Source organism: Pagrus major, chromosome 18, assembly GCF_040436345.1.
Source record: "Pagrus major chromosome 18, Pma_NU_1.0".
Classification (NCBI taxonomy): domain Eukaryota; kingdom Metazoa; phylum Chordata; class Actinopteri; order Spariformes; family Sparidae; genus Pagrus; species Pagrus major.
The window spans coordinates 7849245-8137602 of record NC_133232.1 but is presented as its reverse complement, the minus strand read 5'-3'; the positions used below and the strand labels follow the sequence as shown (position 1 = coordinate 8137602).

Sequence of the window (288358 nt, the reverse complement as noted above, 5' to 3'; positions counted from 1 at the left end):
TTTTCATATTTTTAAGCATGACTTTTATTTAACACTCCTAACCAGCTCGCAACAAAACCAGAAATTGAAAAATGTAAAAAAAAAAAAAGTACAGTAATCAAGTAAATGTACTTCACTACTGTCTGACTCTGCCCATGTATTGCTATGATACTGAGCTTTTACCTTATGCCCTCTGTTGTTGCTCTAGGACTGCTCTTCGGTTTAGCAGACAGCACTGCCATTTTATCTACTGGGCCTGGTTTTATACCCTGTAGTGTATGCCGGACATAGTTTAAGCACATTACCAGTTAAATAACACAACAACTACAAAACAGTTATTAGTTATAGGTTTTTTGTTGACTTACCAAAGTCCTAGGTTTGTGCCATTGCTGTTCTCCCTCAGTACAGCTTAGCACAGGGGGGACTACAGGCACCTTCAACTGTGAGAAGTGGGCTGACTGGAACAAGAGGGCAACACAGTGGTTGAAGAGCTCAGCTCCAGCAATGCAAGAACATGTGTGGTGAATCAGCTGCACAGAATGTCAGAGTAAGTCATCATTTATCGTAGCTTGGTAAGTTATTCTTTTAAGATACTCATTGCTTACAGATTCTTTTAAGATACAGCCTGGTGCTGTAAGTAATTTCTTTAGCCTATACTATTAAGGATTCAACATATGATTTTCCTTTCACTGACCCTGATTTGTACTGTCCCCACTTCCACATATTTACTAGCTTTGGGAGAGTGATTTGAGGCAGAGTAAAACATCAAAGGTGAACAGTAATGACTTGATGGTGATGGTGGCCAAACAATTCCCACAGCATGCAGTCTTACTTGCCTGAGACCAGCAGACTGTTCCTGATGTCTTCCCTCTGTCTAACATTTTGAAATTAGGTAAAAATATAATATTCTGAGCTATGTGTTTGGATTAATGTGCTGAATATTATGCCATATGGCTTTCTCTTGTATTTCAGTAGTACCTTTCACAGACTGCAGCTTAATTGAAGGAGCAAAACAATGAGTAAGAAAAACTTCACCCAGTGGGGACCAGCTAGGTAAACTTACCTTCCTAACCTGCTTACTCCAATATTAGTCACTATTTTCAAGTCACCATTCACTACACTTTAACCTAGCTGAGCCCCCAGGAACGTCAGGAACACTGGGCTTTATAACTCATAACGTAGCTCGTAACTCATAGCAGGCAACATAATAAATAATGCAAGCAAAAACCCAGGGGGGACAAGCAAGCTATAGTAAACATGTTATACTGTAATTTACCTTTGCTAATCCCAACGAACATCAAGAACGCTGGGTTATTTGGCTGATAAGCTATCTAATCTTATCTTATTCATTTGTTAGCATCACCATACACTCAAGCTGTGAGGTTTCTCTTTTTTTGTCAGCGACCTGTAGCACAGTGCCCTGACGACTACCTCTCCTGATTCCTGATCTTTCATGGAAACTGATAGAAGCAGATCGTTAATATCATTTGTGTTCAATATGAAAACATTAGTATTGATAACAAGTAAGTTATGTGTTGTAAACAAAAACACTAGCTGGTACTCGGTGCAGCTAGCCTGCTAGCAGCTATCAGATACTTACCCTCGTAGTTGTGAATGTACGATGATATATACATTTTAAAACTCTTGTCCCTTTTGCTTCTTGGGGTTCGGGATAGGGCACCGACGATCCTATGGACGTCGCTGACGCCTATTGTCGGTAAATCTGTGAGACACCGGGAAAAGGACAACCCGCTCGCCATTTCTGTTGTGACCGGCTGATCACCGGAAGCCGACAAGCCGACTACCCGCCCAACCGGAAGTTTGATACTACGCTTGTGCACGTAGCCTATAGTAGCAAATCAGTTGTATTTGTTATGTGACCACAAGCCAGCTAGTTATATATAAATTCATATATAGTGTAACCTCATAGTGTAACATTTATGTTACACTATTTTGCCACATATGGTTTCCTATACCATGGTAACAGTAAAAACTCATTTGTAACTGCTTGGATCATGCCCATAATCACTATAACGTTAAGTTACACCTTGCTCAACTTTGTGCAGATCACAGCATAAGTTGGCCAAAAATGAATCTCCAGAAGAACACTGGGTTGTTTTATCTGGCCTCTCCCTGACTTAGAGCACCAGAATGGCGCTTGCACATGGCTTCTTCGATTTCTCGGTTTGGATCATGTGAATGGACCAACTCTCTCCTCTAACGTTATCAGTAAATCCGATCAGCATTGACATAACTCGAATCCCACCATGGACTCTGTTGTTATTTATATTCCAACATGTTATGGCTGACAAGCTAGCCTTTTTTTTTTAATCAAACATACAGTAATTTTGGCTTGTCGCAAACGTTTGATTTTAATTCAAAAATAACTGGACAGTTTCATAAGCATAAAGTTAACAGCCTAACGGTCACCCCATCTGCTACTTGTCATGCACAGCAACACTCAGCTGAAACAATGCTAACGTGCTAGTAGTCTAATGTAATTATAAACATTATGATTTGTTTATGCTCGCTGACGAAACGAAACGATTCTACAAAATAGCTATAATATTAACAACAGTTAAACAAAAAATCGCTATGGTAAACTGCAATTACCGTATTTGTCCCAGCCTCATCCATGGTCAAGCCAGTCTATGGGTCAAGCACTTCTTCCTCCCTTTCATGGCGGGTGGCAACTAGCCAGCGTTAAGGTAAATTACCACTATGTTACCTGCTCAAAAACGTAGGTGCTGATTGGCCAAAGAGGAGTCCTGTGTATCTGCGCTCGATTGCTCTTCCTCAACTACCCGGATGTCTGTCACAGTAAATTGAAATTGAATTTTGAGAACTGAATTTGAATTTTGAGAACTGAATTTGAATTGTGAGAACTGAATGTGAAAATATATACAGAGTTGAATTTTCAGTGAGGATCAAATATAGTTTCAGAGAAACTGAATTAAATTTTATAATCTTACATTCAGTTTCAAGTTTATTGGAATTCAGTTCCAAACTAATAAATTCAATTTCAAATTATAATATTCAAATTCAGTTTTTCAATGCAATGATTCAAATTAAACAATTCAAATTCAAATTATGTGATTCAAATTCAGTTTCAAATGGCACATATTTCAGCCCATACTCATCCCTCTCCACCTCTGCTTCTCACTTTCTCTGTTTCTTTGATTAAAGCACACTTGAGGCCTGCTTCCTTAAAATGTGCAAACACTGAGAAAGACATTTCAGTACCAACCGAATGAACCACTCAGACAGTAAAATGTACTCAGACACTCAAACAGCCTCCTCTGACCTTTGTGTTTAAAGGGTCGACATTAGAGTTCACCTAAAGGACAAACCTCTGTCTCCATCTACTGCACTGCTACAGACTTTTGTTTTTTCTTTTCATTTTCCTCACCAACATTTTTCTTTACCTTTCCTCAAAGTAATTTTGCCCACCACACCGTTTCAAAGCATCTGCTGTTTCGCCCATTACACCCCCGCCATTTCATCTTCTTCTCTTCTTCCAGTTACACAAATATTTTCATACTTAAGAGCGATCATTTTCTCTAAAGAGCAGGGGAAGAAATCAGAGTTTGACGAAGGCCAGAGTTTCACGTTTGATTGAGTGTCGGTAAGGAGAGACTTTCACTCGGAGGCCTCTCCAGTCTGCAGTGGTTGAACTTGGTTTGACTTTCTGCAAAACTTGTGAAGATTTTCTGATTTCTTCAGAAATATTTTAGTTTCTAAACGTCTTCACAAACACCATCTGTGCCGTGTAGGTGGCAAGAAGCAGGAAAATGAATTGTTGCATTTATAATTTTCCTATTTTTCAACTCAGGGAGACGATAATTGGGACATCTGATGATTCAGATTTACATACTGTTGCTACAGGACGCAGCGTGACGTCTCTCTCAGTCAGTGTACCTTTTCACTCCATCTGCTCCTACGTCTTCTTTATCACAGGCTATTTTTAACCTCACTCTATCTGTCTCCTGCCTGTCTATTTTTGTTTCATTTTATCAGTAAAAAGCACTGAGAGTAAGAGTAATACAAAAACTACGTGTTTCTGATTTTATCCTTTTTGGATTTCTGTGGTTCATTCATTAAATCTTGCAGTAAATGTTATAAAAATTATCAACTTTTTGATGATTAACCTTTATATTACCTTTATATAACATAGCATAATATATAATTAGAGTGACCCAGTGTTCAAGGCTCGCTAATATAATCCGTCTCCGTTCAAGCAGCACTTAAACATCGTTCAGTTGGCACTGAGTTTGAAAGAGAGACTGAAGTTAAAGATATTTCAGATCAGCTGCCTGATCGGTACTGTGCACAAGCAACTCTCAACAGAGATGAGAAATAAGTGAGATGTCTCACTCCTTAGCAACTTTAGACAACGTCTCTTTTTTTATAGTTTTCCCACCCTACAGCTCGTGGAAAGCTTGAGAAGGAATGTTCATGAATTAAACCTTAATTAATTGATTAAAGTTAATTATTATTATTAGTTCATTATTTCCATTGTAATTACAACAACACATGATCCACAGGGGCCCAAAAAGACTTTCCCCCATAAGTTCAGCTAGAGCAAGGTTAGGTTGCAAAGTGAGCACGACCCACAAAGCCATAGTCCTGCATAGCCAGACCTACTGTATCTCCACTGCAGTTGTTCGTGCAACCAATCACAATCTTCTTGGGTGGCACACAGCCCAGGATGGAGCGATGGTCCCCCTGCATAATAGTGTCTGGAGGAACATGTTTTGCATGTGGGGAGGTGAGTCCTGGCATTAAAATGACTAAAACCCTGCACAACAATAAAGGTACAATCTGCTGTTTGTTTAGGTTCGTCATCACTGACCAGATCAGATCAGAGTAACTTGCCATTTTCATTTTGCTAGCTTGGAGGTAGTTGTTGTTGTTTCCTCCTATACAGACAGAGATTTTAAAAACACCTACATAGCAGAAGTGAGGTGAATGTCGGCTGCAGCAGTTAGCCAATACCCACAGAATCAGAAAATCATCACATTTATGAGAAATACACCAGGGTTAAATAAAACAAAATCATCTTTTAAGATGATCAAGAAGCTGGAGACAGATTTTAGACAGTTTTATAACTGACGGAGACGACACTCATTCATCTGATATTCCATTTGAACTGAAGCCTCTCTGATCTGACACACTTCAGATCTTTGATCAAACCTGATGGAGGGAGCTCACCTTCATCACAGATACTAAAAGCAAGGCCTGATTGTGGATTACACTCCTAGCACGTACAAGAACAAATGTCAGGAATCAACACGGATGTCTGAACATGCTGTCACTGAATGACGAAATGAACTCGTCCATGTAGAACGATCGTTAGTGTAGAAAAGACTGTCAAAGGTAAAATAAAGAGATGATGAGGCTTCTTGCAGAGTAAGAATGTCACAACTCTCAGCATGGAAATGAGAGTAGTGACACTTCGGCAAAGTCTCTGATCATTCCAAACAAAAAGGAGTGTTTTTTTTCATCAGCAGCAGAGAAGTGAGATTTAAATAATATCCATATTTTCACAAACTAAGCAGCTTTTCTGAAACTGAAGTACCTTAGCATCAGATTTACGGTACAGAAGCGTCATCTCAATCATCAATGTGAAATTGTGCTCACATGCACCAGTCTGCGTGTCTTCTCCAACAATTACCCGCTGATGGATGTTAACCGGCTCCAGTTTGACTGTATTCACACATAAATCAGTCTCATTCTGTCCTCGTGTTGGCTCCAGTAATGTGCTGTAACAGTGCCAAAACAGCTTTTGTGTCATCTAACAGTGATTATGTGTGTCTGAGCTGTAAAACCTGCTGCCTGATGAACATGTCTAATTTATGATCCAATGAGCATTGTTCTTATTGCCACATCGCATCTGTTTACAAACACATAAAATGATGCTTGGAGAAAGAAGCCTGATGAGAGATTCAATAAAGGGTCACCCTCATTTACTCTTCTGACCTTCTCTCAGTCAGGTCGTCACACTGAGCTCAGTCAACCCGTCAGACTGTGTCTGTGTGGTGTCATTAAGATGTTTCTGACAGCCTTTCTGTTTCTCTTTCTCTGTGAAAAGTGCTTTTCTAAATCCTAAAAACGGAAAAGAAAGACAAGAAGAGAAATATGTCTTAAAGGGATTTATATCTCTGTTTTTCTCATGAATCCCTCCTGAATCAAGAGGACAGGTAATTGAAGCTCCAGAGAGAAAGAAGAAAACCTCTTTATATCCTGAGACTGTGTGTCTCTGTCTGGTGGATCCACTTTGTTCTAAACACACAATTTATGAATACTGATGTCGCTCTGCCAAAATGTAATTGCCGTTATTTAAAGCCATCAAATAATGATGGAGACAGTGTTCCAAAACAGAACCTCCATTAACTGCCCACTTTACTGGCAACGTGCACGGTAGCAAACATATTAAAGTTATCATGAGCAATCAATTTTTGGGTGACAGTGGAAATTTTGACTCTTAAACACACACATGCAAGAACACTTCTATCGATATCATCCTCTCTTTCACTGACAGTAGCTACCTCTTGGCTAGTAACGTTAGCTGTAACGTTAGCCTCCTGGCTATCGTCCGCCTCTTTATCCATCTTTATCTTTCTTTCCCTTTCTTTTTCTCGCATCCTGATTTTTGTGCGTGTCCTGCCTTAGCGAGGAAGGAACTTCATAATTATAGCAGTTAGTTTAGATCAGTAAATATTCCATGGCATGTGTCTGGCCACTTGTGGTGACATTTGGATGTTGCGCACAAAGAAAATGACTTTTTTCACGATTAAACAGGCTACATTTTTCTAAAGCAATGATGAATAAAATGTATACTTAATGGTTTTAACTCAAAATCAAAATTTGGCATCATTACTTAGGATGAACATGATTATTGCTGGCCTCCATGTGACCTGATCAGAGGATCGCCAAGACCCTTGTGGTTTGTCCTGTTGGCATCTGTGGCAAATTTTGTGGCAATCCATCTACTTTCTCTCCAGACCAAAGTGTCGGACCAACCTATTGACATCATCCCTTAACAGAAGCAGTGGTGGAAGCAATACTCAATTCTTTCACTTGAATAAAATTAGCAGTACCACAGCGTAGAAATACTCTGTTGCAAGTACAAGTACAGCAATCACAATTTTACTAACTAGCAGCTACTGTAACTGTCGTCGTCTTCTTCTCTGCCCTTGCTGACATGTGTTCATGCATGGACATGTGATGCAAACAAATCAATGAGCTAACTACACAACACTGCCCCACAGCACTAGTGGTCAAAACTCCCTAGCTACCTCTAAGTTTGTATTTCTTGATTGCTGATCGCCTTTTCCACCACATTATCTTTGGTTTCTGAACTGGACCCATTCAGGAATCTTGGAGCCTTGGTGCTGTCTCATTTCCACCAGTTTTGAGTGGCTCGGTTGTAATCAAGGATGTGTTGTCAAAGGAGGGCGTTTTTATCCAAAAAACAAGAATGTACCAACTACTGATAAGAAGAAGAAGACATAGTGATAACTGCCGGATGATCTGCCTTCTCCGTTCTCTCTTTCGTACCTGAAGTTGATACGCCCACTGACGTCGTCACAGTTCACACTTCAAGTCAAAGAGAACAAGCTATTTTTTGTTCCACCTGGAACCAACTTTTTCGAGGGTTCCAACCAATTCATTTTTGGTCGAAATCCTTATCGGAATCAGAAATAAGGAATAGGAATGAAATCCATTCCAAGTTGGTGGAAAAGGGACATAAAATATGTGCTTTTCTGATGGCAGCTTCAGCATTTTGTCCTCCCTCCTCAAAGCAATCTTCATTTCATCTGGCAATTTCTTGAAAACCTGATACTGCTCAGGAAGAAGGACGAGCTTAAAATAATAGTTGCACACTACAACTCTCAACTCAATCATGAATCACAGACAAGTTAGTACAGTCAGTCAAAGTGCACCACTGAGGTATAAGTCACAGTCCTCACTTCACATCTGGATCTGATATACCTGGACTTTCTGCCTATAAAGCATGGTCCTGATTGTAAAAAGCAGATCCACAGTACTGTGGTCAGTGGTGCCAAGACCGGGGACCGACACAGATGTGTGGATCCTCTTCATGAAGCTGTAAAAGAGGTTCAAAGTAATGTGCTGACCAAGCTTTCTGTGGTCACATTGGTTTGAGTCTCTTAAAGATGACACTCGGGGGATCAGGGGACAGAAATCGAGTGTCCTTATCTGTCATCCATGTCCATAGATATATGATCCCATTTCAGGCCAAGGAAAAGTTTAATTATGTTACTTATTTGCAAATGTCAGTAAATTTCAAAGAATGCGACAGCTTCTTATATTCATGCTGACTCTTAACATTTTGATTTATGTTGCATCATATCTAAATGAATAAACCAGGTGATATAAACCATCTGCTGCCACATGAACGTCTCCTGTTTTTCACCAAAGAACAAATCCCAGTTAGCCTGGTGCATAATAACAACATCAAATTCTTTCTTCCGTATCTTACCTCCCATCATCACCAACAATCTATCAACACTCATCTGAAGTGGAAAAGCACAATGTGTCAAATGTGTGTGTACTAATTACATAGATTTATGCACAAACAGGTGCTGACAGATGTTTGTGTCTACATCAGGTATTTCTCAGAGCCATCTGATGAAGAAGATAGTGAGATGTGACATCAATGTCAGCAGCTGTTTCCATCTTGGAGGCGTAGGAAAGACGATGGCGCCAAGGTGAATAATATCGTATTTTTCTTCGAAATGTGTCATTTGTGTGTTTTCTGACATTCAGAGATGCTTCGAATGAAATCAGATAACACAGATAGAGCTGCGACGTAAAATAAATATTCAACAACAGAGAAGAAGTGAAGGGTTGGCGGGGTTAAGTCGGTAAGACAAAGTGTTTCTGTCACTTCCAAATTTCAGACATGAAGATTTTTTAAAGATTTAACACACAAGCAAGTCAGAATAGAAAATTAAGAAACAGGAAAATGACATACAAGAGGAGACTTCAACATTTCTTTAATGCTGCACTGATTGATTTTGGCTGACTAGAGGGCAGAAAAACTGACAGATACAAAGCTGACAGATACAAAGCTATCACTGTATAGTCAGAAAGTTGTTCCAGCCAACATGCTTGCAAGCAGCTGTCAGTTTGTTAGTCTAATATTCCCTCTCCTTTTAGCTCTGGTTTGTATGGAGCCCGGGAAATCTCAGTAATTGATGCTCTTGAGTTATCGTAACTTAGACTCAATCACCATTAGTCTCATTTCGTGCATTTTCCTCACTCTCCTACAGTGGATTACTTGGCTTTAATATAGATTTATTTTGATTCTGGCCTGGGACACGTAGACATCCTATCCAGCGCTCCCACTTGTCCCAGGAGACTCCTGTTTTTCATTGCCCTCTCCTTGTTTCCTCCCGGGGTCTCAATTCTCCCAGATTACTCTTGATGTATGATAACTTTTCTCACTTTTTTCCCTTTTCAGTCATCACGACCTGTTTCTGGCACTGTACAGTGTGTAGTTGTTTAGAAACAGACAGACAGACAATTGTTTAATGTTCAGAAGCTTGTTAGCTTATTCTCTAATAACCCAGGCAGGTCAGCCACAGAACACATGACGACCGTCTTGCTCAAGGACACAGCTGATGGCTGAATGGAAACATGAGGTACGTCTAATGTCTCTCACTGAATGTGTTTTGATTTGACTCATTGATTTGATGTCTGACTGACTCTCGACTGCTTGTTTAACTAGCTGGTTGCATGCCTCTCTGTTATGATAATGTCAATAACCTTGCATCTGTGACATTTGGCAGAAGGCACTATAAATAGCTACCGCCTGTAGGACCCATAATGCATTAGTGTTTTTATTGTGGCAGAGTGGTGAGGCTGGAGGTCTCTGTACATGTGAGTCTGTGTGTCTGTATACAATGTTTGTAGAGTGTACTGACAACAATGCCTGTGAATCAACCAGTGCTCCAGGGTTAGAAGTATGACCTTTGACCCGGGCCTTATGTTGCTCTTTATCTGATCCCTGAGGCCGTCAGCTGATAGTGCTCCTATATGCAGACCTTCACTTGGAGTATCTGCCTTTGAAAAGATGAAAGGTAATGACAGAGTACATTAATGCTTCCACTTAGGTTTAGTTAAGATTCAACCCCTGCTGCTCCGCCACCAGGAAAAAGGCAAAAAACACAGCACGCTTGTGAAACTATTCCTTTATTTCACTTTCCTGTCCTAAGAGGAAAATATTTGATAAAAACCAAGCTGTTAATTATCTTTGCCCCTAAAGCCATGCCCTAATGCCATGCGAGCGATGCTAGCATGGCATTTCATCTAATCGCTGAGATATTTCACTTAAAACCCCAAAAATGTGTTACTTCAGTCCAACATATCCTGAGGTATTCCATGTATACACTTCTACTCTGCACCTTTTTCGATGAATTCAGCTGCAAACTGCCCTCAAGCTACATTTGTTCATTCCTCTTCATAAATTTAAACCGCCATATCTGTCTTTCTACGCTGACGATAGCCATGGCCGGAGGCATTCTGTTTTCAGATCGTCTGTCTGTATGTCCATATGCAGCCGTCTGTCCCATTCTTGTGAGCACATTATCTTGAGGGAATCTCTTCACATGGACTCAAGCATGAACTGACTAGATTTTAGTGGCCAAAAGTCAAAGGTAAAGGTCATTGTGACCTCATGGCACCCTATTCTTGTGAACACTATATCTCAAAAAATGCATTAAAGGAATAGATCGGGTCTTTTGATGTGGTGTTGTATGAGGTACTTATCCCTAGTCAGTGTATCACCTGCAGTAGATGACCGTCAGCTGTGGAGAAGCAGCGCTTATCACCAACAGGGACAAAGGGCTTTGTATTGCTATAAACTGAACCAGCAGCAAGACATAGTTTAGCTACTTAAAATAAGTCCTACCTAAAATACTTATATCTGTTTAAGTGTATGCTATGTTTTGAACCTTTCTTGCGCTTTACGTTGCAGTCAAACAGCATTTTCCTTTGGCACTACATTCCCTCAACCGCACAACGTCCATATTCCGACGCAAAAGCGGAAATTAGTGCCAAAGGAAAAGGCTGTGTGACGAAAACATGCTGTTTCGGTTTACAGAAGGAGAACTGACGGTCATCTGCTGAAGGTAATACACTAACTAGGGATAAGTACCTCATACAACCCCTCATCAAAAGACCCCAACGATCACTTTAAGAGAATTTGTCCACTATGACTCAAGGATGAACTGATTTAGGTTTTCATGGCTGGTTGGATCAAAGGTCCCTGTGACCACACAAAACACATTTTTGGCCATAACACTGGAATTCATACGATAAGATTTGACATACAAATGTCTAATGGGATAAAATGATGAAATAAATGTTTGATATCCAAAATTTCAGAGGTAAAATGCACTGTGACATCGCAAAAAAAATGCCACAGCTAAGGAGCAGCAACTTGACAGGAGAGCGGAGGCATACGACGCCAATGTGGTACTTCTACTTTATGACGTGTTGTTCGCCGGAAGCAAAATTGATGAGAAAACTGAGATTGAAGCGAACAGTAAATGTGCTGTAAAATCAAAATGTATGCACTTCATGTTTTGCTGACTGTGTATGAATACATATGTACATCTCACAATGGCATTTAAAGCAACCGGCGCTGCCTGTCACCTTCCTGTCTCTTCACATTGCTGCTGAGTTGATGTGAAAAGAGCAGGGTGTGAATGGGTGTTTAATATGACGTGCTAATACAGCTGAATGTCAGGGTTGAATATATGTTCTCCCCAGCAGCCGGCTGGAACTCATTTGCTGCTCTTTAAAGTGAAGCCGTCTTCTCATAACTCCTCAGCGTCTGGGTAAATAGCAGCTCAGGGACTTGTTCTCCTGTTCGCCCATTTTACTCTCAACCACTCTTTCATCATGTTTTTCTGGTTCTTATGCTATTTCTTTTTCACACCTCTTTGCATAATCGCCTCTGATTCAGCTTCTCGAACATATTCACAGGGACAATGAACGTCACGAAAAGTCGAGTAAAAAATTGTCACCTCTTAGAGCATTCAAATATCATTCAAAAATCTCTGCCTCTCTCCAGAAAGCTCTTTCTCTCATAAGTAACAGAAGGTGGGAGGTTTTGGGGTTTTGGTTTTTTTTTTGGTTTTTCTCTTGTTATTTTTTCATTTTCTCCAGTCGGTATGGGGGTAAGAGGAGTTGCTGGAGGCAGGTAGTATCTCTTGACCCAAGGGAACCAACATGATTTCTCCAGGGAATAAAGCTTCATCCCTCCAGGAAAGAAAATATTTACTGTACTTCTGTGAAAAGAGGAATGTATTTCTTCTGTGTGAGGGAGATTGTTTCGTGTTGATCCAGTATGATTTGAAAGCTTTACATAAGCCGAGAGTCTTAGAAGTTTTCTAAACCAACAGAATACTGTCTACTACTACTTTAATTGAACTACTGAGGTCACTTGTTCCAACAGTAATAATTATTAATTGCCTAGTAATGGAGTTGGTATTTTAGGATTTCAAAGTAAGATTCAGAACATTTGGTCACTCACTCCTTCATATTCGTTAAAGGAGCACAGTTTGTGACATGTGATTTTCGCCCATATTGTGGATGTGTGGCCTATTTACACACCCAGCAGATAACAGAGAAACTTTATCATTCATTTTGAGATGTCTGTCTGGCAACCCAATGGATATAAATCAAATATTAACTCTCCTTTGAGTTCTTTAGTTCCTTTTAGTGTGGACTTAAATAAAAAGGCAAATTTCACGTGACATTTACGTGAAGGGCTGATAGATGCTTAAAATGCTTGGTATTGCTGAGGAGAACTTCAGAGTTGGGTGATTATTCTCTGTGTGTCTCCTCCTTTTACATTTGGTCCCGTTAATATAAAAAATGTTGATTAGTGAGGCTGCAGTGCTTTGAGCTGAATGCTAATAGTAGCATGCTAACATTCTATTTCAGTTCTATCAGTCTATTTAAAAAATCTAAATCCAAAGTGCTTTAAGACATAAGTACAGGTGAGGCTGGGGGGAATGTTATGGTGGCATTAAAAATTAATGATCACCAAAGTTACGATTCTAATTGTGGCAGTAAATCCGATATCTGACTAAAAATTTCATTAAAAACTAAAAAATATCAAGCTCATGGTAGCAGGACGAGTTAAGGCTAATTTATTATCAACGTAAAATACACATACAGATACGGACGGAGCCTTCTTTCTGTACTCTTAAGTACTGTACTTCTGCACGTTTTCAGAAAGCGTGAACCAGTGGAGCAGTACCTCCAGTAGTCGTGGGGGAGCAGTGTAGCCAATAGTTCAAGCGAGACACAGTCACAGGACAAGAGGAAGTTTTAAAAATGGCAGAACTTTTTGAGGATAGATTATGAGAGTTGGTGAGAAGTTTTAAACATCAGTCTGGACCAAAGTGTTGAGCAAACAGACAGTCTGACGTTACCGTCCACAGAACAGAACATCCTATATAAAGTGATTAATCTTTGTGTTGAGATCGTTTACAGAGAGCTTACAGATCTGTCAGTCAATATGATGAAGAAGCTTCATCTACAAGACAGACAGCTGTGCTTTGATCAGCAACTTTCAGCTATGACATTTAACAGAAGTGACTCAGAGCACTAACTTCATTGCAAACACACACACGCACACACACACACACACACACACACTGTTAGAGGACAAAGACAGTTTGAAGGGTCCAGATGTCTCTGTGAGCGGGAGGACTCTGGGGTCAGACGTCAATCATTCTGCTGTCATCTGTTAAATGTCTGTTTGATTCCTGCCCTTAATATTAATATTGACTTCTGAACCTGCTCTGTCTGGGTCTCTCACACACACACACAGGGTACGTGAATGCTGTTGTCAGGTAAACATCTTCCTAAATGTCAGCCTCTCGGGAAAATAAACACAGCCTTGTTTTTACTGGACATTACCCCCCAAAGCATTTATGAGGTCGGATGAGCCTGACAGGTTGATGGTTCAACCCATCGAAAGTTAGAGGTGAAGAGGTGTGGAAAGGAGACTTACAGATGACAGTGCGAAAACAGAATGAGGAGACGTGAGAAAGGAAAATATGATGAGAGAAAAACAAAAGGAAGACACACAAATGTTGGTTTAAGTTGTTGCACCTTATTTTTTCTGACTCTTGAGCTTTTGCCGTGTTTATTACTGCCTACTTGTTTCCACTGACGAGTGATATCGGACCTGTAAAGACAGGGTTCAGGTTCTTTGGATTAAACTGTCCACAGAAATTATCTGAACATTCCTGCAGGCTTTTTAACCTGACTCTCATCACTTTCCCCCTCTGCTATCCATTATCCCCAACCCCTGTCAGACTCTTTAGCACTCCTCAGCGTTCATTAATAATGCTGTCAACCTCAATTCCCCCAACAGGCAAAGCTCAAGTAAGCCCAGTGCATTTCCCCGGAATAATAACTGAGCTTTCCAATTATAGCTTCAGCATGATTGTGCAGTTTTGGAGCAGTATCATTTCTGTCCCATACCCGGTGGAAATCAGAATTATTGTGACTTATAGCTCATGTAGTGTTCATTATTAGAAACTTTTATCAGGAGAGGGAGATTAGAGAAATGTTATCATGAACACAACTGAGGTGCCTCCACCAAACTTTCTCTCATTTATCTTGTTTCTCCCTCGGGTTGTTTTCCTCCTACCCCTCCTCACCCTCTCCACGTTGGCATGGACGGAGAACATCTGAGCTGGTTGCGAATGCTGCGATGGTTGTGTTGTGGCGATGGCACATTTGCCGTAGTGATAAGCAGCTCTCATTAATCATGGGATTGACACCAGCTCGAGAAACGCTGACATGTTGGCCCGCGTGGCCGGAGACAATTATGCTGAGAACAGTAGTTAGAGAGATGAGAGAGGGACAAGTTTTCCATACAGGATCCAAATTCAGACCCCATCAGTCAAAAAGTCAAAGCTCAACTTCATCCTGTCCACCCCTGAGCAGTTAAATCAGCTCTTCAGCAAATCACACTATTTGGCAGATACCTTTGTCTAAAATAACTAATAGCACAACATCACTAATCACAATTTGCCTGAAGGGGCTTTACAGTTTGCACAGTAAAGACCTTAATTCAAATGAAGAAAAACTCACCAAAAAAAGTTGTGTACAGAATAGATCAACAAAAAATCACTCAAATTAAGCAAAAATAGACTTGTTATAAACGAGCTAAAAACTAATGCTAATTGCAGCTAACGTTTGAGCCAAACGAGCTCTCTACCAGCTGTGTCTCCTCACATCAGCAGCAGAGAAGATGAATGATGCTACATGGCTGTTGGCTAGTTTATTGTAAAAGCCTGGCAGCCGTCTAACCAGGGGAGTCTTTGGGTAACCATTAATTAGTCGAAGGATATGTTAAGTTCATTACCACTGCCAAGCAGGTTATCTTTTCACCTGTGTCCGTTTGTCGGTTGGTTGGTTTGTCAGCAGGATTTCACAAAAACTACTGAACGGATTTCCACTAAACTTGGATGGAGCATGGGTCTTGCACACAATTTGATGCAGATCCTTCAACCCCGTGACCATAGAGTGTCATTGCAGGACACTACAAGACTTTTTTGCTTTTCTGACATTTCTAAAAATATTCAATTTTTATGTTGAAAATCAAGATCAATGAAGTTACCATATATGGTTCCTCATCCATCTAGGGTAAAACATTTTCTAAAAGGTGTATGTTTTATGGAACACAAATAATATAATAACAACACACACACATCTATATATATATATATATATATATATATATATATATATATGTGTGTGTGTGTGTGTGTGTGTGTATAACATAATATAACATAAATAACAAATATAACATGTATCAAAGTCCACTCCAGTTGTTTATGCAGCTGATTCATGGTAGTCAATAAAGCAGTCAATATACGCTCAGCACTGAGGTACAGGTGGACCTTGTGTAACGGGCGTGCTTTGTCTTTGACAGTTTCTATCAGGTTGGATGCACGTCCGTTAACCTTTATTAGCCCTGCGTTGTGTTCTGTCGCGCCGAATGAATAGAAGACTCTGACCACGACCAGCTGTTGGTTGCTCTTTTAATGAAGGCAGGACGGTGGATTTGTCTGTACAAATCAAAAACAAAACAGATAAATCTCTGCAACATGCAGTCTCCTCCACACCGCACACATGTCTCACGCTCCTATTAACAGATAAACATACAAAAACCTTGTAGACTAGCATGTGGAAATGTGTACTTTAACTTGCTAAACACAAGTTTACAAGATTTATATTCAATTGACACACTAACTGCATGTTCACAATCTAAAACTAACATTTATACATACATAAAACAAAGTTTACATCGTACAAAAACCGAAATAAATGTTTAACAGTGACAAGCAAAACGGTACTTTACCTCCTCTCAGCTAGTCTGCACGAACTGAGAGAAGCACCGAGATGACGACAAGAGGCCTGCGACCTCTTAAAGTGACAGTACAGGTATAAACACTACAACATTTAGGCATAGAAATAGGAAATAAAACACATCTAAAATGTATAGAAAACAACATTCATCATGATTTGGTGACATTTCTAACGTAAAATAAAGATATGATTTCAACCTGGTTACACTTGCACACCCTGTACTTGCAGGTCAGGCGGTTGGTGTAGACAGGGGCATGGAATTAGGACAGGTCAAACCGAAACTGTACAGAATCAGCTGTGGTGTGGCTGCAGTGTCCCCGGACAGGCTTGGGGACATAAACAGAGGTGCTGAGGTCTGTTGAGCTCCTTTGGGGGCGAGACGTGACTGGCTTCTGGCTGCTGGCATCCTTGAACACCTGGAGCCTAAAGTTCTTTAGTGACAGGCCAGCCACATCAAGAGCCTTGCAGTCCCACCTGTAGATGACCCAGGCATTCGTGAGGCTGACATCAATTGCATATGCAAACAGCCACATGTACCGCCTCTTTGGTTTGCATTGTAGCTTTTGATGACAGCAGGGCAGCTCACTTGCTCCTTCCTCTTGGTGTCACTGCAATACCGATGGATGGAGGACATTGGCTCCACCCCCAGGTCTATTGACAGCAGAGTGATGACCTTGTTGTCCTTCCACCTGAGGGCCAGGATCCAATCATCACTGGTTACGTAGTCGAACGTACCGCGACGGACAGCCCTTTTTCTCCATCCCCTTGATGGACTTGAGCGGAGGCTGGCCTACACTGTTATCCCTGGCTTTCTCTGTGTACCTGCAGTTCTTGTCCTTGAGGTACCGCACCAACTCCAGGCTGTCGAAGAAGTTATCCGCAAAGAGGGCTGTGGTGGTGGAGGAGGAAATGGTGCTGAACAGGACTATCTGGCTGGTGGCACCCATGGCTTGTTGTTCAGGCATCAGGGGGACACCGTGGGCCTCCAGCGCAGTCTTCCCCTGGTATAGCACCATATCATGAATGAAGCCATGCTCAGAAGCCCTGGCAAACAACTTGAATCCCCATTTGTGCGGCTTGTTCTTTATGTATACCAAGATTGCTACAAGGTTCATCATCTCATCTACACTGGTGGTGAAGGTGGTGTTGATGTCCTTCTGAGATGCATATAGATTGGTCTGGTATGTTATGGGCTCTATCACTTGGGGACTGAAGTACCTGCTGAAGTACTGGAATGGACTCTCCATGAAGTCAGGGGGAGAGTGCTGGTACTCAGGCAGGGCTGGGTCATCCAGGTCAACCCTCTTCCAGGTGGTTTTCCTGGCGGCTGGCTTGCTGTTGTTGGTGGGCTTCTTGGCTTGTGGTGCTGGCTGTTTGTCGTCGTCCTCCTCCTCGAGCACCTCCACTGCAGGCCACACACACTTCCTCCTCTTGGTAGAGGGGCCCATGTCACTCAGGCCTGGAGTGTCAAGGTTGTGGGTGGGTGGGACGAAGTCCGGGTCTGCCACATCGTTGTCTTCCTCCTCGGAGCCCTCATCATCACTGGTGGCGGGGTAAGCTGGCACAACAGTCTCCCTCTTTCCATAAAATACCCGAGCAGACAGCTGCTAAAGAAAAGAGAGTTTTTGAGTCAATATCGAGCCCACTTTGAGTTATTTGTGAAGGAAAACAATAACAGTGAAGTGTAGATCTACTTAAAACAAAGAATATTGACATATAAATTGTAAATATAAAATAAGAAGTGAAAAACAGCATTATAAGTAATGGTGGTACCACTTTTTTTTTTTTAATAATTCAATCAGAAAAACTAAATAAATCACAAATATTGAATTACTAAATCAATTTTAGCAGTAATCAGGCTTACAGTAAAAATAAACATCAATATATGCCATTGAAGTATAATAAAAGACTGTTACAAGGTCATAAAACTGCCCAAAATCACACATATTTCACTATTTATAGCTTAAAGATTTATATAAATGGGTTAAATTTCTCATTGCATCACTGTATAATGTTATACAAACCTGTGGCAACATCCAGTACACTATTGAGTACTACTGGCCCACGTTATAATGCGTGATTTGTAAAAAAAACAAAAACTTATACAAATAAGTATGGCTTACTACATGCATCGGGCGTATGTCTAAAAATGGACATACCGTCACGTGCACTAGTTTTACCTGAACAGGGCATATGATCAATTATGGTCTCACCATTTTTCATGGCAAAAATTTCACTAATTTCACTAATCCTATACAAACAACACCTATATAAACATTTAGCACAGCTATTCAAACGTATAATGTGTGAGTTTCATCAACTTATCATCGTTAGTTTTGATGTTATGACTGTCGGTCTGGGAGTAGGTAGGGGAACACAGCCGTAATTTGTGCATTACGGTAAAACAGGGAAGTAAGAAATGCCCTGGGCCGCTGCTGATTGGTCCGATGGCGTGATATCACTATTTGTGACGTAGCCAATGGCGGTTCTACACAGGAGCCTACAGGGGCCAGTGCCCCTGTAAAAATGTCCCTGCCCCCCCTGTAGCCCCCCCTGAGCTGACTGAATAATAAAATGAAAATGAAATAAATTGATCAAGTTATTGCAATTTTATGCGCTAGCGCCAAAAGCGGAACTAATGTGACTCAGCGTTCTACACGGATTCATTAGAGCGACGCATCCAAACACTGCCTTGATGGATGCGAGATGAGAATGAGAATGGCAGCAACAAGTTTTGAAGAGAGGAGCTACTAATGTCTTGTTGCAAGAGGCGAAGGTAAGCAAAACAATTTCACCTCGTAAAGTGATTTGTTGCACATAACCGTGTTACTGTTGTTCCTCACTCCGATAAGAAAATCAAGTTTGTAAATGTCTGGTCTCGCTATGTTTAAATATCTAAGCAAACTCACCGAAGCAGAAGCAAATATCCGAATGTCAGTATCCTAGCTAGTTCTACACAATGTTGTGACGTTAACCACGTAACTTTATCAGTCTTGACTGTTGCATTTCGATAAATGATACATTTATTGAGTAAAGTAATCAACAGTATCTGCCCGTGTTAAGTAGGGAGGGATGGTTACTTAATGAGATGTATGCCTCTACGTTGTTTTTCTTCTTTTAGTAGTCATCATGAAACGAGGAAGGGACAGCCTTTGGAGCTGGAAGAGGGACAGCCAGAGGAGTTGGTGGAGGTTGGAGAGAAGGCAGGTGATGAAAGTGATAGCACAGACACAGAGAGGGACATTCCAGAGGGTGAGGATGAAGAAGAGGGTGAGGAGTTTTAATGTAAGGCAAAATTAAAGTATTTAATGTTTAAATATCATTTGTTTCCGTTTTTTAATGTGGCCCTTAGATTAAACACTGGGCCCACCTTGGCCCCCCCAGTAAAATTTGTCTAGAACCGCCACTGGACGTAGCCTAATCATCGCTGATTGGCTGAGAGAAGTCACGTGGTTCTCTGACCTCACTGAGCCGCATAGCAACGCCATTTTGGATGTCCGCAGAAGTTACCATTTGTAGTTCCTTGCTGGATAGTCTACATATCTAAACAAAAACATGGCTGAATATTGTCCCAACGTCTCGTTAAAAATATGTGGTGGTTTAGCACTTACAAATGTTGAAACGCAGTCTTGAACAGTGGTCTCTGGCTTAGCAACCACCACCCCCTTTCACCTCCTGAAAGTCAGCACATATTAATTGTATCTGAACGTGATGTGACAGGTATTGTGAAAGTGAAAGAATGTTTAACGGATCGGTGGTTTGCAGAAACGTAAAATGTCAAGATTTTCTTCTGGCGACCGGGCTGATCTAACATTTAGTGTGACTGAAAAAAGCATGGTATAAAGGGGAGAAATAAAAATGAAAAGTATTCTGGAAGGTCAAACTGAGCTGAAGTGTCTGTCGTCTCTGAGAAATCATCTTGGTATTTTAACAGTAGTAACATCCTTGGTTAATGGTAGAGAAATGAATATGATATTTGAAGAACATTTTATAGTCATCTCAAAGCAGTTAAGTAGAGACAATCATGAAGCTCACAGCTCTTGTGCTTTCCGGAGAGATCTTTCTATCTTTTGAGGAGCGGTGACGCTTCACGCAGCTGCTTTCCAGGTGCTTGTTGACCTTGTTGACCTTCAACACTCCCATCAAGTCCCCTAAAGGAAAATCCCCTTGAACACATTTGTCTACAGCTGTGTTCTTGTACACTTATATTAGGGCACACCTTGACTTTGAGAGTCAACAGACAGCAGTCATGTGATCAGAGAGACCTGAGAAGCCAGATTTAAGTAAACCTGACAGCAAACATCTGCTGTACTCAAGTGTCATGGAGCAAAACTGAATCGCTGCCAGGTCCTGAATGCTGTTTTGCTGACAATATTTTTTGACTCACAGCAGGTTAAATAAAGTTCTTTCTCCTCCACATCACTAAGGCATCATTTATACTCAAGGTTAGATGAGACTAGGTATACAGATGGAAATCTCTGCCCGCACACGTTTTCTGAAAGCTTATGAATGCGGACAAGCAAGTTTTTCCTCAGTCGAATTGAGGATGTCGTTCACTGTACAGATTGTAAAGCCCAACCAAGGCCATGTAATTGTGATTTTGGGCTATATGAATAAAATTGATTTGATGTGAAAAGGAGCAGTACCACTGGAAAGCGTGGGGATCAGTGTAGCCAAGAGTTCAAGCAAGACGACCATAGGACACGACAAAGAAGTCTGAACAAAGGTGGACATCTGAAAGTACTGGAAATTATATTTTTTGTCTGTTTCCCTCATTGGTAATTTCAGTGAGGAGAATTGTCCATCCACGTCGAGATGTTTAACGACCTCACAGACCACCGTCATCTACAACGTTGCCTGCCTCCCTCAACAGGTACATTATCACAGCCTGCCCTGACACCACATTTGTTGTCAGAGCTGATTCTAGTTCACTGTTTCTCAAACTTTTTACACCGCGTACCACCTCAGAAAATATTAGGCGTGCATGTGCCTATTCTATCCAGCCTACTGTTTTGCAGCGTTTTCTGCTAATGACAGTTGGATTTCAGCATGACGTATGCACGCGCAAGAGGCATGAGCGTGGCTACGTAGCAGGCTGACACAAGTATTAACCATGTTTTTTATTTCACTTATTTCATTTTCTTGCATTCCTCTGCATACCACTAGAGCTTGCATACATACATGCCAATGTAAAGGACGTATGAAAGCATGTGGGCAAGTAAGGTTACATCATTTGAGATGGACTTATCTATTTTTCTACATGATGGGGGCATAAATGAGCCTTTATTGTTGACGTTAATATTTATTTTTTCCCATCATTCAAGGTAAAATAGTACAACTACCCTCTGCCTGTAGAGTTCCGCACCTTGTTCATATCTATGTACATAATCCCACAGTCTTTTCTTATTCAGTTTTTGCTGCAGTGTCGTACAGTATCGTTACATCTGCATGGACATATTCATTGTTTTTACCAGCTCTGAGGCCAAGCCAGTTCAGACCTGCTCATGCTGCCTCATTACATCTTCTGAAGTTAATGAAGCGAGCCTGCTGCAGTCCACAAACACACAGGGCCACACATCACATTACGTCAGCGTCTTCCAGTAAGAGCTATCACTCCGTAACGTAAACTTCTACTTCTTCTGCAGTTAACGTCTGGCTCCACAGTTGATCCGTTTGAAGGATGTCAGCCACTGTGACAGTGTGGAGGCACTACTGTACAGGCAGACATTTGCAAAGGGCAGAGTTTGTGCAGATGCAGCTGTTTAAAAAGTTCAAGTGCTTTCCGAACTTATGCTTTATGTTAGCTTCATCCTGCAGTGTCTCAAGGGAAAATCACATGTTGCTCTCTTTTCAGTCATCAATTACAAAGAATCTATACTGATTAAGTTTGAGATAGATAAAGCACAAGTTCACGTCAGGGTCCATGGGCCCTTTGTTGCGGTGTGGACTGAGGATCAGAGCTTTGAGACACACTGAACCTCAGACTGTTTGTTTGTTTCCTTTGTCCAACTTCATCCTCTCGAGCGTGCACGTTACAAGAAGTGTTTTCCTTCACGGAGGCCTGCTTCTTCTATCCCTGACTTCAGCTGCTGTACACAGCACAATCTGTCCTCTTTGAGCCGTCATACTTTCCTGATTCCTTTGCACTTTACTGTGTTACAGTTAAAGTTAAGGAATACATGCATTCATACATATATCTGGTATTTTTGTAGAATCTATATCATATCTCACCTCTGTCTCGGTCACTCTCTTTTTCTCTCCTTAGCTTCCTCTGTCAGGGTCCTCTTCGGTCTCTTCACCTCCGTCATCATGTCCATCGAGGCTGCTGAGCTCAATTCCAGCAAAAATAAGTATTTTATGTAAGGATTTTCTTCTCTAATCCTGACACGTTCAAACACACACACACACAATTCAGCAGACCCAGAGAAAATTAGAAGCAGACTCAACAACCTTATCTCCTACAAATTATAATCACTATATAACTATGTTTTGGGGGAAACCTAATGCTGTCGGACAGTTTTGGTCTTTTTGGTCTCTGTGTCACATTAAATGTTCTGCTAAATGTCCGCTGTCAGCATCTTTTGCCATTTTATTGTCTGTTTAAGGCAAAGGGAAGGACTGTGGTCATGGTTTATGTCAGCGCCCACTTCCAAGATGAGGTGAGACAGGAGGTTGTACCACTGCTGGTGTTAAAGTCCAACTCAAACTAAATTTGCAAGTTGTTGTTATTTTTGTCTGCTGCAGCGTACATATCTGCTCTGTAAACCAGGTGTCCCGTGTTCTCCAATGAGCTACGCATAAGAAAACACATGCACATTGACAAAAGACAAGCAAATTAATAATACATCTTCATCAATATGTTGTTTGTATTTGCAGCATCATCCCTAAAGTCTGTGTATGTGTTGTAAAATTGATGAAAGTGTATTGTTAATTTGGGTTTTAAAATGGGTTTTGTCCATTTGCATGTTTTCTTAAGTTGAACATTTGCCTTTGACTCTAAAGAACAACCACATTAGCTTTCCTGCTGAAGTCGTCTTCTTATCGAACTTACAAATATGATCACACATCTTGTCCTGAACTTTGCTAGTTGAACAACTGCAACCCAAAAGGCAAAGTGAATGTGTGTTATCTTTTGTGAGTCCGTACTGCAGCAGTCTGTCCATCATGATCTGTATTATTTCCCTTAATTCAGTGGATAGAAAAGACTTAGTGGGCTGAACATGAGAACAAACCCACAAATGTTAGACCACTTTTGTACTGCAGCTACTTCAAGGCTTGAAAAGAAAGTCTTAGATTTGAAGAAATAGTGCACATTAGCTTTGCTTTAGCTCAGTCCTCCTTTATGAGGCTGTACTGTACTTTCTAAATCCCATAAATAAAAGAGAAAACCTTGAATTTGTGAAATATAAAATGAGCTGCTGCTCCATTAACAATGAACAGAACTTTGGCTTTGTGGATTCATGCGTGTTAAATTGAGTTGTCGCACCCATGTTCTTACTGGCAGGAGTGAAGAAGCTCAGACCTCATTTGGGTGGAAATCTTGAACAGAAATGATTTGGGTGAATAAGTCCTGTTATATCTTCTTTTTCTTATGTGCCTTCTGTGAGACCCATTGTGTCCAAAAACTATTAAATGATGATGCTTGGTTTCAGATGGGACACGAAAAAGCTGTCTCTTGGTTAAAAGTCGTGTGCATCAACCACATTCTCTTCATTGTCCGGACTTTGTTGCTCCCTGATTTCAATGATCTTACAAGAAACATAAATATGGGTTATGCGAAGCTGCTTGCACAGACAGCCTATACAGCTGTTTTTTCTGGCTGTTTTGAAGGAAATGACTTTGACTTTTTGACAACCTCTTTTTAGCCTACAGGAGGTGAGAGTTCCACAATCAAAACTTAGATGTTGTGGAGAATCTTTTTTATCTTAGATGCAACACAGGGAACACAAACACCACCTCAGGGCTGAAACGGTTTCCTGAAATAATGTAGGACTTGTGACTTTGTCCTGGATTCACCTGCTCACAGTGTTACATGAAAACAGCAGCTGTACACACTTGATGTAGCTCTGCTTCCTTTGTGGAAGTATTTTCAAGGTCAGGCTTGTTCGTGCCTCATCATTTTGTCATCCGGCTCCTTCCTGCTGTGTGTCTTGAGATCAGTCTGGGTGTTTGCGTCTCCTCGAGGGCCACGGTGCAGTGTGAGGCATCTCAGCCCAGAGGGGAGGTGACATCGTCAGGAACAAAGGAAGTGCCGTCGTCAGGTCAGTGTGTCTGTCTTTTCCCCCCAAAAATAACTGTCAGTTCATGTTAGGGTGAGTGGGAACAGGGGCTGATGGGTAACATCGAAAATAGCTACTAAAGTACAACTAAAAGTTATTGTAGATTATGGCAAGAATTATAAAAATACTGTATTGGAATTTAAAACAAGCAAGACAACAGATTACACAAACTTTATCTTAGTGCAGATTTTATAAAAATGCTCAAAAAAGACGAGAAGAAAACTTAAGAAGCAATGACGGAAAAGAAATTAGGGAGTTCAAAATGTGAGGAAGAAAGAGGGAGAACGAGTGCAGGCTTTGTGCTGACTGTAAATCAGTCTGAGTGATTATGATAATGAAGATAAGAGACAGGACTGATATACAGCACAAACAGCTATGAACATGAAAACATAAATATTCAAATATTCATACACATGCATGCAACACATCCATATGTATATGCAAACAACACGTACAAACCAGCTGACCAAGACACATTTGTTTCAATAAGAATGTTAAACAGAAAACTCTACACAAAGGACATATAGTATATTTTATATTGATGCCATCCATTTCACTGTTCTATGCAGAGCGTAGCATAGTTTAATGGGATGCAACAATATGAGATTTAAATGTAAATACATCCCTTCAGACTGCCATTAGATCCCTCTGGCATCACTTCTGAAGTGCCTCTCTAGTGCAGGAGTATAAAGATCGAGAAAAGTCCAGGTCGGGGTGGTTGGATGGATCTTCTTCTTTTCTGAAATAAACAACGTTATTGAAAAACATGCTCCGATGAGGACTGTTAGAGTCAAAGGAAGACACCTGCCTTGGATTAGTTCAGAACTCCTTAGTCTTTTTAAGCAGAGGGATAAAACATGGGCTACATATCGTGCATCTAGGGATTCTACTGACTGGGACACTTACAGATCACTTAGGAATGAATGTACAGTCAAAACCAGGAACGCAAAGTCTAATTACTTCAAAGAAAGCCTGTCCCAAAATTTTCACAACCCAAGACAGTTCTGGAAGCGACTGAATCTCATTCTTAACAGAAATAACAAAAATGTTTTATCCCAGATTCAATCCAATAATGAGCCTATCTCTGATCCATCACTTATTCCTCATGCTTTTAATCATCATTTCTCTTCCATCTGTAGCGCCTATCACTTTGACTCTTATTGGACTGCCAGCCCCTCATATAGTACCTTCTCTGACCATTCATTTTCCTTTAAAAAAATCTTGCCCAATGATGTTTTTCTTGCTTTATGTCAACTGAGAGATAATACTAGTCCTGGTCCTGATGGCCTTGAAGTTAAATTTATCAAACTTGCCGCTCATGTCCTGATGTATCCCCTTGCTGACCTGTTTAATTTGTCTCTGTCCACCTGTTCAATCCCCTCAATCTGGAAATGTGCTAAGGTTACTCCCCTTTTCAAAGGAGGAGATCCCTCAGATGTAAATAACTATCGCCCTATTTCTATTATTTGCACAATCGCAAAAACTTTTGAAAAGCTTATTTTTAACCAGCTGTCTCAGTACTTAAATTCATTCAATATTCTATCGCCTTTTCAATCAGGATTCAGACCCAATTTTTCCACTACCACAGCCTTGTTGAAATTCACAAATGATGTGTTCACCTCCTTTGATAAGGGTCAATTTACTGGTGCAATCTTCATTGATCTGTCTAAAGCCTTTGATCTGGTTGACCACTATCTGCTTCTTGATAAACTTTTTGCTATTGGTCTCGATCAAAATGCTCTTCTCTGGTTTAATGCTTATCTCCATAATCGTCGTCAATGTGTTGTCTTTCAAGGTCATCAGTCTGACTTTTTAATTATTGACAAGGGTGTTCCGCAAGGCTCCACATTGGGTCCGCTTCTTTTTTCTGTTTTTATTAATGATCTACCTAGTATTTGTTCAAACTGTCATACCCACTTATATGCTGATGACACTGTTATATACACCTCTAACTCTGATATATCACAAATCCAGACCTCTTTACAGTTTGATTTTGATATGGTTCAAGACTGGTTCTGTAAGAACAAACTTGTATTGAACAAAAAGAAGTCATGCAGTATGATTTTCAGTACACGTCACCTCCGATCCCACTCAGTTGATTTTCATATTTATTTTTGTGATGGATCGCCTGTTGACAAAGTTGACACATTTAAATATCTTGGACTTTGGATTGACCCCGAACTCACCTTTAAACCTCACATTGACTACACTGTTAAAAAAGCATATGGTTGTCTCGCCTCACTTTACCGTTCAATCAACTGTTTCACATTTCATGTCAGAAAAAGGTTAATCTCACAACTAATACTACCACTTGTTGATTATGCTGATATTGTTTATCAAAATACTTCAGACACTCATCTTAAATCTCTGACTGTATTATTTAATTCCTTATGTAGATTTGTTTTGAGATGTCCTTTTAGAACACATCATTGTCTTATGTTTGATTCATTGAACTGGTTACAACCCAAATCAAGAAGGCAATCTCATTGGCTTCATTTTCTTTTCAAATGTGTTTATTTCCATTGTCCTCCATATTTAAAAGAACTTATGATTCCATACAATTCGCCATACTTACTTAGACATACGAACTTCCCTTTTTTCTTTGTTCCCAGAGTCTCGAAAGAGGTTGGTAAAAGGTCATTCCATTATAAAGCTCCATCGGATTGGAATGATCTCCCTCTTTTTTTGCGTTCTATTACCTCTTTTCATTGTTTCAGGATATCGCTGTACTCCTATCTTAAAACAAATTGCTCATGTTTCTAATTCATTCATTTATTTATTTTTTCCTTCTCCTTTTTCCTTATTTTTACTATGTTTTTATGTTCACATCATTGATCCTTGTTATCTAAATATCTCTAATCTGTATGTTAAACTTATGTGGGTAGGGGTTGTGTGTGGGAGTGGGTGAGCAAGATGTCTGTATTTGTCTTATGTTATGTTGTTATGTATGTCTATAATGTAATGTAGTGTATTGTTGTCATGTGTTCTATGTATATCTCTGTCTAGGGACCCCCTTGAAAATGAGATGCTACATCTCAAGGGGCTATCCTTTAATAAATTCAAATTCAAATTCAAATCATCCACAGCACTTTCCCTCTGGAGACCGGGGTTTTGTCCTGTCTGTCACCAAGAGTAATTAGTTTTTCTGATTTTGTTACATGACTGTGTATAATCTTTTCCTTAACCCGACCAAACTGTGGCCGTTTGACATTAACAACAGTGCATAAGTGCATGTGAAATGTTTGTCAGCAAGCTTTATTTTGAAAGTCTAGCCAGGTGTTGCATATTACCTATTATTACTAACTTGACCACGGAGCCCTTCACATGCAAATTGATGCCACAGGGGTAGGTAGAGCGTCTTAGTTTGAAGCTCAAGGCCACTGACCAAGCTCCCAATGTCTCCCAAAAGCCTCAAACCCTGAACCATTAAAGACTTTACAGTGTTTTGTCTCCCGAACTTTATTTTCGAGGATGTTCCCGGCTGAGAGGCGTCTGATAACCTTGATGGCACTTTTGGTAATAGCATCAGTAAAACGTTTGAGTTTTATGTTAGGTATGACGGTGTGGCTTCGTGCCTTCCTCCCTGCTGTTTATCAGCTTCTCCGCTGCCTCAATAGAGAAAAAATGCCCCAAAATAAACATTGACATTCTCATTTCCTTCTTCACGTCCCTCCTGGGAGCACAGGTTAGATGCTGTTTGGGGTAAAGAAGGAATGAGTGTCAATCCATTTTCTGTAAAGGTTGTGATAAAACATCTCCGATGATGGAGGAATGGATGAAGCCATTAGACGTGTTTCACTTTTTACCACATTCTGGCTGAAGTGTTACTGTCCTCCAGCTGCACTCTCATCACAAATGTGGAAAAGTAAAGTTATGTTGGCGATACAAAGAAAGTTTTGTTAACTTGTTGGCACATTGGGAAAACTTTGTTCATTTAGTTTTATTATATGATTAAGAAAAACATGAGGAGGACAAACCGCAATTATTTCTATCAGTGTGTTTATTTTCACTGAGCTCAGCTGTGGTTCGGTAAATTACACATCATGAGAATCCTTAAGTAGTGATTTTACTGATCATTAGTAATGTTAAAAGTCCTCCGATAAATCAAATGCAGGTCAATTTAGGTAATTTTAACAAAAATAGACAGCCAATTTTAGTGGAATGTGAGGGGAGACGAAATATGGGACATGTCCCAGAGAGATATTTATGACCTGATTCAGTTATTTTAACATTCAACTTTGGTTTGTGGCTTCATGGAGATTGATTTTTTTTTTTTTTTCTGTTTTTTTAAGTCTTGTGGATTCTGGTGTTCAAGCCACAAGCAGACCTCAGTGTGTCCTCCACTTTCAGTAAGTGTCAAGCCCTAACTCCACCTATCATAATACGTTCCATCAGTCCTAAAGCACCAGGGTGATGCTAAAGTGCAGTGCGGCAATACGGAAAACCTGCATGCGATTTGTCCGCATGACAAGTGTGTATCCAGTATCATTGTGTCCCAGCTGCTGGGCGATCTCGAGCCATATATTGTGTTCGACTCGGTTGTTGAGGTAGTCGCTGTGGCGTTTGTCATACAGTATTGGATGCTGTGACACCAAATTAAGGTTTTCTCCCACTTTGACCCAGACACCAGCTGAAACATATCCATATGATCGATCCATATGGTCGAACATATATTTCTGCAAGCAGAAATCTGCTGACATCGAGGTCTGTCCAGATATTTTTGACCCCTGATCTGCATACATTTGTAAGAACACGTACATTTTTTTTTTTTTGCTACAGTGTGATATGTGAATATCACCATAAGGTGCCTTTGAGACTTCCCCATTTCCAAAAGAAAAAGCTGAGTTTGCTATAGTTGGTAATCCTGTTCAGAAACACTTTTTGTTATACTGTGTGAAATGGTCCTTCCATCCTGAGACTAGTCAATACATAATGTGTTCAGAAAAAGGAACGAAAAAAATCAGACCTCTGCAGCTGCAGGCCTGTAAGAACTCTGACCAATCCCTGCCTCTCGGTGCGAGTGGAAAGAACCAATCAGATGCCTTCATGTCTCATCCTGCCCACGCCCCCTCTGTCCCTCCCTCCTCCCTGCGTGCACTCATGACATGTCACTGTTGCCGGAAATATTCAGCACACTCCATACAGCGCCGCCCCTCCCTACACGCAGAACACGCGCTGTGCGTAGGGCCCCACAATCCATGGGGGGCCCCATTTTGCGCAAGGGGACACATTCTCTGCAAATGCGCAAAGGATGCGCATCGCTGCCGTGAGGCGCGCGTAGAGCACCAAGTCAGCCCGAGGCAGGAGAGAAAAAAAAAAAACGAGTAATCTGACACCGCACACGTTGGCGCAATGATTGACAGCACGCAGCATCTGACCAATCAGCGGTCAGATGCGCCGACAGGCAGTTGGATGCAGGTGGAGAGATGGCCTCCAAACGGCAATATGAATCGGGAGAAAGCAAAAGAAAGACAAAGTCAAAACAAGAGGAGGAACACCCCAGCTGCTAGCCTGCTAATCATGAGACAGAAGAGAGGATAATTCTGGACTGGAGATTAAATTTTCCAGCGGCCCTGATTATCATTTATTGAATGTCTTGTTAACTGCATATACATTCACCTCTGTTGAAAAAGGAGTGGTTAATTGACCAGTTGGTGGTCGTATGTTGGCTCAGGTTTATAGCCTATCAATCTATGCTATCAATAGAAGTTTTGGGCTATTTTTATGGAGGTAAAATGTCGCCATCTCTTGGTGAATTTAAGATAATCCTTTATTTGACCCACAATGGAGAAATTTAAAGCGTTGCAGCAGCAAACAGCAGTATAGGAATATAGAACCTAAGTACAAAATGTAAAAATAAGTATATAAAAATATTTAAATATAGAGGTATCAAATAGCGGCAATAGCTCAGTCCGTAGGGACTTGGCTTGGGGGCTCAGATGTGGCCAGTTCAAGTCCCGCTCGGACAAAAAAAAAAAAAAAAGTATGATGTGAACTAGTAATGGAGAATACTAGTTCACATCCTGGGCATTGCCGAGGTACCCTTGAGCAAGGCACCGACCCCTAACAATGCTCATTGGGCGCCGCCTTGTGGGATTAAAATAGTATAATAAAATCAAATCATAATTATTATTTGCATTAATTTTAATCTTTGTGAGGCTAGTGTTTACATTAATTTCATTGTGTAATTTACCATTAAGACCAAAACAAATCTTAATAATCTGCTTGTATGATGGATTTCTTGTCATAACAGGGTCAATGCTTAAGTTTGTTACTAAGGGTGACACGGAGCCAGCGCCCAGTACGTCACAAGGGCCATCAAGCACCATGTCTACTGAAGCAGCCTGCATCTGTAAAAGGCTTGTTCCATTGTTGAAAGAGGCTGTTCATTTGATTTGTTCCTACTAATAAAGGTTGTAAACCTAAATGGCCTTTCATGATACAGTCATTTTGTAATGGGGGGGGGGGGGGGGGGGGGGGGGGGGGGGCTAAAAATAAAATTCTGCTTAGGGCCCCAATTTGGCCAGGGGCGGCCCTGACTCCATACCGAGTTAGCAGGAGAGAACAATGGTAGCGGGCCCGGTTCTAGGCATGGGCACGGGGGGGCAATGCCCCCCCAAATGCTTCGACTGCCCCACCAAACCGAACCCGCTTCATTCCGAAAATCAAAAAAAAAAAAAGAAAAGTATTTCAAATATATTATATTGTAATTTATTCCCATAAATGCTGCTCAGAGTAATCACAGTCCACGGCTCAACAGAGCCGGGGTCTCTCTCTCTCTTGCGCCGTGCATACAGTCAGTAGCAGCCTCTCTCAGTTAGCATCACATTAGATACCATGGGCACTCCAGATAGTTTTAGCCACAGGCTTGTTAGTTGTTAGCATGCCTGCTAGCAACTGCTAGTAGTAGCATAGTCCCATCGGCAGCTGCTGCGGAGTTTGTCTCTGTCCCTCTCCGCAGCATGGGAAGCCTCACAAGGGCAGGCTACGTACCAGTTGTGACACGGGTTTCAACTTTCAACCCTTGCTAGCCTCGCTGTTAGTCCTCCCCCACCCCTGCCGACAGGATTAAACAACACACGTTAGTGATAGGGCACTCCATTACCCGTAAATTCAGGTTAGCGCCGCCAGCCACTGTTTACTTCCTGGGGCCAGAGCCTCCGACAGAGGCTAATCTGAGGGTGCTGGCATCAAGCAGGGAGAAACAGGGAATCCAGGCAGGCACACGCGACTTTCCGAGGTGCGAGAAAGTGGTGCACAATAATATAGCATCAATCAATCAGTCAAGATTTATTTTTATAGCGCTGTTTACAAAATTGCATAAAATTTAAAATTGACAATGCCAATTACATTGTAGCTTCACATTTAAATAGAAAATATTGTAGTGACTGGAGGAGTACCAGTTACGGACAGTGAGGGCTAGGTGGCGCAATGACTCATGGGAGTGTAATGTCAGACACTCATGAGACTGATATTGTTCAGATATGTTTCATTTGATTACTTTCTGTACATGTTATGAGTGTTGTGGTTGTGTCCTGTTATGTTCTAAGGATGTGTGTGTTAAATTAGCATAAATATAAGTTTTACATTGTGCCACCATGGCCGATTATGATATAGCGGGTAATGACGTTCATCAAATGTTTGTTTCAAACGCGTATGTCTAGTGTCAATAAATCTGTGTAGAACTGAAGGATCTGTCTCGTGAGAGTGTCTTCCTACTAAGCTTGCCACAGTACATTAGTAGGTGGACATAAAGAATTTGTTGGCCACAGACTTTAATTTCTTCGTCAAACCAGAAAAAGAATTCCTATTAGATCTTTGCTGATGGAATCACGGCAAATCGGCGATGCATACGTCTGAGTTGGCATCATAGACTGGTAGGCAGACTAAAAAACATCATCGCTATGGCAGTCAACACAGTAGCAGTTGGTGACCAATCAACATTTCTTACAGAGAAAATGCAGCCAAAAGAAGCACTTCCAGCGTTACTTGTAACAGCTCGCCCCGCTAAATGGGCTAAGAAAAGAAAGCCGGAGGCAGAAAAGGCTGCAACGAAGAAGGCTTTGGATAAAACCAGAGGGAAAACCAGAGTCAACATTGGTTCAGCTTTTGAACGGTGGAGACAACTGAGGGAGCTGAAGGGTCTAAGAAGTGATGCAGAGGTTGCTGTCTTTCTGTTGGACAGGTAATTATCTGTTTTGCTTCAGGGGGATTTGTAATTTTCATGAAATATCTAACGTTAGCCAACTTAGCTACTTTTGTAGCTCGTATTAGCCCAATGCTAACATTAGCTTCTCTGTCGGTGTAAGCCAGCCTGCCCCGCTGACTCCTACTGTCAGATGCGTGTTCAAGTTTGTGGGGGCGTGGCTTTGGACGGAGCACTGACGGGAGGGGGAGGAGGGGGAGGAGCTTAGAGGAGGTGCCACTTTCAAATCTTGCTAGCTCTCCAACATTACCAACTGTAGCTTTAAGTAGATGTTATGCTGTTAGAAATGCATGTTGGTCAAGCTCCAACACTTTTTTATAAATTAACTGCAAGCAGACAGACATTGTCCATGCAAACAGCAAAATATGTCAAACATTCAAACGAGAACAAGAAGAAAACTGTTTTTAAGTGGAGAACGGTTGATTTGAAAAAACAACATGTTACAGAGAGATCACTTAAACGTGTCTCCAGTCTCTCCCTTTCTGCAGAGACATGGCTCAATTCTGCAGTTGCTGTTCCACATACTTCCAAGCAGACGCTTCAATCTGTACAGAGCGCTTGTTCAGAGCCTGTGGTTCTGGTATTAGGCAAAGTACCTGCCCGTCATGGTACCGACAGATGTCCTCCCGGCGACTTGGCCAATGGAAAGACGCACCACTCTCCAATGTGGTTTACCTCAGTCATTTCTGGTCTCCTAGGGTTATCTGGTGTCTTTTCACATGCTGGGGACTCATCAGATGATGAGTATGTCCTTCCTGTCACGAATCATGTCCACCCTGTCATGGAAGGCTTGCTGACATCAGAGGGTTCCTTAAAGGGGCAGTTACCCCATAATGACAGGGTGGACAGCAATTTCAGGGATACATGCAAAATGTTCAATATGATTATGAAAATAGAGTATACCTGATCAAAATGACTCATTTTATCAAATAACTTCATAGTGATACTGAAGAGGAAGTTAGTCATGATTTCTTCTCAGTCTAGCAACCAGCCCACCAGATCAAATAATGTCTGATCTTTTTACATGCAAATTATTATACAGGTTTCGAACCCCCATGTAACACAGCGGCGGCAGTTTAACTTCACTGATTAGTCCCCCCTCCATGTTTGATTTACTATAAATCCAAACCCCCAACTGCGAAAAACAATCCACATCAGCCTCCTAGTGGTATTTAAAAGTAGGACAAGTGGCATTTTTTCTTTCTCGCAGACTCTCACTTGAGTTCTTCAATTGCAGAAACCCAGAGAGCAAACACTGATGTCTGCAGTCTGCTGTAATGAAAATAAAAAAGATGAATTTCATTCACAGTAACGGCCTTCATCCTGTCTGTAAAAGGCAGCAGCATCTGCAGTTGGCTGGAAGTTGATTTGGATGGAAAACAATCCAGCACATAAAAACTTTAAAACAATTGTTATTCTACATTTTTTTTCCAACAATTACACTTCAAGTCAACAATCACAATGCTCCCACTGTGCAATCTAAGATGATTTTAAAGACAGGGAGACTTTCTTCCTCCGGCCACACATTTTAGTCAATTGCTCTGCTCCACTTCCCTCATTATACAGCACATTTCCTCTATACGGCACTTGTGAGCCAAAAACCAGAGGCAGAGAAAGACCAGGGAAGATTGATTTTCTGCAGGGATCAGATTCCACCTGCACAGGAAGGTTTTGCTCTGGACAGTCAGTGAGGTGCTGTGGTTTGGCAAGCAGGTTGTGTTTTTTTTAGCAGAATGAGCATGAAGGTTTTCTTTTACTAATTTTAAACTTATAACAGAGCTGGAAAAGACCGAGCTGAAGAAACAGATGCATCAGGTACGGGAACATATTTTTAAAAAAGTGCTTTATAAAGTGTGAAATGCAGGAAAAGACGAGAAGTGATCTATCCGAGGGGCTGGAGCTTCAGTTGTGTTCTCATGCTGTTCTGAGAACAGTTAATGGATGTGAGAGCACTTGGTTAGAGGTGGGATTCAATGCCACAAAATGCAACAACTCACTCTTAACTCTTCACCCCTTCATCCTAACGTTTCATTCTTTCTCTTTAATTTTTGTATCGTTCCTTCCTCCCTTTTCTGCTCTGTAGTCAGATTGAAGGTGATCAACTTTGTCTCTAGAAAATACCCCACGGAAATGTTTCCCCAATTACGTAATGCAACCTGGAACGTGCTCAGAGTATGTTACTGCTGAAGTGCTAGATTTATGACCTGCACTGGAGATGGATGGTGGGCGTACGGAGTGCAGAAAAGTGCTGCAAGTACTCCAGACTCCAGACTTTACCCTAACCTTAAACAGGCAACAGATAACTTTTTAGCTTGAACTTGAATTTTTCTGAAGTAAATCCTGATTGCAATCCTGGCTGACACCACCCACATATAGATTTGTTTCTATAAGCCTCGTTTTATGATTTTTCCTGGAAAAATGATGGTGAAATTATGGATTAAAGGAAGCGCTTCTGCCATTGTGCAACTAAAACAGAAAGAGTGTGATAACCATGGACTTCGTGTAGTGTTTTTTTCCTGTGTTTTTACCTGTGTGTGGTTGAGGTGTTCTTTCAGAGGCTGGGCATAGCTTTCCTGGTGGCTAGAGCTCCTGTTCCTCACACACCTCCGGCTCATCTACTCATCAGCCTCAGTTTAACCTTCTTTCCACTCGCTGCCAGATAGACCTTTTTCACAGCAGACAGAAAACAGTAGGGTAAACACAGGTGTTACCAATGATACTAATCAAGATTCTGTTCCATTCAGGTCCACCAGAGTCAAGGTGCTGCTATCGTGCATGTTGGCTCACTAGAAAGTCTCCGCTAGACTAAATGGAACGGAACCATCATTAATTGTCATTAATGAAACCTGTGTTTACCTTTATTTCACGTCAATATGGCTGCCCTGAAAAAGGTCTATTGTTTCCGTGTGAGCCGGTCCAACCTTCGAGCTCCAGCTCCACAGCCACACCGCCGCCCAGCCTCCTCCACCTCAGCCCCAAGGCATACACCTCTGCAAATCCACCTGCGTCTCTACCACCACTCGCCTGAGCCTGAACCACCACCAGCTAGCTACCTTTTCCATTTCCTCTGTCTCTCTGTCCACTTTTGGGCCCAAAGTCAACCTCCAAACTGTAACAAAGAGGCATCATCTTCCCCGGTCACTATCCCCAGGTAATGGCGTACTAACGTGAATAACTGTGGAAACTGTACACTGCAGAAGAGAAAGATCCCCACTGATGGAGGAGGCAGAGAAGGTGAAGAGGGAGAGTGATAGAAGCCGAGGTAAAACAAGACTGAATGACGGACATTCTCTGGATGGAGAACGCTCTGGTGTCGTGTCAAAGTTTGTTCCCCCATTTATGTGTTTCCTCTTACCACCGGGACTTGAGACGCTTCAAAACCATTATTTTTTCTACAAAACCTGCCAACTTATTAATACAACCGGCAGTTTTACTGCCGTTTCACAGCACTGAGATCAGATCGCACTGGGATTCTTAGGTTGTTTTTTTGCTTTGGACAGTAGCCAAACTGTTTCTGCTTTAAGGTAAGAGTTGAGGTTGTGTGTTTAGGTAAAAAAACAACAACAATTATATGAAAATAACACAAACACTGGGTGAAAACAACCCAATGGTTTTCTACCCATGGACTTGGTGAATTTAATCCGGTGAAACCAGCAGAAACTCATCTTTCAAGCTTTTTCCTGCTTTATGTGAAATTGAATAACTTCTTTTTATTACATCTTCTTACTTTAATAGCCCTGTAAAATAGCTTTATACTCTCACTGGGTACTTTTTAGTATTTTGAATATTTCATTTCAGCCTAATTAACCAAAGGAATAATTAGCACCTCATTCACTCCAGGCACATCAGACATTTTTATTCACAACCTTTATTGCACAGAACTAATACTACTGAGATTAGGGACCACGTATACATTTTACAGCAAATCACCTTGAATACAGCTTTTAGGTTTCATAGCAACAGAAAGAAAATAACAGAGGGCTGCAGCACATGTCCCCTGTGTGACAAATTGTGGATTTGCAGGTTTGTGGAGGTGTTGGACAATTTAACACAGCTGGAAAATACTGTTGTTGTGCAAATGAGGTGGGTCTGCCCTGCTGGTGACGTGTCTGGACACAAGCTAATGGGCTAAATAATGAAAAGCAAAATCACGGGTCAACTGAGGCCACGTGTTGTTTCCCTGAGCGACTCCTGCCAAAGTTTAAAAAGTCGTTTTTCTTCATGGCGGCCCCTGGTGTGTTGTATCCAGGTGTTTGGCTCTGCAGCAAGATGTGTGGTTTAATCAGGACTTAATTATGCAGGGTCGACGTTCAGCGCACAGATCCGAGAGGATGGGCTGTCCACAGGGAGGAGGGAAGACAGATGCGAAGCAGTTACAGTCAATTAACCAACACTAATTGGCAATCCCACCTAAAGACATTGCCATTGTAGAGCTGCCATGTTTTACTGAACGACTCGACTGCTTTTAAACTTTGGCTCCAACCTCACAAGGGGCTGCTCGCTGATACTCAGGTTTCATTGTTGTTGATTACCGAAGATACAAGAAGAGTTGTCAGCAGGATGAATGGAGTAAAAATAGGGTTTTCCGTTTGCTGAAAACTTGTAGCTTATATTTATCCCTTGCTTCTCTATCTCTGCTTTGAATGTGCATTTATTTGTACAACCCTTAAAAATGTAAGGATAGGAGCACTTACTGGACTCAAATTGAGTTCAGTAGAGGTGCTCTTTGCATAGGGATCAGCCCAGTCCCCAGGATATAATGTTGGCAATTAACGTTTCTGGAAATCACAGATACATCCGAGGTTAACATTTGTAGCTAACAAGGCATATTACCTTCACATTATGTGTTTATTAGCTGATGTTTTATTGGCAACTACGACAGGCTACTTTTCATGGGAAGTCAGATCTTCATCCATGATATTGGCGACCAAAATTTGTATTTTTGGCCCCAAACCACGATGCTTTCCTCACCATAACATAGTGTTTCTTTTACTAAAACCTAAGCAGAGAATAAGCACAGCGTTGTGACAAGAAATAGAAAATTCAACCTAAACACATGTAAAGTTGCAACTTAAAGCATTTTTTCTGGTGATTGGGTCGTAGGGATCGCTGGTGAAGACTTGATGCTGAAACATGGCAGTTTAGTTTTTAAGTCTAACATGACCCTGCCGTAAAAATTATTTAATAGTTTTAAAGCAAGGACCTTGAGGTTTTCTTGTGATTTTCACGTCCATAACATATATAATGTTCATGATATTATCACCTGTATGAACCAAACAGGTGTTTTTGGAGTGTTAAAACAATTTTCCCAGTCTTTTGTTGCCTCTGTCGCAACTTGTTTGAAACGTGTTGCTGCCATCAGATTCATTCAGGAAGACCAGGGAAGAAGAAAAAAATCATTGAAGTGGATGGTTTTTTTTTTCATTTGAGTATATGTCAAAAAGAATTAGCAAATGATCACATTCTGTTTTATTCATATTTCACACAGTGTCTGAACTTTTCAGGAATCAGGGTTGTAATTAACACTGTATGTATTTTAGATCTGCCTTGCCAATAAGGACTTCAATCCAGATCTAATTAAGTATTGTGTTTAAAACAAGTAAAGAGGAAGATTTTTGGCTTATAAAACACTTGATAAATTCAGAGAGTAAGAGACAAAGAGCATGACAGAGAAAAAAGTTTCATTGAATGACACATCAAAACACTCAACACAATTTTTTATCTTCATCGCACTGAAGTGGCAATTACCTTTCATATTACCTCACAGGCTGAACGCAGAGCTGCCTGTCAATCTGTATTCACGCAGCGGAGAACAACAGACAGGCCAGAGTATCAACTCTGACAGATGATTATTTCATATGAACGGTGCTTTCACTTACAGCGAGTCACCTCCAAAAGCTGCAGCTCAGAAATGACATGCATCATCACAGCTATTTGGAGACAAGTCACACTGCCTGAGGGCACAGAGTGACAGAATGTGAATGTGCTCTGCTGTATCTCTATATGCACAACGTATCACAGTATATCACACCGTCTGTTATTATGATGGTCTTGCAGTAATGTATTAATATATCTTATTAAACATGTATAGAGTGTCAGGAAGGGCTCGTGTTAGTTGTCAGAATATTTCAGCCCTGCTGTCAGTAAAAGAAAAATACTTTCATTTATTGTTTAACCTCTTTAACAAGTTTTATTTTGGTCTGAACATTGTTTAAAAAGCCCAAACTTTATTCCAAATTCTAGTTTAGTTCCTAAACATCTGGAGAAATGTGTTCTTATTTTAAAGAGGAATTTAAGCCGTTATTAAGAAGTATATTTGTTCATGACTCACTCTTGTTAAAGGTGTAAATAAAAACCTTCAGGGTCTTGATTTCTTTTTTATATTTACCTTCAGTCCAGGAGAAGACAGCAGGTGAGTGCCCAGACAACATGTCACAAAGAAAACTTGTTACTCCTACCTATGTGATGGATTTAGTTCAAGGACATATGGTTACCCAAGTTTGACAGAAAACCAAATATTTGGCCAGAAAAGATATTTCATTTATCATTTTTATGAGGTGTTTTGAGAAACTGGAGAAATTATCCTTCATCTTAAGACAAATCAGTTGGATATATTCCATATTTACAGTTTTGCTGCTGGTAAAGACACCATTCCCCCGATAGCACACATACATCTTGCAGACGTTGCTGCAAGTTATGTTGTAAAGACATAATATAGGTCACCGTAGTAACGTTCCAAAGTACAAATCAATATACCCACACTTCACATGATCCTGCTGGAAGGTGCCATACTGCCTGATTTTTTTGTGAATGTAGCCATGCAGGCTTAATCCCGTCCACTGTTTATCTCTCTGCTTTGTGTGTGTGTGTGTGTGTGTGTGTGTATGTGTAGCTCAGTTCCACCCTCGGTCATACAGACAAACATACCTGCAGCTCTTTAAACATCCATTACAGGTAGAGAATAAGAGAGAGACAGAGATGGCGTTGTAACCGCCCTCACACACCCTGCGCTGTTATTGGCCATTGGCTTCACGACACTGGCCAGAGGTTGACGCCCAGAAACATCCTAAACAGAGCAAAGTACTAATAAAATGATAAATTATAGGCAGAGGGCAGGGTCTCTGTTCATGCAGCACTGATGTCATGTTTGTCACGTGTCAAACCGCTTTTGTGAACGATGCTCAAAGTAATGTGATACATTCAATTGATGAGCATATTTAACTTCCGCTGTGAGGAGCTCATGTGGCTTCTCCATCTGTTATGGAGCTCAGAGGAAAGGCTCTGGGGCTGTCAAAGAATCCAACAACAGCTTCCAAACAATTTCATCAAAATTTAGTCTGAATTACATTCATTATGCTGGACATGGTTGACCTCTTGTTGGGAGGAGGTCATTTTCTTTTTCTTTCATTTTTCACAATAATCAAAGAGATATTCCAGAATTTGGGGTTGTTTGGGTTGTTTTTGCTGCAATTCAACTCACACGTCACTTAAACACGACGCTCTGACTGGTCGAGTGTTTAAAAATGTGGACTTTAAAACTGAACGACACTCACTGAGACATAAATGACTCATTGAGATCCATAATTAACACTCAGAGAAGATCCACTGACTAATTGCAGATGAATGAATTGCAGCACTTGGAGAAGACTTCAGAGCTGTGAGCTCTGACAGTGAATCCCATTTCCAATCAACCAACAATCTGTCGGGTCAAAGAAAATGTAAGCAACTTTCCTTCAGGGTGCATCGTTCAGTACGATTAGAGGATGATTAAGATCAACCCTGGACTCAATTCTGACCGCAACTGTATTCATTTCTTCTTTTCTTTAATAAAGTGCATCAAGTGCATCCGGCTAATGAAATACTGTACGATTTTAGAAGACATTTAACAACGCATTGCTGCAGAATGAGACAAACTTTAAATGTTTCATCAGCATCAGACTCATTTTGTCTGTTTTTTCTTCGCCTGACACTTCTTTTTCACTTGTCATCTGAAAACATCACGAAGAGTTTCACGCTGCTTTTCTCGTTTCACAAAAATGAACCCCGTTACACCTCATTACCCCTCCTTCTACCTGCTGAGGTTTGTCCTACTCAAAAGAGGAGGATAGGACTCTGTGCACGGGGAGTCTTTTAAAATTTGAATATGTAATAGACACTCATAGCTGGAAACATGTTGACTGTCAGACCAAAAATAGAAGCAAAAACACAGTCAGGGTCTCCTGTCAGCTACATGTGACAGGCAAAGATTATTATTTAAGAGGAAGAGGAGGAGGAGGATGAAGGCTCCATCTCACTTTTATTCATCATAAGGCAAATCATTAGGGCGTTTTTTTCGTGAATGGTTATTATCATACAAGTCTCAAATCTTAACATAGATATTACAGTTTCTGATAATGAGGCTGAGAATGGACCGCACTGAAACAGAATTGAGGTATGGGTAAGGACTGATGGGCAGTTAAAGGGGCACTACGTAGTTTTGGAGAAGAAATTCCAACTCAGAATGTTTTATAGTTACAATACTAATGAGGTAATAATACACACTCAGAAGTATGTATTTTTTTCATAACTGAACAAACAAGCTGTTCTCAGAGGAAAATAGGGTCCCCAGAACACTGTTTGAAGCTAGAAAGATGGCAGGGTCCGCCACATATACCAACAAAGTAAAACAGTATAAATTGTGTTGCCCTTTAAGGTCAGTTTGTTTATTCAGTTTATTCAGTCATGAAAACAAAGACATTTTGTTTATTAAGTTTGTTAAGGCATAAAAAAAATATCAGTCAATGAAGATCTTTCTCTTCTGATTAACATCTCTTCCCCAAAACTACAGAGTGCACCTTTAATTTTATTTTTTTAATAATTAGCGAGCTGGCTTCCCTGATACGGAAGTGATCTGTAGTGTGTTACATAGCTTCAGGGCATAATTAACAAAGGATTGTCTTTCAGCTGTCACTGGGAAACCCCAATAAACAAGCAGCATTGTTCTTTCAGGCAGATAGTGCACAAGGGAGTTAGCGAAGTAGCTTGGCCCGAGCCCATTAAGGGCTTTGTATATCAGGAGGAGGACCTTTAATCAATTCTAAAGGTTAAAGGAAGCCACAGCAGGGCATCTGAAACTGGACTAATGTGCTCAGTCCTTCTGGTTCTGGTTAATATTGGAGCTGCAGAGTTTTGAATGAGCTGAAGTCTAAGAATTTGTATTCAGGAGACCAATAAAAAGTGCCTTAAAGTTTTTCTGGCTCGTTTTAGTTTATAAATGATTATTATATAGCTCTGATCTAATCTAGCTTTTCCTATGATGTATAATGTGTAAAGAAAATTGTTTTTTGTCACCCTGTGAATGTGGGACTTGAAGCTTAGTTTTCTTTCTTATGGTCCTTTCGAGCCTACCAAGTTTTAGGAATAGGTCAGCCTAATTATTCCCGGTCTTTCTTCAAATCGGATCTCTCTTTTAAAAAATAATAAACTTTTCTTCCCCTGGGTTTGTTTCAGTTTGATTCCAACATTTTGGACCAAAGGTGACCTCTAGTTGACTTGAAACATTACTTTTTTTTTTAGTGTACTAGTTGTTAAAAGCATGAATTAAGGTTTGAGAGATGTCACAGGGCTTTGTACTGGAGCATCGTGGTTAAGAGGGTGCAGAGGCGGAAGGCAAAGCTTTCAATTTACCAGTCAGTCAGCTCTCAACTATGATTATGAGCTTTGGGTTGTGACTAAAAGATCATTGATTCAAGATACCGAAATTGGTTTCCTCCATCGGGTTTGTGGGCTCAGACTTATGGACGGAGCTTTAAGTAGAGACGCTGCTCCATCGCTTTGAAAGGAAGAGTTGAGGTGGATCAGGCAATGTAATCATCAGAATAAATGCTGGCAAGGTATGTTTCTGCTAACAATAGATGTACTGAAACTTTCTTGAATTTTCTTAATGTTGCAACATTAAATTTCTTTGGGTTTTCAATTTTATGTTGTGACAACACTGTGCTTGTGAGCTGGTTAGGGTGAGAAAAATATCATATTGTGGCTTAAAACACTTGGTTCCATTGCCAGAAACACGGCTGGAAATTTACCCTGCATGTTGTTAAAAATATCTTACAAGTGTTGAAATGCTGTCTCAAACAGCAGTCTTTGGGTGTGGTGGCCATCTCACATAGGTGTAACTCCACCACCTTCCTCTTCATCTCCTGACGTGAAAGTTGGCTCATAAACATGTAATGTGAACGTGATATGACACATAATGTAGAAATGTCAATATGGTACATATGACACATACAAATTTGACCGTATGTATGTTTATTTGGTGACTGGCCTGGATTGGGCGTCAGGTCCGGATGCCTGCTGGGCGTCTCCCTTTGGAGGTTTTCCTGAAACACATCTGACTGAATGACTGACTGACGGCATCTGTCTTCACTTGTTCATTTTTTTTTCTTCCTTCCTTGCCCTTTTATCTTCTTACTGTATCTAACATCTCTCTGTTTTTTTCACCTCTTTCTCTGCTTTTCCGTTATTGTTCTCCCTCAGTCTGTCATCTGTCTCCTCTTTAAATTAAGTGCACATACTGTAAGCTATAATAGTTCATACTTTTCTTTTACGACGTCCCAGTGCCCCACAACATTCCCCCTGTCCTTATTTGTCCAAATCGTCCTTTAATGCCTCTCAATCCCCTGCATGAGATTGACAGAGGGCCTTATGGGTATTTATTATGTCCAGTGGGATTGCTGGGTAATCTTGCAACCACAGTGCAATATATCACTTAGACACACAATGCGTACCGAGTAGCACTACGGTATCTCCTCTGTGCCGTGTTTCTTTTTATCTCTGCCTTCTCTTTCCTTTGGGGTTGCTGTAGAGGTTAATAATGTCCTCATTGTCTCTGGGAGAGATAACAGCGATTAATAGTGGCTGAGGGTAAAGGGGGAAGCTGGAATTTTCCTTTCTGTGCTGTAACATTATTTATGCAGTTGAATTCCTGTTATTTAAGGTGCCAAAAACTAAGATGCAGAGGGACAAAGTCACTCTTTTGCAAGTCACGAGGAAGTCTATCATCCTTTACAGCTGGTCATGTCACGGTGCCACCGTGACAGCCACAGCCTTGTCCTGTGTCTGTGTTATTTCCCCATCTACCTCCTCCCCCTCCGTATTCTCCCTCACCTGCTCCCTTTCCAGTGTGTGTGTGTGTGTGTCTGTGGGTGTGGTGGCAGCAGCAGCAGCGAAGTGGCACACCTGACTTCCATCAGGTCATGGCTTCTAAAAAACATACATTTCAACCTTGATTTACTCTACTTTGTCACGATCAAACGCGCAATATGTAATTTCTGTTGCTATGGAGTCTCTCTATCACAACTAAAGGCATTGGCCGAGTTTTGTGTGGGGAGGACTGGGCGGATCAGGGTAGCAGAGTGTCGTCCAGCTCCAGAGGAGAGAGTCAATTGCAGGTCCAGAACTTCTGGAGGAATTAACACCTGGAGTCACATCAGATTCTGCTCTGATCCACAGCCATTTATCGACAGGAGGAGAGCTCAGAGATTACTTTTGAACTTTTTGGATTAAAAAGTGGATTTATCTTCACTCCTGTTTATCAACCTGACTGCAGCAATGATCTGCTGATGATAACAGTTTAACTTAATAACTGGCCTCTTTCCCAGGTAATATTTTTGGGAATTTCATCAGTATTTCCATGATTAAACATATATTCGACTATCGCTATCAGACAAAACATTTTCCGACAATATAATCGAGAAGTTGAATAATCACATAAGAGATTTGAAATGAAACAAAATACTCTGACTGCTCAGTTGCTGGTTGTTGTAGTCACACATTTCTAAGAAGCTCTGAGGCAATCTAATGACCTCAGTATCTCTAATGGCCAAATAAAACAGCTTCAATGTTCAAATGATTCAATGATCAAAAATCAGATATGTTTAGCTTTGCTTACATATTTAAACCCAATTAATTTCACCATGTCGTGTTAAACAGGATAGATAAACAAGAGACAAACCAACAGCTGTCAATCAGGCCTTTATGGGAGAACTTCAACAGGAATAACTAGTAAGTAAAAGTTAAGTGGAAGCCTGCAAGAAGTTTGCCAGATGACACTGAAAGGACAGAAAGGACGATAATAACTGGCAGCCTTTGTCCTGAATGCCAAGTGCTCTGTGTGAAAAATGTCAGGTACGACTCATCCATACGCAGGATGTAGCTGCATCAAGCTGTGACGATACATCTCAGCGGCAGGGAGAAGGTGACTGGAGAGGTTCGGGAGGAAAAAGCTGCTGCAAGCACACATGATCTGAGACCAGAGTAAAGGTTATAACAATCTTCAGTAAGAATTTGTGAGGAACAAATAAAGAAAGAAAGAAAGAAAGAAAGAAAGAGAAAGAAAGAGAATGTCCAAATTCGGATGGAGTCAGATCTGGTACTTGTAGAAAGACTGAAAATGACAAAAGCACTTGGCAGTGAGTGGCTGGTGTATGTGTACGGACTCGTCACTATGACTACAGACACTGGACTTTAAATTGGATCTGCATGGGCCGTCTAAATTGCAGCAATGTTTTAAAAAGTAAGACAAGGAGAAGCAAGAAGTGGAGAGAGAGGACGCTGGAAGATTAGAGGGTTTATTGTGTCTTCTGGGAGTCAAGATGAGTCTGTCTTTATTGAGAAGGCAAACAAAGCCACAGGTTAATAAGGAGAAGGGCGAGAAGCGACAGGCAGATATCACAGGGAAGGTAAGCTGCTGTCTCCTCTTGTCTTCAGTCAGAAGCTCGATCAAACAGTAAAGGTTCAAACATTGACTGCGAAGGAGCCTGAACTACTTGTTGATCCATCGTGGACTGTTGACCCTGCAGGAAAAGTCAAATTCCTCTTTGTCACCACATTTCTCCTGCCTCTCGTACACAGAGAAAACAGATACAGAACAGATTATTGCAATTAATTCATTATTTCTCTCCTCGTCTCTACCCTTTCTGTAACACTTCGTATCAAAATCTAAATCCTAACCACAACTAAGTAGCATTATTAAAGACCTGAGCAGCTCACAATCAGCTTTTGAATCCTTCCTCTTTTCCTGGACCATTTTGGATGAACATATTGTGCTCAGCTGATCCTGTTGTCCAAAGAAAACTGTTTCTTGAGATGGAAGAATGGAAAAGCAAAGATCTGGACTGGTGGAGCATACTCATCTGTTATATCAAACAAGGAGAGGCCGGAGGCCGAACTGGACATGAAACAGGATGAAAAGGTAGGAGGATCTGAAGGAGACAATCTGATGGATGATACAGATGAAACAGAAGAAGAAAGCGATCCTGAAGAATTGAACCAAGACATGCCAGAGATGGAGGCTCAAGTCAAATTTGCTAAAATGTAGTAATTTCTCAAAATTGTGGATACATTTTACCTCCTTAAACCTCCCTCTCTGGAGACAGCAATCATATTTACACTCTTTAACATTTAACATCAAAACTCTGACAGGTGAGACAGTTTTTGAAGATGGACAGGTGGTTGGTGAGGTGTCTGCAATAATGTGGGCGTACTGGATCATCAAGGTGACAACGAGGGAGCAGAGACAGAGGCAAAGCTTTTCATTTACCATCTACATTCAAACCCTCACCTTTGGTCATGAGCTCAAACTCACAAAAGAGTACAAATGATTGTTCTGTTACAAGGGATATACAAAGGATATCTAACTTTGTTTGTGTATTGATGTGTTGGCTTCACAACGAGGGCGAAACTCAAGAGGCTCCTGGAAGATGGTGAACGACACACACACCGCCCAGCGACAAAAAATCCAGGAAGCGGCTTTGGAGTTCCTGCTGAAATCTGGAGCTGCCACATCAAGACCCTCTGCTGGACCACACCAGATTTATTGATGTGAGACAGAGCTGATGTGGTGTGCCGCTACATTTCAGCTGTCGATAAAACTACTGCAAGATGCACCATTTGTGACAGGAAAGAGCCCCACAGCAGCAACATGAGTAACTTCTTGAAACAATTAAAACAACACAGAACAGAAACAAGAAGAAGCCCAAACATCCGAGTCTCCTGCAACACCCACTGCCCGACAGAAGATGTGGCAGGAGAGTTTTCACAAAGGCAAAACAAATCAGTGTACAGGTAGTACCGTTATTAGTTATTACCTCTGCTGGAAGTGGTGGAAGGAATGATTTTCCCGTGTCTGTCTGTCTTCTTTAAAATCCCTAAACGTCATCATCACAATCTCATTTTAAGGCCAGACACTGCAGGTGAAAAGTTATTTTTTAACTGAAGCGTGCCTGGTTGATCACTAATTGTTTTCTTAAATGTTATTTTTAAATTTGCAAATGAGGAAATCATCTAATTATGTATTAGTTTGCATTATTTTCAGAACAGGAATCTGAACGACATCTCACATCTCACCCCCTTCTTATGACCCATCCATCACTATCACCTGCTCTGCTGTTTTTAACCGGTTTGAGCCTGTGTTTCTGTCTCTTTTAAAGGAAACCATTAGTCATATGAAACCCTCAGCTTGTCCCACAGATGTTGTCCCCTCTAGTTTTGTAAAAGATACTTGTGAGACTATAGGACCAAACATCCTAATGATTATAAATAGCAGTCTATCTGCAGGTGTTGTGCCAGCAACCTTTAAGCATGCAATAGTACAACCTCTGATCAAAAAACCCAATCTGGACACCTCAGTCCTCTCCAATATCTGACCAATTTCCAAACTCCTGTTTCTTTCAAAAATCTTGTAGGTTGTACTCATGTAATTGCAGTCTTATTTAGACATACATGGCATCCTTGAAGTGTTCCAGTCTGTTTTTAAACCCCTGCACAGCACTGAGTCTGTACTTTTAAAGGTTTTTAACATTCTTTTATTAACCGCCGACTCAGGCGATTCCGCCATTCTTATACTTTTAGGTCTTACGGCTGCATTCGATACAGTTGACCATAGGATCCTCATCTCTCGCCTAGAGCAATGTGTTGGCATTAAAGGCACTGCTCTGGAATGGTTCAGGTCTTACCTGTCTGACAGAAGCTTTTCTTTCAACTTTGGTGAATCTGTCTCTTCCTCAGCACCTCTTACTTGTGGAGTCCCTCAGGGGTCTATTCTCGGACCTATTATGTTTTCCTTGTACCTTCTTCCCCTAGGGTCTATCTTCAGAAAATATGGCATCTCGTTTCACTGTTATGCGGATGACACTCAAATCTATCTGCCTTTGAAATGGAAGGATGAAAACTCTATCAAATTATTACAGACATCAAAGCTTGGATGGCCTTAAAGGAATAGTTCACTCTAAAACAAAATTCAGTCATTATAGACTCACCCACATGCTGATGATAAGTCCGGTGTAGTTTCTTATTCCTCAAAGTGCAGCTGGGGACCTGTGGGGGTACCCTCCGGCAACAATAATCCATATAACGAGCGTAAGTGGTGCCCGAGACGAAAAGGTCCATAAAACTACACAAAAACTTTGTAATATTCCTCCATACTGCTTGTCTGCTGCAATTCAAGTGTCCTGAAGTAGCGACATCCAGAGTTTACTCGAAACGGTGTCATTTAGTACATTTTTACAGCCTAGACAGTCACAGACAGCCGTTTGCACTACGGAAGCCGTGCCGGACAAGATGAACGAGACTCGTGATAGATACACACCGGTATTCACTTCCTGCTGTGAGCGACCGAGCGACACACAAACACAAGAGGGATCTGCCTGCACTAGTGATTTGAAACTTTAAAACTCACAGCAGGATGTAAATACCGGTGTGTATCTATCGCGAGTCTCGGTGATCTTGTCTGGCGCGGCTTCCGTAGTGCAAACGCTGTGAGGGAGACTCGCGTGCCATTTTTATCTTTTCAAGACTTGGAAAGGGTTATACATGCTTTTATCTCTTCCCGGCTTGACTATTGTAATGCCCTTTATGTTGGCGTTAGCCAGGATTCCCTCTCTCGCTTGCAGTTGGTGCAAAATGCTGCAGCTCGTCTTTTAACTGGAACCCGCAAGCGAGAGTACATCTCACCCATACTGGCCTCCCTTCACTGGCTCCCTGTACATTTTAGGATTGATTTTAAGATTTTATTGTTTGCCTACAAAGCACTAAATGGGCTAGCTCCAGCCTACCTACCTGACTTTTTAAAACCTTATGTCCCATCAAGGTCACTCAGGTCCACCAACCAGCTGATCTTGGTTGTCCCAAGGTCAAAGCTGAAGCACAGGGGAGATCGTGCTTTTGCATCTGTGGCCCCCAAACTCTGGAACGAGCTGCCTCTAGATGTTAGTCTGGCCCCCATACTGCCTGTTTTTAAATCTCGCCTCAAAACTCATTTTTATTCTTTGGCTTTTAATTCAGTATGAGAGAGGCCCCTGTCTGTCCTTGTGTCTGTCTTAACTGGTCTTTGTGTTTTTTACTATGTTAGCCATTTCAGTTTTATTGTACAGCACTTTGGTCAGCTGTTGTTGTTTTTAAATAAAATAGAGTCAAGTCACAAAACACATTCCCATTGAAGCGATGATCAGTATCTGTATCATTACAATTGTAGCAAAAAGTATCGCAATCATATCGAATTGATAATGTTTTGTATCGCCCATCCCTGCTCAGTGAGGACTGTCTTATCTTGTATAAATAAGTGAAAATAAAACGTGTTTGGTGACCAGGATGATGGGCATCTAAAACTGTCTTGTAACCTTTGTTGCAGCATGCTCTGCATCTGTGTTCTCTCTCATTAGATTCGCCCTACGTCTTCTCTTCCACATGTCAGAGGAAGAAGAAGAGTTCCTGGAAAAAACAGACAAAGTCCAGTTGTCAGTTATGCTTCGATGAACAGACAGAACTTATTCACATTTTGGAGGGAAACCTGTAAATTCCCATAATGGAGCAGAGACAGCCTCCTATTTCTGACTTGGTTTGAGCTGATGGTGATATTTTCTTCTGTTGTAGTTCTGCAACAGAATATTACAGTTTTTCTTGATTGCTTTGATTCAGCAGTCAACTCAAACTCCACATTTTCAAAACAGTTAACACACAGGCCAAAACAGTGGCACTCATGGTCAAAATGACAAATTTTGTTTGCAAAAGGCTCTAACCGCGCCAAAACATTTAAAATATGCAACAAAAGCAAATTTTGCCTTCAAACAACACAACTTGCAAACAAGTGTATGAGCTCTTCCAATCAACCATTACACAGTGGACAACAAAATACAAAAGACAGGACTCAGTGCGAATCAGTGCACCATTGCTTGTCATTGTAGCCTATTACTGTCATAGCTTTCATGCCAGTGCCATTTGTTGTCAAATTTGCCTTCTTGCAAAGAATTGGATCCAGAATCAGAAATGCTTTGATGCAAATTTTATTGATTCCATTGATTCTTTTTTTCAAACTGTGGCTGAAAACTGAAATACTGTAAATATTACACAAAATACATGTGAACCAAAATAAAATCTATTAGAGTATAAGAAATTAAGAAAATAAAAATAAAATCTATTACAGTAAAGTATAAGAAATAGCCACTATTGATACTCACTCTCATCTGCCTTAGACCTCTTCCATCCATGTTGGCAAAGAACAACACAGACTCTGCACCTTTTAAGGCCTGCAGACTGATTGCTAATTGAAGATTTGTGGGAAGGAGTGTCAAACAGGTGCTTCAGTGATTTCATACTTATGTAGGTAGTTTCTAATAGTTAGGAACAGATGGTTTCTGTTTGGTTACCATAGCTAAAACAATGGAGTTTGGACTGCTTGAATGACATCTGTGTTAACTGTTCTGCAAAAGGGTGGGGAAAATGTGTCAATCCAATGAGAAAGGGTTAACACATTTGCAAGAGGTGTCTTGTGCTCTGCTGAGACAGTGATGATGGAAACCGAGTGGATCCCAGTTTCTTTAAGCAGGTCAAACCAATCAAGAAAAACTGTAATGTTTAAAAAAGCCTTATAAGCAAACATTACCTGACACTTTTAATTAAAAAAACAATGCTGAAATTATGAAAAAGGCACAGAAACTTGTCCTTCACTCACTGATCGCTGATAATACAGAATCTTGCAATCAAAAGAGCATTAAGGTTTAAATATTATCACATCGGTTCAGTATTTGGATTAATATATTGAGCTAAGCAGCAATTCTTTAGACCCTGTTTGAAGACAAATCACATGATTTGTCAGAAGATAAGACCACAAACGAGCTTAATTTAACCTGTTTACAACAACCATGCATCAGAGCTTTTCTGGTGTAATGTTCCATTTTACATGTGTGCCGTCATCCATCAGAAGCTGACAGTTAAACACTGAGCACTATCTCTCTGCAGCAGAGGCCAGTCATCACAGGACACTGCTGGCTTAGGGTTCGGTGAGTTTGTGTGTGTGTGTGTGTGTGTGTGTGTGTGTGTGTGCGTGTGTGTGTGTGTGTGTGTGTGTGTGTGTATGTGTGTGTGTGTGTGTGTGTTTAGAGGTCACTGGGTTTTTAATTTAGTCCAAGAAATGACTGCTATCGAAGCTCCACAGATGAATGGAGCTCTCGGTGCACACAAGGAGGCTGAGGGGGAGGAGGAGGAGAAGAAAGAGGAGAGGTTAACAGAGAAAGGAAATTAGAGGAAGAAGAAACAGGATGTGAGGATAGATTTAGATTTTGCATGAGGGTTGTATCAATCATGTTCCACACTGGTATTGCCTTGAATGCTGTTTAAAAAGCTGCAGGACAGGAAAAAAAAAATCTCCAAAATTGACCTCAAACTGTGTCCATGCAGGAACACCACTGGGCTGTGGCACAATTTGCATGATCTTATTTGAGACACTTTTTAAAAAGCTTTATTCAAATAAATACATCCAGCAGAGACATGTGCTCCAACATAGAAAGCCTTAAATAAATAGTGATTACAAAATTAATCTGGTTGGGATTATGAAGATGAGAAAACAAATAGATAAAAGCAAACAAACTAAAAGGGAGAGAAAAAAGACATCATGCCTCCGCCTTTCACAGCCATCAGACATCGGCCTTTTATATCATTTAATATATTCTTTAAAGTTGCCTTTGTAATTCTGCATTTGTGTATGTGAAATCTACCATACATAATAAATACATTAGCAATAAAAATCAATCTCAAGTTGTTGTTTTTTTTTATGTACAAAGTGCATAATGACATTTTTACACTTAATTTTGAGTTTTTAATTTTGATTCTAATAAATTTCCCACATTATATAATATTCTGTTTGAGCCCAAAAACTAATCAAGTCTATACAGTGGTGAAATAAAAGTGCTAAAGAGTCTGATTCATCATTACAAAAACTACATTTGTTATGTCCACAAATTTAGAGGAATATAAATTTGTTGGATATTTGTTTTGATGATGAGACTGGTGTTTTCGCCTGACCCAAAGAGACCCAACTCTTCCCATTGGCTTTCAGACTTGAGAGTCCAGACACAAGGTTTGCAGCTGGAAACCTCTGCACGTTGACCTATTCAGATAGATTAAGCAACGCATCTTTGACCCACATCTATCTGAATCCAGAGGATATTTTCAGGCATGTAATCCTACAACTAATTGATGCATAATAATTCTGTATACAGTAACAACAGGATAATGAATCATACTGTTCAAACAGCCACAGAGTTTTAATACAGCAGCCAAAATGTTTTAGGATTCAACAAGAAGCTTCTTTTCAATTTTTACTTTTGACTTGCTTGACTTCATTTTATATACCTGCTCCACTAAATTGGCTTTTGTAATGGAAAACTTTTTTTTGCTTGATCATTTTCTTCAGTATTTGACTCACACACACAAAAGTTACCCAACTCTTCCCACTCACTCACCTTGTTGCCTGAAACGACACTTCGATCCAAGTTCTGTTTTTTAATTAAATCTGACTTTAATATGTTTCCCCAGCTCAGACTCTGGAGGCTGTACGTCCCCAACAGGCTCGCCACGGGTGAAATTAGATCATCAGCCTAATTTTACAGCTATTGCCTCCATCATGATTAGAGCTTTAACATCTCACTTGGCAATCAGACCACACAGCGTACATTTACAACACTGATAGACACATTCTTTACAGCGATGGATTTCTTTTATACTAGAAAAATATGGGTGGGAATATTGGGAGAGATTTTACCTTTTTTCTGTGCAATTAATGAGGTGTACTCGAAGGGCTTCATTAAAGTCTAGGAGTTACTCAGTTTGGGTTCTCTTGTGTTCTTAAATTTAGGGATGGTTAATGAATGGAATATTAAATTCAATTCAGTGTGTAGATAATCCTGTGAAGCGTTGAGGCAAGAGCTGTGAGGCTTTAAAAGATCTGCTTGCATTTTAAGCACTCGAGTTCAAATATTACTTGTGTGTAATGAGGAAACATTTGTGTAAACTTTCATTATCAGCTTCTGTTCTTTGCTGAAATAACTCCTACCGTAAGTGACTAATTCACTTTTCTTTTCTAAAACTGTGCTTGCTACCTAGTTTTTTTGGTTTTTTTACATTGATAGTTACTTATTCCATATTCTTGCACCACAGAATATAAAAGAACCTGTTGGTAAAAGAAAGCTGTTGGTGTTGAACCACAACAAGCATGTCATGTTTTGAAAAACGTGTTTTAATGTGCCACGAGAGGATGTATGCTTTCATAATGACATACATTATGAAAGCAAGTCTACGGCCAAATAAACAGTGTGGTGATGGATTCATTATATTCAGCATATAGAGAGAATGTGCTTTAATATAAAAAGCAACTGATTGAAAGTGAATGTACTGCTGAAGGTCAGAGGTGATTTCTTTTTGTATTTCTTTATGAAAACATGTAGAAAAAGCTTTAATACATAAATAGGATGTGGACACATACTGTATCTAATGCAGAAATGAAATGCACTCAAAGAAGGATGACAAACACACTGTTTAGTCTTGTACACTATATAACTCTGATGTGATAGTGTGCCTAATGTATGGCTCTCGGATTATCACCTGTTTGGATTTTATGTTGCCACACATCCAAAGGTTCTCAGAAATATTCTCTTCATGGAACAGAGTGAAGAGAAAATCGGATAAAATATATATAAGCTGCTCAATATGCATCAGAATCCCTCAGAGTAATTAAGAATGAATTACAAACAGTTCAACAACAGAGTTTGCCCAACAAATGTTGACTTTCCAGCTTTTTAAATTCTAAACACTGAAGAGCTGATTTGGGGATTTTATTCAAATCAAAAAGTTGTGATAAGCTCCACCAACATTTTCCCCATGTGTGTCCCCTTCTTGGTGCGAGTTCGATGTCAGAAATGAAGAACAAAATCAACAATCTTTATTCTGTGCAAAAAACATTACAGCCAGAATTACAGCATCATACCTGAACAACTGAATGGGTCGACTGCCAATGACCAATATTATCATTCCCAAAACAACATGACTGACGCAGCATGCCAACGTCGGGCGTAGTGGACTTTCGTCATAACTCCAATTAAATATGTAGATTCAGTTACGAATGTGCCGACTTTAAGTGCTTCCTTTTCAAAACCTGGCGTCTACGCCACTGAGTGACTTATAGTTCTTTATACACTTATTTACACTAACTTTGTGTATATAAAATAGTCAAAAACAAGTGCTTAGGTGGAAAAACACCATATTCAAAGAACAGAACAAACTACATAAACTTGCAAAATTCCAGGTTTAGGGATTTAAAAAGTGATATAAACTATATATTGCTTGATTTGAAATCTCATTGGCTACATGATGCATCAATCACCCAGAGGCTGGTGTGTAAGTGGCTCAGGAGAGAGGAGAAAGAAGAGAGAGTAGGTCACTTGTTGACACAATCAGTCGTTGGCAGTTGTAGGCTCTAGGGCGGGCATAGAAGCTCATATCTGCTCATATGACCTGTCAGTTAAACGGCTGCCATCTCAGGATCTCTGGTGTGGAGGGATAATGGCCTCTGCTCTGAAATAAAGAGTCTTTTTTACAAATAAAGGCATTAAAAAGCATCCACGACCTCAACATATTAATGCAGCAGTAAGAATAATCCATTAACATCAGATGTCAGACAGATATTTTACTGCTGATATGTACTTTTACTTTTCATACTGTAAACTTTTCTGATAAAACTTGCACACTTTTCCTGAAGTTACACCACTGAGCAGCAGAATTCTGCCTCCGTCTCCTCCCTCCTCAGCTTCTTTTTCTCTGCAGACTTTATAAACACACACGCAGGCTGTGTAATTACCGTCAGAGTCACCCGGGTGTGTTTTATCAGCTAACCTGAACAGTGACATCAGGTAACAGTATGAGTTTTAGATCTCCTGTAATTATCAAACTCCGGATTCTCATTACTCACAGAGAGATTTGCTCTAAAATAAGACATCCACTGTGACAAAAAGGGGTTGTCTGCTATTTTAAGATGACTGACAGCGTTAAATTAAACTAATAACCCTTTGATGTAACAGGAAGTACAATGGGGAACGCTGAATTATCAGCCATGTGGTCCCATCAAATGTACACCACTCTCTCATCCTCTGGGCCCTGATCAATATTATCACTGATAGGTCAGCATATTGATTAGGCCTGAGGAGATTTTCCACAGTATTGTGATGGCCTTCAGGGCTCAGAGAATACACTGACATGACCGCATTGATCTGTGAACCATGGAGCTATACATCCATCACTGGAAGGAGAAAAACAAAGAATGGACAAACAGTTCATTCAATTAAATATAAAGCTGACCTGGATGAGATTTCTATGTTTGATCCAGGACCATCATCGCCATGCTGATCATTCAAAGATAATGAAAACAGAATGATTCTCAGTTTCAGATGATTATACACAAACATCATTATGAATATTATATTCAATTTCTGCCAATTTATCCACCTCGATCCTGCAAACTGGACCTTTAAAGTCCAAAACTAAGTGGGTTGATTGATTGGTAAAAAATGCACATGTAAATATTTTCGCTGTTTTTCTTGTTTTGAATCATTCCCTGTATGTCCTACTAGGACACATGTAAACTCACTGAACCACAAAGCCATCTGGCTCCTTCTGATCTATATCAGAACGGACCAATCTGATGCCATTTAGACAGATGTACAATGCTCCAAAGCAAACGAGGAACCCAAACAACATGTCAGGGTCATTTCACAGGGAAACACAGCGAGCAGCAGGGGCCTCAGGGATACAGATGCCAGCTTGTGACTGGAAGGTCATGACTTGAATTCCCAGATCCACTGGGGGAAAAAAAAAAATCTGGACCATGAAAGTGGACGAGGGAAGTCCCCCCCCCCCCCCCCTGTGAGAAACTACTGGCATGGTTCCCATGAGTGAAGTAGATACAGGAATAATGAGCTGAGCTGATCTCTGGACAGCAGGACAGAACTTTAGGTCGTCAGCGTTTTACCAGTTACGCACCAAAACAAATAGGCTACCATGAGGTATCAGGGCATCTCTTTGGGGAAAATATATTATATTTTAAAAATGAATAATAATTTAAAAACGATATGACTGGTTGCTCAGTTTAACACAATGTAGGCAAAAATTATGTCGGGAGCTCTTGGAAAACGGGAGAAAAGGTGACTACAAAAACAATCTAAAAGAATGAGGAAGGCAATATTAAAAGGCCTTTATTGTAGTGACTAAATCATTAAAAGGGCAATCATTAAAAAAGCACACATTTTTAAACAATTAGGTATTCATCAGGGCTCCAGGGATTAATAAAGGATTCATAATATTTTTTGATAATTTTTGATATTTTCTTTTTTTAGAGAGCCTGGATTACTTTTGTAGTCAATAAATAATAACATTTTAGAGTAAAGTCATCACTTTACAAGACAATCATATAGGTAATTATTAGAATAGAGTTATAATATTAAAGAAAAGCAGTATTTATGAGACACATTAACATTCTGATCGTTACATTAAAGAAGCAATATGTAAGATATGGCCAACAGCTGAAAACAACAGTGTGAAGAAACAACAGTGTTGATGTTATGCCAAGATGTCTATGTGCTGTTTTCCAGAGATATCTACTGAAGTTAGCATGCTAACCAGCTAGCACCGGCTTTCCTTCTCCTAATACCACTTTATAAAGCAAGAGGTGATAGTCTGAAACCCCCCACAGCTTCAGCGAGGAGATAGCGTAATATGCCAGCAGCAAGTTCACTTCGTTCCACGAGCTCTCTTAGCTTTTATTGTCATAAATGAGCAAAATAAACCCACAAAATGTCAAAAAAGGAAATATCTGCATACCTGTTTCCTTACTAAACTGCCCTGCTGTAAACACAGAAGTTAAATAAATCTTTATCTGTAATAATTTGGACCTACAGCAAGTACAATTTAGAAAATCTTAATAGGTGTTACATTATGAACACTTTCTGTGTTGGAAGAGCAGAACTGAAGAAAGCAGCAACACAGATTATAATAATCGTTGATGACCAAAAACATAAAGATACATAAAGTATAAAAAGAGGGAATTCATGAGAGTAAACTGATCACAACACATATAATGCTGTCAGCTTTCAGGTGCAGAAAAAAGGCGGGCATGTCTTGATTTAATTAACTGAAACAGCTGCCATAAACTCACAGCTGTCTGATTCATATAGAACAGACAAGAAACTGCAAACAGAAGATAAGAAAAGATGTAGAGATCTTACAGAAGAGGTGATGAACAAAATCAATAGTTGTAAAAACAAAAAGAAAACAGAAAAGGAACTGAGCAAAGGCAAACAAAAGAAGAAAGAGGTCGGCGTATTTTAGGCAGCACACCAGAGGATTTCCAGGTCAATGCATTTATGAGGTGTGGTGAGTGTGATGAGAGGTGAGGGTGAAGTAATGAAGCCGTCTCCCTGCTGCTTTCTAAACGTATACCTCCAGATCGATGCCAGTGTTTCCAAGACGTTTTATGCCTGAGGGCAAATGATCTTCACACAAACACTGTACACAAGTAAACAGAACAAAGTTCAGCCAGATTCAGCAATGTGTCCATGCTCCTGAGATGCTGCAGAGATTATGTATCTGCCTGCAGGTTTCATCGTTCGTGTGTTTTTTGTTTTCTGCAACAAACTGTCAAAAAAACAAACATCTAAGCTTCAGCAGAGCAGTTTGAATATTTGTCTTCTTGTGAAAAAACACTTGTAAAGTCTGCACCGCCTGCCTGGTGATCCAGTGAGAATTCTACAGTATACAATATACATAATTGATCACTCCACAGCCACATCAGTATGTAGTTGGAGTAAAAAGGGGGATTTTTTTCTACTTGGACAGCCACCATGTAGAGACAGATAATTTTAAATATTTTATGAATATTTGACTATATATTATAGTAAATTTATTTGGAAGAAGCAGGCAGCCACAAAACAGCAAACACCAGCCAGGTTCTCTGCAAAAGAATAGATCACGTTCAATGACAACGGTTTTTAACATCCAGTGCCAAAGTTTAGAAATGCATGGTGACTCCAGATGGAAGGTCATGGGATCAACAGAGTTATTACAATTCATTCTGCAGGGGGCATGCATGTGTCAAAATGAATGCCAATCCATCGGACAAAACTACAAATTTCAACCTCATGGTACCTCAAGGGAAAGTCAGAATATCACCACAGTGAGTAGAATTCATCCTCTGAATGCCTGTGTAAAATTTCATGGCATTTCCTTGATGTCCCGTTTATCCTGAAGCAAGCCTTTTAAAATATTAATGAATTCATAGAGTGATGGAGTTATAGAGCCACAAAGTCTACAATGAGGTCAGGGTGGATGGGACTGTGACACTGAAGAGCACTGTTTCCTATTTACAGACATTGATTTCTTATAAACAGGACCAGAATTGTTACAAAAAACCTAACCTAATAGTTATTTCAAAACAAACCATGGACTTAACCATGACATTTTGTGTCTTAACATAAGCAAACCTTAACCATAGTGGGTTAACTGATCTTTAATGGCTTTGGAAAGAACACATTGTCCTGCCAATGGAGTGTATCATTCAAGCAGTTTGTTTTCCTTGTGCATTGGAGTTCTGCACGTACACAAAATACCTGCGATCAGCTTTTAAATGGATGCCATCAGGCAGCAGTACATGTTCAGGGGCCACTCTGCATCCAATGTGTGCTGGTGTTGCATAACATCGAAATATTGACGGGAACACTGTGTTTTTGTAGCTCAGAGTTAAGCTGGAACACTCCAATGTAACCTGTCAGTGTAAAACCCAACGTGTCCAGATAACATATCTGCTCTGCACATCTGTTTCAGCCCAATAAACTCAGGAGAGCGTGCTGTTAAATGCTCAGTTGAATGTATTTTTCTGCAGACTGGTGAGTCACAGAGCTGCTGCTGAGGTGGCAATGACGTTTATGGCGTGATTCAGGTGGAGAGAGAGCCAGACCGAAAAATCTAAAGTTAATTGCATTGAGTCTCATCTCAACATCATGAGATGTTCTGTTGACGGTGACTAAGGCAGACGTAGACGGACAACTGGCATTTTGATTGTCTGAGTTTTTCTATACTTTATAGTTGTTTGTCCTCAGCTATATTTTTACATTCTGTGCGTGTGTGAGGCCTTTTTTAACGTGTTTATTCGGACCGCTTACAAACCTTATGTGATTTTTTGTATTTTTTTCATATTAATCCTGCATACCTACCTTTCTGTCTGCTGGTACTTCACTGTCTGCACATGACTGTCAGTTTGCTGGCACTGCAGAAACATGTCATGTGTGTCCAGTAAATCAGAGTAATTCTACTGTCTGACTCACTTAACACACACACACATCATCATCATCACACATCAGTCAGTAGGTTGTGTTGTCATCCGTGAGAGGAGAGAAGGGGTCGCCAGCAGGGTGACAGCTGACTTGTTGGTTTCTCCAGCAGAGTAGTTTGAAGGTAAGAGCAGTGAAAAGATCTGAGCTGGATTATAACCATCCAGAAAGCTTTTTATTTTCTATTCTATTCTCATGGCTCATTTAGTACGTACTGTAGGTGCAATCCTGATTCAATATAGATCCAAACGATTATAATCTGAAGCTTTCCGGCAAGAATTCACTGCAGACATCAGCCCCAGCTGAGGAATACCTCCATATTGATGTACTGATTGATGCCACGCCTCACAATTTACATCTAATACCAACATACAAGAAGGACTGTGTCTGTGGACTGAACGGCCGAACTGTTGCCGACACCACTTTCAGATCAGGACTCTCAGGCCTACACTTCATCCGGGGCTAACCTGAAGAGGAGCATCGAGACGGCCAAGCACAGCCACAAGCTAAGGCAGCTAAGGCAGAGGCGCACTGTCAGGAGAGGCAAACCAGTCAGATGTTTGGGTCCCTACAACAATTTGAGGAAAAGGGGCCCCAGATGGCCATGCACATTGGCACATTTTACAATGACAACTATAAGCCCCCCTAAACCTCTGATAAAGCCCTTCACAGTGCACCACCACTGCCTGGTTAAGGTTTGCCAGTTTGAAGTTTATGGGTGTCATATCTAGGACCTCTTGAGGATCCTAAACACTTCGACCAGGATCAAGAAGGGTACATCTTTCTCCTCGGATTCTGGGGAGCTTCTACCGCCTTACCATTTAGAGGATCCTTTCCAACTGCATCACAGCATGGTACAGCAGCTGCTCTGGCTCTGACTGGAAAGCACTGCAGACAGCGGTGAATAATTTTTGAGCATGATTTATTTCCCAAATGCTGCAGGAGCATGTAATGCAGCCTGCTGGTTTATACTTTTGGCACCACCAGGCAGAAAAAACAGCAGTGTTATCCTTTTATCAACCCATTATGTATCCCAGTTTGGCCTGTGCAGTGTTAGAGGTGGCTGAAGCCTGTCCTAAATGGACAACATTTACTGTATATAGCACTTATCTAGTCTTACTGAACACTCAAAGCACTTTACAACACCAAGGTGCCATGTGCTCATCAGGAGCGATAAATATTCAGACACACACTGCTGGACGGCTGCTCTAATTCCTGAGCCACAGCCGCCAGTACAGATCATTTAGTTAGTTCATCTAACCTGCATGTCTTTGGATTATGGGAAGGTACCACAGCACCTGACAGAAACCCACACCAAACCTTTTTATGCATACTGTGATTTTATACTGTAGGTGATATACGATAATACTTGTCTTTATGCAGACTACTCTATTTGCAGTAATATTTAACCACTTGCCTTAAAAATAATGAACAACTGTTTTTTTTGCTTGTTTTTATGCCTTAACCGGAACTTATAAATGACTGATGGCTAATGCTATGCAACAATACCTCAAGTCAAAATGTCTGAGAGGATTTTTAACATTTCCAATAGTCTAGGATTCCCATACATTTCTAAAAATCCTTTCACAATACTATAAGAAAAATATTTAGTTCTTTTAGGATTTCCTCAGTCCTATTGGAAATTTGTTTTTATTCTACTGGCTCCAATAAAATCCTATAGGATTCCCATACAATGTTTGGTTCTTGTAGGTTTTTCACAGTCCTATTGTTTTTATGTCTATTTTTATTTTAAACGTCATGGAAGACATTCATTTCACAAGATTTAGTAATGTGACTCTTTTCTTCTTTCGTCTAAATCTTACTTGACTGTATCTTCAGAGAGTAAATTGTCCTTTGGCCAAATAACAGATACACAGAATGGATTTTATTGAGCAACATTGTATGTCAGCTCCATCAAAAGATGATGTCCTCCTAATAACACACATCTGTTTACTATCTAAAGTGTATGTATACATATCTGCTACGAATCACAGTCACGTGTTGCTTGAAAAAGAAATAAACGTTTTCACTTGAAGCAGCAGGTGACAATAACAAGTTTAGTAAGGTTTCGTTTCCTTTAAACTTCAGTTTCCTGCTGAATCACATTAAACTACACCGACTGCTGCACCCGTCATTTATTTTTCAGCTTCTGCCGCCATCTTGTGGAAAACAAGAGGACTCCAAGTGCTCCTTGATTGGCTCAATTTGCGATGTGCTTGTCACTGATTGGCTGTTAAAATTTCCGCCGTCCACAAAGATCTTCCGTGCGGAAACACACATTACTAAACGATTCCTGAGTATCATGACAGTTAAATTCTATGACGCTAATTCGATTTCTTTGTACCGCTAAAAACACGTTTATATAGAAGTATGATTTTAGAAAAACAGAAGTGACAATACGTTACCCCGCTTGAGAAGGTGTGGTAGTAAGCGTCGCACTTGTGTCGTTTCTTTCCGGAGGACAATAGCGAAGGGACCAGCTCAATTTATGGAGTTTCGAAGAAGAAATTTGTTGTGAGAGTTTCTCTCCGAGGCTGTTTGAACAAAATGGGGAACTTTAGAGCTTTTCTGAGCACAACACTGGTCTTCCTGGTATTTGAGTTGTGTCTGGTGTGCTGTGATATAACGGACGGAAACACGGAACATCTAAAGAGAGAGCACTCGTTAATGAAACCATACCAAGGTAAGATGGCTCAGTTAGCTCGTTAGCTAACCTGATGTTCTGTCCACTCCTTCATCTTTAGTTGCGTTTTAGAAGTTATTGAGAGACATGTTTAGCATTTTTTTGGTTAATTAGTGTAACTGACTTCCTTTTTATTTTCCTCTCTTACGAACTAATTTTATAATTGGCTGTTACCTGCGGCCCAACACACATTTAATTTAATCACGCAGGGCTGTGGCACATAAAAAGTTAGTGGAGTTGCTATCTAAGCTAGCTATGAGCACAGAATGCTAACATATTCAGAAGCTGAGAAACTTATATAAACGTATATATGTGAATGCTTTCTTCACTCCAGTACATTGCTGGACCTGTTTACATCTCCTACACGTAACGGTAAAACCAAAGGCTAATATGTTCATTTTAAGCTATGCTGTACTCCTTTTTTAATTTAAGACCATATAAGTGATTTTGAACGTCTCAGTTATTTCACTACAAATTAGGCATACTAAATAAATAAATGCACACTGTGAAGGCTTGTACAACTAAAGCAAGCTAAGAGATTGCTACATAATTTTAAATGATGATGAAGATGAATGCCAGTGGCAAGTTTGCGATGTTTCACAAGCTCTCTCAGCTGTTATTTTAAAATGATTTACATAAACTCATGCCAGTATGTCATCCATTTTCCTTACAGGAAAATACAACCATAACCTGTTTATTTACTGCAGGTGCCTGGAGCCATTACAGTTAGGAAGTGTTTGTTCAGGGTGTGTGTAAAAAAAAAAAAAAAAAAAAAAAGGTAGGAGAAGGAAAACGCATCAGGTGGTCATTCTTTAACCCAGTAGTTGTTGAGCAATTGTCTTGTTCTGCATGTTTTACAAGGCGTGCCTCTGAGGTGAACGAGGCCACCTGAAAGCAGAAACGACCCAGTGTTTTAAAAGCAATTTGATCTGATTATGTTGAGATAAGAAAATAACAGCAAATACTGTAATAAGGCACTGTCCTGTAAACTTTGGGGACAGTTTGCACAGTTTCAGCTTATCTGGTAAAAAGTAAGATTGTCTGAAAGCAACTCTCTGAGAAACAAGATTTCTCCCCTTTCAGTCACATTTGCTCTGGTCCGACTTAATATGTCTCGTCTTCCTGTTTGTCTTGCAGGTGTTGGCGCTCAGTGGGACTTCTCGGGAAGCACATTGGTGACAAGCTCATATGTCCGTCTCACTCCAGATGAGAGAAGCAAGCAGGGATCCATCTGGAATACTGTGGTGAGGAAAGACTGCAAACATAGTTCCTCTCTCCATTCTCACACAGACGTATTGTCATTTATACCAGGTTCTCTGCTATTGTCATCTTTACAATATGTAAATGCTGACTGAAACAATCCATCAACTATCAAAATGAATACAAAAATCAGTTTTCCTTCCATCGACTAATAGTTGCAGCTCTACTAAGATGCAACACACTTACTCTGCTTGTTTTATGATGTCTGTTTCTGGTCTGCAGCCGTGTTACCTGAAGGACTGGGAGATGCATGTGCAGTTTAAAGTTCATGGATCAGGAAAAAAGAATCTCCATGGTGACGGCATTGCTATCTGGTACACAAAGGACAGACTGCATCCAGGTAATGTTGGCTGTTTCAGCCTCATGGTATGTAATACTTTAGTAGAAGAAACACACCCGGCTTGACCTCACTTCATGCTACGGTGGTCCTTCTTGCATCAAGGTGTGAAGTTTGGATTTCCCCAAAATGCAGTACTCACCTGTCACCTGCAGCTCCTCGTCTAACATGTTGAAATTACAAAAGTAATCCCTCTCACAAGTCAGTTGGCATTGCTTAACAGTGAAATTCTTTCTTTCTTTCTTTGTACCATTTTGCTTCTCATTTCCTGTTTACGCATTTAAAAAAGACATTTTAAAATATTGTCTTCTCACACTTGCAAACATCAACATGGAATTAGAAAAGCGTAGCTGTTTACAGTATGTAAAGGTTATATGTATAAATTGATGCATCTCACACAGAGAAATATAAATCCAAAGATGTGTGTTTGTCCCAGTCATGCTGACATTCCCCTCACTTAAATGCTGAGAAAACTGTTACACACTGAGTTTTAATGAACACTCATCATGTTCACTCCATCAGAAAAGCTTTCTATCATCATGTCCATATGTTTATGTTCACCATCTCAGCTTCTTGTCCTCAATGCTGACCACAGTAAAGTCTTCAGTTGTCTGCTCATGACTCACCTCATCTCTGCCTCCATCCTAGGCCCTGTGTTTGGAAACCAAGATCAGTATCTTGGCCTGGCACTTTTTTTGGATACCTTCCGCAATGACCTCCATGGAATGGATGTAAGTGTGTAGTGTGTGGGGCTCGAGGTGATTGACCTGCTTGTTTCTTTGCAGGGCCTGTGTTTTCCAACAATGCTCACTTCCACGGGCTGGCCGTGTTTATAGATACTTACTCTAACGATGATGCAACGGATGTGAGTGGTGGCTCAGGTTCTACCCGTCAGCATGATGTCTCAATGCAATTTTTTTTCTTTTTCTTTACTTTAAATTGGCATGTGGTCACAAGGTTTTAAGCATGTTAACATTGAAAACCCCACAGAATTTGTTTTGCCATATTTTTTATGTTTTTTGTGCAGCAAAAAAGGAAATTTGTTGAGCATGACAGCTCTCTGGCAGTAACCTTGCTGTTTAAACATTGTAAAATGTCTTAGGAGGTTGTTAATGCTACTTTCACATTGCAGATGATAGTGATACATTGACAGTATTTACATATGACCTACACCTGATATTTAGTAAAAAAAAAGACAGGAAATCTCATTTAAAAGAAGGACGAAGTCCCTTCCCCTCGAGTGTGCCCCATAGAACCTTATTTAAAAAAAAAAAATAAAAAAATTGTACAGTAGTCAGTGGTGAGAAACGAATACGTTTTTGATTCCATTCGAATTGTGTCATGAATTACACGCATGATGTTTAAAAGATAATTTTGTAAGTCAAGAAAATCTCACACACATACATGGCCGTCTCAATCCGTGTATCATTCGTTCATTCGTTTTTCAAAATAAAACCAAAAATAAGAAAACGAAAAAACAATTCCTTTTCTCAGTATTCGTTTCCTAAACTAAAATGAAAAAACGGATAACGACTCGTTTTTTTCAGTTTTCGATTTTATGCTCAAATGAATAATGGAAAAAACGGATAACGAGCGTTTCCCGTTTCATGTTTTATCCCATTTTGATCTGAAAAAAGTTCAATGAGCCGGAAGCGGAAGTGACCGTCTCTGTCTCTGTACTGCGAGGGCGCGCAAAACAAAAATAATGGCAGGACTTGAGGATCATGCAGATATAATTGGACAGCTTTTTGAGGATGGTAAAACGCATGCCGAGATTTCTACCACGCTGCAGCAGTTCGGTGTTCAGAGGTGCTCGGAAACTAACGTTAACGTTAGCTTTGCTCCAGGCCACTTCCGGGTGACGGTAATTTCCGGTGTAGGTACCAAATGCTTGCAACATGAAACGGGAAACGCTCGTTATCCGTTTTTTCCATTATTCATTTGAGCATAAAATCGAAAACTGAAAAAAACGAGTCGTTATCCGTTTTTTCATTTTAGTTTAGGAAACGAATACTGAGAAAAGGAATTGTTTTTTCGTTTTCTTATTTTTGGTTTTATTTTGAAAAACGAATGAACGAATGATACACGGATTCCGTCTCCTTGACACAGAAAAAAACTATTTAAAAAGGTGAAAATCACAACAAGTCTGAACATTGTTGTGATTGACAGCTGCAGTTATGGGAAAGGAGTCAGTTTTGTGAGCTAGATAATATATAGGAGCAGCTCTACTAGGTTTTAGTGAGCGTCAAACAAGACAATGTCACTTCGTCTTCCTAACTGAGTATTTTCAGCCTTATACCTCATTAGTTTTGAGAAACTGCAACTTTCTCGATTTGAAAAATTATAAATACTTTTTAAATTGACGAACATCATATGTGTGATGAACGTTTACTACCATACATATATTTTTTAAACTAAGGAAATGATGGTGGTCCACTGGAAGGGGCTTGACTTCACCTCTATACAATACGGGACCTTTAAATGTACAAATCAAAGTTTGACATTAGTAAGATTTAATACTCACAAAAACTGTAGTTTGATTCAGTTACTTATTTCAAAAGATACAAAATACGTTGCTGTGACCAAAATCTCAGGTATGTGGCTATGAAGTTATATTCTGAATAAATATGTCATTGTCATTCAAAATATCCAGTATGACAACCACTTTTGAATTGATCCTAGAAATACCAGCCATGTGAAAGTAGTTTTTGTGTATACAGTAATAAAAACATTGGCTGATATGTATCCTGTGGGCTTCTTATATTTTATTTTCTGTATTAGTTTGTCCATCATCTTTATTAAAAAATGTGTATAATACCCATTTCTATTCGTTGATTCTGTCCATACTGTTTCCAGCGTTCCTTCCCATACATTTCGGCCATGGTGAACAATGGCTCGGTGAGTTACGACCACGGCAAAGATGGCCGATCGTCTGAGCTGGGAGGCTGCTCGGCTGAGATCAGGAACAGAGAGCACGACACGTACCTCGCCATCCGCTACTCCAAAGGAAGACTCACTGTATGTAGAGGAACTCCTTTGTATACTCTCAGGGATGCTATGTCGCTTCTCTTAATTTAGTTTAATCCCAAACTGACTCAGTATATCTGAATTCAATATGTTATGTAATCTAGACATAACTGAGTAGGATATAATATAACATAGCAATTACAAGACCGCCACTTGTGTACTTGCACCATTCAAAATTACTCGGGGTGTCTCTTTGCCCAATAAATAAAAAAATAGCTTATATATCCCAACAGGTTTCATTTTCTTGTTCTTATTTTAAAATAGCTTCTTAACTTTGTGATAAACTAAGTCCCACTTGTCGCGTGGCTGTATTATATCACTCACATCCAGTGTGTATGCTACAGGTCATGGTCGATGTGGATGACAGGAATGAGTGGAAGGAGTGCATCGACATCGGAGGTGTTCGTCTTCCTACTGGATATTTCTTTGGTGCCTCAGCAGCTACAGGAGATCTGTCTGGTAGGTCGGAGCTTGAAAGCTTCACACAAACAACTACAATAAAGAAGTCATAATATCCACAATATGCTATTTTATTTTTGTTTTGTTTCCTTTTTCTAATTTGATCAGCGTTAAACCATTTCAAAGTGAAAATGTAGCGTTTTTATTAGATTTTTCTACAGCAATGTATTCTCGTCATATCCTTATATGATATTTTAAAGTCTTATATTACAGATTAATTTACTAAAAATTTACAATATTATTTTCCAGATAACCACGACATCATCTCTATGAAGCTCTACCAGCTGATGGTAGAACACACCCCCGAGGAGGAGAACCTGGACTGGACCAAGATCGAGCCCAGCGTCAGCCTCCTCAAGTCGCCCAAAGGTAGATTAAAGTTACAAGAACCTTTGTTTAGGACCACGTTTCTTTTATTTCTGCATGTAGGAAGACGTGATGTATGGTGCAAAGCATTTTAAGTCTCATACGACATCAAATTTTGACTAATAATCTGCATTGATTGTAATGATTTTACAAAAAATTTAGAACCATCATCCACAAATTAGAGCAAGAACGTGAACATGCACTTTCTTCTTCCCTCACAGACAACATTGACGATCCAACCGGAAACTTCCGAGGCACGCCCCTCACTGGCTGGAAGGTCTTCCTGCTTCTGCTGTGTGCTCTGCTGGGAATCGTAGTGTGTGCTGTGGTGGGAGCTGTAGTTTTCCAGAAGAGACAGGAGAGGAACAAGAGGTTTTACTGAGGAGTGAGAAGAGAGAAGAACCTTATCAGAGAGGTGTTTGCTGTGGAATGAACTGTTTCCAGATGACAGATTCAGCACATCTAATGTGAATTTTTTTCTAAAGATTGTACAAATGTTTATATCCTTGAAGCACTGTGTTTGGAGTGAATTACGGTAACTTGTGATGTTGGTAAGAAGGTGCAGACCTATTGACAACTATCATGAGTGACCTGATCAATGCTGTTTGTGTTTTCCATGTCTCTACGTGATGCAGGGTTAGAATAGACTTACTGTCATTAGCAAGGACAGTCCTTTCTTCAAACATTGTGTTAACACCTGTTCATTGGTCAAACAGGTGTCTCCAGCCCTTTTTTAGGCTTGCCACCAAATGATAATATAGATTTTTATTTTTTTCTTCCAGGCTGTTTTATCTGATTATTTATTGGAAGAAGAAAGTAGCTCCACACACAAAAAACGTCATGAAGTAACGGAGGCCACCACAGGAGCCATCCAAATTAGAGTTAGAGTATTGTCCTCCGTTTTAAAGGAAAAGTTCATCCAAAAATTATAATCGAATCATTATCTACTCACCCCAATGCTGATACAAAGTCAGGTGAAGTTTCATAGTCCACAAAACATTTCTGGAGCTTCCCTGCAAAACATTGCAGCATTCTCCTCAACAACTGAAGTAGCTGGGGACTTGTTTTAAAAAGGATAAAAAATACAGGAAAAAACATAAAATGGCTCCATACAGAGGTTTAAAGAAGCTAATCCGCATTAATCTGAAAATGTTTTGATTACATATTCTTCACACAAACAATAACATTTTGCATTACGTTATTATACCATCTAAAGTCTGGTACATATGAATGCTGTCTTGTGAAGCTCTTCATGACAACTTCTCCAAACTTTAATACAACAGGATAAGGCCACTTGAGAGAGATCAGTACAGAGATCAAGTGGATGGATCTTGAAAACTGAATAACCTCAATACTTTAGACAGAATTATTTTGCTTAGATTTTTTTTTCTCTTGTCCTTGCTGGTTCTTTTGAGCAGCATTTTGAGGTTTAATTCAGAATATACCTTTGTTAATTTTCTACATTTTTATTTTTGGTTAATAATGCTTGCTTGGGGTAAAAACTTGATTAAATTAAATTCTTCAGTATGATGAATATTATAAATCCTAACTGCTACATAAAACAAGTGTGATTACTAAATGCAGTGCTAATGATGAAGCTCTTTCAAACCGACACAAGAGGATTCGTTAAACCTTGAAGTCCATGAATGGATTCATTGAAGGCACATTTACACTGGCAATCATGTCTTTCATTTTTCTTTCAATACCATATTTCTTTGTTGTTGGTTTTCTTTCAGATTCCCTCTCCATAATGCTTCCGTTCTTACATAAACATTTAACAAAATGCTTAAGGTATAATTAAGGATTTAATGACATACTTATGTTGTTTGTTTATTTTTACTTTATTGGCCTGACTCAGCGTTTTTTAAAATCACTTTTCCTGTGTTCCTGAAACTGTTCTGTATTTGTTTTTGCCACATCAGTCAGTTTTGTTATGAGACTTGAAACAGCTTCTCTCATCAGTTAATGTATTAAAATGAAAAAGAAACCTCTTGACTGTGAGCCGTTGTGTACTGACATGTTTTTAACCACCATTTAATGAAGTTGGCTTCTCAGGAAATACCCCCCAGGTATTCACACCAGTACATGTAAGTCCTTTTAATGCCAGAGAAGCACTTAGAAACAGTGGAATTATGTAAAAATGATTGCACTGCAGATTCTGCACTGCTGACTCCACCTTTTAACAAAATCCTTACATCTTGAATAATGTGTTTTCTTTAGACAGAAATAAAAATTAAATCAAAAAGCAGACCTATAACAGACAAAAGGATCTCATCCTCACAGACAGACTTTAAATTACTTGACTATTAACATGAAAAATACTGTGTTAAAAGTAAAAGTCAGGATGCTGAGTTCCTCCCATTTAAGTGCTACATTATATATTAACAGATTGTTATTGAGCAGTATTTTAATGTTGTGTTAAGATGGTTCGATCATTAACAATGTGTCGTATGTAAGATCATCATGGTAGCTAGCTGTCAGATAAATGTAAAAAAAAAAAGCAGTATTTTCCTCTCAAATACATCAATCAATCTCAACCAATCTTTATTTCTATGGTGCCAATTCACACCAATCTCATGACCCTTTCCAGATTGAGCTGGTCTAGACCATACTGCTTCATTTAATTACATTTTTCCCATAATAAAGTATAAAGTTGCATTTACAGTATAATAATAATAATAATAAAAATTACTCCAGTAGAGCACAACAACACTGTGCAAATTGTATTGATTTAAAATTATTGAAAAAAATGTGCAGGAATGAGTCCTAAAATGCAGAAATGCGGAAACATTTTTGAACTTCTGGTTCCCTTGTCTTGTCTAGAGATATATGTCGTTGTTTGAATGGGTTAAGATGCCTGAAATAAAGTCTGTGGTTATTTTCCACGAGATTAAATATGCCAGTCAATGACCCACTCGCGGATTTTAAAGTGTTTACATGTCTTTAAAAAGGCAGTTGCTAACAAGTGGCGAAATGAGACAATGACGTTGTCATTAAATGTCATTATGCCGGACACAGACGCATCTGCTCATTGGTCCGTCTTCACAGGTGGACATTAGTTGGAAACTATTAGTCTAACTTTACAACTTGAAGATCCATCAATATAAGGTGTGCAAAGTATAGAGTAGGAGGGAGTGGTGACATCTAGGTCATGCAATCGTGATGTTGTTTTCTCTGCAGCCTTATGTTAGCTTTATGCTTCTTACGGGGCGGGGCTTACTCTTCAGCTCAGCCGAGCGTGCGCAGTTTGTTTGCTTAACATCTGCCGCTACTTCTGCCGTTGACCTAGCATGTTACAAGCTATCTAATTTGCTTAAAAGATATGTAGCTCCAGAAAAGCTTTGTAGTGGAAAATAATTGTGTTTGCGCAGGTCATGTCAAATGCCTTTTCAAGTGGAAGTCTGTCGGAAGTTTGGCACCTTTAAAACCCATTAACTCTCCCCAGGACCACTGCTACACTTCACAAGCTAAGTATTTGATGTTCGCCAGCATGCTAATCATATGTCGATTTTTTAGCTCTGCTTAGCTTGTTTTTTCTGTTCGCACATATAATTCTAATGTGGCCGCTGGTTGTGACCTTGTTATGTGCATTAGGAATATTTCTGGTGTTGATATTTGTGAATTCATTTCTTAATATTGGCTTTTTTGTGTTGTTTGGCAGTTGCATTGTGGTGCCGTCATGCTGTTGATGGGGAAGTATAAGTACTCATCATTCAGCAATGTGTTGTTGACTCTGTGAGGTGTCTAGTTCAAGGTCATTTGTAAATATGTTGTCTTGACTTGCTCATAGCCATTCAGATATTTAGTTACCTGACACTCAAACAATGGGGTATTTGTCAGCTTGGTTTAGAATCTGTCAGTTACATCTCAATAGCTGGCTGGGTTGTGTCTCTAAGTCTTGGATGAATTTCTGTGATTTTTTTGTTGTTGTCTGGATTAATGTGCTTAAGTTAATAATAAACTGCTGCACGGCTGATGTGCCCGGGCCTGTTGCTGTGTATCAGGCGGCTGGCTGGGATTGGAATTATTCATCTCACTTCACTAGATCTCTGATTTCTTTTTTGAGGGAGAAAATGTGGGATTGTTGCTTTCATGACGTTGTATTCACCATTTTCACATGTGTTGGCTCACTAGAAAGTAGCGAAAGGGAAAATATTATAATGCAGGTAGAAGCAGACCCCTGTGCACCACTGACAACAGTAAAACCTAGTAGTAGACCTACGCCGATCAGGCATAACATTATGACCACCTGCCTAATATTGTGAAGGTTCCCCTTGTGCAGCCAAAACAGCTCTGACCTGTCAAGACATGGACATAAGACCTCTGAGGGTGTCCTGTGGTGTCTGGCACCAGGACGTTTTATAGTGGATCCTCTGGGTCCTGTATGTTGGGGGGTGGGGCCTCCATGGATCAGACCTGCTCCAGCACGTCTTACAGATGATCAATCAGATTGGGATCTGGGGAATTTGGAGGCCCGGTCAACACCTTGGGCCCTTTATTGTGTTCTTGAGCTGTTCCTGAGCAGTGTTTGTGGTGTGTCAGGGCACATTGTCCTGCTGGGGGGCCACTGACATCGGGTAGTGTTGCTGTGCTGAGGGGGTGTACTTGGTCCACAACAGTGTTTGGATGGGTGGTGTGTGTCAAGTGGCATTCACATGAATGCCAGCACCCAAGGTTTCCCAGCAGAACATCTCATTGTTATGAGATGATCAATGTTATTCACGTCACCTGTCAGTGGTTTTAATGTTGTGGCTGATCGGTGTATGTCAACTACTCTCTATACTGTTTTTCCAGCAGTCTACAATATTTTCATTTAAATGGGAACTTTTCCAATTTTCACCCAGGAACGAATCATTTGGAAGTATGTGCAACTACTTATCTTCATTTTGCCTGCACACCCCCAATCAGAATCAGAAATTCCTTTATTAGTCCCGCAAATGGGGAAATTAGTGCGTCACAGCAGCCAAAGGACAGTTCAATATAATAATAAACAATAATCTGTAATAAAAAGGTAAGACATAATCAGCCAAATAACATATACCAGTGTCTTTTGGTGGATTCTAGGGCAACTGTGTCAACTACAGATTGTTGTCCGCATTTAATAATCTGTCATAATTTTGACTAGCTTGGGTCAGTCAGTTCCATCTACATGAGTTGTCTTTAATGATAAAAACTCAGCATCATTATTGGGGTTGATAGATTCTGGTTCTTCAGGTATAATCTTATTTTGAAGAGTGGCATATTTCATGGACTTTATACATATCAGTATATCAATAGTATTCTCATAACATTAATAACATTAATTTCTCAATGTTCTGTACACAAATATGCAACATGTACTGTGAGTCAAATTCAGATTATAAATGATGTTATATATTTTTTAACCACAAGATGGTGACATAGTATTGATTTACATCCTCTGCTAGACTAGTGCAATAACACAGCTGTGTGTGTGTGTGCTTCTTTCCTGTCTGTCAGAAAGGAGACCACAGTTCATCTTCGTAATATGACATTAAAACAGGTGGAATATAGCTATGAACTGTAGGTGCTAGAGTGATAACGATTTATCTGTAAGTTGCCAGCTATTAAATTAATTATCTGTTAGATTTTGTTTAAACATAAAAAGTCAAAATTCTAGATTCCAACTTCCTAAATTTGAAGACTTACTGGTTTCTCTCATCCTCTATGACAGTTAACTGAATATATTTTTGTTTTGTGGACAAAACAAGACATTTTGAGGACGTCAACTTGGGCTTTGGGAAACACTGATCATCTTTTTTTTCTCTACTCATTTTATAGACCAATTCATTGATGGATCAAGTAAATAATCAACCGAGACAGCAGTGGAAATGATCATTTGTGGCACCCTTAGTATGTAAAAGAACAAAGCTTAAGTACAGGTGTGAAATAGGTGCAGATTTGAGACCCTTTAATGAATTGAGCTGATTCTTTTTAACTGTCTATCTGCAATCGCCACAGGCTGTCCTGCCAGAACAGTTGAAATTATGATATTTCAGTCAATGATGCACACACTTCCTCTCATGCCACTCATTTATTTATCAGATGCTTGATTTTACTTGTGTGTGGTTTCTACAGAGAATTAAAAGAAACATAAATGAAAATGAATTATATGCATGGTTATTATTGCATTATTATGAACATAAAATGTGGCATAAACAGACAAATTATATAATATTAATAAAGAAATATTGATACAGTAATGTATGCATTCATTTAACACATCCCTGAAAGCAGTGCACACTGAAAAGGCATGCAACAATTGAGTGACGGTCCCTTAATTATTTATTATCCCTCGCAGGCGGCAAAATATAAACAATTAACTCCGGCGACGCCGTCACATATTAATAAATGGACCGGGCGGCCCGTGCGAATATTAACCGCCACATAAACATACGTCCTCAACAATAAACAAAACAACTTGAACACTTACAGTCTCATGGACGCACAATCTGAATGAATGAAGGATGAATGAATGAGTGAGTCCCGACTCCCGACTATAACGGCTCCTCCGCTGCTCTCCCTCCGTGATCAGCAACGATCGATCACTCAGCCAGGTGATCTGATTGGTTAGGAATACCGCGGGTTCACGTGAACACTACATGCGAGCTGAGTGCGAGCTGAGTGACCTTCTGTACAACAGGTGATTGTATGGTATATTCACAATGTCCCATTATTGCACATTATTCACCATAATGTCCCATAAGTCAGAGAGAAGTAGTGATTGAAATCCATGGAGAGACAATAACCCATAGAGAAAAACTGAGAGAATAAACAAACAGAGCTTAAATGGAGGATGATGAGGAGGATGAGTTGTAAAGTTTGATTTCCACAGGGAGAAATGATTTCCTGTGGTGCAGCGTGGTGGGAACAAATTACCAACATGGCCAGTAGATGTTGATTTCTACCTTGTTAATTATGCAACAAACACTAACTGGAAAATTATATCATATTTTAGAAACATATCTGTCAGAATCAATTAACATTTGTAAATGTATGTTTTCAGCCCGGATTACCTCCCTCTGTATACACACACACACACACACACACACACACACACACACACACACACACACACACACACACACACACAGAGTCTAAAGATCCTCTGCTGACCCCCACGGCTGAGTCCCACAGATCCTGCAAAAATCTGTCTCCTATCAGCGTCCCCCATCACTTTCTACACGACACTGAAAGAGTATTCAAGCACTTCATTGAATTTTCATTACCCAGCGCGGCTGCACAGTGTGGCAGCCCACAGGCTCCGCACGCGCAGACTATCAATCCAGTCCACCATTCATTGGCTGAATAGGTATTCTTCTGTGTGTGTGTGTGTGTGGGTGTGTTTGTGTGTGTCAGGGGCAGTAGTTTAAACAGCCCACGGTTTATACTTCCACATCCACGCCTGGAAGCTGTGATTGACTGGAAACCTGACTGACAGAGTGAGCTGTAGCCTCAGGGTCGATGGCCTACATGTTAGAAAACCTTCCCACCTGGGACTGAATGGCATGTTAGTCACAGCACAGACAGGAGACATGTTAGATTCAGGGCTGTAACTAAGGATTATTTTAATTATTTATTGCTCTGATGACATTTTTATGAATAATGGCCATTTTATACAATTCACTATTCAAGTTGTTTGTTTTATAAGAAAATAATCACAAAACAACCCAGTGAGCAAAAAGTGGTCTAGATCACGTCTTTTAGACGTCATTTATGGGCATGCAGAAGACGTCCTCCGGGAGCCAGAATGAAAGTTTTTTTATATGTCTTACCTGGACGTTGTATAGACGGCAATTAAAGATGTCTAAAAGACGTCATGTATGGACATCCAGAAGACGTCCTCCGGGGACCCAGAATGAAATTTTTTTATACGTCCTTTCTGGACGTTGTATGGACGTCAAATGAAGATGTATAAAAACCTTTCATTCTGGCTGTCTTTAGATGTCAAACAATTACGTCTTTTCTGGACGTTGTATAGACGTCAAAGAAAGACATGTTAAAGACCCACATGACATTGAAATCCCAATTGTCCACATTTGCAAGGATCCACCTTGAAAAAATCTTAACTGCAAAATAGTGAGTTACTAAAAACAAAAGACTAAGAGCACTGAGAAAAAGCCAGTTGTTCACCCTTCGTGGTTCTCATGTCATGGACCTGCAGATAAACACAGAGGGCCATAGACCTAAATAAGATTTTACCCAAGAGACCCTTGGAAAGATTATTGATGTTGATTCAGTATTCAATTGTAGAACTGTGTACATGAGGAAATAAAAGGGTGAGCTTGACTCCTAGGATTACAGAAGTCAGCCATTCTTACTAGTCTTGCATTGTGATAATACTTATATTAATTATAATATAATTGAAATGACAAACTACTCATCATTTTCCTGTGAACCCCCTGGACACTATTCCTGGGGTCCTCAGACCTCCTTTGATACCCTCTGATTAAATTGACCATGAAAGGTAACCTCTTTATAGTAAGCAGAAGTTACCTGGAAGTGTAGTCTGATCAAATTAGATAGCAGATTTACAGCTTCTGTAAAAGTAGTACTGTCCAATATGTCTAAAATCATTGAATTCCATTAATCATCAGTATGTACAGATAGCTTTTCAACCATTCACAGTAAAACTGACCACTCCAAGAAATAAATAATTTATTTTTCAAAATATATTTTTATTAATGTTATATATCGCTCTATATTATATATAAATATTACATATATATTTATATATAATATAATATATATAATATAATATTGTATGTATATATGTGTGTGTGTATATATATATATATATATATATATATATATATATATATATATATATATATATATATATATATTTTTTTTTTTTTTTTTAAATAAATAAATACATAAACTGAAAAGTACACCAGCTGAAAGGATGTAAAAGGTATGAAGGGGAAGGGCTGGTGCCAACGTCCGAAGTAATTATTGAGTGTAGCCACCACCCCCAACTCTCCCGGGGGCATGTTTGAGATGGTCGGCAGCTGCACTACGTACTTGGGCCTCTGTTGCAGTTGGGTCCCATTTCATGACAGCAGCTACAATGAAAGCAAACAAACAAACAAAAACCCCACATGTAAAGTACATAAATACAAATGCCACTGTTGAGGCTTAGCTTGCAGGAGACATGTACACATGAATTAAATCAATTAATAAATAAATCAGAAATCAAGTAACATTACATCAAGCCTGACATTAACCAACATTCCGCTCATTTCTCATCGCTCATTTTATCACGTGTTGAAGTGCTGCGAGTCAACCTCCTCTAACTTAGCTACTAGTTAAGCCAGTAGCTATTAGCTACAGCCAGTCAAACGATAGCATGGTGTTACACCATTGCTGTTCGGCTGGTCAGGAAGCGCAGGGAGATGATTTCCTCCAGGGCCGAAGTTTATGTTTACCTTAGGGGTGAACCCCCTTTCACGTGTTAAGCTGGTCGGGAAATAATACCAGGGAGCTTTGCTGTATCTTGATGAGCCGTCGCCTTTATTCACAGCCAAACTGCAGCCTATATTGTACACTTTGTTGCTGTCGCTACTACTGCTACTCCTTTCGCTTCTCCTTCCTCTTCCATTCATTCACTGTCCGCACGTACGCACGCTCCCTCACTTTCGCTCGCCCACTCACACCTTACGCACCTTGAATATGTCCAACTGTTTGGAAATAGTTTAAGACACTTAATTGTTCAGAGAAGACTATGGACATGGCTGTTTTATTTTTTGTTTGTTTTGTTGTGAACTTGAATGTCATCTTCTGTGAAGAAGACTGCAGTTACAAAAGAGAAACTAGATGGCAGGTTATTTTGTTTAAGTTTCCAATTGACTGAAGAAATAAGTTATTGTTACATTTGTTGTTAATAAATGTTTTAAATTTGACAATGTAGTGTGGTACATTGTGAACAAAGGTCAGATATTATAATGCATAAAAGTCTAGTCTAAAAATGGCATAACAACCTGTGCTTTAAAAAAAATAAATCGAGAATCGAATCGAACTGTGACCTTAGAATCGAAAATTGAATCGAATCGAGGATTTGGAGAATCGTGACACCCCTACTCACAACTAGTTGACCCGTCCCCTTCCTCGCCAACGGACCTGGATGGACCTGAGCAACCCAAAACAGAAACATCAAAAAGCAGAAACTATCATGATCGACTGATTTCAGATAGACAATGAATAGGAATACTGACCAATCAACATAATCAGTCAGTCATGATCAATAGTGCTAGTCATTTGCATGCCCATTTGATATTCAACAATGAAAGGTTATACTCACGACTAGTTGACCCGTCCCAGCTCACGGACCTGGGTGAACTAGGGCTTTGACATTTGCCAAAAAAATCATATTCGAACTTCGTTTGTTTATTAATATTAATATTCGAATATATTCGAATATTTATTGATAATATTTTGATCATTAAATGCCTCCAGTAATATCTATATTGGTATAAAAAAGTCGTTTTTCTGTTGTTCTATGTTCTGTCCACCAGAGGGCAGTATATCAATCAATAGACCGAAAAACAGTCAAACAGTTTTTTTTATTGAGTCAGACCTTTACACATAAGCTTAGACAGGTTGTATCCACTGTTCTTATCAAAAATAAATAAAAAAATAAGCCAGTCAGGCTAAGTACTGAAAACACAAATAAATAAAAAATAAGCCAGTACGGCTATGTATTGAAAACATAAAATAAATAAAAGGTATTGTCCATTCGTATGTCTATTCAAAACCAGCACACGCCCACCAGCCACATAGGCCCATCACATTACCATTATCGTGGAGTGGTAGATAAGTTCAGTCTTACATATTTTACAAATAACTTTGTCCTTTCTCGTTATTTTTCCTTGTTTCAGGAAACCAAAGAAGCGCCACACATTACTCCTTAAATTGTCCGGTGTGTATAGTTCTCCCTCCGCACTCGCAGCCATTTGCTCCGCCATTGTTTTTCTGTGAAAAAGTGTGAACAGGCGTCAGGCGCTAACGACGTGATAACGTCATCAGTACAGAAGCCCCAGGTGATCAATGCTCCTGAGCTCGCGTTTCATAAAACAGGCTGAAAAAAGCCTCGAATCTGGATTGAAATTATGTTTTCAGGCAAACACATTTACCAAAAATAATGCTTATTACAGGTTCGAATATTTAGAGCTGCCCTAATATTCGTTCGAATATGGTTATTTTTTTAATATTCGAATTATATTCGAATATCGAAGTTCGTTGTCAAAGCCCTAGGGTGAACCTGAACAATCCAACTGCTACTGCTTGCTGATTTGAGAAAGACAATGAATAGGAATACTGACAGTTGGTTGAGTTGTCCTGGCCAAGGGACCTTGGTGAGCCTGAGCAATCAACACCCATCAGTCAGTCATGATCAATAGTGCAACAATGAAAAGCTATACTCACGACTAGTTGACCTGTCCCGGCCCACGGGCCTAGGTGAACCTGAGCTACCCAGACCAGAAACATGAGTCAGTCATGATCAATAGTGCTACTGGTCTGTGTGCTGATGTTATAGGGTTTGATGGGCTTAGTTCAACAAAATATTGAGAATGTTATGTGAAACCTTTTCTTTGGATAGAAAAATGCAGAAATCAGATGCAGAAGGCAGAAGTCTGTCTCATGTCAGCTCTTGTGGTGTTTTAGTGTGTCCATCAATATAAAGCTCTGAAACTTATTTCTAAAATGTAGGCTCCCAGTTATAGCCTGATATTAACTGTCTGATCCAACTATGAAAAAAACAATTGGTGGCATCTCATTTACAGTGATGATTACCTTAACCAACCAAATCAGAATTTATTTTCTGTGGTTTTGAAAATATCTTTGGTTATGGCACTGTCATAATGAACAGTAAAAGGATGACAAATGTAATAAGACAATTGCAAAAAATGAAATTGCAGTTCAATATTCCTAATTGCAGCTCATTAATACTGTCAACGTTTCAGATGGGGTGGTAAAATATAAATGAGTTAAAGAACGTAGATTGTTTCTAATACTTACTATTTGTATTTTCTTGGGCCTTGGAGCCTAAGGGCCAGACAGATATGTCAGACAGAGACTATCAGAACAGAGACAGAGACAGCAGATCGACTGGCCACTTAATGTTGGTGGTGAGTGATGTGTTGTGCCCTGCTCATTGTAAGCTTGTTGTTAGCTGTGTAGTTAACCCTCTGTTAACTTACCGTTAAGTTAACTACCTTGCTAATGTAAAAACCCACTTGCAGCGTTTTTTTCTCTCACCGCAAAAGCACTTCATCCCATTTTTGGGGAACTGTTCTAACATACTGACAGCTGTGTTGTGTGCAGAGTCACAGTGTTATAAAAAAAAAGACATGCAGAGGTTTTATTCTGAGCTGAGTGACTTGATGCTGTGTGATACTGGAATGTGAGGGCAAAGACTGCTGTTCAAGGAAATGACGGACTGTGGTAACTGTGGTAAAGTGGTAACTTTCGATAGTCCTAAGTAACAAACTATCCAACCAGGATGAGGAAATGAGGAAATAAAACAGTGTGTCTGCTCTGTAAGAGGCAGGAGGCATAGAGAAACTCAGCGTTTGTTTGAGAAAACCTGCCAGTGAGCAGGTTAGGTTCACAGAGTCAGTTACCACGGTAACAGACCCAGAGTTTAAGGCCTGGACTACACGTATATGGAAATTTTTTTAAGCGGATATTTTTGTCCTCGTTTTAAAAATAAAACTCTGTCCACACTACAGAAATATCTCTGTCCATACGAAGAGGCAAAACTGAAAACAATCACCTCTGAAACCTGCAATGCCATGCCCAGCCGATAGGTGGCGATTAGCAAAATGTAAAATACCACAGAAGAAGAACGTTGAGCATGCGCAGTCAAACGGTCCAGAAGAAGCAATCAAACGGCAGCAGTTAGGGTAAGAAGTTATGGCGAAGAAAACACATAGATAGCCCGGTACATGTCGGCCATTGTTGTTGACAACCGTTTTGCTTCAATGCGCATGTGCGAACGGCTTGTCGCTAGGCGCTTGACGTCATCGCGTCAACACCAGCTCCGTTTAACATTGCTACACGGATCCACTCAATCGGATATTTTTTTATTTCTCCACTTTTTTATCCGTTTAAAAATATCTCTGTTTATGTGGGTGAAATTGCTGTGTTCGTGTGGTTGAGAGGCCCAATTGGACAGAAAAATGTGCGTTTAGGAATATATCGTATTCGTATAGTCCAGGCCTAAGTTCCCTCTCTTTCTGGAACTGAATACAGTTTCCTCTCATCTCAGGCTTAACAAACTCAAGAGTTTTCACTCAACTCACTTTCTGGAATACACCCCTGGACCGGCCCAGTAAGGCAACAGAATTACTTCCGAAAGCAGATTCAACAGTGCATTGTAATAATGTAATGTAATGTATTTCAAAGACTTAACTCAAAAATCTGGTAAAAATTTGCATGTCATCTCAGCAACAACTCACCATTCTTTGATATTTTGACTGGTGGGATGGGAAAGGGGGGTATTGTAGGATTTACATCTAAACAGAAAATGAGGGATATCAAAAAAATAGCAATTTTACCATACAGTTTACTTTATTTTGTACTGAGCACAAGCAACTTCTCTATACACCTTCAATGAACGCCACAAGAAACATTTCCGTACCACGATTTCTCTATTTATCCTCCCCCTCAGCAGTCGCCTCAGACAGGTCAGATCCAGATCCTTTAAATATTAAAACATGTTTCAATTGTAACAACATGAATTTGCATGTTTTTATTATTCCACCAATGAAGAGGACTTACCTTGAACAACAGTTTTTGGTTTTTTGATCCTCCTCTCATGCGCTTGAACCTCCTCTTCATCCTCATGTTGTTTAGCTTGGTTGGTCTGTTCAAATTCTTCACAGTCACAAACACTTGCTCCAAAGACAGATACAGTTCATGCATGTCATCACAGCTTCAATATATCAATGTATACTCCACATAATTCCTCACATTTGAACAGATTTGCAGTAATAGTTTTACTGTTGTGTCAAAGTATAAGAGGTTACCTGAGGTAAATTTTCTTTTAAGCAAAGGAAAGGCTTCCCAGTGATGAACACATGATGTTTACAACAATATTTCACCCTCTTCTTTGGCCACCTTACTGTTTTTCTGTGTCATGTCAATCCACGTATCAGGGATGACCCCCTCCATTTCCTTCCCATTTTCCCTCCAAACTGCTCTGGCATAGAGCATGACCTGCAACAAAAAAGGACAGAAAATGTATGGATCACTGTTGTTTCTGTGGTACCATGTAGTAATCTTCAAGGTCATTCAATTCAACAAAAGTAATTTACAGGGATGCAAACAGGTTAGGGGTAAAAAAGATGAGAACGTTGCGTGGATAGAGAAAATTGGGTACAACTAGGGGGGTCCAGGGGTATGCCCCCCCGGAAGAACATTTTGTCAATTTAAACAATTGAATGCATCGATCTGGCCTACTCTGAAGAGAAAATTGAAAGATTTGTTCATATCAAAAAATAATTATTTACCCATGCATTGTATCAGCAGGTTAAATACAAAAGGCACACAGAAATTACACTAAAGACTACCTCACACCTAAAGCCTGTACAAGATAAAACAAAAACAAAAAGTATGCTAGAAAATCACCTATTAGTAGTTAATTTAATATGTATTATTATTATTATTATTATTATAGTCTTCCACTGCATTTTGGGAGATGGTAATCAATGTTCAGGCACAGCAAGCAGAATAAAAGATGTTAATGTTTGATAATGTTGATTGTGGAACCTGACGATCATGCAATAAGATCGTGGTCAGTAATTGTGATAGGTCTAGACAGATTTTTGCTTTTAGATGTTTTATTACAGGAAGTGTATGAAACCCATGACCAAAATAGTCAGACATTCTGTCACTATGTTACTTATGGATGTAATTATAGTGTAAACAAATTATTCCCCTTTTTGCTGGGGACCCCCTTGAACCCACTCAATGACCCTTGGGGGTCCCTGGAACACACTTTGAGAACCACTGATTTAAATTGATGTGAGGCATTAACATTACATTAAAGCAAAGATGGCTTGCCAACATTCAATATGAATGTTCAATGCCATGCCGCAGAGGAATCAGGACAGATCCATTGTTGAAAGGTAGGCAGGCCACCTTGCGATTGAGGTCTTTTTCCTTAACTTCTTTTCTTTTGAATGTATTGTACAGCCATTCTTTATGTACACAATGTTCAACAGCTTTGACTGACATGGTGTGTCAAAGAAGTCGACAGTGTGGCTCTGTTTTATTACATCGCAAACTACTGTCCTGTCTCCTCTCCTCTCTTGAACAAAGGCAAATCTCTCATCGTCTAGCAGGAAGTAGTGGTCTCTCCATTTTGTGGAAATGTACATTTTTGGCTTTGCCTCGGGCTGTGCATAGGAATTCCTCTGGGCATGTTCAATTTCGGCAATGCGTTTGAACACCTGCGCTAATGGGTTTTGGCCAGTCTTGACCAATCTTTTTATCTGCTGCAAGTAGTTCTCGTACGGAAAGAAACATATGTCATTCAGAGAACAGTTGAAACGAGAGACATCTTCGTGGATGTGTAACAATGTGTAACAAGGCATGCACATTGTACACACTGAATGTTTTGCCATACAGTGCAGGGCAACTAGACACAAAGTGCTTGAACAGTTCAGAGGAATAGTCCAAATAGGCAGCTCTGATGGATACTGCCATGGTCAACGTCAGAAAATGAGCATATAACTGTGAGGACACAGTATTCTTTAGTACTATGGGTCCCGTGTACTCGGTGGCTTTCCACCTGTCCAACTCCTGAAGGCCACGGGACTGTCGCACAAACTCGCTGGGCATCTGGCCTTTGAGCATTTTAAGTTTTTGTGAGATATCACATCTCTGTCTCACAGAGAGCCTACACAGTTTTGGGCCTCTGGTCAGCTACACATGCGCCTCACAACACCCAAGCAAATCATATGGTCCAATACAAAGGCACTCACACAGGGAATCCCAGCAGCTATTAAAGGGCTAGCCCCAGTTTGATGGCGGGAATACTCGATGCGACTAAATGCGTCATCTGTGCGCAAAGTAGATGTCAGTTGATTGAAGACGACTCTTCTTTCGACATACTGGCCTTTCACTTGGCACCTCTCACAACTGTCATATGCAGTATGACCTTTAATACATTTTAAATATGCTCTTGCCAGTGCATCACAAACAAAGGTGTGAATATTTATGTCATACTTTTTATCTAGATACACCAGGCCATTCTGTTGGAGATTCTTGAACTCCTCCAAAAAGTTTATGAGATAATCATCAAGGGGCTCAGGTTTGTTTTCTCCACAGTATAATGCCACAATAAAGGGATTGAAATTGTTGAATTATACTAGTGTTGGCCAGAACTGAAGCCTACTACTTTTAAAGATGGGTAGTCCATCAATGTTAACATCCAAGCTGACAGCACTATGTTGTCGTCTGAAAGCAGCATCTTGACACAGTACACGGGAAATGCCCTCCTCCAAGCCACATACTGTCCATTGCATTTTGACTGACTGTCAATGGCTTGAGGAGTGGCTAGTAATGTGCGCACATCTTTGGGGAGTACATGTCCATGATCCCTTATATGCAATAAGTCATTTAAGAACCTACGAGTGGTTTGGTGTCTGGTACTCCACTCTCTCAAGTCATCTTCTAGGTTTTTAACTTGTTAATCTGGTTCAGGATTCAGAATCTCCACATCTGAGTCAGACATCCCAATGTCAGTGTCAACGTCTGAACTATCAGTTGGCACACTGGTGTTGTGGTCATCAATATTGCATCCACCATCATCGTCAGTTGTCAAAGTCTGGTCACTGACGTTGGTCGTCACTGTGTTGTCATCGTCGGACAAGAGAAGTTCATTGATGTCCGCTTTCCGCTTTCTCCACATTCTTAAATAAGCCATCTGTAACCACAACAAATTAATGTCTCTAAGGATTTTTACAAAGACAAGCCTATACCTACATCCAACGAATAAACAATTCACCTCCCTGTCAGAATGTACCAATTAAAAAAAACAAACATAAAACACTACTTTTCGGGGATTCAGCAATAAACAACAAAAGATATAAATTCAGTTCAGTTTCTCAAATATGTCCCGAGTAAACCCTCTTCCCAGACAAATCAATAAAGGATCTGAGGCAATGTTTCAGTTCTGTTCAGTTCAGTTCTTGCCGAAAGAGTATACCCTCTTCTCAAATAAATCGGCAAAGGATCTCTCTAAGACAAAAAAAACCCAAACTCTCCGACATTGTTGGAGTTAACTCTGGTACCGGGCAGTTGATCGTCTTTGTGCACACAGGATATACGCTAAGTGACAGGGCGAAGTTCTCCGTTTTGCAGAGGTCCAGGAATGTCCCGAGGCCTGCATGGCAAAGTAGACCCAGCTCCAACACACAACTGCTTTTTCTGAATACTCAAATCAACCAATTGCGCTTCAGAGGAAAACACAGCACGCATCTTTCTTGCCTGTATCTTTTCCCTGCAACTCTGCGTTGAGATTTTGGGAATTATTACTTTAAAAAGTAACAGTGGTGGTAAAACTGTATTTCCCACTATGATGGTTAAACTTTGCAATTACATGCAATTACAGTCCCCCCCCCGGCTGGGGTGGTCAATGGCTGTCAGCCATTGGCGATGGACGAGCCCAACCCTGTTTGGAATAAAAATATTGTCTTTTTTCCTGACTTGACTAATGGATTTAAGAGCATCAACATAAAATTAAACAACAATAAAAAGGGAAGAGACTGTAACATTACTGAGTCTGACTCATATCCATATGACAGCAGAATTCAATTTGAACAATCCAGAATCTGTATACATACATGTGCACTACATAATCTAGTGACATCAGTCCAGCCGTGTCTTACCTCCTGTCCCTGTCTCACTCTTTGACTCGATCTCTGGACGACTTGGAGAGAGACGTTGACCTGGTGGAGGACGATAAGACAGAAAACAGCATAGTGTTAAATATAGACAACTATTGCAAAGCAGGAAAATCGTCCTTAATCACTTAATATAATATAATATTACAACTTACTTACAAAGTCCTTGTTGGGGAGGGCAAGTGCAACTCTCACTTCATGGAAACATCCTTCCTTGGTGTGGACTGATATATCCACCACAGAACTGGAGAAAATGTGTTATAATCCGAGCATGTTTGAACGATAAAAAGCTCAGTATCATGTTATCAAAGTTTTAAAATTTGTTGTTTACTTACAACAAGTCCCAGATATTTTATTACCATCACCATAAAAGTAGAACTGTTTTTCACAGGGGTGGAATATCACAATCTACCCCCCTATTTGCAAACCGGAAGAAGCCAAGAAACCAAGCCAAGAAGCTCAGTAGAATTTATTGAAACACCCATAAAGTAGACTATTTAGGTTGGTTATTTGCACTAAAAAAGTTGGGAAACCATGAAAGTTTAAAATGTAGAGTTCAAATGAACTTTGTAAGCCAAGTTGTGGCGCCCACCATTCGTGCCTGAGCGCCCCCCTCTCAGCCCTCACGCTCCCAGCGCCCAGCGCCCCCCACAATGTTTAGAATGCCCCCTGGGGGGCGGTACCGCCCCCGTTGAGAAACCCTATGATAGAGGGACTCTTATCTAATCTAAATCTGTCTACCTGCTTGCTACCTTTGTGCCAACCTGCCTGCATCTGACTACCTGTACCTCTCAGTCAGAGATTCATTTATCAAAGTCATTCTGCTGCCATTGTATGTCTAGGTTCATTTTCCCCAGCTGCCTTAGGTGAAAAGAGCGAAAGGTGACGTACCTAAATAATTACATTATGTAGAGGAGGTTGAATGCAATGCACACAAGTGACAGGATTAAATGAGGGATGTGAAATGTAAAGTCAGTTTGATAACCCCGTCATTGAGTTTATATGGCCATGGGAAGATGCACACTGTCTCTTAGCCATGCTGTCTCTCCACCCCAACTGGCATCTTTTTTCTTTGGTCTTTCTTCAGTGTTTTTTATCAACTGATTATGGGCTGGTCAGACGTCTTTTCTCAATGACATTTATCAACAAATTCTGGTTTTCAATGGATGATCAGTTTGTGGCCAGTATGAACGTCTATTCTCAACTAGTTCTGGATGTCAGTGGACGTTTAGATTCTGGCCTGACTGGACTTCTTTTCTCAATGTCATTTATCAACTAATTCTGGCTGTCACTGGACGTCCAGATCAGAGCCAGTATGAACGTCTATTCTCAACTAGTTCTGGATGTCAGTGGACGTTTAGATCATGGCCTGACTGGACGTCTTTTCTCAGTGTCATATATTGACTAATTCTGGCTGTCACTGGACGTCCAGATCATGGCCTGGCCTGACAGACATGATATCAACCTGTTTTGGATGTCCACAGACATTACCTGCTCAGTGGGAAGGGAAAAATTGTTAGTTTTCTTCAATCTATTAATTAGGGATGTCCCGAGCCGATCTCCGGGATCGGGATCGGGGCCGATATGTGGCATTTTTTCACTGATCGGGATTGGCGATTTTGAATGTCCGATTATTTTTACGTCAGCTGTCGTCAACGGAGCACAATTTGTGGCAGAATGCAGATGCGCACGTAAGCGAAAGCAGTCCAACGGCGACATGTAACATCTGCAATACGACTGTTTCGCGAGGGGGTAACAAAAGAGCTGCATTTAGTACTACAAATTTGATACGGCACATAAAAAACAAAAACATGAGTTCACTCAAGCAATACAGGCAAAGGCATCGAAGCAACAAACACTTGTGGATAGAGAAATATCCTTGAGTCAATGACATGGCCACAAATATTACAAAGAAGGTAATTGAATTCATCGCTCTGGATAACCAACCCATCTCCGTGGTAGAGGATCAAGGTTTAGTTACTGACTTCATGTGCTGTGAAGGAGACTCACGTGCACGCGGGTGCGTGCCTCCAGGCATTTCCTCTGAAATTCACAATATTTCCACACGTATCATTTACTCCTGAGATGGAGAGTAAATATCCTCATCATATTTCTCTCCATTATCTGCCTGGCACTAGCACTGTCTTGAGTCAGGATTTGGCAAGTCTGTCCAACTGGCATATGAGGACGTCTGTAGTGAAACATCGTGGTGGACAATGACATCATTTTTGGGGTTGGGGCAGCAGCAATCAGCCTAATCGTTGTTGCATCGATGACAAAGGATCATTGAATCAATATATTGATATATTGATGTATCCAGATTGATGGATTGTTCAGATTGACGATTTGTAGAAGTGATCACGGAAGCAGCCACAGTGTGAGAGTTTTGTCGTCAATTTGCAAAATCATTGGCCTCTCTGTGGTCTTCCTTTTGGACTGATGTGTTTTTGATAGAATTACACCGGAGACTTTTCATTGTGAACTGGTTTTGAGATGTTTACCTGGCCGGTAATTGGATGGTTGACCACACCTGTCTTGTCTCCAAGTGCTGAGTCTACTGTATGTCATGACATTATAACCATTAGATTTAAAACATTTTTTGCAGTATGTTCAAACTTCTCACACCCGTACTCTCCACATCTCATAAAATCCTCAAGTTTTATTGAAATGTCAGTGTTCTCAGAGTCTCACAATCCTTTGCATCCTGCAAATGGTGCTTTCAGGTTTTGAGTCCTTAACTCATAAAGTCAGGAAATACCGTGTGGCATTTCCTGTGTTTGCCTTCAGGTGGTTGTCAGTCACAGGTAAATCTCTCACAACACTACACAACACTAATGAAAACACCACTGACAGGTGTTAATAGGGAAAATCAGAAATACACTTGACTGTTTACTCTTGTTAGCAGCCTCGGCATGTTGTCAATCCCAAGGCAGTACAGACAAACACAAGTTTTGTGAAGCTTTCTATACTAATATGGTACCACTGTCTGCCAGTTGTCTGTCATGTATTTTCAACACACAACTGGCAGATAGTGGATCTCTTATCATTGATATTGAGTTTAACCCAAGGACCACTTTTGGGGCATAAAAGGGTGATGAACTTGGTGATGAAATGTTTGACTTTACAAGTGGTTTTGAGAGGCTGGGATCTGTGTGGTCTTGGTCTTAGCTGTTTGGTCCTCTGGGGGACACACCTTTTTGGGCTGAGTGCTTTAAAGAAGGGGCTAAAAAAACCCAAACAGATCAAAATCCGGTCCTTTCTCTACTGAACTCTACTGTGTTTTGCCCACCTCAGCCTGCGAGTGTCGCAAAGCTCCTCGGCTTAATAACAGCGGGGTTCCATACTGTAAGCATTTCAATTTGGTTGCAAAGAATAATTTACTCTTACACATACCTGAGTTGTCAAAACATAGAATTTTAGGCTCGAATGGTAAAAATCCTGTTATCTGTCCTCTGATATTAGCAAAGAGCAGTGTACAAAACATGAAATTAGCAGTTTCTCATTTTAAGCTGGTTAAAACTTTGTTGTTATCGAGTTTGTGAGCTGTCTGAGGGCCAGTTTCTGTGCTCTGACAATGATTGTTTCAAAGGAAAAAGAAGCATCACTCAATAACACTACCATACAACTGAGAGGTTTTATTTGTAGTTCTGATAACTCTAGCTAAATCTTCTCTATAGCTGACTGCTTCACATCAATCTCATGAGTCACATTCTTATGTTAACTTTTCATTTCTATCATATAAAGGATTTTAAGTTGATAGTTTTGAATCAGAACCCAGTGTTTCCCACAGAATCAGACTTTAATTGTGGCAGTGGCTGTCCAGCTCGGGTGCCATAGAGCATGCTCACTCGAGACTCCCGCCAACCGAGTCGGCTAACTTCTGGTTTAGCGCCGAGCTAACTTGAATCAAGATAAAATAATTTAATCGGGTGGCTCTTCTAGACTCTTCAAATTGTATTGGACTGAATTGCTCAAATTTTGTGCGGCTTTTATTACCATTTTACAGATGCGTCTTTCACAATGTTAGCTTTTTGAAAAAAAGTCCCCAGTGCATCACGGTGACGATGTAATTACACAAAAATGACAAAAACTGGCTTCAAGGCCTAGGGCTCTTTGTGGGGGCTTGATCTCGACGATGAGGCCAGCCGTCTTCTTTGCAGAGGAAGTTATGGTCAAGCCAACTGCATTAAATAGTCCTCCTCCTCCTCTTTGTTGGTTTTACCGGCAAATTAAAAAGCACACCGCCATCCGCTGTATTGGAGTATATAACATCATGCTATTCACTGACGGGTGCGCTGTCTTGAGTGAGTGAGAATGGGATGCATGGCTCCAAAAATAGAAGATCAATATGTGGCGGCCAATGTTGATATTGTGGCGGATGACCACAAAGAAATGAATGTGTGGGAAACACTGAGAACCATCAGTATTTGTGATCATTCCCAGGTTTACTTGAGGTGCACAGCTACAGAGTTTGTACCGTGTGAGCAGAGGCATGCCATTCTCTTCTTTGTGTTGTTGTAGTGCTGAATGACTCAGCCTGAATGAATGGTGACGACTACCGTGTGACCTTTTGTAAATGGATGTGGAAATGAAACACTTTAAAATATAAAGAGAGGAATAGTGTGTGCTGATAATAAAGAGGAAGTTATCATCCAACAAATCTCTGCTGAAGGGTAAAATGCTGTTTTCTCTTCTCCTGGAAAGTTCTCTCACCGGCTTTCTCAGCTAACAGTTTTGAAGAATTTCTACTTATCCTATTTTTTTTTTTATTGTTTTATCATCAGTAGTCTCTTAAATCGCCTTCATTACACTGCAGTATTTGTTTTCATTCCAGAGAACCAGTGTCTACTCAGCCTGGTTGTGGTTTGTATCGTAGATTGCATCTTCAGTTGATGCCCTGCTGATATTGTGTTGCTGAAACAAGCTCTATGGGGGCTCTATGCCGGTGCTGCTCTGTTTTGTACATTTTACATTTCACTTCTTTCTTTGGTGGTGATATTAGATTGTAGTTGACAGTCTGCCCCGCTGTCTTTCTTTTCTTATCTCTCAGTTACTGTTTGTGTCCTACATATGTTTAACCTAATCTCGTTCAGAGGGAGTAAGGCTGGAATAATGGGTCAAGCTACAGAAAATAAGTCTGCAGCAATTTCATCATTATATTTCATATCTATAAAATGTCTAAAATTCACTGGTTCACACTTCTTAAATGTCAATTCAATAATCTAGAAAGCAGTTGTTAGTTTCAAGATATATGCAAGAATTCTGGGTTAAAATGTCGACTAGATCTTTGTTATATATTTTGTTGAGATGTGTTGTTGCATTATCCCAAATGTTTCCAACAATGTTCAAACCAGAAAAAATCCACAAGACTACTCAAGGTAACAGTGAGGAGAGAGTGAGAAGTGAGGTAGGAAGACCGCAAAAGAGACAACACTTAAAGTGATTAAAACTTTAAAACATTACCTCATCTGTGAACATTTGTGCCTGAGTCACGTCAGATTTTCATCAGCAGCGATGGTTGTTTAATGGTTTGTTCACCACCAGGATCATTTGTGTGTATTCGTGTTACTCACTCGAGTGTTTATTCACCACAAACAGCCAGATTTCTTTACTGCCACCAACCTGCCATGGCATCTGCACTGTTCAGGGCATCTGCCACCGCTCTGCTGCTGCCACTATTCAACTTGCTGTCTCTCAAACACTGCCTGAAGTGGTGCTGGTCTCCAGTGTGGCGGCAGAGTGCAGGTTTATAACAAATTTAAAACCATGTAAAGTTGCCTGTCCGAGACAAAGACACAAAACCTAATGACATTCTCCCTTGATGTGTTTTATTATGCTCAAGCAGCAGCAGCAACCAGTTTAAGCCTATGTGGACTAGGGAGTAGGTTTGAGTTGAGGCTTGGCTACAGCAGGTCAATTGAGTTCAGTTCAATTTCTTGTCGATGGTTTGTTCATACTTGTAACTGTTTAAATCTGTGAAATTACATTGTTCATTATTGCCTGGATTGGCACAATGGCTGCAGTGTTTTAGTGCTCTCTGCTGTCGCTACAGGGGAAACATGACGGACAACGGGAAAGTTTAACGCAACCTCTGCAGTCAGTTTTATTTACTGATTCTCAGTTATTACTTATGGTTTCCTCAGTCATGTTGCTGTGTATGTCACTACAGTCGCTGTCTTCCTGTCTTTTCTACTCTCCCCCTTTATTGTCTCCGTTTGTGCTCCGTCAGCAGGTTGTGAGTTGCTGGAAAGCAGCAGGCCTGGAGAGTCTGACACCAAATCTTCCTTCCACCACTCCCTCATGCTGACGGCCCCGCTCCTGTGCTAAGACAAAGGCAATTGCCGTTTGAAATCCACAGACTGCTGTGTAATTTTCACATCTTCACGCTGTTATCAACCGTCAGATCTCTGTCAAACGCCGACGAACGCAACGTTCAGTATCTCACCTTCCTTGGCAGGAACATAAAGTTCCATTCCTGCACTCATACGGGTCACTCACATCTTTGTGTGCGTGTGTGAAAGTGCTTGTGTGTGTGTGTTTGTTTTTTGTTTTTTTTAAAGTTTCATCTATCCAGGGAAAGCTGACTGTTTTCGATTTTAGTTCATTTTACTCACTAAACTTTCTCTGTCTCTCAATTTGTGCATTTGTTATATGTGTGAGGGGGAGAGAGGCTGAGAAGAGGTGCTGATGGTATTTTAAGTTGAATACAAAGGTGTTTCATTAAGGAACATCCATTGTCTGGGCTTGAGGCTCATCCAGTTGCAGGATACATTCATAGAGAGCAACTTATGTCTATTACAGTGGTCAATACAATCATTTCACATTGTGTTTCAGATTACAATAATCTGACTTTTGTGCTGAATTCACAGTACATTTTTTTGTATTATGAAGGTGAATGCGGGTCATTAGTTGCTTCTGTTTGTTTTTACTGGAACAAACCGAGATTTGCTCTCAGTACGTGTCTTCTCCTGCTGTTATAACTATAGATGTTATCACTGGGTGGCTACTCAGCATGAGACCTACGAAAAAAAATAAAGAGCGTTACACTAAAGGACACAATAGACTGACTTATTGATGGGGCATGCACTTAATCTTTTCTCTGATAATGCTACATTGTGGGCAACAGATCTGTGTTTAAGTTGGCAGGAGGTGAGATAGCCAGCTCTGAGCAGCTAAGCAGCAGCTATGGTTCACACGTTGTGGTGTCGGTGGCATTTCTGTCCATCCGTAAAGAAATGCGTTCCTTTGCGTTGAACACAGGGGTTGCACAATTATGTCCACAGCATCAACACTATGTGAAAGTGTTATATTGACTTCGGGTTGGTTTAAATCATTTTTTTGGGACGGTGATGAAAAAAGTCGCCTTGTACAGTTTGTACTGAGGTAAGATCTCCTCATATCTGTATCTATGGTTTTATTTGGGCATTGTGGGTAGTGTTGCAAATCAATAAGAAGGACTTCTTTCTGGTAATATTGGATTTTCAGGATTTCCGCATCGATGTCATGAAGTAGAGTACTTTATTTATCTCACTGGATTAGCCATACAGATGTTCCTGTCAGGTCATTGAAATTTTGTTTTCAATATATTGATATGTCAGTATAAAAGCTTATCCATAGGCTAACTGCCCTCTAGGTCCTGCTCGTCAAAAAACTGCAGAATTTGGATTGCTCAGAATACATTTAAATGAAAAGAGTAAAGTGCCATAGAAATGATGAGGAATGGAAAAGTGAGCTGTATGATTCAGGTCACTTGTGGTTTTAAACGAAAACAGAAAATCTATGTTTGCGCTCAAGACGTCACTTGAGAATCCAATATTTACTGTTTTTTATCTAAACAAATGCTGATTAATTTTTTCATCCTATCTTGAAAATGCAGACAGACTTAAATAAAATAAGGTGAATAGTGAGTTTCAACACATACCCGCTAATGAACCCCTAATGAATACTTAAAAGTAGCAGCACTGTGTGATAAATCAAACATGACAAGCTTATAGATGGCAATGAAGATGTTTTATCATATGAAATAAGAAGAAAATTGCGTGTTGAATGACCTGATGTGCTATCAAACATTAATTCAGGGACTTCCTGTTCTTTACATATCCCTCCACACTGCTCCTCCTCTTATTGATGGAGGTCCTTGAGCTCACAGTGCCTTGACTGTCCTTGATTTGCCTCACAGCCCCTTCCTGTGTTTTTTTCCTTTCTACCATGTCTTACATGTCAGTATACAGTGTACGTCTGGAATCTAAACATGTGACTGAGGGCCTTATGTGCGTCAACAAACCTAATGAATGGAAGTTGAATAGGCCGTCAGTAAACCTTGACACCCCCTCGTTTTTGAATTGGACATGAAGCAGCAGTAAAGTTTTCATTTTCCTGGAACTTGCTGAACTGCTGAGGCATTCTGGGTAGCATCAACCAGCTGAAATTCAAGTTTTAGTTGTTTTAATTCATTTGAGAGATAAATGCTTAAAACAGTGGTTTGTTGGATTTGTAAAGCACAAATCTGAAAAGACCAGAAAATGCTTCCTAAATGTTCATTAATGTAAGAGTAAGTCCTCTCCTGCTGTTCCCGGTGATAAACAACAAGCTGAAATGAGCTGGTCCTGAGTCTGCATTAAGTCGTTTTGACAGGAGCTGTAGGAGTGAAGGTTGGGTCGTGATCTGCATTTAAACTATCGACGTAACTCATCCGATTAATGTTTTTTATTACTGTTCAAATTAATGGGAACCAGAGGAGAGAGAACAGGAGGAGGTTGTGTTTGGGGGTAATTAGACTGATGAAATGGAACAAAACGGACTTGTTTTTAACAAAAAACCTGACATTTTATTTGTATTTTTACATTGTATTTATTAATTTGATCAGTAAAGTTTCTACAACAATTTAGGATGTTTATACTTTGAATTAAATTGCACAGTGCCATGGACTTTCCGTTTTTTCATTTCAGCTCGTGTCCTTTTATACCTAGTGTCTGTCTGTTTTGATATTTACTTAATAATATTCATTGTATCTTGCCTAATACAGCTGCAGTATTTGGCATTAGTATGTTTTTTGAAACTTACTGTAACTTTAAAAAAAAGTAACTATAAAACTGGTCAAAATTGAATTTTCTGAGCGTCAGCTTGCAGTTGAAGCAAATCTTGCAGCAGCTCTAAAATCCTGCATAAATATTGTTTGTGTGTGTGTGTGTGTGTGTGTGCGCGTGTGCCTGTGTGCATGTGTGCGTGTGTGTGTGTGGGAAGAAGTCAGACAGAAAACAAAGAGAATGGGTGTTCACATGGGTGGTGAACTCTGACATGGAGTGACGTTTGTCTTCTCCTGACAAGCAGTTTTTGATAGATTGACTGTTTAAGTACGATACAAATATTCACGTCACAAATCCTTTATGACATCATAATCATTAACTTTGAAATATATGCTCTTGCAGACCATAAATCACCTGATATAGTAACCCCCTGCATTCACCCTGACTCAGAAATCCACCAGCAAACTATAGAAGGAACCTATGGGGGTAAATGTTTCCATCTCAGCTATAGTAGATTCCAAGTTTTAAAAGAACAAGAACTTCTCATCAGGATTTATTAAAGTTAAGATTAGACACTTAGCTACACTGAACAAATAATCAAGACAACACTTAAGTTTTTGCTCCCATTTTAAATGAGTTTAAACTCATGTTAGTGAGCACTTTGCTCAGATCTACCTGACAGGTAATAAAAGGCCACTCTCAAATGTGCAGTTTTACCATGAAAAAAAGACATTTGTTGGCAGTGAACCATGGATTTCACTCAGGCTACATTTATATGTATATGCATTTATTGGTCACAGATCAGGGTCAAGTGTAAACCCACAGTGCCGTCTCAAGTTTTGCATTATGACCGTCGCCATCTTGGTTTTTAGAGGCCAGAAGTGACCGTGTTGGGATGAGGGTGGAGCTGGGGGGAAGATCCTGATTTGATCTGATTGGGAACCCGAGGACATGCAGAGGTAGCAACTTGTCAATCACAAGGTAGCCACGCCTTAAGGCATTCCCTGCTTTATTATCTATTTTAATCTAAATGGGACCATACGTTACTAAATGAACATCATGCTGTATTGAAGACAACTTGAAACTAGCGACTGAGATCATAAACTTATTAGGAAACTGTTTACTGAGGTAATAAATCAAGTGAGAAGTAGGTTAATTTTCTCACAAGCTAACATATAATTGCATCAGCGTTGGCTTCACTTGGTTCATCCTTCATCCACAATCTCCCTCTTGTTCTTTATTTTACTTCAGTCTCCTATCACCCTTTCACCTTAAACACCCTCTCTATCCTCTCTTGTATCCCCTCTCTCCTTTTCCTCGACCTCTTTACTCTTCCCACCCTCACATAGTATCCTCTTCTTCTTCCTTTCCTTCTCTTTCTTGCACTTCCTCCCCTCCACACACACTCCTTCTCATCTTTCGACACTGGCAGATTGACAGATAACTCTCAGTAGTCAAGCATGTGATTGACAGATGACAGATGTTAACAGCAGGTCAGTTTGGGTAAACGGATCCCACCAATCACAATGACTGCTTAAAGACAAACAAAGCTGACCAATCAGAGAACAACTCACCAGCAGACTGTCAGACTAAAGTACTCAAGTGGCAACAGGCTGGCTGGTAACAAATATACCTGTTGTGCTTGATTTCCTGTCTCCCACGGGTTTGTTTTCTTTGTTGTAGTTTACAGACTTTTGGAGGCCATATTCGATCTGATAGATCTGTTAACATTGATATTTGGGACTCAGCATATTATAGGAGTTATTCTGTGATGTGGAAGTTTAAAAAAAAGAACGTCATCAGACAAAACATGACGAATATCCCTGTCAGATGCTCAATTAAATAAAATGTATTCAGTATAGTGTGCTGATGGTTTGTCTTGATTCTAATAAATGATTGATATATAAAATCACAAGATTAGATTTAGCTTGTTTTGGGGAATTTAAAATGGGCAATAGGCTGCACTTTTGACCCACTGGCTGGCTCTGTTTGGCCCTGTTGACTTCCCTCATGTCGTGGAGCAGCAAGGGCTGGAAAAAGTGAAAAATACAAAGCAGAGCAGTAGGTATTCAAATTCAAAGCTGTAGGTTGTAATGCAAATTGACTAAGATGCACAAGAACATTTTAGAACAACATAATAAACATAATCTCCTGGTTTGCTGTAGCTGACAGCTTTAAAGCTTTAAAATCTTTCACACTGCTTTCAAGGCAGGGGAGTTGCTGTTATTTGAGCCAGGCTAGGCATGATTAGGACTCACTTAACACTGAAAAGGTTTTATTTCTTTGACACCTTTCTCCTGGGTGGGATTAACAATCATGTGTGAGTTTAAACAAGTCAGTGCCTGTCAGGAGGCTCAAAGCGTCAATCCCTTTTTAAAAAGTTTGTCAAATTAACTTGATGAGAGATTGTTGATGACACTATAAATGACTGTTTTATTTTACCATTACTGTGATCTGACTGATGTGGGTTTACTGGAACTGTGGTATCCTCCGGGTAAGAGAGCGCATCAGATAAAAACCTCAAATCACACTGCCAGGTAGTGTGGTTGCCTACAGCCATGTGATTATTGATTAAAGTTGACTTTTATCCTGAATGTAATACACTTTCTAATGCAACTACTACAAAGGGTCCGTTGAGGAAAGCTGGGAGACTGGTTTAACTGTACAGCTCCCAGTGTGATGTTTGTAACTGTATGCTGTAAAAGTCCTCCCAAGGTAAATAAGACATAACTGAGGAAGATTAAAAACAAGATCGATGGATTTAGATGGAGGGAGCTAAACACGTACACAGCGTAGGACTTGTGTATTCATTTATTTGTCTTCTGACCGGAAAATTCTAGCGATTCTACACGGTTCTAAAAGCACAGTTTCTAAATTAATTTTAAGATAAAAATGTCATTGAGAAAAACAAAACCCAACATGCTTAAAAAAAACCTGAAAATCATAAAAAGTACAGAAAACTGTGCAGCGAACATGAAAACCAAGCAGGGAAGAGACTGAAACACACAAACAAAACAAAATGCATAAATAACGAGTTTGAAAAATACCACATATTTTAAACAAGTGAAAACATTTTAAATGCATCTTCTTTTAAAATTGTGAGCTTGCTGATTTGGGCCAATCAGTGTAACTTTTCAAGCACTGGAACTTGGTGAGAGGATGCATCATCCCAGCAGGGTTACCCTGCTTTCACCATGACAGAAACAAAAAGCTTTGATGCAGGGAAAGTGAGAGGTGTGCAGTAAGTGGGGCGCGCTGCTAAATGATCGTGTGTGAACGTAATCCTCTGACCACACCCCAATCTGGGAGCATGTGTGCCTTGAGGGGAAAAATGTGTGTTCATGAGGAGGGGTGATACCGATGAAGTGGGTGATTGTGTTGAATGAAAAGTAATTAAAAAAGTATGATCCTGAGATCCTTTGGTCTGTTATTAAAATTGTTATAATTTGCCAGTCATTTAGTACAAGTAAGACTTGTTTGAAGACTGATGCTTGAAAAGACTGCTTACCTGAGACGCTTCTGAAGTCTGTCCTCCCTTGAAAGCTTGTGTCTCAACAAAAAAATAAAAGGCTGGACACATTCTTTCACTACGTATCTCTAAAGCGCTCCTCCAAAGGATAAAACATGATTGTTGTTCTCGTTTTGTAGAAAGAAAGAAAGCCATTTTCACCAAACAAAACCCCACGGAAAACACAGGGGAGGGATAAAATTGTTTTTGGAAAATGTAGACAGTACACAGTGGGGACCACGTGTTTTGGGAGCCCATGAGGAGCTGACTGACGCTGCTGAAAACATCACTTGAAAACGTCACCTGCAGAGACTGCACATGTAGTTCACTGCTTTGGTCTGTTCTGACATGACAAGTGAACTTTCTGAAGTGTCATCAGACATCAGAAACGAATGAAGTGTGTGTCAGCTACTACATGAGCGCCCAACCTGTTTTGCACTGCAGCCATTTTTATGTTAACCACGTTGTTGTCGGCTGTGAGGTTGTCTCATAGCCAAAATAAGCATTAGGCTTTGTTTAGGCTTTTGACCTCCCCATATAAAGAATCTCTGAAATGCTCCCAAATTCTCTGTAGTTCCTTTTACACAGCCTGTTCGAGGTGGGTCGTTGTTTCACCTTAGAGCCGGCAGCAGAGGTCGTAATAGAGCTGAATCAATGTAAAGAGTGAATAAAAAGAGTGAGCCAGCAGGATTGGACATGAATGGGACGTTTTGATGACGTGTTACGTGTGCGACCCACAACTTCAAGATTTCAAAAGCATATAGTGGGAGCGGTTAGCAGCTAACTCATAGAAGAAGAACAGCAACCAAAAGTCTGTAAGTTTGGTGGACAAGGAGGTTTGGAAGCTCCTTACCCTCTAAGCAATGGACAAGATCAACAGAAATGGTCAATAAATGATTGTTGTTGACATGTTATGTCATTTCAAAAAACAAAGGCAGCGTTAGGAGGGTCTTCGTTGCAGCGGTATTGTGCGATCCCTGTGTAAAAGGGCTTGTGTCTTTCCTTTTTGCTGCTTTTAGCTCGCTGCAATGGCAACAGGAGCACAGCACACGCAGATTGAGTAGCAGAGTGGGTGATGATAATGATAACCTCATGTAGTGGTGGTCATGTAGTTCGAAATCAGTAACCTTTTATCTTAGGTGTCAATATGACAAACGACAGTGGCCCAAGGTCGTATCAGCTTTCACTAATTAGTGTTAATTCTGTGAGTAATTTGATGACAGGCCAAAGTTAAACTTGAGTTTTTGGTGTACCAACAACAACAATGGAGTGATACATCTTCTCTCTAGCTGATCGTGTCACATCAATTTCATATTAAAACTTTATGGTTATCAGCTGAATAGTTTTGAACCAGGACTGTAAATATTGTTTCCGAGGTTTTTCTACGCTTGTAAGAGAATGAACAGAAAAAAAAAAAAGGAAAACAGTACCTACAGTTGTATTGACATGGTCACATTAAACACATCGATTGTCAGCAAAAAGGAGCTCCAATCGAATCAAATTATTAGCATCAATGTCCAGTTAATGTCTTGATTCTGTTTAAAATTACTTCTACAATCGAAAAGTGCATTGTTTTCTCTGACAGCTTATCAAGTGTCTGCTGGGCTCCACTAGCAAGTTTGTTCTCGTCGAGCAAATTGAGAACCGGATATCCATTGATCATGAAATCTACAATGTAATTTAAGGTATTAAGGAAAACACTGACCACAGTTCTTTTAGATAAGGGACTTTCCAGATCGCTGCCCCACATTTCATTCAAAATGAATTTTAAATTAAAACTGTCGCTTGTTGTGGACTATCCAGAGTAACTGAGACACTGTCCCTGAAAACACATGTTGCTGACAGGTTTTTTTAATTACTGCTTTTTAATCCTTTGATCATCAATGCGGAATGAATGCTGGGAGAGGAAGAAAGTGTACTTTCCAGATTGTACCCCCCACAAAGACTCAGGAGTAGATGAAATAGAAATGAGTATTTATTGTTAAGGTAGTTGGGAATGGAGTAGAAGTGAGTGGAGAGGCAGCTGGCAGAAAAAAAAAAACAGCTATGCAAGGAAAACAGAAAAAGAGAGAGATTTGTATGGATACAGACGGATAGAAACATGAGGAAGTAGACTGAGGGGACATCAAGGGAACATGTGCTAAACCACTACCTTTCCTCATGTCAAACAGACAGCTCCCATAACTTAACAGGTTCGAACAAACCCATCACGGCTGCAAAAGCTGCGTTGCCAAAATACTTAGTGTCGATATTGTCTCTGAGCTCTCGGGATCAGAACCAACTTGTCGACATCTAAACTTTTCTGCACAGACCATCAACAAAGAACAATGCGACTCATTTCACTGAGAATAGCTGACTCTTCTCTTTTGAGAAAGGCTGTAATTAGGGACTGCTTGTTGCAATACAGAATTACAACACTGTAATGTGAAATTCCACCGTAAAATGGAATTTTAAATAAATCTGACAAGCAGTAATGTCAAGTTAAAGCTTGCGACTTGAGTGTTGAAGACTGAGAAGATTACAAAAAATTCAAACTGACAACCTTCTTGTAACTTTTCTAAGTTGTCATGCCAACTTGTTTTCTCCTTCCATAATGTAATGCCAGACTTTAATAACACAAATGGAGCAGTTAAATTGCAGTCTTAAAAGATCTCAGTTGGTGCATGCAGCACCATGTATTCTGTATATACTCTGTGCTTTATGTTGCCATGCAATGGCAATTGCTAATGGCTAACCTTAAGTAAAAACAGGGATAATTGATATTGAAAATGTAAATGGCCAGAATGAAGTTGTAGGAGCGTGTTTGTACTTGAGGATAATGAGGAGTTGACTGCATGCAGAGATAACTGTAAAGTTTTTTAATTAAATAAAAAGCAATATATGTCCTGACGATGTCATGGTGTGCAATGCTATCAAAGTTGAGTCATCGTAAAAACTTGGACCCAGTCCCATGTTATTTCAATGTATTATGGTTCTTTTCTTTATGACAGACATAAAACAATCGCTGCTAGTTTGTTTGCTGACAATCCCACATTCTGAAATACATCAATGTTGCACTCCCCCTCCTTTGATCACACCTGATGCCTGGAAATTTAACTAAAGTCCTGCAGTGAAGTTGCTGCACTTGGTACTGCTCCTCTAATATCAGTGCAGACTGGCAGGGTAGGCTGCAGGGTAGCACTGCTATTGGCCAAGTAATGACGTAGAGTTCTTTTTTATTTGATGACTTGATTGATGACTTGAACAAAATGCGAGTGTCCATGGTTTTCTATCTCCATCAGATAAATGACAAATGGCATTGTGATAATACCAGGATTGTCACAGTAACATGGAAGAAATACAGCTGAAGACTGAATGTCTGGTGTCATCTGTTAACATAAAGGCCATTGAGGAGAACTGGGTCTTGAAGGGTTGACCCATTTCATAGGGGGAGATTTGAACCACTAACTCTTGTATCTCTGTTCTGACGGCCAAGGGGTACGGGCAAAAATTAGAAATGGTGTGAGGTCTTCATGTCAAAGAAAGTCAACCTAAACACTGTAACAGCCCATCCGTTTTCACCTGACACCCTGTCAAGTGAAAAAAATAATAATTTGGGCTCTTTTCAACACTGTCGTATTATGACAATATTTTTCTATTTTCAAAGAACATTTCACAAGCTTGGAAAATGCCGATAGGATTTTAAAGCCAAAAATAATAAATGTGTTGATCTCTTCTTACGCCAGGTTCAGACAGGACACCGAAGCGCCGCGAAGCGCCACGGTCGGAAATTCTCACGCGAGCCACGCCCCTTCTGTTCACACCAGATACGAATTTCTCCGCGCCGGTCGGCAAACGGCTCTGCTCCTCAGCTGTTCTGTAGTCACACAGTCATAGACCAGACGCCGAAACGATTGCTGCACGGCGCACGCCGGCAGCGGAGCAGAGCGCCGCGGCGCTTCCTATGTGAACGACACAATTGGTTAACATGAGCACCGAAACGAAAATGGCTCCGCTCCTCGGCACTTCGCAGCTAATCCCGGCGCTTCTGCGTCCTGTTTGAACCTGGTGTTAGACAGTTCTGCCAAAGATCTGATGTTGGAACTTTCACAAAAGACTTATGGCAAGTCACCACATGAAATTAGAGGAATGTGAAATGCAATGTTTGTAATAACTGAATCATTTTTCTCTTAATGGTCAGAGGTCACAGCACCTAAATGACAAAGAAATCAAACTATTCTTGTGACTCTTGGATGAATGAAAGCCACATGCAAGGATATAACAGAGATGGAATGGATTTTTTTTCCTGTTCATGACCTCATGACAGGAGCAGACTAGAGAAAAGAGAGTGCGGATGAGGTAGGCGTTATTCATAATAGACTGTGCAATTTGAAATATTTCCTTTTCTTCCATCAAAAGATTCATTTTTACTTTAATACAGGACTTTATTAGAGCAAGAAAAATAGGGAGACAGCTTTTGATTTGGGAGAAGAGTGGGCTGCAAAGAATTTCTGAAAACTGAAAGCTTCAGGCAGTTCTCTTGTACCTTCTACAGTTACAGAAACTACACAGTTTTCATTGATTTTTGTGGAAGTCTAAACACAATTTTACATTTCACTTCTGCGCTGCACGTATTGTAATATTTGTTTTTTATCATGTTTTCCCTGTTGGAAAAGCTAACTCCCTACATTGGATCAATAGTACACAATATGTGAGATTAAGTGATGTGGTATGTAGGGACACGGCCCTTTTTGTTGCTCAAAACACTTTTTTCATACATTAGAGCACAAGTATCTTTTTGTACACATGAGAACTCTAATGATCAGATGGGTTGTAAACAAGCCAACAGTTCAGCTAAAGTTATTACTGAAATGTCTGAAAAAAATCTCTCATTGCAAAAGAAAACTGTAATGCACAACTGCAGCAAAACCAGTTACGTCATTTTGATCAATATCCGACTTACAGTTGAGATCGTGACAGTACTGACAAAGTTACTATAGGGACAAGATTTGCAGTTAAAAAGGTGATATGATGTCAATATAATATCGTATCTTGACTGAAGTACTATAATAATATCATACCTTGGGGCCTCTGTTGATTCCCACCCCTATCTTCCAGATTAAAGCAATCAATTATTAACACAATGTTATTGTTACCTACATGTTTGGTCACCAAAACTATGAAAATATATCTCATATCACACCAAATTATGTAGTATGAAGACAGGCCTGATTTGGATGCTGTTTAATTGTCCACGATACACATTTAGTTTTTGTCTTTACATAACAGCACTCTCCTGTTTTTATAGAAGGATGTTTGTAAATGACTCCAACTAATTGCTAAATGTCATGGTGTAAATTAATTTCATGGCAAGTGTGACAAATGGATGCCATATTTAGCTGCCAATCAATGTAAACAGATGCATGTCACAGAGCTGCAGTCAAAAATTGAGCTGCGTTGCAAAGTGAGATGTTAAATAACTGTCAAAATGTCAAAAACTGACAATGTTATACCAAATGACTGATACTAATAAATAACTTTCAAATGAATGAAAATAATGTTTTTTTTTAAAGGTGAGCAATAGCATCTTTGTTAAGAAAATAATACCTATACATAGATTGGCATAGTAAACTAGATGAAAAATAAAATCATCCCTGTGGGAAATCTGGGTCGTTGGCAGGAGTGAGGTCTCTTCCTCAGAAACACCAAATAACAAAACAGGTGGTGGTTATTCTGAATATCCTGTTGTTCACGCTGAGCTCTTTCTGCAAAAATCAGTCAGACCATGTGAGTGGTACATTCTAACGTCTCCAAAAGGCAAAACCGTCAGGCTGAACAAAAACTGTTACTGTTTGATTCTTCTGTTTATGGCCTCCAGCATTACTGACAAGCATCGTCTCGTCAGTCAGAAAGAGTTCGCAGATGCAGGATGTTGCATACAATTACCAGATTGTGTCCTCTTTATTTCCAATATATTGAATGATAAACTTGAGTTAACATCTTTTAAAATGCTCGTTTAGTGCAATACTGCGAAGGCAGTCAGTGTAGAATGATATAAAAACAGAAAAGCAGCCTCAGAATCCTCATTTAAGAAGCTGGATTCAGAAAATAACCTTTTTTTGATAAAATTTGCATCAATCATCTAAACCTTTTTAAAAAAACAAAACACCTCTGCGCTGTTTTTCTGTTCTTAGTTGTGTTTGCAAGAGAAAAAATTGTCATTAATGGCCATTCATCTGCAGGGAACTGAAGAGAAAGACGTTAATGGAGAGCAGAAAGTTCAGGAGTCTCATAATAGGCTCATTTGCATGGAGGAACCTGTTTCTGCTCTCTGACACATTTAAGCTTCGATGTGACGACGAGTTTAAAATATGAGCTAATATCCTCATTGAAAAGACAGAGCTCCCAATAAAACTGTCAGGAGGTATTTTTGTGGCTGCGGCACAGGTGTGTGTGTGTGTGTGTATGTCTGAATGTGTGTGTGTGTGTGTCTGCAGATGGCAGTGTTGTGGTGAATGGGTGTGTGTCGACTGTGCTGTACATGTGTGGTCAGAAGGGACGGTCATGCTTCACGGACATTACATCAACCCTAAATCCCCTGATCATCCTCCGGCCAGCTGATGCATGGTCAGCGCACAGTGGCATGCTGCGTGTGTGTCAGTGTGGGTGTGTGAGAGAGAGAGAGAGAGAAAGAGAGGAATGGTTGTAACATGATATAATAATGATGAAGAGATTTGTAGATATGTAGAGAGTGATCTCCCATTAGACCGCAAAACAAATCTGAAGCAAATACTTGAAGTGTTGCCAAAAACAAAATAAGCGAACATGTTCTGTTCCATAAATGATGCGGGGTGGCTCTTCAGCGAAGTACTAAAGAGACGCATCATTTCACCAGATATTGTTTCAATCAGACAAGTGGTGTCAGAGATATTACACAGTCAACTGGTGTCAGGGTTGACTTTTTGTGAATTTGGAGATTAGTCTCAAGAAAATGTTGTCTCTCTTAAAGGAAAAGTTCACCCATAAATGAAAACTCAATCATGACCTCCCCATCCCCATGCTGATGGAAAGTTTCATAGTCCACAAAACATTTCTGGAGCTTCACAGCAAAACAGTGTTGCAGCATTCTCCTAAACAACTGAAGTAGCTGGGGACCGTCTGCCAGATTTCACAACAATCCATCCAATATTTGTTGAGATGTTTCAGTAAAAACACAAATGTGAAACTCATGGTGGCGCTGGAGGGAAACTCAGGGGATCACCAAGTCTTTAGAATACATCGTCGAAGAATGGAGGGATTAACATGGTGTGCAGTGTGTGAACTGTGAGTGTGTGTGTGTGCGTGTGTGTGTGTGTGTGGGGGGGGTGTTGGTATGCTCATATATCAAGGAGGCAGATGGTGCTGAAGCAGGAGGTACAAGACCGCCCAAAAGTCCTGTATGTATGTACGTGTGTATGGTTTATGTTTGTACAGTCTTGTGTGTGTGTGTGTGTGTGTGTGTGTGTGTGTGTGTGTGTGTGTGTGTGTGTGTGTGTGTGTGTGTGTGTGTGTGAACCCAGCAGGTCCCAGGAAACAGGAGCAAATTCCCAGCAGATCTGCTGGTTCAGACACAGTTATGCTCCATTAATACACACAGCACACTGTCTCACTGTCCATTCGTCCATCTGTCTCTCTCTCTCTCTTCTGTATGCCTCTGATTCTTTGTCCGCCTGTCATCTACCTAATTCACCGTCTGTCTTTCTTCCGTCACATTTCTCCATATTTCATCGTCACCCCTTTTTGTTTTGCTGTTCTGCTGCTCTTATTGAGTTCCTGTTTATTCTATGTTAAATATTTTTACCTTGACTACTCCACTGTGTTTGTGTGTGTGTGTGTACACAGTCACTTTTTCACCAATAAAATGAAACCGCAAAACTCAGAAAAGCAGAGAATCATGAATATATGATATATTTCTGAAGAGCAAATACGCTATTTTACGGATGTATATACTAACATCAGAACTGTCAATCAAAACACAGTTTATCAGTGTTCATGTTCATGTGGTTTGAATGTAAGCAAGACTTCAGGACAAGCCCCATTTATGGCCCTTTTCCACCCAGTTAGCTCTTTTGGTGCTAAATAGCACACCAGCCTGCATTTCCATCAGTTTTGAGTTAAACCTTTGTAATCACAGATGTGTCATCAAAATGCACAACAGCCTGTAGAAGATGACATGCCCACTTCGGTTCTCATTTTAGGTCAAGGATAGTATGGTGTTTTTTGGTTCCAGCTGGGCAGCAACGTTTGGGTTCTGAAACAAATAATTTTTGATTGGAATGATTGGAACTTGAATGCACTAGCTGGAACAAAACTGTTTCAAATTTTGGAGGAAACAAACAAAATACTCATGATTTTGATATTTTTTTACAATGTGGTGCACCAGCAAGGATTCACACTTGATACAGTTAACCATTAAACTGGAACTTTGCTGATATTCAACCAGCTTTGTATCACTATAATTTTGGCAGCATATGCAAATGAACAATGTTAAACCTCTCTCCATTTTGCCTGCACCCATAGCCCCCCCTTTTTCGCCTGCAAAAATCCACCATTTCAAAATCCACCGGATTTTCTGGTCGTTGTATGAACTACAGATTGTTCTTCTGCATTTTTGTCTGCCCATATCCACGGAAACAAAGAGCATAATCAGATCGAGAAAGAGCGCTACCCATATACCACAGCCCTTTTCTAGGTTTCTGTGGTCATGTAGCACCAATTTCAAAAACATTTGTGTCTTTCTACTGCATAGACAGCCCAGCTTTATGCATGGCCATCATTCCATTTCATTAAGAAATAATTTTAATAACCATACTCTCAAAGTTTCAAGTTAAACTCCCATTTCAGGTCAACTTTAGTGGACAGTTGTGGTGGTTTGACTTCAGAAATGTTATAGATGGACAGTACAGAATGAGCACCTTCTCTTGATGAATATCTCTGTGTTTGGTTTAGTGCACCATAAGGCTAAAACTGTAGATTAAGTCCTGAGGGTTGTACCAGAGTTGATTAAAAACTTGTAGACTTCTACATGTTGAGATCCTGTAACTTTCCTTCTCTGAACTTAACTGCTGGGTGGACTTACAAAACCAACCAACAGCTAGAACTATTCAAACTTTTCTGTTTTGATTTTTATGCACAGATTTAGACGTATTGTGCTTTGCTGAAAGGATCTGAAATACACAAATTTTAAGTATTCATAGAGCAGCAGAATGTGTTGATTGCCGTCACACACAAAGGGAAATAAGCAGCTTTACTACAATAGTGGTGTTTGTTGTGTTTGAGCTATTTAAACTGTGTGTGCGGTTAATTTTATCAGTGCAGACTCTGTATTGTGACAGTAAGGCACAAGCAGAGAGGAGAAGATGAAAAAACATGTACATTGTTTTATTTTGCTCTGCTGAGTTCTTATCATGGGGAAAATGTGGAAAGCTCCGCTATCTTGTGGCACAGTGGATGTGTTGTTCTGGAGCAACAATGCTTCTGTTCATATCACAGACTGTCAGAGTCTGGCCTGAAAGCCTTGAAGCAGTTCTGTTTCATTCCAGCAGACTCGGTACACACTGTCAACAGCCTGAACGCAGAAGCCCCAATCAGATGGGAACCAATGCAAATAATAAAAAACCCCATAAATGACTGTACTCTAAAAGCATGCACTGAGACTGTCTAACCTGCCAGATTAAAATTTGTTTAACATTAAAGCTGTGTGATGCCTGACATTTAGGCTCTATGTTTTGCAAGGGGCAAGCCCTTGATTTAAGCTTTTTAATAAGTTTTTAATACATTTTATATAGTCACACACAGCTCGTTAGACACTGATTATATGATGTTGTAGTGGTTGATAATGGTCTAAATCCTGTTTGTGCGGTGGCCCTGAGGTTCAAAACACAACCACATTTAAGAAAACAAAATTGACATCTTGGAAAACACAGCATTTCACAACAACACAGCAAAACTTTGAAAAAGACAGCCACATTTCAGACAATCACAATGACATTTGATGACATTTTGGAAAATACAACATTTTAGGAAAGGCAACCACATTTTGGAAGAGATGACAACATTTCAGAAAACTCAAATACTTTTCAGAAAACATAAATACATTTTGGACAACATGATGGCATGGCAAACAGCATCATTTTGAAAAAAACAGCATTTCACAAAACTCAACATTTCACAAAACCTTTGTGAAATGTGTTTTGATCCTCAGGGCCACTGTATGTTCAAAAGGCTTTTCTTCCCTGAAAACATTTGACAACATAAAATACTTGTTGTCAAATTATGGGATGTGAGCATTAAATTACATCATAAAATAAATGAAACTTTAGCCCTTTTAGGGTGAGCAGCAGGTATTTTGCAGACTTTTCATACCAGTGTATAAACAGAAAACCTTTTTTCGTCTTCTCTGTGGAATGTCAGACTGACAATTTAACAGTGTATGTCCAGGTGATTGATGTGCGGGTTCGTGATAAGTAAAAATGATACAAACAAAAACGGTATTTCTTGTCTTGTGGAGGAGCACAAGGCCGGGGTGAGAAAATGATAACAACTGAAAGAGCGTCTTTGTCTGAAACTGGAACAGACAGCAGGGAGGGACTGATGAACCTGCAGACACAAGAGTTCTGTCTGCTGATGGCCTTGATGGGTTTTACACACAAACACACACACACACCAACAGACACATGGCTGCCAATTGATATATACAGACACGTGCCAAGTAAAAGAAAAAAAACAACATAAAGCATTTTAGTTAGATGTTGGGCCACCATGTGCCACCAGGACAGCTGCAATGTGATGTGGCTTTCATTCTTTAAGTCTCTGGATCTCTACTGGATGGATGGAAAAAAACTGTTCTCTGCCTCCAATGCTATATCCAGATTTTTCCCTAAATAGATCCATGCTTCTCCAGCCTTCTATATATTACCAAGCTAACTGCCATCGATCAGATTGTGAGCAATACAACCTCCAACAGTGTGACAAAACTAACTAAACTTACCAATTTTAAGCAGTGCAGGTGGTGACTGACTAATACAGGTTTTCCTTTCTGGGTGTGTATGAATGCTCAGTACAACGGTTAATTATTTTTTGTCTTTATTCAGTAGTACCCATGAAAAATAATTTCCCTGTGCACGCAAAGCTAAATCCCACAGATGATGACGTGTAAATATTATGATTGTTGATCTGGTTGTCTGAGTTGTTGTCAGACGACATCCATCCAGTTTGCAGATGATTACAGTTGTATGTCACTCTGTCATGTTTAACAGCCGCAGAGACACTAAATGCAGCTTTCCTGCATAATGCAACACACATGTACAGCTGCATCGCATACAAATACAATACAAATAAACACTTGATAGAAGATATGGAAACAATATGTATGCTAATATCAGTAGTGGGGACATTTTTGTTGTGATTATGTGGCTGCACTGGTGCATGCACTGGGTCTGTATATGTACAAATTTATACGTATTTGTACAGGTGAATGAAAGAATCCTAGTGTCCTCTGTTCTCTCTCTGTAACCTTTCCCCTACTGTAGCCAGAACAGCGATAGTGTTTCTGTTTGGAGGAACCAGCTCCCGATCTGTCCCAGCTTGCCTCCGTCTGTTCGCCATTCACTCCTCCCTCTTTCTTTTTCTCCTGAGTCATCATTACTTTAAGTTTCAGGGTGAATGAAAGATTGGATTGATGGATGGATGGACAGGACTTTGAGGGGAAAAAGAGCTCACACAGTTGAGGATTGATATACTGTATGTTGATATACTGTGAGGCCGCCCACGTAGAGATACTCCCAGTTGTTATGAAGTTAGGAACTGAGCCAATAAATGCCAGGAATAAACCCAAAACAGAGAATATTGTGACAACACTGAACAGGTTAAAGTCAATAAAACATCAGGAAGTGGTTTCTTCAATTTTTTTGTTTAATGAGGTCATCATCAGCTCCACACTAGAGGATAATTTGGCAGATTCTGAGGCCAGTTTGCCCTTCCTGACAATCATGGGGATGTGCCAAAATCAAAGCATGTTAAATATTTACAACATGAAACCCTATAGTGTAAAAGTAACAGCAATGGATTATTGAGATGTAACCTGAAGCAATTATGACTGCAATTAACGATTAATCCGGCAATTACTTTCACAATATTCTCATTGTGAAAAATGCTCGTCACAATTTCCCAAAACTCAAAGTGACATCTTCAAGTTGCTTATTTTGTCCAACCAACAGTCTAAAACCCAATCCATCTATTGTTAGCATTACTTTCACTTGGTGATTTTTTTTGAGTTGCTGTTGGGAAGTACAGGAGCAATGTCGGCTGGCCACCATCTAGATCTTCTCTAGATGTTCGCTAAAGAAATATTACTACATTTTCCAATGTTTAGCTTCACCACACAGTATGTGTTTCCACTACTCACTGTCTCTCAATCAAAACAAAACAAAAGACAGAAGTAGCATGTGGTCATGGGAGTTGTTGTCTTTATTGTTAAACAACCACCAGTACTGATCTATCTACACAACTCAGGCAGAAATGTTCAAGGACAATGGAATGTTTTAAAGTTTTACTCACGTCATGTTTAGTCTTGTTTGCCAACTTCCTTCCTCACTCTTTGGACTCTCCCATAAGTTATAGCAACAGGTGACTGAATGAAATGCTCTGCTGACTTGATTAAAATGACATATTTCTCTGGATAATATAAGAATGTTATACAATAATATAAAAGTATGATAAAAGTTGTAGTCGTTTCGAGACATTCATTGCAAAAATGTACACACAAAAATGTATACACATATATTTTAGCTAAACCCAGACAATGAACAGTACTTATTGAACTCCAGCTTCTGAATGAGTCACCACTAGCAGTGGAGAGCTCAGGTAAGATCAGCTGCGGTAATGCTAATGCTATTCAAACAGCCAGAGTTATGAAATGTTAATTGGATTTACTGAGTCAGTCTGTTGTATCACTGCAGAGCACAGTGATCTGGACACTGCATCCTTGAACGAGTGAATAACTTTTCTATTAACCTCAGTGTAGATGAGAACGACACCTGTAACCATGGCAACTAGGGATGTCCCGATCCCGATTGCGGGATCGGGATCGGGCCCGATATGGGCATTTTTTCACTGATCAGGATCGGCAATTTTGAACGTGGACCCAAGCCCGATTATTTTTACGTCAGCTGTCGTCAACGGAGCACAATTTGTGGCAGAATGCAGTCGTGCGCGTAACGTTAGTCTGGAGAACCTGTGGATAAAATGTCTGCAGTGTGGAAATATTTCAAATTAGAAAGCGAAAGCAGTCCAACGGCAACACGTAACATCTGCAATACGACCGTTTCGCGAGCTGGTTACAAAAGAGCTGCATTTAATACTACAAGTTTGATACGGCACATAAACAAAAACATGAGTTCCCTCAAGCAATACAGGCAAAGGCACCGAAGCAACAAACACTCGTGGATACTTTCAAAAGGAAAGAGAAATATCCTCGAGTCAGCGACATGGCCACAAATATTACAGAGAAGGTCATTGGATTCATCGCTCTGGATAACCAGCCCACCTCTGTGGTCGAGGATCAGGGTTTAGTTACTGACTTTGTTTACTTGTTGTTTTTGTTAAAAAAATCTCGGCAGATACTAAATATTAAATGACTCAGATCGGGATCGGCGTAAAAAAAACCTGATCGGGACATCCCTAATGGCAACCGCACACAACAAAGATGTAGCCTCGAAATGCTTAGATGATATAAAAATTAAAAACTACCAAAAATGAAATGACAAAAATTTGACAAAAGCTGAAATAGAGCATCATCAAAAGACTGAAGCTAAGTTATAACTAGGTGCCAAAATTAACAGTTATAAAGGCCAAAGAAACGGGTAGTTGAATGGTTTGCATGGCAGAATTTACATGTTTCTTTAATGGATGGAGGCTGTTCCTTTTTCAGTTTCCTCTTCATGTAGGAAGAACAGGAACACTTCAGCCTGCTGCTGCCTGTGTGATCCTTATCAGGCAGCCGGGGCAGGCGTCAAGTAAGGTGGGGGCAAACACTGTAAATCAAAGCTACCCCAATGGGGGTTATTACTTTTATGACCTTCAGGGAGTGGGGGAGGTGAATGAAATATGAAAGACTGCAGAGACAGTTCATGCACTGCATTAGGTGTCAATTTTATAAAACTTTCTTTTAACTTTTTATGAATTTCTTTTGCTTTTGACATCAATATTGTTGAGGTGTTTTTTTAGAGGGTTTTATATTATTAAAAAGTGCCTGCTCAGGTTAGTCAGTCGCATGTCCTTTTCTGTTTTTTTTATTGTTGGACTATCTTAAGTGTATTTGCTCAGCCAAATAATCTAGAAGCTGAATTTTAAAGACACGCACATACTATCATGACTATCATGATGTGCTCTTCTTTGGAGGAATTCAGGTTACCGTCGCTCCTTCAGTTCTGAAGGGAAAGTAGAGCAATGTGTTGTGACTGATGAGATATCATTCTGCCATTAAATAATTATATTAAAGTTGCAATCTCTTATTTTAAAGAGAAAATAAACTCCCAAAAACTTTTAAGACTTCTGACCAATACATTATCTTATTTGGCAAACAGCTCAGACTCTTTACTTATTTTCTCCCTTGGCTTATGTCCCTCTCCCGACCCCAAATTCCTCATCCAAGAGAGAGCGAAGAAGTGATTTTGTTGACAGACACATCGACACATTTTGAAAAAGGTCAGCTGAGGACTATTCAAGGCCCTGCAGCCTAAGTCCATTACCACACCTGCAAACTAGTTTGGTCGACATGTGGCGACAGTTTTCCTTTCACTCTCCGTCGATCTGGAGGCGACAGGGTGGAACATGAACAGGACGTAACTGAACCGCTGAACTCAGAGCCGACCCTGCATTCACACTGAAAACACTTTGGATGATGGGTTGCTCCACTCAGACTGGCTGTGGATGATGACAGGAGTTGTGTTTTTTTTTTAAAGGTCTGTCTCTCCAGTCATCCTGAAGATGTGTATTTTGCTGCTCTTAGGTCATCTGTCATACAATTTAATAAATTACCATAGCAAGTTATTAAGTGCCAATTACTTTCCCTTAGGAGAAACAAAAACTCTAAAAATCAAAATCAGTTCAATAATAGTCATTTCGTACATTTACGCAAATATAAGGGACACTTCAACAACTGCAACACTGTTTTGCTGAGGAGCTCCAGAAATGTTTTGTGGACTAAGAAACTTCACCCTGGGATGAGTTGATAATGACTGTATTTTCATTTCTGGGAGAACCGTTCCTTTAAACTCTTGCATTTCAAAGTTTTCTGCTGGGTTGAGCTGACAGTATCATATCACGGCACTCTAAGCTGAGTCTTAAAAGACAGTGTTGTTATGAAACTTGCACGTGTATAGTATAGCCTGAGGGGAAAAACTGTTTTAAACCTTACTTTGGGGCAAAGTCACCAAATGCAGCACTGAAACTTTAGGCCTGGATTTTTCCATGTGCTCAATAAATATGAGCCATTTCCTTTGCCTGTGGATATAGAAATTGGTCTGTTTGCTCTTCATTGATGGATTTGTTCTTGTTGAATATTGAAAAACAATAAGATTTAAAAAAAGATTAAAAAAATCTGACATTTACTCTTTCATGTTTTAAATTGCGGAGACATTTTGTTCCATAGCCAGTCTGAGAGCAGGAGCATCGGCTGAATGACCTCCAGTGTAAATGTAAATGTTGAGCAGTATGGACTGAACAGCATGAGATAGCAGCAGCGGGTTACATAAGGTGGATTTTAGCTTTCATTTCCTCCAGGCTCTCCTGCTCTTTGCTCAGGTTCACCTGCTGCTGGTGGCTTCTTGCCCACCTTCTGTTGGTGTTTATTTCTAGACCAGACCTCCTCCCGCCTTTTTTCCTCTCTCCCTTCATCTGTCCCCCTCTCTCTTACGCCCCTTTATCACCTCCACCTCTCTGCCCCTCTCTTTGTTTCTTACAAAGACATTTTTTGATTAATTTCACTGCTTCCTTTTTCATTTCGTCCCTCCTCCACCTCTTATCTATTCGTGCTCCTCTCTGTCTTTCTATCTCTTCACCTTGTCCTCTGTACCTCCTTCCATCCACCTCCTTACATTTCTCACTGTCACTCTTTCTTCATTAGCATTTTGTTTACCGTTTCCTTCCTTTTTTCATCTCTCTCTTCTATTATCACCCTCACATAATATATTTATTTTTCTCTCTTCCCTCAATTGCTCTCCACCTCTCTCCATTGATTTTGCTCTATCCCTTCTCTTCCCGTGCTTTTCTCTCCATTTACCCCATCACCCATTTTTTGCCCCCTCCATCTCTCTGTCTCCACAGGTCTATGTGCTCTCTCTCTCTCTCCTCTATATCATCAGGTCTCTCTACCTTGGCCTGGAAATACTGGACATGGAGCCTGAGGGAAGCTTCTGCTCTCCTTCTGTCCCACCTTTAAAGGGATAGTACAGTGTTCAGTACTGCCTTTTATAACATGTATAAAATGATCTCCTATATTTACCAGAATGCCTGCAGATGACCACTCAGATAGAAGACGTCACAGTAAGAGAAAGAAAGGGGTTTTCAGAGAGTTGCCCAAATGACGTATCTGAGGATGCTTTGGCTGTATAATACTGCTTTTCCACCTAAATTAGCGGGTCTTCACAGGCTTTTGTTCACCCGGGTCTTACTTTTAGATCAAAGCTGAGCCGAGGTGATAAAAACCCATGTCTACTGCAGAGTCAATTGACCCGGGTGTAAATGCAAAGTTTACACATTCCCATTGCACACAAAAGCCTGATCTTAGCAGGTTTAAGTGGGATTTTTGACCAGTGGAAAGGGTATAAGCAAACTGTTTGGTCAACCTGCAGACTGACAGCTAGCATAATGGTGTTCAGCACCACCTTCTCCAGGCATTTCATATTTATTCAGGGCAGTGGTTTTCTGCTCAGTTGGGCTACTTTTTATGCAAAAGTGTAGGAAGTAGGAATTGTTTGGATCATTTAAAGGAACTTGGGGCAGGATTTGTGAAAAAATAAACATGCATTTTAAGTTTTTTAATGCTAATGGATGATGAAGCGTTCAAAACCAAAAAGAATGAGCCCACCCACGTATCTCTCCATTGCCTTGAACAGGCTGTGTGCTGCATAATGTACTGCAATTCGTGGTCCGAATTTCCCGCGCAGTCCTGCGGACGTGACGTCCGATGACGCTGAATGCGCATCCTTGGATACGGGAAGAAGACAAGCGCGGTGATGCTGACATGGCTCTTTTCCTAGTAACCAGGTGAGAAAACATTACAGGTCATGTTTAGAGCTTGATTTGAAAATAATATGAGATCACCGAGGACTCGGAGTGACCTAACGTGCAAAGTAGCGTTAGCTGCAAACATGTAACTTAGTCCACCGCTGTGTAACACTGAACAGTTACAGACTGCGCATTTTCCACGGTCCTTTAGTCTGAAACCGAATAGTTAGAAATATGTCCCTTTATATATGGGACCGAAAGCCCAACCTGTTATCCGGGAGGTGACGTTAGCAGCTGGATGTAGCCACAGACTAACGGTTTGTTTGTGTCTGTGTAGTAACATTAGCCGCTCTTGTGTGTCGCTACACACAGCGAGCCGGCTGCTTTGTGTGTGTAGGGGATAAGGCATCAGCTGCACTGCTGTGAAGAGTTCATGCCCGCTCCCACACCGGCTTGGCTGATGGCTGCAGTTACCCTAACGGCCGCAACGGCCGTCGTGTCACTATTGAGTCTTATTTCTTGATCCTGCCCCAAGTCCCTTTAAGCTTTTTCCACCAATGAAAAGTTAGGCTTTGAATAAGCCTTTCATCCCAAACCAAATGATAGTTCAGTTTACGACAGTTAAGTTGAAACTCTCTGTTCCAGTCAGTGTTATGTTTTAGTTAAAAGACTTGCAATTTAATACTGCTGCCTCTATTTGACCTACATAAGCAAAGGAGACACTGAGCGAGAAGATTGCCTGTGTCTGTATTGTTTTTACAGATTCATAAGATTTTGACTTATCTGGATTGGATAAGTCGTGAAAGTCAAACTTTTTTTTATGGTGGATTTCTGAGGATGAATTGAGGAGCTTCACAGCTGAGGAAAGAAGCTGCTCTCTTGTCTGGTGGTACGGCACTAAAACAAAGTTTACTTTGTTTCTGCATCGTCAAATTACAGCTATTGATCTTACACAGCCACAGATAGATACATTATCTAATCACCCTTCACCCTGCATCTTTATAGCTGCTATTAGGTAAGGGAGTCATAAATACTTTAGACTCCCTTACAGTGCTTACTACCCAGCGTACACTAGCCAAGCTAACATTAGCATTGCTGGTGAAAGAGACTTAAATGAAGGTAGCTAATCCATGGTCACAGCTGGATAACATTCTGAATATGATGATGCTTCAGTTGTAGAGATTTAAATTTTACTGATGTTTGACACACTCGCTGATTTTAGATGATTCCTCGGCCTGAACATGTCTTAACTTACCATTCAATTAGACACAGAGCAAAACTTAAGAGTAACTACATTTTAAATGTAGTTCAATAAGGAATTTTGTAAAATGTCGGCAGACGATATCAAATTTTGGTCATCAACCCAAACCACCAACCAAACTATGAATCTAAAAGTTTGACCCTGAACAATGAAAACAAACTACCTTATTTGTTAAGCTTTCAACTGCATTTCACCTTCTTCACCATCGAAGGAAGTTGATTCTACTTTCGTTTCATCTGAACTTGGAAAAAGTTAACTGTTAACTTAAGTTTACTTGAGGTCACCTCGGAAACTATTCAGAGTGAACATACAGTTGGTGCTGTACAGTCTATAATGTCTCCAAAGAACAAAGAAATCTGTTCTTCTGTCAAAGGAAATCTGGCATAAACATAAAAGTGGTATTAAATGAGATTATCTTTTCCTCACTACACAAATCACTCTAATACACAGCATCTGCAGCAGGTTTATTCTACTGTTGATCAGGCTCATACACAACAATCCCCCTTTGTGAATTTACTTCTGAGAGTGCCACAAACAAATGAGAAATCCTTATTATTATTTCAGTCTTTATAATGATGATGAACTACCTCTTTATCATAGCTTTACACTGGATCTCTGCTTAAATCTGATGCATTAGTCATCATCTGACTTTAACATTTCTGTTACATATGGGCAGCTGCAGGTTGTGCCTCAGGGTTGTAGGAGGTTTTGCAACTCTTCTGTTTAAATCTTGATAAGACAGAAATGACTTAATGCCTCTTAATTCAGTCACGTACTATAGATTACATACCACCACCCGCATTAGTCTCCCTCTCTTTTCTAACTGCATTCAAAGCCCAGGGCCTGGAGTTAGAGTTAATTTGTAGTGTTTACACAACTGCAACACAAAGCTCTGCTGCAATGACTAAACTATAGCAGTTAATTACCCGTATCCATTAGGGTGAGATGGTTTAGAGTAACTGTTAGTTACTGGTGAGTCATAGGTCACACCCAGAGTGGTCAGCACAGCGACAAGAAGGATGGAAAAGGCTTTTATCACTTCAGCTTGCAGGTTATTCAGATAATTAAAATCCCAAAATATATGTACAGTAAATACCCCTTTCACACTGGACAAAAAACACACCAACAACCGCTAACATCTGGCTTTGTCTTTAAAGTAAATTGCTACAATCTGCATTCACTCCCCCTTCAAATGACAGTAGTCACAGGTGATTATCAGCCCCAGCACCAAGCCCAACAACACCTGGGTGGACACACTAATTTCCGCCCCTTTCCAGGCACAACACTATGATGTGCCCTGAAGCTGCTGGCTTGTTAATACTTTTTCATCCGTCTCTGTTTAAGCAGCATCCAAACATCACTCAGCACTGCATTTGAAAAAGTCTCTTTTTCAAACGCGTATCGTATACTACACATATGCAGATCTCAACACATATGGGAAAGAAGCGAGACGTCTCACTCCTTTAGAGCTTATGTTATCAGCTCCAGAGTAAAACGATGTGTCTAATTGAGACTGTTATTGATCTGTTGCTTTCTACTGTTCCCTGTTTTTCCAGCTCATTTGTGATGACAAAATGTGACACACAAGGGAAAAAAACTGAAATGCGAACTCGTCTCCTCCTCCCATTTTTAGTATGTTTACCTGTGTTTAAAAAAACCTGCATATATATGCAAATTTGTAAACGTTTATTATCAATTCAGCTTGCATTAAATGAATCGACTAAGCTTTTATTTGTCTGTCGCACAGTTTCAGCCTAGTTGTACTAACCAGAAATGACATTTTCTGTTGTTGGTCATCAGTTTTAAGTCAGTGCTGTCCAGCCTATTGAGCTTGGTGACCCATCAGCCTCCGTCATAATAACGTCATAATAGGTGAGAAAAAGACAATTCATTAGCCTCCTTTGGGGAAACTGCCCAGATAATGGGGAAAGTTTGGCCCCAATTATCATACTCAAACAAATCAAATCAAAAGTAGTCCAACAGGGCAGAAAACCTGCTAATCTGACAACATTAATCTCTGTGAAAACAAATGCATTTTATTTTATTACTTTATTCAAATTATTTTTGATGTTGTTTTTTTTTCAATTCTTAGAGCACCAAAAGCCTAATGTTAGCTAGCGTGATACTGTTGACAAAAAAAAGTAAAATCTCACCTCCAATTCTCACTGGAGAGGAAAGCTCGTCATGACCATGTCTCCCTAATCACCCGGACTCGTTTAACCTTCTGCTTTTTTTCCCCCTCATAGCAACGTGTTACTACAGCAAATTGTTGCACCAGAATATTCTCCATTTTGTTCACGTATGCTTCCCCATGAGATCACATGAGAGGGAACATGTGAGTTGTGCATTGCTCCCTCTGGTACAATAACCTGATCTGTAGTGTGTGATGTGCTATTATTTAAAAATCTTGTAGTGTGTGCATGTTTAAGATGAGAGAGCAGAAAATCATTGGAGTTTTTGTTAACGTGTTCGACACAACCTGGTTTCAGAAGGATTTTAAAAGTCCTGTAGCATGAGCCCAGCTTCAGTCTGCAGAGCCATGAAGCTAGAGCACTGAAGCCACACCCCCGCTGCTGCACAGAGTGGTGTTGCAGTATTTATTCAATATTAATTTAATGCACAAATTGCACATGCTTTATATTTAATGGCTCATGTCACTTCTTATGCATTTTAAACATGAGCTTTATAAAATGTGTAACCAATCCACTTGTTGCATTTATTATTGAAACGTTCATTGTTGCATCGAGGAAAAAGTTGTGAATTGAATCAGACAAAATTTAACTGAACGTTTTGCAGAAGGATTTGCAGTATCAACAGACATGACACACACACACACACACGCACACATATGCACACACCCTAACAGCACAGTCCTGGCCGAGGCCCAAAGGCCTGAGCCCACAGGCAAAAGGGGGGGAGCACAGCCCACAATCTGGGCACATGGAAAGTGTGTGTGTGTGTGTGTGTGTGTGTCACAGAGAGAGGAGGGACAGTGTGAGAAGTGGGTGGAGATGGGACTCCTGAGGGAGTGTTGAGGTGCCTCAGCAGCACTTTGGTTCAGAGCCTTCGAAGGCACTGAAGTTGAAGTTAGCGGCAGTTGACACACAATCCTACAACTCTGCATGTGTGTTTTTTACCGTACCTTTTCTTTTTGTTTTAATGGACTTTACACCAGACCACTATGGGAGTACGCCGGTTATTGCCGACCTGTCGAGGGATTGTTAAAGTCTCTGGAGTGTGAGGGGAGAAAAGAGACTGATACTCCTGGAAGAGTCACCTAACTGGACCTGAGGTAAGTTTTCCTTGTCGCTCATCTTGCATGCTGCTTCACTCCACTCCACAATGTTTATTATGAAGGATAACACCACTATTTAGTTTTACAGTATTACTAAACACTGCCCAGGAGTGTATATAAACAGAAGAAGTGCCTCAGATGAAGAACTTTTCTTGAAAGCATAAATCAGACAAATGCCGGAAAACCTTCCCTGACCTTTTTGCACATTATGCTTCTTGAATCATGTTCTCATTATCATTTTGAACTAACAATGTGCTTATGAGCTCCTCACGGTGTGTTACAATTCATTTTGAGCACCAAAGAGAGATTTAAAATTTTATCTTTCAGAGCGAAGAGAGTTTGTGCGTATATGGCTCTGTGTGTATGAGTTGTTATTAGAGTTTCATGAGGGATTTGTATTTCTGACAGTTTTAGCTTGGAGCGTTAGCATGGGAGTGGAGGTAAAGAGCAGCAGAGGCACATGTCAATGCATGCAGCTGAGCTCTTGATGTTTGAAGCTTTGGTCAAAGAGTCCCTCCCTTCTCTTCTTCTTCTGTATATCTTGTCCTGGAGCTTATTTTCTCTGTGTGGAGTGAAATTGCACAATCATGTTTTTGTCTATATCGAAAACTTAAGCAATGCAACAGCACGAAAAGAAATTTAAGACAAACTAAAAGTGTTTATCTTAAATCAGGAGCTGCTTTTTCTCTCCTACTGAAAGTGTGACCATTGTGACCTGTCACTTCCCAATGAAGACAGTTGAGATGGCATCTTTATTGAAATGGAGGATCGCATGCCAGGATAACCTGAAAGTTCATGTCTTTAAAAGTGACTTTACATAAAGGAAAATGACAGGTAGTCATTTGTAAAGAGAACCACTCATTAATTTTCCTGAACCCCATTTGACCTCAAAGTTGTTTGTAGCTTTGTAGTGTTTAGATGTAACTTTAATTTGATGCTTTAATTATATCGGCATATCGGCACATAATTGGTTTTTATGAACCCCAGAGAAATGCCTTATCTCCGATAAGGAAGTATAATTTGTCAAAGTAAGATTAAGTCAGTTTTCCCATCAAGTGAAGTTTCTACAGACATGCGGCGATTTTGCAGTCAAGCACGTGCAAACCATTCAGTCTGGACTGAGAGCTTTTAAAATCATCTGATGGACAATTTGGCAAAAGCTGAGCCTCATTAATGACAGTGTAGATAACACGGCTGTTTGAAAAAGCTGAGATAAAGTCCAGACTTGGCTGTAAGGAAGGCTGAAACTGCCCACCGTAAAGGATAGATGGATATTACCCTCATGCAATTAGGCTGTTGGCCTCTTCAACTGTTTTATGGTCTGACTTGCTGTCTGTGTGAGTGTAAGCTGCAGAACGTCAACGGAAGTGATTGAATTAGCCACAGAAAGACTTAAAAAAGCAAGAAATCACCATGAAAGAAAGAACAGTGACGAATAGAGATGAAATACACCCTAATCCGAACAAACACACACCCATGCATCCCCAAAGAGATTCACACCTTTTTAATCCCACCGCCACTCATCTCTCACAGTGAGGTCCAAACGAAGCCTCAGATTGTCTGAGTGACTGACAGGCTGAGTTGCTAACAGGGAATACTGCTGAGGCATTTCTGACCCTCCCTGTAATTATGGTATTTGCTGTGAGGCCTGAGTGACCCTTTGGGTGTGTGTGTGTGAGTGAGTGAGTCTGTGTGTGTGTGTGTGTGGAGGGGCAGTTTAACTTGAAAGGACACCCCCGACCCCTCCACTCAACCTTCCACCCATGACACAACCTAACCCTGCAGCTCTGAGAAGAGACACCCCGGAAAAAACAGCAGCCTGCAATATTGTACAGTATAGTGTGATAGAGAAGAACTACAAATATGATTGTAACAGTGTAAGTTATATGATTTAATATTGTATTGCAGTTGTTCAGGCAGTCCTATTTTTCTCAAGGCTCTACTTTTATAATATGAATGTGAAGAGGTTAAACAAATAACTGTCAGGCCTGAATGCAATTTTTTTCTCACAGTGTCTCCAGTCGTTCTTTAAATCTCATCCCAGAGCTTTTTCATGACTTCAGACTGCATTTTTTATGACCGCCCAGAGTTGTGTACCACCTCAGCTTTTACAGATGCTATGAAAGTAACATTTTCTGCTCTTGTGGACTAAAGCTTGAAGAATTATCCTGAGTCTTTGCTTAACACACACAAGTTGTAAAGAGCTTCTTTGCTGAGACAAAAAGCTTCAGTTGGTAAAGGCTAGTTGATATTTTTTATCATTGATGTCTCTGGCATTCAAATCCTTGACCTGGGGGATTCTGTGATATACACTTATCTACTATCAGACATTTTGTCTACCATTTAACATCTTTTTTAAGGAACAGTTCACCCAAAAATGAAATTTCAGTCATTATCTACACACCCCCGTGTTGATGGAAAGTCGGGGGAAGTTTCGTAGTCCACAAAACATTTGTGGAGCTACACAGCAAAACGGTGCTGCAGCATTCTCCTAACCAACTAAAAAACAGACAATGTCTCTGACTTGTGCACCCACTTCAGACAGGGCTAATGCTTTTGGCTTAGCAGCTACAGTAAAGATTTCAGCTTAATAAATAGTGCAAATAACATGCCTTTTAATGCTTGTTTTCTTGATAAAAATTATTGTTGGATTTTCAAATTTCTGACGTTCCTTGAATGACCCATTTACTACACACACTTCCTTCAGATGAATAGTGATATTTCAATAAAATCACAAAAAAATTATCAAAGAAATTCAACTCATAAAATAAATAGACATTATTTGAGTTCCCGCCTAATTGACACCATGATTGTGCTGTTTCCATAGAGGAGCATGACTTATATATTGCTTTGAAAAATGAGACCACAGTGAGTAAAAATGGGACAAGAGCAAGAAACTGCTGCCTTTTTTTTTTTTTGCCTCTGAAGGATACAACTCTCACCCTGTTCTCAGGGTTTTTGAGTTTCATCAGAGTTTGCTGTAGTCCTGACAGGGTTAATTACCTTCAGACCAGAGCAGCTCAGGCCTGTTAGCTCATCCCAATATATCCACTCAGCTCCAGTTAAAGGCATCCTGGCGTCATGCTGTGGGTGTGAGAGAGGTTAGGTTGGAGGCCGCGCCCTTCCCAACCCCTGAACCCTTCCAGACAGAGGTTAGCATCGTAACCCCACCCTTACAAAATCCAGGAGCTCTGAACTTAAATTAAACGCCTGCAAAGGCACCAGCTGTGAGTTTCTGCAGATCGCATTCTGAAGGAATTAACAGTTAAGTTTTCACTGATTCAGCTGATTCTTTTATCCAAGTTTTAATTGCTAGATTAGATTAGACCTGTTTAGATTAGACTTGGAATGAAGGAGCTTTTGCAGATCACATCTCAAACTGGCTCCATGCCATAAAAGTCAATCCTTTAATTCTGATACTAATGTTGTTTGAAATGTAGGAATAATGTCCCATGAATAATGTAATCCAACACTAATGCATGGAACAAAAAGAGAAGAGTGGAGTCCACTGCTGACTGGAGACTGTTGCACAGAGGTCAAGAGTCAGAGTCATTGAGCACTGATAACAGTCCTGCAGGAAGAAGTAATAAAGTGAGAGCAGCGCAGAGAGCTGGGAGGCAGTTTCCATCAATTAGAACAAGTCAGAGCGAGGAGAGGGGAATAATGGAGGCTCATCCAGCCGTACCTCTGACCCTCCTCTGTACACCTGATCTTAATTTGTATCTGGAAGCAGGACATGTCAGGGAGAAGTGTGTCGGCAAAAGTCTGTGTTTTCTGTTCTTATTTGAATGTCAACACAGTTTTGTTTCTGTCATGGTGGTCTGGCTCAGTAGGAATCTCCTATTTTGAGTAGGCTGTAAAAAAGTGATTGACAGTTCCCTGCTTGTATACATCAACAGTGTTTCTGGCAGTGTTTTACAGTGGAAGCACCCGGCCTCGCAGCAGCCCCACTAACATCAGAAAAAATTCTTATTAATCTGCAGGAAATCAAACCCTTCTTAGCACCTCCACTAACCAGTTGAGATCTCATGGGTTGAGAACCCTTGAGATAACCCTGCAACATAATCCTGATTGGATGAAGGCAGAGGGGCTTCGCTTCTACCTTCTTTAAATGGTATTGATTAGTGTTTTGGACATTTTGAAGCAGTGCAACAACATTGACATATAATCACAAGGAATCTCACTATTCGATTCAGAACCAATTCTCGGTTGAATAAAAAGAAAGGGAGAGGCACTATTTTCAGGCTCTTAGGCCTGATATTGACGTGTCATCAGTAAGTGTCTGCCCTAGTTTTTGTTGTGTGTCCAGCATGGTTGGCACTAGTCGGCCCTTGCTGGCGGCTTTTCAGCAATTGAACATGTTTAATCAGCAGCAGAGCTTGTTGCTTGTTTTTGTAAGGCAACATTTGAAGGCTTGACTTTTTAGTGTAAATCTCAAAATGTAATTTAAATGTATATTAATAAAATAATAATTAGTTAACTGACTAGTATACCTAGTGGCGACTAGTGAGCGTAGCAGTGTTAAGACAGTTAGTTGACTAATCATGCACTTCCCTATTTAGAAGTGCTGCGGGAAACTATAAATGTCTCCCCAAACAACAACTGCAGTGTAAGTGCAGCTTTCATTTTCTCCTAAACTGTTAGCAATGGTTGTGCCGCCAACTTCAGGTGTTTCCAGAGGCTCCAAGCCCCATCATGGTGTGCACCCATAGTTTGGTAATGGGTCCAGCACAAATAAGTAAATCTCAATGAATTCTCTGCTGATGTTTTCTAGACTTGGTTCTTATCAACTTTAGTGAGTCAACAATATAAAGATCCTCTCCCTTTACAAGAAAAATAAAGCACATAAATGTAAGAATGATAAATATCTGTTACATTGTGTTCTCTAGTATCCTATCATGCAAAATGACTTCATATTCAGACCTCACACTGTGCAGACGATAACACAAAACACTGCTGACAATTTACAGAAACCTTCCAGTTGTAGAGAGATTAGGATTGTAATGGATGAGGTGGAGGACAAAGCCCTTAACTCAGTTTTTACACACTTTGATGGATTCATACAAACCTTGAGGCCCATTCATACAAACTGTAACTGATAAAAGCCTCAGCTTTTGATTATTGATTCTTGACTTTAATGATAGTTATGATGACTCAGATTGACTAAAAATAAAAGGTCACATGATGCCTCCCCTTTTCTTCAACGCTCAGAAAACTTTAACCTTCTTCATCTGCTATTTTGCAAGTTTTCTGCAACATGCTGCGGTCCTTTCATTGTTGTTGTTTATCACTTCTGAAAAACACTTTGTCAGACCCCAGAGAACTTTAACAGGGCTTGAAATGCTAAAGACCTGCACGTCTCACAGAGTAAATGGGACCAGCTGTTGTAACACCTTGTTGTAGCACTTAATTGTCAAATTTGACATTTTCAGGTTATTTCATCCTGTGAATCTCAAAGCAGGAGCGAGACATTGCTTGTGCTTTGTAGTCAGCAAATGTGGAGTGTTTTTTTCACGATGATACAAGAGTTAGCACTTAATAGACTGACATCGTGTAGAGCCTCCCCATCCATCATGGCTTAATACTGCAGCACAGACTCATTACCGTGTGAGATTGTACCAAAGTACAGACCAGGGATGTTTTTTTATAGATAGGGAGGAAATTGAACTCTGCAATTATGCAAATGAGAGGTCGTCTGAAAGTAAGTTTAGTTTCATGTGGAGGAAAACGTGTTGGCGTCGTCGGGGCTGAGCCGGGACAGACGTGATTCCTCAGAAAGGTTAAAGGGCAACACTTTACTTTAAGCCCCCCTATTTATCAACTTCCAGCATGATTTAAACACTTTATACATTGTTTGTAACACTCTGTAATGTAGTTGTAATCAGCTGTCATGATATAAGTCAATCGTATTTTTGTAAAACAAAGCCCCAGCAAAAATTGTCCAGATATATCAATATCTGCGTCTATGTTTTCACGCTGATATGAATTAAATATGATGTATTACAGAAAGTAATGCAGAGAAAGGTTCTTGGGATAATTTTTAATTATTAAATTTGGAGTGAAGTTTACTTTTTCAGCGCACTGATGTCTTTTAGGAGTTCATTGTTAAACAGTAAAATATCCTGCCTCCATTACGTACATATGTTTGACGCAAGGGTTTTATGTATATATTCTGTGTGTATATAACAATATATCTATATCTATCAAAAGTTTTTCACACCCTAATATTGGTATTAATATCGGCTCCAAGCATCCAGTATCAGTTGAGCTCCTAGAGTAAAAATGTTTGAAAAACGACGAGTATTTGTTTTGCATATTTTGTTGAGTTGTGTAATTACATAATTTCAAATGTTTTAAACCCCAAATAATCCAAAAGTTTACTCAAGGTGTGTTTCGTTTTGGTCACCTGTCGCTATAACTTTTGAGGAAGGAAGCTGGCGAACGTGACTAAACGTAAGTCACATCACATAGATTTTCATCAGCTATGGTGGTTGTTAAACAATGAACTCCCACAATCCAGTGCTACCTTATGACGTCATTAAACTACATCTTTTGTTTTCATGGTTTTGAATGAGAGACCCCTAGTGGCAGAAATGATGTACTGTGCATGTAATGAATGACTGATAACACAACATAACATTGTTGTAATAAACATGAGTAAAACCTTGACTGTTATGTAACATTTATTAACTGTTCATACCCTCGTACAATCATTTACAGACGAGTTTAAAATGTTTTATTAATGTGTTCAAACTCATGAAGACACGTTGAGCTTCAAGGGTCATAGTTTACTAAAAAAAAGAACTACTCGTTGCCTACTTGCTAGATAGATTACAGAGCTTTCAGCTGCATTCAGTTGCCTTCATCTGCATTCATACAGAGTGGAGGAATTTATGAATAATTCAGTCCTTCATTAATAGTTATAAATATAATGATCCCTCATTAAAGATATATGTATACTTAATAAAATAAATTCAGTAAAAATGAATATATGTCATATTTACATAATCATGAAGATGTTCAGGAACTTTATATTATTACAGCTATGATATAATGCCAGTAATTAACTGCTCATACCAATTATTGATGCATCACAGGAGTTGTTTAAAAAAACATTAAAATGTCCCTAAATCCGCGAACAGCTTATTGTTAATGATTGTAATTATTTTTTAGATATGCCCTATAAATACCTACTTGTAGGGGTTATCATTGAGGGTGCACTGTAGGATAAAACTAAAGGCTGTTTTCTGCAAGGATGTCAAAAAATGTTTGACGGATAAATAAACCTGTATTTTCATCTACGGAGAGGTCCGTCTGGTTTTTAGTGATTCCTTTGAAACACCCTCATCCAAAACCTTCGATATTATATTTCAGCTGAATCGCACCAGCTCCGTCTGCTTTCCTTTCTTTTGGAGAATGGGGGGTGTAATCACTTCACAAAACCCAGGAAACAGGTCGATGGGATGAATACGATCAGAAGGAGGAGGAGGAGGGATAATGTGGTATAGTTTTCAGTGATAAAAAGAAAACCCTGAAATCTTTTAAGTCCCTCATAAGACCACTTTCCACCATTACAATTTACCGGCATTTAATGGTGAAGAACCTTTGTACAAACATATGGAGATAATTGCCTGTATGCCAGTGGGCCTGATGGGACCTGCTGAGTGCTGCTGGCTCTCTCAGATCAAACTACATTCCCTGCCCTCCCATTATAAAATGCCCGGGGCGTTTACAAAGCCAGATTGGCAGCTATATGGATCCATGATTCAACTTGTCTGTGTTGCAATAGTCATCACACAGGAAATGAGTGACGACCTTCACAGTGAGAGAAGCGCTGCATGTGGTTAAGAGTAAGTTGCAGATAGGACTGATGAGTAAGTGGACAGTGACTAAAAAATAATAAGGCAAGAACCGACTCGCCAAAGCTGCAACCAATATCCTTATTGATTTTACTATTTCTGCTACTAATTTAATTCGATTAGCTTTAAATGCTACAAAGATGAACACTGTTTTTTTTGTCAACCAATTAGTTTTACTATTTAGTCAAAAGACAAGAAAAGAATGAATTCATTAATAGAGAGGTAATGGTTTTCACTGTTGCAGCCCCAGATTAATGTATATTCTGTCAAGAAAACCAGGTGAAATTTTAAAATTTTAATTAAATCACTGTTGGTACCTACTGTTAGATATTTTGACCTTAGAACTCTCTTTTGCATGGTCTCATGTTGCAAAAGCAGAGACCTTAGGGTTAAGCTCTCCTAAGTCTCTTAAGTCTCTTAGTTGATGTATCTCTTGCCACAAGAGGGGGGGTAGCTGGGTTTGGAGTGGGGTGGGGGGTTGTGGGGTGGAGCAAACGAGGGATAACTGCTAATTGTTGGCATTTAGTTGTGTAGATATACGTGCATGCATGTGTACTTGTGTTCACACACACAAGGATGTATATGAATTAAGACCTTGTTCTCGTAGATGCAGGTACATATCTGTGAACTGCTTGTACACATGTTCCAAGTAAAGGTATACATGGATATGCATGCTTGTATATTATTTTCATTTGTATGTTAGTTAATCTTATGTACAAGATACCATAAATTAATTTTATGTGACTTTATGTTACTTCAAAAGCATATATGGGTATTTGTACACACTCTTTTTGTTAACATGACTTGATAAAAAAAAATTGTTCACAAAAAAAAGAAAACCTGGTGAAATTATAAATTGTGTTTTGGCCTTCCACTATTTTTTTATTTTTTTTTTGTACCTTTACAAATATTAAGTTGCGTATTAGATCTGTTTATCAAACTTTAAAGGTGCAAACAGCAATTCTAGAAAAGGTTGTTGATTGCTGAGTTTCATTCGCAGGTTGTCAAACAATGACGCTTTGGGTTGGTATAGTTGGGCCGGCTACCAACCCAAAGCGTCATTGTTTGACAACCTGCGATCAATTTTTTTACATTTTGCATCTTGCAAGAGTTGTGACTAATATACAGTATTTTTCTGGGGTCAGGATGATCATTGATTAATCAGCCTGAGCTACACTGTTACCAACAGTAACAGCTAGCATTCATCTGTAGTCCCTGGTCAGGTCTAAAGTTGGCAACCTAAAATCAAGAAACAAGTTTTTGTGTGAAGCACGTCACGTTTTATCCTAATCAGCTGTCAGACGAGGCAAAATAGAAGTGACCTGAGTGTAACTCCAGCTCATTGAGTGTGTACATAGCTCGTTGTTGCTCTCTTATATCATAAAGTTAATTACTGAATGTAAACAAAATGACAGTGGGGGATGTAATCATAGAATGATTGATAGCAGTGATTGCAGTCACTGCTATCAGTGGATAAAATCTATCACTAAACTATAAATCAAACTCTACGTCACAGATACCTATAGGAGGACTACCATTAATGTCTTAGGTCACTTGTCAACAGTAAAGATATAATGAACAGTAAACTGTAAATACGAGCTAAAGAAAAACGTGTCTCAAAGACCATTCAAAAGTGATGCACAGTCATGATCACATGGGTGGCAAACATGAAGCAGTAAAACCTCCCTGAGTTGCGTTTAAAACTGTGTGTGTGGGTCTGCTGTAGATTTCCACATTATTGAGTTTCCAGCAGAGAATGACGACTCAGTCAGACTTCATTGACAGACGGAGGTAGTGGAGATGAGGAATGAAAAATGCTCTTCTCAGTCTATCCTGGGAGCCATGGGGGTGTTGAAATGTGATCCAGGAAGCTGGAGCTGAACATGTGGCTGCAGGTTGCTGCCTGGAACATGCACCAGGTGGGAGGTGTGAGAGTGTGTGTGATCATGTGGGTGTAAGTGAGATGTGTGTGTGTGTGTGTGTGTGTGTGTGTGTGTGTGTGTGTGTGTGTGTGTGTGTGTGTGTGTGTGAGCTGACCTCAGTAGCAGCAGTAATGGCCTGAGGTTTCTGCCCTGCAGCACTGGATGTTTGGATGAAAACAGGAACGTTTCTTTTCAGTGTCAGTTTCAGGTTCAGTTAATTGACTTTGAAGAAACTAAGTTGACATGTCAGTTTTGCAGCAGAATCAGAAAAAGCGGTTTTCCACAAGTGGCAACAATTCACAGCAGTGTTAAATTTTATAAATACTTGCAGGTCAGTAGTCAGTTGCAGGCGTGACGGACTTGGTTGAAAGTTTTCAGTTTAGGAAAAGAGAATGAATACTGTACAGTTTGTTCTTTATAATCTCACTCACCGGGTGTGTCTGTGGGTATACGTCTCCATTGGGCGCCTTTTTCAGGCGACATTCTCCTCCATTCAGTATCGGCATATTACTCCTTCCATCCATCCATCCGTCCATTTTCTTACACTTGTCAGGTGTTGTGTCATGGCGGCAGAAGGCTAAGCAGGTTATTTCAGACGTCCCTCTTTCCAGCTCCTTCTGAGGGTTCCCAAGGAGTTCCCAGGCCAGATAAGATATGTTAGCCCTCCAGCAAGTTCTCGGTCTGCACTGGGGTCTCCTCCCAGTTGGTTGTGCCCAGAAAACCTCCAAAGGGAGGTGCCCAGGAGATATCCTAGTCAGATTCCCAAAACACATCAGCTGACTCCTTCCCATCTGAGCTGCACGCTAAAAAATAGCTGATTATCCTAACCCTGAATTGGTCGGTCACGTAAGTAACGTGAACAACCTGTTACCTTTTTTTTTGCAGGGATTTAGACATTTTAATGTCAGTGATCGCCACCCAACAAAACAGGTCCCCCCCCCCCAATACATCCTGTATCCTGGGTTCAGCAGGGTTAGTTCTTTTGGATACAAATTGTAATTCACAGCCCATTTTCCATATGGTTCGAATAAAGTCTAGCATGCAATCTAGGTGCAGCTCCACAGTACCTACCTCTGTTTGCAGTGTATGAGACGAGTATTAACGAGTGTGATGATGAGGCCAGTAATGCTGATTTGTGGGGTTCATTACATGTCTGCCACAGCGTTCATTAGATTCAAATGAAATTCATTATATTTCTGTGTTTTCAATCAGAGTGTAATCCATCCTCATCTCAAACTCAATATCACCCTCCTCTAGCTGCTGATTTGCTTTATTTCAGAAACACTTCATGTGCAAATATTTGTGGAGGGATTTCTCTTATGAGCTATGATGTTGCCAAATAGTGTTCAATGCTGGAGCAAATTACACAGAGCTCTGGGTCATCTGTAATTTCTTTCAATAAGACTAATGGGTGATCAATTTTTAATACATATTTTAATTCATCTTTAAACATTAGTTATGTGTTTTGGGTACAGCTAATAGTCAAGTATATGGGCAACAGTAGATATTTGGCAGGGAAATTGTATCAAAATCAAATCATATCACCAGGTATAAATCCTTGAACAGATAAATAGATTTAATTTCTGCACTGCCTTTTATCATATTTATCAGAATCAAAATGATCTGTTGTGAGGTACGGTTCATGTGGGACAATTTCAGATTGGTAGCTTGTGTATTAGCTATATCATCTTCCTCCATTTCTGCTGTGTTGAAGTCTTGATCATTTTCTGCATAGACAATGTTAGGTGATTTACATCCTGTGTTGTTGCTCCATAAGGCTTGGGTGGACTGAGCGAATCATAACTAAAACTCAGAGATACAAACCTGTGTGCATTAAAGCTGCAACGATGAGCAGATTGTATTCGATTAGTTGACTGAAAGACAATTAATTTCCAGCTATTTTGGTTATTGAAATATTTGCTGGTTCTTGCTTCTTAAATGTGAGGATTTGCTGCTGTAAATGTAGAGTTATGAAGATGTTGCTTTGGTCTCTGGGAAACTGTGATAAAAATGTTTCTCATTTTTGTGACATTTGATAGATTAGGCCTAATCGATTAATTGTGACAAGCTGCACTTTAAGATTATATTCAATAGAAAACTGATAAAACACACTGACTTTATTTTTTTATTTTATTTGTTTATTTGACAGGGACAGTGCATAGCTTCTTACCTGTACCAGAGTTAGCTATGAGCTAATTTACATCTGTAGTCCCTGGGCAGGAGACAGAGACAACATCTCTCTATTAAAAAAATGAGCGTTAGTAGTAAGTATAATTAAAAAACAGTAACAAGAAACTTAAGTATTTAGTGTGTCATTCCACCTGAACCACAGACAGAAAGTCCTGTTTTGCACTGATGTGTGAATCTTCACTGGCCTCACGATTCGATTCAGCTGTCAACGATTTGAAATGCAAAACTATTCTTGATGCAGCTCAGCGTATGGCATCCTCAGTGATCTATATTACTGCACATGGCTACCTTTTCATCGTTTAAATTCCCCTTTTATTCAGGAAATCCTTCCAATTACCAGACAACCGCAGTCCACAAAATAAGAGCTGCATCTTTTCAATACATAAACATTACAAAAACAAAACATTTATTCACCTGCAGTGCTTTACATGTTTGTTGTAATCTACAATAATATTGTTTTCAGCTTTAGGATAAGGCATTTATTGACTCTGCTGCACACGCTTCTCTCAGAGTTGGACTGCAAAGTTGACAGCGCCTCCTCAGATCTTGGCTGATTAGCTGGGCTTGCTGTAACAGCTATTATTTATGGCTGTGATTAGTAATCGTTGTGGGGCAGAAGTCACGCTCAGCGTGGGTCTCATCCAGTTCCTGCTTTCCAGCAAGTTCATAAAGCCCGACATGTGCCCCGAGATTTCTGTTTTACTCAGAGTTTTTTTTATCACTCTCAGATGATCTCTGCCTCCCTCCGACATACCTCCTACATAAATAACGTTAGCCTAATGTCCGCCTTCAATTCAAAGCATGGGAGCAACGTCGTGACGTAACTTTATTGTCCAGTTGAGGCCGGACAATCAGCATAAGCTGCAGACTATCGATTATGTTCTGCAATGCATCTTATAGTTGAGAAATTTCCACACCTCTACTCTTGGAGAAGAACCTGGATTGCATTGCTTAATCCCTCCTTGAGACATATGAATTCAGACAGATTTGCTCTGTCCACAGGGATAAGCATTTTAAAGTGTTTTCCAAAGACAAAATCCATGTTAGACCTATGATTATCACACCGAGGATTACGCTCCACCTCATTATGCGAATCCTGTAGATCCATATCTCTGAGACGGAGATCAATGTGAGATTTAATGTATGTGCACGTATTCTAATCTAGGAGCCGGACGCAGTGTCAAACAAAATAAACAGTCCACATCTGCATGCATTCATGCAGTGAGACCTGCAATCTGTGAGATATCTCTATGGACCTTTTGGAGTAAAGACAAAAACCTGAGGTTCCACATTTGAAGTGTCCCTGGCTTAAAATAGGACCTAGCCCCAGGACTAAATTATGCTAACACTATTGTAATCTTGCCTCGCAGATGAAGAAGATAACATCCCAAGTAGTGACCCTGACTGTAGTAATCTGATTATCTGTCACCAAGTGCCCTGACTGGAGATAAAAACCCCACATACCTGTCACCCTCCACTGAAATCCCCAGCGCCAGTCTACCTGGAGACACACACCTGAACTTTGAGTACATCATTTACACAGGGAGAACTGTTTTCATAAACCCATATCAATTGTGAGATATGTATGACACTGGTATTCATAACTTTGTGGCACAATATCAAGACATCTCTTGTCTTTCTCCTTTGTGTGTTGTTCACATATATTTAGACACCAGATATACAATGGGGTCAAAGGGTTTATTTTCTCTCATAATACTACCTGAACAGTTTATTTTTGCGGAGAAGTGAAAGAGGAAAAAGCGTGACAGAGATCTTTTCATCTGCAATCTCAGGGAGCGACATCTTTGCCCTCTAGATTGTTCTGTGCAGAATGCCTTCAGCTCTGGATGGGCTGTCAGAGTGGCAGTGAAGGGCAAAGTGTTCTGCCCTCCAGTTCTTTCTGCTGTCAGTTCTGGCTGTTATGAAATCCGAGCTGGCATGGTGTGGCTGTGCACAAACCGGGCACATGTTAGTTATTGTTTTTCCATGATTCTTGTGCACATTTGGACTTTGGGTTGCCATTAGAAAGCATAGAATTCCCTCAAGCGTGTGTCACACCTAAATTAAGGCCTTCTAACAGATTACAGGTTCTTTTTCTCTCTCTCCACCATTGGTTACTTGTATGCAGTTGTATTCATCCTAAAGGGCTTGATTTGTAAATTGCTTATTAATGGTTTTATGTGAAGACACTGATGATACAGAATCGCCTGTACTGTGTCCCTTGATTTGTGAATAGTGTTCAGAATGATGCCAAAATATGCCCACCATTAAATAACCAAATTAACAAATTTCAGCCGCTACAAGTAATCCTATTTTTTGCTTATTCTGGCAGCTCCTGTGGACAAAAGGAAATTTGAGCACTAGTGCCTCCTGTCAGTGATTCCTATGCATATATTTTACTCGGGCAGGCCGCCCAGGTATATTTGGCGACCCATTTCATCATTTTATACTTTTTGTTTTTTCATCCGCAATTGATAACTAGTGGATAATCTGCCATTCGATGCACGTTGGTTTTGATCAGCTACTGCTTGAGCATCAGCCTAGGGCCTAGATTCAGTTGTAATAGTAAATTTGTTGTTTTCACTATCAGTTACCGATGACCCAAAAACTGAATCTGCACACAGATAAACGGTTAGCTTAGCCACAGAGTTAAAATCAAATTTATCCCTCCAGGCATTTTGATAACATCAGTACTGCCATCTGAGCTACAACACTGAAGTATGAAAAACACTGATGAAAATATAGATTAGTTAAAAGAAGGATTACTGGAATATGACGAGACAATTTTCTCACCAGTGAATCTTCTTTGAAGGAAACTCAAAGACTTAGTTGCATTTGTAGTAAATGGATACTTTTAGATGTGTGAGTCTATCCATTTTGAACTAATTAATTAAACCTAAACAGAAAACCTAGCTTTAAAGAAAAGCTGGCATGTAATTAGGCATTTTAATGTAGTACAATAAATGTTTTATGAGAAGTATAATTGTTTGGAACGATCAAAGCTGTTTTCATCTGTTCAGTTTTACTGTGATTTAAACTCTGTGTGTCTGTTTGTGTCATTTCATGTTGCCGTTGTGGCCAAACGTTCCTCATAAAAAGAGATATTGCTATTCCACCAGTGTGCGATCTTGATCCTCTGCCGCTTATTAAAGCAGCAATTTTGTGGCTCATGCCTCCAGGGACTTCTAATGCACATACAGCAATCACCAGCACAGGCCTGCAGTACACATGCAGCCGTTAACACTAGGATCAGGACTGAACCACCCACTGTCTTCTGTATGATACCAAGTCATCAAACTACAAATCCCTCCTCATGGCTCTGTGATGACATAGGCTTAGAAGTAATAATTTTGAGGAGTATGTTTTGCTAGTATTTGGCCACCAAAGGAATAATTATGGGGAAGAGTTTCGGCTGCCACCTGTCTGACAAAAGGCTCGGAGGCAGCTTTCTGGTCCCAAAACAATGTGTTGTTTTACTTTGCCTTCTGGTTTTTTTGGTCATGGCAAGTTGGGACAGGAGTCAGATACCTCACCACAGGCCTTCCCTCTGCTGTTATGTCATTGTGTAATCTGTCCATTTTGTTGTCTTTGTGGAGCTTAGGGGAAATGATCTACGATGATCTATTTACAAAATAGCATAGGTATAAGAGTTATGTGTATTATGTGCCTTTCTGCAGATATAAAAGACTATTTACTTGTTTTTTTCCTAAAAGCTTCTCCTTATCCTGATTTATAGTATATAACATGACATTTATTGGTCTTTTTTTCTTTCCACTTCACAGGTCTTCGTGGAGGTATTAAAGATGGCAGCTTTTGGGAAAACTCTCCTTACTTTAGCAGCAGTCCTCCTGCACGTGCTGAGATGTCAGGCGGGAATTGGAAAAGGAAAAGACAGCTCGCCGCTGAGGTTCACGCACCATCTCTACAATGCCACCATCAACGAGAACTCTGCCCCGCGGACGTACATTGAGACGCCAGTGAAGATGGGCATCGAAGTGACAGATCTGTTCTGGGAAATCAACTACAACGTTGTCTCAGGCGATGACGACAGCCTTTTCCAAGCAGAGGCTGTTAAAGTTGGGGATTTCTGCTTTCTCAGGATCAAAACAAGGAGCAGTAATTCAGCACTCCTCAACAGGGAGGTCAGGGACACTTACACTCTCACTGTTGAGGCAACTGAAAGCACTTTTGACTTTCAGGCAAAGACAAAGGTGTTTGTCCAGGTGCTTGACACAAACGACCTAAAGCCTCTTTTCTATCCTGCCTCGTACAATGTGGCCATCAGGGAGGACACTCAACTTAAGTCAAGTGTGGTCAGGGTTAGTGCTACAGACGCCGATATTGGCAGCAACGCAGAGTTTTATTACTCTTTCACCAGCAGAGCTCATCCTTTTGTTGTCGACCCTTTCACGGGCACAGTCAGCCTCGTCAAGAAGCTCAATCACACCCGCTTGGCCAGATACGACCTTACTGTTTTAGCTGAGGACAGGACAAAGAAGATATCTGGTGTTCAGAAGTTTGGTAATGTTGCCAGGGTTACAGTAAATGTACAAAAGATGTCTACGGGGTCTCCGGTTATCACACCTCTCCCCGAACCCACAGTCTCCACGGACGGTAAAATAACTATCAATGTCCACGTGGAGGCAGGAGTTAAGCCTGTGGAATCCGTTAATATTGTTGGAGGGGATCCCCACAAGTGTTTTGAGATAATCCCCTTAGGGGTGCAGGGCAGTGACTTCCAAGTGATCTCTACAAAGAGGATTATCTGGTCTCAAACTCCTTTTGGACTGAATCTGTCCCTTCAAGCTAAAGACAGGAGCTTCCCGAGTTTACTCTCTCCAATTACACAGCTTTACCTTCCGGCCTATCATTATAGCCCATTGGCATTTTTTGAAGACACCTACATTGTCACACTGAGTGAGTTTTCACCTCCTAAAACTCATGTTGTCAAGGTTTCTGTCACCTCAGTACCTTCTAACGTTACCTTTAGTATCAAAAATAATCCAGACACCTATAAATTCAAGATAAATCCCAAAACAGGAATCATCGTCACAACAGAGAAGTTTGACTATGAGACAAAGAATCGTTATGAGTTTGATGTAGTGGCCAATCATGGTGAAGCCGAGACTCACATAGTGGTTGAGGTAACGGATGAAAATGACAACAGCCCACAGTTCAGCCGCCCCTCATATGAGGCCACACTGGATGAAAACTCCCCTGTTGGCAGCAGTGTTTTGAAAGTAGCCGCCACAGACAAAGATAAAGGCAAAAACGGCTTTGTGACTTACTCTATTGCCAACTCAGGCCCATTACCTTTCACGATAGACCCGTTTACAGGTGTCATATCGACCTCTGAACACTTGGATTACGAGCTGATGAAAAGACGGTATCACCTGACAGTTTGGGCGTCAGACAGCGGTGGCCCCTTCAGTCAGGTCAGCGAATGTCCCGTGACAATAACCCTGAACAACGTCAACGATAACATCCCTCTGTTTGAGAGGGTGGGCTGCAACACCACCGTACCTTTAGATTTACCCATAGGCCACACAATCGCTGAGCTGTCAGCTATCGATTCAGATGAGTTGCAGCAGCTGAGGTATGTCATCGAGTCAGGAAACGAGCTCCAAGTATTTGATATTGATCCTGTGTCAGGAGCCATCACCCTTAAGCAACCGATCCCCCTGCATGCAAATTCGTTCACTTTGGGAGTTGTAGCCACTGATGGGAAACATCCCTCCGAAGCTTCAGTTGTTAGAGTAACTGTCACTAACAGAGGTGATGATGCGACGGTCCGCTGCCAGGAAACAGGCATTTTCAAACAGCTGACTGATAAACTGATAGAGTCTATCAAACCTGTTTTAACTAGTCAAGAGGACGACACATTCTCTGATATTCACATCACCAACCGACATTCTCCAAAGTTTGACTTGAGCCTCCCGAGTTCAATTGACCTCAGTGAGAGCTTTCCACTGAACTCCACCGTCGTTCAGTTCAAGGCAACAGATGCTGACTCAGGGTTTAATAGTAAGCTGGTGTACGCCATATCAAGTGGAAACGAGGATGGCTGTTTCTCCATTGATACTTTCTCTGGTGACCTTGAGCTAGTTTGCCCATTAGACAGAGAGAGCAAAGAATTCTACATTTTGAACATCACTGTTTTTGATTTGGGAACTCCACAAACATCTGCATGGAAGTTCGTTGCAGTGAATGTCATCGACGTCAACGACAATCCTCCTGTTTTTGATCAGCCCCGATATGTGATACGTGTGCCTGAGAACACTGAGGTGGACTCCATTATTTTTACAGCTCATGCAGTAGATCTTGACGCAGATACGAGTGGTAATGTCCAATACTCCCTGCTGATGTCCACTGACATGTTTAGAATTGACGAAGAGACCGGTGAGGTCACGGTCACGGGTCGTTTGGATCGAGAAACCTTACCCAGGCATGATCTCCTGATCGAAGCCAGAGACCAAGCAAAGCTTGGCCCTCAGTTGTTCTCCACGATTGAACTTGTGGTGGTTTTGCAAGATGTAAACGACAACCCACCTAAGTTCGTACCCAAAGTTTACAAAATAAAAGTCCCAGAGGATGTACCTGTGGGAACCCTCCTTGTCTGGGTTGAGAGCGTTGACTTGGATCTGGGCAGCGGAGGCCTCGTTAGCTACAACCTCAAGAACACAGAGGGTGGAATCTTTCACCTTGACTCGTCCACGGGTGGCTTGACCCTGGAGAGGGAGCTTGACTTTGAGAGGCGGCCACTTTACAACCTCACAGTCCGAGCCGTCGATCACGGCCTCCCTCGCTCCCTCTCCTCCTCCTGTTTTGTGGAGATTCAGGTTCTGGATGTCAACGAGAACCTCCACAGGCCTGTGTTCTCAGAGTTTGTGTATGAAGCCGGAGTGATGGAGGACGCAGCAGTGGGGACATCAGTGGTCATGCTCACAGCTTCAGACAAGGATCTGGGCAGAGATGGAGTCGTCAGGTACCACATCCATGAAGGCTCAGGTCTTGGAGTGTTCACCATTGATGAGGAAACAGGTAAAAGCACTGTGTTGTTGCTATTTTGTAGTTTTAAGATGTCTGTTGATGTCTGTGATGTCTGTCAGACTGTCGCGGGGCTGGGTGTTGTCTTTTAGTATCCTTTAGTTTGGGGTATTGTTGTTAACAAGGGGAAAATGGGAAAATTGTTTTCATATCTCATTCTACACTGAGGCTCTTCATTAACATGTACAGGTGGAGGGCGAACTCTGGCTCAGATTGAATGTGAGAGGCTATCCTTAACAGTACGTTGGCCACAGGGAAACTGCCATCTGTAGTAGAAGTTACAGGAAGTGGAGCTTTGACTCAATTTTGGTCAGTTCAGGGCTTATTATCATTCTTAAGTTTTACAATGACATCATGTGCTTTTCTGCTCTGAGTTGAATTTTCTGAACTCAAGGCATTCTGCAAAAATGACGGGAACTTTGGTCGCCTAAAATTCTGTCTGATCGGGCCTTGGGCTAATAGAAATAGAAATGAAAGAAGATTTGTTGTTCTGTTGCTACATTGTTGTTGCCCTTTAAAAAATAGACAAACAGCCTAGACTTTATTCATAATTTTCTGCTGCACAACTAGCGAAGACTTCAGGAGATTACTGGTCCCGACCAAAAAATTGTATGAGCTTCTAAGAGGCTGGTTCTCCCCATTTCCAGTTTATGTGTCCAGCTGTGTTATCTGGCTGCTAGCGGTAGCTTCATATTTAGCTTAAAGACATGAGATTAGTATCAAACTTTTCCTTTAAAGAGATCAACAGAAGCCTATTTAATTCATGGCCAGTACTTCAGTATGGTGCCATTTGTGAAGTAGAGTATTAGGCAAACTAGTTCAATCTGTTTTTTGTGCTTATGTCTGAATTCCGAGTTTAAACGGCTCGTTACAGATCATATCTTTTACCACAAGACCTATTAGTGGCTTCTCGAGCTTTGGATCGTATAACACAATCTTCCTCAGCAGAAGCAGTTAGATGTACATAGTTTTCCTTTGCTTCCGATAAGATGAGACACGTGCTTGGTTGTACAACATGACATTTCCTTTGGGGTGGTTACAGCAGTTTTTCTATTTTCCCATCAGAATTTCCTTTGCAGAGGATACCCTGCAACCTCTCAGCATATCATAATGCATTCCATTAGTCTGCTGTTGCACTTAGGGCTCTGATAAAATCAGGCCAAATAGAGTTTGCTGTCATAATGGAACTGTGTTGAAATATGTCTCTTTTTCTGTGTTGCTGGTTTTTTAGCTCCCCCTCAGGGTATACAAATGTGAACAGCTTCTGAAGTAATCTGTGTTCAGAAAAGTCAGTCTTGCTTGTTCTTAGTACCCCAGCATACCATAAGTAACAGCTTCATCTATACCATGAGAATTTGAGTAAGTTTTGACAACACTAATGTGTCACCCATGTCTTGGGCGTCAATACAGACTTTTTAAAAATGCAAAGAGTCACCTTAAACGAAATGAAAGTCATGGTGATTGATAGATCCTCAAGGGTGGTTACAGTTATTAAAAATAAAGGTGATTATGCTGATAGGTAATTAATTCCTGAGGCACAGCCGCAGGTTTGAAACATGTTAATACTGGTGTGTGGTTCAAAAGTGAAAACATTGTTGCATCTGAACAGTTATTCCTCATTCCCTCCCTTTCTGCCTTAGGTGTGATTCGTACAACAGAGACGTTGGACCGAGAGACAATGCCTCACTACTGGCTTTCTGTCTATGTCACTGATTTGGGCACTGAACCTCTGATCGCCTGGACTCACGTCTTCCTGGAGGTCCTGGACGTTAACGATAATGCTCCAGAGCTCTCTCAGCCGGTGTATTTCGCTACCGTCCAGGAGAACATGGACAAGGTCAAGTCCATCGTCCAGGTGTCGGCCACAGACGCGGACACTTCCTCTGACGGGAAGCTTTCCTTCCAGATGTTAGAGTCTCATCGCACCTACTTCGATGTGGATCCCAAAACAGGTAATTAAGACTGTATAAGCTGAGACATTGTTGAATACAGAAATGCATTTCCATTATTCTATAATATTGGTCTCCTGTGGTATTGGAGGTTGATTGACAATACAGATAGTTGAAACACATAAATGTACCAATAAATATTCTGCTGGGGATCAACATAATTTGAAATGTTGCTCGTAGAGCGCAAAAGGCTATTTGAAAAATATAACTTCAGTTTGTTGTCTCGCCTGAACTTGTCTCATGGAAAACCCTACTGACTTTCTGTCTGTAAAAGTGGAAATACTTTATGTGGTGATCAAAATATATATTGACAGTTAATATTTCTTTATGTTGCAACTTTACACTTTTGGTTCAGTTTTACATGTTATGTTGTGACAGCGCTGTGCTTATGGTCTGGTAAGGTTAGGGCACAAAAAACACTTGTTAAGAGTGAGGAAAAGATCATGATTTGGCTTAAAATAGTTGATTTTTGATCGCCAAAAACACGACTCTAGATGTCCCGACTTCCAGTCAAAAATTTGCCACAAACACAGCTGGAAACTGTCCTCAGGTCTCCTTAAATAATCCATTGGTTTCACACTTACAAATGCCTGTAACTACGCCACCGTCCCTTGCACCTCCAGACATGAAAGTCAGGTCATAAACATGTAATGCGAAAATGATATGACGCGTTTTGTTGAAATGTCAGTATGTTGCATACTGAAGCCTATGACACTTGCAAATGTGAACAGATCAGTGGTTTGAAGAAATGTTAGCTGCCTACAGTTCAACTGAAATAGCACAAAAAATTGAGCCACTGGGCATCACAGCCCCTTTGGTGCTGAGCGTAGTTGAAGTAGGGGAAAAGTTGCTGAGGGAGTGGGAAGCAACTTATATTTCATATTTTAAATCATATTTTATTGGTAAAATAATAATCAGTCTTTTCTCATTTTATACTGAAGATGATCCTACAGAAATGGCACATATGGGCGATGGGTAACATTGCAAAGAAATTCTCCTAATTTCTACCTTTGACATAACATAACTTGAATTATGTTTTGAATAAAAACCATCTAAGCAGCTTCACCTTCAGCTTTGTGACAGTAAGTATAGACATTTGAATATTTAGTGTGTCTCTAAAACATGAGATGAAGCTTTTAGTGACGTAACATTCAGGCAGGCACTTACACAGCAACGCTGGGACATAGGAAGTAATTGGATCAGCCTGCACAGTGTATTCTTCCCATTTTACAAGCAGTTTGGACAGAAATACGGGCTGCTCGCTCCCTTGTGATTGATCTACATTTTCATTCAAACACCCCCTGTGACTATAAGACATCTGGAGGACTGCTGTTCTTTCTCTTTCACAAATTGTTTCGACATGTATGTCGCCATGTCCCCATGGCAGATTTACATTTTGATTCAGGAGTGTTGCTGCAGCTATAAAACCTGTGACAGCGAGTTATTTCCCACAAGACAGGTTGAAAAATAGTTGATATTTGCTAATGCACTGTTGCAAGTCTGAGCAGAGCCAGCCATGCAGAACCTGGGCGTGTCACTGAGACGACAGAGTTGAAAATTAAACTTCATAATGAGAGACTCCTTCAGAGGTCACTCACAAACTCATCCATGCGTGTTCTGAAAGGTTGTAGAGAAAAAACTTCGATAATAGAGTTAAAAAGGCCTGTAGCTCAGGTATGTGAGTGTTCATGTTTGACAGTTGCAACTGAGTCACCTGGTGTGGACTTTGATGTTGAGGCAAATTAGCGCAGCATTAGCTCTTAAGATGCAAGCTGCTACAAGCCCTGTCCTCTTCCAATAATCTCCAGGTACCTGTGGTGTTTGTCCACACCCTAAGGCCAGTATACCAGAGGATTACAGGCAGGGAGGGCCAGTTGTGTTGATAGACGTCACAAAGGCAGGGAGGACAGGAGGTGTTGAAACAGCCGGAGAGTGTCACATTAAAACAAGCTTTTTTTTTTGTATAAGCAGGTGTATTTGATATTTCATTACTCGTGCATTCAAGCACAGGATGAAATATGTTTTGTTGGAAAGGTTTATTGTGTCTGTGTGTGCTTTTTACACTCTGACGATTTCTCTCATGTCAAGTTTGACTGTAGACTGAGGTGTTTTGAATCTAGATGACCTAAATTTGTGTAGAAAGGCCTTCATATTGGCTCTCCATTAGCTTCCAAAAGTAAGTTTTCTATTGGTCAACATATAATAATTATAAGAATAAAATGTCATAAAAAAAAGTGAACTGATTACAAAGTAATACCGAGCACTTTATGAATGCTAGGACTAAATCTCTCTCGCTATTACTCATGATGTGTAACCAATCAACGAAAATTAGCGTGTCCACCCGGATGTCATGTTTCCATCACTGCCGATCAGAGCTGGAGCCGATTGACCGTGGGCCATGACTACTGCAGAGTCATTTGACTGAAAATGAATGCCGATTGTACCCTTTGTCACTGAAGACAAAAGCCAGTGTGATATATAATGTTCTTGTGGCTGAATGGAAGCAAAATCCTGGAGCTAGGTTCCTACATCTGGTAGAAAGACCAGATGTTCAACAATCAAACAAATGTAATGTCAAGTGTCCACATACTTTAGGCCATGTAGTTTAAACCAAAGAGGAATTTGCACACAAGGTACTAAAACTATTAAGAAGATATGTTGATGGAGTATCTGACCTTTTACTTGAAGGCAGCAATGCTCCTATTATAGTAACTGTCAGGAAAAACCATCAGACATTAACGAATACAAGAAAAACCTGACATCAGTGCTCCCTGATCAAAGAAATTAAATTAGGGAGAGTTGTGTTAACTTGGAGGACATAAACGTGCTGCTGAAACCTGATCTTTAGAACATGATCCACCTTCTGTTATTCTCACATATGAACCCACTGTTGCCAAAGTACAGTTCAGACTGACTGGTGTAGAAACCTCTCATGCCTCGACAGGATCAACATGACTCATGGCTGTATGCAGGTTTCTGACTAAGGTTTTATTCACCTGAAGCGTGTAAGTAATTTAGAATAGAACATACTGTAGAACTGTCTATCTGATTCAGCCTCGAAGAATTAAAGTTTCAGCAGACTTGGATGTGTGCTGATGTTCAATCTGTTTTGTTGTTGTCTGACTTTGATATCAGCTTTGTGCAGGAACAAGGGTGTGCTAATGAGGAACGTCTCACTCTTATGTTATTTAGGTGTAGGTTTCATTATGTGTTTCACCGAAAGATGTTGTTTGCAAGGCCAGGCAGGTCAGGAATGTGCCCAAATCATTAGCATTTCTCAACAGCAAATTCCTCAAAATATTTTCCAAGCCTCTACGATCCTGAAACTGATATAATGTGAAGCTTTCTGTTGTCGTCTTTATTTTTTACAATACCATTCACAAGTCAGAACATCTGGTTAGTCTGTTGATATTCTACAGTTTTCGTGTTGCCAACAATTTCACTAAAGAGACCGAAACCAACAATAAAATGATCTGCTAACTGTATCTGTATTGTCTATACATCAAAAAGCCTGATATATCTTCCTGCTGTGTATCATTGAACGATTTACATCTTCAGTAGGAACCAATGGGCTTTGAGGATAAGTGCCACAGAAAGAGAAGGAAAGTCAGTTAGTCTTGAGAGACAAATACAATTTTTAACAGCTAAAGATGGCATTGTCTTGTGTGTCACATTCGTCATCACAAATGAGCTGGAAAAACAGAGAACAGTAGAGAGCAGAAGATCAGACTGTATTCCGAAGTCTTTAAAACTTAATCAAAGAAATGTAATAACTTCCCCAAGCTGATAATGGAAGTTGCTGTTGTACACTTCTCATCAGGCATCTTACAAGGATCTGGTATCAACAAGGGAGCCAGTGACAATGTAATGGTGGTCACTCTTTTAATATATTTTACTTCAGTCTCTCCTTCAAACTCGTGCCAGACAACGTGGATTAAGTTAGCGTGTTCACCCAGGTGTAGTTTTCATCACAGCCAATCAGAGCCGGAGCCGATAAACAGCCATGACTACTCCAGAGTCATTTAACGCGGGAGTGAATGCCCATGTTACACATTCACTTTTAGAAGGCAAAAGCCAGAAGTTAAGAGGTGTTTGTGATTAGTTTGTTTTTGTCCAGTGTGAAGGTTGTTGGTTTTGATCTTTTCATGGGATTGACAATAAGAAGAAATAGAACAGCACCCTTATCCTTATTGCACACTTTTCCTTCAGGCTGTTTTGCTTCTCTCTCTATTAATCCGTGAAGTCTAACAGTTTTGGATAACTGAAACTCAAACTCGTATTTCTTCTCCTTAACTTGCGCCACGTCGAGCGAAGCTTTTTGCTCCACTCTGTTTGCGTCTTTTCTGCTGTGTTTTTAAACATTTGTCAAAGCTTTAAATTGACTTTTTGTTTCTGAACTCACCTTGAGAAAGTTTGTCCACACATAGTGATTACAAATGGTTGCGTTTATCAGTGCTAGTGAGTCGTACAAACGAGGCGGGGTGCTTTCTATCTTGGATCCAATCAGATAGTGATCCGATAATGGGGAGCACTTAAAGACCCAGGGGTGCCAGCTCGGTGGACTTGCTCTTGCAGTTAGTAATGAATAGGGCTATTTGCTGTTCTTTTCTGGGGTTTGTTTACACACACAGCTTAATTTGCATACATTTGTTATTGGGGGGGTAATTTTGTATTCTTAGCTAAAGAAAGAAATTCCCCTTCTAAACCAACCGAGGTGAATTTGGCGTTCTGCCTTGCAATCCTGATATGTTTGACTGACTCTTACTTTCTCTGTGAGCGGGAGAGTCTTCTTCCCTCATTGATATTGCTGAAATGTTGCTCAAAAATGCCGCATAATTTAAGAAGTCTCCCTTGACAACATAATTTAGACATGGTTCGGTGAGTAAATTAAAGACTACATAAAACAGTTTGGAAGTAGCCGCTGTGGAATAGCTGACTGTCAGTGAATGCAGAGAGAAGGATACGGAAACAAACAAACCGGGTCCTGACATGTCAGACAACAGTTTATCTTCACGTGATTTTGACAGCAGTCCGGCACGGCTGAGTGAAAACAGGCGACGGGGGAGAGACAAGGCTTTACCCCTGATTCCCATGTCTGTGCTAATGACAAAAACACACTTTCTAATGTGCCCCACCTGTCCTAATGATGTCCTCCCCGCAGGGCTTGTTTGCATTGTCGTAAAAGGCCTGAACGACCCTCAGCAGGGTCTTTCACTTCACTTGGGTCCCTCAGCTCAGTCTACAGAGAGCAGCTCCCACACCTTCTCATGACTGCCTCCTTCACTCGGTCCTGACAAATGAACCCTGACAGGTTTTTCTCCCCAAATCACACAAATCTTAAGTGACTCCTAGTGGATCGTAGGGATTTCTTCCTTCAGTGTTTTTACTTTTTCCAGAAATATTGCTTTCTGCTGACCTATCTAGCAGCAGCAGCACAGACACACTTTCTCTTTTAGGCTGTGTTTGATTGATTTGATTTCCAATGATACTAATATTGCTACTTGCACTAGCACTTGTTTTGATTTTCTAACATAAATAAGCTCAATTAATTAAGCTGTAATTATGCTTTAGCCACCAGTGTCAGTGTTGCTTAAATTTTGACATCTGTCCTGGACACACTATGTAGTTTAAACAAGACTACTGTCTGCATTTGTGTCAGTTTTGGCCCTGAATCTCTCAGGTTTCCTGCCCGTCCTTGCAGTTAACGGGATAGAAAATATCTAAACTACTGAGTAATACCATCTGTAGTAGTGGAAGAGGCAGTCACTCCCCTGATTAAGTAAAAGTAGTGATTCAACAGAATCGGATTACTCTGTTGCAAGTGAAAGTTCTGCTTTCAGATTTTTACTTGATAGTACAGAAGTACTGCAGAATTTTCATAAACAAAAGTCAGAGTACTCACAATGCATAGAAGCCCCTTTAAGTAGTTTAGTATTAGTTAGGTGGTTGCAGTATAAATAATTTTAAACTACTATATGCGAGCAATGCCCCTATAAAGTTTAAATTTAACACTTTCTTCATTTTCTTCTTATGAACAGATAATCGAAACAACTTTCAGCTTTTACAAGTTAATCGTATGTGATGGATTTTAAATTTTAATCTGCAAAGTACTGTGAAATAACTTACTATGAAACTGTTTAAAAAGTTCACTGCTTTCCTCTAGAATGTACTCAAGTGTAAACAATGTAGTGTAAACTGGAAGCACTACATGTGCCTTTTCAGTTGCTCTTGAGTACAGGTACTGTGCTGCCATGCAGTGTTGAGGCTAATATATACAAATTCTTTGAAACAGACACCACTATGCAGTGAATAAATACGTAATTCCTACTTTTAGCCTTTTAAGGGGTATATTGTTTTCTTCAAATAGACAGACATGGGGATGTATCGTTAGACGATTGTCTTGCAATGTATCGATGTGATCAGAATCCCGATATTGTGATACTATTGTTATCGTAGGTGGCCTATAGTGATTGAATCGGATCGCTAGTTACTCTGCAATTCCCACCCTTAATGTCAGAAGTCACATCCCAGCCTCGGCATGCCAGCTTACTCTTTTTACACAGACACTGATTGAGCACTGTCACTATGTTCACTGCCAGCTCAGAGGTCACCCCCCCATTCTGTCTTCAAACCTTTTAAAACAGAATGATGATGCAGAATAGGGACACAACGTTCCTGCTGTGAACAGGCTGTGTCAAAGGGGCTTTCTAAAGCTCAACACCTCCATCACTGCTGACGCAGAGGTGATCTGTGTAGTTAAGCATTAAGAATGAACAGTAGAGGAAAGAATTTGCATTGTACTTGGAGTTCTGCCCATTTTTCACACCTCTGCACACCTGGCCTTCAGCCGAACAGAACTCAGCAATCAGAAACGATGACACGTGTGCCACTGTTATAGTTAAAAATGGTTGTTTGTCGGCGACTGACTTTCGGATGTTACTGTTTCTGTTGACAGATTTATTTCCCCTGCAACTGAATTCCTCAACTTCTTCCCAGACGAACAATAAATAAACCCATCTCGCGCAGACGTCTTTTTATTGTCCATTATTGACACAATCCCACCTACATAGTTACATTTTCAAGAAACCCTTCAGCCTAAGTGTCGGGTTTTGCTTGAACAGAACTAGTTCATGACGTTCAATGTTGTCCAGTCACGTAAATTTGGAAATAACAGAGAACATTTTCAGCCAGTCCTCGCCATTCAGAACAGCTATTTGTTTTTCAGACGTGGTCTGAAGGCACTTTGTATAAACTATTGTTTTTCAAGCATATTTTGTTCCTAAATCCATCCCGGATATCAATACAATCTTCACCTGTAGATATCCTGGGAGCTTTTTAATACCACCTTCAAAAACAAACTTTTACTGTGCTAGTGTATTGATGCACTGGTGCATAATCAATTCACAGTGCTTTAAAAGTTGATCATTAAACAGTACAGATATAAAAAGTAAAACCACTGGAAACGAATGTACACAAAATATAAAAACTATAAAAACAATACAATCAATGAAATACAATAAACAAAATAAATGAAATTAAGTAAAGCAAGACTGTGATAAAAATTATGTTTTATAGCCGTTAAACACAAAGCAATGAGTTAAGTTTTCAGGTTACTTTGAAACATAAACCCCTTAATGGCAATGATCTGTCCATATATATACATTTTATAAGTGAAAATGTTGAACTTTATTTCAATCCTCTTTACGATCACCTAATGTGAATTTAATGTCTGAGGGGCTATAGGTTGATACTATGAAACCAGATGTTCATTATTTCAAAAGCTGGGGAGCAGATGTTCATAAAACTATAATCACTTCACACCAACAATAAACACAGGGTTATCCTCAGTGTTTGCGCTGGTGTGAAACGGATAAACACACACAAACACACTTCTCCACCTGACCCCTGTTATTATGCCGCCAGCAGCATTAGCAGCCTTCTCCCCTGCCAGTGTGTCTCTGATGTCCCTATTAGAGCTAATAGCTGCCCTAAAACACTTCACTTAATTTATTTAGATTAGACGAGACGAGGTCAAAAACCTGACTGGGAAATTGACTCACAGCGCCAAAAAAGAAAAAAGAGAGAAAGAGATTGGACAGAGCAAAATTGAACAAAATACTGTGAAACAAAGTGGGACCCTCAAACACAAAGTGTCTTCATTAAAAAATAAGGTTAATGATGATATATTTATGGAGCTTAAAATTAACCCCAACTCTTAAAAAATAGATGTCCTTGATGAAAACATTATTTTTAACTAATGGATTAGTTGTATGTGTAGATTAGTTTTTTCACCAGTTTTTTTTCTTCGGTAGATTTTAAGAAAATCCATCTACTGATTTTTTTAATTCAAGACCAAAAAATAATTGTGAATATTATTGTGATGCCAAATATGTGATCGTTTTCCATACCAGTACCAGTGACTAGTATACAATACAATGAGAGTTCCATCCTTGTCAAAAGACCACCAAACCTAATGATGAATTTGTCAACTTATCTAATAAAGCCTCTTCAGTTTACATTTGACAGGGTCCAAAACAAGAGCAGAACACACAAAGCAACAATAAACATTGCATTTATTTTTTGTGGGTCAAAAGTGTCTCAGTGTACTTCTGAGTGTCCCCATCAGGTCACAGGTCTGAAGTAGAGGGTGATGCGTGTTAAGTGGCTATTCACCACTTAGAGTCCAGACACATCAAACCAACATCAAAGAACTAGCAGCTACAAAGGCTGAGTGTCACTTCATGTCGCCTGTGTCTTGGCCAAAAAGCTGCACTTGAACGTACTGCAAAGACTGCAGCCAACAGCCAACTAGCTTGTACGCTCCGGCCTGCATACCTCTCCATACCACCAGGGGGTGGTAGTCTGTATTCGTCATCGACAAAAGGAAACCGGAAGACTCTGCAATGCTGCTATACAAACCGTGGATGCCCCTTTGCTAATATAGTTTCCTCTAATCAAGAATATGTCTAATAAAAGGTTGCAGACAGCACAGGTGAAAGAGCAGAGGCAAAAAATAAAGTATGTAAAATAAATAAATAAAATAAATCATGGATACTACAGTGATAGGCTCAAGGGGTTTTCCCTTTCTTTTTCTGTTTCTCTTCTTGTGCATTGATTGGCATAGCTGTATGGCTCTAAGTCGGCCAAAAATCCACTGACAAGGGCCAGTTCCAAATATGCAAACACGCTGCGACAACTAGGCCCACAGATGCACACCAATGGCCCCGACACTAGCTGACAGCCAGCATTTGGCCTGGTGTGTCAGGGCCCTTTCCCATCCAACTCCAGTGACGGAGTAAAAACAATTTCCTGTTCCTGCAACCAACCAGCAGCCAGACAGAGAGAATGATAACTAGACAATAATGACTGGCATTTTGTTAAAAAAAGAAAAAAAAAAGCCTGTATAAAAAACCCTGCATATTTATATATAAAATTTGATTTTTTTGTTATTACCTACAGTATATATATGTTTCCCATCACACCTGCTCCCCTTGACTTGATTTCCTGTGCTGCCCCAGTCTCGTGATGATTAGTGATATCAACTCCTGTCCCGCGGGAAACCCACAGGGATCCTGAAAAACCATCCGCCTCTCATCCAAAGTGAAGAAAAAGTTGAGGTTTTGCAACAGACTCCCAACAAACAGCTCTACAGCAGCCAAAAGTGTCTGAATAACCTGTTGAGCCACATTGCTTATGTCTGTATCAGACACAAACACACTGTTGGAGATACAGACAGACACGCTGATTCACCAAACTGTCTGATATGTGTCGGTCTCTGATTGGCTCTTCAGCCTGGTGATTCACAGATTTAACCGATTCAGAATGATTTAATCCAGTTGATGCAAAGCCAAATTCTTTTTTGTCAGACCAAGGTCCTTTTATCATTATCAAAATTATATTTTTAATGTTTTTGTATATTTCTTTTATTTTTCAGTGCTTTCGCAAAAAAAGATATGACATCAATTTACGTAAAACATATCCTGATAAGACTCTTAATCAGGATAAAATCATTTGCCAAGTTTTCGTGTTGAACTGTTGAGAACAGGTGAACTTTTCTCAACATAAAAAAAACAGACATACACACATGTACTGTACACACACAGGAGGGTCTTCTTTAAGGTAACAAACACACAGAGATGTACGAGCAACAACAGCAGAAACAACATCCATAAACCAAAATGTGTTTGCTTAGGTGCAGTCAGCTCTGTTACTGCTCTACAAACACACACACACACACACACACACACCTACAATAACAGTAGCAGTAGCTCTCCTAACTGTTTGTGTTTGTTTGTTTAGGTGTAATTAGCACTCTCACTTCCCGAGACTCTCACACACAATAACAGCATTGATTCTTTCCCTCCCTCTCTCTTTCTATGTGTGTGTGTGTGTGTGCGTGTGCGTGCATGCGTGTGCACAGGTGTTATCAGCACTCTGTCAGCATTGGATCGGGAGGATAAACCAGAACACAGTGTTGAGGTGAGACTCTTAAAAAAAACCTTTTCACTTCCCTTTGGACGATGCTGAAACAAGGAAAAACAAATCCGGCTGTTTTGTGGTGCATCAGTGGTTCAGAGTATCAATAAATCCATAACAATATATGTTCTGGCTGTTGGGGGGGAAACTCTTATGTGTTATACGCACTGTTGGATGTGTTATACAACGTAGGTGGGAGTTACAGTTGGTCTCTTACAGGCAATGAAAGGTCAATGTCTTCAATTTGCTGTCCAAAAACTAAATCATTTTTATTAATTGTAACATATGACAAAGAAAAACGACAAATCATCACATTTGAAAGGCTGAAACCAGATAATATTTTACATTTTTGCTTAAAATTGACTGAAATGTTTATTTGATTTTTGAAATAGTTATGATTTTAATGATATTAACCCTCTGTCTTCTTCATTCCCAGGTAATCGTTTCAGATAACGGTTCTCCGTCTTTGCGTTCCACCGCCACTGTCGTGATCAGAGTCCTAGATGCCAACGACAACCGACCGAAGTTCACAGACAAACTTTTCCACGTGAAACTGCCTGAACAGCGCCAGCAAGCTGGTAAACAGGAAGTCTGCAGGATGGTCGCCCGTGACGATGATGAAGGCTCAAACGCCGTTGTTACGTACAAGCTCCAAGACAACAACGATGAGCGTTTTGAGGTGGACTCAGCGACAGGTGTGGTGACGTCACATGGTGATTTCTGGCCTGGAAACTACAGTATTCTCACGGTAGGTGTTCAGAAGTCAGAATTCTTGTTAATACGATTTGAAATGCTCATGTAGAGTTGTGTGACAGTGAAGCAAAAACATGCCTCCTGTCTTTCAGCACGAGTGATAATGAGCTTGTATTTCAACACGCTGCAGGTAAATACTTTCTCTAAAGGGCTGTGCTTCATTTGCGCGTCTCTGTAGAAGGTGTGGAGCCTTTAAAGTCTCGTCCGAGGCCACCAGCTCTGCTGAAGAGATCAAATTACCCGTGCTTAATACTCTGAAAGGCACTTCACTAACACCTGCTCTGAAACCAATGATTGTTCAGTCCTTGTCATCGCTGTGCATTATGGAAGGCAGAGAGGTTAATCAGCGGAAGAAAAGCTCTGTAGGATTTCAAAAACATGAAAAACCTATTATTCCTCTGTCGCTGACATGTCGTTAAGAGTTTGCTTCTCTTGATGTTGAACAACTTTACAGATGATTAATGGTTAAGGCTGCTGTTATTCTGTTTTTCTTAATGTCAGTATACACTAAATATGCATGTCATTTTTGAAAAACGGCTAAAAGGTGGGTCATCCTCGTCCCCGGCTCAACAAGCAAGCTAGAGAGTGAATGAAGAGAGGGACCAGTGTTTAGCGAGAACTAAGCTGCAAATCAGAAATAAAATAAAAAAATTTCTAGTTGTTTCACAGCGGTCTAAAGCACAAATAGACATGCCCACATCTCTTGACAACACTCCAGAGTTTGTTTAAATGCAGTTAATGTGCACACTTCATCTTGTCCACTGTTTTGGCTCTCTGCTCTGTGTGTTTTTGCGTATCGCGCAGACCCGCCCTCAGACATAACAAACTGAGAGCAGAGGAGAGAGATGGAGACAGTGAAGTAAAAAAAATTGTACCAACTAGGGATGGCTCGATACAACTTTTTCATGTCCGATACCGATATTGCAACTTAGAGTATCTGCTGATACCGATATCAATCCGATACCGTCTTTTCTCCTGTTCATGTTAATAATACATATCATTTGTATAGACGTACTTTGCTTAATATGGACATCTAAAAACACCATTTCAAACTGTGCAACAAATATTCTGCTCCTCTAAAGGAAGAAATAAAATCCAGGGTTTCCCCCAGAAAACTTGTTAAGCCCGGTGGTAGGGTGGCCCACCAGCAGCCAACCGGTGCCCAAGCGTGTTTTTTTGTGTCAGGGGCCTGACCCTGACCATTGACTGATGGCAGGGCCCTATAGGTAACAGATTCATTAATGGAGTAGTAGAATTTAGAAGGAGTGATTCCATAAAGCTTTAAGATCAATGTTAAAAGTCGACTGGAAATTTTAAAATATTATCATTATCATGTGTTATTATAAGACATTTATGTAACACCAGGTCTTACAGATTGCACTCTTGAAATGCTGTTCAACCAACCACAAAAATAAATAAATAATAAAAATACTATTTAGATAAATAATATCAACTGTCTGCACTAAAAACTAAAAAACAACTGCCTGGTGTCTCCAGAGATTTTTATTTTTTTCCTCAGATATTTTTATAATCTGGAGTCACGTAAACATGACCACGCGTCTTTTTCCGGTCAGTCGTCATGGAAACGTGACAATCACGGATCTACCAAAGATGTAATCTACTGTTTGGACCAGAGAAAACTAACGTGTGTAAACGCGAACCGTACGAGCTGAAACATGAAACACTGGGTCATTGTCACATGTGGTGAAAGCACCTCGGCTCACAGAAGTCCGGAGCTCTGACGCTGCAGGGGACGACGTGCTAACAGCTAACAGCTACTAGCCGCTGCAGCAGCTGGCTGGCGCGTTATGCGCGACGAAGTAGTGACGAAGTAAGACCTGGCGGCCCGCCAGGTCTTATAATACACTGGGGGAAACCCTGCTTGTGGCAAAGTAATTCCACACAGCTGACATGATAAAATCGCTAGGCTGTCACTCACGACGTTCTGTTTACACATGCTGCAGCGGCTGCATCTCTGTTTACGGCAGGCCGCGCAACAGCACGTCGCACGTAGCGCAACTGCTGTTGCTGAGGCGATAGTGTCTTACGGCATGTCGCGGAAAGTGAAGTTGAGCATTTGGGCTTAGGTATCGGATCGGACGGGCTATAGTTGTTTTTTTCGATGGTCATCCTGAAATTTTGACCAATATCGGACCGATACCGATCCTGAGTATCGTATCGAGCCACCCCTAGTACCAACCCCTGTTTCTGGCTGGAGCGTCTCTGCAGGTACAGACACAGCCATGCACTTTTAATGGGTCATAAGTGATGATAGAGAGGGCTTGCTTTTGTATGAGTTATTACATTGTTTTTTGGAAAATCCTGTATAGTATAGCTTTTAAGAAACTCTTGTGTTTTCTCACAGGTTTCTGTTAATTATGCTGTTACCAGAACCAGCAGCAGAAAACACAGTTTTTATATATGTATAGTAACAAAACTAGCTATAGACCATTTTAAACTACTGATCTTCTTTTGAAACACTTGTGCTCTTTGGTGGAAAAAAAACAATAGAAAAATAAATACTTAAATACTTAATACTTAATAAAAAAGAAAAACCTGTTTGTGCAGCTGTTTAATGTTACATTTACATTTTCATTCAGCTTACCACTCTGACGTCGCCCTAGTTTATCATGACAACACTCAGGGGTTTCCATGAGATCAAGTTTAAAATAATTTGAGTCCTAAGAGGCATTATTTTAACCAGTGAGGTAGGCGGAGCCAGACTGAGTATTGTCTAATAGTTCTATTTTGAGTAAAACGCTCATTAAAATGTTAATTTAATTTCTATGTTAATTTCCAGATTAAAGCCACAGACCAGGGCAGCCCCTCACGCTCATCCACGGCGAGACTCGACATCGAGTGGATCAAGCTCCCACCACCCTCTGCTGAGCCAATCACGTTCGACGAGCCCCACTTCACCTTTGCCATCCTCGAAACGGAGCCTGTCACTCACATGGTGGGCATCATCATGACGGAGACGCATCGGCAGAGGTGGTTCGATATCACAGGTGAGGGGAAATGAACACACACGTCCAACCACACACACACTTTGCGTCTGCAGTCTGGTATTGAGTTGAGTATTGATTGGAGGCTGTTTGCTGTGCAGGTGAGGTCAGGAAAACAGAATAAACTTCAAGTTCTGATGAAAAACAAGCATCGCACAAATGAGGGTAATGATCTCCAAAGGAAGACAGAGGATAGATATTAACCATTAATATTTATTTCCACAATATACTAGGAGATATTTGACAAGAGAGGGCAGGAAAAGTGCCTGAAATCAGACCTCAGTGATCATTGTGTAATGACTTCTCATAACTCACAGAGTGGCTGCTTCTGCCTGCAGCGAACAGCAAAAAATATTAGGAAATAATACCTGACATTCACCATATTGCCACTTATGCCGAAGTGCTGACTTGTCGACTGCTGGCTCGCACCGCAGAATATAAACAGGTTGCGACCATCATCCATCCTTATGAGCCCCCAAATAAACAGGAGACAAGTTATTTTCTAAAGGTCAGCAAAGTCCTGTAACACTGAATGATACTGTAGCAGAGCCAGGCGGCAACAACCAATATGAGAGCGAGTAAGAGGAACAATATTTACTCTGTGATATTTTTACTATTACTTATCAATCTGTGAGTTTCACTGTTTACAAGAGTTGTGTTGTGATAAAGTGCTGCAATGTATTTCTTTTATTAAGCTCTCTCTCTGGCCCAAAAAAAGTTAAGAGGAAGCTTCTTTTTTTGTGTGTAGTGTTCAGAATGTGTTATTTTCTTGTTCCCCAAGAAAGTTCCACCCAGTCGGTGGTGATTGGCTAGTACTCGTTGCCTGATGGTAGCTGTGAGCATCCTGGCCTTGTGCTATGAGTGAAGATAAGGGTAGTTGAGACGAGTTTAGAGAAGAGATTGTGGTGGATGAATGTGTTTAACAATGGACTTGAATTTACCAAAAGTCAATTTTATGTAATTTTTTTCAGTTTTCAGTTTGGTTAGGTTTAGAACTACTTGGTCAGGTTTAGGAAGAGATCACGATTTGGGTTAAAATAAACCCTTTCACAATGTTTTCCATGTAGGGCTGTCACAGTATCGGTTTTCACTACAAGATTATAATGGCCAAACGAATTCAGAATAAAGATATTATTGCATTATCCATAGGAATGTGAAAAAAAAATGCTAGTGATCATATCCTATATTTGTTTTATGTGTTTTTTTTCTCTTTATTGACAAATAAATTACCCTCAAAATATGATTGTAGGGAGATGGAGATAAAATATGCCATAACTGTGAAAAAAGTGTACAAAATTACATTTATAAATTACACTATTACTACTGAACAGACAACCAGATGAATGCTTGCAAAAATGCAAACAACCTAACGTCTTTTACTGGATTATTCGCACGATATTATTGTATGCAGGATATACATTTTTTTTAATATCATGATTATTGTGAATATTGCAATGTTATATAAAAACACCAGTTTTTTTTCACGTCAGAAAGCCTTTCTGGCAGTTAAAAGGATGATTCACGGCAAAGAGTACTTGCCAATTGCAGCACAATAGGTTGGGACTAGATGTACCTGTCCTGGGAAAAGAAATATTACAATTGGAACAGCTCACTTTCTGTTTGTAATCAGGCTTTTTGTGTTTGTTGGCAAAGTCTGCTGTTCCCTTTAAGGTAAAATGATACCAGCCAGCTGACACTTAACACAGCCTGGAGGATTCAGCTTTTTTTTTTTTTTTAAACAACCTGAGAGACAAAAAAAACTAAACTTCAGGTACCTCTCACCCAGCATTTCATCTGGGCAACTCTCATATCCTGTTGCTGAAGCTAAAAAAAACAAAGAAAAGACATTAAAACACAAACAAAGGTGACCAGTGAAGGCAGAAAGTGAGAGGGGTGTGAGCGGCTCTGAAGATGTGTTTTGAAGTGGTTTTGAAGTTTTCTGTTTGAAAGGTAACTGAGGTTCGGATCGGATCGTTTAATCCGTAGAAAAGACACTTTGTGGACAAATCACCACAGTCACAATGGTTTTTGACCTGCCTGAGGGGGAATGTAAGACTTAGTAGGGTGTAACTGTGGCTTTGACTGACCTTGTTCACCTTGGATAACACACCTAACACAGTCTGCATGCACACACGTTTATGAACACACAAAGACAAAACCATGAAGTGTAAGCAGTCATGAAATTAGGTTTTATGATTATTTCTACTTAATCTCCATTTGACTTGTGTTCTATTCCTTGACATTTGTGCTGCAGTAATTCCACAGTATTTGCAGAAATTTTTGATGTTTTACAGACTATATAAATGGATCGACTAAACAAAATAAATGCAAACAAAAGAAAACCACAGAAGCAAAAGTGGTTCTAGAGTTGATGGATGAATCGAGAGAAAAAAAGTGGGAGCAGGAGAGGAAAAAAAGGTCTTGGTGTCAGCGGTATCAGCAGGATGTTTTCTCTCTGTGAGGATAAATCAGCAGCGCTCCTCCTCTCATCACTTGCCAGATCCCCACAGGAGGGACGATGGCCATTCCTCCTCTTCTTGCTCTCCACTTCTCAGCCTCCTTTCTCCTTTTCCCTCCACTGCGGCTTCTTTTGGGCCTGAACATTATGTGAAGGACGGTCACAGAGAGCTTTCTGAAAAATAAAAAGCGTAACAACATTTTTAGTTGAAGTGGAAATCAGCTCTGTGAATGCGGAGGTGTCGATGTCTCGTTTCCCTTTGAGAGCCTCCCAGGAAAACACATCAGTGTTTGCCAGGCTGTTTCCTGCCAGGCGGGGCGGCATGTGCAGAGAAAGGCCGAGGGTCCTCCTGTTCAGTTTGCTGTGCCAAGTTTCGATCCGTGCCAGAACTCAAAGGAACACAACAGACACTCTCTGCATCCCTGAGGGGACAATCAGTTGTCTCAGAGCTGCTGACGCTGAGTGTTACGTCTTTTGACATTCATGTGTTACGTTTAATCACGAAGCAGTCCTGATCATCAGGAGACAGGTCATATGTTGTCCCATCAAGTACACACGTTATGTAAAATAAAGTTTTGTAAATTATTAAAGCATGAAAAAACCTAGCTTTTTTTCCAAGGAAAACTTTCCACAGAAGAAATTTAAATGTTCATTGGGATACTACATGTGCTCATGTGGGATTTGCTTTTTTTAACATTAGAATTTCCATCTGTGAAAATAATCCTTACAAAAAAAGCACATATAAATGCAATATTTCACGTCAAGTCAAAACTTTCACATGTGATGTTGTGATTTCACATGTGAACCAAAGTTTTGCATGTGGAAATGATGTGTATCTTAAAATTCACAGGATCTAAAACTTGTATTTATGTTCACGTGTGAAGGCAATCATTTGAAAAGTTCCTTTACATGTGACTTGATTTATACACACGTAGAATGAAGTGTTGAGATTTGAAAAAAATAATCCATAAAATGTTCTCTGTTGTTCATCTGTGGAAAAGCAAACTACATGTTTTCAGTTCACATGGCTTTTTATAAGGGTCATTACCTTTTTATATACAGTATATATTTCAGTGTTTCCACTAGTTAATGATCATGGATCGCCAAATATACTTTGGCGGCAGTTAACATACCCAGGAGGCCCGCTCAAGTAAAGTCTGTATGCGGGAAACACCGTATTTATTTGTCAGGACTAACTGTTCTCGGTAATAACCAAACGGTGGTGACACATTTTAATTTGGTTACAATATAACATAATGATATAACAGCAAGTTATTCCACTTCTGATTTTATTCATAAACAGTAGCTCCTAGCTTTGCAGTGTATGTGCTTTGCAGCACAGTATAATGTAAAAGCGAAAAATGACCCCTTTTATTTATTTAATTATTCATCAATTTTACACGTTAGCCATTTTATAATGTTGCTGATTCCAGGTAGTTCTGACTAAGTCATACACAGGTGGCTATTTAACTTTATATAATATTTTATGAGATTATCTGTTTTGTATGAACTTTTTTAACTTCAAAGTAACCATGAACTGTATATTAAACGCACAACATGTAATTAAAACTTGTGGATTTCTCTGGGTTTGAGCATTGTAGAAAACATTCGGGATAATGTTAGTACACAACTCAACAAAACATATAACAAAGGTCTGTTGTTTTTACACACTTTAATGCAGAAGTCTTACATATTCTATTTCTAAATTTTGTGGCGTGAAATACAGTATTTCCTTACCGAAAAATAGCAGAGTAGAATTATTACGTCTCATCGGATTGAAACTGAAGTTAAAGTAGAAAATATGGACTCGGGTACAGTACTAGTTAAATAAATGTATTTGGCTACCTCCCACCTCAGCCTTGTTATCTATGTGTTCGCAGTAGTTTTGACAGCTCTGTGTTCAATCAGTTAGAGCTAAAATGTTTGTTTGTTTTTGGTAACTGTGCAGTGTTTTTCTCCCTGTGTGGTCTGTGAACACAACTCAGTTATTATCACTAATGGCCTGTCAACTGTCAGATCAACAATCTTCACTTCTCTGAAGAGAACATGATGAGACTGGAGCCTGGCCACGTTATTTAATTTCTACTCTATTTCTCCCCAGTTTGCCCCACAGTAGTGTATCAGTGACCCTCATCTCGGCATTGGTAGATGAGGGAATGTTGTTGTGTCACAGGACTCCTCTCCTGTGCAGATATGATCAGGTATTCATCGCCCCGCTTTACCTTCCTCCTCTCCAGCAGAGCCCAGATGCCTATCGAGCCTCTCTGGCCATGAGATAACTCAGGGAGACAAATGAAGACTTCCCTCGCTGTCAAAATAACTCAAAGACTCCTGTGAATCTGCACAAAAACAACTTGCTGCGTTTAGAGGCAAAGTGGAAACACAAACCCAGCGACAGGATATCAAAGTTCAGGCGAGGGCTCTGTTGTTTGTGGATGGATGCAGCGTCCCTCTGGCTTCGATGGGCTGTGATCTGTGTGCTGGAGCGGGTCCCAGCTGGGTGTGATGTGGTCAGAATGAGGGTTAGCACCTGCAGGTCCGAGGCCGTGAACCTCTGCTGGTGGACGAGGTCTGTCCCCTGCAGCGGGGGAGGGTTGAGCATCTGCTCGGAGCGGATGAGTTCAGCCTCTCTAGGTCTAATTCCAGCAGTGTGTCCTGATGGTTTTTCATAGCAATACAATGAGAATGAAAAACTCCTTGCATAAAAAAAATATTATTTCCCCTCCATTTAAGGATTGAGTAACCATTTAATGAAATAGTTCATTTTGAAAATTTGCTTATTCGTCTTATTTTCAAGAGTTAGCTGAGGTGAGCAATACCACTTTTATGCCTGAGAAACAGTTCAGCTGGCTTCATTCAAAGGGAGCAAAGTCTGCCTACAAGCACTTCTTAGGCTCTGTGGAGCTTCTGTGTTGTCCTGGAAGCTGGTCATTAGTTTAGAAATGGAGTCTGCTAACATAAACTAATATTAGCTCCTGTTACTCTCTGTCTAGCAGCATTAAACAACTTAAATAAATCGCTCACAGGCTTGTATAGGCAACCAAGAGAGACAGGGAAGCTCTCATTTATCACTTGTTGTAACAACCCGCTCAGAAATGGCCAATAAAAAAGTGAATAATACACATAAATTGCTACAATTTGAAAGAGCCCCTTTATAGTTCCTGTGAAACAGCCAGTGCTTCTAGCTTTGGCATAGTAACATGTTTCCTGTAGAAACAGGCAGCTAAGGAGGGACCTGTTGCAGATACTGATTGGCATTGCAGTAGCCAATAGTGCTAAATGTACATTACGTTCCTCGTCTTAGAGCGACCGGTCCGCTCACTCTGCCCAGATTTAGCAGCTCCCAGTGAATATAGGCAAAACAACAAAGTATCCAAGAGGATGGAGGCCAGTTTGATGATAGGGAATACAGTATTGAGGCGGGTTTCTTGCTGGGTTTGACTCCTGGCACCCCAGGGCTGAGTCAGCAAGTAGGACCGCTAACGTCAGCTCCATAGCGATCACTTTAGTGAAAAAGCTACCGATTTAAGTAAACTCCAAAAATCACCACTGTACTGTAACTGGCCCCCGTCATTCTTGGACGCTGTGTACAGCCCCAGTCCAGAGGTGTTCATTGGGAGGCTGCCGGTTAGCAGTACTTAGCGGTTACTTTAGCAACAATCAGAATCAGAAATACTTGTCACCCCCGAGGGGAAAGTGGTAAATAAAGTATAAACAAGTAAAGCTATCTGTCCAGAGTTGAGGCAGAGCAGCTGGAGGACAAGAGAAAAGACTTCCTCCATAAAATATGATCCAGTTTCACCTAAAACAAAGTAAATACAGTAAAGCTCTGTTTTTCTACTGTAATCTCTGAGCTCCGTCACCCAGACACACTTCTTTTTATGCATCCATGGCAGTGTCATAAAATTTGGTTTCCCAGGAAATTACAACCCCACAAAAAACATTAAGAATACCCTACAAAATAACTTATACTGGAGTATAGATTAGACATTGAGCAAGATATATGTGATTAAAAACCACTTTGACTTAATGGAAATTTTAAGCTCACTAATTAGCATGGGATATCTTGTTTGTTTAACCTGTATGAAACTGTCACATTTAAGAACCTCACATGAATTATTAAATAAATTATTCTAAATGAATAATTTATAAACAATTAACGACCAACGTTCACACAGATTTAAGATTTATCAGCATTTTTCTTTGCTTTCTTTTATCTGGTCACCTGATGGTGATCACGTATTATATCTTTGTCTGAACTGTCACACCAGCCAAGGTCAGGATGGAAACTGTGTTATTGCGATGTGAGATTTCTGACAAAATGCTGCCTCATGAAAGACTAGCCTAACTTTTTGTAGTAATTCAGAGTTTGTGTCCATTCAGTGAAGTTTAACCATTTGTCACACTTGGTCGAAGTTTTTCTAACTGTATCCCGCAGCGGGGGTGAAGACAAAGAGTGTCAAAGGGAAGAACCAATCAATCTTCATATCTGACCCTCAGCAGTTGTCATGACCTCTGAACAGTGACTCAAAGAGTACAACTGCAGATCGAATTTGAGAAAATTATGTTCTCTCTGCAGTAACGTTGACCTGATTGTCTGTGTTCAGGGCAGTGAGGACGAGATGTGGCTGTTGATGCAGGTCAGGCACCTGGAGGTGAACCTGAGGCAGAACAGGTTGAGAAATTAAACCTTCTTGTATTATCCCTTGGAGCATTTAATGGAGGAAGTTGCAGTCGGAAAGGACATCTGTTTCATGGTCATTTCAACCTCACCTACTCAACTTGCCCTGAAGGGACTGTCTGAGTTTGACCCTTTGAGGATCTTGAGTGTGAGTCGATGATATTCAGTTCAGAAGGATCTTGTTCAGAATGCTTTGTATTCAATCATTTCATGTACTTTCATGTATTTCGTGTATTCATGTATAAAAAGGATGAACAATTATTCATACAAGTCAGCTTTATTTGTATTGCCCAGTATGATATAAAATGTCTCACTGGGTTTCACACAACAGTTACCACCCTGAGCTCCCGAAGGAAACAGTTGCGAACTTCCTCAAAAAGGCAATATAGCAATACTTGCTCATTATACCCTGCAATAGAAAAGTGTGATTAAACAAACAACTTGCTCCAAAAAATATTAAGTTTGTCCTGAGGGGAGCGCTAGAGGATGGGCCGTACCATTATTCAAACCTGAAGAAATGAAAAGAATTGATAAAGTGATTACTTGGTGCCCTTTAGATTTTGATATTTGTATGGAATTTGGCTCCATGTTGGGCTTGAGGAAAGGTCAGGGTGTCTCCTAAATCATTACGATTTATCATCTGAGGACTATGTGGCAAGTAGTTTCTTGAGATACCTTGCTCTGGAGTGAAGGGCAAAAGTGGGTTCAGAAAGCATCGTTGGTGCAACTTTGACCATGAGAATATTACTTCAGTCTGAGTTTATTCACCCAAAACGCCAATGGGCCAACTGTACGAAGGTGAGCTGTAAACTAGCTGGCAACAGAGCCATTTCTAGAGCTAAGGTTTTGTAGGTCACCAAAATCCATCTTGGTCCTGTATTACCTTTACCTTCCACCTTTGTGCTTTGGGTTACTTACAAAATAAGCATGCACTTTCACTTAGTGGACAGGTATTGCTGGATGGACTGCGTTGTTGTATTAAATAACATTTTATAAAACTTGTAAAACAAAAAATAATTGTCTTAATGGAGGTTATCAACTGGGGAAGTTTCATAGTGATATCTACCAGTTGAATTAGTGTCTTCGGAGGTTTTGTTGTTCATTGAATTCTTCCTCTCGACCTTGACCTCCCTCCTTTCTGCTCTGCAGACTTAACACGTCACATGCGTGGGCATGTGACGTGTTAAGCTACATACAAGCAAGTAGTGAAGTGGGAAAGTCAAGGATAGCCTGTGAAATGACTGATGGGCTCCAGGTCGCTCAACCCTGACCCAGATAAACATCTAGAAGATGGATGGAAGAATGGATAGATGGATCAAAATGTCAGTGAAATTCCTGCGTAGAAGATCCTTTTTCCTGTGTGCCATGATATTTGGCATGCACTATTTTTCTCCCAGTACCATGAGTAGAGGATATCTTTTGCATGGCTGGCCCCAGTGGGAATGCAACCTCCAACCTTGGCGGGTATGTCATATCTTCACGCAGATGATCAGTAAAGTGAAAAATTGCTTTTACAGTACATCCTCTCTCTCTGTGCGATGCTGTGTCTGATTCAGCCGTTTTCCTCTTCATGAGAGGCTTCCTGGCTGCTGATGTGCGTCTTACTGGAAGTCAATCCATGAGTTTGGAAATCTAAATCAGTTAAACAGACCTGTCAATGTGGCTGGTTAGCCTGCGGTGTTTCAGCTCGATCATTAAGGCGTAACTGACAGAAAAAGACCTTCGGATGACCCAATTATCTATCGATCAAGAACCAACAGAGAGAGTGAGCAGAGTGTGTGTGTTTGTGTTTGTGTAGGAGAGGGTAGAAGAAAGAAAAAAAGAACAAGAGGTAGAAAATGAGAGAAATATATGTAAATTAAAATGAAGTGGTGACAGAGTATAGCTTCAACCATCACTTATACTAATAGAAACATATGTAGAGGAATAAATGTGTGTTCATGTGTGTGTTTATCCCTTCGCAAGGTGGATATCTTAATAATAAACACCATCTGGCTGAGCAGGCATGAGGTTTACCTTCCTCATGTACATGCACACAGCCTGCTGAGAGAGAGAGAGAGAGAGAGAGAGAGAGAGAAACTGGGAGTGAGAGAAGGAAGACACGAAGCAAGAAAAATCAAAGAGATGGAGAAAAATCAGGGATGAGTGAAGGAAAGAAAGAGAAGGAAGCGAGGATAAAGGGGAAACAGATGGACAGAGTGAGTCAGTGTTACAGCAGATTTAAAACACAGTATGTGTCTCTGACAAAGGATATAAGAAAAACAATCATGCCTGTTATCAGTGAATAAACAGATAAAACAGGATAAAAGTGATACATTTAACAAAGTAAACCCACTTCTGAACACCTCAAGTTTTAACGTGATTACACAGCTCAGCATGCTGGGACTTTAGTCCAATCAGATCATCATTTAGTCATTTGTAAACAGCCTGTGTGTGCCAACTGAGGACTCTGATATTTGCCTACATCCAGGTCCCACTTACGTGAGTTCACCCATTACTGCTTGCATTTGAGACATTTTTGATGAGAATTTCATGAGTGAAGAAAATGTAACTCTACTGCGATTAATTGCGTAGTCGACTAAACTGACCACTAAAATGCAGCAGTCATGAATGCCCAACAATAAAGTAAACATATTAAATACATTTCCTATTAGAGCACCAGTGATTAAGTAACAAGTAAATATCAATATCTAAATATCAATTCATGTCCATTCTGAAGAATATTATTATTATACATTATATCCAAAAGAACATTGGCTGATACATTTTTGTCTGATTTATAAACTGTCATATATAGATGAGAGAAAGAGGTAGCACGAGCGCTAATGGTGTTCTGTCAAACCACCGGGCCTCATCAAAGAGAATACTTAAAAAAAAAAGAGAGGAAGACTTATGACCAAAAGACAAAATGGCATAAATGATCCTGACCCTGAAGAAGGCACAGGACAATACGTGCTGGTGTATTTTTTAATGTTTCTAGCCTGATGAAATAAAGGTCTTTTACATTTTTCAAACAACCCTGAGTGCCTGGACCTGGATCATTTATGCCATTTTTGCATTTGGTTATAAGTCTTCCTCTTTTAGAAATATTGCTCCTCCACAGGTGATGAAAATATAAGTCTGCTTCTTGAAATGTATAAACTGGCTCAGAATTTGCACCGAGTTTTTTTATTTTGATTGAAACAGTTCCAAAAACACACAGATAACAAAGATAAGATGAGAAGGAGTAAAGGAGAGAGCTGTTTGCTGGCTACTGACCTGACTCCTGTCGCCTTGCCAGAGCATCAAATATTCATAATTACATTTATTCATTAAGTCATTTATTGATCATTACATGTCTGCATCTTCTATCCTGACAGCAGGAGCCATCCAGGGTTAAACATCAACTCAGAATTTTCTTTTAAAACCAGATAGACACTCGGACAGAGAGGCAGACAGGTGAACAGACAGTACTGTTGCTGTTGGTCTGGGTATCTCAGTTGGTTTCTCAGCTCTATTTGTAAATATGAGACCATCAAAACATCCCGCTGTGATGGATGCATTCATATGAAGGAAAGAAAAATCTATTTTTCCTCTTTTTCTCTGTCTCTCTGTTTTTTGTTCAACTGTAATTTGATAATTCTAACAGGATGAGTTCATCACTAACACCAAAATACATTTCTACAAAAGTCAAATCTTCAGAGGTCAGTTTGGACAATTAAGCCAGATGAGATGAAGCATTGTTTGGCTTTAAAACTCTCCCTCAACATTGGCTCATAGTCTCTGACAAGTTTGATTCTGTAACAACATCAATAGTTATATTTGTAACAGGGAGGTTTTATTAATAATTCGCCAAAGTTGCTCCAGAATATGACTAGAGCTAAAGGAATCTGGGCCTTTCAAAGTTAGAAAGTGGCTCATTAATTATAGCGCCTCCCACAGGGAAATCACCGCCATTCTTCAGACTCTGGAGGTCAATGCCAAGATGCATCATCCCTGCAACCAGTCAAAATCAGACCTGCAGAGTCTGACACATCATCTGAGACATTACATCTGACAGATGGACATGGCCTGATTCATCACCCCACGTACTGTAGCAACAACACCTGATGGAACAAACCTCTCTTTTTTCTCTCTTATCCGTCTCTCTCTCTCAGGTGGCGATGAGGACAAGGACTTTGACATCCAGAGAAATACAGGAACCATCTCAATCGCCCGCCGGCTCGATGCTGCTCGACGCTCCAACTACAACATGACTGTTCGGGTCACCGATGGCCACCACACCGCCACCACACAGGTCAGGAACATGAAGCGACTTTCTTAAAAACATGTCCCATGTTTGAAACAAGTAAAGGACTTCTGGCTACTAACTGACTCAGGGAAGAAAAAAGGAAAGGAAAGAATTGTCTGACAATAGTTTTAATGAAGATTAAATCAATTAAGAATGTTAGAAAGTATACTTAAAGGAACTTGGGGCGGGATTTGTGAAAAAATAAACATGCATTTTAAGTTTTTTAATGCTAATGGGTGATGAAGCGTTCAAAACCAAAAAGAATGAGCCCACCCACGTATCTCTCCATTGCCTTGAACAGGCTGTGTGCTGCATAATGTACTGCAATTCGCGGTCCGAATTTCCCGCGCAGTCTTGCGGACGTGACGTCCGATGACGCTGAATGCGCGTCCTTGGATACGGGAAGAAGACAAGCGCGGTGGACCCAAACTACTGTTTGGGTAGTAATGGATTCTGCTACGGCCAGCAAACGACCCACCACCACACAAAGTCCACTAAAAAGTCATACTAAGAAGAAAACAAAGGTTTTATCAGCGGCATGTCGTGAGTCGAAACAAAATTACGACCAAAGCCGGGCTGGCACCCGAATACACATCGGATACGTGTTCGGCTCATGGAGGCAGCTTCAACTTGAATTGGGACTGAAAACAGATGCTGACATGGTTCATTTCCTAGTAACCAGGTAAGAAAACATTACAGGTCATGTTTAGAGCTTGATTTGAAAATCATATGAGATCACCGAGGACTTGGAGTGACCTAACGTGCAAAGTAGCGTTAGCTGCAAACATGTTACTGAGTCCACTGCTGTGTAACACTGACTGGTTACAGACTGTGCATTTTCCACGGTCCTTTAGTCTGAAACCGAATAGTTAAAAATATGGCCCTTTACATATATGGGACCGAAAGCTCAACCTGTTATCCGGGAGGTGACGTTAGCAGCTGGCTGTAGCCACAGGCTAACGGTTTGTTTGTGTCTGTGTAGTAACATTAGCCGCTAACACACAGCAATCCCGTATCAGAGACGATATTTCTGTCCCTCACTATGCCGTCTTTGCTTTCGCCTGTGCCTGTCAGACTGCATCAACCGTAACGGTAAATTGCCACGCTTGTGTGTCGCTACACACAGCGGGAGGCAACCGCCATTCCAACATACCGCCATTCCGACATTAGGCCCTAATTGTCGGAATGGCAACACTTCAACCTTTAATTAAACGTCCCATCATTCCGACATTTTTTGCCTTCTAAGGTCGGAATGGTGGTATTTATTTCTTTTTTAAACGTGTTGCCATTCAGACAAATATTTTAAAAGGGTTAGGGTTAGGGTTAGGGTTACGGGTTGCGGGTTAGGGTTACCCTTGTCGGAATGCCGGGACGAAACTTTGTCGGAATGGCGGGACGTTCGCATGTCGGAATAGTGATATGTCGGAATGGTGACATGTCTGAATAGTACAATGTCAGTATGTCGTAATGGCGGTCTGTCGGAATGGCAGCATGTAACCACACACAGCGAGCCGGCTTCCCGGCTGCTTCGTGTGTGTAGGGGATAAGGCATCAGCTGCACTGCTGTGAAGAGTTCACGCGCGTTCTTGCACCAGCTTGGCTGATGGCTGCAGTTACCCTAACGGTGTCACTATTGAGTCTTATTTCTTGATCCTGCCCCAAGTTCCTTTAAGTTAATTTTGTGAAACATATCTATGATGAGTACATAAAAAGTCAAATTAAAGCATATTCTCTTATTTTTAGTACTAAAAGCACACTTAAACAATCGTCTTTTTTTGTAAGGGTGTCCTTTGATTATAAATTACGAAGCCAAGCTACTAAAAAAGTTAAGAAAACATTAAGTCAACCTGCAAATCAACCCACTGAAACGCCTTTACCTACGTCCTTGTTTAAGTTTGAAAATCTCTGGTTCAGAATCTAATCTTAAGTCCTGCAGGCAGCAGCAGCTCAGGTGCTGCGTGTGAAGCAGTTCTGATGTGCCGCCTTCCATATTTGATGTTGTTCATGCTGAGCATCCATTTTCTGAAACCCTGTGTATTCCATCTCCGAACTGCAGGCCTACATCCGTGTGCTGGACATGAATGAGCATCGTCCAGTCTTCCTGAAGCCGCTGTACAAGGTAAGAGACGAGGAAGATCCCGTAGAGTTTCATTTGAGTACAGAGTTCAGAGTGGTAGGGTGTGTTACCTGAAAGGACAGTCTCTAGAGATAATGCAGCACTAAGAGTACTGTTGGTCCTCTCTGATGGCAAGAATGTGTTTTATACAACAAAACCATCAAAGCTACCCGCAGACACGACAGACAAAATATGTCTTCCAATATAATAAGTTAACCGAACAGCAACATCAGATTTTTTATGATTTAGATTTGACATGTCGGATTGATGAGTATCACTTCTGTCATTCTTTGCGTCTGGTTTTGGGATAATCATGCTCTTATTTTTCTTGACTAAGAGCTCTAGTGTGGGGCTTTTTCTCCTATTTATATTCAAGAGCGTAATCTTTCAATTTGAGCAGCTGTTTGAGTGCGAGGGCAGGGGTTTGAGTGAAAGGATTACAAAATCTGAATGTGAAATCAATAAGTCATGCTCTCAAAATGAAAGCTCTTGAATAAAGATAGGAAAAAGCCTCAACTGTTGTAGACTGATAATTCACATAAGGATTGATAGGCCATGATTTATTGATTGGTCTGGTTTTTTGTGGTTACCAGGGAGCGGGTTAGAAACCACTTTAAATTAAAATTTAGACACGTTTGGAATTATTATAACCTCTGCAGGCATTCTTTACCGTGATTATCAGGACATTCAACCGACAGTACAACTGCTGCATCATTGTTGTTTTCTAAATCACAGTAATCAATGGCCTCTCTGCTCCCGTCTCTGGAATTATTGCTCTTACAGAGCCATTACTTGTCCCCAAATGTTTTCTGTCCTTTGTCAGACCACCTTTATGAATAAATATTGTGATTTAAATTGAAACGTCAAATTCTAGGAATTCATTTTTATATCCACTCTTCACAACCTGTTGTTTCCTATGTCCTCCTCTGTCCTCCTCTGTCTGTTTTAAGGTGAGGGTTCCTGAGGACACATCCCCCTGGAAGGACATCCTTCAGATCAGCGCGCAGGACGCCGACACCAACAGTAAGCTGGTGTACTCCATCCACAGCAGCCTCCATCCAGACAGCACCAAGTTCTTCCATCTGGACCCAAAGAGTGGAGTCCTGGTGATGACGGAGGAGCTGGACTATGAGACCATCTCTGTTCATACACTGATTGTGATGGTAACGAGACAGTTATTTCAGTAGAACAGAAGCTTATGAAGATATCTATAATGTGTATTAGTTACACTTGACATAGTGTAGAACAATTAGACACAGGATAAAATAGAATATACCCAAAAACATCTGAGCTGCCAATATTATACTGAAAAATATAGAAAATATAGAAAAAATATTTAACTCAATTTGGGTTACTAACATATTATTTTAAGATACTAAGTCATTATTTAGAGATATAAGGTCATTATTTTGAGAAGGTTTCTCATTACAGTGGCTTACAGAATCTTTTTTTCCCGTCACATCGGTGTAGATGGCCTTCCGCAGAAAACAGCTAAAATAAATAAATTACATACAATCCAAGCAACTGTTAAAATTAAAAATACATCCAGAATGGGACAAAATTGACAATAAATAGTAATAATTTCAAATTAGAAATGTTATATGTACAGAGAAGATTAAGAGAACATATCACACAAATACAGCTTCAGTACTAAACTGTCAGACACTTTAACATTTCTTTGCTCCTCCTCAGGTGCGTGACCAGGAGATCCCAGTGAAGAGGAACTTTGTGAAGGTGGTGGTTCAGGTGGAGGACTGTAACGATCATTCACCGGCTTTCCTCAGCCCCCGCTACGAGGCCAGCATCTCCAACCAGGCCCCCACAGGCTCCGAGGTCATCAGGGTCAAGGCCCTGGACAAGGACATGGGCAGCAATGCTGACATCAGCTACTCTCTGCACTCAGGTGAGCAGCAGAGGGGCTCTTTTTTATCTTTTATAAGCTCCTTTTTTGTATCACCCTGATATACATTCATTCGGTTAGGATTATTCCCCTCTGGAAGCTGCAACCATTTTTTAATGTTTACCACCAGGAGCTGCACCGTACAGCCACAGCCTTCGAATGTCGACTCCTTAGCTCCACTGAGGCAGAGGGTTTAAGGGCACAATGTTGATACCTGAGAGATGAAAGTGTTACTGTCTCTGTTTGCTTCTAACATCACACATGGTGCCAAAAATCGTCCTGACCTTCTGAAAGATTTGTGGAACAGCTGTGTCCTACAACTCGTATCCTCTTGCAATACTGCAAGATTTATTCAGGGGATATCGCTGATCACATATGGTCAAAGCAGTGAAACCTGTTTATAGCAAAGAACATCTTTTTCTTTCTTAAAACGAGAGAAAAAGAATCAACCAGTAGAATAAGATAACTGTAACTGACTGACTTCAGCCTGATTGCTTCTTGACCTCTCCCAACACATCTATTATCCTTTTATTATCTGGATTTTATGCACTCCTATGTTCGCAAATAAAAAAAAATGTAACTTAATTATTAACTTTTATTTTAATGAATTCTATGTAATCTAATGCAAAATTATAAGACAGTAGTAGGAGATGAAATCAAATAAAGTGATGTTAGAAAGTGGAACTCTTTGATCGCATTTTGAAGAAGCTGATTTGTATTTGTAACACATTATTTCTATTCTGCAGGGAATATCAACAGCATCTTCTCCATAGATCCAGAGCTGGGCTCCATCAGTGTGTCCAAACCTCTGGACCTTCAACCTCAGGATCAGTTCCACTTGACAGTGAAGGCCACTGATCAGGGTTTCCCTCAGCGCAGTGACCTCTGCTCCGTCCACATTCACGTCCGCATCTCCGACCAAACCCCACCTGCCTTCCCCTCGGACGAATACCTCACAGAGATCAGTGAATTAAGTGCCCTTGGAACACCAGTGGTAACCATCTCAGCCTCCAGCCTTGCTGCAGTGCATTATGGGATAGAAAGTGGCAACCCAAATGGGACATTTCATATCAACCCCTACACTGGGTTGATTTCAATCCAGAAGCACCTTGATTTTGAGAACTGTGCCTCATACAAACTCAAAGTTACAGCTTCCACCACAGCTGGAGCCTTGTCAAAGACTCTCGTTTACATCTACGTGATTGACGAGAATGACAGTGCTCCTGTTTTTCAGCAGAGGGAGTACCTGGGGCAAATAAGTGAGTCAGCTCACATCAACAGCATGGTTATGGGGGAAAGAAACACCCCTTTGGTCATCCAGGCTTCCGATGAAGACAAAGATGCAAATTCTCTGCTGGTGTATGAGATCCTCGAACCAGAGGCCCTGAACGTCTTCAAGATAGACTCAAGTATGGGCACCATCTCTTTAATTTCACCCGTTGACTTTGAAGCCAAGGCAGAGTATCACTTCAGTGTGCAGGTAAAGGACTCGGGGGAGCCATCGCTGTACGCAACGGAGCCTGCCAAGGTCACTGTTCGCGTCCTGGACCTGAATGACTGCCCGCCACAATTCACCTCCCCTGTGTATGAGCCATCCATCATCTTCCCAGCTGTCAGAGATACAGAGGTTGTCCGCGTCATGGCCCATGACGCCGACTCGACAGTCTCATACAGCATCACCGAGGGGAATCTTCACAATGTCTTTTCAATTCAGCCCAACTCTGGAATCATCACCGTGAGTGATGTGTCTGAATTTAGGCCGTTTTACGAACTGCTCGTCAAAGCCTCAGACGGCCTCTACAAAGACTTAGCAACCGTCAAGATAAACGTAACAAACCTCACAGCCAGCGATCTTGAATTTGAGCAGAAAGTGTATTCAGCTAATGTTGCAGAAAACCTTAAGACAGTCAAAACTTTGGCAGCACTCAAAACCACAGGTTGTTATTTAAATGAGCCTCTTTCATATTCTGTGATAAACCCAATGGGAAAGTTTTCTATTTCCCAGACGTCAGGCGTACTTGAAACAACAGGTATCCCTTTTGACCGAGAGTTACAAGATGTTTATGATGTAGTGTTGATGGTACATGATATGAGAACGCCACCCAGGACAGCTACAACCCAGGTCAAGGTTTTTATAGATGATGTCAATGACAACTCTCCACAGTTTCTAAACTTGCCTTTTTCAATGATGATCTCTGAAGCATCTGAACCAGGAGATGTTTTGTATCAAGCAACGGCTATCGACAGAGATCTGGGAGAGAATGGATCCATTATGTACTCACTGGAGGACGATTACAACCTCTTCAGGATAGATCCTGATGTAGGTGACATATCTCTTCAAAGGCCTCTTGACTTTGAAGCTCTGAATAAGTACGTGTTGACAGTCTTGGCAATGGACGAGGGTGAACCGAGTCGCAGCGCTGTGGCACAGCTCAGCATTCAAGTGAGGAATCAATCCAACCCAGTTTTCCAGACTCTTTTGTATCCGCTAAAAGTCCCAGAAAATGTCCCACCATTCACCACCATCTTACACGTCCAGGCCAGGAATCCGGAGGGCTATCGACTCATCTACAACCTCGAGGAGGAAAATGCTTCCAAACACTTTCACATTGATTTCAAAACTGGCGTGTTGACTGTCACCAACCCGCTCGACTACGAGAGCCAAACCATGCATGTGTTGACAGTTCGAGCTACTGACTCTGTGACCGGAACTTTCTCTGAGGCCTCCATTGAAATAGAAGTGGAGGATGTGAACGATAACGCGCCAGTTTTCTCAAAGCTGACGTACTCTGCGATCCTTGATGAGGGGCTTCCTATTGGCACATCTGTGATAGAACTTTCTGCCTCTGATCAAGACTCTGGCAGGAATAAAGATCTTACCTTCCAGATGGTGAAAACAGAGGGAAACGAGACTGATTTTTTTGAGATCGACCCTCATAGCGGGTTGATTGTTACAAAACAGGTGCTGGACTATGAAGACACAACGCACTTTAAATTGAAAATCAAAGCCACCGACAATGGCTCTGTTCCTCTTAGTAGTGAAGCCTACGTCCTCATAAATGTCACAGATGTCAATGACAACCCACCAGACTTTGTCACCTCCCAGTACGAAGCCACGCTGGATGAAATGGCAAAGTGTGGCCACATAGTGATCAAAATCCAAGCTTCAGATCCCGATACTGGGGACCTGAATAACCTCAGGTACAAAATCCTCTCAGGGAATGAAGGCCGGTACTTCAACATTAACGAATCCTCAGGAATTATCTCCTTTTCTAATGTCTGTAAGAGGAATCTGGATCCCTACTACAACCTGACGGTAGCGGTGTCTGACGGAGTGTTTCAGAAAACAGCACCTGTCAATATTAACATGATGAACAGCAACAGGCATAGTCCATACTTCAAGCAGAACATCTACGAAGCAGAGCTCGCTGAAAATGCAGAGGCAGGCACTCGAGTGATCCGATTGGCGGCCATCGACCCTGACGATGGGCCGTACGGCAGCGTTGACTACACCATCATAAATAAACTCGCTGATGAGAAATTTGCCATTGACAATGATGGCCAGATTGTAACAACGCAACCATTGGACAGAGAGAATCCAAACCAGAGAGTCATCGCTATCAAAGTGATGGCCAAAGATGGTGGCGGAAGAGTTGCCTTCTGCACAGTAAAGATTATTCTCACAGATGAGAATGACAATGTTCCTCAGTTCAAAGCGTCAGAATACCAAGTTTCAATTCAGTCAACTGTGAATAGAGGCTCCCCTGTCATTCAAATCATGGCTTATGATGCAGATGATGGCAAAAATGCAGACGTCACCTACACGGTAGATGAAGCTGAAGAGGTGACTGAAGACATCATCGAGATCAACCCTTTCACTGGAGTTGTGAGTGTCAAAGAGAGTCTTGTTGGCATGGAGAACAAGATCTTCAACTTCAAAGTCAAAGCTCGTGATGGCAGCCTTCCTTTCTACAACTCCACAGTCCCTGTTCAAGTCAAAGTGGTTCCTCCTGAGGTTCCTCTTCCAAAGTTCTCAGAGCCTCTCTACACCTTCTCAGCTGCAGAGGATGTCCCAGTAGGGACAGAGATCGGCTCTGTGAGGGCCGACTCTGACATGCCTCTTATTTACAGCCTGGTGGATGGGAACACGCTGGAAAGCAACAAAGACAAAGTGTTCACTTTGGACAAAGAAAGCGGAACTTTGCTGCTGCAGAAGACCATCGATCATGAAAAGACAAAATGGTATCAGATAGATGTGATCGCTCAGGGAAGCCACAACGGGACTGATGTAGCGTCACTGGTGTCGGTCAACATCCAGGTCCAAGATGTGAATGATAATCAGCCCGTGTTTGATGCAAACCCATACAGAGCCTTCCTGGCTGAGAACCTGCCTGCTGGAACCACTGTTATCCAGGTGAGAGCAGGAAAATCCTGATTCTTTATATTTGGGACTAGATTATAGTCACTGTGGCTGGAAAGAGTATAACAGTGTGAGATCTGTACTTTACGTTTCTTATAAAAGGTATTTAAAATTTTGTTTTCCCAAAAGTGCAAAGAGTGATTCTGGAGAAAGATAATTCCTTGTTGAGTCTCATCTCCAGGTAGTCAAATACCAACACTTTGAGTTGGTAGGTTGAGATGGCCACCAACCAAAGCGTCACTGAGGCCTGAATGGCTGATATGCGTGTGCATGTTTTTACTGTTGTTATGATTCAATAGATATGAGATATTAAAGGCTACATACTGTTTGTTGACTGATATAAATCTAATTCGGTAACCCTCAGTAAGGCAGCAGACAGGTTCATTTCCACTGAATGTTCATCTTGACCCACAGGTGACCGCCAACGACCCTGACACAGACACCAACGGTCTTGTGACCTACAGCTTGGAGAATCTATCTGATGACACCACAGCGGACATCACTGAGGTATTCTCCATCGATGGAGAGAGCGGCTGGATCACCACTGTACGAGAGACGGACTGCGAGGCCACCAGGGTTTACAGGTTCAACGTGGTTGCCACAGACAACGGCGGCGACTTCAAGCTGTCGTCCAGCGTCCTGGTGGAGGTGACGGTGACAGATGAGAATGATAATCCGCCAAAGTTCTCCGACGATGTGTACCGCGGCTCAGTGGTGGAGAACAGCAGCCCTGGTGAAGTCATCGTCTCTATGACGACCACAGATGCTGACATGTCACTGGAGAGCCGCCTTGTGACATGTTACATCACTGGTGAGTGTGTGTTCTTAGACTTGAGCCTGTGAATGTGAGTTTGTGTTGCTCCCTTGTGTGTTTATTTGTGCAAATCAGTGTGTGCATCTGTGTGTGTGTATGTGTGTGTGTGTGAGTGAGCCAAATTACTGTCCCATTGAAGATTTGCGACATCGTGGGCTTTATCAAGACATTAATGAGGTGAAATGAAATCTTGTGTTAAACGCCCTCAGTTGAGTCATGATATTATGTTATTCAGCCACAGATTAATCACAAAGAGAAGCAGTTTGACAAGCCAACGAGACGGGAATACCAACAAGTTGCCCTGCAGCTAACAACAAAAACAAAGCCTCATATTAATGCAAATCCTCCATTTTCCTCCAGACAGTCAAAGCCGGACCGTTTCTAAAGGGGCTCGCTGTCACAATTGTCACACATTGTTTTAGAAAGTTTAACAGAGGAATATTTGCATTGGGATTATTTATTAATGGTCTTACTGACGTGAACTTGTCGACAAGAAATACAACAGAAGCAAACATTGGATATTAAAGCTGCCCACCGACAGAAATGATTGATGTGAGCGTTTTATTTATTCAGAAGAGTCTGTCCACAACAGAGCTGCTTCACACAAAGTTCAATTACTTTGGTTTCCAGTAGTTTTTACATCAGGGCCATAGCCAGGATAGTCTTGATCTCTCACGCAACACACAGGTTTTGACTAGACCCCAAAATGTTTCCGAATGGTCCAGTGTGTTGTTTCTTTTCACATTTCATTAAGAGTTGCAACAAATAATCGATTGGTTGTCAACTTTAATTTAATTGGCAGCTGTTTTGATAATCAGCTTGAGTATTTTTTTAAAGAAAAAAAGTCAAACTTCTCTGATTCCAGCTTCTTAAATGTGAATATTTTCTGACAGTAAACTGAATATCTCTGGGTTATCGATAAAATAAGATTTGAGGATTTCATCTTTGTATTTGAGAAACATTTGCCATTTTTAACCATTTTTATAAACAAGCAACTAATCGATTAATGGAGAAAATAATCATTATTTGCAGCCCTAATTTCATTCATTCATCCAAATATGTTTTCAGAGGCTTTTTCTGCAACGAAAGTAAGATGTAATAAAGTAAAAATTAATAAAGAGCAACATTATTGTGGAAATACTACTTATTGATGTCTTTTGGAGATTCTGTAAATCATATCAACAATAAATGTCAAGTATCAACGGCTTCAGTCCAAAAAAACCTCACCAGCCCTTAATAATCTCCACTGTGGTAGCCTTTAAAAAAATGTGCATGTGTTTTTTAATGACCCATCTCTCATCATGCTGATGGCTGTTTATATACAGTAGGACTTAATTAATGTTTTGTCATTGAAAGAAAACCACACAACTTGTACGACAACTTTTAATAGCTTTAAACTGTTTGCTTCTTGAGGTTGAAGCATGTGTTCAGACTTCCATCAATGCATGACACTTGTCAAACAGGTGTCTGACTGACTGCAAACAGACTGATACTCACCAGACAGGGTCAGTTTTCTAGTCACAAACTGTTTTCATTTAAAAAAAAAAATAAAGGTTTGTGAGAGAGAAAAGGAAACAATAAAATGCAAAGTACCCAGGTGAGTCAGCCTAATGTTAAAATATTCCCCCACGATACAAAATAAATGAGTAAAGATCGAGATGGCAAAGAGAAAAGATTGAATTATTCATCAGGAACAACAAGCCATCAGAACTCAATATCAAAGATGCTCCTGTATTAAATAAGAAAACAGGGAATTTAAGAAACTTTATATTACTCAGAAGGTAATAGAAGGGTAGAGAGATGCCTTAATGAATGCAAAGCAGACGACCAACAAACAGCACAACCAAGAAGAAACTTGGACACAAACTTCTTCTTTTATGTGAATAACAGACGTCACAGCACAGGAAACAAACATCATTCATCGCTGAATTCCTGCGTCACACACATATACATAAACATTCTGATTGCTGATTTATTGTAGATTGTATTTTGTCTGTAGAACAACACCAAGAGATATCCGTCTATAATTTAGAATCACCAAAACACTTCACTTCTAACCCTGTCAGGTGTTTTAATACATGAGAGTTACTTTTTAAGGTGACTCTTGTTTCTTTCATGCTTTTTTCACTCGGTTTACCTCTTTCTTAACTTCTTCTTTTACACAGCTAAATATGTTCCATATCATTTATAATGTAACTTCCTATCCTAATATAGAAGGCCATAATTGTGGCTTTAGAAATACTTAATACCTAACACAGATATTCACTTTGTAGCCCTTCCATAATGTCCTTATACCTGAATGACTGAATAGGTTGATTGCAGGTCACTCTTAAAACGATGTATATCACAGCTCCCAAAGCAACAACCAGGCGCAAAGTGGCTGTCTTCATAACTTAAGTTCTGTCATAACATCTTAACTACGTTAAACTAAAGTATGTAAGCTTGATTAACTCACTGTTGACTTTTGGTTTCACATTGGACACAAACGGCTGTCTCCCAGGTTGAAGTCCTGGTTTTGTTTTACCCAACCCTTCAACCCTGTGCTCCTCCTCCTACGGATTTGGTCACTCTTTACACTAGTTCACCTGACTTACTCCTTTGCTGCTGAAATAATTACTATGGCCACTAGAGGTCTCTGTCTGACCGGAAGCGTAAATATGGGTCGTAATCAGCTAATAAGTACAATTTTGAGAGTGAGAATATGTGTACATTTTAAATTTGTAAATTGATCGATCTGCCAAATAGTCATTCAAAAGAAAAATAGACAGCAAGTATTTTGATTATTGGTCAAATAATTATTTATTTCAGTAAGCATAAACATCAAATAATTGACAGTTTTAGATTCTCAAATGTGAGAATTTTCCGGGTCTAACAAGGTCTCTTGTCTCTTGTCTCCGGGTCTTTTGGGGTTTAGATAGTTAGATAGATTCGATATATCAGCCAATATACACACTTTTTTTTTTGTGCATTGATCCTTAAAACAAAGATATGTAAAGGATATTTTACAGTTTAACAATAAACTTAAACTGTCAAAAATGACATCAATGCATTGAAACAGTAAATTTCACTATGAATTAAATAATTATAAGTTACCCCAGGCATCTTTTTTGCATTATAATCTAAAAAAAACAAAAAAAACAAGGTTTCATATCTGCGCATGTTGGACAGTGCTGATACTGATATATACGGGATTGGCCAATATTGGCCGATAATATTGGCCAGCCGATATATCGGCCAGACTCTAGTTTAGGACTTTTATTATACAAAACATTTGAGGAAATTGTCTCGTGCTCTAGGTCACTGAGATGGACATTAAGGACATTTTTCAAATCAAAACTCTTCCTCATCACATGCAGATGGAGACCCCCTGGGCCAATTTGCCATCATTCAGGCGGACGAGGGCGAGTGGGGTCTGATTGTCAAGGAGCATCTGGACAGAGAGACCAAAGACAGATACACACTCAGAGTCACCGCCACCGACGGGAAGTTTGAGGCTCCAGTTGTTGTAGACGTCCACGTGCTGGACATCAATGACAACAGTCCGCTGTGTGAGCAGGTGAGGAAGGACAGGATACAGATAATATTCATCAAAGCATCACATTGTCCTTATTTATGCATCAAAAGTTAACAACAGCTTGTCAGACACACTCCCACCTGGGAGATGATGTACAAGACAAATGTCTTCTTGTCTCCCGGGAACTGTTCAAGGAAATTAAATTTTACTTTCTTTGGACGTTTTCTTTTCATCTTTAATTGTACCAGTAATGTTTCTCAGTAAATTAAATCTTTGTCACAGTTTATAATAGACCCTGCCACCTCGCAGTGTCTCCTCCGCTAATAAAGAATCTTATTAGTCAGGGTTTCATTGGAGTGCTGTGATGAAGAACAAATTTAGGACACACTGAATCTTTGTGGGGGGATTTTGGAAGAAAATGATTACTTTTTAAGACTTTTATCGAATATTCTTCAACCTGTATTGTAAAACCTTTACTACCCTCATGAAATAATTAGTTATTGGATGTAATCAGAGGAGAATTCCTTCCCCCATGATGCAGCTCCAATAACACAACTGATTACAGCACATTCAAACAGTCAACTCTATTTATATTTTACTCTGCAGCCCACACACACAACCAAAAACATGTCAATATCAATTCTGAAGGGAAAGTCTGTACACGCCAAATAATGAATGTTGCACCTTTGTGAATTTGTCAAGTATAAAAAAAGTATAAAGTTTGTTTTCTTCCAAAATACTAATATTTGTGGAGTCAGCAACAGGATGTTCTGCAGCGAAACTGTCAGTAAGTCAGACGCCGTCACACACAACAGCAGTGTACCATCATTTCTGCTCAAACACACACCTACTCAATGCCAAAGAGAGAGGCAAATGTGTAACTACAATACAGGATAAAGGCCTGTGCTGGACTAACATTGTAATACTGTTCAGTTACCCAACCAGGTAAAACTCCTTTACATCATTTTGTTTTACAGCAAAATCTTTGAAAACAAACCAAATAGAAATACGTTCACATTATTAGATATAAGTGTGAATTTTCACTGTTTTCCTCTTTTTGACAAAGACACCTTTTTCGCTTGTGCCTTTTTATGTGTCCATTTTGTATTCTGCTGCCTTTTTTATGCGGATCTGACTTTGTACACGGATGATGCACAAAGGTTAGGCTGGCTGTATACATACGAAACATTTAAACTTTTAAACTAATGAGGAAAAAAGCTCTTTATCATTTCACTGTACAATGCATTTGAAATTTGCAATTTCATACATGTATTGTTTTTCTTTTTGTTCCCCTGTAAGAAATTGATGATAGAGTATTTTGTCATTTAATGTATTTAATTTATTCTTTTATTTTTGTTGATATTTATAAAACTGGAAGATGACATACATTCTGTATTACGATGGTGTCTTGTAATCCTATGTGGGATGGGCCAAATATTGGCAAGACACAGAAATAAAAATGTATCTATTTTATTGATGAAATGTACCAAAAATTGACTTTCAATTTTAAAAGGAATTGCCCTCCTTGTATGAGGAGCTACTTGGCATTAAGTGTCCTGATCAAGGACACTCAGACATGAGGAGGTGGGAGTTGAGCCACTAACCCTACGATTAGTGGCCCACTCTGCAGCCCGAGGAGGCAGACTACCTTGTGGGAACCGTTTCATCTGATGGCAACTCTTTAACAACCATCTGAATCCTAAATCTTTCCCTTCTGAACGTAACCCTCGATGTAAAGTAAACTGTAAATTTAACTCCTCTAATGAATCCTGACGAGTGCCAAAACGTTTAAAATCATGTTTCTTCTCTTCATTATTGGAGCCCAGTAGTGGTGTTGTTTTATTCATCCAGCACTCAGGAGCTCGACTGTGAAAAGTTCTATGCAAATGGAGGCCTGATTATTGTTATTATCCTCATGTTCCAGCTGGTGTACACGGAGGCGGTGATGGAAAACTCGCCCTCCAGCATGTTTGTGCTAAAGGTTTCGGCTTCGGATCCAGACGTGGGAGCTAATGGCCAGATCTCCTACACCCTCCACGGTCCCGATGCAGACAAGTTCCATCTCGACCATAGGACAGGTATGATGGTGTATGTTTGGGGTCAAAACACGAGTGCTGCCTCTAAGTGTGAGCGTTTGAGTGATACTATCAGCTGCTCAGAGAGGTTCTGTGCTGAAAAGAGCCAAAAACATTTCTACTGTCTTTTCTTTTTCCTCCCAGGAGCTCCTCACTGACATCCATCACACTTTATTTCTGTCATAACATCTTTCTGTCATGACTTGAGTGCCACCCGATCGCCTGTAAGATATCAGCTTTTATCCATGCTAGCAGAGAGGGTGTAGATGCTGCAATTTAAGTGCTGTATCGTAGGCAACTGGACTTGTTTCAGTTTCTTGAAGACGATTCACCTCTCATCCATTCTTCAGTTCTGATTTAAGTCAGTGTTTTGGGCCCAACACTTTAGTTTGATTGAAATATGACATCTTTTGGATCCCAAACGATGAAGAGTTAAGTTTTTGTTGAGAGCCAGTCAGCGGTCAAAATTTTCAGCTGTCCATCGCTTCAGGACTGGAAACATGTAATATTAACCCTCAAAGCTAGAGGTGGTGAGTTGTTTTAGAAGCATTTTTTGTTATATTAAAAAAAATCTTGATGCTCTGAGGAAAACAAAAGAAAAAAAAAGTCTGTGGCTGTCCCAGACCTCTAATAGGCCCATCCAATTATTTCATTTAGCATCAAATGAAATGTTTGGACAGCCTACCTGCTTGTTCAAACATGTTCCTGCTTCCTACTAAAACAAAAATGCTAATGTTATCATGCTAAATATTACTCAGACATCAACATTTTAATATCCAGGTGGCAAAAATCCACACATTCTTTTCTACAGTGGAAGTTCAGATACTTGTAATAAAGACTCTGGTAAAAGTAGAACTTCTTCTCAACTTCTTTACTCAAGTAAAAGTAATAAAGTACAGGCTCTGAAATGTACTAAGTGTCAAAGTAAAAAGTATCTTTACTCTGAAGGACATTTCTAGCGGCCATTTGTCGTCAAAGGTAACTGAAGCTCACGTCATATTAATATAATTCTATTAAAGACTATTAAACTTAAAGGTAGAGTCAGTAGGATTTGTCCCAGCTGTTCCTAAACGCACCACAAAGATAGCTGATTGTTGAGTCTCATTCCCAGGATGTCAAATAGCCACATTTTGGGTTGGTAAAGCGTCCCGAGCAGCAGCAAAGTGAGAAAATAAGAAAATCCAGGCAGAGGGCTGCAGGGTCTCTGCAGTTACGAGACACTGACACGTCTTTTCTCCCCATTCCAGCCTCTCTGTCTGTTTCCGTCTTCTTACGTCTTTTACGTCTGTGCTTCGTCTCGCTACATCTGCTGTGCGTGATGTGCACTGATAGGTTGAAATCAGTCTTGTGATGTTGGGAAATAAAAATAATCCATAATTCCCCTCAAATGCATTCAAACTAAAGTAACGGGCCTGTTTTGAAAATGTAAGAAGGAGAAAGTTCCAGAGTAGTCCCACCTCTGATATCCTGCAGTGACCTAGCAGTAAAACGCAGGGTCGCATGTGAACACATTAGAGGAAAAGAAAGGTCTGGTAACGTAGAGCTGAGCCTGATGAGCTTTTATGTTCATTTGCGATTAAACAGGTGTGTAATGTGTTAAATGAAACATGAAAGTAATCTGTAGAAAAGTACAAACCAGGTGACAAAATTATTTTGATGACTTTTGATGAACTGTATAAATCTTTCCTCAGGTGAGCTGTTCACTCTGGCCGTGTTGGACCGGGAAAGGGAGGTCGAGTACAACATGGTTGCGAAGGCAACGGACGGCGGCGGGCGGTCATGTCAGGCAGACATCCTGCTGATGATCCAGGACATGAACGACAACCCGCCTCGCTTCTCCTCCAGCCACTACGAGGTCACCGTGTTCGACAACACCACCGTCCGAACACCCATCGCTGTCATTTATGCCAAGGATCCAGACACAGGTAGGCTGAGTTTCTAAATGTCTTCCTGAGTTTCAACACAGTAAGGCAATAAAGTTCATTTTATTGTTGCTCTCAGGTCAGAACATGTTGTGAGTCCCGCTATTAACGATCCTTAATACTATTAAAGCCCAATGCACAGGCTTGTCTTTGTGCATTTACAGTGCGTGTGTGTGTGAATGTGGTGCTGCGAATTCTAGACATAACAAAAGACTGAGCCGTTCCCAACAGAGCTCTGCTCTCTGAAACGCCCACCTGATACTTCAACACTGTGTTGTTCCAGCTGTGCTGCTAATTGATCACTGCGCAGGGATTTTAACCCTTAATCCTATGAGCGGTGGAGTTTAGCTCTGCCTACAATGATTTGAAATGTCCAAGCTTCTGTTAGTTGTGTGTGTATGTAGTGTTCAGATTATGTGACGTTTTTGTATTTTTAGTGTTTTCAGATTGGTGTTTTGTTCAGTAAGTTGGTCCAAACCTTTGGACAAATTGTCATGAAATTTGTTTCAGAGATTCATGTCTCCCTCAGGATGAATTGTAATAACTTCCAGGGTTCATACAGTCATGAAAACCTGAAAAAATCATGGAATTTTAAAATTACAATTTCCAGGCCTGGAGAAGTTTTGTAAAAATAAAAAAAAACAGAAAATTTTGGAAAAGGCATGGAAATTGTCTTCATAAAGAGAAGTATATTTGATGTTTTTTTTGTCAAGATTGACTGAGAAAAATCTACATTAGTTTGAAACACTTTAATGTTTGGGCAGATCGGTGATGTCACTTGATGTGAAGTTGTTTTCTGTTTCCTGTCGGGGTGACGTCAGACTCTGACCTGAGTTGCAGCTTATACTTTGACGAGATGTAAATTTGCCAAGAAAATGCCAGTTTCCTAATGTCTGGCTTCACTTTGATGAGTATAAGACATGGCTTGAGAAAGACCAGAATGGGACGTGCAAAGTTTTTTCACCCTGGTGCCAAACTTGAAACCTGCTGCCAACTGCAGCGCTCCACTCTTGTCCACCATCATTAGTCTGTGTCCGGAAACAAAGCCCTAACTGCAGAGATACTGTGGCTGCTAACGGTGGCTAATTCTCATTTTTACAAGTCATGTGAAGACATGAGCCTTTGAGAACTTTTTCAGGTCATGACAACCGGATAGTTGGCAGCTAGCTGCCAGATGTGCATACCGTGAATGCAAGTGCTCATATACACTTTTTGACTGATAGTTTGGACAAAGTCAGTTTCTTGAATAAGAAGTCAAAGTGAAGATCGTGTGTCATGTCATTTGATGAAAGCCTGAACTGCTATTTAAAGGCTAAACAGTTAGATATGCATGTCAGGTTTTGGGACAGGCCCAAGGTGAAAACTAAATACATTGGCTCAAGGTCTGAGGGCCATTTATCAGCTTAAGATATCACTGAGAAACTGAAGGGTTTGCTTTCTGAAATCAGAATCTGGAATCTCGTCCAAATCTCAACAGATGGGCCGGACGTGAATTGGAAAATGGAAAATAGTTTTCCATGTAGACACAGATCTTTCAGAGAATGTATAGTCGTGGAAATTTGCTCCAAAGTCATAGAAAAGTCTTGGAAATGTATTGGTAAAATTTATGTATGAAGACTGGTGGCAACATAAAGACATTCACAAACTTCACAAACTGGATAACAAGATGATTGAAACAAGCTCCAGCTGACCAGCATGAATTACTTTCTTTCTTCTTTATTTCTACTTTCTTTGTTTGTCCTCATTTTTCTTGTTCCTGGGATTTGTTTAAGCCTCCTATTTTTCTTTTTTTTAATCCCGCTTGCACACATTCATCTCTCTGTCTCTGTGTTTTAGCACACAATTTGATCACAGTTATTTTTAAAAACATCAGTACCAAATGAATGCAGAGTAGATCTGAACCAATCCCTCAAGGCTGAAGTTTGCCGACGGAGAAGTTTGGTACAAATTTCCACTGCAGTGTTTGGATGTTTTATTAATTTGTTGCCTGTGATGGGTGGTTAGTTTAAGTCAGACAACAGTGAAGTAGAACAGGCGCATACAAATGTATGGACACATCGTCACACTTGAATCGTCACAGTTCACACAAGAGGATCGATAAAAATGCACAAAGACACCCACAAATACAAATATTCTAATTGAGATTTACACACACACACACACACAAGCACACGTGCGCGCGCGCACACACACACACACACACACACACACACACACACACACACACACAAACAACAGGAGCAGACAGAACAAGTCGGCCACTCCTTCAGATGTGCAGTAGCTTGTTCTTTTTCTTCACACTGACAACTTTCTCACAGACAACACTGACTAATTGATGATGTTTTTATACTTTTCATTGTTATTTGCCAAAGATATTTAGCTGGGAGATGTTAAAGCAGCCAGTTCACTAATGTGTCTAATAAGTCAACAAAATAAACTCACAAAATGTCAAAAAGAGAATTTCTACTTGTTGTCCTTAAAACCTCACACCGTATGAATTCAAGTTTCTCTCTTTTACTGAACTAAGACAAGCTTAATTTTCCTGTTAACTCATCGTAAAACACACTTTATTCAAACTGGATATCAAACTCACCAAAACAGAGTTTGTCTTTCCACAGTCACCTCTGGCTTGGTTCCAAATAAATCCTCAATTCACAGAGTAAGATGTGAAAATGTTCCGGTTCTACATGCTGTTTTCACCCGCTGCTGATGTCCGACTCTCTCTCTCGCCTGCCGTGTCTTCATGTCCCCAGGAGTCATAGTCCTGGTCAGAGCCGCTGTAAATCGCCTCCGTACTGTATCCCCTGTCTTCAAACTGGCCTCTGTTGGTTTCAGAGGCTGTGTTCACAAACTTCAGGTATCAGAAAAGGGAAAGACATAAATTAAGATACTGCTGATTCAGTTGATTAATATTTGGACCTTTCACAGGCAGCATCGGGAAACTTCAGGGCAGAGAGAAAATTATTAGACCACTCGTAGTAAGCTGTAGCACTATTGTTTGTTTTAAATTCTTCCACACAGGACAAAATTGCCTCTTCCCTCCAGGACTTGTTAAACCACCTGTTAGTTGAGGCTTTGTTTGAGTGAAAATGTTGACCTTTATTCGCGGGCACTCCCATTAGTCTGCGTAATTATCCTAAAACAACAGTTGCCAAACGTTTTAGCTCGTAACCTCCTAAAACAAAAGTGTATCTGCCTGAAACCCAACCTCACAGGTTGCGTGTTTCTGTGAGCTGCAGAGGTGTGCAGAAGATTTTTAATGAGGGAGCAGGCAGAGGCAATGACCTGTGTGGTTTGTTATCATGTGTCTCCTCGACTATAATAACAGGGCAAATACTGTGAATTTATGTGAACATTTAAGTTGAACAGAGTCATTGTTTATGAGACAGCTTCATCTGGATCATTTTAAAGAACTTCTGAGGTAAATCTATCCAACCTTTCAGACTTATGTAGGCCCTTTCGTGTGGTTCTGGCCTCCAGGTTTAAAACTTCACCCCTAAAATACACATTATCGGTCTCTTGTTACCAGTTGTGTGTTAATTGGCCTTGTCTCACCAACACTTTGGTCTACAGAAAGACATCTAAATGTCTACTGGCTTGATTGCTATTACGTTTGCTCTGATATTCATGGTCCCAGGAAGATGATTCTTATATAATTTGGTGGCCCTGCTGCCATTTCCCTCAAGCACATCCTGCACGCCAACATTTCCACTTGTCCTTAAGAAATATCAAACTCTGGAGAACATTCATTCACCCACAGGAACAAACCACATTGACTTTAATGACACTTACATGCTTTCATGTAGCACCACACAAGACAAACTAGTTCCAGCAAACTAGTCAGTGCATTCACACATTTGTTTTTGTGAATTTAAGGGACCCTACAGCCTGTCGGAGCCTCTTGCAGGACTTTAAGTCTTTGGTCTTTAAAACCTTAAAATATAGTCATCACTTCCTCAACCTCATGCTGATGGAAAGTCAGGTGAAGTTTTGTCAATCAATTTTGCATCTTAACAAAATAATACATAGATGTTTGCAACAGAAAAAGTTTATATTAGTGCCTTTAACAACAAAATCAGTTTTTGATCTTTTGATCACATATTTGAAAGTTATAGGATGTGTTGTGTTTTCCCTCTCTGTGTTTTGACATTGTGTCTTCCCTTAACCACCTTGTAGGAATCCAGATGTGGTTTTGATAACAACAGCAACATTTCTTCAACTTTAATCTCCCTCTCAGCACGTCTATCGGTGCCAATACACAACTCATACTTAAATGACTGACAACAAACTAAATGACATTATCTTCATCTTTATCTTCTGCAGGGATAAACTCTGAGGTGAAGTATTCCCTCCTGGCGGGCGACAGCGGCTACTTCTCTCTGGATGAGTTTTCAGGGATCCTGCGGCTGGAGCGACCTCTGGCCTCCGACACCCCGCCCACCTTTGAGCTGAAGGTGAAGGCCACCGATCGCGGCCTGCCTCGTCACCTCTACTCCGTTGCCACGGTGACGGTGGACGTGGTCTCCCTGGATGACTACCAGCCCGTCTTCCTGAGCTCGGAGTACACCGCTCAGCTCCCAGAATCCCTGGCGGTCGGGTCTGAGGTGTTGAGTGTCTCGGCTCTGACTCGAGACGGTGGAGGGCCGGATCCCATCTCCTACCGCATCGTGTCCAGAAACGACGACGGACAGTTCCTGCTGGACTCACGAACAGGTCAGAAACGTTTTTGTATCCGGCTTTTTCACCCTTTACACTGTCCTGTTTAAGTCAAGAGTTTCACAATGTTAATAATATTGGGGTCGGATTACTCATCATTGTGAAATACTTCTTACTTGTCCTCTTTTTGTGTCTACGGTGTACTCAGCCAGACTAACTCCACTCAGATAGATAGTCAGAGAGCTGTGTGTGTTTTAATGAATAAGTAGTAGAATCAGTGCCTCCTGAGGGCTCAAACGAGAGGATTGCAGTGGATTATCTGTCCCTTATGTCAGAGGATGCTACTTAGCCATGCGCCCCTTAATTAGCCAGTCGCTAACTGTGTCTGTCTGCTGTTTGGTGCTGAACAGGTAGCTTACAGTGGGTTTATCAGAGCCACTTCTGTATTGTGGAGCCAATTCAATTGTCTTTTAGTCCTTCCACTATTTATTTATCATTGCAAGGAGCCCTCAAAACTTATCAGTCATCCTTTACTGTTTTCTTTTTAAAGCAAGTGAGCAAAATTTGAATTGAACCTAAGAATTGGTATTCTTAGGCAAAGAAAAAAGTCTGCTACACCTGCCTGCAAGGTGTTATGGCACAGGATATTTACCCTCCGTAGCTGGATGTGCTGCTCAGTTTGGAAGCAGTGTCACTCATATGTAGAATGTCAAATATGTGGCATTTCTGGAATTTGAGCTCATGTTGTGTATAAAGATGTTTCAGCACATCGTTGCCGTTTCCAGCGTGATTTGAAATGACCATTTTACATTACGACAAGCAGTGCTGTCATCTTTCTTCATGAACTGAAGCCGCGCTTTGGACCGCTTCCTCCTCTCCGACATGACTCCATCATCGTTTGATGTAATTGTTTTGCAATGCACAGCCGTCAGAAAAACATGCCGGCATTGATAAACTCGGAGGTATACGATTCAGATTGATGGGACAATTTAGAACCGGTTCTTTTTCCATCCCTAACAAAAATTAAGATTGATTGCTTTATGGCACAACACAAGAAGACTTCTCTTCAACAGCAAACACAGCTGAAGATTTGACACTGTTATTTAATTTCCTTCCAAAGAGGCCAGAAACTGCCAGTTTACCCAGCATTCGTGTCAAGGGTTTACAGCAATTAGCAATGTCTTTAAATTAATAATAATTGTAATATTTTGTGCAACACCTGTAACATCCCAGAGAAAGAGGAGTACTCTAGTCTGCAGGAGTACCAAATGACTAGATGTTCTCTTTCTTAAATTTTCTTCATTAAAATTCAGTAAGACGATTTCTGTCTCATGCTTGAGCAGTTTCTGACACAAATTAATCCGTCATCCATCCTGCTTCTGTTTTGAAAAATAAAAGATTTATTATTATTGTTGCTAAAAATTAAAGTTAGAGTTCCCTGAGTTTTGACAAGCTCGTCCCCTGCTGGATTTAAAAACTTGCAGAGTTCGGGAGTGAAGTGCAGTCTGCCCTTTCGGACTGTGTGGGACTGTCTCACGGCTTTCTGCCAATAAATCATTAAAGGGCAGCTGGTCAGAAGAACTGCTCTCATTGATCACTGTCCACTGCATTAGCTTTTATTATTTGGGGAGAGCAGAGGGTTTAAAAGTTTGAAAAGCTGAGTGGTGATCAGAATCTCAGTCTGGATCCTGCAGCAGAAGAATCACTGAGCTGGACAAATAAAACAGGCAGTGATAGGAATACATTAGACTTGCCAAGTTTGTTAAGATTGTTGGTACACAGAAATTTATACTGAACGAGAAGAATAAATTAGAATTCAGTCTCCTGCTGTGTCTTCTCTCGCTGTGTGTAGCTCACACGATCAATAATTCCCCTGTTCAGCTGTACACACACACACACACACACACACACACACACACACACTTTACTCTCAGTATGAAGTTACACATGAACTGAACCTCTATCTGAGGTGTATAGGTGTTTAAATCTGTGTTCTCTGAGTTTCTTTAATTCATGCTTTAAATTTCAACCCAGTTTACTTCCCTGTCACAGCAGTTCTGTGTGCACTGATTGTCTCTGTAGTAGGTGTTCACTAGCCTGAAGCCCAGAGTCTGCATTTGTTTAAAGACATGTCAGTGAAAGTAAATGAAAATTCAGCACAGTTTAACCAGCACACACACCGCACGACTGTTACCTTAGAAATTGATTCATGGCCGAGCTGTGAACCTCATTCCTAAAGTGATCGATCTCAGTTCTGCTGTGCAATTTTTTATCTGGTAAACAAATTTTTTCTCTGACTTTAGATGCATTACTTCTTTATCCATAAACTATCAATATTTATGATGACCAGGTGTGTCACAATTCAAGGTGACATTTTTTTCAGCACTGACAATCATTGAAAATCATTGGTTTTACACCTTGACAACTGTTACTTACATTTTCAAATCTTCTTTAAAAAGATAGCGTTTTTGTTGTTGTTGTTGTTGTTGTTTTTGCAACAGTTTGACTTTATTCTGGTGTCTTTTTGCAGATTTGGGTTTGACACGTTTAAATAAACTTCACCAATAATAAAGCTCAGAGTTCAACAAAAAATACCAGCCTTCAGGGATTCAACAACAAAAGACCGAAATTCAGTTTCTTTCAAAGTTCAGTCACTTAAATCTGTCCCGACTAAACCCTTTTCCTAAACAAATCAATAAAGGATCTCTGACAAAGAAAATAAACCCAACATCTGGTTTCCTCCGGTACCAGTCAGCTGATCGTCTTTGTGCGCACAGGATAAGTTTCTGGAAGGGAAGCTGCAGGTCAACAGTGAGCTTACTGTGTCGTCTTTGAAGTGTGAATCCAGTCAGCACACTACATCGTTAATATGCCAACATTTGTAATTTTAATACGTAAAAGCAAACGTTGCTTCTTATTTTGGTAAGTAAATGTGATTGGTTTGTGCACATTCTACACTTTTCGAAAAAAAAATGGTTATTGGCTTACTTGCTGAGAGTTCGATGAGAAGATTGATTCCTCTCTTGGGTCAGTATTTAATATGAAGCTACACCCAGCTGCTTAGCTTAGCTTCGCATAAAGACTGGAAACAGGGGGAAACTGCTAGCCTGGCTCTGTCCAAAGTTAAAAAGAAATCCAGGTTGTGGGACATAATTCCCTGTAGAAATGCAGCTTCTTCTTTTTTTCCTAACTTTGGTTAAAGCCAGACTATCTGTTTCAAGTCTTTATACTAAATTAATCTACCGTATCATAGCTTTAGCTTCATATCTAGCAGACATTTGTCAGAGCAGTATTGATCTTGTCATCTAAGTCTCAGCAAGCAAACAAATTTCCCAAAAAGTTCAACTTTTTTTTTAAGCTAGTTGAATCTTTATTAGGGACTGAATTTAGGATGGTTACAGTCAAGCCAAGCACGTCTCCCAACAACCTTCCTACATGAATAAAAAGTTAATATTTTAAGATGCATATTATGAATTTAAGGTTAGAAATGTTTAGCAGGGATTTCATTTGTTACAGCTTGCTGGGTTGAAACATCTAAGAAGAGAGAGGAAAAAATGTCCCACATGGATTCATTTAATTATTTGCATATCTGAAGTTTGAGTTTATTTGACCTTGGCTCCCAACACTGACTCTGAAATAAATCATATTTTTAATGCAGGAACGTGGGAACAATTTTAACCACTGGCCACAAATGAGTTGTTACCAGGTTCTCAGAAATACTGTTGAACTTGCATTGATTCTTATGTTTGTAAAAATGGATGTGGATGGAGAGCAGTATTGTTAAAGAATTGCTTTAGTTGGCCTGAAGAACTCACTTTGTTAATGTTGCCGTGCCAGCTGTATTACTGCAAACTGGGCACAGAAAAGCACACATCCCTCCTCTGGGGTTTGTTTATAGTCATTCTGGGAAATCATTAACATGAGCAAAAGTACCGGCTGCTGGTTGAGAGCAATTGGATTAATCTAAGAGTTGAATAAAACTCTTCAGTGAGCGGTCCAGAGTAAAGTTCTACTTGTTTTTGTGATTAAGTGTATTCAGAAACAGAATGAGTAACTGTCTTGTTGTTATCACTGTTGATAATTTATGAGTTTTGTTTTTTGATGTCCACAGAATGATTCAAATTATTCAAATGAATTATGGATGGTCTGCGTCATCAGTAAGCCTCGCTGAGGACGCAGTGAAGGACGCAGTTGTAAATAGTGAATCTCACACTGGCCACAGATCAGAGGGTGTTTTCTTTTTTCTCCAACACTTGGCATACCACAGTTTGTCATCTTACTGCAGCTGCCAGATGGACGGTGGTTTACCCGACGTGACGGAGTAATGTGTGAATCACAGTGTTTGATATCTCTGTGGTTAAAAGTTAAGTGTTTGCAGGAAGAATAAACTACACAAACACCCATCTGACACACCAGGTTGATATCTTACACATAAATATAAAGAAATCATAATTCAATTTTGGAATAGAATATCAAAAGTGTGTTACATGGTCTGCTAAGAAAAATTAATGAAAACAGATGCAGGTTTATGGAAATATACAGGAAGGATAAACTTCTTCACGCTTAGACATGCTCACACATTTGTTGGTGTTTGTGTGGAAGCATTGGTTTGGTCCACATCTGGACTGTCTCTGACGCACACATGCAGAATGTGTAATCTGAGTTTTAGGCCTCTTTCAGAACAGTGTTGTAAAAAGTCTTCAAGTATTTGACGTAAATGCACTTATTTCCTGGCAAAAAGTACAAGTAAAAGTCAATTATACATATATTTACACGTACATGTATTCTGTATACTACAGGGCGTTTTACTATCAGATCCAGGATTCAGCTTTTTTCTTACTATTAAGTTGTTTTAATCCGATTGATGATCAAATACATTTAAAGATGCACTTTTTTGGCTCTGATGCAGTATGTAATCTGTAGAGTAACTAGTTACTGAAGTTAGCAAATAGATGTAGTGAGTAGAACCTACAGTATCTGCCTCCAAATTGTAGTGGAGTAGAAGCATGAAGTAGCTGAAAATGGTATGGTATGGTAAATGGTATTAAACAACGTTTGTCGTTTTACCTTCATTTGGTTTTGTCAAATTCCTTTTTGTAGCAAGTAAACCAAGAGTGGACTGATGTACAGTACTTGAGTAAATGTAGTCAGTTACATTTCAGCACTGCTTCAGACAAAAAAGGAACACTGTGTTAGAAAAACGCAGCCTCCTAATTCACTTAAACGACTCTGTGATTGTAGTCAGTGACACAAACGCAGAAGGCTCTGGCAAAAAAAAACTAAACCTTGCTCAACTGTTGTATTATCTGGAAAGGCGACAAACATGTACAAACAAGTTCCTGAAAGATTGTTTTGCAACATGTTGTTTACCTGAGTTCATCGTGGTGAAAGATAAAACGGTCTCTGTGCAGCATTCTGGTGTCTGAATCTTTAAATTGCTGTTTTCTTAATGAGGATTGGTTTAGGTTTTACACCTTAAGCGCAAGGACATTTTTGGAAAGTGACGAGGTTGTTGGAATTTTAAGAGTTGGTGGTCACAGTTTCTATTAATCGTCAATAATAAATGGTAAATGTATAGTTTATTAAACTTAAGTTAAGCAGTTGTAAAGGTTTACAAACATCAGTTGAAACTTAACAATAAAATAATCTGCTTAATATATAAAGCTTTTCATTGTTGACAATGAAAGAACTATTAAGTTATGTTTGATTAACCAAACATTTGCCATTTATTAATGATGGTTATTACAGAGTTGGTTTTAATGTCAGGTTCAAAATGTACGATGGCTTTATGTGCCTGTGTTTGTTTGTGAAAGTACGGAACAACTACAGTCAAGAAAATCTGTCTTTCTTTTAGTATTGAATGAGCTGTATTACATTTAAAACGTGGTATTAAATCTTCGGTTTGACTTTCTGAGACCTGCTCTTGTGTGACTGTGTAAGTGTGTGTGTCTGTACACAATGAGACATGTGGGAAACAGAGTCATTTAGCTTGACAATGACAGATGACCTTCACCCTGTTTCTTCATTCTGAGAAGTCGCATCACGCTGAGCAGAACGAGCTCCGACTGCTTTGAGCAAAACACAAAACACAGATACGAGCCCTTATTGACAGAAAGCTGGCAGCGGGGGAGTGAGCAGCCGCGTAGGAGCTGCTGTACATAAAACATATCGCCGTTTGTATTAAAGACACAGCATATAGGATTTTTACAGCAATAAGTCAGTGCCACAATAAATCTCAGACATTAGCATAATTACCTGCACAAACACAACTGATACAAAGAAGAACGTCTGCCTCTGGTGGGTTCTGCACTGATATTACATTGTGTGAGATCTGCAGGATTGTGGGAATTATTTACAGCAATAGTACAAAAAGGTTTTGTTTTTAGAGAACAGAAGGAGCTTTTTGAGCTTCAGTCGTTGGCAGGAGGTGGAAGGAATTAAAGGTTGATGGAAAATCAGCACCAAGACTTTTATTCAGCAAATGTCTGTCAAAGAGGCAAAGATGAGTCTGTTTTTAAAAGAATATTTAATGGAAATAAAATGAATGTTTGCTTGCCTAACTTCATGCTCAGGTTCAAAAGCTTCAGTTGATATTTGATTTTTCCCTTATTCTTTTCCCATTTCCAATTTCATCTTTACAATTGAAGCTTTAATATTTAATTTAAATTTCACTTTTCTTCCATTTACTGACATTTTTTAATAATTATCAGTTTTAAACTTGCTTTTCCAATTTCCCTTTCCTTTTCAGGTTTATTTATGAGATGGTTGTTCCTCTTAGTGTAACAAAATAATAACTATTTTTTCTATTTAGCCTAATTCTGACTACAGACGATGCTCTGAGCACTTGTGAGACGGGAACTAGTTAACAACCATTTCTGAACAACGTACCCATATTTATTTAAGTAATCAGCGGGCTGATGGTTATTTTTAAACATTAACCATGTTCGTTTAGTTAACACACCTGAGGTGGATGAGGAACTAAAGATGAACTACAAGCCTTCTCCACCTGCATGCATGTGATGCACTCTCGCTAGATGTTTGAAAAGATTGAGTTTCTGCCCGTACGTGCAAAAGACTGTCGGAAACGACTGGTGAAGTTTAACTAGAATTTAGAGCTCAATGTGATCAGAGCCGGTCTCTGTTACCAAAGCAAAGCAACGAAACAAAAAAAGCATTAAAAAAAATAGGCTGTTCTGCCGCAACTTCACAGGGAAGTCACGCCATCTCTCCAAGACGAGCTTTACTCTTCCCTTGTGTAATTTCGTCAGTGAGCAGTCTGTGGAAATAAACACTAACAGGGTTTTCCTCTGTGATAATGTCAGCTGAAGTTACACAGTAATTAGCTGTGGTTCTCTCAGCGATCATTAAAGCAACAGAATGAAATCACACTACCTCCACATCTCAGAGGTGCACCGAGCTGCATAATCCAGGAACACCAAGACAGACCGAATCAGATAAGGCATGTGAAATTAAACTGTAAATGGCGCCATCGATGCAAGAATCCATCCTGTAACAATCTAATAGTGCCATAAAGTGGTCCTCTGTTTTGACTTGCAGAATTTCTCTCACTGGTCTTAAACACCCAGAGATAATAACAGGATGCGTTGAATCAGATTCTCAGGAATATGACTCAGATCTGACTCAGATCTGATTATAAATGTAGAAACCAGCTTTTTCAGTTCTTATCAGCCAACATCTAAACTCCCCTGAGCCTCCGTCCGATCCTGGTTTGTGCCTCGTGTGTTTAAATGAGCAGTAGAGCTTCTCCGTGATGGAAAGTATAGAGTGTGGATGTGCTGGTCGAGTAAGAGTGTACAGAAGAGCATGAATGAGATGTGAAAAAAATAAAAAACTCTGGAGCTCAGCCAGCCATCTCCCTGCAGAGAAAGGTACAAAATAACCTAAATAAATCAAAGAGCCTGGATCATCCTGAATGAGGCTGCTTGTACAAATCTCCTTGATCTCAGAAAAATCAATAAAGTGAGATCTGTGCACGAGGTACAAATAATTTACTTGTTGAAACCTGGAGGTGTCTAGTTGGAGGGGAATGCTCGATGTTTGTTTTCGTTGGATCCCATTTTGTTTTATCTTAATGAAGTGCGGCTCAGCAGACTGGATGGCAGCCCAAGAAAATAGGTTGTGTGTCTCAGACACACTCTGCTGGAGAGGACACGCTGCCGTTAAAGATACACTCGGGCTTTGTGTGGTATCATGAGCTCAACAGACATGTTCAGTGTAAATAACGCACATTTACAGTCTCTTGTCTCCAAACAACCACATCCATTAAAACTGACAGAGGCTCATCAGAGCAGAAATTACATGTTTAGATTTGACTTGTTGACAGTTAAACTCTGAATCCTACCTCTCTCAGGTGTGAGTCGGGTTTTTATTTTAAGAGAAGAAGACAGGAACAGTATAAAACCATGAATTGATTATTACCAAACTTATTGTTTTAAGCACCTCAGTAGAAGCTGCTGAAAGAAGGAGAACTTTTTTTTTTTAATTCATGCTTCTTTTCAAGCAGATTTTACTGGTACTGAACAAAAAAATGTGATATTCGTAAAAATTCTGCCTTTTTCATCAGGTTAGTTTGTTTTATCATTAAATCTGCCAAATAAAAATGATATATGACCTGTTACAACATGAAACTGTCACAGTTTAGTTGACACTCGAGGGGTATTTTAAAGGAGCAATTTGTAAGGTTTGTCCAGAAAAGAATACAAAAAATACAACATTTTAAAACTCACTTAAACAGTCTTGATTTGTCTTCACTAAATCCTCAATTCACAGAGTAAGATGTGAAAATATTCCAGCGCTACATGCCGTTTTCACCCGCTGCTGATGTCCGACTCTCTCTCTCCTCTGTCGCTTCATGCCTCTCATGGACCAGGACTCAAGTCAAGTCGTGGTCAGAGATGCTGTAAATCACCTCTGTACTGTATCCCTTGCCTTCAGGCTATCCTCCATTAGTCTTGGAGGCTGTGTTCAGTCCCAGTTTGGTGTTCACTCTCAGGCTGTTAAACCCAGTTGAGCTGAGCCCCGTCACCTTTGGCAATTCCCCTGTGATCTGAGATCCGGTCCAGGGAAACTCTAGGGCCACTGGCTCCACGGCTAACAGAGCCATGAGCTAATTGGCGCTACAGCCAAGGATAGCTGGCGGTTACTTGGGCGATATGCTGCCACCTATGTTTTGGAGCATTTAGAAGAATTCTGGACACATTTTAAAAATGACACCTTTTTACTGTGACACGGCTGACACAAACCTTCAGTTTTAATAGGACAACAGTTTTAAGTAACCTGTCGCATGTCAAAAATAGTACAAGGTAGCAATCAAAATTCCTTAAAGCTCAAGGTAATGTCTTTTAAATTCCCTGTTTTGTCCCACCAACCGTCCAAACACTTCTTGTTAAAACATTTTGAAATTGAGTCGTTGTAACTCGTGATTTTTTAGCATCGTTGCTTGAAACGAACGTATCAATTCATCAATCATCAAAATATTTGACAGGTGATTATTTAATCTACAATTTCTCGATTGATTGATCAGCTAATCTTTTCAGCTCTACTAACCGACTGACAGACTGCTCCAGCCTTACCTTAAGTATCTTCTCTTGTACCAGTAACACTGATAAAATGTGTCAGTCCTGCAGCTTGGAGGCAAGTCATTCATATCCACTAGAAACCTCACACCAAACATCCAATTCAACAATGTTCTGTTGATGAAATGACCAGAGGAGGAGAGAGCAGGAGGTGAAACGGTCTGTCTGTTAAAGCTGAGCAGGTTTACGGCGGGTCAGATAAATGACGACTTCAAACCAAATCGAAAGGAGCGACTCAGTAACAGACAGAAAAGTGGACACGGCACCGTATATCTGTTAGGGACTCTGACGCCTCTTTTATCGCTGCCATAAATTGAGGTTAAACTTCACATGTGGATGACAGATAACACACGAAGACAGCAGCCATCTGTGGAGAGATTTATTGTTCCTGAAAGGTTAAACTCACAGCTTCAGTGAGCTGACAGAAGTGGGAGTTCACTACATATGTCACATGACACCACACACACACACAGGGTGTGTTTGACTTATGGTGGATATTATCATCCAAAGCACTCTGCTTCACAGAACCACAAGAACATCCATTTTAAAAGTATATTATTTCTGTCACTAAATAATATACATTCTGCTCTCCAGTGTGATGTGAACTGGAGCGGAGCAGCATCCCAGTCGTTTACATAGAGATGAGATGATGACAGTTCAGATGTGCAGTTGAAAAGCTGTTGAGGAGGGAGATGCATGGAATAAAATCTGAATATGAATTGTGAGTCAATGACCCGGACCTGATTTCTTCTGTACAGTCTGTGAAGAAATGGCTTTTTATGCAGATCAGTGGTGCGTTCTTTTGGTCCTCAGTTTTCATGTGGCAAAAGCAAACGGGCCACAATTATCCAGCACTGTATTTGATGAAAATAATGATCATTTCCCATCAGTCTCAGCTGCACATAGAGCATAATGCAAACACAACACAAGATCCATTTTAATATTGTACCCTCACAACGCCGTAGCAACATCCAGGAGTTTTAGTATACTTGTTACACCGCCATGCTAATCATTAGCATTTCAATTATGAGCATGAACATGCTGCATGTCAGCGTGTTAAAGTGGAAACAGACCACGTCCACCCCCCTAGCATTTTGCAAGTGGATCATTGTTGGATCTGGGGTCACAAAGAAAACCAGAGTTCTATTTTCCTTAGTTCTATGCAGGTACTGAGGTGCTGCGTGCAATGACATGCTACACATCTCCATGTTAAAATGCTTCATTTGAGTCATGTTCACGTTCTGATTAGCCTGTGCAGAAGCTACAGTCTGAGGCAGAGCTGCTGACAAAACATGTGTCAGACGTGCCTCTGTGTCAGCACCACCCTCAGGCAAAACTTGCCACACAGGTGATGATTTTGATTGTATCCCTTTTTCATCCATCCAGTTTTTTTCCTCATTATAAATGAACATTACAGCCTCAAATACTCAAACACAAGATGTTTTATACAACCTCACCATGACTCTATATGTGCTATGCGTCAGCTTATCTGTATTTCCATACACTTCAGGGTGATATATGTGGTAGTTTCAGATATTAAACTCAAGATGCTGGACATGCTTTATGAATTTGGAGTCAGCTACTTGCAGTCATTGAACTTTGTACTCATGTAGTATATCTGAGGTAACTAGTAAAAGTCAGGGATTTCATCACCCCCAACAAATCCTCTAAAATTACATCAGAACACAGCACACAAGTGTTCAGCGACCCCCTCTGTGATGTTTCATACTGAAGTAAACCAAAGCGGGGTGGAATAGATCTGAAGTTCAGTCCTGTGAGTGAAGCTTTCTCTGATTCTCAATCTTGATTCTTGAGCAGAATTGATCCTTTTTTTTTGTACAAACATAAGACAAATCTGTACTGCACCATCTCACACTTTTCAATGAGAATAATTCAGTCCTCGCCCTGTGGTTTTCACAGGCCTTCTGACCCTCGTTGCACCGCTGGACTTTGAAGTTTCTCGGGAGTACTACCTCTCTGTAGAGGGAAGTCGAGGCAAGTCGTCCCTCAGTGACATCACCACGGTTATCATCAACGTGACGGACGTGAACGACAACACGCCAGTGTTCGGACGAGGCGACTACAGCGCAGAGATATCAGAGGATCTGACTCCTGGAGGCCTGGTGATGAAGGTAAGAGCTAAGGCACACGAGGATGATCATATCAAAAGATATATGCAGAGATGGATACAGATATGAGTTTATATACATTAAATGCAGGCTTTTAAATTTTTAGAGTGAAAGTTTACTCAACATAGGATAAATAAACCATTGTTGTCATCAAGTTAAAATCAAGGCTGAAACAACATAATGTAGTCATGTGTGTCAGGTCAAGTCTGGTTTGGACAAACAAATATTGTCTTTGAAGCCAAGATTAAAACAAGCTAAGCTTATAATGAGCTAACATTGTGGTCAGGTCAAACAAAAGACTAAAACAAGCTAGCACGTAGTTCTACCAGAGTTAGATGTTTCAGTGTTATATTAAGCTTGAAGTCCAGATAGACACCATATGAAATTATGCTAATTTTGTTGTATTGTCGAAATCAAGGCTAAACCAGCAATTAGCAATATTGTGGTGGGGCTAAAACTTAAGCTATAAGCTTTAGCAAAGAAAGGACTGTGCTTATACAAGCTAGCAAGAAACTGCTGACAAACAGTTAAATCACAGTAACTTCAGGCTAAAACAAAATTTTAAAGGAGGCATTTGACAATGTGACAATGCATTGATCATTTTGGCATCTTTATTTACAACTAATTAACAATTCTGCATTCGGCATGACGCCTTCATCACAACAAGCTAACATCTGGCTAATATCTAAAATATTAACAAACAAACAACTTTGATAATACTAGCTAAATAATCAAGCAAAACTAGCAAAAAAATGTGAATAAACAGTTATATTACTCTAAATCCAGGCTAAAACGAAATAATGTTGCAATCAGGTTAAAGATGAAGCTAAAACAAGCCAATACGTTGTGTTCAAGCTAAAATTGGAGCTGAAGCAGGGCCTAGAAAAAAAAAAATAGTGAAGGTTGCGATAAATAAATGACTATAAGATGAAATAGTGAAGGTTACCGACACACAGAATATGGGGCACATTCATACATCATAGACACAAAAACATCAGTAATCTTTAATTGAATCACTGAATTGAATTGGACTTTAAATTAAATATATTTCCAAGGTTCAATTTAACTGAAGGACATTTCACTGTTATCTGTGACTTCAGAGCAGAAAACACACACACACACACACACACACACACACACACACACACACACACACACACACACACATGCTGTATACATGCATCATGCATCATGCATCAGCACACACATATCAGAGGTGTAACGTACAAATATTTGTTTGTCATGCACGCCAATGAACTCAGATTATCTCATGTCACACATACATACACACACACACTCTCCAACACAAACACAGAATACACATGTGCAAGTAATATGACAGCGTCTGACACCTGGCAGCTCGCTGATGATTCAGGTAATGGGGGAAAAAAATATTTACACACAAACACACAGTCACACTCATGAAAAATCACTTATATTTATAGTTCCACACACACAATAACAGCACGGCAGTATGAGATGATCTGGCAGCCAGTCGATGATGTACACGTGGACAAAAACAGATTAAACACACAAACACATACACACACTCACACAGTTATCCGACATGTCAGCCGTCATCTGTCAGGCCAGCAGCAGAGATAACACAGCAATAACACAGCTCAGTGGCTCGCTGATGGTTGGACCACGGCTGGATGATGAGTCTGTAATCATATGGTTTCATATTTGACATTTTTCTTCTCTCGCCGCCTGTTTCCATCTCTGCTCTCAGTTTTCAGCATTTAACTACATGTCGCTGTTAAAAAATCCTGTAAATGTTTTCACATAATGGAGGGAGAGTGTCTGTCAGCGGAGAAAATAACAGGATTCATTGCCACAATGAGCTTAAGCCGGGACAATAAAGAGGAAAACAAAGACAGGATGAGCTCATGATTTTCACTGCAAGACGTCTAATGAGTCATCATCGTCTTTTATTGAGCCCAAGTGTTTTCTCAAACAACATGCCATTACGGATTATGATGCTAAATCCTATTTCAATTGTTTCATGAATTCTTTTTTTTTATGACTAATTAGTGTCAGTTCCTCGAAAACAAAACAGATGGTAGAAAGGTTACATTCAACACAACTCTTGAAATGATGGGAATCTTTTTTCACGACAAATCAGGACTAACAGTAAAATCATGTTTGATTAGATGTACATTTCTGTGTGACAAACAGAAATAAGACTACCTACCACCAAGACTAAATATGTGTTATTTCAAGTTCAGAATAAATGTTGAAGTTAAAGAAAAAAACATCGAGCAAACCTAAAACAAGCTAATTTACTTGCTAGGTCTTGTTTAGAACAATTAAATATGGTTGTCGAGGTGAAACTGGAAATCATTGCGTTCTTGAAAACAAGTTTGAAACAATCATGTAGTCGAGGTTAAACTAAAGCTATAACAAGCTAAAGATCGATGCTAAAACAAGCTGGAATTATTGATTAAAAGTATCAAGAAACCGCTCGTAAAGACTTTAAATTAACAGTAAAATGATGTTGTGGATTAAAAAACGAGGTTGTGTTCAGGCTAAAAACCAGAGCTAACACAGGCTAAAACCTGTTGTTTTCCAAAAGCCGATTCAGGAGTAAAGTTGGCATTTCTTTGACAATCAACACATTTGTCATAAGGTCCTTCATCACAACAAGCTAATATCTTATTTCAAGCTAAATACAAGACTAAAACAAGCCTGAACGGTGAACCAAACCAACAAAAAATAGGGAAATAATGGGTTACGGAAATCTGGTTGCAGCAGTTTTCTTCTTTACCAACTTGGTTTCTTTTGTGGATGTAAAATTTGTCAGTCAAGAGAATGTCTGACTTGTGACTTACTCCCTTTGTTTACCTGCAGGTAACAGCCACTGATGAGGACGGTCCCATCAACAATCTGCTGCGTTACTCTATCGTGAGCGGAGACTCTCTGCAGCAGTTCTCTATTCACCCTCGTAGTGGAGAAATCACTGTCCGCACTGCGCTGGACAGAGAGGAGGTCAGTGTGTGGAAAAGACTCAAACACAAGAAATAAAGGATGATTCATTTGTTGAAAAGAATCCAAATAAGAAGAATAAAGCTGAATTTCATCTGTCTCCTCTCCAGATCCCTCATTACTCTCTGACGGTGCAGGCAGCAGATGAAGGTGATCCTCCTCTCTCCTCGGCGGTTCTCATCACCATCACTGTCACCGATGTCAACGACAACCCGCCCGTCTTCTCTCAGGTTAACCACAGTCTGCTGCTGCAGGTATGACAACCAGAACATCTCACATGACATGTTTGAGAACAGCTCACACTCACAGCCCCACTTACACATTCACATCAGGATCAGATACTGAAAGGTGGATCTGCAACGTGAAATGTGTAGATTCAAGGTTGAAATTGGCTTATGCTTAAAGGGAGACTTTGCCGATGGAAGTAGTGTATGAATTTAACAATGAGAAAGTTCCCTCCATGCTCCCTCTCTGTTTCGCATCATCTGGCGTACTTTTGTCGGCTGTAGGGCTGTTGTTTAAACTACAGATTGTAGTTCTGCATTTTTGTATGCTCGCCTTCACAGACACTAAGAGTGTAGAAATTGGATCGAGAGAAACTGGCTGAATCCAGTTTCCAACCTCTGGCTCAGTCGTACGTATCGTGACATGTTCACTGTCATCACATCAAGTGTGCGGGTATGTGAGACTGCAAGGCAAATATACGTCAATGACAGACGGCCCTAAAGATTAGAATAATGAAATGCATTTTAATGACCTCCACAGTCCATACTTCTAAATGTTTCTGTGTTATGATGTAGTTGAATATTATTTCTAAGCTAAACGATTCAGGTAACGTTATACTAAATTAATTGTTTTACACAAATGTAGAATAAGTTCTACAATGTCACGTCCGTATTGCAATGAATTGTGCAGTAAATCAGTGAAGTCCGTTGGAGTCTGCAGCCAAATGGACTGGATGAAGTGTGAGTTTGGACAGCCCTCAAGTCTCGCAGACTTCCTGTGAACACACCTGCAATGATCTACTATTAATTAAGATTCTGTCCTGCATAGCCTCTCTCTTACCTCAAATATTTTCAGAATTTGAAATGGACGAGCCAAGGCCAAGTACTTCATAGATTAAAGTGAAGTACTTTATAGATTAAAGTTCTTTACTCCCAGGAGTGTTTTTTTGGTTCGGTGCAGTGCATCCTGGTTGTTGTATGTTTTCTACCTTTTGGCCATATGTTCACATGCTCTGCTAGTGAAACAAGCTGAAGTAAGCTCTTTAGTTGTCAGTGACATTTTAAGTGAGCTAACTTTTGTTTGGTGCATTTCAACATGGTACAACGACACCTCTGTTCATTTTCTGTGGGCTAGACGTGATTCACAACTCAAATCTTTGTAGCCAGCGGCATATGATGAATGTCAGAACGCCTCCACTTTTGTTTTTATAATCATCCCACATACTGATGGCATCTTGTCAGGTTTGGAATTTCATCACAATTGCTCCAAGGATTCTGCCTACATGATATCTCCTGTAGAGCAGCAACGATTAGACGATTAATTGAAGTCATTTTTCAAGCAAAAGTTTCAAACATTTGCTGGTTCCAGCATCTCAAATGTGAGAATTTGCTGCTTTTCTATGTCATTTTTGACAGTAAATGAAGAGATAAGCAATCTGAAGACGTCACTTTTAGTACACGATAATCGAATCGATTCTGAAATAAATAGTTAGTTGCAGCTCTAATATCTAGTGTGCTGTTACAGGCATCAATTGTCAACAGAATAGTGGAGAGAAAAGTGGAATCATAATGGCAAAGCAGCAGAAACAAGCAGGTGAAATACAGGTTCAGGTCTAAAGACTGAGTAATTGATGCACACAGTTGAGTATCTCTTGGCAGGATGTGCTCAGCACAGTGCTACAGCCCACAAAAACTCAGATTTAAAAAATATCAACATGTATCTTTCCTCCCTGGCAAGTAAAATTGTAGAAATATGTGCTCTCCATACTAAGGAGGGTTCTTTTTTTTATTTGTGACACCTACGAGACACTGTAGGCAAGTCTGAGAGACTCTTCAGCTTTAGTTTGTGTTCAGAAACCGACCACATTCGCAGGCTGAAGCCGTTAAAAACATGTTGGCACCACGCTGCCTGCAATAGAAGAAAACACAGACTTAACACAGACCACTGTGTCGACAAAAAGTCAACAAGCAATGTGTAAAAAAAAAAGAAAGAAATATAAAAATCCACCCAGAACTCTCCGAAAGCATCGCCTGCTCATCAGCTCCTGCAGATATTCACTTGGGGGGGGAGCAGCAGTCGCATTTATGTGTGAAATTTGACAACTCGATGGAAAATATGAGCACAGGGACTCACTTTTACATGAATAAGCAGAACATGCAACTCCTCATCTGTTCATGAAGAGTTAGTTAACTTAAAAAGCTTGTAAGTTTTAAAGTATTTCCATCAGTAGAGCCTCATATTCCTCGAGCAGCGCTGTAAACGTCTACCTGCTCTGCTCCAGACTGCCTAACAAGCTGCTAATGAAGACAGATGAACTAATGACTGAAGGTAATTAAAGAGAAATCACTGAAGATCAGTCATCCTCTATCAATCAGTCTATCATTATAACTCTCTCTTTCCTACTCTCAAACGCACTCCAGTGAAAATATGCTGACCTGCTCCGTCATAACTGCAGCGCTCATTAAAACTGCGCTGAGAGTTCAGGAGTGAAACTCTTCAGAGAGCCAAAACCAGAGCGAGGTTTTTAGGTGGATCAAAGAAGATCAGCTGTCACGATTTTGTAGCAGTCGTAGTGTGTGTTGCTTGCAGGACAGCGGTGCCACCCTTTCACCTCCAACCTCTAATTACAGACGAGCTTGCTGGAGTGGAAAAACTCTTAACAGGCAATTTACCTCCACTTTTCTCTGTGTGTGTAGGCTCGTATTGCTGCATGCTTCAGTGCGACATACTTGCCCACATGCCTGTGAGTACATGTGTTTCTCTGTGTGTGTTCATGCCTCTGGCAGCGCCGTCTCAGTGGCTGCTGCTCACTGACAGTTAAAGTTGTCTCAGCCAGCTCTCCATCACTCTGCTGCAGCGCTGCCAGCTCACAAACTTCCACCCAGTCACAGAATAGCTGCTTCATGAGCCAAAACGTCTGCGCTGCGTGATGATGAATACAAACTCTGTGATGTCATCCCCATCTGTTAATGTCTCGGCAGCCAGCTCGGCCTCGTGAAGGAAGTCCTGACTGCATTAAGCAGATGGATGTTGCTCAAACTGAGGAAAGGAGTTGTCATATTTTCTCAGACAGGTGTTGCAGGTCAGCAGCGGCGGAGTCCTCTCTGCTATAGCCATCACAGGCCTTTGTCTATATTATATCTACATATAATATTTGGCATTTTTATGACGGGCACATCTGTTGAAGTGAATGCCGACGCTGTTCGGCTGCAGTGGAGTTTGAATATTTTACTTAAAGCAGCAGATGGACAGGTGATTCTGTATCTTTGCAGAATGTCCTCAAAGGTGCAGAGTCGCTATGACACAGTGCGTCTGTGTTGATTTACTGGAAGTGCTGACTGAAGTAAATCTTCACTCAGCATGACAGAAGCATGAATACCATGAAGAAGATGTAAGCTCTGTTGTGCTGCTTCTGTCACAGGCTTCTGTGACTCCCCCGTTTTTACCTGTGAACTAGTGATGGTTGGTTGGTTTAATGTAGATTTAGTGGGGGTTTTTTAAGTTAAAAAGGTCATGTTATGCTAATTTTCAGGTTCATACTTTTATTTGGGGGTCCTAGTAGGATAGGTTTACGTACTTTGATTTTCAAAAAACACATCATTTTTCTCATATGGTGCATTGCTGCAGCATCCCTTTTCACAATGTGTCTTTAACGCTCTGTAGTAGCTACGGAGTGAGACATCTGAGACAATCTTTGGTGAGAGTTGCAATCAGAGGCAGAGTAGGGCGGGTCATGCCAAGCAAGGTAGTGTGATCTAAAATAACACCACTTCAGCAGTGGCAATTATATGTCTGCTGACTGACTGGAGTGTATTTATATATATATATATATATATATATATATATATATGTATATATATATAGAGAGAGAGAGACTAACTCCCTTTGATGTGGCTTTTTCACTTTGCAGACCTTTTACATGCACAAAAATGCTTCATAACACAATAAAGGAAAGACGAAAACCCAAAAAGCATAATATGTCCTCTTTAAGTCTTTACAAGGTCTAGATGTTGATGGACAGAGTGTGTTACATTGCTTAACTCACTACAACACCCTCCATTTGTTGTTCTCTGCTTGTGTGAAGTGGCTTTCCTTCGAACAAAATAGATGAAAGGGGTGGAAACATATCAGACACAAAGAAAGTTGGACACAGCAGTGGACAAATGTATCTCAGTGAAATCTCGTTACACTGTCTCCTAACAATCCACTATTTCTCTTGATTGGACATGTATTATCCCTGTGTGGTCACCCACTGAGCCGCTGCTCTTGGTCTGCAAAGCTTTATAGCTGCAAAAGACCAAATTGTTCCTCACTGGGAACTCTTTGTATCACAGTGATAGTGTGGGTTGTCACTTCAGTTCCACTCTAGAAAAACCTGGAAAGCCTTGCTCAAAACTCCTAACTCTGACACACTGTTGACGAATGACCGGCCAAAAAACTTCCAGTACTCTCCTCACACTCTGATGAAGCCGTACTTTGCCTAAACAGTGCTGTGTGTTTTGTGATGCATGCTCTAATTGAAATTTGAAAGACCACATCGGAGGCGTTTTAGCCCATTAACTCCAAATTGTTTGTATTTCATTGCTGCTCTCCTCCCAAAGCAAGTTTTTAGATTGATAACCACCTTCCAGGGAGGTGTTCTATTAATTTCACTACGCTTTGAAGATCAGCATACAGAGACTTTTAAGATGGCTTTGGAGAGATGATCAGTCATGGTGAACAAGTTTAGGACTTCATTATTTTTTGGCGGTTACTGTCTGGGATAGTGAAGCCAAAAGCAGGGATTTAGCAGCATTTATAAAAGTTTCCTTGATGGTACAGTACTATTAATATGTGTCTTAATGCATTAATGAGCCATGATATGAAAAGTCAAATATAAAGAATAAAAATAAAACATGTTTATTTTATCAGCAGCGGCCTGGAAGTTGATCTAAGTTAATAAAATGGAATAGAAATCAGTTCCTGGTTCATTAGGTATTCTTATTACTAAAACTATAAGGCCATAATCAGCTCCCTCAAAACCAATGCCGTCTAATATACAGTAATGTCTTTAAAAAAACATAATTTCAGTCTTTCTAATATTTGTTTGTTTTCATTCTAACACATTTTTTACTGATTAAATATTCAGTATAACACAATGAAACAGAACCACAAACTACAGGCTCCAAAATGAACATAAAGTTGAATCAACAACTCTCCAAAACTGTTAGAGCACTGACTTTATAAATTATTGACAGAGCTTTGGGGTTTGAAAAGTGAAACCAACACAAAAGGTGCCTCAAACATGCATTCCTTCTGACATAGCAGTAGGGTGCAACTTTACTAGTTTCAAAAAGTCTGATTTCATGTAAGCTTATGAGAAAATGACCCTCCTTCTAGCTTGATTTATTACAGGTTTTCCTAATGAGTTTATGGTCTTAATCTCTAGTTTCAAGTCTTCTTCAATACAACACAATGTTCAATTAGTAAATTAGACTCTCTCATTAATTAGTGTAAAATAGATAATAAAGCAGGGTATAGTTTAGGGCGTGGCTACCTTGTGATTGACAAGTTGCTTCCATTGAGTGTCCTCGGGTTCTCTGTCAGATCCAATCAGCATAGCTCCCTAGCTCCATCCTTTCGCCCAAATATGGTCACTTTAAACTAAGTCTTCTGTCTTCCACCTCATTATTCGTACATAGTTACATTACGTACGGCACAAAATGTTGTGACAGTTAGTGGTTTGGAGCAGTGAATTTTGTAGTTATGAGTATTTTGTCAGTGTATATAGGCACTGGTGGACCATTTCTAGTAGACATCTAGTTCAAATGGTTTTAAAACCAAAACTGAACACCATAATCCTCATGAAGGAGTTATTTATTGAAGGACTGCTGCATCACACTGGAAATGAAATAAAATAATAATTAAAGCTGATGAAGAAGGTGAATTTTTAACTTTGACTCCTGCAGGAGGGCGAGCCGGTCGGCAGCACCATCCTTCAGCTCGTGGTGTTGGACAAAGACACGCCCAGGAACGGCCCGCCTTTCTCCTTCCACATCGTCAGCGGCAACGAGGACCGCCGTTTCCATGTCGACCAGGGCGGTCTGCTGTCGCTCTCTGCTCCACTCAAAAAGAAGGTCAAACCCCATCACCAGCTCAAGATTCAGGTAACGATACAGTGTGTGATTATAGGGTGTGTTCAGCTCCTGAATGTCGCCTTGCTTGCTTGCTTGCTTGCTCGTCTTTGCTTTGTGTTTTCACCCAGTGGGAGGATAGAAAAAATCTAATGTCGTATCTGTCAGATCTCATATTTCACCCCTGAGATACACATCTTCACCTATGTGCTGGAGTCTCATGACCACAAAATGAGAATCTGACCCACTATGTGAGGAACTGCAAAGTGTTTATTGTAGTTGGTGTATTCAGTGATGAAATGCTGATGCAGTGCAGTGTCCCTCGTGGCCTCGCTGACTGTGTTGCTGACAGAGCTGTCAGGAGAGGTGGTGATCACACTGAACAGAGGAGGAAGTGGTAACAGAGTGATTTTGTTGTCTGCTGCGGTTCAGGAGTGACCTGTGAGTCATGTGGTGCTTTAGGTTCACAAAGAACTAAAAAAAAAAAAGATTAATAATAGCTTTAATACACCTGTTGCATGTTGTATTTTATCATGAAAATCAAGACCTATTATTAAAATCCACTCTCAGAATTTATCTATAAGCAGAGTTTAATAAAGTTTACTCTGTGAAGTCTTTCTACCAGAAATAAAAGGTTATTATGAGTTCAAAGCTTTCAAGGCAGTTCAAGATTATCGACTGAGAGCATTTTTTAATACAGCTGAATATGCATATTACTGGATTGCGTTGCATGTTTTCTGTAGGCTGGTGTTAAGGGGTTTTATGTGGGCTCTAAAATAGCTGATAGATAATATTTTAGTCCTAATAACTGCATTTTTTATTCTGACCATTTACATGCTACGTAAAAAAAAAATGTTTTTAGCCTCCTCTGGTCTGTGGGAAAAATCCACAACCACTGCATTTAGAGTATCATGGGACACCAACTGTTCATTAAGAATATACATTTTTCATAAGCAACTCGCAATTCAGTGATCAAAGAAATCAAACAAACTCCATCTTATCAAATATGTCTTGTTGATCTCATTTTTTTTGTTTATGAGCCGTACACAGCTTCATGTCTGTGGGTTTTGAGTAGCTCAATCAAAGAATGATATACCACCTACGAAGATTAGAGCTACATATTTTACAGCTAAAAAGAAAAATGTTTAAAAGGTAGAAATATTTTGATATAAATATGAAGCTCAAACCAGCAGACCGTGAGCTTAGCACAAAGACTGAAAATGGCCAGAAGCCACAAACACGGCTCTGTCTTAACGTAAACATATTCTGTCTACCAGCATCCCTAAAGCTCACTAATTTACAAGTTGTATCCCCTTAATTTGATTATGTATGTCTTAAAGCTAAGCTAAGCTAAGCTGCTGCTGGCTTCAGCATCATATTCACCATAGAGACATGAGAGTGGTATCAATCTTCTCATCTGATTCTTAACTCGATAGCAAATATGTTCCTACATATGAAATTATTCTGTTATTCTGCAGGTGACAGACAGCGGCCACCCTCCCCTCTCCTCCATCTGTGTGGTCAACATCAATGTCACTGAGCAGAGCAAGTATCCTCCCTCTGTAGTGCCTTTGGAGGTCTTCATTACCACCTCCGGCGGGCTGTTTGCCAACCGGGTCATCGGCAGGCTTCACGCCTCCGACCAGGACCTGCAGGACGTCCTGACCTACAAGCTGGTATCAGAAAATCCAGATGAGGGGAGATTCTCCGTCGACACGACTGATGGGAAAATCTGGGCGGATGAAAACCTGGAGGAGGGATCCTACTCCCTCAACGTCAGCGTGACTGATGGGAAGTTCAGCGTCTGGACTGGGGTCAAAGTTCACGTGTGGAAGGCCAACCAGAGGGCGCTGGACTCCGGCCTGACGCTACAGCTGTTCGGGTTGTCACCGGAGGAGTTTCTGGGCGACCACTGGAGAGGCCTTCAGCGCAGCCTGGGACAAGCGCTGAGTTTACCCAGACAAGAGCTTCACCTGGCCAGCCTGCAGCAGCTACCTGACACCAAGATCCTGGAGGCTCTGCTGGTATGGAGGCCTCAGAGTGGACTGGTCCAGTCTCTGCCAACCAGCAGACTCGCAGGTGAACAATCACGACACGTACTGAGCCATTTAAACTGGTTGTCCCTTAAATAACCCAAGTCTACTCCATAAGAGATACTGATAAGGCGCTTAAAGGAACAGTTCACCCAAACGTGAAATTTCAGTCATTACCTCCTCACCTCGTCAGTTGATTTTAATAAATATTTAAAAGTTATTTTCACCCTTGACGCACAGTCGAGCTTGTGCACCAGCTTCAGACTATGTGTGTGCTGAAGCTTAACGCTGAGCAGCTATAGAGAAGATTTTGACTTTAAAAAGGTTGTAAATAAGTACTATTCAAATCAGTTTGGGATCTTGGGGCTTGTGGATTACGCCGGATGAGCTGTTATGATTTTATGATTTTTTGTGGACTACGAAACTTCACCCGACTTTCCATCAGCATAGGGAGAAGTAGATAGAGACTGAATCTTCATTTGTGGGTGAATTGTTCGCTTAGCACTACATGATAAAGAGGAAACATGATATGTGATGCATTTTAAATTAATAAAGCAATTTAAAAGGTAAAAATCTAGATTAACATATTTCATATTCATCTTCTTGAATTTGGAAATGACACAAAAAGTTCTAGATTTAAAACGATGATATTTGAGTTTGCTAACTGAGACCCAAAACACATCATTAACTGGCATTAAATGGAAAATAATTGAAATTTGTTCCACAGATATCAAAATGGTGAGCAATGAATATCAGGTATTTCTTCAATAGTGCCAACTTTTTGAAAAAAAGGCAGCCATTAGTTTGGACACGTAGAGAGTCAGGTAATCCTGTGAGATGAAGAGTCTCTTTGAATGTGCCGTCTGAAAGAAAATCTCTTTCATGTAGGGATTATATCGGACATCGAGGACTCTCTGGGCCTCAGCATCCTCAGGGTAAGCCACAATGGGTGTCTGGGCACCGGCTGTCCGCCGCGAGGCTGCAGGAACGCCGTCCAACTGACAGGAGACAGGCTGAGCCATTTCACTACCGCCAGAGCTGGTTACATCACCCCACATCACACCTGGGAGAGCGTCTGTCCCTGTAACGGTACGTCTGTCTGTGTGAAGTGTGTGTGTGCTTAGGAGAGCTATTAATGAGGGAGTGTGTGCATGTGGGCATTGATCTGAGCGTGTGTGAACCAGGGAAGAAGAAGCAGCAGCTGCCTTTATCAGCAGGAACGACGATTTTGAGTCTCACAGACACCTTCGCCTCTCCTAAAGAGACGAAGGTGTCGAGGCTGCAGCAGCGTCTTCCTGCTGCTCTGAATTGATCCGATTCAAAACTACAGCGAGCGCTGAATAAGAAAGCTGGACTCCAGCTGAGTAACTCTCTCAACTCTGTTTTCATCCACACAATGATGATGTGCAACAGAAAAAACACACAAGGTGTAATGAGAAAACCTGAGGTGGAGGCAGGTTTACATCCACCTACATTCTTTCTTCTGTCCTAATAGAAAAAATTACATTTTCATCTTTTAGGGTTTTATTTATTATTTATTTCTACATAAAAGACTTAAAAGAAAGGCAAATACAGGACAGGTGGTCCACTGAAAGGCTCAAAGAAAGATAAACTCACTATATTAATTATTTTTTTAAAAAAGGATAGAAAAGCAATCAGGGGACAAAATATTAACAGAAATAGGGAGGAGAGAAGGGCAGTTGTTTTTCATTCATGCTGTACTGAAACTCCAGTGCCAAGTTACTGTGAATAGAATAAAAAGCATCTGGACTGGAAACGGCCCAGGACAGGAAGGCTCTACAGCTGGTGATTAAAACAGCCCACAACATCATTTGGGGCTCATTGACTGGCACTTTTGGTGGCGCACAGTCAAACCATGCCAATTTGCTTCACCAGTATTACTGCGCAGAGTTGATCCGAGCCACGCCCGCGATACTGATGTCTCGCAACTGCGGCTAACCTGACACAAGCCCAAAATATCGGTATTCAACTCAGGTCTGTGCAGGAAACCCGACAGAAAGATGTTGTTTGAAAGTCAGTGTGTTCAGCTTTCAGTTCTTTTGTAGAACCTAAGTGAATCTCCAGTTTTTTGCCTTCGTTCCTGTTAGTTGTTATTGTTGTACATGGAAAAAACTCTAATTGGAACCATCTGCAGAGCATCTGTGCAGACATGTCACTTCACTGATATCACTGAGACCAAAGGAAACTTAAACCCAACACCCACCCCAGCCACAGTCTGTTCACCCTGCTGCCATCTGGCAAAAGATACAGAAGTATCTGCTGCCGTACCACCAGACTACAGAGCAGCTTCTTTCCTGGATGTGAGACTCATGAACTCCTCGTCAACACTCCACCATAAAAAAATTGTTTTCTTCTGTTGCCTAAAGGGACTGTAACTTGCATTTCTTTGCACAGTGGCAATTAAATGAACCTTGAACCTTCTTCCATCTCTTGGTTCAGATTAAATTCTTGAGAAGAGGACGGAGACTGGATGAAGATATCTGCTGTCAGAGATCAAAGAGCCTTCTTCTTTTAACCTGTTAAAACACAGTAAATCCCTAAGATTTCATATGAATCACTCCGAACACGTTGGTTGTGAATGTGGGCCCTCAGTTAGCTTCTATTACAGCCGACAGAACATCTCTATCATTGAGCAGCAGCGGCGCCACTTCAGATCGTCCTTGCTGCTTTGTGTTGGCATTCCTCTAAGGATTAGTGGTGTGAGGATGGAAAAAAAGTCAGCTAGGGGCTCTCCAGGATATATACTCATTATCTGCTTGTTTAGAGTCTTCTCCCCTTGGGAACATCTTCTGAATCTGTTATCGCCACCATATTTTGACTATATCGAGATACCTCTTTGGTCTTGAGACGAGGAGTTTGACGATAAGGTGATGTCATGTGAGGACGTAGAACTGGCAAGACAACGTAAGTATCTGAAAGCAGTGGTACAGACGGTGTTAAACTACAGTTTGTGCTCTGCTTTATAGAATCGCTTTATTGTCACAATGCGATGGAAATTCATCTTTGCTACATACATCACTTTGTTGATCTACAGACAACGTATTACCCTCAGTTTTGATAATCATTTATTACAAATGAATGCCAGAGATTTTCTGGCTCCAGCTTCTCAAACATGATGATTTGTTGCCTCTCTTTTTTAAATCACTATAATTTAATATTGTTGGTGTGGACGGAAAAAACAAGGTGCCAATTACAGCCCTGGAATACCAAATGACATTTTTAACAGCTTTCTGACACTTTACGGTATAAACTTGTATTCAATTAATTTTCAAAATAATAAACAGCCTGAGAAAATTCTCTAAGTGATCACCACTATCAAGAAATGACAAACACACATTATAAAGGTTAGCCCATTTGACAAGTTATTATACAAATAAACATTCAAAGTTTGATTATGAAATTGTACTTTCTGTATTTTTCATTTGAATGTTTATTAGTTAAAGTCTGTTTTTTAGTCTTGAAACATGAGCTGAATAACTGGACTCATTTCCGTCTGGATTTCAAACTGGTTACTTTGAGACACAAACAAACTTCCTCAACCTAATTAGTGTTTTTCAATTTCCTTCAGAGAGCAGCGTGGACCACAAGGTCAACATAAAGAGTCAGTGGGTTTAAGCAGAAAAGAAAAGTTGTTTTTTTTACCAGCAGACTTTTGGGACGTGTTGTTACTGAACCGCCCTAAAGGCATCGTTAAAGTTTTATCTGAGAACCGCTAGAAAGCACAACAAGTTTTGTTCTCCCTCTAATGTCCTCAGCTTTGCTGTTGGAATCATCATAATCAATCCATTCATGAATTCAGTCCTTCATTCAGTCCTCCCTTCCTTCTTAGTGTTGTTGATGCTTTCACTTCTGTCAGATCACTTTGTTTTGCTTTTGGCGTTTTTTCAGTTAGACAGATCAAACGAAACCTTAGAAAAACATGGTCTTTTTCTCTGAGATTTATCATTACATTCAGTTTACACCACGTTTCATCTGCAGACCCCGCTGTCCCATTTAGAGCAAAGTGAAGGTGGATAAAACGGCGGTGCCTTGCGGATTGATGAAGGCTTTTTTGTGGCCTTGAGTTTGAATGTGAAAACGGTTGATTAGGTAGGAATTATTCTGCAGGAGTTTGGTGTTTGAAAAGCTCAGTTAACCAGAATTTCAGATGTGTGTTATGTGAATTACTGAGTCCTGTCACGTGTTCACCAAAGATGCCGTATAAAGTTTTTTACCCAAGGACACCTCCTCTTGTGATTCTCCTCAACAAAAAACCTTTACAACTCGTTTTCAGTGCAAATACATTATTAATAAAACCGTTAAAGTTTTGTTAATACGGTAACTAAAAGCAGAAATAGACAACTCTTTAAATCCCAGTTTGATCTAGAAACCCTGATCTCAGTGCTATGAAAAGGCAGTAAAACAGCCGGTTGTATTAATAAGTAGGCAGGTTATGTTACTTGCTGATCTCATAGAAAGAATGTCGGTTTTGAAGCATCTCAAGTCCCGGTGGTAAGATGAAACACATGTCCACGGGGGAACAGACTTTGACACAACACCGGGGCGCTCTCTATCCAGTGAATGTCCGTCTGTTCACTCTTGTTTTACTTCGGTTTCTGTCACTCTCCCTCTTCATCTCCTTTGCCTCCTCCATCAGCGGGCTTCTTTTTCTTTTGCAGTGTAGAGTTCCCACAGTTATTCCAGTTGCGTCCAGTCCGTTACCTGGGGATAGTGACAGGGGAAAACAATGCCTCTTCCTGTTTTGGTTGCACAAAGGCAGATGTGCACCTTCATTTTTCAGCTTTATAATTTACGTGAGTTGTTTACTAGCATATTTGATGTTGAAGCAAGAACAAAGCAAAGAAATCCCCTAAGCTCGTGTTAACCACAGACCTTATTTCAGGCATCTAAGCAAAAAACCAATGTTAAAAAAACAATACCGGAAGTGCAATATTCAGTGTACTATCAAACAACACAAAGAAAATCATCAATTCAGATATAAGAAGCTTGAATGAGCAAAGTTTAAAAAAAAAAGAATTGACTCAAATAATGAATTCTGACTAAACTGAATCCAATCAACAGAGCTCTAGCTGTAGCAGGTGTCTATGTGTAGGTGTTTATTGACTGAATGATGTATATCCATTAATGTATAGGAGCAGAAGGGTCTGTGTGAGTATTGTTGTATATGTGAATGTATACAATCAATGAATCTATTTAAAACCAGCTCATTGTTCACGTCTGAGTTCTTTGAGTCATAGTTTATCGTGTTTCTTGAAAAACTTTAGCCCTGACAGGATCAATGTTACTCTGCTTCAGCATCACCACTTTGCTCCTCTGTTTGGTGCCAAATGAAAGACTATATCTGGATCAAGGCCATTTATGCACTTATTGTTAAATACTTTGATTCATTAAGTACTTCATCAAATCAGAGTGACTCATCAGGCTGCTGTGTTTGTTTTCATGTTTGTGTGTCTCAGAGTCGGCCGTGAGGTTCGATGGTAAATCCTACCTGAAGTACCTTCACAGGATGGACGAGGACAACCACAGTTTCAAACTGTCGCTGAGGTTCAAGACTTTCCAGGAGCAGGGCCTCATCGTGTCCACCAACAGCACCAACGACTGGGGAACGCTACAGGTATTTCTCTCTCCAAGCTGCGTTAAAATAGGAACAGATGACAGGATTGATTTTTAACCCTTTGTGGTAGATGTACTCTTCTTAGCACTTCCTAAATCACTGTTTTTTATAAACAGCATCCATTTGTTTGAAATATTCAGCCTGTTACTGGATGTTGTTCTCTTCCATTTTAGCTTGTCCCTCATACATACAAGGTGTACAACATGTAGCTAGTGTAGCCGATACAGTGGTGGATAAAAGTACATTTACTCAAGTACCATTTTGAGGTGCTTCAACTTGAGTGTTTTCTTTTGCTGCTACTTGCTGCTACTTACTATTTATAGTTACTAGTTACTATGAGGCTCAAGATCTCCCAAACAAAACTGGAACCACGTCCAGTTTTGTACTCATTGTACCCATCCTCCATCCAAGTTCAGTAGTTTCTGTGTAATCCTGCTGAACAAACCAACAAAAGAACATACGGACACAAGTGAAAACATAATCTCCTTGGTGGAGGGGATTATGACCAACTTCTAAAATTCTTCTCAAATCTTAAGACAGGCTCAACCCACATATTTTTAGATTCAGTGTGAATTAAGACTCATTTTTGCCCCCTCTACATACAAAAATAGATATGTCCATCTCAAACTATGTAACCGTGGCTGCCCACATACTTCAATACACGCTTTATGTTGGCATGGATGTTCAACAATACATCCACAAGAGGGCAGCTCAGAGTCAAGAGTTGGACACGGTGGAGGAGGTTGACATGGTCATAGACTGTGTGAGGTCATTTATTTCATCGTGATGTGTGGACAAACGTCATCGTTAACTACCGGCTAGACTGCCCCCCACGATCTCCGGTGATTCTGCTCCGTTTTGTCTGTATCTGTAAGCTTTCAGAAAACGTGCACAAATACAGACAAAATGATCTCAAAGTACAGACAGAGGGCTCCGTCTGTATCCACATGTCCCAGCCTTTACGCCTCCAGATGGTATCTTTATCTTTGATTATGATAGAGATAAAGTCTTTTATCTAATTTAGAAAAATAAATAAATAAATAAATAAATCTAGAAATTAAAAAAACAACAGTAGTTGTCTGAGAATCGTCACATTTTTAAGTTTTCTTCAGTGTCATAATCCTGTGATAGCTGTTGTACATCACTTGGATGCTAATAGCTAATCCGGGATACTTTTAATGGTGCCAAATTTTGTGTAAAGCTAAAACATTAAAATGCTGCTTACACCGCATTGCATCAGTAATAATAATCCAATAACAATGAATAAATAAAAAGAATATATAATTTATTTCTCACTGCTCCTTTCACCACTGAAATACTTAATATTTATATTACATGGAGATGAACTACACTGATATAAATTAAAGTAAATGTTTTTCTGAAGTGATTTAAAAGTCGATGCATACTTTTACTCGACTTAATAATGAAGGTAACGTCATGAAAAGACTCTGAGTCAGTAGAGCTGGGGGATAAGAAGCTAGTGGTGAAGCACAAAACTCTCCACAATGTTCAACTCATTGTGTTTTGCTGTTAATGGCAGTTTATTTGAATCAGTATGTGTTGGCTCTCAGCTTTCATTTAAAACTGGTCCAAGGACAAACCTGTAAGAAAAAGATGTGTGTCATTGTTCTGGTCATGAGACATAAAGCTCTCCTCGTTATCTGATGGTTACAAACGTCAACAGCTCAGAATGATGAAACATACTCAGGAATGTTTTTTTCATTCATTTGAAGGAGGTCCTTAGTTTTGCTCTTGACATTCATCCCAGTTCAGAATTATATTGTACTACAAGGAGGAAGGAGGTCAGTGTCTTGCTTTTAGACACAGTGTAGGAGTTAAGAGGATAAAACATGCGATCATTTCTACTTGTTAGATTTTGCTGTCACTGGTGGTTAATTTGCATCAGTATGTGTTGTCTCTCAGCAGCATTCATTTAAAACTGGTCCAAGGACAAACCAGCACAGAGGTGACATGTTTGTCAGCATTTGTTCTATTCACATGAGACACGAAGCCCTCCTCATTTTTGGTTTGAAAAGATTATAAAACCCACACACAGAAATTTAGTTACAAGCAAACGAACAAGAAAATGATTATTTTCATTCAGTGTAAATATTTGTTGTGTTCTCCCCTGAGCTGGCAGGTAATTTATTTTGCTCTTGGAGTATTGCTGCTGTGGAGAGATTAAATCTCTTCCTAATTTTCAGGAGCCGTTAGTGTAATGTTGTTGTTTGACACTAATTTACTATTGGAATGATACAAATCTGCGAGCGGCTGATTTAATCTGTGGGAGTTCTCCCTGGGGAATGCCGCCATCGATGAGCTGAGCTTTTCAATCCAAAATGTTTCTAGCTCAGATTCACAAACACTGCCGGATGTTCTCGACTTTAACTGTGTGAACTGATATCATCTTAAATGTCAATATTTTATTTCCTACTTTGTGTCAGCCGTCATGTTATCAACACAGGTCATATTTTTGGAAATATCTGATATCTGGTGAACATTTTGTGTCTAATCTGTTTGTCCTTTTCTGTGTTTACTGCCAACACAGATCCCACACTGCTGTGTATCTGGGTCAACACTGTCAGCATCACACAGCACCTGCTGACACCCTGAATCTTAGCAAATAAAATCAATTTGATGTAAACTCATTCTATTGTGGCAACGCTGACATTTCAGACAACGTGCCCTTCTTCACTGTGAAATACTAGCTGTGTCCGGGCCTTTTCATATTCTCTGCCAACCTGAGAGTCAGAGTTGATGTCGAGTTAATCGTCCAAACCCTGCTGCTGCTCTCTTGCCAAATCTTGTACATGATCACACGTTGGAGCGTATCGGGAATGCTACTCCTTTATCTCTGCGTGGCAGATCGTTTCATGTGTTTACGTGAGCTAAATGTCTGATTGAATATCAGACGCGGCGCTGAACTCCCACCCCACCCACATTTAAAAGTTCCACATCGGATTATGATGACGTCTGGGTTTGTTATTCCCTGCTTTTCCAGTGTAATCAGCTCATCAATGCCCTTTTAAGTTGAGTTGTGACGACGGCTGGCTCTGAAAGCAGCACGTGAGCCACATGTTGCCCTTTTCCCTCAAAATGCAAGCTTTGGGAACCAGCGAGACTTCTGCTGGAATCCTAATGAAAAGCCGTCTTCAAGATTTATTGACGTACTTTTTAAGAATTGTCGAGGGAGAGGAAGATTCATCTCGGCGCTACAATACAAGGTCTACTGTACCATATTAAACGGGCAGGTTGAAAGAGAATAATGAATTGTTGTATTCTTTGAGAGACATGAATAATTCTCTAAACAGATAACCAAAAAAATGTCTTTCTATAGACTTGAAATGCAGCGTGATGCTTCCCCTTGTGGGCTCTTCTCATTTGTGTGACATCCATGTGCACTCAGGCGGAATATTCAATCATTTTGATTCTCGGAAAACTTCAAAAGCAGCATTCAGTCTTTCCCGAGGTTCTACCTCCTGGGTTTTGGTTCTCGGCTTGCACATGCAAGAATGGGTCCCTGCCTGATTCATTGTGAGCACATATGGCTTCAAAAGGAATATCTTAACGTGGTCATCTGAGAAGTCCCTCGCCTGGTTTTTGTGATGACTTCAGAGAAACTTCCTGGAAATATAACACACTATTAGTGCGCTTCGATTCCCCTCGGGACACGAGCTGCCGTGCATCTCAGCGGCTTTTCATAAACTTCCAAATCTCATCAGTATGCTCTGTCAAGAGTCAAGTCTTTGAAAAAAGAACACACAAATTAAAGTTCAGACTTATTTGCTGCGGCTAATTCTCTTTTATGTCTGCACACATCTAACTCTAAATCATCACCTTTGAAATGGAAATTGTAGCCGCTTGAATGCAAAGCCACCGTGGCGAGCCGAGCAGAAGTAAAGGTGACTTGTCGGTGGAAGGAAAACACCATCAGTGATGAGGAGTGACAGCTCAGACCTGACAGCAGAGCAGTTTGTGGACTCGACAGTGAACAAAGACGTAGAAACACACTGGTGAGGAGTCAGTGGACCAACACTTATCTCTCACGCTCGCTGCAGTCACACAAACTGATGACTTTCATGCCAGTTCAGGCTTTTATCGAGGAGGCGGTTCAGTGTTTTGCTCAAGGACAGCAGTCCTCTATTTACATGTTTTTACATGAGCCATGTGCGGTCTTTTTAAACAGAAATGGATCATTCAGTGTCAATACTTTGTTAAATTATACTACTTATATTCAGGAAATGACACAAAACTAAAGACACAAAACCCAAAAACCAAAACTCACCATCTTGTTGTTCCTCTGCTATGTGTGTGCTGCAGGTGTAGCCAGTTAAAAAATCCCTCTGCACATCATCTCCACAAACAGTCTGCATACGATACGTGTTCAGTGTAGCCAGAGTGTAAGGGAGCTAACAGATACGGATCTTATAGCTCACAGCTAATAGAGCTAACAGCTAAACACACAGCAGGACAGTTTCTGTTCAGTGGTTCACAACAAGTTTACAGTAAATAAATGTGGTTTACCATACATCTTCAGCTAAGTAGTTTGAGGTAAAAGTACTTTGGATGCAAACTAACAACTATAGATTATAAGTGAATAAACAAAATTTTAATTTTGGGATGTTTATGTTCACCTCAGGATGGTAAAAATTGTTATTTCATGACGGTGGTGAAAAAGTTGGTCCGGAGCTGTGGGTCTACACGCCAACTGGTTTCAAAATGTTTCAAACACCGCAAAATAAGAACATACAGGCAGAGTGCAGGATCTCTGCCAGGACAGACACAGTCACAAACTGCTGGAGGTGCATAAGTGATAATTGAAAGGGGTATAACTTGGGTCTTTACATTGATTTTAAAGGAAAATCCTGCATATTCTGCTGTTTACTGAATAAAGCACGTGACCTTTCGCCAATGTTTATCCTGCACCACAGAAACAACTGCCCGCCCTCAGAGAAGCTTTTATCACAGCAGAGATGCAGCACTGCCTCCTGCATGCTCTCAAGAAAATATCTGTGTTTGTGTGTAAGTGTGCACATGCAAGCAGAATACGAGCATAGTAACCGTTGTTGAGTATTGAGCTTTGCCCAGCAGTGTTAAAGCTCCCTGCAGGAAGCCTGCAGCGAATGCGCTCAGGTTTGATGATTTATGGAGTCATGAGGCAATGATGCTGTAGAGCTTCGGTCCCTGTGGAGCTTGACTTGACACAGCGCCCGCGCTACATCGGACGTGCTGATAGTGTAAAATCCTGAGTGCGTCAAACCGTGCTATCTCTCTACAGATATCCACCATGAATCACAGCAGAAGTCACACCAAGTCATGTAAAATAGATTAAAAGACAAGCGACAGGCGCCTCAGATGTCTCGAGGTTTTCTTTTGCTTGTTCCTCTGCCAGCGCTTCAGCATCTTTCCATGATAAACCAAAGTCAGTGCAGCCCTCAAAGATCCATGTGAAGATGTTTTCAGGTCCGTCTGTCCAAAATGAATCACTTCTGTTCATGTTTTTATTCTTTCAGCCACAGGGAATTAGACAGAGAGCAGACCAGTGTTGCCCTGAGGACACCCTGCAGGGCTTGAATGCTGAGCAACTTGTCCGTGCTATACTTAAAAGTTTTATAAAAAGCAGAAAAATAAAAGCTGCAGGACAGAAAATAAAAGAATAAAGAGAGAAAAATGCAAACTAAAGAGAGAAAAGCTCATCGTCCTGCAGCAATTAAAGAAGCAGGAGCCAAGCAGAATGGTATCAATTATGCATCACGGCTGTCAGCGTCCAATGGGGTGATACACAGCAATTTGCAAAATACACATTTCAACTGTATATTTAATAGGTAAGATATGAGGAGCTTTCCATTACATAAAGAAAACATGAATTTAAAAAAAAGCTGCTGGCTTGTTAGTTTGCGGGAATGCTGAGCGTGCAGGAGTGTAAAGTGGCTCCCGCTGATGTGATTGAAATGCTGAATAAATGTGTGACTCTGTGCCCCGTGTGGTGTTGTACAGGGCGAACACAGGGAGCCAACTGCCAAAACAGATTTCATTTGTGACACAAAAGACTTGTCAACAAAAACACAGCCATGTCATCTGCTTCTAAGAGTCTCTGTAGACAGAATGTAAAAACTAAAATTACCGTAGCTGCTGGCATTGAGTATATACTCTGAGTACTGTTTTGAGTTTATCCTTTGAATCTACTGCTCAACTTTTACCTAAATGCTTATATATTTATTACTTTGGTACATTAGAATTGAATCTATAACACAGTGCATACCAGATTTATTTATCTCTCTATATTTAACTTTTTTAGTAGTAAGTAGTAAATAAGTATTTTTTATCACATATGTCTGACTTTATATAACACCTGTATGCCAGTGTCAGGCAACAATGAGACAATTGTTTCCAACAATGGCAAAAAAGTCATTTTGTAGTTTCTGTGGATCAGGCCTCACAGATTACTGTACAAAAACACAGACCAACTGTAGTCACTGATTTGGATGAAACTGGATCAGATTTTTATGGAGGAAGTAATTTCTGCTGTCCTCCGCCTGCTCTGCTTTAGCAACAATTAAAGCAAGTTTGTGCGCAGCCTCTGATAGTGATGGAGGCGAGTTACAGTACAGAGGTGATTTATTTAGTGTTTCCTAATGGACGATACATGGTAGCTTCACTGCTAAAGTTAATGCCGCTAATTTAAGCTTGTGTTAGCTTGGTTAGCTATCGTATTTGCTGACTTGGCTCCCGGGTGCCAGGAGCAAAATCCAGCAAGAAAACAGTTACGGCTTTCTAATAAACAAGACAAATAACCTTTAAATTCTAACAGTTGCTTTTCCTATTCTTTCCCCACCCTCACACTACCAGAGATGCTCTTTCTGATAATAATAATTTAAAAAAAGAAAATAGACTAAACCGTTGCATAATGTATAATCTTGAGCCTCTACCGAGCTGATAAGAGGTGAGTTGATCTTAAATCTTAAGAGCTAAACTCTTCCAAGGTATTGGGTTTAGATTTAGAGGAAGCCATGACTTGGATGGGACCTTTTGTTTCTTCTAGTGATTAGAAGTTTTGGTTCTTATCTTGTTGCTCTGAAGATTCTTTTTTGCTAACTGAGCATCATCTTCCTCCCTCAGCTGACTGATGGAGAGCTGCGGTTCAGGTACAGATGTGGAAACACTTCTCCTGGCTCCTTACTGATCAGATCTGATCCGGTGTCGGACGGCCAGTGGCACAGCATCCTGCTGGAGGTCAACTCCACCGCCCTGAGACTGACTCTGGACCAGCACCATCCAGCTTTCACCACCCTGACTGAGCCGTGTCGGATGTTGCGCTCCCATGGTGCTTTGCTCTTCGCTTCTTTAACTCAGGACTCTGCTCCAGAGGTCCACCGGCATCCACGAAACTTCATCGGCTGCCTGGAGGGCCTGGAGCTCAACCGGGAGCCAATCAGAGTGGGCGACACAGCGGAGTGGGCCGGGCCAGGGAGCAGGAGGGTGTTTGGGGTGTACCAGTGCTGCAGCAGGGCAGGGGCCTGCGACAACAACCCCTGTGAGAACGGAGGGGTCTGTGAGGAGGACAGCAGTGGAGGTGAGTGCATTGAAGCGGTCACATGACTCAAGTTTACAGCTGAGTACACCATTATCTGTTAGCCAATTTAATTATCTGTATCCATATTTGTTCTCAGAATGGGTGGGGCTTAAACAAGAAGTGGGCAGGACTAACCAGAAGTTGTTAATTAAATTGATACGGGTTGATCAGAAGTTGTTATATTTATTATTAATTAGAAAACTATTTACAGAACAGCCTCAGAATCGAGCTTCAGCTCAATGTGTATTAAATATTAGTCTGTCACATTAAATATTATGTACGCGGTAATTTATTGTACATTTAACAGAAAAAGTTGTCCTGCCTGAGTGTAATTTGATGAGATTAGATTGACAGTGGCTCTGCAATATGAGCAAACAACGCCACAGCTGTTATCAGTATTTCATCCAAATACTGTTGATTTCTGATTGGTGCACAGATATTGTGTGAGATCACCTGTTTCCAGTTGAGTCCTGCCCACGTGAAAAACAATAAAGATCAAACAAAGACACAAACAGAGAAATTTCTCATGTAAAAAAAAAACAAAAAACTCTGTTCATCTTAATTCAAATTATTCTTAATTAGAGGCTGAATGGGACTGTAAGTTCATTTACACTTTGTTTTACTGCAATCATATAGGAGGAAAAAGAAAATGTGTTTATTAGTTAATGTTTTGGCAGCATCTGCAGCACAGTCTAGAAACTAAAACCCAAAAACATCAACAGGCTTAAAATGGATCCATTTTAATCCTAGAAGGGCGAAACTGACCGATTTGATTTAGAATACAAATATCCGATTTTATTCCATGATGTTCTGTGTGAAGAGGTTCTGGTGTCTCAAGTGAGATGTGGATTAATCCATCAGTCCTCAACAAACACCTCATACAGCTGTTAAAGGAAATAACTGAGGCTTAGTCTAAAAAATGTTTAATCATGTATTTGTCAGTTTTTTCAAACTATTTAAGTCCTCAGTAGGAGCCAGTGAACACAGAAGTGATAACAACACACAGATCAGAGAAGTCTAAAAAGTACTGATGTTCTTGGTCTTTTTATAGAATACCAGCCTAACGCTTTAAAAAGGGGAGTGATGTCAGAGTAATATTCTTCAAGATTCTCAGTGAGACCCCTGCAGATCTGTAATGCCAGGTTGTTATTACACGAAGAAGTAGAAGGTACTACTGCAGTTTCTTGGCATGAATTCTTTTTTTTTTTCTTTAAAGCTGCAGTACATCCTCGCAGTCAGGGACAAGCCACAACGTCTGCCATGAAAGATTTTTTTGTCCTGAAATCCTTATCAGACCCTTCCTGCTTTATTACCGTTTTCAGTTATCACTAATTGGCCAAATGCATCAACACAAAAGATAAAGAAAAAAATTGGTGTCGGAAAGGACAGCAATGGGTAATTCTTTTTTTCCACATTATATGTCACAAAAGAGGATGTGTGATGGCTTGGAATAGCAGCTGATAAGCACACCTGCAATTTTAAAGATACAAGAACCAGGAGCTTTAAAATAATGTTATTCTCATGAATCTCTGTGAGACTGTGATGCAGAGTGCAGGTAATATGTTCCTCTTTCTCCACGGAGCTGGATATGAAGCCAAACATAAAGCTGTAAAGACGATACAGATCTCTGAGCTTTGGGAGACCAGTGTAAACAAACAAACCCTATAGCTGTTATCAACAACCTGCCGCCTGCTGGTTTTTCTTCACCTGTTTGGTCACTGAGCTGCACTATTCTGTACAATAAGAAAATGTCCACTGTGGCCCCCGTGGACACAGGACCGAAGGTAACAGTCAGGTATTACTTTTCTCACAACTTTATTCAACATCAAATCATATTTCACTATGCTTCAGGCACAAATTCTGGAATGTGATGCTGAACAACAAGTAAATATTATTTCCCAAAGAGCCTTCCAGGTCAGGCAAATGTAATCAGACAAACAGCATAAACAATGAGGACTGTGGATGTTTGTTTCGTTTTACTCCAGAATACAAAGTCGATCCCCTGCTGTTTAACTGAAAAGGGGTGTGAAGTTACAAAATAGATGTAGACAGTAACTTTTTTTTTTCTTCTCCCATCTTTATACCAGTTTAGGCCTCGTTAGGTTTTGGTTTATTCTCTCACAAGAGATTAATGCCACAAAAACATCTGTAACAAAAAATCTCAACTCAAGAGGTTCACTTACTAGTGAGTTACTTTTGGAGTTTTCAACCAGGAAATGGAGCTGACTCTGGTGTCATCATGTGACATAAGCATTGGATAGGAGGAGATCGTAACATGTTCAATGCTGGTTTTTGGCGTTGGCTGTAAGAGAGAAATAAAGCACAGGTTACTGCTAAAGTCATGGATAGCTAAAGTCAGGTTGAGCAAGTTGATTTACTGCAGGGTTTGTGGGTCAAGTCCCAGCCCCTCATGTTAAAGTGTCCTTGAGCAAAACACTGAGCCACAGATTTAAAAAAAACCAAACAAGTGTCTGTATATGAGTGAGACGGCCAAATGACATATAGGAAAATAAGCAGAGCAATCCCAGTGATAAAATATCGCAATATCAGTGATCAGTGAACTCTTCATAACTGGTTTCATTCCAAACATCCTCCAAAATGCTTTTTGAGAAATTTTTCCACATTAGCCTCCAGTGGAGAAATTCGTAAACACAATTATTTTACAGGCAGAGCAATATGAGGGTTTATGTAAAAGTGTTAGTGTGACTCATACCTGCAACAGAACCATCATCAGCTTTTTCTGGTGGTTTACTTCAACTTTTAAACTTAAAAACACTACAAGGAACTTTAAACTGGTTATAAAACCATCTGGATGTAAGGCTGATGCCTCAATATGACATACATAAGCATACAAGACCATTAGTGAGAAGAGTGGCTATTTCAATATAGTTATACTTAATGCCTGTCATCTGGTGGTATAGTACTTATACAAAAGTTAATTTTATTTCCTTGTCCAAACAGGCCGCTAGAATCAACAAAAAAATGAAGGTTCCATGTAGTAACTTCAGAATAAAAGTTCTACAGATGTTACTCAACAACCAGGAGTTACTTTGAGGTGTCATTTACTTTTTTCAGTTGGTGCTTTCATATGTCTTCCATCCCTGTAACAACATGAGAATGAGAGTCATGTCCCATCCTAGGAAAGAAAGTGTTGCATTGCATTCTGCTTTATTTCGAGCTCCTGTGGGTGTAGATTGGTCTGTGTCTTCCTCTGAGGTGGTTTTCTCACTTGATTGCAAAATAGCAGATCTAGAAAAAAATGTCTCACTCTTTGATTTGGCAGCTGACAAAACGTGATGTTTACAGTGTCACCTCGGTTTTTGACCAGTTATCCACAGGAAGAAGAAAAACCTCAAAACTGCCGTTAAAAGTTTTTATGGGGGGATTTTTCCCTTTAAATATCAAACCCACTCTCATGTTCTCTGGCTGGATCAGGTTGACCTTTGCTTTGATTATTTACTGCCTGTAGGGGAAACTGGCTGTGGCTTTGATCAGTAGCTCTTGTCTCAGACGTCTGAGTGTGTTTTATTTACTCTGCAGAGCCGCACTGCAGGTGTGCAGGACTCTTCCATGGCGCCCGCTGCGAGCTGCCCGACAACCCGTGTGCCTCCCAGCCATGTGCCCACGGCAGGGTGTGTATACCCAAAGCTCAAGGTTACATGTGCAACTGCTCGCTGGACAACGCTGAAGCAGGGTAAAAGCACACACACACAGAAACACACACACTTTAGCATTTTTAATATATCCTTTGCCTACTTGCAGTAGTTTCTCATCTGTTGGAATTGTGTGTGGTGTAAAACTTTCTTCAAAAGCTGTGTATGCTGTTAAACTTTGATTAGTTTGGTTTCACTGAAAAGTTTTAGTGTCGAATATTAATCCAGAGGCTGTTTTGGAAGCTTTTACAGAAGATTAAAATAATGGAATGAATCAGAGAGTAAGAGAGAAAGTCAGCAAACCAGGCTAAACTTTACGTGACAAAAACTTTAGAATATTACCTCGTCCGTGAACATTTCTGCCTGAGTCATGTCAGATTTTCATCAGCAATGCTGGTGTGTTCAACACCAAATTGCGTGAGTTTTACCACAAGATCATTTGTGTTTCATTGCGTTACTTGCACGTGTTTATTTGCAGCCCTTATAATTTACTGTAAATTCACTGCAAACTAGTGAGCAGCAGCATGCACAAAGGGTGTGTGTGTATTTGAACTCATGTCGACCTCTCACGAAACTCAGCACTCACCGCTTTTGTCTTGTTTTGAAATATATAAATATGTGTTGATCATCTACAATGTCTTCAATGTCAGCATCACTTTGGCCTCTGGTAGCATGTGATTGGTATTCTGCAGGTTTTCTCTAAGGGAAACTATAGTGAATAACAAATTGTGTTATTTCCCCAGCTCTGACTGTGTTTTAAAGCAGTAATAATAACATGGCACAGTGCCCCTTCAAGCTGGTTGGGCTTTGTTTCCAGTCCATTTCTTCATGACACATAATTTGTGCCAACTGAAAATGATTGCTCCACGCAGCACTTGAACATGTACCAACAGCATCTAAACAATACAGACCGATATAAACATATCTCACATGGTTTGTAGTTACTGACTCCAATTGGAAAAGGTGCGATAAAGTCTGGGCCCACACTTGAAGCTTTAAAAAGATTAAATTAAAGTTTGTCACAGCATCTCTGCTGTTTGATGATGGCTTTCCTGCCCTTGCCTCTTTGTAACAAGCAGCACTCCGACACAAAATGGAGTGCAGCCCCTGTCATTGCCAATAAAACTGTATCTACAGAGGAGGTGCACTGTGAACAGCACATTAAGAGGGCTTCAGTGCTCTGTCTTTCAGGCGCAGCTGTGAGTGTAGGTCGCCTAAAGCCCAGCACACAATTGCTGTAGTCTGACACATTAAACTGGATAAAACACATTTTGGGCTGAGTTTATTCTTGTACAGTGTGAGTGAAACGTGAGCTGTTACACCTCCTATAGACAGCTGGGTTGATTAAAATCGGAGCGTATCACTTCTGGTGTGCCGCTTCATTCTGTTAAACTGGAAAAAGGTCCAGCCCTCCTTGTTATGCCAGATAGCTGAAAGATGTACAGTTTTTATTAAAGTTGGTTAAAATAAAATAGACCCCGTAGGCAAGTAAGTCCAAACTCGACAGGGTATGGACACCATAACTTGAGTGTGGTTGGTTCTGACTTTGGCCATGAGACCATCATAATTGTGTCATGAACATTTTTCTTGACCTCAAATAAAGTGGTACAATTCTGACGTATCATTAAGATATAATTAAATGTTATAAGGTCATTTTGACACCTAGGAAATACTACCAAGGTGATTAACATGTTTCGAAATTAATTTAGTATTTTGATCAACCTTGAAGCTAGCTCTGCTATTAGCTGACTATGAGCTGACTGACTGCCAGGAGCCAAAACCAGCAAGAAAACCACCTTCATTCTGTTACTCCCTGTCATCAAAACCTACATTAAGTCAAACTGTACATCTTTCAGCTATCTGTCATAACAACGGGGTAGACCTTTTCCAGTTTAACAGAATTGAGGCGACGCACCAGAAGTGATACGCTCCTATTTTAATTAATCCAGCTGTCCTCACAAGCAGTGTAACAGCTTGCATTTCACTCACACAATACCATAGGTGTATCTCTCTTTGAAGAAGGTGTACTGTGAAAATAAGCGTGTATCTGTTCGCCAGACAACTCTAATATGCTGCTGAGACGCCTCATGTGTAGACATGCCATAAGAAGTGGTCAGACTGGGCAGGAAACAAGAGCAGTCAGACAATCAGACAGACAGAAATGTTAGAAACATCTATTTGAAAGGAAAAAAACACACTGAATGGTACAATTATTACTCAACAGTTACTGTACACATTCATCACAGATTACGGTAGGGGTAGACTGATATTCAAAATTTTTCCAATTATCAGTATTAGTGTTTTTTGTGTCTGATTGTCAATAAAATCAATACATTTAAAAATGCAGTACTTTGGCCATATTCGGCACTAAATAATCTCAATATGCTAACTTAAGTTAAATAAATGAAGTGACAGTATTAAGTAGCAGAAATGGAAATACTGAAGCAAAGCACCTCATAATTATACATAAGTACAGTAGTTGAGTAAGTTGTAAATTTGAGACTAAGATTTGTATTTTTCCTGTAAATGTATATCAGTTCCATTTCTCAATTATTGGTCTCCTGGATTACTAATAATCGGTATCGTTTACAGGTCAGCTTTCAGTTGTAGTAGGTAGGTTAGTAGGTTCATCTAGATAAACTGTTGTTAACTTGTTAACTGATTATCCCACCTATATTAAGCGATGTTGAACTTTCTGAGAACTCTGCAAATTCTGGTAAAGTGACAGAGAAATAATGGCTGGGACTAGATAAATGTAAGTCCGGCTATCGGCTAATTAGCTTGATACTCTTTTTAACATTTTGTACACTGAATTAATAACCAAACAATCAAGAAAAATATTAATAAGTGAAGAAGATAAATACGGAAGTCTCCCATATGTATTGTGGTCAAACAGATCACGTTCACCCACAGATTCATAAGGAGACACACACAGGTATTATCATGATTCCAACAAGGCCAAATGAATATAAAGGCCCATCAGCACAACCCTCATTATATGCAGCATCACTTGCATTGAAGTACATGCTTGCATTCTGAAAAAAACAAAAAAACACACATGCCTTGAATTTGCATGCGTATGTGATTGGATGCATACTCTAACACACACACACACATTTTATTCATCAACCTACAACCAGCTCGTTGTATTCCACTCACACCACCATCGGCTGACAAACAGAACAGTCACGTTCAAATGAAATTACTGCAGCATTTGCATATTCCTCCTTTCATTACGGCCGCCTGTGGAATTGCGTCCCCCCACAATTTAACTTGGTGAATGAAAAATGACCACCAGTGGATCATAATTACGGGAAGTGGGAGTTTGCGTCGTGGCTTGTAAAGCACACAGATAGATGTTTTATCATGCTGTGAAGGTTTTCTGGTGCCGTCTGATAATTATCTTAACGTGGGTCACATTAATCAGCAACACATATGTGTGTTTTGATAGAGCAGTAATCCATTCAAATAGAAATAAAAATACAGGCCTGACAACGTATTTCATCCAAAAACTTTTCGCTCTCTCCAAAAACCGGACTTCTTGTCCATTAAAACATACTGAATGCTGCATTTTATTCTGTAACTGCTGGAATGTACATTCAGTTCTGTACAACGAGGGAATTCAACACCTGGGAAATGAGCGAGTGAAGTTGAACAACAGGCAGTTTCATGTAAAACAAAATGATAGGTTTTGTCAGTATCACAGCAGCAGCACTTAGCAATCAGAGCTCTGCCAGTGGGTCCTTAGGGTCGTGTTTTGTGCCTGGGCCTGGAAGATGGAGGGCTGCAGTGAAGCTTCCAGTATCATCAGCCAAATTCAACCTTCACTCCAGGGCCAAGGTGGCAGCCTTTGTGCCGCTCCCCACTGTAGCACTCTTGTTCACACTCCATATTCTCAGTCCACAGCAATTTGGACATAAACACTAACTGATTAGAGGGAAACTGCCTGATTTTTGGCCACAATCCAAACCATTCCATGAGTCCAAGTGATCGAAAAAAAAGGATGCACTTGTCTCCATCTTGGGAAAGTTTGTAACTTTTTATCTCTTCAGCTTGATTTCCATGTAGTATGAGAAAAAATTCCACAAGCATTAAGAGCAGAACAGCAACACTGTCACTTCTCATTACATAATGTCCTAAATCCAACATCCTTTCCTCCCATAGATGCCACAATCAAGTAGAATTCTGCTCTCCCAATCCGTGTCCTGGAGGCTTTGATTGTAAAGTCACAGACGGCTTGATCCACTGCGACCCGCTGCCTCAGGTGAGTCAGAACAACATAATTTACTGTTCACAGTTTTTGAGACGACTGTCGATGGAAATGACACGTCACATCCAGAGGTATCTTAAATTACACTCAACCCATCATTTGTCCTGTCTACCCTTCAGGTATCTCCTATGATTGGCTATATGGAAATTATGGAGATCAGCGTCAGCGTGCTGGGATTACTCTTCTTGGTCGGCATCTTCGTTTGCATCAGGAAACGTTACGTTCAACAGAAGAAGAAAAAGCCTGTCTGTGTCCAGGACTCCAATGGGTAAGTTTTTGTGTCTAAAAAGAAAGGTCAGGAGTCCAGAAACTCATTCCATCTGTTCAGGTTATATGTTTTAAGACAAAAGACTACAAAGTGTTAAAACAACTTTTCAGGAGATTCTGAACTAGCAGAAGCTGTCCTGTAACTCTCTTGACCTTCTGCTCTGTGGATCATTATAAAGCCTTTGTGCATACAGTGGACATCCAAGAGGGAAGTACCCAGCTTGAAAGACAAAGAACCCTGTTGAGAATTTGAATCCATCATAAACAGAATTTCTTCAATTATACAACAGTCAAGTTGAACGGGGATGTCAGAAGAAACTCTTGGAAACATGTTTTACTTGCAACACAGCAAAAAAAAAAGATTGATCTTACAAAAGTTTCACCATTCTCCTCCAACATCTAGTCATCACGTTTCTGTACAATTTTTTTATCAACACTGATACAACAAACTGTCTTTGATTAAATAAAGAAGTAGATAAGGCAGGAATCTGTGTATCTGTAATTCCTCCATGAAGATTAATAAACAACCGCAACCAAAATATCTTTTTCACACTCACAGCTACTTCCAGCCCAGTCTGGCCAAGAGCCTCAAAGCCGACAACCAGGAAGCCAACCCCATAGAGATGACCACATTAGTCAATGACCTCGACCACTCGCCGTTCAGGTCGCTTCGCCCACGAAGCCAGATCAGTTCTTCAATAAGTGGGGTTTCCTCTCAAAAGACGCAGGGGCCTGTTGTGTGCAGCGTTGCCCCCAACCTCCCTGCCAGGCCACCGTCCAGCTCCGACAACGACTCCATCAGGAAGAACCACTGGGACATGGACTACGAAGGTGTGTATTCATGTGTTTTTATGATTTATGACAGAGCAGATGTACTAATGCAAACTAGTGTTGTGAAAGAAACAACTTTCATGTTTGGTTTCTTTCTTTGTGTTTTCTATTTACATAATTCAGACATAGATGCACCATGATGATGGGCCACGGGCCAAAACCAAACACCTATTGTATTGTCTTGTTAAGATGCAAATGGCCCTTTGATCCCAACTACCTAATGCAAAGTGTCTGGCATTTTTTTAAGAAAAATTATAAGAAAAAATTAAGAAAAATAATAATTAGGGATCCTACATATTTGAAGAACAGTTTACCTCACAACCGTTGATGATTTGTAATATAACTTTTTATAAAGCCCACTTTTTTGTTCTGGGGGCCAAAATGAATCTTATGGCGGGGCCGACTTTGGCCCGCAGGCCACACTTTGGGCAGCCCTGAGCTGACAAATAAATCAGCCAGGTCGATATATCACTTGACTTTCTTTCAGATAAATTGTATTTGCGTAAAGAATGTGTGTTTATGTTAGTTGTTTATGAGAAAAATTCTGTATTGTTTTGATGTTTTGTCATCATCAAACTCGCAATATTGTTAAATATATAAAATAAAACTTTACACAAATACCAACAACACTGCATTTAAATGATCGCTCATACGGCCATCAATCAAACTGAGACTGACACTTTTAAATAAATAAAATAAAATGTCACCAATTATTATATTTTGAGGCTGAAGCGAACTCATCACAGTCACATTTTCTATAGCGCTTTTCCAGTCTACTGACCGCTCAAAGCGCTTTACAACACTTATCAGATTCACCCATTCACACACACATTCATACACTGATGGCGGGGGATGCCATGCAAGGTGCCAACTGCTCATCAGGAGCAATTTGGGGTTCAGTATCTTGCACTTTGACATGCAGCTAGGAGTCGGGATTCAGCGATTCCGATTACTTGACCCCCCACTCTACCTCTGAGCTACAGCCGCCCCAAGTACAGTACATCAATATTGTACTGAAGGAAAGTAATTGGATAAATTCAGTGTCAAAATTTAGAATAACCAGTGAATGAATGTAACAAAGATTTTTATTTTTATTGCAAATGTATATTGGTTCCAAAAATCTAGGTATCGGCCCTGAAATAAACATATCAGTCGATCCACCGATTCATCACTTTGTAATTCTTCCATCGTGAACCACCGATGCACTAAAAACACAGAATAAATCTCCTTTAATCACGACACAAGACTGACCCGTCACATGCATGTATTTTTAATTTAAGGCGTCTTTGTCAGCAGTAAGTGGCGCAGCTAATTTCAAGTTAATGGTAAAAAATGATCTAATTGCAGCACTCATCACAGAATCATCTGGGAAAATGTCAACTGCACTGAAGGGAAAAAAGTCTATAAGCTGTAAACTAAATCACCTCGACATTCTCTGTCATGCTGCAGAGCCACACTAACACAAAAAGGTCAGGACAGGCTGAATTATTCAGTCATTCAAGGTCATTGTAAACAAGTATTTTAATTGCCATGTGGAGTGGTGCATCATGGGAAACACAGGGCTGCCTGTAGAGTCGTCTGTCAACACACGACGCTGATTAAAATCTGGAAGATGAAACATTCATAGAAGAGGCTGATTGGATGCGATAACATCAGGAAACAACACAGTGATGTTTCATCTCTCAGCTCGTCTTTGTCACTTTCTCCTCCTGCGATTGATTCTCTCCTCTTCCATCTATTTCTCCTCTCTTTTTTCTGGGTTGACTGTCAATATTGTATTCCATCTCATTCTATATAATAACCTCCCTTATTCACCATCAGCTTGTGTTTTTTTCTCCTGTCTCCCTCTCTAAATATCTACATGTTTTGTTTCTTTTTTTTTTTCTTGCTTACTCTCTCACCCCTTTTCTAAATCGGGCTGCAACAAACAATTATTTTCATTAATGATTAATCTGCCAATTACTTTCTTGATTAATCGATTGTCAAAAACATGTTGATTAGTGTTTCTCAAAGCCCAACATGACGTCCTCACTTCTTTTGTCTACAACCCAAAGATATTTCATTTACTGTCACAGAGCGTTGAAACTAGAAAATAATCACATTTAAGGATCTGGAATCAGATCATTGTTATTTATTTTTCCTTAAAATCAACGTGGCGAGTAATTTAATAGTTGACAACTACTCAATTTATAGATCAATCATTGCACTTCAATTTCTAAATCCCTGACAGGTTAGTTAATAGTGTTACTAAGAAAATGACATGTGTGCTGATTGTGCCTGTAGATTGAAGCAAATCAGAAAAATGTTTGTGTTGGTGGAACGGAAAAAAATATGGCCCTGCCATAAAACACCTGCTTTTAGAAAAGGGTTTGGTCTGTCCACTTAAAAGACTGCCAAGGGAGTACTGTATGTGAATTATTTTTAATACTTCACATAAATTAAGCTTAATAATACACATTATAAACAACATAAAGTGAGTATAAAGTAGGAAGTGGGGCTTAAACAGACCTGTTGTCTGCTCTTCTCGGCTCGTAGTAAATGGTCCCGTGATAAACATTAAGGACTATCAAAAGAGACAGCAGGTCTGCTTCTTCACAGCGATGTAATAAGTTTACCTTAATGTCATTGGCTGAATAGCAAAACAACAAAACAAAGTGTCTTAATGACACATCACCTGGACATTCAGTAAGGTAGCTGTACATGTCAGGTTAGTCCCCTTTGGACACTCATTAAACCACATTTCTTTTATATTTCTATACAATGCCGGCAATCGTAGGTTGACAACAAAACAGCATGACTGTTTGCCTGACTCCCAAAAGCGAAAAAGCAATAAATTATTCTTATTTTATGCTATTAAATTGGCAAAAAGCTCAGAATTTACATTTACCACCAGTCAAATTAGAGAAACTGTTTTCACCCATTAAGGGGCAGAGGTATGACACAAGTACCCACATGGGCTGCTCTCAGCTACTGTATACACATCGTTACTACATGTGGTTGCAGGTTAAACTATTTTTTTTCTACTTTTGGATAACATTTTTGTGCATGAATCATAACCACAAACAGAGTGACACAAGTAGCTTTGAATATTAATTTGGGGGCGCCAATTTAGCTAATGATCCAGTCTCTTGCACACCTTTGAAAAGGTGTCACTTATCACATTTATCATCAAATTTACGAAATTAGGAGAGACTATTAAAGTATTTGACTTCTTTTATGTCTGCCTGTCTATCTCTCTTTTTCCTCTGTTGTACCCTCCGTCCCTTCCTCTCTCTTCATTTATCTCCCCTCTATCTCCCTCTGGTCTGTTTGTCTCATTCTCCTTACTTCTATCACTCGATTTCTTTCTCCTCTTTTGTTCTTCTGTCATGTCTCTCTCTTCCCTCTCTCTTTCCTCCTTGCCTTTTTCTCATTCTCTCTCTCTCTCTCTCTCTCCTTTTGTGTGCAGCATTTTTTTTTTCATGTAAGAAATCAATTCAGCTGAGCCATGACTCATACATCCACTGCTATGTTCTCGAGACAGATGAAAAGAGGCAGATCAGGCGTTCGTCATGCCATCGCTCCCCAGGCAACGCCCGCCTGGCAGGTCATTCATCTGCTTGACCTTATCACAGAGAATAAAGGACACATTCCTGTAGTTCTTCACTTGTTATCCAGCTCGTTGTTAAGAGGGGACGGAGACCGAATCTGTTACACTTGTATGCTTTAGTTCGCCCTGTGACCCTACATCTAAATCTTTTATGGCTTCTCTCGACCACACTTGACACGTTCAGTGGACAGTTCAGGTGATTCTCAGGTGTATGAGACGGTTACAAATCCTGGAGTAAAGAAAGTACCTGTCTATAAAACAGTTGCAGGGTGAAATGAAATGGTGATGAAACAAACAGAGCCCCATCAAACTGTCGGCCATAATGAAACAGTTTATGGCTATCAAATGCCATGATGGTAAAATTAAATGCTGCTGGAGAGAGAAAGAGAGAAGAAAAAAGAGAACATAGGAGCACAAAATAAGGTTTAGTTTTGTTCTAGGAAAGGAATACATCTGTCGAAAGTACTGCTTTTTATATAAAGACGGTCAACAATTAAATATTTATAGCTTTGCTGTCACTGTATTCAACAATGCCTCAATGCCACACCCCCATTAAGTAGCTTTTTTCTAAACCCTTCAATACAGAAGAGGTGCATACTTGCAAATTCACAGTCGCATTCACTGATGCATTTATAAAATACTTCTTTATAAATGATGAGAAATGTTAAAGGATAAAGATTGTTGTATAGGTTGTATTATAAATTTGTCACGATTCAGACAAATATATGACAGTCAATACATAGTCAATGCACAGTCTTTGGTTTTGGACTGTTGGTTGGACAAAGAAAGCAACTTAAAGGCGTCAGTTTGGCTCTTGGAAATTATGAGATTTTTCAGAACTTTTTGACATTTTATAGACAAAACTGTGGCATGAAAATAATAGATTAACTTATAATGAAACTATTCATTATTTTCAGGCCCAATGTTAACACCAAATAATGGGTAATACAAAAAATATGTCCTTGGTTAGCCCTTAAACTTTTCAGCCTTCATGATTAGAAAAAGGAAATTTTAATAACGAATCATGACTTTAAATATCTTTTGAGGTGGTGAATTTAAATGCTCATTTCCTAAATTGTATGTCTTCTCAAAACTTTCCAGCTCAGCAGCCAAGCAAAACTGAAGTGAACCAAAGCTACCGTGATAAATGCATGCTGAGGTTAAGTTTGATACTAATTATGATTTTTATTTTCCCTTTAATGCACCGTTCAGCTGATTAATTGAAGGCAGCAGCCCAGAGTTGCAGTCTCTGGGCTGCTGCCTTCATCATATAACAGGTTAAATGCAAAGACCTGATTGATTTTATTTGCATAGCAGACTATATTTTCACATTTCATGAGGCCTTGAATTAATTTCAGGACATTATATTCCCGCTTGAACTTGAATTTGAAAAAATGAGCCTTAGGTAAAACGTTACCTCTAAGCAAAGCTGTAAAAAAAAAAAAAAAACATCTTGGACATCATGAATAAAGTAATTTTTCCATTCATTGTCAATATTTCTTCTAGAATTGTGCAAAGTGTGGAAGTAAGAAGCAAAGAATGAGAGTCTGAGCTGAAAGTTGAATCCTTTTGAATTGCATTAAGTCTACAGAGGGAGATTTAAAGATGCTGCCTGGGAACATCTTCACCATCACTTTGCCTCCCTCTTTTCCCTCGCAACTGTTCTATGCGCCTCTCTTACCTTCCCTCTTGTTACCTACCCGTCTCTCCCTTTGACCTCTGTCTCCATCATTCACTCCATCTTTCACTTTTTCTCTCTACTCTTGATTTGTTTCTCTATCTGTTCCTCACACTGTCATTTTGTCTCCATCTTTTACTCTTTACAGGACATTTTCCTCCTCCACCATCCCTCCCTCCCTCCTAAGTAGAGCTCTCTCTTGTTTCTCATCTTCTTTCCAGTCTCCACTCCACCACTTTGTCTCATTTACTGTCTTTCGTTCACAAAACAAGCAGCTGGGAGTCTGCTTAGTATTCTCAGTAACTCAAGTGACAGCAGGAGACTTTTTTTTTTTATGTCGTTTTGTTTGAACAAACTGTATAATGTGCCTGCCTTCTTAGTTTGAGATTTTGGGGATGAAGGGCAATAATTTGAGGAGGTAATCCTCAAGAATCCTCATTTTGTTTTCAGATTTTTCCTCCCATCTTTTCTGCTAAGCACTCCTCGCTGCAGGGTGTTCCCTGTCAGTCACACAGCGGGAGCTCAGCTGCTACACCTTCCTCCTTTGGATTTTTGTTAATAATAATTAATGCTTTATTGTTATTACTATTACTGAAGCGAGCATGGCCGATACACAATCAGCCATACAATAACTTTTCCTAATTAAAAATACAATTGAAACTGTAAAAAAAAAGATTTTAATTCATATGTATCTTTGACAAAAAATATTATTATTATTTATTATTATTATTATTATTAATAAAAAATTATAAATTATTATTATTACACTGAAAACCATTGGATTTAGTTGTGTTTATCGTTGTGTTTAAGTGTTTTTTGAAGTATTGCATGCGAAAAGGTTGATGGAAACAGGTTTACTCAAAAATACTGGTATAATAATAATAATGGTAACATCTACTGAATAATTTACTGAATAACGTAGCGAACATATAAATCATATGTCTGATCAGCTGTTTCCACTCCTAGAAGAAGAAAAAGCTATGTCCGTTGTCTACGTCTTACCCAATATCCCATACAATTCTAATTCCCAGATTAATTTCCACATCTCTAGATGGCACCTCTACTCCTTCTACTGTTTATTACAGCCATGCATAACATCATCACCACCAACTTCTGACAAAACTCCAATTTGTGTTGCCTAGTTTATTGGCTCCAAACCTAATTTGCATTATTTTTTTTGTGACATTTCAAAAGTTTGCTTCAGATTTGCTGGACAATATAACGGAAACACAGCTAAATTAATCTCTGCATATTGCTTGTTTTGTCCAACCAAAAGTTCAAACCCCAAAGGGAAATTAAATTTGCAATAATACAAACCAAGAGGCGAATCCTCAGTGTAGAAGCTGCAACAAGTCAATGTAGAAAAATAGTAACCATAACTCAATATTGAATTGTTCTGTCTATCTATGACGTGTCAGCAAGTTCAAGTACCAACAATATGTTAACTGTTTTCTTCAATGACGCATTGAGCACATTGTTTGAGACCCTTTACGCAATTGCAAATAAAGAATGTTGTGGGTACAGCTAACACTCTGAAAGGGAAAACAACTGATGAATCACTGCAAGGTGAGCTCCAAGATCAAACTCAGAAAAACAACTCTTCAACCGCCACACAATCCTCCTGTTGTTAAACCTGCAGTTCTAATGGATGTAACTTTTTATTCAGAATTATCACATAGAAAAGGACAAAATGTATCATTAAATGGCTGTTTCAAGGTTGGGGAAAATATGTGATTAAATGTAAAGAGCAGACACACAGGGAGGTATAAAAAGCTGGAGGAGCTTATCATCAAGGTTGCCCTTGAATTGTCAGTGTACGTTGATTATAATTCTGATTATCTAAGAAGAGATTATTCTGCTTTTGCAGTCATTAGAAGTCCGGATCAGTCTTGTGTCTGTGATATTAAACTAATGTGCTTCCCCCTGACTTTAGGACATTGAGCTTTCTTTAGACATCCCCTCTCCTCCTGTTCCACTAATCAAACCCACAACACTTCAAATCCACACTGAAGGATTAAATATGCAAATAGTCAAATCTCCTTCAAACCCCCCGACTTGCTCAAATCCGTCCTGAACACCCCACACAGCCTTGACTGTCCCAGTGTTTATTAATAGTAATCTATCGGTGACATTTAGTGCTGAAGTTGTTTGTCCAGTCTGAAAGCTTATCTGACTAAACTAAATGAAAACTAAGTAAAGTTCTTACTCTGATTAGTGTCGACAAACACTGGCATAGAGAAGTTTTTAATACAGATCACCTTTATATGTCTATTTTTAAGCACGGGCAACTGATTTACCTAAGATGCTTTCTTTGCTTTACAAGTTGATTACGAGATTGTGCAAGAGTGATAATAATAATAATAATAATAATAATAATAATAATAATAATAATAATTATAGTCAATATACAAACTAGCAGATATGAGCTCATTCCAGATAAGGTATTGTGGGGACATGTAGCCCTAACATTGTGAATGCACAAATCAGAGGGGTAGGGCTAAGTGGTATGGGCAAGGGGTGTATTGGGATTGGTACTTCTTGTCCTCCAGTAGGTAATGATACATTTATTTTCCAACTGTGAAATAATCAGCAACTAGTAGACCTAAAGAATGTATCGGGATGAACCACTGATGTTCTTTCTGTCCTCCCATCTCAGTCTATCCTGCAGACCCTGACTACTATGGCCGCCCAGCAGGCCAGGAGTTCCCCCAGTTTGACATCGTAGAGGACACCTACTCCACCTCCACCATGGAGTCCCGGAGAAACTCTCGATTTGGTGGCTTTCCATTCCCACTGGACCGCTGTGACCGCCGCGCCCCTCTACCGCCCTGCTACAGCAACCAGAACCTGGACGACTTCCTGGGTCCAGACGGGCTTCCTCTTCCCAGCTCCCAGTGCCCCAACGAGTACACCGCCATCAGCTACTACCCCACCCAGCACACCCGCAGCCTGGACAACGTCTCAGGAGGCTACAAGAGACTCAGCATGCGTCTGAGCGTGGCTATGCCATCGTATGCAGAACAGGCCAGCCCACCACCGGCACCAAACCCCGCCCAGCCTCAAACGAGGCCAGCACGGCAGAACCCACGCAGCTACGACGGGTCGAGCATGGTGGAGAGTGATTATGGGAGCTGTGAAGAGGTGATGTTTTAAGACACAGTATTGGTTCAAAGCCTACGTCTTTTTTCAGCAATTTGCGTCCATTCCAATGATTACATGGAAAACTAAACAGTAGACGTACATACAACTATGTCTTCTACTCCAATCTAAGGCAGCTTTGTGTATAAGCACACTTCTCAGATGGGACTTTTTTAAACTAACAGCAGCTCAGCACTCTCACACTGTGAGATCTGAGTCTTTCTTCTCCACTCTGATGGAGATGAAAGCACCACATGAAACAATAGTTCAGATGTCTTTCATTTGTTTGACTTTCTAAAGTGGTGTAGTCCTGCTGTGCCACACTAGACGGGGGTAATTCAGGACTCCTTGGTTACCTCCGCAGAAGTTCATCCCTTTGTGAGAGATGCTGCCGAGAGCACTCGTTAACGTTAAACTCGTTGTTAGACTTGTGACATCTTGAACAGTATTTCTGACTTGACTGTGGACACTTTCAAAGTTAAATTGAGGCGAAACTCAAGACTTTTTTTTTTTTTCAACTTGGGAGAATCTGACTCTCAGAAGAGGAATCTGCTTCTGAAACATGTCCAAAAGAACTGTATCTCCTGGATTTCACTTCTCAAACACTCACGTCCAACAAGCCAAACGCACTAAAACCAGCAGATTCAGGCGAACTGTGATAACAGTATGTTTACTATGCAGCATAGATGTGATTGAACGTGCGACAGCAGACATGAGAAAAACTGTTTCCATGATGGTGGCCAGCATGACATTAAGACAACAATGCTCATTCAGAAATGCCTTTCTGATGAAATCCTGATAAAGAGCTTTGATGAGGACTGTTGCATTGTATGAAAGGTAAATCCCCAGCAGGGTTTTATCATATCCATATTCTGCTCTGTGTTTGTGTCCATGTGAAATGTATTTGCTCATCAAAGAACTGCAAGAATGTCAGAAACACACAGATTTGATGTGTGTCTAATGTTGGCCCACTATTTCAGATGTGAAACGTATTAAAAATGACATTTCACGCAGGATAAACATTTCATTGAACTCTTAATCTGCTTACTGTTGCTGTTGTTTATTGTTGCTGTCTGTTACAATGAAGGGGGCTGGATCCTCATTAAAAAAAAAAGATGAAAACCATAAACAAGAGGGACAAGGTGATGTTAGTCGTGACATTGATGTATTTTAACTTTTAGTGTTGTTAGTGCTGTTCCCATACTGTAAATTCTGTAGATTATGAATCGTGGATTTGTATCAGTGTGAACTAGATTACAGTATTTTCTTTGGAGGAGACGTTAGTGTTTGTGATCAAGTTCAGCTCTGCAGTGTTGCTGCCCTCAAAGATAAAGGGAACTCTTAATGTGGAGCAGTTTCTGCAGAAGTAAAGAAATGTCTATGCAGCCATTTTATACGGTGTAAATATGCAAGCCTGAGATAAAAGAAACGCTTGTTTTGGTCAAGAACTTGTTGTGCAGAATGCAGCATATTAAGAAGTGAATGTGTTTTACTGAAGAGCAGAGACTCTGTTTAGCTTGAACAGCATTTTTCTAAAATCAACTGTTTGACAGTTAGGAGCCCCAATATTCACAATTAAATTAAACTATAGACTTGCCTGAAAAACGAGTTCTTAGTAGAGCCTATCACAGATTTATTGGTATTGGTGTACATGCTGTCATTTTCATTATACTGTAAATTTTGACAGTTTCCACATTTGTGGGATCATTTTAAAAACTGTGCGTATATCGGCAAATATATCAATGTGGGTTATTTTTTACTGCCTGCTATCAGCACTGACATCAGCCCCAAAAATCGTGTTCCAGTTGGGCTCTAATTCTTAGTAGTTGTAAATTAATTGACTATTCATTTCAGCTCTTATCTCTTATTTTTCGGTTGACTGATTAAATTGTTTAGTCAATAAAAGTCAAAAATCATGAAAAATTGCTCCCACAACTTGCTCCAAAATCCTGTATTTTAAGATAAACAGTATGAAATGTTTGATGTAAATAAAGAAAACAAGCAAATATTAAAATTTGAGAAGCTGTTATCAACATGTTGGGTAATTGTACTTCATAACTAACATAAACATAATGTGACTTCTCAGTTTATTGTTGAGCCGCGATAAATTAAAACCATAATCGATTAAAACGTCATTTCAGATCTAAAAGAATCCACTCAGTGTTTTCTGATTAACTAAACTCACTCAGGGAAACCTACTGTGGAAGCCATGGATTGTCCCTCTTTTAGTATTTAAACAAACATACAGTATGACAGCCACTTTGTTTAGATAAAACACGGGTTAGCATAACAATGACTGTCAGCGTGTGATTACACAGTCCACACAACACAACACGTTAATCAGGTGCTTTGTGAATTCCAGTGCAGATAGACGGCTTCAGAGATCAGATCAAACAGACAAATCGGATTTTCCAGCTGTTTGGACAGTTTGTGTTTTGGCAAACGACGGAGCGCGGGGTGAATGTGTACACAGTGTTTACTGCTGCTGCCTCCATGTAAACGTGTCGGGGATGCAGATGATGCTTGTAATATCAAAGCTTGCATCAACTGAATTTTTACACGGTTCCTGGAGCCTGGGGAGATAAAAAAGTCATGAGGGCGATGCTCGTACTAGAAAAAAGGCATTTGCTGTAACATGTGTTAATGGACGTCAGGGTGTTCAGAGACAAAAAAGTTTTTACTGTATCTGTCATTATTCTTAAAGTCCTAGCTGCCAAATCTCTCATCAGGCACCATAATGGATTCAAATCAAAGCACACTCTGCAAATATTAATACATATTTAGTCACTGCTGTTTTTACTGCAGTCGCGCTGAGCTGCTGCTGAACTTTGGCACCATATCTGAAAAAGGAGAACTGAGAGAAATTAGAGTTTGGAAGCAAAATTCAGGACGATTTAATAAGAGAGACTTATATGGCTTCCGCGGCATGTGCAGTATCCTGAAGTTTAACAGATTTGAGCTGTTTATCTGATGCACACAGGCCAAATCCTTGTTGTCTGAAACATGCATAGAAAGCATAGAGCATATTTTACAACCACACCAACCACCAACCAAACAGGACTAAAAAAATCATGCAAGACACAATAAATACCTTATCATCCAAGCAGAGTATCCTAAAATGTCATTAAAGTCATCAATAAAGCAAATTTTACCCAGGCTGACTAAATAAAACATTTTCATTGTGTAACTCCATTCCTGCTGTTGTCAAATTAATCCCATTTGGGTAATCTCCACTTCAGATTTTTAACTTTGCAAATAAAATCTGTCAGTAAATCCTTTTTAACTGCCATAGTGACATTGTGGTGTGCTGTGGGTTCATGTAAATGTCTATCACTGGTGTTTGAACTGTGACTGCTGTTTTGAAACGACATTTCTTTCAGTCCTTTGTACAAATTAAAAATGTATAATCTGCAGATATCGTGTTGTACATACAGTCTGTACCTGTGTTGCTGTTGTAGTTTGTGCAGAATGACTTCAGTTGAATGTAAGTTCCTTTTGTTTTCATTCATAAAGTTTATTTTTGTATCAATGTGGGCCTCCCCATGTTTTGCTCTGTTGTTTCTCTGTGAGAGATTTTATTAAGATGCCGTCTTTCTGTTTTGTTTTTCAATATTGTAAAGAGAATATGAATAAAGATATTATCTTCTATGAACTGATTTAAGATAGCAGACCTTGCTGTGTCGTGTTTTGCAGCATCCTTCAAAATAGGCCTGGTTTAAAAAAAAAAACCCACACACAAATGTGGGTTTCGTAACTGTCTGGAAGGAAGTGAACTTCTCCAGACAGGATTAGTGTTATCAGAGGAAATCATGGGTAATTTGAATTTGCCCATGCACATCGGTGACGCAAGTCCCCCAGACAGTAAAGTCATTTTCTGGGTTAGTCTCAAACACATCAACTGAGAAATTCACTGAAGCAAACAGCTGGAAGCCTGATCAATCAGCCTTTAACAGGAAGTAGTTTACATGAAGAGAACACCGAGCACTACTTAGAGATGACACAAAAGCTGTGTGTTTAGATGTGTGTGACAACAATGAGCTATTCACAAACTTTTTTTCTTAAGACTATAGTAGGTGTGGGTATATTCATACTTTAATACCTCAAAGCAACATTATGTAGAAAAATACATATTTTGTGTGACAGTTGTCGTAAAGACAAATCCCAGGTTTCTGTGTGTTGTGTCTTGAAATAAACATGCATGCATGAGTGATTTTGCTGTGCAGCAGTGAGTCAGGACAGTGAGCTGCACACAACTCAGGACAGTAACAGCACGCCAAGCTAATGTAACCTGAACCAGAGACAACCACACCTGGCTCTAACATGCTACCAGATAAACCTCTGTGGAAATTGGCTTCAGCAAAGTCGTCAGCTGTCTAGTTTTTGATCATAAGTCACGTCAGCCCAACATCAATATTTAATTGAATACCAGCAGGAGCTCACAAAAGGATGTGTGCCAAGTTCAGAGCCATAACAACTCCGCTCCAACGATGAATCATTTCTTAACCCAAATGAAGCATCTTTCCTTTTCAAAACTGACCAGCTCCACTAGCTTTCACTTTGTTGCAACCACTTTTTGAAAAGTTTAAAATTGTGAGATAATGTGAGTATTCAACTAAGGAACAAAGATCATGGAATGACCCAATGAGTTTAAAGTAAAAAGCTTTAAGGTTAGAGGCTGATCTAATCGCCTGATGAATACTTTGATCTACACCCACTGATGACGATCAAGCAAAATCCAAGTCTCAAAGAGATTCTGAAAGAGATTTATACACAGTAAATGTTCCCCTCGAGTTAAAAGTGGAATCATTTAGAAGATCATTCAAGTATGTTTGGAGTTTCATGCCAATATCTCATTCACTAATTTTCTTTTGGTAAACTTTCTCGTAATTCACTTAAACTATTACAATGATGTAAAACAGCGAGGGATCGCAGGAAATGAGCTGAATGAAGCTGCAATAATAATTTAATTCCTCCAACACGTTTGTGAAGCGACGAGTTCAGCTCAGGCCACATTCCTACAGAAGCTGTGTGTGTGTGTGTGTGTGTGTGTGTGTGTGTGTGTGTGTGTGTGTGTGTGTGTGTGTGTGTGTGAGAGAGGGGAAGAAGAAACGGGATATGAAGGCAGGATGACACAGCGAACGCCGGAGTCTGGCAGTCTGAGATTTTCTGAATACTTAAGTGTGACGGGATGAAAGATTGTGTGTTTGTGTGAAACAGAAACAGAAGCGAGAGATGGAGGTGTGGAGATAAAGGTGAGACAGTTTGTTGTCTGAGTGTTTCAGACTCTCATTACAACAGAAGCAGCCCTTATCTGACCCAGTCAGCAACTTTCTGCCTGTTACTGACACTACCTGATAAGCTGTGTGTCTGTCTGTCTGTCTGTGTGTGTGTGTGTTTGGAGGCAGCTATAGCACACTGTATATCAAAGACGACGTACACTTTCACTGCTCTAATTTCTGTTGCCTGGAGGACTGAAATATATCATCAGATGATATATTCTTGTTTATTTATTTGGGTGAACCTACTCCCCCCCACAACTACAACTTCTTCTCCCTCTAACTTCTGCTTCTGGTAAGTGTCTCTTATCTTTTTCTAAATTCCTTTGAACAACCAGACACGTCCTGTTTCTCAAACTCTTTTGTAGCTGCGTCTGGGTGTGACATCAAATCATCGACATTTGCAGTGATCTTTTTAAAGAAACCCTCAAACCACGCAGGTATCACAGGTAAAAAGTTCATCGAAAGCAGTTTAATAACTGTCTAAATTTATGCTTCACATACAACTGCAATGACGTGTTGATTAATTGACTGCCAACTATTTTGATAATCGATTATTTTGAGAAAAAAAATTGCAAAGTCTCTGATTTCGGCTTCTCAGATGTGAATATTTTCAGGGTTGCTCTCTGACAGTAGATTGAAAAAAGACACAAAGACATCATCTTAGGCTTTGGGACACATTGATTCACATTTTTTGCCATTTTCTGACATTTTATAGACTAAACAACTAATCAGCTAATCCAGAAAATTACTGACCCATTATTGGATAATAAAAATCGTTAGTAGCAGCCCTCATTTCACCTAAATTTTAAAGGAGGATCAATCACGACCCAATGCTAAGGTACAAGAAGGTAGAACAGCTCTGTACACTCGAAAATACTTTTCAGTCAAATACACATGGGAAAGACAGTTAAAAAAACTATAGTTCCAAAGATATGAATACAAAGGAAGCTCCATCAGAGCAATCAAAAAATCTAAGTAATAAAAACACATATCTGAAGTTCTCAAAGAAAGGGAAATATTACAGTACAACCCTGAAACCGACTCAATGATCGATCTGTAGTCCAATGCTCATATCAAAGTGTAACGTGTAGCCAGTACAGCTGTTTTTGACAATTGGATGCAACTACGGAAGATGTTGCTAACGGCATACGGCTAAAAGTTTCTGGGCAGAATTCACTTGTGAGCTTTGGAATGCTTTTCAATTTATCAATTACATTTTTACTAAAAAATTTAATTAAATTAAACAATATTTGAAAACTGTGAAATTTGCCTGTTATAATTTCACTCAGCTCAGCCCAAAGAGACATCTTCAAAAGTCTTGAAGCTCACTGTGAGTGGCTGCTGTTGCCACCTTGGCAATACCTGACTCCGTCTAACTCCATCCAAGCCACAAGTCAGAGGTGGAGCAGAATGATGCCTGGTTACTGAACTGAGTCCACCTAGCTCCAAGCTAACAAGCTAGCTACAGCTGAAAAGATAGCTTTGTTCACTTAGGTAGCAAATGGCTGATAGCAGGATCATTTGTGCTTATTCCTCCTATTATTTGTTACTCATGTCAGTTTGACTGTAGGGTTTTTCACCCAAAACAGCCAGAAAATCTGTAGGATAGTGAGCAACAGCCTTAATATCATTTATATAAGAACTTCACCACACCTGCAGCTGTGAGAAAATTAGCTCTGGAGACTTCAACCAAATTCAGTACCAGGCTGCAAACATGTTTACTATTTCTGTAAAAAATGGCATTTTAACATGAGATTTACTCACACAGCCCCAGAGAGTTCTGCTTGGTTGCAACTCAACAATTAAGAAGCTGGAACCAGCAATTTAGCTCAGAAAATGACAACAATTAATCTACTAAATCATGTAATCTATCCAATCATTGCAACTTGATACAATGGAAATGGTAGAGTACAAGTTTCAATGTTAACAGTGTAAAGTCCATGCATCATCAGTAATGTCTGTAGTTGCATTGCTTTTTCCTGTCACAGAAACATCAAACATCTCTTGCACTCCAACACTTTTTCCTCTCTCTCTCTCTCTCTCTCTCTCTCTCACACACACACACACACACACACACACACAAACACAAAGATAAAGTGTGTAAGGCCAGTTCCTGTCTTTAGACCCCAGCTGTGGAGCTGCCGGTCCTCTCCAACGAACTGTCAATCACTCTTTCCACCCCTGTCATTCATACACACACACACACACGGTGAAAACACAGGAAATCACTGGTGTCGGACAGAAAGGGTGTTAGTATGTAAGGTGAGAAGACCACAGAAGAGGACAGAGAGCAGAACCAGCACTGCATGTGTTTCTTATTGCATTTGTGCTCTGACAGATGTGCAGTCAGGCCTGTGACTCAACCACAGCGCTGACATTCACTCAGCCTTACATTACCTCGGATCACGGCTGGAGCCGTGACATGACAGACAGTAAAAGCAACATCCCGCACAGCGTACTGCAATAGGTTCGTTCAGTTTTATACGACGATCCGAGATTTTAACCAGCTTTAAAGTCTTTAGTACAGTCACTGGAGGCATGCTGACAAATGTGAGCTAACGCGGCATAAAAATCAGGCTGTGAAGAGATTCATAGTGTCGGTATTGTTACATTTCCTCTTCATCCCTCTGAATAAATCAGGGCACATTCTGAGGTGTTATTTTTTTAATCCCCCCAAAATGGATTAAACCCAGAGTTAAGTCTTGACAGGTTGAAATGAGGATAAGAAATGGGAAGAAAAAAAAAGTGTCACATTTGTCACAATACCAAGGCGCCTCACTCTGTTTTTGCTGCAGTATTCTAACCAGTCTTCTATCTATTCAGCTCTCACTTTTTTCACAACTGGTGTATTTTTCTAAGGGCTTCAATAGCCATGATTAATCGACTAAAAATGAATTTGTTCAAACATATTACTCAGGAAAACAAAGAAAAAATTTCTACATAACTGTAAATAATAAGTAAGAGCCATCCTGCATCTGCTGGTCAATCAGCCTCGATCTTTGATGAAGATCATCAGTCAGCGTAAAACATTAAATCAGCTGAAGCCCCACCATGAGCTACTCAAGTGACCGTCATCTTAATCAGCTTATTGATGCTGCCGAATCGAGGGACGACCCGCTCTACCTCCTGACCTACAGCTGTGCACAACTTCACTGAAGGATTAAAGCTTCTTTATGGATTAATAAAAAAATCTGCATAGGAGAGTTTTTATTCCTGCACATGGTCAGCACCAAGCCTTGTGAATTTGCTTATGTTTACATCTTAGACCTTCATCATCATTGGCCTAGCAAGTGAGCCATTTGGTACTGTTCTGTCAAACTACTATTTCCAAGGTCAAGATTGAACTTTCATGTTCAATCTATTGACTGAAACAGAGGAGATGTACCACAAGTGCAGTGGCTGAAATTATGGACAGGAAATGTGGATAATCGGGTTGGGTCAATGTAAAATATTTAAAACCTGTTTGATATTGGTTTGCACTTTTCAAACTGGAAACACATGTTTTATACTGTCATATTTGGATGACTCTCTGCTGAAAATGACAATATAACCAACAGGAAGTAGATGGTGTGTTCTCTCACCAGAAACTCCCTCCAAAACTGTGAATGTACCCAACCATACTGGATTAAATCTTAATTAACTGAATAAATACTTGACCAATAAAGATACTTTGTTGAAACAAAACCTGTGACAATACACAGATATATATTTTCTCACTTTATATATCATCATCTGCAACCCTAGACAAAATCCCAACAGCTATGAAGCATGTAAACAGATCCACCTCCATGACAGCTAAGCAAACATCTGTCGACAAAGACAACGTTACGGTTGAAAGCCCCAGAAAAAAAGCTCATACCTGAACCCTCAGTTAGGATCGTCAGAGAAGTTTCATGGGTGAAAGCAGCACACGGTGTTTACTTCCTAAAAATGAATACAAGTTTCACAGGTAAACGCTCCAGATATTCTTTTTGAGGTGATGCTCATCTTGTCTGGTCCACTAGCAGACCAGACTACTACTACTCAGCATTATCTCAGTTACCGCCTCAAACAATCCCTGTCACACAGAGACAGCAGATGATTGGCAATGTCCAACAAAAACTAAGACCATCAACAGACTTCAGCAGCTCACATTTCAGTAACTGGTTACATTATTATCCCACGTAAACACAAGGCCTCATAGAGACGGGAGGGAGATTAATGTTCCCTCTCAGATAACACTGTGTGTGCTCATGCTTCCATGCGTCTGTCTCTTCTTGCACTCTCAGCATGTTTACCATAATCAACACAGCAAGAAACTTCAAATGGAGAAGACAAGAAAGCAATAACTCTACAAATGTGTTGTACTTCTAATCACACATGTTACACTGAAACAGATCCCTCGTGCATCCGCGCTTCTGAGAAGCTTATTACATTTCATGTATCTAGTATTATATTCAGATGGCAGCAGTAGAGGCTGAGGAAGATAAGAGTCATTTTAGGAACATATTGGTGTTTTAGGAAGACGTGACTATCGCCTCTGACCTCATTGTGTAAGAAGGTGATAGAGGACGGCTGGCGGCTGACGCCCTGAGGGCAGAGGCAAACACCTGCGCCATGATACCGCATGGAGATTATGATGTCTCTAGGCACTGTGTTCTCACCAGCTTAGAGAAAAGAAACAAGAACACTGATGAATGTTTTGGGTATTTCAGATGAAAGGTTTTTTGATTCAAGATTCGATATGATTACTACGGCTGTATCCGCATCAGACATGGAATCTGTACCTCTTTACAGATGAGGGGTTAAAAGTACTTTTTTACTACCAAACTAACAAAATGGCTGACCTCTGAACTTGCTAGATTTATGAACACTTAAATATTTTTCTGCTACAGGAGCAGGAGGAAAAAACATACCGGTGATATATTTCCCCATGTTAAAATCAAATAAACAACATTTATTGGGTAAATATGCTATTTCAAAGGGAACATAAAGAGCTTATTATATTTTAGGTCTCTGGCTGTGACCAGAAACGTTCATTAATCACGTATTAATTTTGTATTTTGCAGCACTGTCTGGTAGGAATTATTATATAATTATACCCTGTATTGTGGGCTCAAATTACTCTTAAACTTCAAAAAAATTTAAATCCACCGTTCATGGAGAGCTAATTACCATCATGCATGCACAGACAAGGGAAAGTGTATATTAGACAGAAAGGAAAGAACGGCGTTTTGTTTGAAAAAGGTTTTTGATCTTTTATTTTTGCTCTAACACCATTCACTACAGTCCTTCCTCTCTGAAGTCCCCGGCTATTAAGATGAATTAAACATTTAGAGATTCTCCTCTCTAGACAAACAAAAGCATGGTTGGTAAATCTTAAAATCTTAAAACAGCCTGTGTTTGATGCCACAGCATGAAGAAGTGTGACAATTTAACAATGTGCCGAAAAGTCACATTGATGAGGTGGATGAAGAGAGGTTGGGTGGGTGTACAAACCATTTGATTTCCCTATGTGGTGACATAAGTTTGGTACATGAGTCATCTCCTTTGTATTGTCTCTGTCCACACTGCTGACGCCATCGCTGGATTAATTTGCTGCGAGACCCCGGGGCAAAACAAGCTGTGACCACTGTGCACTCCCACTGCCTGTACATTGTGTGTGTACCCTATTAACTTCAAGTACCCATCAAATACAATGTATGCAGCAGACTATGTGTGGCAGCTTCATACATTCTGTCCAGAGCTTTAAAAAATATCCAGTACTTTTAATTCTACTGTGGCTACAGCTCTGCTCTGTATCGGTATTAAAAATAGGAATAAGCATCATGTGAGTACAAAAAGGTCTTAAACCAGATTTTGGCACATGATAACCAGTTCTGGTGATCATCTGTTTCAATTGCTGTTGTGTTGTTCTGTTGAGGTGAATTTTTCCAAGAAATCTTTAATAAGTCAAATGACCTCAACCCAACTGACAAATAGTAAATCAGGGGTGTTTGAGGGCTCCTAGGGGCCACACAGTGGTTGCCCACCATTAGCTAAACCCCTCTCCAGAGAAGTAATTGTTCTGTCACAAGGCATGGCAGGCTTATCAAGTATTGATTTTATCAAGGTATTGAAGTATAAGACTGCAGTAAGAGCAATACTTAATATCTTGGATGCCTTTTAGCCTTTCCAAAAAATTAAACAAACAAAAATCCCACAAGAACAGAAGTGTAAGGAATGGACTAAACAGTGTGTTTATCTGTTTGTTAGCTGCAAACATTAGCATGTTCAGATACTAGATTAAGATTATTACATGCAGCTGTTTTCAAACTCATTGGTAAGTCATTCTCCTCACAGCCTTTTCTTCTGCTAAAGTGAAAGTAGAAATAAATTATACATATAACCTCTGTTTCTTGTCCAAGTATGTTCTGGCAATGCTAGCGCCGGACATCCACGTGCGGTATAATAGGAACTGCATACTGGATGGCGGCGGAGCCCCATTCATTCCTTTGAAAGCTGCTGAGTGGCACTTGAAGCCAAGAAACTTTGACTTATCAGGTATAAAATGATCTTCCGTATTGTAGGGCCCATAGAGCATGTGCACTGGAGACTTGAATAGTTGAATATGGATAAAATGATTTCATCATGTGGCTCCTAGAGACTTTACAATTGTTATTGGACCGACTGGATCAAATTCTGATAGTGAAACGAGTCATTTCTTAAGGATTGTGATGCTCAGAAAAATGTACACACCATTTTACAGCCACTTCTCATAGGCTCATGGGGAAAAGTATTTCTGCCAACTGTGCGTCATGTGATGTTGTAATTACACGGTTTGGCCACTATGTCAAATTGGCTTCAAAGCCCAGAGCTCCTCCTGGGATCAATGTCGTCAGCAGGTCCACCATTTTAGTCCAGACTGAAATATCTCAGTAACTGTTGCAGAAGAAGAAATGTGTTCTACTGACTGATGACTTTCTTTTAGTGCCATCCTCTGGTCAAAAATGTAATTTGTTCAGTACTTTTGTTTATGACCTGCAACATTAAAGGCATCCGCCTCACATGTATTTGGGTTTAGTGCTGATTAGCAAATATTAGCATGCTAACAGGCTAAACTAAGATGGTGATCCTGATTAACATTTTGTACGCTTAAAATCAGCACGTCAGCATTCTCGTCGTTGCTGAAGCACAAAGTATAGCCTCACAGAGCGGCTAGCATGGCTGCTCACACACACAAACACAACGACACACACACACACACACAGTCAGGCTGTATTAAATGCTGATCTATTGGACTTTTTGCTGCATCAAGGATCAGACATCTATCCAGCTTGTGTAAGGTGTGTGTGAGTAGATTTGTGTTCCTATTGTTGTGTGTGTATTTTACTGTTCTTCATACTAATGAGGAAAGGCTAACGTGTGTGTGTGTGTGTGTGAGAGAGAGAGAGACACACACACACAGAGAGAGAGAGAGAGAGAGAGAGTCAAAGGTGTGTGAATCATATTTGACGAGACATCAAACAGCTTCAATTATTTCAGCACCCCAGGTGTTGTCCTCATTATCCACTTAGAACAAGAAATACGCCTGTGTGTGTGTGTGTGTGTGTGTGTGTGTGTGTGTGTGTGTGTGTTATGAGAGATGAGTTAACAGTCCCACTGCTGTGACACAGAACGGGAGAGTCATCCAGCCCATTTTAAAATTGATATCAGAAACCAGTCGAGTAATGATTTGAGTTTTAATTAAACTCAACAAATTAATTAATATATGAACTTTAGTGTGAAAGTGATTGGTATGATATTAAAAATATATTCTTTATTTTGCTTCTGATACAATATAGATTCTTTGGGGAGAATTGGAGGATTTCACACTGTGATCAGAATTGACTGATGTGTTTGTCATTTTCAGTTGATGCTTAAGCAGCGTTAACGATTAGCAGATTTACACAGAACAATGATGGTTATATAATGAGAACTTGATGGTTGAAGGATGGCGCTGAAATTATTCTATATTTTTCATATCATATGTCAATGTATCCGATACGAAGGCCCACACTGTCTGCGGTACATTTGTTTCCAAGACGACTTTAAAAACACTTGTTGGGGGATTATTTTCAGCGGCGGATTAATCCCCATTTGGTGTTCTGGTGAATGTTTCTGGCAGTGGGACGGTGTTTGTGTGGGATTGTGAAAATAAACTACAGGGTGTGTGTTCATGGTAATGAATGAACATGTCACCCAGTGCAACAGTATGGCTCACTGATGTGTTTTGAATGGTTTCTGGGCAACAATGGAGAGGAAGAAGACGCAGTGATACACGCACACAGTACTTGTTAAAAGGATATTATCATCGCGATAATGTATGATGAGGTGTGAAGAGGCACAAAACGATCCATTCGGTCCAATAACATTTGGCAAGTCTTGAAGAGCTGCATGATTAAAAACATGTTATCGGCTTCAGAGCTTCCAGGAGTCCACAGGAGGTACGAACATATTTCTTCCAAATCATATTCCCTCATTCATGGATGTGGGAAGGGGTGCTGAGGGGGCTGCAGCACCCCATAAGCTATAACAAGGCTATAACATATGCCGAATTTACAAGAAGGCCCAAATAATTAAGAATTTGTCATTGACAGCATTTCACAAAAGATTATAAAGTTTCTCCTAACTCGACAATTCACAAAATTAAGCAATTTTTGAAGGGAGTCTGGGGACTTTCTCTTCATCTCCTTGCTGTTGTTGACTGTAGCTGACGTGTTGTGATGTTGTAAATTATTGTTAAAGAGCAGCTCTGCAGCCCAAACTGTGATTGACTTCCCACGTCCCTGCCCTCATTCGATGTTTTTGATGACGTGGTTGAACGTGTCTGGTGACTGTGAAGCCGTTACACATTACATACTTATGATTCACATCATTTTCATTAAACCTGTCAGTGACCCCTCGTGATCTGTGTGGAGGCATATGCATTTATTATGTTTCTCCGCTCATTTATTCAGTTTTTTACTGTAATTTGTCACTGATACACATACATGGTTCTGCTGTGTAGATGTAAGAATTAAAACCTGCACACACCTTATTACATATATTCAAATGGTTCATAGGTTAGGGAACATTCATAAATATGCAGATTTGGACATGTGCAGTCATTTCTTCTTATATTAATCAAAATGTGTGTGAGTGAGTGTGTCTTTGTGTGTGTGTGTGTGTACCTTTTTGTGTGTGAATCATAGAGGCATTAACAACCTCCCTTTATGTCTCTCATACACACACGTTTCTGCATCGCACTGATTCCTGGAAAATCAACAAATTCAAACACCCTTGAAGTGACGGAAGAGAACGCTAATGGAATCCACATCGCTCTGCAGCGGCATGCATGTGCGTATGTACATGTGTGATTGTGTGTGTGTTTCCACGTGCCTGGGCGTCACATGAGGCCGAGCTCTGCTGTGGCACTTTAATAAATCTGTTTTGTGGAAATAGCAGAGCAATTCACACACAGTTCTGTAGTGACTGTGGGCAGTAACGAGCCCAGAGGACAGAGGGACGGATCAGAGGTCAGAAAAAACCTATTTTACAGCCCCACACCTCTGATGCCAGGCTGCGGATGTTTCTGGGAAATGTGGCCTAAAATTGCACCTTATTGTTGGGCACCTATAGGACTGTATACAATGGAAACAACAGGTGATTTACTGCAGCAAAATGGTCCTGAATTACATGAATAAATGGAGTCAATAAGCAAGGTCGCTAAAAGTGTCATTAAATATTTATTCATGAGAAAGTGGATTTATTGTCCGGACAGAGACGCCTTCTGTGTTCGATATCAGCAGGTCAGACATGATACATGTTCTGTACGGTGGCTGCATTTGTACGTATTTATCTCAAACTTTTTCTGTATCAAAGCATCTAATGCATAAATTTAGCTTTAGAAAGATATATGTCATTCATTATTGATATTATTATTATTAACTGTACATAGATATTATAATGTGTCTGCCAGCACTATGAGCAATGTGCCAATCATTTTATTGATTCCAGTATCAATCAAAATCACAGTTCCTGACAGTGACAGTGATAAATCTGAGTGAAGTGCTTGTATCTATGATCATAGAAAAAAACAATGAATAAATAAAAATAACAATTAAAAACATTATTATTACAGCTAACAAGATTGCCAAGCGGCTGACCGCAGTTCGAGTCTCACCACTTGATATTTTTAAGGACCCCTGTGGATATTTCCAGTAGTTGTTGTGTGATCGTTGCGATCCAAAACAGTTATGTTAAGCCTAACCATCATGGTTTTTTAAACCCTAACCAAGTGGGTTAGGGTTAACAAAAAAAAAATACTGCAGAAATTCAATTTAAACAAACGTAAAGTTGCAACATAAAGAAACGTTCAGTTTTACCTAGGAACGCAGATTTTGTATGAATGCTAACATTTATTCTGGCCATTGGGTTGTAGAGCAGGAGAGGCGGCCACCACTGAAAGTCAAGGTGTTAGCATAGGGCGACTGCCCTGGTTTCAAAAAGAAGTCTGACTGTAAGCTTCTCACTTGATTTATTACCTCAATAAATAGATGAGTTTCCTTTCATGTCGTCTTCAACACAGCACGATGTTCATTTAGTAAATTTTGGTCCCATTTGGAGTAAAATACACAATAAAGCAGGGTGTGCTTTAGATCGTGGCTACCTTGCGATTGATAAGTCGATACCACGGTGAGTCCTCAAGTTCTTCATGAGATCCAATCATGATATCAACCACAGCTCCACCTTCTAGCCCAAACACGGTAGTCCACAAACCAGTACGTAAAGTCACAGTCATGGAAATCTTACCACGGAGTTGAACTGCAATTGGCTGCCTGGCTGCCTTGTGGCTTGTAGTAACACCACCACCGTCCCCTCCATTTCCAGATGTCAAAGTCAGCTAATTAGCATATGATGTGATAATGATATGCCATGTTTGGTACACATTTCAACCTTGGACGTATCTGGAGACTGGAGGCTGGGCACCCACAAAAAAAGCAAAAGTGTTTATACCTATTCAGAATAGCAGGAGAGGGGTGAGACACAATAATCAAACCAATGGGTGTCAGAAAACACATTATTCTTGAAAAGGCAATGACAACCTGTTTTTTTGTTTATTTTGGAAGACTTTTCCGAAGTTTAATAGCTCGTAGAGTAAAGTGGCTGAGAGAAAAAAACTTTCTTTTGAAAACTTTTGGATTACTCTGATCTGAAAGTAAACTTTTTAATTAGTCCGGACTTTCGTGCTCGATTTAGCTTTCCTACTTTTTCCAAGCATGCTCAGCTGCTGATCATCAGACATCCATTCATCATTTTCAGGTGTTTCTGAGCTGCTGTTTGACTGAACTCAGAGAGTTAATGCCTCAGGGTCTTAAAAAACCTCTCCGAACATGCTGAGTGTGAACGTGACCTGAAATCACTGATGTGGTTATTTATGCATGATGCATGGGAGATCGAATATGTTTAAAAAAAAACAGCTTGTGTGTGTTTGTGTCTCTATGTGTGTGTTTTTCTTTACACATGAGCATGTGTGTGTGCACATGTCTCGATTTAAGTGTTTGTGTATTCACGTCATGTCACCGCTTATAAAATGTGCTTCTCCGTGTTTGGTCACATCTCACTGCAGCGCAGGTGTATTTGCATATACTGTATATACTGTACTGTGTTAAGTGTGCTTTCATGCAGCCAACACGCACCGAGTCACATTATTCACAGAGGATACTCGGGTGTCTTAAGCACCAACAAAGTGCATGTCAGATGAGGGAGAGGAGTATTTGGCCTGTTTGGATGAAAATCCAAAGACTTGGCGAACGTTGCGTTTGATGTGGAAATGAATGATTGAAATTCTCCGGGCACCATCTTGTCTTTTTATACCCCAGCTCCCCACCTCCTTTCTCTTCTTCTTTTTTTTCTTTTTCTTCTCTTGTTTTGGACCAGTGCCGACGGTCTAGATCCATCTCTTTTCACTCCATCATGTGTTGAATTATTTTAGTCTGAGCTGCTATGAGGTTATTTATAGGTCTGCCATGTTCCTCTGCTGCTATTTGTGGTTCAGTTCAGGCAAAAACTAGGTGATGTTGTTTATTATTATCTTCTTCGGGTTGAGGTGTTGAATTCATTGCTTATTTAAAGCTGCACCTGGAGAAAGAGCCTGTGAATGAATGATTACCCTTTAAATTTGAACATTACAACCTTTAAAGATGTAATACACAACATTTCTGCATTAAAGTGTCTAAAACAACAACACCTTTGTTATGTGTTTGTTGAGGTGTGTGTGCTTATATCATCCCAAATGTTTTCAACAATTTTCAAACCAGAGAAATAGTTGTTTTATTCAAGGTAACGGTGCGTTTCATTTGGTCGCCTGTTGCTGTAACTTCCAGGGAAGCATCAGATGACGCGTCAGAGAGTGAGGAACACAGTCGTCCAACTAGCCACTCTATTAGCTCTTTTGTGATTGAGCACTGCTATTCACTTTCAATCTGTGGTTGTTCAACAATGAAAACTACAACTCCCACGAACCCACGCTACTTTTTGACGACATCACAGTTCAGCTTTTGTTCTTGTTTTGACTGAAAGACCCCGAAATTACATACCATGCATTTAAATAAATTATTGCCACCGGGCCAATCAATGTAAAGTTTGACAAGTAAGTTTCATTAAAGTCAGACAAACAGTGTCTGAATCAGCATTAAAAACTTTTGTGTTTTTGGTGACATCCAGTGACTACAATTTGCAACTGCTGTGCCAACAGTAGGTGAGTGAAGCAATCTTTCACAGATGGGTTTTAAAGGATAAATTCACCCAAAGGTCAAAATTCAGTCATTATCTCATGCTGATGGAAAGTCAGGTAAAGTTTCTTAGTCCACAAAACATTTCTGGAGCTTAACAGCAAAACGGCGTTGCAGCATCCTCTAAATAAATAAATAACTGAAGTAGCTGGGGTCTTGTTTCAGAACTAAAAAAACACCAAAACATCAAATGGCTCCATCCAGCACGTCTGGCATGAATCAAAATTATTTGAAAAGATGTGCTTGAAATCTTGATAAGCTTGTGCAGCCACTTCAGACGGGGTGCACGCTAACACTTTTTCGCTTTGTGGCTACAGTGAAGATTTCAACTTAAAAGAAAGGGTTTCAATAACGTCTTTTTGATTACATTTTTTTGAATTATACCAATTATTAATTTATGTATTCTTTCGGTTGTTTTTTTACGTTTTAAAACAAGTCCCCAGCTACTTCAATTGTTAAGGAGAATGCTGCAATGCTGTTTTACTGTGAAGCTCCAGAAATGTTTTGTGGACAACAAAACTTCACCTGACTTTCCATCAGCATTCATTCATTCATTTTTTATTGAACTGTTCCTTTAAGTGATTTTTTATACTCTGACTTTAAGTCACACAACCTCAAAGCAATAGAAGTGTTCGTGTCCAGAAATTCCAGCGTCCGTCTGACATGCGTGATTCTGACCTTCAGTTACAGCGCCCTCACCAGGCCAACTACAGTAACATTTAAACATGAACGTGACTCATCATCTGAGTTTAATCAAAATTAGATGGTATTTTCCGATTACAAGCCATCCAAATGTACTGTTTAAATCCCCTAATGACATTATGACATCACTCTAGCCTCGAGTGGGGAGTCACCCAGGAGCCTGAGGTGATGAATCCAAAGTACCTGCAGCGGTGAGTGAGAGATGGACTCACCTCCGCCACCCACAGGATATTTATGTGATCTTTAAAATCCAGTTAGCAGTTGGCTGTAATACTTTTCATCATGTCATGTGAGGTCGAGGAGACGCCTTTACAACTGTAAGGAGCATCAGGGGGAGCCTTCAGGATGATGATAAATGTCACACCTCTTTTTCGAAAAGTCAGTCGTAGCAATTTACAAAGCAAATCAACTGATTAGTGATGAGTTTTGGTAATATGAAGCTCATGGAAGCATTTGGTGAGCAAATTTCCGCTGTCGTGACACTCTGTAGTGCAAGACAGGAAATGAGGCTGTGGGTTTTCTGTAAATAGAATAAACAGGATGAGAAGAACGAGCTAGAAATGAGCTGAAAAGAATGAGATGATTAGAAAAAACTGCACCCTCAGAAACTCGGAAAACAGAAAACTACATCAAATTCAATATGATGTAACATTCCTGCCCACACTTATACTGATGGGGGAACTCGAGAAAGTGCAGGAACATTGTTTAATCAGCAAATATGATGGCAGAATCAAAAATAAATAAAATAAAGCAGTTTGCATCCCTTGCTTTCTGAGCCCGCAGTTCAGAGGATTTACATTTCTCACCTTTTGACTGATCTGATCGTAAAGCAAATCCATAGAGGCACCAACTGTGAAGGGTCTTTTAAAATAATAGTTTACTATATATTTTCTTATCTGCCATTAACTGACTGGCTGGCATCCAACAGCCAAACACCCTCTCCGATATCATTACCTTTTACAGCTGCATGATGTGTCTGAGGCTCTCAGCAATGAGTTTACTGTTGCCTTTTGGTGATTCATGATATTTTAAATCTGATATATCACACTAACACTAAAAAAGACCCATGGTTATCTTACAGTACATTTAATGTAGGTTTATAGAGACCACACACAAATCTCACCTGAAGTTAAAGTTTCCTTTAACGGACACAATTTAGGAAATAAAACATCAGTCCACTCTCCAGGATGAAATGTTTCTTTTTAACTCTCTACAACCACAGATATGTTCATGTTAGTGGCATCATGATATACCAGTATTGACCATAACCATGATATTAAAAAAAAGAAATATTGTGTTAATAATACACATTTGATAATATCATGTTAATATTCCAGTCAGTTCCTCGGGTTGCCTTTTCACTCTTCTTTAAGTGTAATTGATTTTTCTGCACACTTCTCTACATATATGGTTACAGGCTCTCTCTCCACCTTCCTACACTCATATTGTGAGTGTAATTTGTTTGCCAAAACAGAGATAAAAAAAAAACACTGAACAATTAATTTGACAAAGAGCATTTTGCTGAAAGTGAAGGAACTGAAGTGAAGATCTGATATCGTAACAGCCCTCGTTCACATACGTGAACGAGGGCACAAGCTTGTGTAGGCATCGGAGAGAGACGGTGAAGGTCTCATTTTTCACATCACGCTACAATCCGCTCAGAAATGGCCAATAAAAAAGTGATTAACACATGTACATTTCTGCAAATTGTTACAGCCAAAACATAATCTTTTCCTAACCCTAACCAAATGCTTTTTGTGACTAAGATGTTGTCACAAGATAAAATTCAAAATTAGACCTAAAGAAATGTAAAGTTTCAACTTCAGTGGTTTCCCAAAAATTATATGAGATTATAAAAGTGGTAGAGGTAAGGTCCCTACTGAGAGTCAAGGATGGACTGGGAGTTCTTCAGGGACATGAACCGAATGTCCGATGATGCCTCCAGGACGGACAGCGAGGCGCGCACCCGAACACCAACATCATCTGGAAGAGGTGATAAGAAGCTGAGACAGAGAGAGAGAGAGAGAGAGAGAGAGAGAGAGAGAGAGAGAGAGAGAGAGAGCATCACTGTGGATCAAATGAAAAACATTTAACACACAGGTGAGAAACCTGGAGAGGTGAACAGATGCAAGATAGAATGAGAGAAGGACGCGAGGAAAGAGAGAGCATCTCTGTGGATCAAATGAGAGTGTGACTAAAACACACACACAGTTACACACGAAACCACAGCAGAGAGAGAGAGAGAGAGAGAGAGAGAGTGCGCATCATCACTGCATGCTATAAGGCGCGTGAAACCCTCCTCGACCACCACTCACACGCTCACAGCTCACAAGTTGAGACTGTGAATGAACCGGAGCGACTTCCGAAGCTGAGTGAAGCGGATCCACCGGAGTAACGCAGCGGATTTGTGAATGAAACCACAGAGCGGAAACATCTCTCCTGCTGCGGGAGAAGGACTCGATTCACAAACTGAAGCGGCTTCTGATCGGCAGCTGACCGAGCCTGGAAACACCTGCCCGACTTTTAACGCGTTTTTCTGTCGCTGAATGTCGATTTCTGAGGATTCATTGAGCGAAAATCATCTTTTGGTGACAAGTGAACCTACACAGGCAGACAGCGGGACAGATTCAAGATAAAACTGCGCTAGATTCACAGAAATGGTGCCGCGTTTAGAGGTACACAAAGGACGTATCGCTCCGGTGCCATTACGCGCAGCGATGCGCACAGCTCTCCGGTGCGCCTAGGCTGACAGCCCGCATGGACGCGGGGAGAAGGGATGCTGAGGCGGCTGCAGCATCCTCCAGAACAAGGCGTTATAAAATCACCAAGTGATTAACAAGAGTTTAAACTCATAGAATCTAATATAGGCTGTTTGTTTTTTATCCGTTTATCGTCATCCGTCGGCGGACTCGCAGCAGATTGGAGCTTCTCTATCGAGCACGTTGAGGTATTTTAGAGGAAGTTTCCCAGGTGCCCCACTGAAACACCTGTTCACCTGGTCATGGGTCACATCTCTGATCTCATTCCTCTTTATCTCGCTGCAGTTCTCGTGTTGTTCAGTGTTGTCGCCTGTGTTGATGTGTAAAACAGCTCCAAATTATTGTTAAAACTATTAAATATAAATTATCCTGCCTCACAAATGTCGTCAAGCATCTAACATGACGTCATTATATAGACTGAGTTCCCCTCATCACCTCGACTCTGACTGACCTCCTCCGGACACGCTGTGCGTAATGCTGAATGGACCGACCCTCCGCGACCACTACCCGATGCGACTCGTCGACCCGAGGCACCTCCCGCAACTGATGTCCCTGGAGGACCATGAGCCCACCATGGTGGAGGGGACCCTGGTGCCCCGCAACGCCACGCCGGCGGGGGAGGAGGGGGCTCCGGGTCACCAGCACCAGTCCTTCCCCTGGGTGGTGACCGTGCTGGCCGGTGTGCTGATCACGACCATCGTGGTGGATGTTATCGGGAACCTGCTGGTGATCGTGTCCGTGTTCAGGAACAGGAAGCTCAGGAAAGCAGGTAAAGGTGTTGAGCACGTGCATGTTGTGTAGATAGATACATATTGTGCAAAAAGGCTGTTAAATTATCCAGACTTCTCTTCAGTGGGAAGTTTTAATCCTCTTTTTTCACTGTGATGAGTTTATTACCAAACTTTATCCATTTTTTCCTGGAGGTCTCTCTTGTATCTTCTATTTTCTTATGATATTCCTGTAATATTCTAAAAGTTTACCCTTTAAACCATTTAAGTAATGGTATATATTTATATTTTTCAAAACTAGTTAGTCATCAAATTAATTCAATTTTAATTTTCTGCAGGAATAGTACAAGAAATGTTGTAATGAACAATGTTCACTGAGAGATGCAGATGTCACGACAAAATCGACTAAATCGAATAAATTTGGTTAGTTATAAACATGAGAAATTGGACATGATGGTGGTTATAAGATAATCAGCTCTAACCAAAAACATTAACCCTCTGTTGGATATTTTCAAAAGAAGACATTCAGATGTCACTAAAAACACAATATTGTGAAACAGAAAGGATCATTATTGGATTATGGATACTAACATACTTTATATAACACCCTGTATTATAGGCAGTATTGTAAAGTAAAGGTATCATATTAGAATATTTGGTAAAAGTAAAAGTCATAAATACAAATAGTACTTGAGCAAAAGTCTGAGGTACTTGTACTTTAATTGAGTATTTCCATTATCTTCTACTTCATACTTCCACTCCACTTGAGGGGCAAATATTGTGATTGATAATCAATTGGTAATTGGTTGCGGATAGGTATAGAAATATTGACACATCTGATCCCAAATGTCTCTGTTCAAGAATCAACTTTCATATATAAAGATCGATGTCTAAGCTCAGTTATTTGGGTAAATGTGTATTTTACCAACAGCAGGGGCACAATGAAAGTAACTAAGCTATGATCAGAATCAGATAGACAGATAGATAGATAGAGACAGATAGATAGATAGATAGATAGATAGATAGATAGATAGATAGATAGAGACAGATAGATAGATAGATAGATAGACAGACAGACAGACAGACAGACAGACAGATAGATAGATATTTAAAACAAGAAGGCAGAACAGAAAATGTAAAAACACAAAAAATCAATATGATTAACTACAAGTAAAAGGGAATAAAAGACATAAAACAGAAAAAGAAAGAGAGGGAAAAAAGAGAAATGTAAAAATAGAAATAAATAACTGAATAAAATCAATAAAGGATATAAGACGACATCACATCAAAGCAACTAAGAACAGATAAAAAGATTGTGGGCAGTAAAAAGAATAAAGGACAATAACTAGATTAAAAATAGATAAAACCAGTCAAGGACGGTAAGAAGAAACAAGTGTAAGGTGCAGTTTTTCTCTGTGTTAACAGGTCAGATCTGGTTGGAGAAGTTGTTTCACCTGTTCAGAGCTCAGTTCTCTGTAACTTTCTCCCTCTCTGTATTTTTCTGTGGCTCCTTGCTGAGCGACTTCAACAGATTACAGCTTGATGACTCTCTGACAGAACGTTTGGCTGCTGCAGACACACATCGCTGTCTGACATGTTGTTGTTTGTAGTTTTATAAAACTGCAGCACTGACAGAATATTTGTCACCACCAGTGTCTGAAAATGACAGTCCGGACTTTTCGTAGATGCAGCTGGGAGATTTGCCATCTTGTTGGCTTTTGGTCAAGGACTTTTGGAAGTTGTGAAGACATAGTTGGTGACTCACTGTAATCGATGTGTAAATCTGATCGTAGCCACAGACCGATGTGGACTACAAGCCTTCAAGAGCAACGGCGTGCATAAATAACCCGGGCACTTAGGACCCCTCAAACACAGAAAAATCAATCGGGCTCCTAATTGCCATGTCTCAGTCAGCAGCATGCTGCAGCGGAGCCGTCTGAAGTGGTAGATTTCACATTAAAGGCACTCAGAGAGGACGGACGCCTTCCACGACAATACATCAATATTAATGAGTTGTTTTGCCATTTATGATCAGCGCATTCCTGAAGCCTAACTTCCTGTGTATTAACAGGAAAATCAATTCTCTCTCTCTCTCTCACACACACACACACACACACACCTAACACACACACACACACTTATTGAGGGGATTGCTGATGTTGGAGAAGCTTCTTTGTGAAATGTCAAAAGTTCAGGTCAAACCCCAAATCAGCTGGTAGAATGTGAAGGAGGAAGGCAATCATCTCCTGAAGCCTGAATCAGCTGCCAATTAGTGCATGAACCCAGTTTCTGCATTAAAGGAACAGCTCACACAAAATGAAAATTCACATAACTCAGACTCATATGGCTTGAAACATAGATATAGAAACATAGATACCTCATTGGCAGCTGCTCGTCGTGGTGATGCTTTATTTTCTGGAGGTGGATTTTTTTTACAGAGCTGTAAACTCTAAATGTTTAAAACATGATTCTTCTCACAGAGTCTACAAGCTATTCCACTCACTCTGTACTCTCAGGTATTGGGAGTTTCTCAGCAGCATGTGAACTCACCACAACAACACATCATTCCAACCATAGATATACAGAATATATAAAAAAGAAAGTAGCTGTTGAACTCTGAATGATTTAAAAAATAAGTCTTTTCACAGTGTCCAGGTTTGTCAGAGTGAATTTCCAACTCAAATCATTCTGGAGAGCAGCTTTGTACTCTCAGAGTTTCTCAACAGCATGCGAACGCACCACAGCAGCACATCCTTCCAGCCATAGATACAGAAGAGGATACCGTGTTCCTGATTGGACATGATGGTGGTTATAAGATAATCAGCTCTAACCGAAAACATTAACCCTCTGAATAGCTACAAGACTGGGACATGCAGGCTCCTACCTATTATTAGCCAACAAATAATGAAGAATTTCAGCGTTTGTGTGTTCCTTCAAAGAGAACTTCTTCTAATTTTAAAAGTCACTAAAGCTGTCAAATAAATGTAATTGAGAAATAATACAATTAATGAGTTGATTTCATTATAACAAGCAACCAGAGGGCTTTATAACAATGTACAGAAATCCACAATCTTTGGAGAAACTCACAAAAGCTGAAATTCTTGATAATTTACACCTGATGTTGCCTGTTCATAGGTCGGAGTCTGCATGTTCCAGTGTTGTGGCTCTTGGTGAATGTTTTGGCTTAGAGCTGATTAGATCCGATTTGTAACCACTATTATGTTCAATTTCTCACGTTTATAACAAACAAATCGGTTCAGAATTAAGCGCGTTACAGCCGATTTTGTCGTGAGATCTGCATCTGTCAGGGAAAATTATATTTGTTGACTTACTCCTCCTCAATATGGCGCCCACACAGACGCACATCATATAATGAACGTGGTATCTTTTTTTCTGTATCCATGGCTTGAAAGATGTGCTGCTGTGGTGCGTTCACAAACTCTGAGTGTACAGAGCTGCTCTCCAGAACGATGTTCACTCTGACCAACTTGGATGCTACGAAAACAGTTATTTTTTAATCATTTCCAGTTCTGCAGCTTTTAGATGATTATGAATATAAACACATACATTCAGCAGTGTTTGTAGTTAGTAGAGTAGAGCCAGCTGCCATTAAACGTGTGAGGACGATATGGTTTAAGTATGGTGATGCTGCACTTTCTCAGACATTCACTGTGTTGCACTCGTTAGAAACTCTTCTCACCTTCACACAGCTGACTAATGCCTCTCTCTCGCTGTCAGGTGGGTGTGAATATCAGTTTCACCAGGTTGCAGGAGCTGTTGGACAACAGCGCCCACACAGACAGGTGTGGGGTGAGGAGGTTTCTGAGGCTTTTTGATCATCTGACAAGCAGCTCTGATGGATTAGAGTCCAGAGAAAAACATCAGTTATTGTTTTATTTTCTCCTTCAGTATTTCTCTTGCAGTCAAGTTGCTCCTGACTTTGTTTCTGTGGCTTTTCCAAGAACTTTTTTTCTGTATGTCGATAAGATCTAGTAGTCGTAAAGTCCGTCTTTGACTTTGCCATGTCCAGGAACAAGACAGGAGCGTGCGGTTTATTTTTTGTCTTTTTGTTCTGTTACGCAGCTCCTGCAAAGAATATTTGGATGTGAATTTGCCTCTTGTTGATCGGTCCGTCTTTAATTTGACACATTACTAACCCTAACAGCAAGAGACAAATGCTAAAACTGGACTAAATGAGTCTAGTATTTCAACGTGACTACACACTGATATACAATCACTGAAATTATGTTAAAAACAGGTTATATGTCACCTAAATGTCAAGAGGAGTTTGATGTTTAAGTAATTTAGCCCAGATTAAACTTATCCATATTCATGTGTATTTTAATTTAAGCGAGCCTATATTTTAACTTTTACTTGTTTGAACTAGTTTAATCAACACATCTTCATACCTAAAAGACTGAACAGGTCGATTGCCAGTGACTCCCAAAACAACATGACCACCAGGTTTAGGCAAACACTGTGGTTTGGCTTAAAATTAGGTACTTGTACTTTACTCGAGTATTTTAATTTCTGGTACTTTATACTTCCACTCCACTTCATTTTGGAGGCAAATATTGCACTTTTTACTCCACTTTTCTTTTTCTTTTTTTTAAATTTAGTTACTAGTTACTTTAGAGGATTACATGCTGCATCAGAACTGAAGTAAAACATGTTTTAAATTAATTTATTTTTAAAAAACAAACAACAAAAACAAACACTGAACTTTTTTCTCAAGTATATACTTTTTACAACATTGTGTAACTTCAGTTACAAACATGCCATGAACGTCACTAAAGTTAGGTAACGTACGTGACAAAACTAAACTACGTTAGTGAGTTAAAATTACTCACTGCTGACTTTTGGTTTGACCCTGGACACGTACAGCAGTCTCCTGGGAAAAAGTCACCTGTCTGCGTCCTCCTTCCTTTTCGGACTTGTCGCTCTTTATACTACTTTCCCCTTACTTCCTCCTTTGCTGCCTTAATAACTACATACAGCCACGAGAGGTCACTGCCTAACAAGAAACATAAATATTGGTTGTAATAAGCTTCTCTCACAGTCGACGTATATGTTTGTTTTTCTGATGAGGACGGGCTGAGTTTAATTACTGCAAACGGACATCTCGACCGATAAGTGATACGTTTATAAAGAAAATGATCTCAGGTCAAGAAGACAGTGAATTTAAAAAGTGGCAAAAAGCAAACAAAAAAAGAAGGGGAGGGTTGAGTTGGCAACTTAATCATCTTTGTCTCTATTTAAGATTATTTTCTGTGTCCAAATCTGCAGCCTCAGATGATCCGGTCACAGTCATGCTCCGGAGCTCCACACTGTCACGATGATGAATTAGCATTGCCATAAATCAATACATAAACAGCCACATTCTGTCATTCCCCTCAGCTCATCACAGCCGTCCTGCACGCATCCGTCAGGAAGGACGAGTCATTTGTTTCCTGCTTTTCCATCAATCTGGTGCATCCCTGGAATCCTGGAGTGAAACGACTGAAGGTGGAAAACTGGATGAATTGTTCACCGCTCTCATTTATTCTCCCTGCTGCCTCCTCATTCATCTGATCTCCCCTCCTGTCCCCTCTTATCTCCTTTTCTTCCCCCCTCTCCCTTTTTCTCCCCTTACCCCATCTTCTCAGCTCTCCTCTCAATTCATCTCCTGCCTTTCTAATTCTCCTCCTCTCCTCTCCTGCCTTTCTTGTCCTTTCATTTGATTCATTCCTTTAGACTTTTTCTCACCTTTCCTCCCCCGTCCTCTCTTTTCTCCCCCTTTTCAGTCACTCTCCTCTGCTTTTAATTACTCTTCTCTTCCCTCCTGTCAGCTCTCCCCTCGCACAGGTTTCCCCCTCTAAATTCCCTCCCTTTCCTCTCCTACCAGTGAGTTATTCACCTCTTTCTTTGCATCTTCCTGTCCTTCCCATCCATCCATCATCTCATCTCTCCATCTGCAGCATCTGTGACACATCCCCTGATCATCTGCAAAGTCCTGTCACAGTTCATTATGTCACCACATCTACACAAAACAGACAGATTACCTTCTTTCATAATCTGCACGGACTCAAAACACCTGTAAATAATATATAAACAGGGAGGAATATCGTGTCATTGTTCACATCTGGAGAGGAAATTATCATGTCAGTGCAGAGGAATGTGTTCACGTGTTTGACAGCTCGCTGGAGCTGCTGCATTGTGTTTTGCATTGCTGGTTCCTGGCCGATTGCCCAGACTCTCCTCTTCTTCTTCTTCTTTGTCTAGTTCTTTTTCTTATTCGTCTTTGTAGTGATTCTGTTTCTTCCGCATGGTCTTCTTTATCATTGTCTTCTTCTTCGTTGTATTCTTCTTTATCATCTTCTTTTTATTCCTCTTTGTAATCTTTTTCTATATCATCTTTTTTTTCTCTATCTTCTTTTGTATGGTTTTCTTCTTCGCTGTCATTGTTATCTCTGTCTGCTTGTTCTTCGTCTTCCTTTTCTTCCACTTCGTCATCGTCTTCCTTTTCCTCTTCTTGGTTGTTATCGTTTTATTCATCGTCGTCGTCTTCTTTATCATTTTGTTCCACGTCGTTGTCTTCTTCTTCTTCTTCTTTGTTGTTATCGTTTTCTTCCCTGGTCTTCTTCTTCTTCGTTATCGTTTTCTTCCTGGTAATCGTCGTCTTCGTCTCCTTCTTCCTCATCTTCTTGGTTGTTATCATTTTGTTCCTGGTCTTCGTCTTCTTCTCCTTCTTCTCCTTCTTCTTCTTCTTCTTCTTCTTCTTCTTCTTCTTCATTGTTATCGTTTTGTTCCTGGTCTGGTTTGGTCCAAATAAATCCTCAGTTCACAGAGTAAGATGTGAAAATATTCCGGCTCTACACACCGATTTCCCCTGGTGCCGATGTCCGACTCTCTCTCTCTCCTCTGCTTCTTCATGTCTCTCCTGTCGTGTCTTCTTGTCCTCGGAGTCATGGTCCTGATCAGAGCCACTGTAAATCACCTCTGTACTGTATCCCGTCTTCAAACTGACCTCTGTCGTGTTTTGAGTTTGAACTCAGGGTGTGAGCGCAACCAGAAATTGGAGCTGGATTGAGCAGATGATAACTGTTAAAGAAAAAAAAAAGTCCTTTGCACCCAACATGTCATGGAAATGGGACCAACAAGTGGGAATGCACTGGCTTGTAAATCTTCAGTGGCTAGGCAGCAACCTGGGTTGAGAGTGTTGATAGACAGTTCAACATGTGGACCGGAGGAGGTGGGGATCGAACCCTGTGATCAGTAGACGACCTCAGATTGCCCAGACTCACTCCATTCAGCTAATTTCCCCTGAAATAGCAAAAAACTGTGTCGGGCTGAAAATCAATTTGCAGAGGCATGACTGAGTCAGACAGTTTTCATTGATCTCGGGGCCGTTAGATCAGCGAGTCTCAACCTTTTCAGAGCCAGATGATGGTCCCACCTGGACAGAGTAATCCACAGCACACCAGGCTGCTGATGAACTCTAAATGTCACTCAGATCCATTCATGAACCTGCATTTTTATTTATGCGTCTGTTCTTCATTAAAGCTGCTTATTATTCTGCCTTAATTGTTAAAGTTGAGCAGTGTCCAGACTCCGAGAGCTGCTGCGTGAGATGCTCAGACTGACTCTCTGTGGTGTCTGGAGACTGACTTGTACTTTTCACGAGGGCCACAAATAACCTCACAAAACTTCTGCGTTAATCTGCTCTAAAAGAACAGGATAATATATAATCTCAAAGTCTGTGATATATCTAATATCTATATGTCATGTGGTAAATATCAGCAGTCCCACACAGATGGAGTTTGGCCACTTTTAAGCATAGCATGGCAGATTCTGTCCCTCTCTGCATCATGAGAAGTAAAGCGGAGCAGATGGCAGTTCTCTGGGTGCTGCACTGAATCTCAAACCAACCGGTCTGACAGCTGGAAACCAGCAGGAAGGGGGGTCCGCTCTGAAATATCACCCACTGAGGGGATTTACTCGTAAGATGATTCTTCTCTGACCTTCATTTTCATCTCGAGACGTGCCAGAGTTCACTTTGAAGAACTCGACGAGCCCCGAAGCTCCCAACTAATGAAACTTATTATGTAAATGAGTGAACTCTCTGCAGAAGATGACACCGAGTTTCATCAGTCTGAAACGAGCCTGGAGTGATGACCAAATTATCAATATACATACAAACATACAGTCAGTGGATAGAATTAGGTTTGGGAAAAAATTGCTTCTTTAAGCTTTCTACGTAACTTGATATTTAAGAATACAACTCAGATTTATTTGAAATCTGTGGTCTGCTTTTATTGAGATTGAAACGTAGAAAAACAAACATTTCAGTGGAAACCTAATTTCACAACCAGCAGAAACTTCTTCCTCTCATCCTGTGGTCGTGTCTCTCTTGAATTATTGGCTACACTGCCACACATGACTACTGGAGGTACTGCTTCGTTGGCCTGTATCCAAAATCTTTCATAAAAAGGGCAAGGAATACGGACGAAATGAAACACAGACAGAAGGCACTCTGTATGGACAGAAGGCACAGTATCAGTATCAGCATCTGATGCATAAATGAGTCTTTATTGTGTCTAATGTCTGTGGACAGATTTTGGTAATGGGATATCATCACAGTTTGGAAACTTCACAGGAGTGAAATTCAGATCAAAATGAAGGTCAAGTTTGAAGATGGGTGTGGTGTTCGACCCATGAGTACTGAGTGGTCATTGGTTGGAACGTGAACATATTGACGGGTTGTGGCTGGCGTGAACCTACTGCAAGATGGTCTCTAGTTGATTCTGGGGTGAACTGTCCCTTTAATTAAGAAAGTTTCCAAATTATGTTGATCTAAAAAATAATATGCACAACATTGGGAGTGCAAACAGCTACTGCAGTGAAATGCACAGCAGAGTTTTGGAGCTACAATATGAGGAGGTGACACAAAACTGTCCTTTGTGGAGAAACATTTGCAGCACATTCAATCTGACATCATCTGCCATCATAACCACATTTCAGGCCTCCAGGATGGGAGTATCGGACGCCCAAAAGACCATCAGAGCCATCAGAGCTGAACCTTTCATATCTTTACCTTCAGCTGCTTAACCACAGAATAATGGGCTGACTGCGGTGGTCACAAAACAGTCGAGACAGCAGCATTTTCATTCTGTTTTTCTGTTTCTCTTATTATGAATTCCTTTCACACATGGCCGCTCTGTCAGAGTTCATTTCCTCTTTTCATTCTGCTGAATGAATCCCTGTTGTTAACTATAGATTTTAGAGGAGTGCAGTGTAATGACAACACATCATTAAACCTTTACAGCGTCAGTGTTGGGTGACTGCACTGCCCGAGCAAGGTCACAGCTGGCCAGCAGGAGGAGAAATATTTATGGAAACTCCCCTCTGGGTTTACAGATAGCACACCTTTGAAAAACGTTGTGTGGTGCAGTGAAAGCTCCCATAACAACTTTTAAAGCAGCGATGGAGAATCATGGGTCATAGAGAGTTGTTATTGTTGTCACTCCGGCTAATCACTGCACATGATTTCACTGATTACCTCGACCTTACTTTATTAAGAGCATGTAATCAGTGGGGCTGCATTCATGAACATTGTGCGTGAAGAGAAAGGAGGTGCAAACCATTTACAGTTAAAAGTTTGTATTTAGTGTGTCTACACAAACTTTACTTGCAGTCTGACAACCCAATCGCCAGAATAAATGTTGTTAACCCACAGATGTTGAAACTTTAAGTTTCGTTACGCTGCAACTTTGCATTTCTTTCAGATACATTTTCAATTTTATGTTGTGAAAACAATGTGCTTACGGACTGGTTAGGTTCAGGCAAAAAAAATAAAAAATCTTCAATATCATGTTTTGGTTCAAAATGCCTGTTTTGTCCGCCACAAACGCATCTGGAAAATGTCCCGACGTCTTGTCAAATATTAAGTGGTTTCACACTTACAAATGCTGAAATGTCGCCACAAGCAGTGGTCTCTCACCTCGCCAAAACCACAGCTGAAAATAGTACCGAGGTCTCGTTAACAACACCCGTTTTTGTTGCTAGAGATGTTCTAAATTCCTGCCAAATATATACATTTTTGTTGCAGCGTCATGTGGACAATTTAGAAAATGTTCAGACATCCGACCCAATCCCCAGAATAAATGTTAGCAAAGTACATTTCTGCAAAACCACAGATAAGTTAAAACTGAACGTCTCTTTATGCAGCAACTGTCTGTTTAGTTTCTGTTTTCTTGTCACAACGCTGTGCTTATGCTCTGTTTAGGTTTAGGCACATAAACCCCTTGCTTAAACATCATGGTTTTGCTTAAAATACCTGTTTTGGTCACTGTGATCACAGATAGAAACTGTCCGACTTCCTGTGACAAGTACACACTGTCTTCTGGAATTATTCGCTTGTCTTCTTAAAAACCATCAATTTTTGACACAAGAATAGTGGATGGAAAAGTGTCCTTACAAACATCAACTGGTGTGATGCAACCACCTTCTCCTCCACCTCCTGATTTGACAGTCAGCCAATAATCATATAATGTGAACTGCTAACATGATATCCTGGTTATTGGGCTGTGGTTTCACACTTACAGATGTTGAAACGCAGACTTGAACAGTGGTCTCTGGCTCATCAGCTGTCTCTCCCAGTGCTGAAATGAAGCTCAGGTTGATCTTCAGTTTCAAGTCTGTTCACAGCCTGTAAGAAATATTTTTGTTGGAAGAGATACAAATCATACGAGGCCTGGTGGCTGCAGGTTTTCAGATGGTCTCCTCATTTCAAAAGATTCAAAGACATGGACTCGTTTGTTAAGTAAGTGTTTGGACCGATTAATGATGTTTTGCATTTGCGTTGATGTGACCAGAATTTTAAAGGGGCTGGTACTGATGGTGTGTAATGGTGCATGATGGCTGCTCTGGCACTGTTTGAGAGTTACATCATGGGACAATTAAAGAGAGTGATCCATTAAGATGACTTCCTGAGTGGCTGTCAGTCATTTGGACTCCCTAAAGACTCTGTGTTTCGCCCAGAGCGTGGCGCCTCACGTCCTGCATCACACAAAGTGTTGTGTGCCTGATGCACATTCTCGTCGGTTCACTCTGGGTGTCTCATCACTCGTAAGAGATGGTTTTTATTTTTGGTGATCATCGCTGCTCCTGTCTCGTATGAAACGAAAAGTGAACACTGAGTTATTAATTTAATCCAGATCATGATCTTTTCCAAAACCTAACCGAGCAGTTTTATTGCCTGAACATAACGAAACGTCGAGTGAAAAGTGGAAATATTGTATTAAATAAAAACAATAAATTCTCCAAAGTCTAATAGTAAAAAGCCATAAAACAAAACTCCAGTTACACACTCTGGTCGCCCACAAAAAAGTCATACACTCAGTCCAATCAACCTGCTCATCACATTACTTCAGGGGTAATTGAGCATTTTCAAATGTTGATGAAGGTTCTCAGTCATCCAGGTCATGGTAATTCTAAGTGCTTTATCATAGGCAACTGGACTTTTCATCCAAGAGGCTTCTTCAGACTATATCACCTAAAGCCCTGCCTTACCAAAAGGTTTTCCAGCAGAAAAACTTCTCATAAAACCACGGTCAAATAAGAATAACGGTCTTATAAGGCAGAATATCAATTTCTATGCACATAGATGAGGTTAAAAACCCAAATTATTGAAAAACGACGTGCACTCAGACCACGGGCTGAGACTGTCACGGAACTTGCTGAAGGGTACACCGCTACGCTCTGCAAAACCACAACCATCCAAGTTAAATATCAAGTTTTTAGGAAGTCTCGTCAGTTTTCTGTTGGAAGCACAAAGAGTGCAGTGTGCAGGTTCTGATCACTGGTGGTTTTCTGGGAAACTGCTGCTTTAAGCTCTCCAGAGTTTATTCTCAACCTGACAGGAAGCTTTTTTAAAATGTCCCCTCTGGGACTGGACTCATCAACAAGACAAACATAATTAAGAAACGTTGCCTTTGCTCCCTGCATGACTTGAGGACTGTAATTATTATTCTGTCTTCTCCTTATTTTATGTCTTTCAGGTCTTATTTTATTGTCACGTATAGAAAAACTGTTGACATTTGGTACGCTGAAGGTTTTCAAATGTAATCTTTCAGGACTTGGAGGTATAATCAATGGGATTCCTTTCAAAATCATTGTATCGGCACAACTTTTTTAATCATGAGACATGATAGTAAAACCTCGGGAGGGAATAAACAGAGGTGTTACGACAGCAGCAACAGGTGGCAGGATCAACATCTGCTGTGCTGTGAAGCCATGTGCTCTGCTGCGGCGTTCAACATGAAGTCACGGCCTAGCGTTTCCCCCCGACATCATGTCTGATGAGTCTGACCTGATCCCAAACACCTGCCCGACCCCATCCGGCTGCAGCACACCTGCCCGAGGATTCAGCCTCTCTGTTGAGCTGCAGTGGCAACGTGATTTATTCCATCTAATTTCCTTTAACCGCTCGGATACTCGATCATTTTATATAATTCTGTCTGTGTTTTCAGTGTTGGTGAGCTGCTGCTGGAGGCGTTTGAGACACAACAACGCTTCTCATTGTTGACCTCACACCCTCAGAGTCTGGAGATAAATTTGTTTTATAGATTTCTCTGCTGTCATGGTAGTGAAGTACCGAACGTGCAGTTTAATAAAATGCGCTACAGCATCCTAAATCTGTCTTCTGATGATCACACACTCAACTCCTGTTGGTTTGAAAAGGCGGCTGCACAAAGTTATGTCTTTAGTGAATCATGGAGACTGATGTCAGCTTGGATTCATGGTTGTCTTTGGTGTTATCACTCATGTTTTCATCTGAATGAGGCCAACTTGATATATGGAGAAAACTGTCTGTCTTGAGTCTGGTTGTTTGCCAATTGAGAAACCCTTTTTGACTGACGTTCTCAGGAGCCAATCAGGGAACAACAATACAAATTCTGGCCCACAAATGGTTCATCAGGCCTGCCAATGATTTGTCTTGGATAGAACTGCTCTGACCAATGGAAGAGCAGAGGGAGGTGCTTTAACTGTCTGGTCATATTTACCTTCAGTTTGATAAAACTGCCTTGAACTAATGCCACATTTATATTTTATGGGATGGATAGTAGAGATGTGAAAGTTTTCATGTCATCAAACAACTAGAAACAGTTGTGTGACTGTAAATGTGGTCATGTGAGGGTTGGAAATAGCGGGCATTGACAATATAGCACCATATCCATTAAATATGAGTTTAATTTGCTAAAATAATTGACTTCGGTGATTAGTTTTGTGCCATTTCCTATATTGGTAAGTCATATCATCCGAGCCTTCAGAATAATCTTAGAGTATCTTGGTTGTAATGAAATGATAAATTCAGTTTCGTAGTCCACAAAACATTTCTGGAGCTTCACAGCAAAACAGCTTTGTAGCATTGCAGTTGGAGACTTGTTTTAAATGTACAAAAACAACATAAAATGGCTCCATCCAGCAAAAATATCCCAGTGTTATTTTAAGGCCATATCAACCAACCTCAGCAGGGATGATGCAAGTGTGACTGAGCTTCTCAGATGTATGCATCTGCTAAGCTGGTTTTGAGGTTTGAAGCAGTTTTACGCCATATAATAATATATATGTGAGCAAATCTGGAACGCACTGAGCATGTGGATGGACTTCTACTTCTAGTTTTTAATGGAAGTTTTGATGACTTCCTGAAACTGGTCATAGAATGAAAAGTCAATCTCAGCTTACTGTGTTCAATGCTCAAAATATAGATTTTCTGGGTTTAAAATCTCATGAAACACATTAAATACAAAGAGACCTTAGTTTTCCTGGTATACTTTCAGCTTCCTCATCAGCTCTATGTTCTGCACCACCACTAACAATTATTAATTACTGAAGCCGTCTATTGATCAAAGGCTAAGAAGCTTCAGTGGCTACTCGCTCCCAGCAGCAGCAGCAGCAGCAGCAGCACAGATGTTCTGCTGATGAAAGCATCTTCTACGATTGCACATAAACTACATGCTGTACATGCTTCATTTTAAGAGGCTGATTCTTAGCTTTTCTAGTCTAAATATTCTAAAATAGTTAAAATTGATATTGAATTGATTGTGAATACTGTTTCACCATTTGAAAGGGGCGGCTCCTTCACTGTTTTGAATCTTTTTCTCCGGTCTCATGGTGTTGTTTTTTGGCCGCAAAAGGCAAACGTCTTCAGGGAAATTGGCCATAATAGCCACTGTACACTACCTGCCCAGCACCAAACAGCAGATATACACAGTTGGACACTAGCTGGTGAACACAGTGCAGCGTTTAGCAGCTAAAGAGCCAGATATTTCCCACAGGAGGTGGTGGAGAGCAAAAACAGAGCTAAAAGAGTGTGAATGTGTGAATGAATGTGAATATTGGACGATGAAGATGATTTGAATTTCAAATACCAACTTCAAAATACCAACTGAAAATATGTTAATTTTATGATAGCAGCTTGTTTGTGCCACCCCCGAGTGGCCAAAAAATCAGCTACCGCAGGTTTGAAATTTTCATACAGAAGGCTTCAAACATTTAAACCATAATGCTGTGTTAAAGTTCACAGAAAATATAACTGAGTTTGGTTTGTGTTGAGTCAAAAACTTGGATTTGAACTCAAGACCTCGGTATCATTCCGACCCGGATTACAGCCCTGAATATGACCCTCTGAACACTCCCAGCCTCAAGCTCCTGCGTCTTTACAATATTTCAGTATGATCCAGAAATGTCAGCTGAAGGTTGACTCAGCCAGACAAAGTGTCTATTTTTTCCTACAAACTGCAACTCGATCTCTTTGTGTCGGAGGGTGACAGCAGTGTTTGCTGTTGTACTTGAACAAGCAGCAGCAGTCAGAGCCGCCGTGAGGATCACACCGTCACACCGCTGAGAGAAACAAACTGAGCCGAGTGAAAAGACGAGAAGACTCTGTGGTGAGGTGGTGCTCCATCATTCTTGGCATCTGTCTGTCTGTGTGGGACAGGCAGTTACAGTAACTCAAGAACAACAGACTATAGAAACTTTACAAAGTTCACAGCGCTGCTCCCTCCACACAACAGATGATCTGATTAGATTTCGGTGCGACTTGCTGCATTAATTTGCATTTCAATGTGGAAAAAACCAATGTCTTTGAAGCGACTGTAACTTCTCTGCACGCTCAAGAGGCAAAGATCACAGCACACTGATGGAAATCTTTGCTCATCATTTGTCTTAATGAACAGGCTAATTAGCATAGCTGGTTGCATTTCATTTATCATTAGGGAGCTCAGCTGCCTCGTGTTGTCTGACTGTGGTTGAAAGAACTGTTAAGTCAAGTTGTGTCACAGAAAGTATCTTCTATGATCCGAGCTTCACTTCACATTTAGGATTAAAAGGTGCCCTGTGGAGTTTTCTGTCAACATTCACAACATTTCCTCTCAACAAAACACATCAATGTGTCATTGAGCCGACAAACAAATGCAGCTCACTCTTTATAAACCATTTACAAAGACAATTTTTATTTGAAATCCAACATTGTTTAGATTGGCATTGCCATAGCAGGTGTGAACAGGCACAAGACAGAAATGACAGCCGAAATAAATGTTGGCAATTTACATTTTGGCAGAATGTGGAAATGTTAAAATTTTTCATTTTTTAATGTTGGAACTTTTTTAGTTTCAGTTTTGAATTGTGTGTTTGGGACAATGCTGTGCTCATCATCTGGTTAGGTTTAGGCACAGAAACCACTTGGTTAGGATAAGGAAAAGATCATGGTTTGCTTTACCTGGTTGTGTCACCACAAACACAGACAGAAAATGTGCTGATCTCATCTAAATATTCTGTTTTGAAGCTTCTAAAGTGGCTGGAAAATTGTCTTGAATTACAGTCAAAAATATCTGGCTTTTTTGTTACTTATACAGTTTAAATTTGTCCTCACGTCTCGTCGAAAAGATCCAGTTTTGTTGCCACAAACACAGCTGGAGATGTCCTGTTGTGTCATCAAAAGTATCCAATTAGGTTGCCACGAACACAACCCCAATGTTTCCTCCATGATATCTAGTTTTGTTGCCAATAACACGGCTGGAAAATGTCCTGACTTCTCATTTTGTGAATCCATCGCTCTCACAAGGTAACTGGTTCTTGGTGCTAGAGATGAATACATTTACCTCGCAAGGAAGCTGGATTTGTGAGATCATGTGATCTTGAAATTCCATCTTACCAGGCTTCGAGTTAGTGCTTCTGGCCGAAGACACAGGTGTTGAATCGGTGTCCTTTGAGGAACTACTGGCAGATACGGGCGTGGTTTAGACCAGCTGAGATGACCAGCGAGAGAAGCAACTGTTGGTTTGAAAGCAGCGGCTCCTCAAGACACTGGCATAGCTGCTACATCAGTTATATCAGAACTTTAATTGAAAGAAGAGCAAAGGATGACACTGAAGACTTTTCCACATGGAAAAGATGTTTTTTCACTCTTATCTCGACCGAGTTCAGTTAGAGCCTGATTTACCAACTGGCTCCACTGGTAGTAGTGCTCTCATACTTTTGATTTGATCAGTTGAAGCTAGCCCTTGACAGACGTTGTTGGACAGATGGTTCGTTTGATCACCTATCAAGTTTGTTTCTTCCATAAGAAACAGTTTTTGAGGATGACTTCCTAGATGGTTCTGTGTAACAAACCATCTGGCACATCAGGTTAAGAACAAATAGTCTCACCGGTCATTCCCCCGTCGCTATGAAAGATTCAGCCTGTTGGTAGGCCGCCAATCTTAATACATTTGTACAACTTTGCTTCTTTGACATGGTGTCATGTGAACTTTACTTTAACTTGCATGCATTTACATCTAAAATGAAACTTTAGGCCTTAGGGTAAGCTGCTGCTGGCAGGAAACCCTCCGATGGCTGAGAGTTGTCACTCTGCACCTGCTTTAATTGATACCTTTTGGTCAACACTTTTATTAAATTGCACACATCTTCACACCCAGAGGAAGGTGAGAGGGGAGTTAACAACACTTTGTTATACCTGCTAAACTGTGAGGCACCAGTCAGTATTTATCATCCGCCGACTCCATCTTCATTATGAAGAAGCTTCATCGTTATTATTCTGGACAACAACTCTTTGTCACAGAAGACTACTTAGGGAAGAGCTGCAGCTCGGAGACAGGGGACTTGTTAACTGCCAGCCAGTATGTATTAGTCCGTGGTTTTGTCTTTATTACTCTGTTTGCAGCTATTCCCAACAACGTCCCTCCTCTCCTGAAAGCTGAGGCCCTATGTTAATAAGATAGAGAAACGCTGACAAGGTTAGAGGTTTAAGTCCCTGTGTAGTTCAGTGATTGAAGAGAGTCAGTCTCATTAGAGCCATTCAGGCTGTAAACTTGTAGATTCATGGCACTCAGAGGTGCTTTAGGTGTTGTCATGCCCTCAGTAACACAATTAAACTGTGTGAACGTAACTCTATATACACCAATGTGTACAGTCTGATGTTAGCAGAGGTGGAAAATGCATTAAGATCCTTTACTTAAAAGAAAACAGTCTCTCAATGTAAAAAAATAATGAAATTAGTAGAAACATTAGAAACTCTGTTCTTTACGAACTTCTTTGTTGAATATACTGTAATTGTGGACGTGTAGTATGTAGACTACATTGGGTATCAATGAGACATCAACATATCAACTTTTCCTGCCTTTGGATGTTTATTTCAGCACAAATGTTTTAGCTAAATCACATCAACAAAAGAAATAATTAAAATCAGCAACAAAACCAGCTCGGTTTGGGGTCTAAAAACCCTTTATTCAAAAGAAAACACCTGAATTAAAGACTGCACTGCTTTCATTAGAGTTAGAGGTGAATATATCTGAGACAGAGACCTGCCTGCCATACTAATGCAGAATGGACACAGGACACTTTCATAAAGGGATTTCTGTACAATGGGTAAAACTCTGAGGAAATGTAATTGAAATGCAGCGCAGGTCACTCGGGGCGACAGGTAAATGTTAAACTCCTAAATCAGGCCCTCAAACTTCATTTCCCCATGTGGGAGACCTTTACAGGACATCAGCAGGGCGGGAACTTTTTTTTTTTATTATCATAGCGCGAGCAAAGAGCCGAGAAAGTGCTGCTCCACCTGCTGCTGTGAGCCGCATACAAACCAGTGTTTACTCCACTCATCAGGAACAACAATGGCTCATCATTAGGAAGCTTGTTTTGCCTGCTGATTGTTGGACTGACTGTGTACAGAAGCAGCTTCGGACTGTTGTATTCATCAGCCTGTATTGATGGTGGAGACATTACAGTGATGAGTTTTAAAGTGCTTAATGATCCAGATGCTATTAAAGTTTAGTTGGAGCGGAATGTGATCCGACTTTATGGTGTTTTGTCTGCTGCACGCTCACTCCTCTGTTTGTCGGAGACTATTTTTGTTCCCTGCTTCTCCCTCAGTAACGTCCTGTTCCAAGTCGTTCGATGTTCCCTGTTTTTGTTTTGCTTTTGTTTGCATTCTGCTGTTTGTCTGGCAGCGCTCGCTTCTTTCTTGTCATGTTGTTTTTACATTTGTCGGCGCCAGATCTGCTGTCTCTCCCCGTCTCTTATAAGAAATGCCAGAAAATATCCAACTCTGTCTTCTCTAAACATGACCTGTGTTTTCCTTTAACTATTGACAGTAACATCTTTTATCTTTTTGCATGTTTAAATCCAGGAGCTAGTTGTGGAAAGTGTGTATACTTCAGTCAGTTAATTTGCCCTGTTATCTTTACAACTAATTGATTCATCATTAAATTATTAAATGACAAAGAACAGTTTAGTTCCCAGAGCCTGAGGTGATATCTTTAAATGTATTGTTTCATCTGATCAGGAGGCCAAAACCCAAAGATATTCAGTTGATGATGATATGAAACAAAAGAGACAAGCAGCAAATCTTCACAATTGAGAAGCAGGAACCAAAACATATTTGTGTTTGCTTGATAAATGAAATGGTTAATGGACCAATTGATTAATTGACTTATCCTTCTCAGCACTACTTTAAGACCATTGTCCAAGTTTATCAGAATCATAATTTATTCATACACAACTTTTTAAGGCTGAGGCACATAGTGTTTTCCAGATAAGGGAGAAGAAAGTATAAAAAGAAGAGATAAAGATTGATTTATTCAGCCGCTGGTTTCACTTCTTCTCAGCCTACAAGCTGTGAGCACATTACATTTGCATTTACAACCTTCTGTTTTTTGTCAGAAAATCAAACCCAGCAGGAAAACGAGCGGACACGGATCAGGGATCGTGTAAAATGTTCCTGCATTAAAATGGTTGATGTTTGGCAGCTCACAGGGCGTCTTCACAGGGCGCATTTGAATGTATTCCATACCTACACAAATGAATAGGTCGATTGCCAGTGACTTAAAAAAAGACATGAGTGTTGCAGCGCACTGGTAGACAGACCAAATCTTCACATTACGTCAATTTAGTTGGGTTTAAGCAACAAAATTACTTGGGTAGGTTTAGGGACTGACCATGTTTTGGTTAAAATAAGTATCTTACTTATGTAACTTAAGGGTCATACGCATGTTACATGCATTACTTGAGTTACGCTGTGTACATGACATAAATTAATGATGTTAGTAGGTTAAAATAACTCTTTTGAACCACTCAAACCTCCTCCCTGCGTGGACTGTGTAGCTCTTTATATTACTTCACCTGACTTCCACCTTTACTGCTGTAATAATTACTTCAGCCACTGGAGTTTGCCACTTAACTCTCCTTTAGTAGTCTGTTCTGTTAATATCTATCTGTCTGTCTGTCTGTTGTCTGCAGGAAATGCCTTCGTGGTGAGCCTGGCTCTCGCTGACTTGGTAGTCGCCATCTATCCCTATCCGCTAGTCCTGACCGCCATTTTCCATGACGGCTGGATCGCCGGCTACATCCACTGTCAGATCAGCGGCTTCCTCATGGGCCTCAGTGTCATCGGCTCCATCTTCAACATCACGGGCATCGCCATTAACCGCTACTGCTACATCTGCCACAGCCTCAAATACGACAAACTGTTCTCCAACAGCAACACCATGTGCTACGTCGTGCTGGTCTGGGCACTTACCATCCTCGCCATCGTGCCCAACTGGTTCGTGGAGTCGCTGCAGTACGACCCGCGGGTGTACTCCTGCACCTTCGCCCAGTCAGTGAGCTCGTTGTACACCATCACGGTGGTGGTGGTGCACTTCATCCTGCCGATCGGCATCGTCACCTACTGCTACCTGCGTATCTGGATCCTCGTCATCCAGGTGAGGCGGAGGGTCAAGCCGGACTCGCGACCAAAGATCAAGCCGCACGACCTCCGCAACTTCCTCACCATGTTCGTGGTGTTCGTGCTCTTCGCCGTCTGCTGGGCGCCACTGAACCTGATCGGCCTGGCGGTGGCGCTGGACTCCAGGCTGAGCCGGGCGATACCGGAATGGCTGTTCACAGCCAGCTACTTCATGGCGTACTTCAACAGCTGCCTCAACGCCGTCGTCTACGGTGTCCTGAATCATAACTTCAGGAAGGAGTACAAGAGGATCGTCCTGATCATCTTTAAGTTTCACTGCTGAGATGATATGCTGAGGGGAGGGTGGAGGCAGAGAGTGGGAGCCTTTTTTAACTTTTGTGACAAGAGAAAGCTATTAAAAAGCAATGAAAGAAAGACAAAGAAGAACTTGACCTTGACAAATAGGGGAAACAGTGATAATGAAAGGGAAGGGAAACAAATAAAGGTACTATAGAAAGATGACAGAAAAAAAAATAGAAGAACTTTAATAGCTGGAGGTTTGGAGGAGGAGAGGTGGAGGAGAGAGATGAAGTGAAATAAATGATGTCACACAGAGTTATCAGTGATGCCTTCGGGGAAAACTGAGACTTAAAAAAACGGAGCGAGGGAGGCAGAGACCAGAGAGAGGGAGTAACTCTTAACTTAGTAATGTGTTTTATCATGACTTTGTTGGGTAATAAAGTCATAGATTATTATTTAAATTTAAAAAATATATTGTTACTTACAACTTCATACTTCAATTTGATGTTGGATTACTCAAACATTGTGATTATCTTCTTCCCCCTGATTCATTTTGATGCATAAAATCCACTATGAACTAGTTTGAAAACAGAAAAACTGATTTATTTTTTAAAGGACGGTGGATTTGGATCGGCTGTTTCTGTTTCTGATTGTTCACAGAAAAGGAATCTCACCAACGCTGCTCAGACTGCAGAGAGTGTTTTCTTGAAAACATAATAATAGAATGGTAAAATGGTGCTCTTTGGGAATATTGAGTGATGTTATACAATATACTTTCGAATTAAGGTTTTGATTCAAGGTGCTACACACCTGAAAGTCAAGGTGGAAAGTCTTCTTGGCTACAATCCTGTTTGTTTACAGTCATTATTTTGATATTTTAAATGTGAAATGAATGACTTTTTTGAGGAACAAGCCAAACTCTCACTGGGATAAAGAAAAAAAAATTGTAGTCACAAATGTGATGATGACTTGAGGCTCAGCCAATCTGGCTTTGACCACTGACTTGTGACTTGACTTTGACTTTAGCCTTTTTGAATTTAATTGATTTGATACCATTGCCAAGCCAAAAGATCAAACATATCTTATTAAAAATTAAGAAGAGTGAGCTGAGAAGAAACAGAATTATAAAAAGTGACAAAATGTTGCGAACCAATCACTAGAATAAATCTTATATGTGTCTGTAGACACGGATATGTTAAACATCACATTTGTTTAAGTTGCAATTTTATGCTGTGACAACGCTGTGCTTAAGGTCTGGGTAGGTTTATACATGAAAACCACTCGGTTAGGTTTAGGAAAAGATCCTGTTTTGTCTTAAAATAACTGTGTTGGTCGCAACAAACACAGCTGGAAAATGTTGTTTCATGCTTACAGTTTTTTAAACTCAATCTTGATCAGTGGTCTCTCGTGTCACTGCTATCTCAAAACCACTCGGTTAGGGTTAGTGAAAGATCATGTTTAGCCTTAAAATACCTGATTCTATCGCCTCAAACACAGCTAGAAAATGTCTCAACCTCGTCAAAAATAGTGGTATCACGCTTACAAATGTTAAAACACTGGCTCGAACAGTGGTCTCTCGTTTGGAAGCTGTCACAAAACATCTTTGTTAGGGTCAGGAAAAGATGGTTAGACCTTGATCTGTCACCACAAACACAAGTGTATATTTTGATACAGCGTCTCGTCAAAAATATCCAGAGGTTTCACGCTTACGAACTGCTCAAAGACGGTAAAATGTCAACATTTTATTCAAGTTGAACTTACTGGATAGAAATTAATCACCTCACTAGTACCAGATGCTATTGCACTAACTCAGCCACACAGTTTTAGTGTCGTACAGAAGTGTTTTCTGTCGCAAAGTTGAACAAATATAAATGTTTCTGTGAACCACTGATATGTCACATTTGCACATGTCATAGGCTACGTACCAAAATGTGTTTTATGTCGTTCACATTTATGTATCAGGTGACAAGTGTGGCAAGCCAGTGACCGCAGTTCGATATTTTTATGGGGAAAGTTTGTGGTGACAAAACCAGGTATTTTAGGTCAAAACACGATGTTTTCCAAACCCTAATCAAATGGTTTTTGTGCCGAAACCTAACCAGACCACAAGCACAAGGTTGTAACAAGATTAAATTGAAAATTGAACATAAAGAAATTTAACTTTTAAAAATATCTGTGGTTTTACAGAAATGTATATTGCCAACAATTGCCATTTAAAATAAAAAAAATATTCTAGCACTGAAGAAAGAATGAGAATTTTTCAAATGAATAAATTGGTAATTATGACTACAACTCTGATGTTTAAAAAGTTTAAATAGTTTTACATGTGGTGAAGGGGCCAGAGTGACTTGTTAAAGAACTGAAACTCAAAGTTTAGGACTTGCACTTGACTTTCAGTGCCAACATTTGGATATGAAGCTGACTTTCAAAACAAAGACTTTTGTCCCACCTTTGGAGGTTTTTCCTCTCTGGTGAAAACTGTTGAGTCTTTTATCCTCTGGGACTGTCCCACCTCTTCACGCCATCGCGTTCTACCTGGAACAAAACCAGGTGGGTTGGACTTCTCACCTCCTCCACGTCCTGCGTTGCTCATTCAGGCGATACAAGGATGTCTTCTCACATGTGGACCAGACGAGTCTGTGTGTACGACTCTGAAAAGAACAAAACCAGAGTGGGAAAGACAAAAACAAAACACGGTGTCTCTGCCATTCAGAAGCAACACTGTGTTTCATTTCTAACTCTTCCACGCACATAAAAACTGTTCAACACATCAGTGTTCACGCGCTGGGCCCAGTTCCGACATCACACACCCTCCCGACAGTGAGCACATTTACTTTACACTTCACATTTGAATATCAAACATGAGAATGACTCAGAAAAAAAAAAAGAGAGACGTAAAACTGAGTAATTAAGTTCTGGTTATTCTGAACAGTTTTCTGACCACATCACTGTGTTTCACACTCCTGCAAATTGGAAGATGAATGTTGCATATGTATGAATAAGCGGGGTGTTGCTGCTGTGATAATCTGCCTGTGCGTCAGTCCCATTCGAATGAGCTCACTGCATGTGTGTGTGTGTGAGAGAGAGAGAGAGAGAGAGAGAGAGAGTGTGTGTGTGTGTGTGTGTGTGAGAGAGAGAGAGAGAGAGTGAGTGAGTGTGTGTGTGTGTGTGTGTGTGTGTGCTGTTGGAGGGTGTGTGTAAGTCTTTGTTTCATTTTTGTGCCAAGATGTTGCCGGTTCCAAACCCAGGGAAGGTCTTTAAAGTGACATGCTCCTTCTTGGTTCAGGACCCAGTAGACATCATCTGGATAATCTGCATGTCAAACATCTGGACATCCAATCAAAATGAGTTAAAAAGACAGAATTTAGAGTTTAATTTAATTTAGTTTCCACAGTCTTAATGCTAAGCTAAGCTAATTAGCTGCTGCTTGTGGCTGACAGACATGGGAGAGGAATCAATCTAAACATCTGACTCTTAGCGAGAATGAGAATAATCATATTTCCCAAAGTGTAGATCGATACCGCTCTCATGTCCGTATGTGAAGTATGAAGCTGGAGGTGATTAGCTTAGCTTAGCATAAAGAGTGTAAGCTGAGGGAAGTGTACCTGATTTTTATTTAACCTGAGTAAAAACAGAAATAAAAGTTGAAGTTCTGGGATTTGGAACAATTTCTGACATTTCTGAATTTCTGAAAAACAAAATGCTAATCAGCGAGCTTTAGAGGTGCTTCTCAGCATATTTATCAAGCTAGCTGTAACCCCCTGATTAACTAAGCTAATCACCTCCCGTCTCAAGATTTCTGTTTCAAAATTACTTTATTGCTTTATCAACTTTTTCAGTCTTTGTGAGAACTTTAGCATAGTAAAGTAATTTTGCCATTAGATCATTTCG

General features: G+C 40.2%; 3 protein-coding genes across 3 annotated transcripts; all 3 read left to right on the top strand.

Annotated features, from left to right (window-relative positions):
* The first annotated feature begins 62039 nt into the window (after positions 1 to 62039).
* Positions 62040 to 69712, top strand: lman2 (lectin, mannose-binding 2). Its single transcript, XM_073487001.1, has 8 exons — positions 62040 to 62262; positions 63400 to 63506; positions 63745 to 63862; positions 64508 to 64590; positions 66716 to 66877; positions 67231 to 67345; positions 67595 to 67714; positions 67933 to 69712. Exons 1-8 carry the CDS (start codon positions 62127 to 62129, stop codon positions 68091 to 68093), a joined length of 1002 nt encoding a protein of 333 aa, XP_073343102.1. The 5' UTR covers positions 62040 to 62126; the 3' UTR covers positions 68094 to 69712.
* Positions 69713 to 135752: 66040 nt separating this feature from the next.
* fat2 (FAT atypical cadherin 2) lies at positions 135753 to 241735 on the top strand. The gene is made up of 28 exons (XM_073487361.1): positions 135753 to 138990; positions 140637 to 140948; positions 151366 to 151424; positions 151858 to 152169; positions 154975 to 155182; positions 166455 to 166594; positions 168645 to 168707; positions 169655 to 169867; positions 170397 to 170607; positions 171351 to 175018; positions 175439 to 175835; positions 179195 to 179394; positions 181277 to 181430; positions 183119 to 183352; positions 187673 to 188062; positions 199522 to 199733; positions 202581 to 202718; positions 202826 to 202969; positions 208889 to 209086; positions 210532 to 211132; positions 211975 to 212175; positions 216564 to 216721; positions 223841 to 224294; positions 227835 to 227988; positions 232112 to 232211; positions 232337 to 232485; positions 233044 to 233315; positions 241239 to 241735. The coding sequence occupies exons 1-28, from the start codon at positions 135753 to 135755 to the stop codon at positions 241733 to 241735; spliced, it is 13077 nt and encodes a 4358-aa protein (XP_073343462.1).
* Positions 241736 to 263707: 21972 nt separating this feature from the next.
* Positions 263708 to 284510, top strand: mtnr1al (melatonin receptor type 1A like). The gene is made up of 2 exons (XM_073487115.1): positions 263708 to 264002; positions 283741 to 284510. Exons 1-2 carry the CDS (start codon positions 263708 to 263710, stop codon positions 284508 to 284510), a joined length of 1065 nt encoding a protein of 354 aa, XP_073343216.1.
* The last annotated feature ends 3848 nt before the right edge of the window (positions 284511 to 288358 follow it).

Excerpts from the sequence above, each read along its gene's own strand:
- mtnr1al (XM_073487115.1), top strand. The coding sequence starts at position 263,708 with ATGCTGAATGGACCGACCCTCCGCGACCACTACCCGATGCGACTCGTC. Across the intron at positions 264,003-283,740 it reads CAGGAAGCTCAGGAAAGCAG|GAAATGCCTTCGTGGTGAGC; the intron begins GTAAAGGTGTTG and ends TGTTGTCTGCAG.
- fat2 (XM_073487361.1), top strand. The coding sequence starts at position 135,753 with ATGGCAGCTTTTGGGAAAACTCTCCTTACTTTAGCAGCAGTCCTCCTG. Across the intron at positions 202,719-202,825 it reads CTGCGCTGGACAGAGAGGAG|ATCCCTCATTACTCTCTGAC; the intron begins GTCAGTGTGTGG and ends TCTCCTCTCCAG. Across the intron at positions 202,970-208,888 it reads ACCACAGTCTGCTGCTGCAG|GAGGGCGAGCCGGTCGGCAG; the intron begins GTATGACAACCA and ends TGACTCCTGCAG.
- lman2 (XM_073487001.1), top strand. The coding sequence starts at position 62,127 with ATGGGGAACTTTAGAGCTTTTCTGAGCACAACACTGGTCTTCCTGGTA. Across the intron at positions 66,878-67,230 it reads ACTCCAAAGGAAGACTCACT|GTCATGGTCGATGTGGATGA; the intron begins GTATGTAGAGGA and ends TGTATGCTACAG. Across the intron at positions 67,346-67,594 it reads AGCTACAGGAGATCTGTCTG|ATAACCACGACATCATCTCT; the intron begins GTAGGTCGGAGC and ends ATTATTTTCCAG.